Source organism: Falco punctatus (assembly GCF_963210335.1).
Source record: "Falco punctatus genome assembly, chromosome: 1".
NCBI classification, from domain to species: domain Eukaryota; kingdom Metazoa; phylum Chordata; class Aves; order Falconiformes; family Falconidae; genus Falco; species Falco punctatus.
Genome location: NC_137580.1, coordinates 17,377,478 through 17,657,326, shown reverse-complemented (window position 1 = coordinate 17,657,326; position 279,849 = coordinate 17,377,478). Strand labels below are relative to the sequence as shown.

Here is a 279,849-nt window from a genome sequence, read left to right as displayed (position 1 = left end):
CGAAACTTCTGCAGATGTTCACATGCAATTCTCACAGAAGTCATCTAGAGTGGCTGGCATACGTATTATTGAAGATAAAATTTACCAGAATAGAAGGATGCTATTTACTCTGTGTGAGGAGTTCTCTTCTTCAAAATTAAAAGTCTGGGTTTTTTTAAAGACACTTGATTTAAAATCCGTGGCAGAAAAACTAACTGGTAATGAGTTACAAAAACAGTAACATTACCATGACAGCTTCTTAATAGTAAGCAATTAAGAAAGTGAGGTAAAGTCCTGAAGTCCTGCACAAATGCACAAGCTCCAGTAAAATTAAAAGTAACCCACTTCAGTGGGCATAACAGCATGAAAAGGTTGTAACTTCTGCGGTGGAACTCGGTCCCTTTAGTTTAAGAAAACAATTTTTTTTTATTAGGTAAAAAACTATAGTCAGATACCCCAGCACGCAGCTTTTACAAAGATCAGTTTTGTACAACTTTAAAAAGTATATTAAAATAATCCTTATTCTTACATAAGAACAGAGAGGCATTTTTTAGGAACAAAGCATCTTTTTGGTCAAATACATAGCTTTTTACAGCAAATGTGAGTAGAAATGTAAATTCCAGTAGTTTATAGATTAAGTAGGGTAAACAGTAATTGTCCTCTATAGATTCAGGTTACGATCACTGTAACATCAATGTAAATCTGGAGTAATTCCACAGATTTCAATGTAATTACTCTGGATTTACTCTGGTAGAACTCTTGTAAAGTATCATACCCTTAATTGATTTAAAGACAGATAGAAGAGATTTTGCTAAGTGTAGAAATAAATTCTAGCATCATTAAAAAGAGTACAGTATGTCTAAGACATTGGATGTATTTTCTTATTTTTGTTTTGGTTTGACTCTGCTAGTTCTTTTAGTAGTATTTACAGGCATTCTACTACTTTAGTTCTGTGATTCTCTCACTCTGTTTCCCTGGAGCTTATTATCTTCAGCCTTTTCTTGCTGTTTGTTTCAAAGCATTTTATGATTTGACAGTCATGTTTGCATCAGTGTCTCTTATCATTATCTCTTCATCCATGGATATCAAGATATTTCATCACCTGTAATGTCAGCCATCTCTTTAGGTATGTTTTGCTGCTAGCAAAAAATGCAGTGACCCAGGTTCTGCCTCTGAAAAGATGGCACTGGGAATATAAAAAGCATAAAGAAAATAATAAGCATAATTTCCAGGACCAGGGAGTTTGTTACACTGCTGCTGTAACCAGCATCCCCCTGAATGTTATCAATGACTGCAAAAAATTCTCTTACATGTCAACAAAGAGAATCAGTGGTAAAAAAAGTTCTGGAAAAAAGTCAGGTTATGTTAACTTGGTTTGTATTTCTTTTACTGTTCTTGCTATCTTCTAATGAAAAGTGCTGAAATTAATATATTCAGTTCCCATCCTTTCCAATTGGGTTTAAGATCATGCATCTGAAAATGCACATTCACTAGTCAGAAAAGGCGAAACCATGCAATCCTTAAGGATTATTATAAAAAACTTATTTTCCGGTCATTTCTATCACCTTAGAGAAGCAAGATTTGATTAAGCAGAAGAAAATTATGTTAATAGCCTTAGGAATTTCAATAGCTTTGGAAGTGTAATAAAATAGTGCGTGAGCTGTAAATGCTGGATCTGCATGTTAGATTGCTGGCCTGCAGACATACACTTACTGAAACTGTCATGCAACTTTTATTGCGTGACATTAAAAACAGAAATAAAGGATGACCCCCAAATTACAGCATTTGCCAATAGATAAGCAGAATCTCTTGTTGACATATGAGTAGTGAAGATGACTGCAAAATACAAAGCTGTCATTTGTACAAGTCAGAGCCTTCTGGCTTGTGTGGTGAGACACTGGCACAGGTTGCCCAAAGCAGCTGTGGGTGCCCCATCCCTGGAAGTGTTCCAGGCCGGGTTGGATGGGGCATTGAGCAGCCTGGTCTGGTGGAAGGTGTCCCTGCCCATGGCAGGGGGGTTGGAATTAGGTGATCTAATTTAAGGTCCTTTCCAACCCAAACCATTCAATGATTCTATGATTCACTGTGTAAGGGAACTATGAAGCTGTTACTCTGTTCAGCAGAAGTCATACCAGCACTTGCACACAAGATGATGCTAAGCTGCATTGCAGCAGTAGAGCAATGAATTCATTGAAGATAAACACAATGCTTTTAGATGTCGGAGAGCTACAACAAAGGAACATTCAAAATCCTGTCTGCCTGGCCTTTAAAATTTGGTCAGCCGAGAGTCATCAATTATGGAATTACAGAAACATGACAATTTTGGGAAAAAATATCTCTTCTCTGTGACTCCCCCCTCCCCCCTGTAACTTGTCTAGACTTTGGTCTGTCCCTCCACACAATCTAGCTACTGTTGATGAGAGAGCCTTTTCTTCAAAACTGGCTGTAGTCTGGGACAGCCTTTGTGTATTTCTCAGCCTCGGTGACCCTTCAACTCATTTCAAATCTCAAATAAAAACAACTCCTTTTCTCCTACTCTCCCTATACATTTTAATGTCTCTCTTCCGCTGCTCTGATTTAACTCTTGACTGTAATACTCCCAAACAAAACCTTCATTAAGATAGACTCCAAAGTTAAAAGCAGAAAAGACCTGCTCGAACAAGTAGTTTCTGTCTGGGCAAGACTGTTCTCTACTGTATATTTACTACTCTTTCAACCAGTCTGGTTTTAAGTATCTAAAGCTAATTAGCTCTTGTAAATTAGATTTTCTTGAAGATTATACTCAAGAGCTGTAAGTCTTAGTGTAGGAAATACTTTCCTAGAAAATATCTTAATTTTTTTCCATTTTACATTGTACATATGTAGCCGTACTCCCAAATAGGTTTCAGGCCTCTTTTCTGCAACTGTACTGATACATAGCCAACAAGCTCACTTTAAACCTCACTGGCATTAGCCTACCAGATGGATTTCATTGCAGATGGGGACCAAAAACGCTTACTTCCTCTCACTGGCATTCAGCCTCATCAAATGTTTGTAGGCTGTGTTCTCCCTGTCCCTTGACTGTCATCTAGCCAAAGAACATAAAATAGCTAATAAACTCTAAAGGGATTTGTGAATCAAGCTGCCAAACTTCAGACACCACTTATTGTGTACTTTTTGAAAATAAGGTCCCTGTTTGGGCACCAAAACTGGGAGATGCCCAAAATTAATTGCTGCTTTTGAAAATCCCAGACAGTCACTGTAATAAGTCTTAATCTTTCTCAGAGATTTAATCTTTGTGGTAGCTATTTCTTTTTGCTGCTTCTCTCTGAGCAACTCATGTTGTCTCCTTAGGATCTTTTAGGTAATATAAGGGGAAAACCTAATACCCTAATACAGTCTAACTCAAAAAGAAGGTGCTTTGCGGGCCAAAAACTTGTGGGTGAATTGCCTTGTGTGTGAATTTTGAGATGCAGTTGTGTTGGATTTTTTTTTTTTTAATGGTTTTCCTTAGTTGCAAAGTGTCAACAGTCAGATTTAGCCTTCCTCTAATTAGACCTTTACATGTACACTGCAGCATGCCACACAGTTTTTGGCTCCTCAGTTACCCATAAGCACGAGATTAAGGGAGGGTTCTAGATTACGTAGTTTTTGTCCTAGTACGCACTCAAGGTGTGGCCAGACGTGCATCCCAAACCAGGAACTTAGAGGACCTCTTGAACCCCCCAGTTTAAGACATAGAGGCACACCTGTTTATTAAGGAAGTTTCAAAAAGAACAGTAGATAACGTAATTTGGTGGGTTTTTTTTTTCCCTAAACAAAGTTGAACTACACTAAGAAAAAAGGTATGAGTAAATGATGCAAGATTTTGATGGTGGAGTAACTGGAGTATACTTATTTGCCAGACACCCTCTGCAGAGGCAAATCTGAAGTTCGTAAGTCTGTTTAGCATAGAAACTTCATCTGAACAGCTAAGGAAAAAGTCACTCTCAGGAATCTATTAAGTTAAGTACTGACATGTCAGTCTTTGCAGTAAATGTATGTCATGTTCACAACAAATGGCAAAAGTACCACTGACAAAAGCCATTTCATTTTTCCACTGTGGAGGCATTCCAAGACATCAGTCTTTGTGCACAATCTGTTATGTCTTTTTTTTAGTCAGTGATGTAAGAAATTTCTGAAGTTATGACTGTTTTCCATGTATTTGCATCCCTGTAAACTGCACAGTAGTTGAAGATGGAAATTATTTTTCATTGATCCTAAGCTCCAAGTTTCCTTGTTGAAGATGTTTATTTAAAAAAACAACCAACAAATAGTCTGAGATAATTGTTAAGGTATTCACATACATTTACAAGGCTAAGGAAAATGCTGTCCCAAAGAGATGCTCATTAGTAGAATGAAGAACAAGGAACTAAATCTTTAGAGGAAAGTAAATTACAATCAAATTTGCAGTCTTTTAAGAGAGGTGGCTTTTTTGGGGAGGCAAATTCTATATTCAAAGGCATATTCTAATAAAGAAGACAATATTGCCTTATTATGTACGCTGGGTTTTAACACATCTGTAAGTCCCATTTTACTCATTCTGTTTATTTGAATAAATATGTATCTTTGCCAAAAACTACATTCCTACAAAGAGTTCTTTCTGGGCCTCATCTTCAAATAAAGACAGAATATATTGTAACACAGCAACTAAAAATTGACCTGAGACATGAGTGCACTTTAGGGATAAAACCTATTACAGCTCATCAAGATCTGCGACAAACTATTCTTATTTCATTAAGACACTAACCTGTAGAGAAAAGTGGGCCCTTGCCATGGCATGTATAAATGTAAGGATCAGAATGAGCACTTCTTGGAAATGTGGATACCAACATACTCAGTTCACCTTAAAATGTAAGTAGATAGTTATCAACTTTAGGAACTTGTATTACAAGAAAATAATATTTAAATTGCATATCTAACAACATCTCAGATTACTGTAGCTTCTTAAAATGTTAATTAGTTCTACTACTCACTTATTTTTGTTATGAATGTAAAGTCACTGACACTATTACTTATGGCAGGCTCGCTTTCATGTTGAGTCCTTAATACTTTGTTAGTACAAAGGAACTGGTATTTAGTTATGAAACAGTTAACGAGGCAAAAACAATGATCATTTTTTATTTATTCTGAAAGAAGTGTTTCCAAAATGTTGTGTTTTTTTTTTAATAGAAACAATTCTTCTGGACTATTGTTCTGGAAAAGTTCATTTTCACACAGCATGAATTTGGGGCCACACCTGTGGTGATAGTATCCTTTGCAACTAGAAGTCCTTTTCCTCCCCTGTGGCTATGTCCTCTCATAGTCCGATGCCACCAAGGAGGGAGCTCATTCGAGTCCCCAGAGGAACTCCCGGGAGAATCCCCTGCCCTACGCACAAGTGGTCAGTGGGTCCCCACGGTGGACTGCGCATTCAAAGTGGAAAAAGAAGCCTTATTTTTAAGAAAAAGCTTTCCACCCAGCCAAGTAGACCTTTCCCTCACCACAATTTGTCTGATGGGCTGAAGACAACCGGCCGTATTTAAAAACTTTGCCATTAACGCTTTTGTTTGTGTAAGTTTGCTTTGTGAAATTATTTTTTTTTTTCTATTTCACCGCCGAACAACGTGGCTAATGATGGGAAATCACACGCCCGTTCACGGGCGGCTCTGCTCTTGGCTTCAGCCCCCTCAGGCATGGGCAATGGACGAAGGACACGACATTCCCGTGACAGAGCCAAGGCTGCCAATGTAAGCGCCAGGGGCTGGGAGCCGCCGGCACGGAGGTCATCCCCGAAAAACCCCACCTCTGGGGCCACAGCCAGGTCGCCGTTACCGGCGCAGCCGCTCCCCCTCTCCCGCCCGATTCTCAAGTGATTTTCAAGTTACCTTCGAGCTCCTGCCGCGCGCTGTGGGCGGGAAGGGGGCGGGCCGCGCGCTGAGGGCGGGAAGGGGCCGGGGCCGGGGCCGGGCCGCGCGCTGAGGGAGAAGGCGGGGCCGGGCCTGTGTCAGCAGCTTCCCCGCCGCCTCAGGGGTGTGAGGGAGGGCGGGGCCGTCGGGGGCGGAGGGCGGCTGCGCGGCCGCCTCCCCGCGCTGCTGGCGGCCCTGAGGGGGCAGCGGCTGGCGGAGCGGAGCGCAGCGGGCACCGGGAGGGCCGGGGCCGGCGGGGCCGGGCGGCCGCGGTGGGTACCCGCGGCTGCGATAGCCGGGTCGAGGGGGGGGCGGCTGGCTGGCCGGCCGTGTACGGAGGGAGGGAGGGAGGGAGGGAGGGGGTGAGTGAGCGAGCGAGTCGCGGGTCGGGGAGTGCCGCCGCTCCCGCCCTCCCTGCGCCGTGCGGGAGAAGGGCGTCGTAACAGGCTGCCGGCGCGGGAAGAGATGCCGCTCCGCTCTGACCGCCTCGCCGCGCTCCCTTGCAGGCGCCGACCCCAGCCTTAAGCGAGCGCTGCTGCGGGGGAGGGCGAAGCTTCGGGCTTCTCAGCTCCATCACCGCCTTGAATGCGCCAGTGGCGGCGTCTCTAGAACCGGCCGGTAGGTCCGTGGCTTATCGAGGCCGCTTGTCGCTGCGTGCCGGGGAGCCCTTCGCGGCGGGGGAGGGGGTGGGCTGGAGCCGCGGAATCCTTCGTGGCGGGTGGGGGCTGGGACCGCGGAGCTTCCCGGCGTCCTCCCCCGACGGGGTGGGGGGCATCGACTGTCGTGGCCGCTGTGCCGCGGGGCACGGGGTGCCGGCGGCGCGGGTCCTGCGGTGGGGCGGCGGGCTCTGCTCCCCGCCGGGCCGTGCGGGCATGCTGAGGTACGGGCCCGCGCCCCGACCGCGCTAGGGCCGGGGGCAGCCGGGCTGGGGGGCGCGGGAGGAGGGACAGAAAGGCCGCGCAGTGCGCGGCGGGTGGTGTGGGCTCTGCCCCGGGCCCTCCTGCTCCGCCGACCCTGGGGTGAGCTGGGCTTTTGGTACCGGCGGCACACGCGTGGCGGTTTGCGCCAGCCGGCGGCGAGGAGCTTGGTTTTGCTTAGGCAAACCAGACAAAGCAACCCCCCGAACTTCTTAACAGAGGGAAACTTTTTGCCTCGTTAACGTTTTTGGAGGGGCAGAAATGAAGTCTGAATCTGTTGGCCTGTGATGAGAAATAGTGTAGGTTTCGCTGGCTTTTTATCTCCTAGCAATCGACACCTCCGCAGACCGCAGCATAATCTCTCTCATATTCTAGATTGTGTCATTCTATTTAAATTGCATGTTTAAAACAACAAAGGCAGTGACTTCATAAGGAACCGCCAGGAGCTGCTCTGTATCCCTTCTGTTTATTAGGGAAACATTTGGGAACCGGTTTGGTTTTGTAGGTGGGATCAGAAGTAAATGTCGGACATGAAAACTGTAAGGTTGGTTGCAGGTAATGTGTCTAGCCATCTTATTAAGGTGTGAGTTTTGGAGAAGGGAATATGAAAGTCTTTGCATGTGGAACTAGCTGGGGCAGTAACCGTGATCAGCTCATGAAGCCTTTTCGGTGGGAAGAGAATACGTTTTATGAAGCTGTATGGTGAAACTGGGTCAGAACACGCAGACTTTATCCTGGGGGCTGAACCTTGTGTGAGAGGGCTGTTCCTAGGTGTCTTGTTCCTGGGTATCTTGGCTTCCAGGTCATTTGTTTGGGCTCAGGCTAGTGAAGCGATGACACTTAATACCTCAAGTAATGACTCCAGAGCAGGACTACTTTCTGTGTTCGAATTATGCATCAGGCCTCTGACTGGTACTCTGCCGGTGCAAGTCTGTCTTTGGATGACCAGGAGTATGTTCTAAAGACATTTCCACAAGAGTTAGAATCAAAGAGGATACAGATACAAATAGCCAAACAACTTAGTTTGATTCTTGTGCAAGAAATACTGGTGAGGAAGGAGTAAATCTAGTCTTGGAATCTTTTCGTAGTGCAATTACAACAGAACTTGCTACCACTCCTAGTGTTATCAAACGTGCCTATCTGTTCAGCTTTCACATTGGGCATAGGTATTTCATCTGCGGTGTCTTTTTTTTATCTGCCAACAAGTACGTCTTTCCATAAACAGTTTTTAAATGTAAGCACCAATTTAAGGAAAGAAAAGAATGACAGTAAGAGATAGAAAAACCTACAGCCTAACTTCTTAAGGTGTTTTATTTCTTTTTTTAACCTAGCAGTCCTGTTTGATGATTGTAAAAGCATATAACTTGTATTCCTCCTACAATGGGAGTTCTTTTCTTTTGCTGTTGCGTGATAGAAAAAAGCCCTGAACTTTCTGTAGATGAAGGTTTTTGTATTGATTTTTTTTCAATTCACACTTTATTCTATTCAGTGTGTGAATTGGGTGGGTTTTTTGAAGATAAAGGTGCAGTAAAACTAAATATTTTAGAATACACCAGATATAAAAGGAGACAGGCTGTATCGTAGGGTGTCGTTATAACAGCTTAATTAAAAAAAAATATGAAATCTCATCATTCTGAGACTTGTTGAGTGGAGTTGGAGGCTATGAGAGCCACAGACTGGAAGACACTTGGGTGGCTGTGGCCTGGACGGGCTGAATGTTAAAGGAAAGTAAGTGTGCAGTACCTCTTTTCACCAGGATAACAGTGTGGGATCCAGTAGTCTATGCACAGTTTCAAAAGCCTTTGAAAGGAAAAATGGGCTGTGGTATGGATGGGTGGTAAATAACTGGTCATCTTGAGCCTGTGATAACTTGTGCATAGCATTGTCATTTTGGATACCTCAAAGAGAAGTAGTGAAGAAGCTTAGGAAAGGGAGGAGGTTGCATTCCTGTGGGTGGGAAGTTACCAAGGCACAAACGTTGTGTTTGCGTGTTCTGGTCAGAAGAAAGGTGGTATGCTTCTTCCTTTTTTTTCCTTTATGGTGGGATTTTTTTTCTGCCATGTGATTCTTATAAACCTAGAGTAAGTATGATAGTGAAGAACTGCAAGTTAAAATGCAGTCTTTTTTCTGTTTCCTTTTGAAGAGCACAGCAAAGGAAATATTTTCACTTTTACATGTGGAACAGAAATTATTTGGCACATAGCTATTTTCCTCCCAACTGAAAGCAGGTATGAACAATAATAATTAGCAGTTGTATAGTGCAATAAATCTTCAAAGTGCCTTCAAATCTTAATCAGCAAACCATAATAGCACGCTATTCCTGCAAGAGAGGTAAGTAATTAGACAGATAAAATGAGACTGGGCAGACTCTTAAATGGAGTTTATTGTTGAAGTGCCAGTCAGTTGGACAAAGCTCTTCTTTATCGCTGAAGTCTCTGAATATTGCTGTACGTTAAATGGTTTCAAATATTTATATGTTGAAATACTCCACAGTGTGGCCCAGAGGGCTTGCTTAATGTAGGCATCCTCTTGTTCCAAGTCCTTTGCAGTTAAGGAGATCTTACACTTAAGTCTCTCTAGTGGTTGTTCAGAGCACCTGTCAAGACTTACTAACTTGAACAAGAGTAAGGTCAGCTCTTTAAAGGGAATGATTTGCTTTTGAAGAGCTTTCCAGTTTACTTGCGTGACAAGGCTAGAACCTTTTGTCCATTGATGATACTGGTAAAATTCAAAGCGATTTCACCAGGAGTCTGTTAAACCTAAGAGCTTGTAAGTACTGATCCGGCTGCTGCATTTTGGACATTTGAGAGGGAGTGTTGGTTAGCAGCCTGATGCTTGCTCTATCAGTCACACTTTCTTTTCTCTGTTCACAGAAGAATTGGCTGGAATTCTATGTTTTCAAATGAACTAGTCGGTGAGACAAAGAGACTGAAAGGCAAGTCTTGGGGTAGTGCGTCATGGTGCAGGAAATATTTGTAAGCAGTTGCCCCAAGGTGTTGTTTACCATGGGACAAGTGTGGATGGAAAGCTATGAATACCAGAGTTAAGTTAATGTTGTATGTCGCCAGTTAACTATTAATGAAATCTGTGCATCTGTAAAGAAGGGTGGAACAGAAACACTGAAAGAAGTGTTTCCCAGCCCCACCTCCTCCTGAGTGTAGAGAAGGAAGCGGGCATTTGCAGATGGGAAGGGCAGAAGATGACTCTTCAGTGCCGGTTTTATTTTGTCCGGGCTTCTCTTTCTCCTATGCCAGTTAAATAGCTAGTAAGCAACTAGGCGTATTCTTTGTGCATCATTATCTATTAAAATACTTTCATAAAAGGCAATGAATTGAGTAGGCTGCCTTGGAACAACAATATGCCTTGTGAATTTGAAAATCATTTGCCAGGATAGAGATCTGCTCCAGTTAGCTTATGAAACTCCATAGAAAGAGTAATAGAGGTGAGAAAGCTTTGTTCTCAGGGTTTCATCTGTTGCTCTTTATCTTTTATGTGTAAATTTAATATGCTGCAGAAATGTCTGTATGTAATGTATCAAGAATTAAAGGAACACCCAGTGTTAAAACTGCTGATTTTTGATTGCTGGTATTTATAGGGAATCCTGGAGTTTTGCAGGACCTTAAGTGTTATTAAGGATTTGTAGACAAAAGGGTAATGTCAGATTTAGGACTAGGTGTTGTCAGCTCATTGTTCCTGCTTCAAACAGTCTCATTAAATAGGATGAGATGGGGCACTTGGAAAAGATAGTGAAGCTTTGTCTCCCATTTTGTAGCTTGAAGTAAAACACAGGGAGAAGAATCGACTGACTTAAAAATGATGAAAAATGGAGTGCCCAAGTTAGGAATGATACACAAATCTCTTTGTGAACTAATCTGATGCTGTCGAAAAACATACCGTTTTTTTCAGTAGACTCTGAGGTGAAGACATTTTAACTTCCATGTGATTCTACTTTGTTGGAGGAAGGACGTGCTATTCTAGCGTGTTCTCCTAACTCTGCATAAAGAATTTTTTTTGTTCGTTTGTTTCTTGAAAATTGTCTTAGTGAAGAACATTTGTCTGTATCTGTGGGAGAGATGGAAGGGAACATCCTGGAGAGCTTGTTGAAATTTTTGAAAGTGAATCTGCAAATGGCATTCATATGGTGTTGATGTCATCTTTAACAATGTTTGTATGTAGTGTAGGTACTTGGTTTCAGGCACATGTGCGGAGAGGTACCACAGAGGTGGCATATCTGAAGTCTGTTTTATTTAGGAAAGAAAAATAAAATCTTGAGACAAAAGGCTACTTGGGTGACTTTTCTTGAATGATGCTGTTGCTGGTGATTTTTATTTGTGCTGTAAGCTTGAAACTGATGCTGAGTTTAATAGGGAATACTCCTGTTTAACAGCCTTTCTCAAGCAGAAGAACTTAAAAAGAGGCTCTTTCCCATCAGACCTTTTCCTGGAATCCATTTTTGTTTGTTGCTCTATAATTTGTTGAGGGGAGAAGGCTGTTGGATCATACAAATTCCTCATGTTTTGAAGGTAGAATGTGCTTTGTATTGTAATGAATGCTTGACTCTTACTGGATAAATCAGTGGAAATACCAAGTTCTCCTGTGTTTCATATCCAGTATCACAATAGCTGTGAAATATTTTTAACTGCGTGTATGTATGTAGGTGCAACTGATGTTCTGTAGCAGCCAGATGACAATAGTCTTACTAGCAGTTTCCAGGATGTCCTGGTACGTTGGAAACCTATCACCACTGCTGTATGTTGGGCAAAACTAAGGATACTAGTTCATTGCAGTAGCATAATTATGTCAGTGTATTAGAAATTGTTGCGTTCTCTGTTGACTTCAGTGCTATTTCAGAATTGAGGTTGAAAGGATAAAGAGTTGTTAATGTAAACATTTACAGTAAAGTTGTATGCTTGGGAATGTAAGCTTTTCAGAGTCTTCTGTCCATTCCAGTCTGTCTTTATTCATGTAATAGCAAGTGTTGTGCTCAGGTAGTGGGCAGGCCCTCAAAACCTGTTGCAGAGAAACCCCAAGGAACTGAGTGCAAAGGCTTTTAAAGATATTACTGAGTACCCACAGAACATGGCTTATCTCATTATCTCAAGGGCTATAGACATTCTCATTTGCAGCTCCCTGTTTGTGCAGGGGAATTGGTTCCCAGTGATTAACTTTATGTTTCAGTTGAGGATTTTTCCCTCTTTAATATTGATTTTTTTAGCATTTCAATAGTGTGTAGATTGGCTCCTGTATTCTCAGGTTTTCGTAGAGACGTGAGTGGCTACAAGGAGGATGTGAAATACCCAGTAAACCTGTGACACTGGTGGTTCCAGAGTTTTCTTAGGGTCACCAGGGAAAGGTAATGGGACTTCTCTTATAAAGCCATGTCTGCTGCACAGCAGACATTCAGAGACCTTGCTGTTGAAATGTCAACTGCAAAATTTCAAACTTGTAAGCAACCTTATTCGGTGTTAAATGTTTCATCTTTCTGGATGGAGCTGTTGACTTCTGCTAACTGCTTCTTTATATTGTAATTTTAAAAGATTAAAAGAACTAAAGAGGGGGTCTAAATTAGAGTTTCAAACGTGAAACTGTTAGAAATAGTTGTGCTTCGTAGCAAAGTTGTTTAAGAGATGAAAGATTTGGACTTGCATATTGCTTTAAGTAATAGAGGCATAAACAAATGGAGTATATAGATTTTTATTAATGTCTTACATAGGTGGTTAAATTTTATGTAAGTTTTGTACCTAGTTTTCTCATCAGAGTGTCAGTACTGTAAAAAAATCTTGCTGATTCTACTTCTCTTGTCACATTTCATCAAGTACAACAGTGTATTATTACTGATTGTACTTGATGATCACTTGTACTTGATGACCATTTCTCTCAAAGTAATTTAGTGTTTCAGAACAGAGAAAAGTTGGAGCAGGGGAAGGAAGTGGATGTTTTGCCATTTAATATCTTTACTGTAAAATCAACAAGTGGAAACCTTCCTAGTGCTTAGGATTACGGTCAGTGGAATAACAGCTCACTTTTCCTAAGTCAATGCAAAGCTGTACTTGCCTTCAATGAATTAACTTGGGAGTTTGAATCCCAGGCAAGCAAATTGTCAATGCAGTGATATAAGTGCTACTTTTATTCTTTACTTTTTAATGTCAGTGAGTAACAGCAGTATACATCACTGACTGGACAATTGTGTGGTTAGGTTTATGTAGAGTTATCCCTCCAGCAGCCTAACTAAAGATTATATGTAACTTCCTTAATGGTGTGTTTCAACAGGTGATTTACTCTTTTTCTTCTTCAGAGGTTATTTCTTACGGTATTTCTTTCAAGTGCCTTAGTATGTTTTAACTTTTTCAATTATTGAGGTGCATTTTTTTTGTTTATGCTTCTGAAGCCAGTTTGCTTTCGTCTTCTGTAAGTCTCAAAATTGGACTCCTTTATATTAATTTGACTTACAGGAAATAAGTGCCTGTATGCATGTACTAATCAGACATTTATTTGTCAATAAGCTCTCTCTGCACTTTTCAGTGAAGAATTTATCATCTCAGGTTTTTTAGGAGAAAAGAAATTCTGTCCAACCTTCATAGAGATCTTTTAGACTTCTTGTGTATCTTCAGTCATCTTTGTTCTTAAACCAGTGCCCTGCACTTGAAGGAATTTCCTCTTAACCATTTGAAGGAGGATTTCAGAAACACTTGCAGAAGAAGTCATCTTATTGATTGATTAGTGTCAGATATCTGTACAAGGAGTAGCAGCAAAACATGATAACGTCTAATGAATCCATCAAAATATTAAAAATTGGCAGTGTACACAGCCTAGAAAAGGAAGGTGGGGGAAAGAAGAAAAAAAAAGTGGGCGCATTCAAGGTGTGCTGGGGCACCTTCAGTTCCCTCTAATCCAGGTTTATGGGCCCTGCCACAATGTCCCTATCATCTCATGTGCTGGTGGTGGAGGCTTCTGTTAGCTGAGATTTCTCCCTGATAAAAGGTTGCTCCTGTTTAATGTGGTCATGTTTAATGACTGATGTGTGGCGTGGTTTTGTGATTGATTTGTTTTCTTGGGGTTTTTCTAGGTGGTGGTGTGTTTTTTTTTAGAACCGTTGGTCTTCATCTATTTTAATTGTAAATTTGTTCAAACTCCAAAAATAAGAAACTTGCCTGGGAAGCCTGCTGTACTGATCCATTTAATAGGAATTGCAAGAAATAGACACTAAGTTTTTGAGGAAACCGCAAGACATTAGATTTATGTTTCCTGAAAGAAGTTTCTTCTAATGCTATTTATTTGGCAATTGTACATGCTTGGAAAAAGGAGCCAATTCTCAAGAACCTTAAATTTTGAACAGCTTAATTTTTCAGTGTGCCCTGTCATTGTAGTCCCTTGAATGACCTTAATAAAGAATTTAAAGATTATCCGATTATAAAGATTTGTTAGCTGGCAGTGATGAAAGTTTGTTTCATCAGCTATATAGAGTCATTTATTGAGTGGCTTTGCAGTTAGTTTATCACATCTGTGGAACAGCCAAATCAGCCTGGAGCTTTAAGCTCATGGGCTAACATGTAGAGCTGAATTACTGAAATAGCTTTGCAGAACTCCTGTATGTCAAGTTAAAATGTGTATGCTCATGATGGTTGTTACAGGACTCTGCTGATTCAGAAGTGTGATACATTGTGAAAATTAGTTGGGTTTTTTCTTGTTTTCAGTAGTTTTTGGTATCATTAGATCACACTAGCACTAGTGTTTGCTTTAATCTATTGGCAAACAGTTCCAGCAAGAACAGTTTTCTTGTCCCTTTTTCCTTGCTCCTTGGTACAGTTCTGTCCTCTGTGAATTTGAGGAATACGATATGTAAAGGACAGAAATGTTAAACCTACTTCTAGTTGTTTGTCACAAAATACTAAAGAAAACACTAAAAAAGTTTTTATTACCATGTTGTAATTTTATTTGCATGTGTTGTCTTCAGAATAGCAATATTTTGTGTGCTGGAAGATTGTTTGGATATGACAGCGTGGTGGCAGAAGAAAACGTTCTGGTTTTGGTAGCTGCAAACATTTGCTGCTGGGTGGCTGGTAAAAGTCAGGTGACTGAACCATTATGGGGTCCTTCAAGACCCTTAGCACATTCTTCTCTAGTGAAAATTGCGAAGATAGGTTACTGTATTCATGGCAAACAAAAGAAGCTGCTCTTTATGAACTGCTTAGTTATAGCTGTGTTACTGGAACAATATGTCATGTGGATTAAAAGTGTAAATGTGTTCAGAAAGGGATTAGAGAAATTAAAGTCACAGACCATTAGTGACTATTAGATTTGACTGAGCAGCTCAACAGCTCAGGAACTCAATAAACTGGTGATTGCCAGGGGAGGATGATGGGAGAGGTGACCTGATCCACAATAGTACTTCTATTGAACATTGCTTAGGCTTCTGAATACCAACAGAAGCAGAAAGGTCCTCTAAGCTGAAAACTTCTTTAATCTTTTTTTAAAAAAAGCTTTATTGGAAATTTTCCGTGATCTGCCTTTTTTGAAGCTTGTGTCCCCCTGCATGGTCTGAGTTGTTCAGAGGGGAACCCTAGGAATTGAAAGAATCCAAACACTGGGAACTGCCGTACTGGCCATGAAAGTCTGTATTACAGCAGCGTGTTGGTTGCAGTTAGGTCATTGCTCTGGATTGGAGACGTCAACAGTGGTCATGGCTGTATCTGAAAGATGGGAGATGTTTCCACATAGCTGAAGAAATGTAAACGGGATGTTGAGCTGTCTCATTCAAGCTGCAGTTCCTTGCTTGTTTTTTCATCCTTTCTCTCATGGAATCCTTATTCCATTTTCTTCAGACCCCTTAAGGAGGGACTAAATGATGGATAGTCAGGTCATCAAGGGAATTAATTTTCACACATACAACTGTAAATACAGTTGCTCAGGAAGAGAGGACACAAATACAGGAACACCTTCATGGTATCACAACATCTTGGTTGCAGTATTAGTTAATGTTGGAGGAAAGTGAAAATATGCTAGTTGATGAAATAATGAAATAGATGATGTAAGTAATTGTAATTTTAAATGGTATCATGTGAAAAGCACAACATAAAACAACTTGTGGAGACATAAATAGTTTGATTTCTTTTAGAAATGAGAAACATGTTACTTAAGAACTGAAGGGCATGAATGATAAAAGGCATTCTTTTTGTTCTTGCTTGCCTCAACATCAGATTCTCGTTCTCTGTTAACACTAGAACGTGCTGTTTTGCTCTATGTACTCTTTGGTCTTGCATGCTGAAATAAGCATAAGATAGTCAAAAAGAGCATTTTTCAGTGCAAACCCTTTAGTTTTTTGATATTGTCAGACACTGACTAGGTTTGTGTCTTTCAGTACTGAGTGTTAAAGAGCAGAATAGAATCAGCAAATTACATTTAACGTGGTACGTGGAAATTTCCCTGGTGCCTGCACAGCATGGAGTATAGTTGCAATATTATAGAAAATATTTTTGAGCTTGTCATTAACTAAACTCTTTGATATATGCATTAATTCTCGCTGATTCTGTCCCACCCATTGCCTTTGCTTTGAAAATATTAAAGAACTGAAGATCACAGAAATTAACTTTTCACCATAATATGAACTGCTGGTTGGGAAGCCTGCTGATGATGCAAAATCTGTTTGTTCTGCTTCCCTCTTCAGTGGTTTTGGAGAAGTCTAATAGAAACTACTGCCTGTCTAGACTTTAATAATTTATATATAAATTTACTTTTTATGTAGACAACATTTGTTTCAAGGCTTTTGCTGTTTTTTCAATGATAGGCTATAAATGCCAGTTAAAAAACCAAACAAACCAACAAACAACACAATTGTCATGCCAAGAAGTATTATGCATCTAGTAAGAGCGATTGCTTTTTATAAGAGTTTTGGAACCCTGAGGTATACTGTCTTTAAATGGTTTTCAAAGAATTCATTGAACTAGGATTTTTCTGTGTGACAAAAGCTGTAATTAGTGACCAGTAGGGTCTTTGATATGGAGCATCTGTAAATTGTGTGACTCCTGAGTGGGGAAAGTTTGAGTTTCCTTCTTCCGTCTCCCCCATCTGTTGCTTGCAGAAACTGGGGGGGGAGTTTGTTGGCTATTTGTAGACTCTTGGTATAAAATAAAGGGTGAAGTCTTAAGCCACTTTCACAGAAGTCTGATTATTGTTGAAGATGATCACTAAAAAATTGGAGAGGTCGCTCATCAGTGTAATAAGAGGTGAAGGCTAGGTTAGTACCAGCTGTCTTCAGTGATTTTTTTTTTTTTTGCCAAACCTCAAATTTTTAATCTGTAAATCTGTACTTTTTAAAATGTAGCATGTGAGTGGTTCTACGCATTTATTTCCCCCTAAATGACTGGGGTAACATTCAGCCTCTAGTTAAGTGGATGGAAAATGGCCACTAGTGTAAAACAAATAATAAAAATACTCAGGGAGGGAAAAATACATTGGAGGAAAAAGTGTTTTTCTTCTGTAATTGATTAGTCATGGTCCACAGGATGCCTTGGTTTGCTAGCAAGACCTGACATCTGTACTGATTTTTTTAATTTCTTATGCAAAAGTTTCCAATGCCCCTAACTGCTACTTTGTCTGTAAATTGTGTATTTCTGCCTTGGCTAAAACAGTGTGTGTATGCTTTTGTGCAAGTATGCTTTCTTTCTGTTTTCTCTCCACTATCTGATGAAGTCTTGGTTCTGGCTTCTGTGCTTTTGCACAGGGGTATCTATGGATTATTCCTCCCACTGTGGACTGAGTCCTGTCATGTCATTGAGATTTAAATCTCAAGATGGTAAAATGTTCCCTCTCCCCCCGATTAATCTTTTTTTCCTCCTTGCCTCCTTTGATTAATATCAAATTGAGTGGTGAACCCTTGATGCTTCTCAGTGATTGCTAGTATTAATCTTTCTCAGATAAGTGTATGCAGCTTGAGGTAAACAAATACATCTGGTCCAGTTTGATAATCTATCATTCAAATTCAGTAGTTCATAAGAAAAGTTCATAGAAAATGCATGGTAGCAAGACAGCATATATCAAAATCAAAAATACTTTTGAACTATTGATAAAACATTCTAAATTTTTGAAGTCCGTTTCAGACTACTGCCCAAGTGCTTTTTTAAAGCCTTACATTTATGAATTTTATACATGCTGTGTCAATGAATAATCTCTCACTTCTTTTTCAAAGAGTTTTATTTATCAGTAGAAGAGCTTCAGCCCATCTTTTTTTGTTACACAGAATTCTGATTTTTTTTTCCTAAAAGCAGCACTCTCTTAGAAGTTTATGCCATTTATATATACTGAAAAAGCAAATAAAAAAATGGGTATGTTATAAAAAATACTAAGTTTGCAAGACTAAAACTCTAATACTATACTTAGGACTGGAAGAAAATTTGGATTGTTGTAAAAGTTCTAGCCGTGCGTGGAAAGGATAAAAGTTAACATGTTGTATACAGATCATATTGTATATGACTTGAGCTCTCAGGTTTTGGAGGGATGATTTTTTTTTTTTTACTTCAGTGTGGTGTGTCTGCTTATTTTAGGTGGTTTTAGTTAGTGTTTTCTTGGGTCTCCGTGAAATAAGAGTTACAGGGTTAAGCTGCTGTACATTGAATTATCAAATTGGTTGAGAAGGCAGGAAAACTGGATGCATTCTTTAACTGGTCTATCTCACTGTGGTCCAGCTGCATCCATAAAAGATTCAAGTGCTGTTATATTATCCTTCTATTCTCCTTTCACTTAATTCCTCACTAGGGCAGTGGGTTCAGAGGTTAATACAACCTTGCACTTCCATTCCAATACAGCAGGTATAATTTGTACATGGGCATTACCTGCGTATGTCCTCAGTCTGACTAGCTCTCCATTACTGTTCATAAGAATGTTCTTAAATGAAAGGAAAGGTGATGTGGTGCCTTGCTTTGTTCTCAGTTTCTAGGCCCGTAGAGGAGAATTTTCTGCTAGTTTGTCCTTTTATGCAGCCAAGGGTGTAATATGGCTCTTTGTCCTGTAACTCTATTAATATGAACGTATTTATCATCCAGACAAAGCAAAACTTTCCTGAACTCGTTTTTTTGGCGACAGCGGGCTTGGCATTGTCATGGGAGGAGGTGCTGCTATCTTGTTTTTCCTGTTTTTTTGGCAATGCCATCTTACGTAGCTTGTTCTGTCCTGTAATCTTTCCAAGTACCAAAATATTACAGAGCACAGATAGTGATCAGCTGGAGTCTTTGTCCATTCTAGTGTGTGAACCTAAATCAAATCTATCTAGCACATCATGGACTATCTCTCTGTCTTTACTATAGATCAAGCAGTCTGTTTTGTCTGGAAGGTCTAGTTAAGAGTTCTGTAAATCACCTTTGCAGATTTTTTACATTGCTATCAAATTATATTGAAACTTCTGTCCTTTGTGGTAAGGGTCCTTTTTACACTCTGAATCCCATTCACTTTCTTGGCTCAGAAACCATAAGCTTTGTGAGATTTTGGAGCTGGGCAGCAATAGCAGGTAGAGGAATGCCCTGTGAAAGAGAAATGGCATGTTGTCCTATCCGAAAGGAAAAGGACATCACATCACCTTTGAGGGCAGTTAAGTCATGGAGAATATCATGGCAGTAGGACCAAATAAATTATGTGTAGCCTCTATTTAAGATGAATCATAAATTGAGTGTGTGTTAGAGATTTGTTCAAGGGGCTGTATAGTCAATTTAACAATTGTTAAGTTGTAAACAGCTTATTGAATCATGTGGTATGTAATTATATATTTTTCTGAAGTGTGGTGAGCGGAGTGACAGGCTGAGGGATTCTAGTTAACTGATCAGGTTCTGATTAACTTGTATAATTTTGGTACAAAGCCATATGTTGCTGTGTCAGCTCATGTTTTGGAGCAAGATCATGGTTTCCTAACCATAGGCATTCCAAGTCTTCAAGTGGCTTTGTCTACTAATTAATCTGGAGCTAAAACCTGCTAATTGCAGGATTTAAACTAGATGGTATAAACTGCTTGGAAAGGCTTTGGCCTCCATAAAGGGCTCATTTAAAAAGCAAGCATCTGTGACCAAAAAAACTTCATTTTGTGTGGAATCTTTCAACTGATAGGTATCTCTGGACATGCTGCTAAATTACTTGGTGATAGTTGTCACATGGATTGTACTGTTCTCAGTACTTGGTCTACCATATCTACAGACTTGAGTGGAGCAGATGGACAAACTACGTAAACTTTTAAATACGTTATCAGTTGGAGGAAATGGATCAACTATGGATGGTTGGATAAAAAGAGCCTGCCTTTAAAGAAACAGTGTTTATTCAATATCTGCAAGATGGTGGTGAGTAATATGCTTAGAAACTAATCTGCTAAGGACAGACTTCAACAGAGAACCTAAACAACCTGAGAGCTTGAAAAATACTGGAATATGGAAACACCAGCAGCAGATGACTGAGTTTTGAGAAATCCTATAGTGAACCGGTAGAGAGTAGTATCTTTCCTATAAAGCTTGTCTTCCTCTTTCTGGACAATGAGTCTGTTTTGCAACATGAAAGTATACACTGCATGTTTTCTGTGTCCTCAGATTTTTATCTGCCCTGGAAACTGGTTACTGGTTGGGAGTGTGTATGCAGAGAATATGTACAATGTCAGTCTTAAATTGATTTCTGTATGTGTGAGTATGAAAGGAAGTGCCGAACAAATGGATCTGCAATTTGAGAGGACAGATGATCACCTCAACTGTGATAGATTGTTTGCCTGGGGCAAGCAGATGATAGGCAGAAGGAGTTTCCATGTTTGCACTGTGTGCATCTGGCTTAGAACTGAATTATTTTTTATATTAGCCAGTTGGGGTTTTTTTTTTCATTATTGGTTTCACAGAATATTGTTTAACATAGTTCATGTCTGGACCTTGTTCGTAGCTCACCTAAATTATGTTACAGTGATGGATTCTCAGTTATGGGGTGAGAAAAAGAGATGTATCCTGTTCAAAGACAATATTAATGAATTCCCAACAGTTTTCTCCTCAGCTCATCATCATCTCAGGAAGGGGAAAAACCTTTTATAACACTTGAAGAGCAGCTAAGTGTTTTCAAGAAGTAGCACTTAAACAGGTTACTTTCCCACTCCCACCCCCCCTGGAAAGTTAGTCACTTATAGAGAGAACGACTTGCCATGAAGCCTCTTATGAGGACAGGTGTATACGCAGATAATGAATGCTGTTGAAATGCTTCTTAAGAAATGGTTCTACCCTTTAAGACCTGTTAGTGTCTTGCAGTACCATGCATGTAGAGTAAAGAGCTGGTTTCTGGACAGATGGAGGTCTGTTACTACAGTTGCAGCCCATCTGCTGGTATTAAATCTGGTTTTACAAATGCTTACAGAATCTTACTTTAAATCTGCGTTGGTCAAAACCTTTAATAGGCTTTAGAGTCCCTCTAACAAGGCTATCAGATAGTTGATGTTGACTTACCAAGATACATCAGTGTTCCTGCCCCATTACAATTCTGTTTGTCCTTCAGGGTTTTTCCTCTGACCTGCAGCAGAAACATAAAACAAAAGTGAGTTGTTTGGTGTATGTGAAGTATACTCATGCAGACAAATGCACATATACATTTTTATATAGATAATTGGTAACATGATACATTCATATGTATATGCACATATACATGTGTGGGGACACGCACACTTTATCCCGTGGGTGTGTGCCATAAAAAGCACATTCTTCCTGAAGGCTGACATAAAGTTCAGAAAGCTGGGTATGTAATATCACTTGCCAGTGCTTCTCATTTCCTTAAATTCAGTCTGTCTTCATTTAAGGCAGCAGCCTATCATTTGTTGTCTTTCTGATTGCTCTGTGTAGGAACAGTTATTCCATGGTCAAGTCAAATCCAACCAGCTGCCTGTTCACATCTCTGCTGTTCCCTCAGAGTGTATGGATTTCCTGATACGGGCTCAATATGACAATGGGTTATAGTCAGGTATCTCTCTTGAAGAGGTAGTTCACTTGGAAGTTGGTTCTCTCTTGGAATTTTATGAAGTTGCTTTGTAAATTTAGTCAGTGATTCTTACTGCTTAAGATTTCCTTAGCATAAATCTTTGTACAGATTTTCACACCTGACTGGACAATATATCGTAGACCTTCTTAATTGGCATTTTTTGGCATATAAAAAGTATACGTCTCATGCCTTGTTACTACCATGTCTTGAGTAGAAAAAGGCTGGCTGGCTAAAAGGAAAATTATTTCTTTTCTGCTGCAGAAGAGTGAAAAAAATTCAGTGTTCTGAGTAGGGCTTGATGCTTGCTACTGTGCTTGAATTAGTGTTTTCTTGAACTCATAGATAAGTAGAGCAAGCATCTCTCAGCTTACGTGTTGGTCCTAAAGACACAGCTCTTGCGTGTACAGTTCTTGACAGCTGAAATGTAGGCCTATGTTCAGTCTTGTCTGTTTTTCAGGGTAGAAATTCAGACTTCTACAATAAGAATTAGTCATCACTTGTGTGAGTAATATCGTTACTCCCAGACAGGTGAGTTCACAGATAAGATATCCATTGTGTCATCTAGCTGCAGACCTTGTGATGTTCTGTTCTTTATGCTATATCTCCCCTTCCCCCTCTGTGCCCCCCCCTGAAGTGAACCCCAAAAAAAGTAATTGTCTGAGCAGGCAGCATACTTCTGGTTGGGTTTTTTTTTCTTCTTAATCTGCCTTTTTTTTTTTTTCTCCCCTGCTGAAAATCCTGGGGTTCTGTGGTGTTGCCTGTGTTGTAGAGCCTATGCAGTTGCTTCAAGAAGTTTGGATTCCAAAAAGTTGTGAATATTACTCTCTTGAGCATCAAAGACTGCAGAATTGGTACAAGATAGACCCTCTAGATGGATAATGTCCCCAGGCATCCTGAAATTCAAGAACATGATCACTTCTTCGTCCAGTTGTAGGGCTGCCTCAGAATTGTTCCTGACAGTTACGAGGAATTAAAACATCATTCAGGGTCATGGCTGTGGAGAGTGTTGTTATTCAGGGGATGGTCCATCTCCATCAGTAGTTGTTTAGACTCTCATCAGCTGTTTTCACCAAGACGAAGTCATAAGCAGAAAGAACTGAGTGGGGAGGTAGATTGGCCTAGGGCACTGAGTAAGAAAGGCATTGGACTATCTGTAGCAATCAATTAGCTGAAGAGATTATTTGTGAAGTGGTAACTTTTTAATTGATTGGGGGTGGTTTGTTTTGGGTTTTTTCACTTCCATAGCAGAAAAATAAATGTACAAGTGCAGTTCTGTGGAAATATTGGTAGGTGGGGTGATTCATGTGGGACCTTGTTAGCTCTCATAGTGAGCTATATGTGTACTTGAAAAAAATCTGTGTTGTAGTAGTGCAGCTTCTTTGCCTGTCTGCAACTAAGGTAAAGCAGTGCTGGAGGAATCAGATATGTCTAGATGTCATTTTCAAACTTGTTCTGTTACTCGGCCAGTTTTTTCTTCTGTTGTCAGATATTGTTTCCTTTCCAGGCAGGACATATGAAATAACTGTTTGTATGAACTGTCCTCTGGATACTAGAGGTTTATTGTGGCTGAGTACACAAGTTATGCTCCCTGCTAACAGATTGGTTTCTTGTGAGTCTGCAGAGGAGCTGCTTTCAAACTGAATGAAAACAATGAAATTGTTTCTGGAATTGGTACATTAGATCATTCAAACTATGGAGAAATTGTTTTGGTGCCCTAGTAATCTCTTCTACTAATTCCTTTTTCGAGAATGTCTGGTAGTCACACATACGAGGCTGACAGATATTTTTTTTTGCACACATCCATCCTTCTCCCACACACAGGAGGAAGAAATCCAAAATGAACCCCACGGTTCAGCCACCTAACAACAGCAAAAGACATTTGTTGAAGGATTGTACATCAATATATAGGATTACAATCTGGTTTTGAAAAAAGATGTGGTGGGGTCAGTCTTTATACTTATTAAGAGTATGTTGACTTTAACAGTGATTTACAAATTACTACAATCCTAACATTTTTCTTTATTGCTTAAATTGAGGGGTATTAAAGTTATTTTCCCAGATATTTTAGCATATTAACATCATGATATTTCTACACTTACCTGAAGGTCAGCAATTTTCTGCATTTAAAAAAAAAAAAAAAAAAGCTGCAAAGCTTCCTGACACTGTCTTTCTCTTTCTAATACTGCACCTAAGAAATTTGAGGACTCTTACTCGCTTGGCATAGGATGCTTGGTTTCCTGCTGATCCAGTTGTGCTGCCTTCATTTACCCTGGTTATTACATTGCTGCAAGGGGCTGTTGTACTGAGAAGAGACATTTATAAAGCAAGGTACCATTCTCTGTTACTGAGACTGTAAGGATTAATATCTAACAGAAACTGAACCCCTCTGTACTAGAGAATTTATCTAAGGTAGTAAAATTCGTATCACTTCATTACCACAGGAGAGAGCTTAAGCTAAGCTTTAAAAAAACCCAGTCTAGAGTAAGTTTATCCATTAGGGAAGTTATCTGTTGAGCAATACTGGCTTAATTTGTACCTGTTAAATCAATGAAACTTACTTGTAGTCACTGAGTTTCTAGTGTGTGGCAGTTTATGTCTTGGTGTTAAGTATTTGATCTTTACTCTTCTCATGTTGGGGACTGATTATAAAGAAATCCATCTTTGTAATGATATGAAAAAGCAGTTACTCTGTACAATTGTCATACTTGACTTGCTTATCAAAGCCTCATTGTCTTACCTGTAGATACCTTTAAAATGTCACAGATGGTGGGAAGTAGTACTTAATAATTTAGAATAATGCTTCCGAGTGACTCCGTGATATTTAAATCATGTGTGTGCTACTATTTCTGCTCCTCTGACAATAACTTTCATTCCCTCTTGAGCAAGGGCTGCAAGTGAATGATAGACTTCAGTCATGACCTTTTAGTAGTATATGAGGGATGCATAGTTCTTGTATGCAGCAATGGAATAATTGCTGGACTAAAGCTGCAGGTGTCTTTCTTAGTTTTGCTCACCATAGTCTGTCCCTGCCATGGTGACAATGCGTGTCACACATACAGACCTAGCAACAGTTGTGTACCCCAGTGTACTTGATGAAGAGCATTACTACCACTCTGCACCAAAAAAAATTGGTGCAGAAGGATGCCAATGAAGGCACCTTCGTCAAGACTGCTGCTCAGTCTGGAATTTGTCTGCCATAAGTGAAGTTGTATGATAGACAGTACATCGCTACATCATGAAGTTGTGTTGTCAATAGTAAGACGCGTTTTGCTTGTGATTATTTTATGTCATTAAAGAGTTTCATCTGATAAGTATGAACAAGGGTATTATTGATCGATCTGCTATTTGAAAAGTGTTTGTGTTGCCAAGCTGGTTTGCAGTCCTGAAATTTCTGCTTTTCCATTTATATAGCTTGTCTTAGTCACAGGTCCTCTGTTCCTACTTAGCAATTAAAATGAAAGTTGCAAGTATGAGAAACGCACCAAGGAGACATGCCTCTCAGAGGTGGAGCAGATCAACAGCAAAATAAGGGAGTTGCCCAAGGATCTTACACTGACAATTAGGCTAAGAGAGGGATGCAAGAGTCATGCCCCGATTTATGTGGATTAAGCTGACTTTGTAGTGATAATTATATACTCTTCTGAATAAAATTTTAATATCAGATGTGAAACATCAGCTACCCTGATGTATAAATTGCCTAGAAAACATGACTTTCATGATTATTATATACATTTTGGACTGGATTTACTAGTTTGCCTTACACAAAGCCTCAGATAAACAGGTTTATCTGGTTCTGATGATAGAGAGACAGAACAGCAAGGGAGGGATTCAGCAATAACCCTTGCTTGTCTTCCATTGTGAGTTTAGTCCAATGCCAAAAGCTGATTTCTTTCCACCTTCCAGGAAAGAAAGCAAGTGCTTCTCAAGTAAAATAAACACTGCTTGCCCTGGAGGTACAAGCCAAGATTCTCAATACGTCACATTCTTCTGTCTTCCAGACGTGGGAATACAAGACTGGTTTAAGGCTTTGGAAGGAGAAACGCTAACATCTGTTACAGTGAGTGTGAGAGCATTGCTATATGCTCAAATAAAAGGCCAACAATGCCCTGTACTTCTGGGGGTGTCCTTATGTTCTTTGTGTTCTATCGCAGATTTGAGCTAGTGTCTGTTCCTTTACTTAGGAAGCTTGAGTTCAAAGCAGCAAGCTGTCAGTTTGAAGAGGAGATGCAAGTTTAAATAAATTTTCTTGATGTAGTTTGAGGACTGGCTCAGGAGCATGGGACTGTTTTGCTGACATTTCATCCTGTCTGCCTGCAGGAGCGAAAGGCGAGAACATGGAAAGAAAAATGTAAGTGGAAAAAGCTAATCTTTTCCACAATGCAGGAGAGGGAGAAAGGAAGTTCTTGGGTGGTCTCTACTGACCTTTCCAAAATGGAGGAGGAAGGAATAGTGCTTACACTAAGATAATATTATTATCAAATAGCTGAATGAACAAAAAGAACCATGGATGTGTGTTTGTTTGCAAAAACTTAAATCCACGTGATTTTTAGCAGCTGTTTAGAGACTTAAAAAAAGAGAGGGGAGAGGGGATTTGCATCTTGTGAGGCTTTTTGTCCCATCTCTTTTTAGAAGTGAAAAGTGGTCATGGCACAAGGGTTTCTTTCTTTATCCTTCAAGACAATAAATGAGAATAATGTGTAGTAATTAACTTGAGAGCAGGATTCTAAAAATAAAATAAAGAATTCTTTAAACGCTTGATTAGCTTGTGTATTTACCTTGATTATGTGTTTGACTTGAATATTTGCAAATAATGCCTTATTTTGTGGACAGCCAGTGTAAATTGGACCTGCAGCTATAGGAAACCACATTTTACATGCACACATCTAAGCATGTGCAGATTTCAAAATAAGATTTCAAAGACTGTTGAAGCACAAGCTTTCTAACTTGGCTTCAGGGTTCTGTACTTGTTTCAGCAACAGTATTATTGGGGATAAACTAATTGATATATGCATTCCAGGTCTTCTTCAGGGGTGTAAGATGTGGGTCAATGTAAATAAATAGGATAGATGCCAGCATTCTGAAATTACAGGGTATGGTAATGACTCTAGATGCTTAGGTTCTGAAATGGGAGAGGCCAGACTTTCAAAACTGCTCAGGTAAACTTCAGTTCAGTTTCATTGGGATTTGTGTGCATATTGAGTGTTGTTAGAAAAGTGTCAGTGTTTTATTTTTAGGCAGCTAATCATGGCTTTAGAAATGTCAAATAAGTATGAGATACTGCAAACAGTTAACTAATGTTCTTAAAACACAGATTTTGACATAAAGTTTTGGTTCTGAAGTTATGTCACAGGAGAATATGCTGATGCAGAAGGTGAGGGTGAAAAAGCAAGGGATATGTGTTACTAAAACCAAACCGCAAAGTTGTCAAGCAGTCGTTAAGTTGAAGCAGTTTATCTTTTTGACTATCAGTCTGTTTTTAATTTTTTTTACAACATTGGTAATATTATAGTCTTTGTTAAACACAGTTGTAGCAATAGCTGCTTAATACTTCAGTTGGCAAGAGTTGAATAAAATCTGGAAAGAATAGGCCATTCAATGTGTAATGGCAATTTGAAATGCGTAAGGAGAAAAGTTGGTGGCTGGGGGAAGTGCGAATTTTGAGCATTTAACTTAATGTGCTGCATACGTAATTAAAAAGCAAGACTTACTGAAAACTTTGCAGGCTGTAGGGGAAAAACATACACCTTGCAAATAGTCATTTTGACAATATTACTTGCTGTGAGAGGCTGGTCCTTTCGTGTTTTCCCTCTTACCTTGGACTGAGTGTGTGGCAGGCTGCTTTATGGGCCATCTTGGCATTGCCTGGGTTTTCCATAGGTGTTATGCTTTTAACACAGGTTCTTGGGACTGTAGAGTTAGGAGCAAGGAGGTTACTGAGCTTCCTTTACAGGCAAAAGGCAGAAGTACTCACCCCACTCATCAGGGAAGTGTATAAGCTGTCTGCCTTTGAGGGAGGAGCTGTCAGTTAGTCCTCCAGAGGTAAACAGGCTCTTTGAAGGAAGTGTTTGAGATACGGGAGAGGCCTTTGGCTTAAGCAGCTTGCTTTCTTGGAACTGTGCTGCCTATATGGCTTAGGGCTGAATGGCATGGAGGGTGAGAAATTGCACTCAGGGCTTGTTGATACAAATGATTTCCACCTGAATTTACTCTCTTGTCCTGGAGCAAAAAAGAGCAGCCTCCACATGAGGCAGCTGTTTTCCTGTGGAAATTGTATTCCTGTATGGTCTAGGAGTAAATTCTGTCCCAGAGCAAGCAACTTGAAAGCAATTGTGTCTGTGCTTCTCCAGTGTTAACTGTTTTAATTTGTATACTGTTTTCCTGCATTGTGTTGTGCTCTCTGCTGTGTGAATGGCCCTTTTTGGATGTTTTGTGGCAATGTTCTTGTGTGGTCTTTGTATGTATGTGGGTGTATGGGGAATCCATGACTTTGGAGTTCGTACCATCTAGCCCTTTGTGCCTCCCAATTGTGTCTGCAACTGGACTTCTTGCCCCACCTGGAACACTGTGGACATGGCCCTGTTGGAGCAAGTCCAGAGGAGGGCCACGAAGATGACCAGAGGGCTGGAGCACCTCTCCTGTGAAGACAGGCTGAAAGAAATGGGGCTGTTCAGCCTGGAGAAGAGAAGGCTCCGGGGAGACCTTATAGCAGCCTTCCAGTACCTAAAGGGGCCTACAAGAAAGCTGGAGAAGGACTATTTACAAGGGCCTGTAGTGATAGGACATGGGGTAATGGCTTGTAACTGAAAGAAAGTACATTTAGGTTAGATATTAGGAAGAAATTCTTTACTATGAGAGTGGTGAGACACTGGAACAGGTTGCTCAGAGAAGTTGTGGGTGCCCCCTTCCTGGAAGTGTTCAAGGACAAGTTGGATGGGACTTTGAGCAGCCTGGTCTAGTGTCTGCATTTTACTTGCAGTTTTGTGATCTGTCATTTTAGGCCATTACTGTTCAGCTTTCCTGAGATCCACGCACCCTCTCTCCTTGGATTAGCCCCTCTTTGCTCACTTGAAGTCAGCTAAAAGTTTACCCTTAACAGAGAACTCCACTCTTTTCTTTCCTGCATTTTTTAAGAGGTTGCTGTTCTTAGTCAGTTGTCCCCTGTTGCAGTCACCCACCTTCCTTTTTTCTGAGTTCTTAGCCATAAGAGTTTACATACTTATTTAAATGGATTCATTTTAATTGTGAAATGAACATTATACAACTATATAACCACGTACGTAACCGCAATTAGAGGGCTAAGATGTGAAGACAGGCAGTCTGTGTTGTTTTGATAAGGTGTTCTACAAAAGCTTTGTATGTTTTTCTCTTACATAAATTACTTGATTCTGTAATGATGTTGCAATTTATCAAAATGTTCAGGCATTTCACAAAACCAAAAGCTGTTGTATGTTTTGAGCACTTGACACTTTAGCTTCTGTATTCACAAAGGAACCAGACATTATTGAAGGCTCCCAGAACCTAAGGAGACAGCAAATGTGGAAGAATTGTGCATTGCAAACTATATATTCTATAAGTTTCTCCTTTCTCCTTGTGAATAACATCAGTTGCAAAGAAACTAGTGGGAAAGAGGTATATTTTGAGCCAGGCACTTTCACTGTCAGCTTCGTTGTCTTAAATTGGTGGTGCCTGGCTGCTAACAGGTGGACTGTACAGATGGAGAACTCTTGCCATGCATTTGCCTGCAAACACTTCACCCCAGCTTGCTTCATTCAGTTCCTCAGTAGCAGAGAACAGTTTTGTGGAAGCCTCTTTAATCTTCATAACCAGTGTGTTGGTCTTCTCTTTGCTTTGACAGACAAGTGCTGCAGCTTCAAGATAGTTTTGAGGAAGAAAACCAGGAAAAGTTACCAAAAAGTTACTGAAACAGATACACTTCAATGAGTCTTGCTCAAATTCCAACTTGTGCTTCTTTGCATGTGGGTGTGTGTTGTAATGATTGATGCTAGTTTTTGAAAGCTCAGGCCAAATACAACAAATATGAAATGCTTTGGGTTTGGTGTGTTGTGATGTTTGCTTTATTTGTCATGCTATTGCTGTCTAATATACAAGCAGGTCTTGTTGCTTGCATTGCTACGAGTGAGGCCTGCATGGCTGTGTGCATATTAATACACTTCTTACTGTGATCAATAAATCGGTTTCTGTAGGATTCTTTTACTGTATGTAATATGTTGGGGAGTTTGAGCAGACATGCTTATGGTCTTTGTAGCGATAGGGAATCGGATTATATCTGCTACGGAACAGCCCACACAATTATTTAATCACAGCTGAAAGGAATCAGGATTTTTGCAGAATGGGAAAAAGGGGAGTGGCTAAGAAGGATTTTGGGAGAAATGTTTGGTGGTGTTATGCTCAGCTTACTTCCTTTAGAATATTTAGCACAAAGTTTTCATTTGCAGTTCATATGTTTTTAATCCCTAGGAGAAGATGAGGTCTTCTATTCAGAATAATCCGTTTTGACTCTAGATGTGCATACAGAGATTTGAGACAGGGCCATGAAATTACGGAATTCCCTGCCATGGATGATAGACCAGCACTCTGTGCTAATGGATGTATGTGAATCTCATACTGACTAGAAATGTGTTTATCTCTGGCTTTCTATCCATTTATTGCAAGTCTGCATTGGTCCCTAGCTTTGGGGAACTGCATTTAGAATTGTGTAATGTATTTTTCTCTTCGGGGATTCAGATTTCATTTTTCTTTTAAATATGGTCTTGACTTGCTTTCCATTCCATTGAGGATGACTTTCGAACGTTAATCACTGAAAATATGTCTGGTTTGGTAAATATGCAGAATGATTGAATACTAAAAACTGGCAAGTTGTGAAGTAAGGAAAAATAAGCTGTGATGAAATGCAGCCAACAAGATGTAATTTTTCAGTAGCATAGTATAAAAATCTAGCTGAAAAGGCTTTAGGGTAGTCTTCAGAGCCCATGTTTTCAGCTAGAAACTGCAGGATATTCAGCCTTTTATATTGCCATCATATGGGTATGAACCTGGCTATCTGAAAGTTAAAAAAAACATGGAAGGCATGAAACTGCCTGGACATTTACTTGGGGAAACTAAATATAGCTAGTCAGCCTGTCCTCCTTGCAAATGTTAGATTAATATCCATGAGTGTACATCTGAGCCCAGATTGTATGCTGATGGAAAGGCTCTGGCTAGTTGATTGGAAGGGAGGGGCAGTAACCTCCAGCAGTACTGTTGGGTCATATAAAGCTCTTGATATCAGTTATTGATCTTGGGAAAATATGCATTTCCTATGGAACTGTCTTTTCCATTTCCAGCAGCAGCTTTGGAGCCTTTGATACCTGATGAACTCATCACTGATGATTGATATACCTTAGGCTCTTAGTGCATTTCACTGCCTCAAGATTTTATACTTTGGGCTTTGGAGAGAAGCAGCTGCATCTCAATCAGAAATATCAATTGGCATGAATGCTCAAACTGAGAACGTTTAGCATCCATAGAAATCTGAAGTAATTAGCATGATTTGTTTGTTCCTGAGCTTACTGAAATGGAGGTTTGACTTTGCCAGAGTATTTAGGGATGCATTCTTCAGTTTTCAAAATGTTTTTTATTTTGGACAACTGAATATCAAATTGTGGTATGGTTAAAATGGTTTAACTCTGAAAAAATTTTTAAGCCTGAGCTCTTTTAGCTGGGGAAGGAAGTCTTTATTTTCTGGGCATGCAATACATAGAGCACTGCTAACGGTTTTAGTTTGTTTTCATAAATGTATGAAGAAACTAAACAAAAGAGGTTAGCTATCAATTCGACCGCTAGCTTGCTTGCATGCTTTCAGGTAGTGCTTCTTACTATTTGGTCATGAGATAACATAAATAACCTTGTGAAAACATATTGGAAGAAGAGCATCCTTTCCTAACAGCAGCTTCACAAACTGAAACCTGTGAAAATAATGTTAATAGCTGATTTACATTAAGAAACTTGTAACTACTAATAATTCTGTCATGTTTTGTTTTTTTTAAAACAGGACAGACTCTTGCCCATGGCATGTGGACTAATACCAGCTTTTGAGTTTATTGATTTAGTAGCGTACAACATTAATATGGATCATTGTTGTCTTAAACCAATTTTTTCTTCTTCATTTGAGCAGGTGCTCAAAGTCCTTTATGATGAATGTTCTGTAATATTTCTGTGTGATGGGTTCCATTAATGTTAGAGAATTTCTGTGACTGGGAGTTGAACATGGGTTATTACTACTTGAGTACTACATGCAAGGAGAAAATAACTTACCTATTCTTAAATCTGTTTCATTTCTCAGGTAACATGCATGTGTCACTGGCAGAGGCTCTGGAGGTTCGGGGAGGGCCGCTGCAGGAAGAGGAAATATGGGCTATTTTGAATCAAAGTGCAGAAAGCCTTCAAGAACTATTCAGAAAAGGTAAATATTTTTAAAGACTACTCTATATGGAACTGGAAGTGTCTTTGGTATGTTTACGTGTCATAGAAGTAAACTCCCTTGTTCTTCCTTGGCTCTGAACCCAAATAACTTCGTGTAAAGTGCCTAGCTGTAACTCAGACCAAAGGATGTTTTCAGCCCATCACTTCATGTTCTGTCAGGACTCATGGCACATTGTTTCATGTGGTGGCAACTTGACTTTGGTAGGAAGCTACCACAGAGTTTTTGTATTATTTTAAACTCACTGAAATTAGATAGAAAAACAGGAAAAAAAAAAACCAACAAATGCCATTGAAGTACTTTGGTCATGAAAGGGACATAGAAATATGTACAGTGTAGTCATGACCAGTCTGCTCTGAAAAGATTTAGCCTCAAGTGAGGTGAAGGTGAGACACTGAGAAGCTGGCCAGAGGGCTGGGTATCATTCCCCAGAATGAAATTAGCAAGACATACATAGCTACTGAGGAGTGTGTGGCTTGTTTTGTGGTACTTTAAAGGAGCAGAAGTTAAGTATCTCTTCCCCCTGCCCTACCCCCCACTCCCCAACTTAGCAGGCTCTAAGTTGAGCGTCTGCAATGCTGCTAGTTCTAGCACTAAGTATGGAACCCTTCCTCTTCCTGATGTTTTCCTTTCTTTAAAATCTGCAAATCCTTAAGCCACACTCACACCACGCCACCCCCCCTTTGCTTTTTGCTTTTTATATCTTAACTCAAATATTGAACTTTGGTGACATCTTTAACCTGGCCTCAGTATATGTTCACATGATTCATCTTAGTATTTTGGCAAATTTATGGTTTTAATCTCCTTATATCTAAACATGCATATGTAAATTCAGTTTTATTCAGGAAGAATCAAAAGCTCCCACTTTGAAAACAACCATTGTTTTGTCACATTACTATGCAAAGAGCACACCTTCATTATTACCGTATTTTTTGCATGTGTTTGGCTTAAATGTTGAATTGTGATGAAATTCTAAGAAGTTTGATGCGTTTTTTTAAGTTTTAGTTTGGACAATCTGTCAAGTCAGATACTAGGTCTGTCTCATATACTGTACAACCTCTGAAAGTGGTCTCTGTTGGATACTTCATGAAGACTCTAAAGAAGGCAGATGTGGGCAGAGACTGCCATACAGCATTTGAATTCTGATTCAGCTTGACTTAGTATTATAAACAGGAAATTTTATCAACTTCTGTGAAATATTTTTTGGTGGGCAAATCATGACAAGCTTTGATATCTGGTACGAATTTCCAGTTTCCCCTTTACCAGTGAGCTTACAGCTCGTGTGGTAAAAGAAGCATTCCCTATTAAGAATGCTGAGTTTATTGTTGCAATTCGACCCACTGTCCTGTCCCTGTGCCGCTCATATTGCGCAAATGGGAAAGCTGGTATCTTCTTTCTTGGCTCTTTCTCTCTTTGTTCTCTCTCGGAGAGAATCGGAGGAATGATTTTTCTAAGAGGGCAGGCTGTTGAGACCAAGTTGACACCTTGACTGAAGAGATATCTTTAATGTTTAAAGGCTTACTCTTGTTGATTCCCGTGAAGCGTACACGTTGAACTCCATCTTGAAATGCACCTGAAAGATCATAGTAGCATAAGTATAGAGTAGTGAATACACTTAAGACATTATCCTAGGTCTAAGTTATTTTCAAAAGTAAAATCTCCACTGAAAACAAGAGCTCCCCCTTTCTTGGCCTTAGAGTAGTGCAGGAAAGAGTTTATTGTAATTACTATGAAGGCTGGTTGCATGCAGGCATTGAATGAGAAGACAGTCTGCCCTCCCTCAGAGGGACAATTATGGAGAAATGAGAGCACAAAATGGTAATCTGCCCCAGGACTTCTGGTATATGCTTTAAGATAGGGGAATGTTTGCCAGCCAAGACTGGCTAAGGTGGCAGAAGCTTCTGGTCTTACTTCCTATCAGTGAAGACCAAAACACAAATTCAGATAAAATCAGTGCCAGAAGAATCTGTCTCTTCTTGGAGATGAAGCTGTTTTATTGAGTTGTTTTTCTGCTACTTCAGCAGACTATTTTCAGTTGCGTGCTATTAATTAACCTGGGATATAGCCTTGTGGTAAAATGCACTTCAAGAGACACCCAAATGAAAGAGCTTTACTATGTAGCTAAGATTGACGAAGGCAATCTGATTCCTCCCAGCAAGATTAGGATAACCAGACAGTCTTTAATGAAGATTTGCCTTCACTAAGGAAACAATCTGGAAACCTTTTTTGGCTATCTTGAGTATCACTTTCTGTGCTGGCTTGTAAAGATGCACTGCAGAGATGCAAGAACAGAGAATGCAGAGGTTCCTGCTTGTCTGACTCAATTTTCCTCTTTATTTGTGGAGGACTTGTAGCAAATGGGATCCTAGAGAAATCCTGTTTTCCTTGGTCAGATTTCAGACCCAGCGTACAACATGGGAAAGCTATTCTATGGCAGAGGGTGAGTTTTCAAAATTTTTCAGAACTGACCAATTGCTCCTGGGCAGTGGGCAACGAGGCAAGCTTTTAGCTTCTAGAAGTTCACAGCATGCTCAGCTTTGGCCAGTCTCAGAGATGCTCTTGTTTTCCTCCTTGTATGGCTCTGGAGTCCCTGAATGTGAAGCTTTGAGTGCTTTCTATATTAAGTTTCTTTAAAAAAAAAAAATATTGTTCAACAGCCTGTGGTCCACCTGTTTTGAAATGAGGGGGATAAAAAGGCCTTGGAAATCATGAACTCTTAAGTTGCCATCTGTTGGCGGCTTCCCTCTGCCAGCCCGGCAACCACATACACTTAAAGAAATTACCAGCCAAAGTAACCATCCATTTATTTATTTATGTAATCCCAGTAGAGTTTTGGTAGTCTGTTTGAAGTTGAGAATCCTTGCTATTACTCCATCAACTGAGAGAGCATTCTTCAGTTAGTTACTTAAACTAGTTTCAGGAAATTAGAAAAAAATGCCCCAAATAAGCTTCTATTACAGGTTTGATAACTTCTGGATTCATAGAAATTCTGCATGTCTTCTAGTGAGTCTGTCGTCTTATCCATCAAAGCGCTGAACAAAGCAGCACAGGATGAAAATCCATGTTTTACATGGTTAATCACATAATCATCATGGCATTCAGTGACTGATACAAAAGTGTGCTTATTTTTATGTCTGTTTGTATTTACAATTCTAACAAGTGTTGAACTCTTTTAAAAATACTTTACAAATTTATTTAAATCATTATAAGTAGTGAAAGATTAGATTGAAATGCCCAGCAGCTAATCACTCACTGATTAAGAAGTTCAGCTCTGGTAGCTGTCGTGTCAGCATATTATAAGCTGTTAAATGGAGGGAGAAGGACAATCTAGAACTCAGTGGCAGATCTGACATCAGTTGTACTAGTGATGTTGAGATTAATCTGGAGATTTGAAAAGGCCGATACCAGACCTGCCCTTCTCTTAGATCTGTTTAATTATCTGCAATAACTATTTTGTTGTTGAGAGGGTGTATCGGCTGTTTCAGACATGCTGAATCTTGTACTCAGTACTCCATGAGGTCAAAGGAACAGGTCTTTTAAGTGAGGTATCTCAGATGTGAGTGTATAAGTGTAAGGAGCATGCTGTGCTCTCTGCTGCTAACTGCAAACCAGATGTCCCTCTAATTTGGTAGGTTTGACTGGATGAAAGTGGGAAACACTTCATACGCACTTGAGCTACTCCTATGTTAAAGAATGTATTGCAAATTCAGAAATAGCTGGATCTTATGTTTCCAGATCTGTTTAGAGGTAGGTGGAAGAGAAGGGGAGGGGGCAAGTCTGATAATAGGAAGGCAGGCTGAGCAAAGAAAGAGACACTTCACAAATTTACTGTCTTGCAACTTTGTATACAGGCAATTATTTGTGTAGAGAAGTGGTATCATCTGAAAGTGAATGTGAAGGACAATTATCTTTTGGGGAGGACCCGAAAATCTTGTTAACAGTAATACTATTGCATTTGCTTAGCTTGGGTGTAAGTATAAAGAAAAAAAGGAAGGTGAAGTGTGAAATGTGTTGATGGGAACTAGTGGTGGGTCCCAAGTAGTCATAGACCTAGTTGGGGTGGAGGGGAAGATGGCTTGTTTTTCTTTACACAAAAGAGGGAAAATGCAAAGGGGGCTGCGGGATGAGGGAAATCCTCATTTTCCAGCCACTGCTTGCTGGCAGGTGTTAGATGGTTGTTTTTTCCTTTTACCAACAACTGTTAAGGAATGATTTTCTAAACACACAGACACACCATTCCATAACATTTGATCTTTTAGTTGCTGAGAAGGAAAGAGATGAGGCTTTTGTGGGTTTTAGGGATGATTATGGGGGGGTTATCACCCCACACCCCTACCCCCTGCCCAGTGAGGCTGAGTCACTACTTGTGCTTTTTCCAGAACTCTCTGCTGGATGTGGTCAAGGTAACAATACAGTGTAGTGTGCTGTTATGCTGACAGAAGAGCATTTCTGGAACAACATGGGTGATCTCAGAAGCTAAGTGTTCACCCTGTGTCTTGGTCCAGTATTCTCAGGAAAGAGTTAATTTCGGTTAGCCTCTCAGTGTTCCTCCCTGTGCTGCTGGTTTCCAAATGGTTCAGTATCAGATTAGAGCAGTGCTGCTCACTGCCATCCTTTGTGCCCAAGGGATAGGAGCAGAAGCGCTGCAATGCTTCTTCCCCTGCACACCAGGCATGCAGGGACATGCTGCAACAGCTCAAAGGAGTATAGGACTTAACAGCGTTAGTGATCCCTTGTGCTGGCATAATCCTGGTCTGCCTGGAGATGCATCAGTGGTCTGCCTGCCTCTAGCCTGGCCTAAGCATAAAAATCTTCAGGTTCCTTTGCACTAGGAGAAATCTTATATGTCTTAGTGAGGGCTAAGAGCAAAGCAAAGCAAAAAATGAGACAAGTATTGAAAACTTTGTGTATGTGCTTTTTTTTTTTTTAAGGTTGTGTCCTGAAAGAGCTGAAATGTACATCTCTTCCCACCATTTCTGCCAATGGCTGTGGTCTAAGAGAGAAGTAGGAAAAAACAAAACTGAAGGGGCTTGAATTGTGTGTAGTTTGGGAATTCAAAATCCTCTGCCATCAATATTGTAAAATCATCCATTTTAAATTTCTGCCTGAACTTACTGTCTCTTACGTCGTGGGGGGGTTTTGTCTTTGGCTACTTGTATCCTGTTAAACCATGTAAAGGGCTTTTTTAGAAGTATCTCGTTTGTTAGGCACATGCCACGTAGCTGAAGGCTATTTCAGTTCTTAGTGCGTTTAAAACCAGTTCACTTTCTCATTTTAAGTAAGACCACACTATTTATCTATGTCTTGGCACTACTTGATAAACTGTGCTCTCACAAGTGTTTTGTTACCAAGTTGCATAGTTCTGCAGTTAACTCAGAAGGCTGGTACCTCTAGTGCACTTGGAAGCCTACTGGAAAATCAATCAGGAGCCATGTTCTGAATACCAGTGCTTTTAGAAAGAGGCACTTAAATCTTTTTTTCTTTTTTTTTTGTCATTTTCCACTGTATTTCGGGGAGTATGTTTTCCTTGCTGCTCTTATAAATTCTTCTGAAAGCCTAAACAAAAGATGACATGGATATTACAACTAAAAACTAGTTTCTGTTGTGTTCCTGGGGTCCTTGGCTATTTGATGTATTGCATCTTTGTAACTTTTTTTTTTCTCATGGTGCAAACACATGAAAGGGTAAGAGTGGAGTTGCTTATAAGTATTTTTCTTAGCTTAAATCTGCATAGTAGGAACTTTGAGACAGCTGTTCTGGTTTGTGATGCATGCCTTAAGGAAGGAAATGGAGAATGAGTTATTTTATTGTTGTTCTTTGTAATGGTAGATTAGATACCCAAAGTTATGAAGTAGGCAGTATGATCTGCTATATTAGTTAAAAACTACTAAAAGAGGAAGCCAAAAAAATGTCAACAAAATGAGCCTGGCAAAATCAGTCCTATTTCTAAATTTACAGTTAATCACATTTGTTGTATGTTGCTTCAGATCAAGAAGATCGTTGAGTATGGTTGGAAGTATTTTATGTGGATCAGTAAATTCAGCCTCTGCATGTGTAGAGGACAAGTGCATGCTCCAAAGTTTGTTTAAATTAGTACTGGGGAGACTTCAGGCTAATTGTATTGGGTTTTTTTACTGTTCTTAAAACTAAACTGTGTTTTCATCTGTTAACTCTCTTGTTTCTATAGTATGTTGCAGGATATGAAGAGTTCATATATATTTGAAGTTTTTGTCATACAAAATATGAAGTTAAGGATAAATTATTCACATTGCTTAAGGTTCCTGAGTTTCGGGGCATTTAAGCAGAAATCTTCTAATATTTTAAAATGCCTTTTTTTTTTTTAATATATCAGTGGCTTATGCACACAGAACTCGTAAAAAATCCAGGCGTTAGCTGCAAGATTGTTTTGGAAGTTGATGGCCAACTAAAGTCATCTTTCTAAAAATGCTTAGCTATGCAATGTTTGTTCTTATGTTTACATTTCTTTTGTTTAACATCTGAACTTACTGCCACAACAGTGAACAGCAGTTACCCGTTTTGTTTCAGAGGAAGTGGGGTTAGAGGTATAGTGCAAAATGTAATCTCTTGGACTTGGGAAGAACAGATAATGTTATTTTCATTCTTAATTAAAATTTTAATTTATTTGATTGAAGTAAATTTCCACTACTTTCGCCATACATGGTGTTTAAAGTTCTTGCTAGGGGAGTTTGCTTCAGCTCATCTTATTTTTAAATGTACATATTTGATGACTTTTTCCACAATATGAGTTATTTCTAAACTCAGATTTTGAAGTTGGCCATGCTAAGAGAATCTGTAGAGATGGTGTCATTTGCTTCATACCAAGTGACTTCCTACACACTGTGGGGAAACCATGTTCTTGGACATGATTGATTATCTTTACTACTGTATCAAGCAGATATTTTGTTGAGACCATTAATGAGAGCGATTCCAGGCTTAAATATTTTTGTAGCTAGGGGTTGATTAGATTGCTGTGGGGAAGAGGGAGAATGTGTACTGCACTGTAAGGACTGGTTATTAATGTCTGCATGAAATCTAGAATTTTTTCTCTTGACAAAATTTCTACAATATTATTACTTTTGCTGAACTACTTGAACTCTTTGGTGGTTGTTTGGGCTTTATTTTTTTTATAACACCTTGCTGAATTCGGTATTTGGAATGATTTGAAGAGAAGTCCCACTGCAGGAGGTCTAGAAACAGAAAGAGACTTGTACAGGTTGTTAGTTTGAGCCATGTATTTTTAGTTCAGCTTATATTGATATTGGTAGGTTGAAGTAATATATTGCTTTGTCCCTTGTGATTTTACTTACTAAAATAGGATAGTAAAAATTCTCTGAGATATTTTCTTCTATGTATAAAAGAAATATCGTTGTGTATGCGTTTGTATTTGGGATTTTTTAACGGGTTTTGGAGAGGTTGGGGCATTCTTTATCTTGTATGTGACAGACCTCTGGTTTCCATGGGGACCTCAGCAGTTCTGTGTGAGAGCTTAAATTCTTGTAGCCTACATAATCAGAGATACTATCCATCAATTACTTCTGCTGGATCCAGGGGAGAAAGCTGGAGCAATGAAATATGCTCCTCTGAGGCAAGAAGACTTGAGACTCTCTTGTTTGTCATAAAAAGCAGAGCAGGGGGAAACCAGTTCTGCACTGTGAATCCTAAGCTTGTCATACTGGCTTTCAGCAAAACTTATTGGCATTTTTGAATCCATTAGAAAAACTATAAAAATAAACTCCTTTGGTTCTAAGGTCATTAAACAACTTGAAATAACTGCTTGAAGTAAACTGTGGGATCTTTCAATTTCTAGAATGTTGTCCTTAACGGTTTCTTTTCCTTTTTTAAAGCAAAGTTCTGCATAGCGATTTAAGGTATGTTCAGAAAAAGGTATATGTTAGCCTTAGACTGAATAATGAATTATTGGTTTCTCCCACTGAATGATATCTCTTGCACATATTGGTAGGAGGGGAAACTTTCTGAGCTTCAGCATCTGAAAGTTGCAAATGTTTTTCTAGGTAATTGTGCTACCAAGTCATTAATACAGTTTTGCTTCAGTATCACAGAATGTAGAAAGCCTGAAAGCGTTTTCTTAGCTTCTTTAGGAGGAAGGAGAGTTGAAGAAATTGAAGGACCTACTTGGTAGATCTTTTTACATGTGGTGCCTGCAAGCAGTAATTTAATACATTTCCTAGGAGATTAGAAATATTCTAGATTACAAGATAATTGAATGGGCTAGGAACCAGCACTGTAGGAACATTCTGAGCTGATTGGAGAGTGGAAATTGTTAGGGGTGGAGCTGAAGGATGCAATTATTATTCTGCTGTTGTTACTTAATATATAGAGGGAAAAGAAAGACTTATGCTTCAAATGCATGTTTCATCAGATCTTTGATAGAACATGCAGCATAAAACAGAGCAACTGCCTCTTTGCCTATTCAAAATAACTGTTAACTTTTACTTAAATAAAAGCTTATACCTCCTTTAGTGAAACTGAGGTGATTTACTGTTTGGGGTGTAGGAAAAGTACTTCGGCTCAAGGAAATGGTCTCCCCTTTTTCTGCCTTAAAGGGATTGAGGTTTTACTGTCAAGGTAGATTTTGGGGTATAAGACTTCCTCCATGTGTGTGGCCTGTTTCTGTTCCCCCTGCTGTGCCCTCCCCCCGCTTTTTTTTTTTTTTTTTTCAGTAGGTCTGTGGCCAAAAATCTGACAGCAGTATTACCAGATATCAAAAACCTAGCTGGCAAATTACATACTCCATGATGTAGGAAGTTTTCTTTGTCACTTTTGGTTCTCCAGTTTCAGTACTTGTTTTGCTGTTTTCAGGAATTGACAGGGTTTGAATGGGTGACCTTACTATGCTTTCAGGTTTACTTGTTGTCCACTTCCACTGTCTCCTAGAGTTATTCTTTTCTTTTTCACTTTTGAAATACCTTTTTTGTTTTTTTTAGGCTAAAAAGGACTTGTGTCCCAAAATTTTTCTGTTTTGTCCAGTTCTTTCAGCTACTCTAATAAGGAGTATTTCCTCTGTAACTTCGTCTTCTCTCTTCAGATTCTTGGTGCTGCAGCAGTACTATATTAATATAGCAGTTAACTCCATTCTTAGCCTTAATGACACGTCCACTATAAAATGTGATCATTTTATATGTCAACTGTAGCATAAATAAGATTAGCTGAGGACAGGAGAGCTTGTGAGTATTTTAACAGGCTCTTCTGAGCTTGCTGGTATGAATAAGAACAGTCAAACAAGACAGGTGTTACTCCTTGGTATGATTAAAATTGAGGTGGTCCTGAAGCACCACAGGTGGAAAAGGAAGCATCTATAATAATATTACATTACATTATAATATTACATTAATATGTAGTCTGATACCGAATGTGTCTGAGCAAATAAAATCATGTCAAGCAAGGGCATCGGTATTGTGTAAATTTCAGCGTTGGTGTTTTTTTTTTCCTTTGAAATACAGCTGATCCTACTGCCCTGGGATTCATCATTTCTCCATGGTCTCTCCTGTTGCTTCCATCTGGCAGTGTATCATTTACTGATGAAAATGTCTCCCAACAAGACCTGCGAGCATTCACAGCACCGGAGGTTATGCAGGACCATTCTCTATCGTCTTTGTCAGATGTTGAAAAGGTACAGTACCTCTTCCTTGGCAGACAGTTTCGTTTGCTGTTGATCCCTGGACAAAATAGCATTAAACTGTCCTTTTTGTCTCCCTGTGGTTCTTGATTTGTATGTGTAATAGTTGATTTTCTTTGGGGGAGAGATCCTTCTGCTTGATTTCTGTCCAGAAGAGTGGCATAGTGATTATGGTTGTATGCACTTATGAAGAAGTGGCTATGTGCAGGTCCCTGTCGTATGTGCGCTACTGACAGCCATACTTGGGCGGTGGCTGCACAGAAAAACTGACTATTGAACTAGTAGTAAGGAACGCTTTGCCTTCTTTCACTGAAATCTTTCAGTGACATCACCAGTTTCAAATTTTTAACATTTTGGGTTTTTTTGATTTTTTTTTTGTTGGTTTTTTTTTTGGGTTTTTTTTTTTTTTTTTTTTTTTTTTTTGCAAAATGCATCTGAGGGATAAGCCAAGGAATTACTCAAGTAGTCCAGGGCTACAGAAAATGGGATATTCCTACACTCACCTCAAAAGAAAGTTTGTTTTAATTAACTTAAGTATTCCTTAGTTGTGTGCAGAATTGTTCCTTTCCACCTTCCTTTTTTAACTTCCCAAGAGTAGACTGATAGGTAAGGTTTGCATATGTGACCTCCTCCAGGTCATTGATACACACAGTCAAAATGACTAGCTTCTCAAATGTTTTCTTAATAATAATATATTGCAAATGGTAATGTTTTCCCCAGAAAACTGTTCCCTTGGCCTAGTCAAAGATATTTAGAGGTGGGAGTAAGGAGGAAGCTGAGCTCTATTTCATTCTCGTTGGCTTCTCTGGATCAATAATCCTTAGAGAAGGAAGCTAGCTGCAGCCAATGTTGTAATCTGGGAACAATTATTACATTTGGCAGTCTTCCTCCAGGAAGAACAGCAACATGTTCTTACTCCAGAGGAAACTGGTGTTGGCATCAATTGCTGTTGTGTGCTCAAGGACTATTGAAACATGTTTTTCTTTGAATATTTTGTTTCCAGCTTTTTTTCTTCTAAACCTTGTATATAGTCTTTTTCTTTAGGTCTTTACTTTACCACCATATACCTAACTGAAAAATCACTTGTTTCCTCAGTTACTTGCAAAGCCTTGTAGACATCCTTCTTGCCTTGCAATATAGTAAAAAAAAAAATGGTATAATGAAATATGTGTATAATTTTATCTATGACAAAACTATAAGCAAGTAGCAATCTTGGTTGACAGTTTTAGTAAAGAAGTAAAAATAACACTGACATCAGTGAAAATTTGGGATCAGTTACGTAGGATGCAGCTGCCAAACTCTGTAGTCATACTGTTGGAATTATCTTTCTAGAGAAACAACACTATTCAAGACAGCGACGTTACCTCTAGTGCCAACTCTGAAGTTAATATACAAAACAGGCCTTCAAAAATGCCAGAAAAGTTTTGAAATTATGTGTTTGTGACCTTCATCAGATCTGATAGCATTCTTTGTTCTGTGCCAGAATTCAGCATGTTACTTTTTTCTTTTTGAAATGGAGAACTGTTACTATTAAAAGCTATGATGTTCCTTTATCTTAATCTTTAGGAAGGAAATACTTAAAGGGACCGCTGTGGCCTGTGAACTCCAGCACAGAGCATATAGGCAATGACCAAATACTGGCACTCAGCACCTATGCAGTGCTGATTAATCCTCTCATATTATGGCTGTGTGAATTTATTTCATATCATCAGCATCACCTTGCTTGCTGGAACGTGATGATAAAATTGAGACTGTAGGCTGCAGCAACTGTGTTGCTGTTTTCATTGGGAAACAATTGGATGTGGAAATAGACAAGGTTTGGCTTTACATAAGCAAATTACTCATACAGTCATGTGTAAACTAAATAAAACCCTTTTGCTTGTGGTATTCAGCTTTAGCATTAGTTGGAAGCTTTGTCCTTGAGATGAATTAACATGGTTTTGTGTTTGAACGCTACTTGATTTCTGCATGTGTTCTTTACGTGCTGGGGGAGAAAATTTAACTGTTCTGATAACCTGGGATGGTACAAAAACATTGAAAGGAAACTTGCTGTTACCATCCTTGTTCTCAGTTTAAAGCCTTGTGGTTAAATAGCTCCCCTCTGCACCACTCTTCTCTGAATGTGGTGGTCATATCTGGGTGTGGAGAAGGACAGCCATAATCTGAAGAGGGGACCTGTGAGTTACTCATCCTGCATTTGCTGATGTGAGACCCTCCAGCTGAATTCTTAGAAATGTACCACTGTGTACAAAAATTTGAAGTTTTTTCCTGATGGCAATGGTATATACCAGGATATGTAAAAATATTATTTGATAATGCATCAGGGAAAAAAAAAAAAGACCAGAGTATCTGGTCTATAATCCCCGCTTGAGAAGTACACATGATAGTACATTTGTGTGAAATGCTTCAAACATTTCAGTCATCTTGGGTTTATTTGCTTACTTACATGGAAGGAGAAAGCTACCTGAAACCTAGCTTTGTACAAAGGCTTTTGCCCTGTTAGGACTTCATTAGTTGAAGTTTGTAGGACTGATAAATGTCTTGCATATCTTACATCCTTCTGTTTTTGACTGTTTCCCTTTACATTTGTATTAAACTGTGTGTTGGATGATACAGTGGTTATTTGTCTTGAAACATTGACTTCATGTTCCTTAGATCTTGCTTTGCACATGTTGACTGTGGTAACTTCTAATTATTTCAGCTTTTCTTTTTTTTTCTTTTTGACACAACTTGCTGTAGTTCACTGTTTGCTGGAAATATATGGTGTTTTCCTTCTTGATTGTTCTTCTGAAATCAGGCCATGTCTGAAAGCTGCTGAAGGCAGAAGAATGTAATTTCTTAAAGCCTTGTAACAGACAGTGATGGGGTTGCACTCATCTCTTGAGTTACGACTTCACTTACTAACACAAACTAACAGTGTATTCAAGGATAAATATTAGGAAAAATGATAGTCTTTTTTTTCTGAGATTTTTGATTCTGAGACACCCAGTCAATTTGAATACAAAATAAGTCCAAGGTAACGGCAATCTTTTTGGAAATGACGAAGCAAGCTATTCAAAATTATAATGAAAGATAAATTTGGAAAATTAATTTGATGTTGATTTATATATTGTAGAAAGTATTAGAAGTATCACAGTACAAAAATGAACTAGAATTTTTGAATAAATGCTTTATTTTGAAAGCTGTTTTCAGATAATTAGTAGGGTAGCATGTTTTAGTTTAGTGGTCTGATTGCATGGTTGTACAATAATATTTTTGAGGGTGATGCACACTTCTCAGTATTATATATACCTTCCATTAAGTTAAAGCTTAGAACCATAGAATTATAGAATATCCTGAGTTCGAAGGTACCTGTGAGGATCATTGAGTCCAACTCCAGACTCCACAGAGGGGCAACCCAAAAGTTAAATCATATATCGAAGAGCATTGTCCAAATGCTTCTTGAACACCAGTAGACTTAAGACCAAGACCGCTTCTCTGATTAGCATTAACAATTTTGATAAAAGACTTTTTAATTGCTGTTCTTGTATATTTGGGTGGTGGGAGAGTTTGGAGGGCTTTTTTTGGATAAAATTTTTGTTTGGGTGTGTTTTTTTCTGAAAAGGGTTGGGTTTTTTTTATACGTTACCCTGAGAGTATATTCATCTTTTCCTGTATAGCTGTAGTATGTCTGGATATGGAAGGAAGAATTTCAATTGAAAAGGTAACGGATAATAAACCACATAGGGAACAACTTTCTCAGTATTTGAAAGGTGAATGTTTCTGGTTGAATGGGACAATGGTGTTAACTGAGCACCCTTGATGCTTGTCCATGACTTCTGTCTTTTGCGTGCAACAGACACTTTCCTTTGATGGACTGTGCTTCCTCTCTGGGAGAGGAGGCTGATGGGTGAGCCCTTGTTAGGTACTCAGTGCTGGCTAAATAATTGCATCTAGCATAATGCTGTGTTTCATCTGCACTTGTATAGCACTGCTGCAGTCCTGCCGCAACATGCCACGGGCAACAAAATTTGCCTTCTTTTTTTCCCTTTTGTGCATGATTGCGAAGAAATTCTCCATGGTTCTGCTCAATCTTTATCACAAAGAAAAACAAAGTTCTGTATTTTTCTTTACCTGAATATTTTTCTTGCATGTCTGGACCTAAATGCGCACTAGCTGACCCCATTGCTCTGTCTTGAGTGTTTGTCCATTAGCTGGACTGAACCCTATGAGTGAGTAACCTTGTGTCAACAGTCTCTGATATATTGCTACTTTGTACTGATGGAAAGCTTTCTGTCTTGTCCTGACTCATAGGCTGTGCTAGACAGAGACCATCCCACACGGTTTTAGTAGCACAAGTTCAGGATTGGAGTGCTTCTCAGAGTATGTTGAATTCCAATTTTGTATGATGTGTTGAGTTTATAAGAAGAATTTTAATAACCTGCTGCTTCTAAGTGTATTTAATAATTACTTCTTTACCCTGCCACAAAGCTGTGTTTGCTTTTCCAAATACATAAAAAGAAGACTCTTTTTCTGTTTTACAATAGAAATCTAAAAACATATCATACTTGTGTTTTGGGCTTAATTCCTGGCACAGCGCAGTAAAGGTATGTCTTTCAAACAGTCTGGTCTAAAAAGAAAAGCATTTATGCATCATTGTTTTTCTGAGTCCTCAAGAATACATCTTGTTGTCTTGAGTAGGATAAAAGACTTTTCAATACAGAGATTAATTCTCTTGTACAACCTTAAGCTAGTTCTAGATGTGTGATCTTTTTTTTAAACAACTCATACGTATTCAGTATGGGAAGAAGAAAATTATTTTTATCATTTCCTAAGTTCTGTTGAGTCTCCCTACTACCTTTGTACACTCAATTTACGCCTAAGTTTGTAATACCTGTATATGAAGCACCTGAGTCTGGACAGACCATGTCAATATATATACACCTAGGACTTAAGTAAGATGTTTTGCTTTTGGTTAGTGAAGAAGCTGACTTAAGTGAATCTCTTTTAATTTATTGCTGTCCCGGTAATTGTTGTTCATTGCCTGCACAAATATTTAATAAGCGTGTTGGTTTAAGTAGCACAAATATTACTAGTAACTTGATAGAAAAAGCCATCATGAGTGTATGTTACTTACGCAGTACAGAAAAACTGCTTTTCTTTCCTGCACTTAACTGTTCTGTTTTCACAGGCATCTACAGGGGTTGTATGTGTTTGTGCTCTTAATTCTGCAGTATTTAAAGTTTTTATCCCCTGTTCTGATGGGCTTAATACATTAAGGATATATTATTATCATTAATGTTGTTATTAATCATTGATTATATGTGTAATTATTAATGCATTTGTATCTTAAAATATCAATAACTAAGATGACTGCTTTATATATTAATATTCTTGCGTTCATTCCTTTTTTTATCTTTGTCCCAGTCTTACAGATCTCTTGAAGTAGTAGCCCACTATTTGAGTTTGCTAAGGTCTGCCATGTCTTCAGGCTAAAGTTTTAAGGATCTTTGGACACAGCCATGCAGTCTGTAGCCCACACCAGGCTGATTGTATGGATTACATGTGCTGCTGGCTTCATTGTAGGATGGAAGCTTAAAATAAAACAGAAAAGACAGAGGCACTGGTTAGATAGAGTATGCATTGTAGCAGTAGGATCTGCTTCTTTGACCATCATGGCAAAGGAGAAGAACAATTTGAAAGACAACTGACCTTAAATACCAGTAATATATTTAGGAAAAATAATGTTAAGTTAGTTGCTCTACTTTAAAGTTCTGCTTTGTGTTTCCAGTCCTGTTCAATTAGCTGATGAATGTTGTGTGTCTTATAACAGGTCCATATTTTTTCTCTTGGTATGGCACTCTTCTGGGGAGCAGACCATGAAGTTCCTCAAAGTCAGGTAAGTTTACATTTGGTTTTGCTTAACATTGCAACTTCAGACTTGAGAGTTTGACTGAATTTGCATTTGAGTTAACATGGCAGGGTGTTGTAATGAGACACTGAAGTGTAAGATTTCTTTCCTGTACCTTGGAGCTTTTTCCTGTGGAGTGTGTGAAGGTGGTGTTGGTGTTGCCTTGCAGGAAGAAGGTGCTGACACTACATTTCTGTTAGTTTCCGTAAAGATATGTCAGATCTAGTCTGTCCTGTAGTGTCACAGGCTGAAAGACAACAGTTTAAGCTGTTGACAGAGGAGAAAATTATTTGGTTTGGTTTAGGCTTATATAAAACCAAATATTTAAATAACATTGTTGCTTTACTCATAATAAAGCAATTTGTTCTTGATGCTGCCATAACTTCTGTGAGCCTGGATTTGGCACATACATACTTCAGTTACACAATGGCCGAGAACGGGTATGAATTGTTTGGAACAGGGAGTAGACTCTTGCTATTGACTTGTCAGTCAGTGCAGACGCAGTTGCAGACTGCAAAGAGCCGAGTGTTATTGCTCAATGAGGTTCACACACCCAGCAGAACTACTAGACTGTCTTTCCAGAAGTGACTGAAGATGTTCTGATTCATAATCTTTCTGGGTGCTCCTTCCCCACCCCCAGTTAAACTTTTGGAAGTCCATACCTGAAAGAGTGAAAATAAGATGAAATGCATTCATAAAAGCATTTAATGATGTACTGGTAGTTGCAGGATTTGGCAGAGCATTGTGCAGCTCAAGGAACTAAGCCACTTCTGTTTAATGTTTCTGTTCAGTCCTACTAGTTGGTGTTATGTGTAAGGGTAAGGAAGGAAATTTTGAAAGGCTCTTTGGCGATGTAAGTGTTCAGTTCCTAATATTTTCTTTAACAGAGTGCTAGTTGTGTTTTCATTTGTGCTGATTTAGAAGTAGCTGCCTGAATGGAAAAGTTGGAAAAGTTGAAGCTATGACTGTTTTAGAGATACTTACTTGTAATACCTACTGTGCCTGTTCCCAACGCCCCAGTATTTTCTTAGATATCTATCCCTTTTCTTTGCTCTCCTGTCTTGTAGGGGGTGAAAGGAACAGTATTCAGAAGTAGTGGGAGAGTGACTTAAGGTAGGTAGATGTAGGTGTTGAGTGGAAAGTAGGCATGAATTTTAGTCCCCTTTTTTTTGTTTCCTCCTTTGGTATTATACTGTAGCAACAGTTCATAGTAATGCGGTGGGAAGGAGTGCTCTACCTTTTGATACAACAATATTTTTCGAAATACAGTGTGGTGGGAAGACAGTACCTGGAAAGAAAGGGGGAGCAGAAGCCTATAATTTATCTTGAGGATGTTCTCATGTGGTGCCTCTGCCCTGTGCAGTTAGTGGAGGCAGAAGGACAGTCTGTGTGTGGCATTACTTTTGTTAACTTGTATGTGTAGATTTTCCCTTTCTTTACTTTTTTTTCCATATTTGCCTGCCTATGTTGGTTAATGAGCTGCTTCTCTGATGGGAGTGTGGTTGAATACAGAAGTGATTTTTACGGTCAGTTAAGATGCTAAACAGGTAGATGGGAAAAGCCTATATTAATGAAATCAGTTGTCCAAAATATTTTTGTTTTATGGTACACTTTAAGAGTACTAATACAGAGAAGATTATAAGACTCTAATGGTTTGAAGTGCTCTATGATGCAGAAAGCAGAACAATGCTTGTAGTTTGTGGGTAGCCACCCACTTTGAGAGAGTTGCAGATCAGAGAGCTCAAGTCCCAGATGCCTGCGGCATCTGAGAACAAGTGTTATCACTGACTATTGCATACCCTGAGGAGTGATATTTCACGTGCAGTGTAGAATTAATTGAATGGGTAGAGAATAATTAAATCTATACTGGTTTTTAACTGTATGGGTGTTGTCCTGCAACTACAAAGCTCTGCTTCCTTAAGCAGTGGCTTTGCTGTTTTATTCCTTGCTTCTTTGTTGATACTGTTTGGTGTTGTCGCTGGACTTTGGAAATGCTAACACAGCTGCTGCAAAATATTGGTGAGGTGAGCAACCATAGAAAGTGAGCACAAAGGATTATAGAATGATGCTAATGAGGACTGAATTTTATGCTTGTGACTGGCAGAACATTCAAAAACAACAAAGAAAATTTCCTTCTGAACCTTTCCACTAGTTGTTAATCCCTTGAGAAAGTGTTGGTGTTCTGACCTTACAGATCAGGCAGCTTATTTGGACCAGGTTCTTCTAGAGTCTCCTGATCAACAACTGCTGTTTTTCTGCCACCTAGATGGTGACTTTAAAATTGGCACATAATAATACAGGCAGTGTCTTGTGAATAATTATTTTACTGTGTTGAATGTCTGGCTTCTGTGTGTACCACAAGTCATTACTTCAAATCCTGTTTTTGTTTCTCACTAGCCTATCAAACTTGGAGATCATCTCAACAGCATACTCCTTGGCATGTGTGAGGATGTCATTTATGCCCGTGTATCTGTACGGACTGTTCTGGATGCTTGCAGTGCCCACATAAGGAACAGTAACTGTGCCCCTTCTTTTTCTTATGTGAAACAGTTGGTCAGACTGGTTCTGGGAAGCCTGTCTCAGGTAAGTTTTTGTTGGCATTTGAGGACTAATAGAGATGAGCAGGCAGAGAGCAGAGGTGCTAATTCAGAGCAGTCATTCTTCCTCTTGTCTTACTGTGTTGCGATTTTGATAAGAGTGAGAGTTCAAAGGAGAGAATTGCATCTCTCCCCTTGTAACACTCTGTACACTTGGCAATTCCTCTTGGAATATGCATTCATGACTACTGTTTCTATGGAAGATAACTTTGTGAGCTGTTTGTGTTCATTGAAAGAAAAGCAGGGAAAAACGAGTGAACAAAAAAGATTATGAACTCTGTGGCGAACTTTTGACATGTTGCTACTTGAAATGCTTCAAAAATGATTGCTGTGGATTTTTGGTTTTAAAGTTAGGCTTGTTGTTGGAGGGTTGCTTATTAGCAGGAAGAGGGACTTTTTAGGCGGTGTGCCAGTTCTGCACTTGGCTCAGCTCTTGGATATGATAGTTATGGAGGATGTTATTGTCTAATGATGACAAATGAATTCAGCTGTGTTCAGAAGTGAAAGAAACATGAACTCATCTCACAAAGTTACTATTCCTGACAGGCAACCTCTCCCTTCATGTAAACCATTCCAACATGACCATAGAGTAGTTAAGTAAATTCAAGTAGAGTAGAATTTCTGAGTAAGAAAGGAAGGCCATTAGATTGTTCTTTGGGCAATACTTGCTTTCCTTGTGTTCTGTTTATAATAAATACTGAGCAGTTTATTATTGCTGGAATGATATCCCATTATGTTCCTGAATTTTATCTGGTTTTATATCATTGAAACTCCCTTTTTTGTCTCATAGAGGTTATGTCAATGTAGAAATTGGTGTCTAGAGAGACAACACTGTAATTGCAAGAAAAATGTTTGACTTGATAATGCTTCCTCTTAAAAAAAAAATCTGTTAGGAACTAATGGTTAGACAGTTCCTTTATAAAACTGTTTTGGTAACACTTGCACAAGGTGAGAAGACCCTGCATTTGTCTAATATTTGGCAGCAGCTGATTATGACAGGCCTCCAGAAGTAGCGCTGATCCTGAGCTCCACAAAGCATCGTCTAGTCTGTGAGGTTATGTGTCAGTCTGGTGCTCCTCACTGTAACATCTGAAGTCTTGTGTAGTTGCCAAGTGGAGTTCCTCTGTGATTGAACAAAATGAAGGCCTACAAGGCCTTAGTCAGTGAAGATATTGAAATAAAGATCCAAACCTTAAATAGGGCCCCGAGCTATAGAAATGGCCACTGTGGAGAGTGAGTCATTAGTCTCCAAGTTCTTAATGGCCCTTTCTGCTTAACAAGTTTTCTGCTTTTCCTCGTCTTGTTCTTGTCAGCAGGGTGTGAGAGGTAGTCTGAGGCTAGTGTGACAGACTAACCTAGACCACCGTGCCAAAGACCGCAGCAGTGGTCCCAAATGCACATACTGAAATTCAGTGGAGAGCTGAATCCAGCAAATGTGTTCCTGTCTCCTATACCATGTTGATAATGAAGGAGCAGGGCTAATGGCAGTTATCCAGTGCTGAAGATTTGCTGGTCTTCTAGATTTCCTCTGCCAGTAACCTTGTTAACCTCATTCATAACATGTCACTGCATTGACTTTGCAAGACGACAAGAACAAAATAGCTGAATAAAACAGTGTTGACAGGACAGCAACACAGCTGTACTGCTGTTTTCATGTGCCTTAGCTAGCTATCCCTGCTGGTTTTAATGTTTAATGCTTTGTGTTTGTGCTGAAATTTTTAAGTTAATAAGAAAAGCATATAAAATCGTTTTTCCAAAACCAGAGTAGAACTTGCTATTCTAAGATCAACATGCCTCCAATCTTAATTGGCCTTATGAAAAGCTAGAGAGGTCTTAGCTCTATAACTGGACATTCAGTGGTCCATGAAACACAGCTGAGAGGTTCTGTTTGAATGTTTTAATTTTCCATGTTAATATGCTTTCTAAAGGGAAATACAGCACGACTGATTCAATCTGTTTAATGTTGATTGAGCTGCATTGTAACTGCAATGGATAGAAAGCTGCTTGATTTTTCCTTTCAGCTCCCAGCTAAGCCACTGTCCAAGTTATGTCAATTCCTACCATATCAAAAGATCACTAAAGATTCTTGGTTAGAGCAAATAAGCTCTTTGAATGATTTTACATGTGAAGTATTTTTTTAAGGGAAGTGGTGATTTAAAAAAAAAAAAGTTAATGGGAGTAGTTAAGCCTGACATACAAAAGGAATGTGCCTGAAGGGCTAAAGAAGAGACTTCTCACAAATGCGTGAGAATTTACATGTGTAATAAGTTGTGTGAGGTATCAGCCAGAAACTACCAAGTACAAGACAGTTCTTCCTGTTACGTAGAAGACTCATCAGACCAATTGCAGGCCAGTCATGCTGCAACCATGGAACATGGGTTTTCAAGAGCTATTGTCTTCAGTTTGCTGTGGGAGTGAAATGTATTTGTTACATGCTTGTAAACTTGGTGGAAAAAAGTAGACCAAATGCATAGTAAAAATAATGCACGGATTGTTCAAATAAGGATAATTCTAGAGTATATTCTCACTGATTAACTTGGTTTTGTTGAAAAAAGTTTGAACTTCAACTCTGAACTTGAACTTAACTGTTGGCATTGACTGATGCTGTACAGTTACAGAATGGATACTTGTTTCATACTGATGTGAGCTCCTTTCAATATTTAACTGCGCTACTGCCTGTTTTACAGGTGGATCAACTTTCTTGCAATGGAGATAGAAAATTGCAGCCAGACAGGAGCCAGGCTATCCGGGAGAGGCTTAGGGGAAAAGGACTTCCCACAGGTAAGTGCTTCATTGCAGGGTCATGGCAGTAAATACAGCCCTGTAGAAGACCAAGTTTGTGGAGATTTTGCAGCCAAAGAAATTGAATAGAGGAGGGCTTGCTGACTTTCACAGAACTCTGATGGCTCAGTGTCTAGCTAAGCGTTGGTGATGGTGACATTAGAATAATTGTTTCAAGAAAATGTGTCTTTCCAGTTCAGTCCTCATGGTAGGAACAGGTTTTAAAGTTTCTTGGCCAAAAGTTTTGTTTCTGGAGAATGGGAATCTCCAACTGAAGGTAGGTCAGCTAGAAGAACAGGAAGCAGCTTTTCTTAGTTCTGTCTTCTCTGTGGACCCTGCCTTCTCTTCATAGCTCTAGTTGCACACAGCCTCTTTCCCTGCTTATCAGACAGCCCTGGGCTCTTTTCTCTGCACACAAAGCTTTTTTCTGCTGCCCATTTCCGCACCCACCCACCCTGAAGAGTGGTGTTATGTGTTCCATCACAGTTCTGCTGTGCTTTGACAGTGGGAGGTGGACATGGAGGGCCAGGTAGGGTTGTACTGTTACTTCAGGGAAGTAAGGAAAGAGGAAACTGGGAGGGTAGGGATGAGACAGACTGTTTTAGAGGCAGTGTTGCTGTTGCCACTGTGGGCTAAAGTGATGTAGGTTGGCAGCTGATGCTGGCCATGACTTCATTAGATGTACTTGTTTTGGCAGCATCAGCTTTGCGCTAGGCTTCTCAGACAAGAGGATGTATTCTTCTAAAAGACTAGTCTCGTATTTTTTGTAAGAATTGAGGAGCTGGGTAGGAATATTTTATAAAGCATCAACTTGGACCACTCTAATTTGTTGCAGTGCAGGCAGCGAGATACAATAGTCGGGTGAGAATATTCTTGACTTAAAATGCTCATTTGTAAATGGAATATCTCAATTCCAGAATGCAACGTCACCCACAAATAATCAACATCATAAGTGTTAGCAACACAGGGTTTTCATCTGCCTCACATTACCTCTCTGCCTATCTGTAAACTTGGAACAAAGTTATGCTTCTGTTGCCTCTTTATTCTTTAATTTTGTGTTGATTAACAGCATAGTGAATTGCAGGAACCAAAATCCATGGAGTCATCAGGGGCAATACAAACTGCAAAAATTAGACTCAAGTCTGGCAAGGCATTGGAGGACTTCCTTTATTCATTCTTTTGAGATGAGTCCTAGATTAGGCTACTCGTTGATATAAAAAACATACGTCAGTGGTTGTCAGCCCTTCTAGTACAGCACTATGTGTTTAGGAACAGTTTCTGGTACAAGCTGTCTCTTCATTTTTTGGCACAAATGTACTGTTCTGACTGCTTTCTCAGGGGCTTTGTTTTCTTACTGGCTGTTGCTGTTCCAGAATATTTCTGTAGTAATACAGGGTTTGAGACTGGATCAATCTAGTTGACTGGATTTGTAAACGATGTAATTCCTTTATTTTTCTGAACTACCTAAGCTCGCTCTTAAAATGAATTCTTTCTCTGGTTCCCACTGATTTCATAAGGGTTATAAGAGAACCTTATTGTTCTGATTGTTAAATTGCTAGTTTGTTTAACCCTATTCATTCTAATTTCCAGTGTTATCTTTTTTTTTTAAGACCTTTATTTGATCACACTACCATTCAGCTACTACTCAAGCTTCAAGCTTTATCATTTGCATCATCTATTCTGTTTTTTAATCCATGATCAACAAGAACTGCATGTTTTGATAATGGTCAGAATATTTAAGTTTTGGAGACATAGCAGGGTTGTCTTTAAACTCTCTTCTCACTGGATTAGCAATCCTGATTATTGTTTTCTTTGTTGTTTCTAGTTTTGTTTTCAGTAATACAACTGAACAGTCTTGCTGGTTAACTTTTCATTTTCTTAAAAAAATCCTTATCTTCTTTTTTTCTAAAATTTTTTTTTTTTTGGTTTCGGGGTTGGGGGTTTTGTTCATTGGTTTTCCTACCCACAACTTCAAGCTTTTTAGCAGATGACTTTTTTCCTCCCCCAAAAGTAATGTTTGTCCCCAAAGTCTTTTAAGTACATCGTAACAAAAAAGCTTTTGTTTTACGTTCTACAAAATTATGGAGATAGATGTTGTAGCTTTAGCCAGTATCTCCATGGCTTTCTGGCTCAGTACTAGGGTTGAATATCACCTCTGTGATGTCTGAAACTTTCTCTCAGGATTAGATCTTTAACTTAAAGGATAAGGACTAGATGATCTAATTGGTTTTCTACTGTATCCTCCGACTTGAAAAAATGTCATAACCAGAATATTCTTTCCTCTTATCCTTTGGGGTTTTTTTGAATCGCTTAGTATGTCTGACTTTGCTTCTGAGATGGCTGAGAGGTATTGCTTTTTATTTTACTGAGAAGTTGTTAGGATACAGTGTCTGAACCTCTGAAGCGCTGTGAAGCTGAATGCCTGTCTTGCCACTGTGTACTCACTTGCCTTCTGGTTCTGCCTCGGTTTCACTGCAGTGAAAATAATTTGGCTGGGGAAGAGCAACCAGAGCTATAAGGATTCTATAAGGCTGAAGAACACACTTGGCTCAGCTGCTATCAACTGGTAAATTCAACACAGGGTTTTAAGCAACCTCAGTCAAAATGACTTCTTGAAAGATTTATCTTTTTAGGGAACATCACAGTCTGTAGAGATATAATTAAATATAATCATACTTAAATAATATTTGTGAATGAACTGAACTTGATAACCCATAGGGTACAGTTGGCTGAATAGTCCTCATCCTCTAGCTCCTGTTTCTCTTGAGTTGATTGGAAGTGCATGCGTGCGTAGGGTGTTGCAGATAATGAATGGCACCACAGGGAATAAATGTTTGAGCATCACTGTTCCAGTGCAAACTTGTCTGCATCGCTCCAAGCTTGGTCCCAAAGGTGGGTGTTATTAATGAGATGCTCTTGAATACTTGATTTTTTCTATTTTTGTCAAGTTGAACTGTCAATGAACAATAGTATTTTTTCAGTTAGTGTGGAGTTATGGTATTTTGGTTTTTATACTTCTTTCTTGCCCTATACCTAGAAGTAGAAAATATTTGTCATATTTTCTGTTATTTGAGTCTTTATTTTCAGAAAACAAGATAAATTGAAGTCAGTCTTTCCTTCAATTTTTATTTTCTGCCTGTCCTGCTTCTGCTCAACCTTTTTCAGTTTCTCTGTATCACGCTCATTACCTGTGGAACTCTTGTAATTTTTCTCCTTTTCCCTGAACCATGTACAACCCTCTTAGCTTCCCCAAAACTTTTCCCGATTCTACTTATCATTGCAATTTCCCTGTATGCCTTAACACTATCTTACTTACCTATATTTTGATCTTAGATGCGATCCTTTATCTCAGTACTACACTGAGACCTCGAGAATACAGAGTATCAGTAAAATAAAACACAGCACAAAACAGCCCCACACACATACATATAACCAAACTGGGCTCTAGCTGTTGCTGGTTCCACTCAGAAAGTGTTTGAAAGTTAGTGAGGACCCAGTGAAATGGGTGTCTGATCCTAATGAGAGACAGCTCACATTCGATTCAAGGCAATTTAATGTTTGGTTATTTCTTTTTCTGTAATGGATGCTGGTTTGCTGGTGAAGATTCTGTCAGTAACAGTGCAGATCAGCTGTCCTGTGGGCACAGCTTTTACATTTCCGGAAAAGTGAGCTGTGGAATGTAATACTAATTATACCAATGATAATCTCATAGATCGAGGAGCCATAAGTAGAAGGCCAGATGAGAGTTTAAGAAAAATAGTAATGGCAAAAGAAACAAAAAAACCCCACCAGCTCAGAAAAGCATAGAGTCCTTTTTTCTTCTGACACTGTACTATTCTGTGCCTTTGTGTAGTTGAAATACACAACTCTCATTCCAATTGCAAAACAGCAAACACTGAGAAAGGTAGGAAGCTACCAGGCAGGATTATGATTCTGCATGAACTGGCTTTCTAAAACAGTAGAAGTTATGTCAGTCATCTTTTATCTAAATGTTTGGGTTTAACTTCCTCTGACAAGATAATTTGGGCCCAGTTTAGCACTGGGACAATGCTGGGTGGGGACATGGGCACACATAAGGATGTGTCTAATTTTATCAGTTGTTTTACCACTATATTTAAGGCAATAAATATGGTGAGCAGAAATTTTTCCTGGAGAGGACAGAAGACTGTCTGATACTCACTGAGGTGAAGTTGTGTGGAGTCATTGTGAAAATCTGAAAGAGAATTTTCAATTAATAAAATATCCATCTTATGGAGAGAAAAGCCGCATAGAGCTAAGGCATTTATTATGGCCCATGAAGAGTATCGGAATGTTACTACGAGCATTTAACTTAAGATAGTTGATAAATCATAAGTTTATCAGTATAGAGATGGTTCAGCAAGAGAGATGTGCTCCTAGTTGGACAGTAGCTGAACAATACTTTAGGTATTTCCAGTCTTCGAAAAATGCGAGGATTTTTGCATTGTCTTTGGAAGTCATTAAAGTAAGAACAGTTTTCCATACCATGGTCATCCAAAATTATAATTGCTGGGGCTTTATTGTTGGCTTAGGACAAATGTTTTGAAATATTTTTCCAATTCACTTGTTAAATCAGATATTTTCCTCTCCTTATGTACCAAGGTTGGATATTTTCAGCTATTCATTTCAGTCTGTCTTGAAGATAATAATTAAATTAATAAATAGCTTCATGTTAATATTCTCCCCAGTTAAATTTATTTTTTGTCTTTCACGACTCACTCTGTGGCAGTCTTGGTGAATGAGCTTTATGGCAGGACTGCCTGCAGAAATAATTTATTCTAAATTAGTATTACAGAATGTTTGCTTTCAGTCAAGTCATACTCGAACACAATATTTAGGAACTGACTTAGCCAGCAGAAATAGAAGTGGTAAAGCCTGGTGTGAGTCATCTGACCCAGTGAGTGTTGTTTCTTACTCAAAACACTTTAAATCTGAAGAGTCTTTATTTCAAGAACTGTGGAAGTTGCTTGATAAAGTTCTTTTGTTATGATAGAAGAGTGACTGTCAAACTCTTCCAAACATAAAGCGGTAATTCACCATGTTACTCTTTGCCACAAACTATGGCATTCATCCTTCAAAAGGATGCATAGTCTATTTAAAGCCCAGTCGAAATCTTTGTAACTTGCATGTGCCTGGCAGCCTGCTTCCCAGCTCTCTAGTAATTGAAAACATGCACCTTGTGTGTTTGTTTACAAAGTTCCACCTGATGTTGATGACTGAACACCAAGGACAGACCTTTGCAGAGATATTTTGTGTTTAAAGAGATGTTGCAAACAGGTGTCTTGGCTTTGCTTTCTTGCCATAAAGGGCCTCTCATTTTAACTTGGCTTGTGCAGTGTGGTAGACTGTCATGAGTTATTTTATGTTACAATACTACAGTTGTATCCGGTAAAATTCTGACCTTTCTATCAAAAGAAAATGCGCCAAATGGATAAAGGCTTGAAAGGATTTTACAGGATCATTAAAGTTCACCATAACTGTATGTAACAGGAAATAATTGGAAATACTGAAAAAAAATTTAGGTGTTGATAAATTCCCTGTTTAGTTAGACTAAACACTTTGTCAGGTGTAGCAAAAATGGTACATGTAAATGGAATAAAAGATGCTAAGGCTAAGTGAAGTTGCTTTTAATTTTAACAAGAAAAATCAGCGTATTAGTCTATAAAGAAATGGTTTATAATGATGCTTCCTATGTGAACTGAAACAGCCTACTCATTTTCTTGCTAAATCCAAGTACACAGATTTAACTTACCAAAAAATACAGCACAAACTTAATTCCATTGACTTGAAAATCTCTCATCTAGAAATATAATCTTTCGTTTTTCACCTCCATCTCCTCGGTACTAGAAAAAAAGAACTGAGTAGGTGGAGAATTAACTTTCAGTGTTCAAGAAAACTAAATGGAAGCCAGATAAAGACTATTTATTTTGAAGAGTAAGAAGTTATTCTTTTGCCCTTCAGAAACCATGCCTGTTTTCTTCCAATAAGGGTTTCTGTTTGCATCTAGCAGTACTGAGTGATTGGTGTTGGTGGAGATCTTTTAAATTTAAGTGTAGTTGCTGCTGCTTTACTGTGCTTCCATCCTGGCAGTACTGGAAGTGCTGTTAACAGCGGTGCTAAGGACAGACTCAGAACTCTGAAGACACAGGAGTGGACACAAAGATCAGTGAGGAAACCAAACCAGACATATCAAATGCTGTCTCTGTGCAGAAAAGCAGCTGTATCGCTGAGCTGCTCCTGGGGTATGCAGAAATGCAGGAAGGGAATAGCTGGGTGGCCCTTTTGCCTTCTTGGTACCCAAAAAAAAAAAAAAAGGCCCATAAACCTGAGTGGGAAAGAGCAAGGATGCAGTTGTCTTTCCTGCAGAGTTGCTGAGGAAGAGAAGAGGTAAAATGTTGCATTTACAAAGTGCTACTTGGCAAGGTTCACTACCACTGTTCTGAACAAGATGTTTGGTTTCTAGAGCTATTTGGGTTTTGATAGAGGGGCCATCTCGGTCCAAAGCAGAATGCAAATTGTTTTACAGGATTTGTAGTTTGGCCATTACTTTACAGTGCTTTTAACAGTCTTTGTGTCCAGCTCATTTCTTCTTTCACAAAGAATGCATTGTTTTAAGAGTACTTCCATCTGAAACTTGGATTTTCTCAACAATTGAAAAAAGTAAAAGGAGGAGGTGTCATTCCAAGTAGCCAACACAGTCCACATCTGGCTCTGTTTTCTGTTTGGGTCTTGGCCTGCCCCAAAGGAATTGCAAACCTAACTCCTCTGTCAGCTACCCACTAATATTTGAGAAACTTAACCACATTGTGTTGGGATAAGGATTTTTCTGTCATTCTGCTTTTTGCACAAAGATGATGTGGGAGATGTTTTTTTAAACTCCTGTATAGTAATTTCCTCTTCAGACCTTTCAGTCTGGCAATGATGGTGTGAGCTTTTGTGCACATGCAGGCAATCTCTGTCTCTTCCTTGCCCTGTCACCCCTGTGCTGTGTGTGTGTATGGATATATCCATAAGCTTTGCTGAAATGGAGCTGGAAAAGGTATTGTTTTCTGCAAACAAAAGGGGGCAGTCAGAAGAACTTTAAAGAAACTTGAACTGAGATTATTCAGTAAAAACATACACAGTATATCATGGCACTGACAGTGTTTGCACTCATGTAATATTTGATTAATTTGCCTGTATGGTCAAGCTGATACACAAGTTATTGCAAACAGACTGAATTTAGCAAGGACCAGATAACAACTCCTTTGCTCAGAGGGAAATCAACTAATTTACTATCAGTGTGAGTAAAAGGTGGTTTGTAAGTGACACTGTTGTCAAAGAGAGTGTAGTTGCATTCACAGCTGAAGACACCAAAGGAAGAAGGAAGCAGATCTGTGGTCATTTAGCGAACATAACATCTGCCAGTTGAATGTGTGTGGAAAACTTGGATTTTCATTTTAGCACCACAAGGGAATTTTCATGTGAACTCTTGGTGATTAATTGCTATTTTTATTGTATATATTCCCTCACTATACTTTGGAATCATGCAATTACTATAATTACATTCAAATTATTTAGAGTAATTATAAATAATTGCATTAAAGTAACATCAAGTAGAGGATAAACACCCAAGGGTGATAAATGAAAATTAAGAACCCAGATGCTTTTCAGGTGAGCATTAAGAAGAATTTAGTTCTGCAGAGAAGTAATTGGGGAAGGGAAAAATGTGCCTTTTGAAGTTACATATATGCTGTAGTATCTTAATTACTAATGGCTTGTCCTGTCACCATCACTGAGAAGTAGAGAAGCACTTCTCTGTCTTGCTATACTGGTGGGTAACTGAGCACAGAGTAGCTCTGTTGTGTGATCTCAGGTGAGATACTTTGTTTTTAGTGGAGCCAAAGTACTTTAGAAAGGTTTCCAGAGTTTCCATTACAAATAAAAGGGTGTTTTTTCTTTTTTTTTTTTTTAAAGGAAGGTCATAACATGGCTCTCCGTTAAAATTTAAAGAAATAAAAGTTCCATTATGCAGTTTCCTTTTGATCATAGAATCGTTTAAGCTAGAAAAGACCTTAGAGATGATCAAGTTCAACCCTTAACCCAGGACTGCCAAGTCCAGCACTAAACCATGTCCCCAGGCACTACCTTTACAGGTTTGTTAAACACCTCTAGGGATGGTGATTCCACCACGTCCCTGGGCAGCCTGTTCCAATGCTTGACCACCCTTTCACTGAATAAATTTTCTCTAATACCTAATCTAAACTTCCCCTGGTGCAACTTGAGGCTGTTTCCCCTCATTCTATTGCTTATTATCTGGGAGAAGGGAGCAACCCCCACCTGCCTACAGCCTCCTGTCAGATAGTTGTAGAGAGTGATAAGGTTCCCCCTGAGTCTCCTTCTCTCCAGACTAAAGAACCCCAGTTCCCTCAGCTGCTCCTTGTAAGACCTCAAACAGATCAGTGTTCCTGCCCAACTTGGTGTTGGCTGCAGACTCGCTGAGGGTGCACTCGATCCCCTCGCCCAGATCACAGACAGAGACACGAACCGGGACCGGCCCCAGCGCTGAGCCCTGGGGAACACCACGTGTGCCCGGCCGCCAGCTGGATGTGGCTCCATTCCCCACCCCCCTTTGGGCTCGGCCAGCCAGCCAGCCTTTTACCCAGCCCGGAGCGCACACCTACAGGCCGCGAGCAGCCGGTTTCCCCAGGAGATGCTGTGGGACACGGTGTCAAAGGCTTTACTGAAGTCCAGGTAGACAGCACCCACAGCCTTTCCCTCATTTGCTAGGTAGGTCACCTTGTTGTACAAGGAGATCAGGTTCATCAAGCAGGACCTGCCTTTCATAAACCCCTGCTGGCTGGGCTTGATCCCCAGGTTATCTTGCATGTGCTGCATGATGGCATTCAAGACAATCTGCTCCATAACCTTCCCTGGCACCGAGGTCAGGCTGACAAGGCCTAGTTTCTTGGATTCTCCTTCTGGCTCTTTTTGTAGCTGGGCGTCACATTGGCTAACCTCCAGTCTTCTGGGACCTCCCCTTGATAAATGATGGAGACTAGCTTTTGCTTCTCTAATTTTCTCCTAGTATAACCACACAACAACCTTGTAGTCCTCCAGAGTTGCCCACCCCTTCTTCCAAAGGTGGTAAATTCTCCTTTTTCCCCTGAGTCCCAGACAAAGCTGTCAGTTCAGCAATTGTTAGCTGGATCTTTATTCTTCATACGTAGTTTTACTGGTAGTTCTTCCCTTCAGTTTTCCACACATTTCATCATAAAAGCTGGGGGGAAAAAGTTGATGGACAAACTATGTATTAGCTTAATGAATTTAGACTTGTGTATGCCATTCAACTGAAAATACGTGTATTAAAGAAGCAAATATGATTCCAGTCCACTCTGTTCTGGAGGTGTACTGTTAGCTGAAAGGCAGACATGTGAGCCTTGTGCTGAAAGAGACTTAATGCAGTCCTTTAAGATCCTTGATCTAGGTAATGCTGAGGTTATGTGTTGGGGAAGTCTGGGGGAAAAAAAGTGAAAGTATCTTAATGTTTGATTTTGTGACTTACAGAGTCTATAATGGTACTTAAAAAAAAAAAAAAAAAAAAAGGAGGGATGAGGATGTACTTAGGTTGTTAAAAATAGAAGAGTTGGCATGGGCCGATTACTGGTTCCCTAATACAATTTTTTCACTGGTACCTGCAATTGAGTTTCTTCTGTACTGAGAAGTCTTTTCCTTGATTATTGACCTCTGCTCTCCAATGCCAAGAGCAGCAGCAAGCTTTCTCCATGGGTATAAAGTATGGGTCTAAAAGCTCTGTGTTGCTGCTTTGTTCTAGTTTACAATCTCAGGATGCCAAACTTGAGCAGGCTGTGCATCCCTTGCTCCCTAGTCTCTTTATCGTTCTCTGAGGATGATTGTTAAACAGCTCGTGTTGACACTGAGCCAGTTTGGGGAGAGCTTGTTGAAATGATGTAGGGCAGGAGGGGTTTTGCAAAGGTGAGAAGTGCCAAGACTGGTGAAAAGCACAAGTAGGAATGAGAAGAGTAATAAAGGAAAGATTAAGATGTCTAAGAGAATTTTACAGTCTCAAGAAGAATACTAAGGCCAGCTGTAGATTCCTTTTGGTACTATGTTAAAAACTCACGTTGGCTGCATAAACTAATGTGGATATGAGTTAGACCTGTAGACATCTCCAGGCAGCAAAGAGGAAGACCAGTGTAGAAGTGGAATGTCTCCTGCACTGCTTCCTGATGGGACAGCTCATCTCCTGTCTCATCATGCAATCAGCTGAATGAGTGGCAAAGCTGTAACCATGCGTACTTTCCCAGCCACTGCTGAAGTAGTGTTCATGGCGTTCACTTTTCCTCATGAGGAAGCCCCAGCTGGGTGGATGACTTGAGGAATAGAAAGCATCTCTTGCATGCCAAGGCAGGGAGCTTGTGTCTTCTGAGCCTTTGCTTGAATTAGAAGCAGCTTCTGTTATGTCTAGTCTGGATGCTACAATTCTATGGAAACTAGTTTTGGTGAAGAGGGTGCTCCTTCCCGTGTAGCACTTTTTTTCACTGGCACCCAGACCCTTTCACTGCAGTTCTCACCAGCGTAGCACAGATATGTTTATGTCTCTGGGAGTGCTATGGCGAGGATACCCACTGATGCTTCAAGTATGTTGTGGCTTTTTTAACTGGATGTGATCCTGAAACAAGGTAATGTTTCAACGTGCAGAGACATAAATGATCTTTTGAACCAGGAATGTTCTTCTGAGTCATGGTCAATGATGTACCAAGTAATCCTGAATTTACAGCCTTGGTACTATGTTGGAGTTGCAGCTGCCTCTCCTTGGTTTTCTGATTTGTTCACCATTGTTTTGTTCAGTAAGGTCTTGTGCATGTAAATACTTCCAGTGTTGAAGAGGTAGGTTGTTTTTGCATTTAAAAAAATGTGTGAAAACAGTGTGTAGAGGAGGCTGTTTCAGTTTTTTTCTGCCTAAAATTATCTTGGAACTCATTATTGGGAAAGATTCTCAGAGCTCCTTTTGATTTGCTTTTTGGTAACCATCTTAAATACTGCAGTATTTTGGGTTTTGTTTCTCTCAGAAATGACTTGCATTAAAACCCTGTTTAGGAATGTCTATCCGTGAAGTGCATGTACATGAATGTGAAGTACGCGTTTGCAGAATGGATATCGTTCTACTGCTTTAGATAGTGGGAACTTCACAGTGAATGGCTATTTTTAAAAGTCTGTGTGACTATTATATGTAATTCAACAGCTTTGAGGGATGTGTAGTCTGAGAATAAGATAGTAATGTAAGATTTACCTTACCACAAATATAATTATGTTTACTTGAGTTTAGGATTAAAGCTATATTTGTAAAATACGAAGTAATGCATCAGATCTTTTCAGAAGATTATTTCATTCTTATTGGCAAAGGTTGGGGTTTTTTTATTCACTTGGCTGGAACATGTGGGAACTGTACAAGACACTTCTTAGAAAGTCCAAACCTTAACATTTTGCCATCATGCATTTGTGTGTTGGTAAGAAGTAAGGGGCAAAACACCTGTTGTAAGTTTAATATCGCAGAAATAGACATTGAAAGCTAACAGTCCCTTTTCAAGTAGAATATCAAGAGTGGAAAGGTATAAAGCCATAAGCTTTTCAAAGCATTTCTGAGTATAATTGTGAGCATCCTTAAAGCAGTCTGTGAAACTCAATTTGAAAGGATGAAAGACTAGGTAAAGACCTAGTAGCAGGAGCCTACTGTCTAAGCATGGCTGTTGATTTCAATTGCCTTTGGAAGAGCAGCAGGCAGCACTACAGAGCCGTCTTTGAGGGTAGTAGATACAACGCAGTAATTTACTTGGAGCTCACGACTGCTTGCTTTTGTGAGGATGTCTTCAGGGCTGCTGCGTCTTAAAAGTTGTACATGGTAATATCACAGCCGAGAGGGAGCTACCTCTAAGAAAAGCATCACATGCCATACTGACTCTTCCTGGGTGAGCAGGCATTGCTTAGGCAACCCAGCATGGAATATTTTTAGTTGGGTTTTCTTGTCCAGAGTATCATGATGAGGTTGAGATTTCCAATCTGCAGCGTACACATTACATTAATATGACAAATTTAAACGTCATCTTTATAATAATTTTTGCAATGTACTTGGTCGGTTGGAGTTATGAGTAGATTATTGCATGTCTGATATCTACATTAGACCTTGGGGTTTTGCAACGTTTAATAATGCAGAAGCATTGAAAAATTTTAGTTTGCTAACAGACAGTAAGTAGCAGTTGGGTAGTCTTTGATACTAGGTTTTTTTCTGGGATGTTACTCTTATAATTCTTTTACTCTGATCTCAGGAAGTCTTAAGAACATGAAAGGTAAACTGGTAGGTCATCTGTTATGTTAAGAAATTTGATTGTACTTACCAATGTTTGTACTCAGTTTTGTAAAATTGGGCTAATACTTCAAGAAAAATTTATGTCTGAGGCATACATGGTCATCACAACTTCTTGGTGACCATGTTATGATATTCTTCAGAAAACACATATTTCATTGATGCTATTCTACCTCTGATAGTTTCTTTTATTCTGGGAGTAATTTCATGGTAAAGGAGAGGGAAAAGACAGTATTGGCAGATCCACTCATTAACAAAACATGGAATGTACAGGCTCATAGAATCACTTTGATCTTAGAAGCTTTGTTACTTTTGTTTTAGAGTATTTATCTGGAGGGACTGTCATCACCAAAAAAAGTCATTAAAGGAAGATCCAGGATTTTTAAAGTTCTTAACTACACAGTCTTTCTCCTGACTCCTTCTACTGACACTACTGCAGCGCATCTGTAAATCTGTGGAACAAACGTGGGCTTGTCATTAAAAATTTTAGGTGGTGTCTTCAGGTGTGAGACATGAGAATGGCTCATTTCAGATTGATCATTAAACAGTACTTTTGGTGAGAGTCCAGACTATTTTACAGATAAAGCTAATGAGAAAACAACTTTCAGCATGTATGTGATAGTTTGGGGGGGGGGGGGGGGGGTTAATGTTAATGCTGAACTACAGTAGGCCATAATTTTTTCTTCAGCACTTCAGAAGTAAAAGAAAATATCTGTCAGATACAAAGTAGTTTGAGTTCTGTCTTTGTTGACTGAAGCAGCCCTTTGAGTAGCACAAAATTACATCTATGAAATGTCTCTTTATTCCAGGAAAAACATTGGTGGTTGATGCACCTGATGGACACAAAGCTCACTTCTCTCAACAGACCACGCTTAACAAAGGACTTAGCAAGTCTATGGGATTTCTGTCAGTTCAAGGAACACAGGGCGAGGAAGAGTTTTTCCAGGGCATTTCCACAGATTACAACTCGGGACAGGAAGATGTTTTCTGTCCTCATAGATGTAAAACCAAAGAGTTTGAAAAAAAAGGTCACCTCCATACAGATGTCACTCCCAAGCGGAAAGTATGGGCTTCCTCCACAGATTTGCTTTGTGCAACTGACAGGGCAACTGAGAGGGACCATGCTGGAGGCTCTCATGGGTACAATCATCAGTGTGAAACATTTACAGTACGGACTTCTACTACCACCAGAAACAAGGAAGCAAGATACTCCGATGGGAGCATAGCACTGGATGTCTTTGGACCACAAAAACTGGACCAAACACGCCATGTGCCTGAGACATCAACTTCTGCAGCAATATCAAATGCCTTTGACAGAATAAGAGAGAGACAGAAGAAGTTGCAGCTTCTGAGGGAAGCTATGAATGTAGAAGGTTAGTAAAGCTTTTTCATTTTCTGAGTATTCTACTCATTAAACAAAGATTTCTCTTTATGATAAATCTGAGTTCTCTTGTAGCAGCTCTTAAAACTGCAGAGATCTTTGCTTCATCATCTTTTTTTAAAGTGAAAGCATTAGAACCTCTTGTTGCCAATGAAGATAAATGTGCTCAACCAGATTGCTTACCTAGTGAAAATAGTTGATCTTTATAAATCAGCTAGTATCAAGTTCATCAATTAAAATTAGAAAAAGAAAAAACAGTTGGTAACAGCCAACTGTCAAGTAATTTTCCTTGAAGGAAAATCATCATCTTCAGCTATTACAGAATAATTTATACTCCAGAGGAAAAGGAATAATTTCATCTCAGATCTCTGATTTTGCACTGTATAACTCTGGACTTAAGCCCTTAAATAGGAAATATTTTTTTTGGACTCATGTCAAGATCTTTATCTCAGTGGGAATACTTGACAGCAAGTTCCATCAGTTAATTGAAAGCATGCATGGGGGAAAAAAAAGTTGTTTTATTTGTTCTCTGGAAACTTATAAAATGGTCTTTATGCAGAACCCGATAAGGGAACTGCGTATTTTGTTTGCTTGAAAATGTGACTTAATTTTCAGGGGTTACAAATTTGGGACAGTGGGATAGAAACTGAAAGCAGAGTCAGATCCTGCTTATGATGGGCCAGAAGGCATAACTTAAGTCATCTAAGGTTTATGGTAGAAGAGCTGTATGTGCAGAGCTAGCTGAGTCATTTGTTCAGGTGCATTGAAAATCCATACAGCTGAAAACTCATGGCTGCCTGTCTGTTGAGTGACAGAAATAATTGTGTGAAAATAAAACAACTTATGCTTCCTTTTCCTGCACTGAGGTGTAAACACCTCCTTATTAAGAAGAGATAAAGCCTTTATCCTGGTTTAATTTCTCAAAATGCTTGTTCATGCCCCTTGTGGCTGTCTCAGGAGATGCTTATATTGCACTTGGCATGGGAAGCCAGTTCTTTTTCTCCTATGCATGTGAGCCTTGTGCTCCAGAAAGGAAGAGTGTTATTGAAATGGCATAGGCAGTTTAAAAAGCTAATGTGATTTATGGAAAAGTTGTACAGACAAGACAGTTGAAGGGATTTTGTGCTATCAAATTAGCATCTTTCGACGAGGGTTACATTATAACATGGAGTGAACACAGATGGAAATAATACTGTGGAGATACCATTGTTTATCTCAATAGAAGTTTACCATCTGTCATTATCTACTGAGATATCCGATGAGGTATGGGGAAGGTTGGTTGGTTTTTGGTTTAAGAGTCTGAAATTGAAGGGGACTATCTCAAGTGTATGAGTCAATTCAGATCTTTGAAGATAGGCAGCTGACAAAGTTTAAGAGAAGGCCACTCCCTGCATTGAGAAAGCTCAATAGCCTTGTTGTTCAGGAGCGTAGCTTTGTGTAGGTTTGTGTTGCACAACAGCAAAACCAGAAGCTTGGCCAAACCCATTGATGAGCAAGAGTTTATCATTCTCATTCAAGCAGACTGGGAGACAGCAGAAAAAAATAACGTGCCCCTGCTATGCAAACTGAGATAGTTCAGATGTGTGAAACTGTTCAATTCATAAAGGCAATGGGTGAAAGTGCAGTCAGACTGGGAACTTGGGCTAATAGTCATAGGAGCTGAGTGACAAATCTGTATAGAGAGAATTGAGGCAATAGCTAATGACTCACTGCCCATCCTTCTGAATTCACAGTCATTACTTGCTAGAAAAAAATGAAGGTACTTTCTCAACAGGTAGGTTGGTTGCAATGTTCTTGTCTTCTGAGTCTTCTGCTTTCAACAGAGGAAGGGAGGTATGTTTCACTCTTGGAAGTTAGGAGTGTGTGCTGTGCTGTTCTATTTTAGGCATGCTCTTTTTTATTTGTTTTTGTTTTGTTCAGGTAACTGCTTAAAGAAAAGTTTTGGGCCAGAACCTAGTTGTGAATTTTTGATGAAAGCCAGTGTAAAGGATATTTTAGTAAGATGGATGAGGAATGTTTTTCCACAAAGCAGTTAGTTGCTATTGTGTTTCACAGGGCTTGAGAAGCCTGAATGGAAGTAGTCTGTCTATTCTGCTTTAATGAGCGGATTCATGAAAACCTTAATACGTAAAGTCTGCTAGTCTGTTAGGACTTCTTTCCCTTTTTCCTCTTTTTTTTTCCTTGTTTAGTGTTCCTTATCTCCCATCTTGTTGACAACAGAAAAGTCCCCTGAGACCTTTCATAAAAGAGCTTATTGCTAGCTTCATCTGTCAAAGGAATGAAAAATACAGTCTGTTACAAGTTTTTTGTGCATTCCCATTGCATGCAATTTTCAAGCACTTGAGTAGACAGATATTTCCAAATGTCAGGCATTATCAAGTGTATGTGGAATTGCTCTTCTGACATAAAACTAGCCTAGCTGAGAGAGATGAGCAACTGTGTGGAGAGCTGTGGTAAAATGTCACCTATCTTGATGAAGATCGTGGTGTCAATTTCTTGGGTAGCACTTGATGCAAGGGTATCTTGCTGCCTGGAGCTGGTAGTCACATAGCAAATAGGTGGGCAACAACTAGAAATGGAGTGGAAAGAAGTCCACAGAAAATGGCAGCAACTGCTACTCTTTTTCTGCATGAGATACAGCATGACTTCAAAGGAGAGGTATTTAAAGGAATAATGGGGGGAAAGAATAAGGTATGTTGAAAGCTTGTGTAGTCAGGAATAAGGGTTTTGTTCAGCTTGGGGTGGAGGAATGGGCAAGGAGTCATGGAAACAGGATTGGTCGTTGGGTTTAGTAGAGGGGACACAATGTACCTTCTCTCTGGCAGATTTGGGGATATTTTCAATTTGGTTGGGTCCAGGTCTGGGTTACAGTTAAGTCTGTGTAAGCTGTAGTAAGCCTCTGATTTTGGCTATGTGGTGTTTTCCAGTTTTTGAATTGTGAAATGGCATTGGACTCTCTGTGGGTTAAACTTTGCCAGATAAAACTTCCCTTCTCAAACCACAAAGGAACTTAAGTGACATGTGGCTTATTTCTTCTTTAACTTATTTTGGGTTAAGCTGGCAAACTTTTGTTATTCATAAAACCTTAAGGAGCTGACTGTCTTGGAAAAAGAAAATGTTTTCATGCACAGGCTTTTGTGTGCCAAGCTTTCACTCAGAACAGATTTTTTACAACCCAAATTACAAAAAACATGAAAAGTAGAGTTTATAGTGGAAAGAATGAGTGAGTTTTAATTACAACTATGTAGTTTGTAGTGAGCTGCAGACCATCCAAACTGCACTATAATCTACAGTTGGAATATCTTGGATTTAGCCTCACAAGCCTTCCAAAGACAGTGTCTTTGTAAGTGCCTTGCTCATGAACTTGCTCCTTTGTGTGTTATTCTGCTGTACAGTTTCAGGGTTGAAGCTGTTTGTTTCTTTCATGAACCAAGATGATTGTTCATGATTAGGTGCTTAGCCGGGTGGGGGCAAGGTGAAGGGAAAGAGACTGCTATTTTGACTTTGGGTGTAGCCAATTCTGAACACTAAGAACAGACTCCAAAAATACGTGCTAATCTTGCCAAGAGATGGGAGAGTAAGTTCTGCATTTCCACGGTTACTGTTCATTCTTGTTTTGATTATGTAGGTTTTGTGAGCTCAGGCAGAATTGTTTAGAGTTGTGAAGTTGTTAGGTGTTAAACCCGGGAAGTTTATCTGTATCAGGAGAGCAAATTTTGGTTTTGTTCTTCTGAAACTTGGAGTTTGTTGCTTGGCACCAGCGGGTAGTGTCCCATTTTAGGGAGAAAATAATATTCTACCTTTTACATTTTGCAAGCCTACGTTGCCACTCAAGAGTATGAAAGAGACATCTGTTCTCCCTTGCTTGCAGCTTACTTTGCCTTCTCACCCACAAAATTGATTATATCTTCTGAGATTTATGAAGTGTAGATAATCTTCAGTTTTCGTATCTCAAGTCTACCTTCAAATGGCATGATAGCAAGGCAAAGGCTGCAAGATGGTAGCCTTGTTTGAATCTCTCCCTTTTATTTCCTTTGGCAGCTTCCCCCACCTTGTTTTGAGTGTATGTATAAGTCAAAGTGGATTGGTTTATGTGTTACTTGAGCAAATGTGCATTCCTCTTTTTTTATATGCAGCTTTGCTTATGAGGGTGTTGTAAATGAGATGCACAAGGAAGCAAGGCATAAAGATTCCATACGTCCTGGTGGAACAGAGGAGCTGAAAACCAGTTAGGAGAGTAGTAGTATAGCTGCCTGTGCGTTAAATAGCAGACAGGGAGGAAAAAGAGGGGAGAATACCAAAAAAGCTGATCTTGCTGAAGCTTTGGAACACTGAGTCCAGGGGTGAGGGAATGGGGGGTGGTGGTTTGGGAATATTCTCAAGCCTTTGTTAAATGTTTTTACAGTTGGGAACCATGTGAATCCCAGAGCCTCAGGTTGTGTTTATCCATCTGTCTTTTTACCTTTGGTTTTTGCAACTGAAAACCCAGATGATTAAGTCTCTTTTTTTGATGTTTTTGTTTTGTTTTGTTTTGCCCACTTACGGGCGCTCTGCTTCATACATTCAGCAAGCAGAGGAAGTAATGTTCCCTGTTTTCTGGAGGTCGGTCTCTGCCTCCTAAGTCTTCTGTGTCTTTTTCTCACAAAACAATGTTTTCATTAGCTGTACTGAAGATCCATCTGGACCCCACTTATAAAACTTCCATATTATGACTGCATGTGTTTGGGTGGGAGTTATGGTTAGGGATACTCTAAATGTCCAGATTAAAAAAAGAGAAAAAAAGCTCTTTTAGTTTGAAGCTGCGTTTTTGAATAAGGGAAAATTTCTGCAGGTAATCAGGCAGCTGTTGGTAGTAAATTTGTCCCAGCAAATTAAACCCAAGATATTTGAATTTGGGAGCTTCTATAGACATGGGTTAAATGGGAGATTGGATTTAGGGCAAAAGAGGAATAGTTGCTTTACAAACTTTAAGGTCAATGAAGTGTGCATACTTTCTTTTTCTCTTGAATTGTATGTACTGGGTTCGCATGTAGGCTAAGCAGAGGAAATGAGTCATGCACAATGGTATGTATATCTGTTTGCATGTGAAAGCAAATTAAGGCTCAGTTTACACTGCTTACGATCATTGTTCTGCAGTATGATTTAAATTCAGTGGTGGCAAAATAGATTCTCACGTAGTTGGTATGTTTGGTAAGGATAAGGTTCAGTCAGAACAATGTTCAGAAATCATATTAATGAAGCTGAAGGGTAGGTAGACTAATAACATTTTAGAGAAAAACTTCCAGTTGTTAATTTTACTGAGGCTACGGAAGTTGGCTTTTCAAGGGAAAAGAAATAAATGCTTGTGGGATTTCTATAAAGTACAAGTACTCTGGCATCAGCCACCATTATTGTGTTCTGAATTACGTAGTTTAACATAAAGTAGTAAAATAGCTCTTACAATTCCATAATTGCCCAACAAAGTGGCATCTGTTTTGTCTGCTTTATAAAGCTTTCAGCAGCTCACACAGTCTGGGATTATCAATTTTTGTCAACACATTACATTCTCAGTTGGATAAAACATTTAAATCAAAAGAAACAACTTGATTGGCCACACTTTCAGTCTGTGGCCATTTACAAACCTTATTCTGGATGGTATGATACAGACCCAGAAAAAAAGGGTGTCTAAGTACAAGACACCGAGTTCTTACCAGACCCTGGAGTTGCTGTTTTTAATCTTGCTGTTTTCCTTTCCAGCCTTGCTTTAGAGATCTATGTTTTCTGCAGTTTTACAAGGCTTGATTTCTTCCTGTCACTCAGATCCTGCCTAGACCCTATGCATCAGATGTCTATTAGGCTCTCTAGGGAATCACCTGGATGGCTGGTGACTTAGGTTGCATACATGCTGCATGAGTGGTGGAAATCTTGTAAGATGAAATGGGCCTGCTCCCCTGGAAGGCTGAAAGAATTTGTTTCCCTTGTGTACGTTAGATATGAATCCTTACCAGGGATTTATTCTGGATCTCTACAGTCTTCCTATTAAACCTCTGCTGCCTTGCATAAGATATTTCAAGTTTTTTGAGATGAGAAGAGGAAAAGGAAGAGTAAATATGATGCTAACCAATGGTTAAACTCTGGTGAAAGAAGCAAGTATCAGCCTCTAGTCCTAAAGGACAGTTAATGTGTTTTAAAGGTTTTATAGTAACACTGGTATGTAATAGACACCCATAAACCTCAAAGAGCAAACAAGGGCTCCCTCTGTGTCACAAAATTGCCCATTTACCTCTGCCATTTTCCGTGTCCTTTTCCTTCTCTGTACAGCCAGTAATAATTCTATAATAATGTGTGTTTGAAAACCTTTGTATCTAATGCAAATCATGCGTTCAGGATAATGAAATTCCAAGCTGAATGTGGTTCTCTGATTGATGTTGGCTGAGATGAGGCTTTCTGTAAATTACTTGTCTGGGCTTGCATGTCTTGCCTTGCATAAATAGTGTGTTTTGTTATTTTATGCTGCGTTAGGTGCCTGTAAGCTTTTACTCTGCTGGCTTTGATACGGAGTTTGAAAAAGCAGCACTGCAGCACTAAGCAGCACAAACAAAAATTCTGATTGTAATGCTTCATTCATCTCTACATTGTGGTGCTACTGTGTGTTAACTTACATTACTAGTGCAAGTTTTATATATTCATTTTAATTACAGATTCTTCAAACATGCTTAAGCTCAGGTTTGGTTTTCTACTAAGGTATGGAATGACTTGAAGTGTTCTGCTAAGAGAGTATAATTTAAACAGTGAAATGTTAAGAAGGGTAACTGATAGAATAATTTTTGCTATAACATGCTTGATGTGTCGAGATGTTAAATCAGTTCTGAATTCTCTCTTCAGTTACCAAAAACATATTAAAAAAACGAAACCAAGCAAAAAAACACCACCAAACAAACAAACAAAAAAAAAGCCCAACAAAAAACACACACAAAAAAAGAAACAAAGCAGCAAACCAAGGCCATTCAAATATTGTAGGGAAATTTGTAAATATGGGAGATGAGTTGTTTTATTTGTCATCTTTAGCTTTTATTGATGTAATCTTTCAGTTTCTTCCCAGCCAGATAGGCTAGAAATTTGTCCTCTTTTTTGAAACTATTGTGTGAAAAGCTTAACTTTAACTTGATTCTAGAATTGGGACTTTGACCTTTGGAAGCCACTTGTTAATTATAAGTTTGGCTTGGACATGATCCCAAGTGCCTTTTCTCAAGTTAAATCCTATTACAGTTTGTTAAAATTGAGAATTTGCTGGAGGAGAGGAGACAGCATAAATTATTTGGGTAATTTTGCAAGTGTACAGTAGTCTCAGTGTTTACAATTGTAGTGAATGTTTGCAGGTCTGCGGTACATATTCTGCCCATGCCCCAGAGAAATTAAGTTTGGTTAAGAGGAGGTGAGGTGCTGGGGGAATGTGTATGGGGTGTACATAGACGTGTATATACCAGTAGAGAACTGGAAGGTGGTTGCCAAAGAGAAGATGCCCCATCAGCAAACAGTTCCCATCTGTGTGTATTTTCATCATCATATATATGTCTGTACGTATTTTCCCTAAACTAAGCAAAGAAAAATCTAGAGGATTTACCCCAGATTTCAGGCTGTAGGTTCTTAATTGCCTTTAAACTTCTGTCCCTAGGCAGAACAGGCTGAGAGTCCTTGATACAGGCCCATGTGGAAAGGTTTTAAAATGCCTCCAGAAGATGGGAGGAATACCTTTGCTTGTGTTATTGGGATAAGTTTTATGGTCTTGCTTAGGGAGAAAGATATGTGACAAGAAAGGAGGTGGTCCCATCTCTGTCTCTGCTTGTGAATGCTGGAAGAATAGGTATAAACCTAGCTGGACCTCACATGGAGGTCTGTGAAAACCTTGAGATAAGCAGTGATTGGGAATCTTTCTGTATGTTTCTTGGCTCATGATCCTTACCCCTTGGCCTGCAGCAGGATGCCAACTTCTGCTAACAGGGTGAGTCGAGAGCACTCACGATATCAGACCACCGCAAACAAACACTTGTTTTGTGCTTTAACTGCATATTTCTGTTTCACCACTTTACATTTATTTTTTGCAGAACTTCGTGTCTTAAAGGACCAGGATGGAGCCACAATTTGTGTGCAATTCAGAAAGCCCAGGTTGCTGACTAGGTGGAAAAAACCCAAATCTTTTTAAAATCTCTGTTATAATTTACTGTTCTCATTCCATCCTCTTGCTTCAAAGTCAGGTTAGCAGACTTGAAAAACCTACAGCTAGTAAAACTACTGGGAAAGAAGAGATCTGTTTTCAGTTAAACGTTTCTGTACTGTAGCTCCAGTATCATGTTTGGATGGATGCCTCACTTAGAGGGCTGGGAGCATTTTAAAAATAAATCTCCAAAAGCTACTCACTGAATTTGGATTTTATTTCCCTTGTTAGGGAAGTAATTGCTAAGTTGGTGGTAGAGTTCTTTGTTGTAAAACTCAGAATGCTGAAAGTAGCCACCATGAAACACTGAAGCACACACACACTCCCACACACCCTGCAGTGATTTCTTTTCATCTTGCTGTAGGCTGGTTTACAAATGTGCAAACTGTATTGCTCGTTTCTGAGAGTAATGTGAAATTGAGGTTTATGCTGTTAAGCTGTGCAACTGGGATGGGCTTGTGGGAGCAATTGGTTTCATAGGTTGATTGATGACTTTGCTTACTTTTCCCAGTTTTCTTAAAGAATCTTGTATTTGGTGGGACAGCGGGGAACTGCACAGCCCAAGTGAGATGGTAGAAATAGGAGAACTGCTGGCTTTTAAGGAGGAAGGTTTTGGAAACAGTCCAAAATTAACATGAACTAGACATTATTCTCTGTCTACTGCATTATCTCATATCTTTCCATACCTTTTTCCTATTTGGAGTTTTCCTTGCTCCTGTAAGAAGTCTGAATGAGTAGTGCTGTTGAAAGCATGTCTAACTTGTCCTTTGACCTAATAAAGATTATGCCACAGGTTTATTGTTCTCACAGGATTTTTCACCAAGCATTTTGTTTTCTAGATCTGGGAAATTGGAATGTCTGACTTGCTTTTTGCAGCATCCAGACTCATCTGCTCATGTATTCCCCACTTTGTATTCTTACATTTTATATTCCTTGCTGTAGTGGTGTGCATTTGTCTTCACAATTAAATGCTTTTTCTCTATATCATCACTTTTGTTTTCCAAGACATTAACTGTAGTTGGACCAGAGACAGCCTTCTGCAGATAAAGACACCTAACGTTTTCTCTCATTTAGGCAGTGAAGCACTGGTAATTCCAAAATGCGGGGACTTTTTATTTTGTTTTCTGCTTTTATGCACGCTATGTGGTTGTTCATTGGCTTCTGCATAGGAAAGTTTTGGGAGATTGTTGCAAATGTCAAATGCATACCCCTTCTGTGGAGCCCTTTGCCCCAGTATGTTATTTAAAGAATCCATTGAAAGTAGGAACTGAGGCTGCTGTATTTATTTCTCATCACATGCATCTAGCTGTTCTGGTTAATTAAATATCCTGTAAGGGCTTAGTAATTGATTGTTGATCATATTTTGTGGATATCAAAGATGAGTTGAATGAGTTACAGTTTTCCAGTTCCTGTTTTGTCTCTGCGGATATTTTTCTTTTTCATCATGAATGATCTAAGGACTAAGTCCTGGTGGTTGCTTTCTACATGCAAGAAATGCAAGAAGTGTGCACCAAAGGTTTTCATCCATTCTGTTTGCGGGAGGGATTGTTTTTTGTCTTTGGTTTGTTGTTGGGTTTTTTTGTTAAATATTAGTTGGAAGTGATGATGAGAGAGCAGTTGAGAGGAGATGGCTCTTTAAGGATAGTCAAGAAAGGCCAGGCACACTGCAGAACTCTCAGGCTACAGAGAGAGAATGGGACTGCACAGCATCCACTGAGTGTTTGCTTTCAGACTCTATAACTGCATACAGGCATTCAAAAACAATTTGAAAAGATTTCGAAAAATTTCAAATGTTAATTTGTGTTCAGTTTTTGCATTAGAACTGTTGCTTTCTTACTCTTCTGATACCCTTATTTAAACTTTCAGAGCCTTTGAGAAGGTACAAATCTTACCACAGCGATGTTTATAGTACTTCGAGTGAAAGTCCATCTGTTATTTCTTCGGAACAAGATTTCAGGCAAGGTAAGACCTGTGTTTAAAAACAAAACAAACAAAAGAAACCCCCACCCCACCCCCACCCCACCCCCAAACAACCACACACCCCCGAAATCCCAAACTGAACAAAAAATCCCCAAACAAGCAAAAATCCTAAAGAAAAAAGTTCAAGATGAAAAATAGACCCCAGAAGCATGAAGTTAAATCTTTAGTGTGAGGCTTGATAATTACCACTAATACAAAGTTGCAAGATGATCTTATGTAATTACAGCATCGTATATAGTTCAGCATAATTGGCAGCCTATTCAGAAATGAGTTTGATGTTTAGCACTCTGGAAGAGAACTTGGTAGGAAAAGTTGGAAATGATTAATTTTTTACTGGAGTGCTTGTTTTAAATAACATGCTGTCTTCAGAGGCACAAAAATCATCAGGTTGTTAGTGTACAATAACAGTAAATTGCAAAAGCTTTATATGGCACATATATGGTTCAATTACTTTTATATTGGTGGGGTTTACTGTGAGCATTAAATAGTTGATAATTTTTAGGCCAAATATTTCAGTGTTATGCAATAGTAGTACATAGTGCAGGCTGTTTGTAAGGTAAATTTAAGAAAGTTCTGTGAGATTAGTGGCTTGAAAAAGCAGGAGATGATACGAAGGGTTGTTAGCTGATACGTGGCCGGAAGGATTTTCTTTACACAGTGGAAGCAGAGCACAGAAGGAAATGCTTGGAGCATTTTTGAAAGAAGTGCTAGAAAGGTGAAAAGAAAGAAGTCGACAGGAGAGCACAGTTGATGAACCGATCAGCTTCATTGAATCATTGTAAGTGATGGAGACAAACCATTTGAGGAATGTGAGGAAAGCAAGCAACAGTTAGGAAGCATAGCTGCACCGTATGTGTTCTGTGTGCACAGAATTCCAACCCAGCCTCTCTGTATTTACTGCTCTGTCAGCCTTGTCTTTGTCTATCCTGCAGCTTATTGAGCTAGAAACCTAGTAGTAACAGGTAGCAAAGCTCCTGTAACACATTTTACTTCATTTTCTTGCCATTTAGAACAGGCTGTTTATGTGTTCCGGTCCAAGGTCAACAACTCCTCTATGTTTTTACAGGCAAGAGACCTGCTTTCGGGCTACTAGTATAATGTGTTCTGCAAGAGCTCTCTCCTGCTAGCTCTGGTTTTTGAGAGTACAGTAAGAGATGGAAGTGAAGTAGTTAGCAAAACCAAGCTCTTTAAGTGTAGCATCTCGGGTGCTGCTAGAGGAAGACATACCAGCAAAGGAAAAACTATTAGAAGCAGAGTAGCAGATGAGTATATTGCCAAAAGAAAAAAAAAATACTGTTTTTCATAAAGTGTAAGGAGGAGTCAGATTCCAGGGACAAAAATGAAATGCAGGAACTCAGCAATATATATTAGTGGTTTCTTAACTCCCTTCTTGTGCATAATTACCTAGCTGCTCTATTTCTGTTCTGGAGTGGTTTTGTATGATGTCTCTGTCATGTATGTGTCTCAACTCATGGCTGACAAAGAAATGTGTCACTTTGGAAAGGTGTCTGTGCAGTTGGGCAGGGGGGTTATTGTGGTTTATTTTAGGCCTGCATTAGTACTCTTCTTCAAAGGACTTGTTTAGTGTAGCAGTCTTTGTTGAGAGAAACTATAAGATCGCTTTGAAAATGGAAATCAACTTCATAATGCTAGTTTGTCTAATACTGTAATGACATTGTGCAGAACACATGAATCTGATTCCTTCTAAGTAATCTCATATGACTGATAAGTCCGTGATTTTTAGATGGGATTACTTTGTGTGCTTTGTTGCCCAGTCAGGTACTAATTTGTCTTTTGGTTTGCTAGTGAGAAGAAATGAAGGTTTCAAGAGAGATGATGCCAGTGGTGCTTTGCCAGGTGCAGATGATATCTCCACATCAAGTCAAGCTAATTCTCAGAGGGCAAGGTAAACCCTGTGAAAACATTATGTCTTGGAGTGCTTTGTCTTTATCAAAGACAGTATTCTAAATTTGCCGATTAGTTTTTCACTCCTATCCCAGCTTCTATTTAGGTTTTTTTTTTTATTATTGCATTTTTTACTTGAAAGAAAAAAGCATTTTAGAATTACATATTGCAGTCTGAAGTAGGAGTCTGGTGATGCACTGTGGTGTAGAGGTAAGTATACCAGTTAGGAGTCCGAATTCAGTTCCCATATTTAACAGAGACTGGGTTGTACAATTATCAAGTTGCTTTATCTGTCAGAATGTTGGGGCTATGTTCTGCTTGGAAATATTTAATAATTTCTAATTTGATTATACTTTTTCTAAAATAGTTTTGAAAAATGTTGATATTAACGCAGATGAATTGGCATGTGTTTTTTTTTTTTTTTTTCATTTAATAAGGAAATGATAGTTTGCTTATTTCTTTGAAGTAAGCCAAAAGTCATACTTTTGGTTGGTTATTCTGGCAGACTCTTAGTTTGCCTTGTTGTGTTTGGATTCATATTTTTTTTAATACCTCAGCACAGATTAGGCAGGCCAGTTCAGTAATTTATGCTTTTTTGAAATTTGTCATGCTGTGTGTTTGAATATTACATCTGTTTGGGGTTTATTTATTCAAGTCCTTTTCATCAACATTGCTTTAAAAAGTAGGTTCTGCTTTGTACATCACTTTAAATACAGCATCTCTGTACAGAAGAAGCATATCTTGCCATACCTGTTTGGTTTTGAGAGTGGTTCTGTTCTAAATGTTTGAGAATTTTTATTGACATTGACCTTTTGGATGGAGAATTTTCTTCTTCTAGTCTCTGTCAGACGCCAGATCACCCTCGAATATTTTTTCAAAATGATTCAAATAATTTTTGTAGTAAGGGAAAAAGAAGTAGTAAAAAAAAGACTTTTGTTTTCCCCATCTTCCCTCACCACATTACAACAACAAAGCCCTCTCTTGACAGCTTTTTGCTTTGTTTGGGGTAGATCAGGAGAAAGATGGCAGCTGTGCTCAGTATTTTAGGATATCTAGATGTTTCTGGCATAATTTGGACGGAAATCCTGCTCTATCCTATTGAAGAAGCTTATAGGTATCTGAAGATTCAGAACTGATTCAGGTGATGTGACAAGGCTGTCAAACATGCCCTCCATGTTCATTTAACATACAGGGTCGTGTGCAGTGAGTAGGGGTTAGAGGCATGCTTTGAACATGGAGGTGAAAATAAGTGAATATCTGCTTCTTGCACTGCACTGCGTGCCTTAAATAGATCTGAATAAGGCAGGGTCACTGAGCTGTATCTGAGTGCAGATGAACAAGAGAGGGCAGTTACTTGGCAATCTTACAGCTTTTGGTGATCTGCTGAGCAGCTACATTGGTTTTATTACTACTTGCACATTGCCTGAAAAATGCGAAGTCATCTAGAAATGTGTATTTTGGCATTTCTTGCAGGGGTGAAGTGTTTAGGTATTGCTTAGCTGGATCAACACATCTCTGTTGGCAGGAATATGGTATCTATTCATGTAACAGCGTGTGTGTTAAACTGCAGTGTCCAAGCAGGCTTAGAAATCCAGACTGTCTTGACATAGAATTTTGGCTAGTGTATGAGCTTTTAGGGGAAACTTCAAGGTCTTGGGTTACAGGTTTATGTTCCATGTTACACAGTTGAAGAGCTGTAAATTTCTGCTTTGCATTTTATACTGTCTTAGCACCAGACTAAAATGGTGAAATAGATTATTACTACTGTGTGTACAGAATGAGCTGTATAGCTTTCTTAACTTACTGTTGTTTTATTTTTTTTCTTTTGGTGAATACTGCTAAGTCAACCTTCATTCTTCTTTGACTTGAACCCAGGAAAGTTGCCAATTCAAGCTGTAGCTATGCTCCAAAACAAAAAAGCAGTAATTTGTGGATACTGGTAGAGAGCTTTCCTTTCTATTTACAAAATGTTTTAGAAACAAAAAGTGGTATGTAAATGAGTCACATTGTTGTAAATGAATCGGGCCTATTATGCAAGTGAAAATACCATGATAAAAGAGTATGTACTTTCTCATGGTTCCTTTTACATTATTTTACTTTGTATTGCTCTGTTAAGACTGGTACCTTTAATGGATATTTGTTTACATATGTGTGAAATCTAGGAGGAAAACTTTGTTTTGTAAGTGCAGTGTAGACTTAAATGTTGTGCTCAATAATGGAATGAATTTTACATGTATGTAACTATGCAGTCTTACTTCAAGGTTTAATATTTTTTTGAATCTCCTATTTCTGCTTCAACTCCTCTCTGTGCCTTTCCTAAAAGATATCACTCTGCACTTGCACAAAAATGTCATGGTAGGGTACCACAGGTACTTCTTCACTGATTTTTTCATAACTGTTCCCCAGTTTTTGTAAGGTGGAAAAGCTTTTTTTGTTTTGTTTTGTTTGTTTTGGTTTTGGTTTTTAATCTAAGTACCAAGCCTGGTAAGTATATCCAAGACTGAAAAATGAGGCTCAACTCCTGAAAGCTAGTTTTACTAGCTTTATTTGTAGATCCATTGAGAAACAGGAAAGCAACCATCAGGAGAATTTGGTCCTAAAATAGTACTTAGATAATATCTCTGTTAATTATGTGAGCTGAATAGAAACCGGTGTGTGCTCTTGGTCTTGCTTTCCAACAGCTGTTAAACTTTACAGTGCTAGCAAGTGTGAAAAGCAATACCATCAAAGATGGTAGCTAGTTAAACAGGGAGATTTCTAAGAAAGTAACTTAGTTTTTTTTCCACATCATTGCATGTTGCTGCTTTAAAATGTCTTGTGCTGTAGAAAACCATGGCTTTTATAACTTTAGAAGCATAAGCTTTCAAAGTAAAACTGTTAATAACAAGTAGTTCCAAGGAGCAGATTCACAGAGTTTACATTTTTTGACTGGTAGTTTGATTTCATAGTTTGGGGAAGTATGTGCAACTTAATTCATTGCTTGAATTCCATTAGCACTTGGGAGCAAGTTTCAGTGTTTTTCTCTGTGTTCAGAGATACCATCTATACTTCAGTACATAATTTACTGCTCCTGTGGCATGTCCTTAGAGGCAGTCTGCTTAATTATCCACAGAATTATCCTTGTAAAACTGAGTTGTCAATCAAATAGGGGGATTTGGATTTGAGAGAGTCTGCCACCAATATTTAAAAAAAACAGTGAAGCTGTTCAGAATTATCAGCCAATACGACTTGTGCTGTTCGGGTGGGCTGGCCTGCTCTTAAACTAGCAGAAGCCATAGATTCTTCTGTATTACGCTCAGAGTACACTCAAACCCTTCTCTGTGATTGTTGTTTTCCTTTAGACTTCTTGGAATGCTTTCCTCATGGCAATGTATACTTGTGTCTGTGTTTCCTCTTTGCTTCTTGTATTCCTTATTCCCTCCCCCTCTTTTTGTTTTTCTTCCTTTACTGTTTCTTCCTTTTTCTCTCTAGGAGCAGCAGCTGACATGGATCTCTTCCTTCTGTTGCCTTTTCCTTCCACTAGATCTCATTTCCATATCCTTCCTACCTTACCAAAAGGCATCCATCTTTCCCAGTCTATTCCTGACCTTTCCACTGCACTAATCATTAGAGAATGCCTGCCTCCTTCCCTTCTTCCAACTTCCTTCTCTGATCCAATGCCTGCTAATTTCTCGGTAAGTACACTAGGTGAGGAGTTAATCGCTTCCCTCTTTTGTAGGAATCAGCCTTCCAAGTGATTGCTCTCAGTACTGTCTTCAGGTTAATAAAGTAGCTCTGAGATTCTGGTTTGCAGTCAGACATTGATGAAAATACAGAGTAGCAGCCAAGTACTTCTCTGATGTTATACCGTAGGAAACTTACTTTTATGTTGTTATGTGTTAGGAATGTAATTTGGTGGGGTTTCTTTTAAATATTTTTTTGTTGGAGTAATAATACTTGCATATTCTGAACTTCATGGAAGAGCTCTGCCTGTATCTGTTAACAGTATCTCCTCTTCTGTAGAATGAGAGATGCATTCCTTGTCTTGGAACTTAAGAGTGCATCATGCTGATACCCTCCATAGAAGACTGACACTGACAAAGCCAGAGTTAATTATACTTAACCAGGATGCTGAAGCATGCTGATTCCTGTTGGTTTATATACTAAATTAGGACAATTTTTAAACCATTAGGCTTTTGAGCTTCCTCCCTGGACATCCCATGCCCACCCCAATTTTCAGAGAAACTAATAGATGTCAACAAAGATGATAAACTAACATAATGATAATACTTGACACTAACTTTTTATTGCACAGAACCATATGTTATTAAAAAGGCAAAACTTTTTTTCTGCAGTAGAGTTTTAGTTTTTCACATTAGCAAGTGTTTTCAGATACAGCCAGCTGCAATATGTGTATCTTTTTCTAGAATCTTTGATAATTCATAGATATTTATGTTCGGAAAGTGTTTGGTTTTGTCTTATATCAGAGCGCATCCTTAAACCTTCATCTGAAGGACGCTTGTGGGTGTATTTAACTTAGTTCACTCTGAATGTTCCCACAGGTGTTGATCTTAATAAGCTTCTCCTCGGTGAAAAGCTGAGCATGTGCACAAGTCTTTGCAGGTCTGAGGCTTTTTCTCATTACTTTGTCCTTTTAGGTGCACATTAAGTCTGTTGCAGAAGGGAATAGGGGAGGAATAAGGGAAGTGATGCTATGAAAGCTCTGCACAATGGAAGGGATAATGGGCTTACATTAATACATATTCTGTGACTTCTCTAGATCTTCCCTAAAATTCCATTTGAGGAACTTCAGCATTGTTTTGCTCAGATTTTGGTGCATTACTGGCGTAAATCAAGAGAATGGGATGCACTTTCCATACTACTGGCATTCATTATAAACTTTGCTGTAAAAAGATGAAAAAAAAAATTTGAAGTATTCTCCACCAGTTAGCATAGACAACTGTACAGCCTGAACAGGTACATTTTCTCTTAGTTTATTAACTGCTGTGTCATTCACCAAACATATCTTCAGGTTCTTTTTTAAAAAATATAAACTTAATGTCTTTAAAAGTCTGTACATGACCTTTTACTACAGAGGGCTGTGTCAGTGTCAGCGCAGGGCTTACTCTATATTTATCTGTATTCCTAAACTTCAGTGCAATGATGTGCAGGCTTTAAAACACTTTCTTTGCTCTTTCATGTTTTTCATTACTCAAGCATACCATCTACAGTAACATTTAGCTTAGAATTGCTAGAGGTGTTTTTTGGAGGATGAAATTCTTGTTAGTTTATCCTGTCCATTTGTGTTTAAAAATTGCCTCTGTATAGTTATGTTAGCAAAGGTAGAACATGTTTTTTTCTTGTTTTAGGACTTCTAAAGAAGCTTTGATTGGTTTATATTTAGTTTGGGGTTTAAAGGTGTTTTTCTGTAAGCATGGGACAGAGGGAGGGGAGTGGAAATTGGTTTTGTTTTTCTTGGATTTTTCCTTTCATCACATTTCTTAATTGCTTGATTTTCAAATAAAAAATGGATTTTTTTCACCCAAAATAGGATAGGGATTTCTTCCACAGAGAATAAATAAATAATGGTAGGACATTTGAGATCTATGTCCGCTTTGTTTTTCAGAAATACTGATGGGTTTTTGTTGTTTGGTTTGTTGTTTTCCTTTTTCCCCTTCGGATTATTGATTTGGACTTTTAATTTATTTTTTGTGGTGGTGGCTGTGTATCAGCCAAGCCATTCATAGGAATTTAAAAGAAAAGGATATATTTTTTTTCAGCAAAATAAGATGATGAAAACATTAGAGTATGATATTTAGAATAACCTAGTATATAGGATGTTGATATATATAGCATATTTATATAAATATTTCAAGCTATACTACTGTTCAGGAAAAATCAGGGAATAGGTGACAGTGCTGTGCAAAGAGTTCATAAAGAATTATTACAGAGAAAGTGATTGGAACAATACTTATAAAAGTACACTATTTTAGGGTTTTTTTAACAACATATTTTTGAACATGCCTTTTACACAAGTCCCTGCTTGAACAGAGAAGTTAAGGTATTTCCAAAGCATTAATCTTTTTCTTCCTCCTGTGTGTTCACTGGGTTTGTAGTGTCAAGTATTTTTTAGACTGCAGCTGAGCCTTTATTTTCATACGAATAAATGACAAGCAGCTGTAGAGACTTGGCATGTTTTCTCACTTTCTGTATTGATGGATTGCTGTAACGTGCAAACCTCCTGGCTGCTGAATAAATGTGTTTAAAATAGTATTTGATAACTAGTTTTTGTGTTCTGGGTTTCCACTTACCTAAGTGCTTAAAGCAGCAGAATGCGTTAGGCATGCCTACAAATGTCTTTCATCCCCTTTGACTATACTCTAGGCAACATGAAGCACCGTTTGAAGGCAATCTGATAAGTCAAGAAGTGATGCTAAAGCGTCAGGAAGAAGAAATGATGCAACTGCAAGCTAGAATGGCTCTCAGGCAGTCCCGACCTAACCTCTACCCAGGAGATGCAATTAGGTCCTCAATGCTTGACATGACTAGAGATCCGCTGAGAGAAATAGCCCTGGAAACAGCCATGACGCAAAGAAAACTGAGGGTAATGCCCTGATCTCAGGTGAACTCTTATTTTCATTGAAACGGATCAGAAACTGTAATATGAGGGATTAATAAACGGGATCCTGTAATAAACAGTCATCAACAGATGAAATGCTAGGTGTTTGGTATTGCCCTGATAGGAAAGACCTACTCTGCCAGGGTAAACTTCTGAGATTTTGTGGCATTAGTGGCTACATAGGCTACTAGTATCAAGAGATGCTAGAACAGACAGCTAGCCTTGACTAAAGTTTGTATGATGAAACAATAAAGTGTCCTAACAAAGGTAAGGGGTAGTTTTCTCCTGTATTCTGTGGTGTTTTCAACCACTTTGGTTTGCATTTATTTTAGTAGAATGTGGATGTGTCCCACCAGCATAAAAGGTTATTAAATTGGCAAGATGAGAAGGTAAAGAAAGGCAGAAAGGATTCATTTGACTCGGGTTCACACTGAATCACAAACTCCCCTTTCTTTTCCCAGTTGTCTTGGTCTGTGAATGAAATGTCAGATTGCAGAGAAAGAGGGGGACAGAGGTATAGGTAAATAGAGTCACTGATGTTTAGAAGAGATGACTTGATGCCCTCTGCTGCTGCTTTCAGTGAACTGGATTTATTTTTTATTTTATTTTTTTTTCTTAAGGATGGGAAAACTTGAAACAACTCAAGTGAATTTGCTGTCCTAATCCAGGATAATAGTTCCTGTATCTGTCTCCAGTTCATAGCAGTTTGACCAGTTAGTTCATGTAGGCTTTAACTAACCAGGTTGGCTCCCCCCGGCCCTTAAGAAGTTCATGTGTAGATGTTTTACATATAGTGCACAGTATGTACTAGGCAGTAGCCAGTGAAGGTTTTCCCTCAGAAGGTGATTCTTGTGCCACTTTTTTTAATGTGGTATTGGAGTGGGTATCGTGCAGAGGACTTCCTTTAACAGTTTGGACAGGTAACCTCCTGTAGTTTACAAGGTGAATTAGTAGAATGTTTATTTGTGTACAGGCTGACAGAAACTGGCCAGGATCTCTAATTGAACCCAGCAGAGATGAGACTTGTGTGTCACAGGCAGAGATTTGTCAAGGCAGGATTGCCACCAATGCAGAAAACCTTAGTACTATCAGGCAGTTGCTTACTGACATAAGCCCAGATGGCCCAAATATGCAACCCACACCCTGTATTTTAAAGGAAGACAAATAATGTTACGGTGTTGGCTTTTTGCCCAGCAAAGGAAGGAAAATACACAAAGTGACAGTGTCACCAGTGCTGTAGCTTGCCATTGGTGTCTAGTACACGTGCTGGCAAAATCAGGTTCTTTAGACTTACCAGCTCATGGGAGAAATTAAGTACAGTTTTCAAGTTTCAGCCTTTTGTTCCTCTTTGACGTTTCCAGGGCAGGAGTTAACTGTGCATCAGTCTGTTGTTCCAGCAAAACAATGTTCATTCATACTCTTGTGATTTGCAGAACTTCTTTGGCCCAGAGTTTGTGAAAATGACGATTGAGCCATTCATCTCCTTGGATCTACCAAAGTCCATCTTGGTAAGAAAGGGGCTATTCAGCAGTGACAGGGAAAGTATGTTAAGCCAACAAATGTGCTTTTATCACAAGTGTGAATGTTGGGATATTTTATTCCACAAAATGCAGACTAAGAAAGGGAAGAATGATGACACAAGGCGAAAAGTAAATGTGATGCTTCTAAGTGGGCAGAAGCTGGAACTGACCTGTGATACCAAAACGATATGTAAAGATGTCTTTGATATGGTTGTTGCCCATATTGGCTTGGTGGAACATCACTTTTTTGGATTGGCTACTTTAAGAGGTAAGGAGGAGGATTTGATGTAGCTGGCAGGTACAGAATAAAAAGAATTAGCTACATGGTGTTGAGAAAAGATAAGCAAAGACTGCCTGGCATCTACAAAGCATTTTCTTTGAGTTATGCTCTCTTCTATTGAGGCAAAATACATTCCTCAGTGAAGAGCAACTTCACACAATAAAATTCTGCATTTGCCTGAGCAATGACAGCTCATCCTGGGCAGCCTTTGGTTACTGAGTTTTTTCTTCACTGCTGTTTGTTGCCTTCGCTCTAACTACTAGTACCCTTCAGAGGACCGAAAGGGCTTTGGGTTCAGTTAATATGCCCTAGGCAATGTTGCAGCCTGTTGCGGAGGCAGATCCATTGGGATGCATAGGAGGGCCCCTTGTGTAGAGGGAGTTGCCTTGAGAAAAAAGAATTTGCTCCTGAGCTGTTAATTTTTCACTATTAGAACAGATGAGAAGTTGGCAGAACTAACAGTGTTCAGACCCAAGTTTCTTGTCAGCACATCTCACAGGCTGTTGCAGAGCCATAGCTCTCAAAATACTGGCATGAGATAGAAGCACTTAGCAGCCCAAGAGCTTACTCTATCCGTGCAGGCTTCTGATGCTCTTGGTAATTTAGTTGCCTTGAAAGCATTTTGCAGAAATGTAAATGGGACAGAAGTAGTAAGAGAGGAAAGGAATTATATATTTTGGATTTCCTGTGGGATAAGTAATTTGAAATTTTAAAGAAATCATGGAAGGTAACTTCTCCATGCTACCCCCACCCCCCCACCCCACCCTCATGTCTTTGGGATAACCATAAAATTATTTCTTCTGCCCTTATCCAGTGTTCCTTTTAATAGCTATTAGACCGTTGTTAGTCAACAGAAGACCTTACTGATCAAAACCGAATTCCGGAATTACAAATCTGTTCTTGATGGTCCAGTTGGAGAAAGTTTTGGTTTTAATGTTTTTACCCATGTGCTTTCCTTTAATGTTCATGGCAGACAATGAATTTTTCTTCGTTGATCCTGACATAAAGCTAAGTAAAGTAGCTCCAGAAGGATGGAAGGAAGAACCAAAGAAAAAGAACAAGCCCCCTGTCAACTTCACTCTGTTTTTTCGCATAAAGTTTTTTGTGGATGATGTCAGTCTTATACAGTGAGTGTATGAAATTTTTTTTAACCCCTTAAGCTATAAGTTTATGGATAAAAATTGGAATCAAATACTGGAAATTTTCTATAACAAGAAGAATACCAACAGTGGTGTGGCGTTTTTTTTTGTGGTTTTTCTTTTGTTTTCCTGTTCTAGGCATACGCTGACCTGTCACCAATATTACCTACAGTTGCGGAAGGACATCCTGGAAGACAGGATGCACTGTGATGATGAGACAGCCTTTTTATTAGCATCCCTAGCTCTCCAAGCTGAGTATGGAGATTACCAGGCAGAGGTACACCATCAGATTTCACCTTTGAGAAACTGTGTTCTTGCCGCTTAAAGAATGGACCGTGAACTGCCACATGTACTTCACAGCTCTGCCCTGGTCCGGAAGCTCAGCTGATATGCTGTTGGCAGTTTTTGCTGTGGGCAAGTTTTCTTTTAGTCTAACACAGGGCTGTTGTAGAATCTAGTTCAAGATCTGGGTGTTGAACCCTCTCGCTTCAGTGGAGGTAGTCAGCCTTGAATAGGAAGAAACCCTACGTGAAATTAAGCTGTGGGTCAGGGTTGAAATTTCGAATCCCTCCCCTTACTCAGAATCATGTGATTCTATGATTGAGTTGTAATGTATGATTCTTTGTAAAATGAATGTTTATGCTTCATTTGTGCTCGTAGAGTAGTGTATGGAGATGCTGTCACAAAAATGTTTTGTCTTGTAGGTGCATGGCATGTCATATTTCAGACTAGAACACTATGTCCCAGCTAGAGTGCTGGAGAAACTAGATCTGTCCTACATCAAGGAAGAGCTGCCAAAATTGCACAGCACTTACGTGGGTGCATCTGAAAAAGAGACGGAATTAGAGTTTTTGAAGGTAAATGTGCAGCAGTTTGCTTCCTTAATCTGTGGTGTAAGAAATGCCTTGTGGCAGTATGGGTGTATTGACTTCAAGCAAATGCACAGAACAACTTAGGATCTGAATAACACTACAAGGAAGAAAGCTGAAAAGGTCTTCTCAAAAGACACATCATTACAAGTGAAAAGAGTTCATAATAGATGGGAAGGAAGTCCTTTCACTTTTTTTTCCAATCAGTAGTCTTCCTGCTTTAGCTCAAACTAGTTAAAGGAGTTATTGATCCTAGTGTTTACTCTAAAGGAAGCTATGACTGTGAGGCAGCACACCCTGTGTTCCCTACATCCTTGGTTCTTCCTGTTCAGAAAAGAAACAGTCTCAATTATGAAAAGTTTTGTTACAGCTAACACTGTTCATAGTGCTTGGTATGAAGCAAGCCAGAAGCGTTATCAAGCAGACTTCCCTGTGCGGGTACTATGTAAGATGATGGGAAAACTAATCACAGATACATTTTGTTTATTCTAAAAGGACCCAGTAAGAAATGTAATTCAGGGGTTTGCTGCCATTGTTTGTAAAATAAACATTAGGTCCTGCCTTGACGCAATGGCTGCAAACAAGCTCAGGGGTTGCCTGTTTGCTGCTGAGACACTGGATAACCATTACACTGCAATTCCACAGTCTCTTTGAGAAGGTGATGGAAGAGGCACTCAGCTGACTGCCCCTTCTAAGGCTGTTGCTCCTTTGGCAGAAGTGTTCTTTTAGTTTAACCACAGGGGGCAAGAGTAGAGGACTTGATCCTAGCTAAACCTAGTCTGACTGAGAGTGGGGTGGGGAGAGCAGTTAGGTTCCCTTGTTTGATTTGTTACATCAATCCCTTATGCCAGTACTGAAGAGACAGCGGGAATGGATGGCTGGGAGTGCAAAGTAAGCGGAACTGCATCTTTTGACAGTTATGATGCCTTAATGTGATCACAGACTTGCAGTGTTAATTTAATTCTGTTTTTAAGAAACGTGTCAATAACAAGTGGGTAGTTACAGTTTATTGCCAGCAATTGATTTCTGCAAGTTTGATATACTTACAGGCGTTCTTGATTCATACTTTCATTATTTGATTTTAATAAATGCTAGGTTCATTTGCTGTAGTGTTTGGCAGGTCGAGAGGTATCACCAAGACTTACGACCCTGTAGGGCAGCTGATGTCTCTGTTGTAACATCCGTAAACTGTCAGTGGAATCACCAGGCAGAGTAGTCTTTTTTCTAAAATCCATATATATAGATACGCATTTATTAAAATACTTACATAGAGGTATCTTAGTTATATAGAGGTATAAAAAACTTACAATAGCCTTAACTTCATATTCTTAGAAGTCTTATTGCATTGATTTGTACAGTTGTGTCAGAGGCTCACGGAATATGGGGTTCATCTTCATCATGTGTTGCCTGAGAAGAAATCCCAAACAGGTATCCTTCTGGGAGTGTGCTCCAAAGGAGTTGTTATTTTTGAAGTTCACAATGGTGCCCGCACACCTGTACTACGCTTCCCATGGAGAGAGACCAAGAAAATATCCTTTAGTGTAAGTTGGTTTCTCTTGCTCTCTCTCTGTATACATATGTATTATTTGTATCTCCAGATACTCATTTTTGTGATTGTGTAATTTTCGCGAATTAAGCTGCTGTTTTACAACATAATATGACTACGTTATGTGGCTAAGCTGTGTTGTGTTATGGGATTGAAATAGGAGTTTTGATGTTTTAAAGATTTATTTTTTTAATTAGCTTGCATTCTATGCCTCTGAGGTTCCAGCACCTGTATTGTGGCAAATCTGTATTGATGTGAAATGTGGCTTCCCTGCCTTGTAAGGAAAGAGCTATTATGAAGATAAATCAAGGACTGCTCTTAGCATGGGAAGCAGCTCTGCCCATTTGCTGCATTTCTGGGTAATCCACCTGTGCTGGCATATGGGACATGGGTAGTGAAGGGGCACTGGAGTAAGAATCCTGTACTAGAGGACTGAGTAATGGCAAATGCCAGTACTCAGTGTAACTAGGAGATGCACCTATGTTGCTTTTAAGTTGTTATATTTCCAAGAGTAGTTAAGTTAAATGATAATGGGTGACGGGCTGAGACATGAACTGGACATTACCAGCCAACTTTAGTGGGTAATCCATAACCTGGTGGTCACGTGTCAGTTTTTATTGAGGTGTTCAGCCTCAAGTACTTACCTTTATATAGGTATTGAAAACAGTACTTCAGTCTGATACCTTATCAAAAAGCTACAGCCTGTTTTATTTGTGATATGATTTTAAGTAGAATTGATAAATTGAAGTTTAAAAATTTAAAAATTACAAAAAAAGATAAATTTAAGATCTGGAACATTAACTGATTTCATAATTAGATAGGCATCTAGTTCTTTTCCTTTTGAGGGGAAACAAGGTGACTTCCTCAGATGCTTTTGAAAACCCCGTCTTGAAAAATTTAATAGTACTGGTTGCCGTTAGTCCGCACTAATAGTATATATATTATAGTATATAATAGAATAGTAATAGGGACAGATTGAATAATAACTAAGTATGGTGTGAGCTAGCCCAGAAGTAGCTTTACAGTGTTATTTTGTAAATCTCAAATTACTTTCAGCACCTATGTTAACAGAAGTCTCTCCTATCAGTGCCTTTTGCTTCAGGAAAGTTTTGAGTGCTCTGACGGCACAAACACACACAAAATTCTTTGTAGGCTAAAAGAAATCATTATCTTCAACTTTTTTCTTTCTCCATTGTGTAGAAGAAGAAAATAACTTTGCAGAACACATCAGATGGTATCAAGCATGCATTTCAGACTGACAATAGTAAGACTTGCCAATACCTTTTGCATCTCTGCTCTTCCCAGCATAAGTTCCAATTACAGATGAGAACGAGGCAGAGCAACCAAGACACTCAGGACATTGGTAAGGACTGTGGTGCTGTGTTGGGGTTTAATTGCAATCTATATGTATTTTTGTAAGGAGCTGAAAAACTAAAGTTGAGCTTCAGTAATTCTGCTGGGTGCTACATATGTGAAGCTCTGCGTTTGGCTGGTTTATACTATAAAGAGAATCTACTAGCTATGTTTGTTTAGGTTTTGTTTAAGGGGAAAAAAAGAGTTGACAGATCACAGAGCTGGCGTACAGCAGCTGCTTTAAGGGAATCTAAGAATAGGTCAGTAATAGTATTTTCCTGTTTAATTAATGGCTTTTGGCTTTTTTCAGAAAGAACTTGGAAGATGTTTCCATAATAGGACTTTTACATTTTGATTAATATGAAATGAATTGGTTTGATAATGTGGAATTACAGATAAAACGGTGTTGATCATGCGAGGGCAAATACAGTAGGGAACATTTCATGATGCTGCATCTGTAAGCTGTGAGTGTAGCTGTCTTTATTCCCCTTAATGAGTGGTGAACCCAGTAAGGAACACACTGATGCGAGTCAATTTTCTTCAGAATTGCCATCTAATATGTGTGTATAATAGGAAGTGTGAAGATGTTCTTTTTAGATGTAAACTATTAATTGGAAAATGCAATCATTGAAAAAACCCTCTGTACTAGTTTCTTCACTGTTTGGAGCAGAGCTCACTTGGTTGACTGGCCTTCAGCACAGCCTGGAAGTGCTATTTTGGTCAGTCTGCCTGCTCATTCTTTCTTTGTTCCCTGTTTTTTATCTGTCTGCATTCCAGTTGCTCTTAATCCAAATTTCCACCAGTGTAGCTGGAATGGAGTTTGACCCCATTGCTGTGGAGATTGTGAACTCTTAATTAAAAAAAAAAGGGGGGGGGGATGGGGGGGGGGGATGGGACGTGGCAAATATGCAGCCTTTTTTCTGTTATGTTGGGCTCAACCAGCTTAGTGCAGAGAAATAGGATGAAGTGACTTGCAGTCCTTGTACCGTTCTCTAACTTAGCACTTGCTTATCCTGAATTGCAAAGGCTTTCTTGGCTAGGCAAACTTGGTTGCTCTTACAGATGCAGTATGTGTTGTGCTTTGAGAGTCTGGAAAATAACAGTTTGCTTCTGTGTAGTGCAGATCACTTGGAATTCAGAGGTCTCAAATTTCATCAGTCATTCATAATCAGGAGCAGTTACATCAGTATTATGATTAATTCTGTTACACTGGGTTATTAAAAGTAAAAACAATTGAAACAAAGTTTGTTTCTGTCATAACTTTACTGATCTAAATTGATAAGCCATGCTTCTCTTTCCTGCATATATATATATGCATATAGCAATAGAGATACTAGAATAGTATTTATAAAACATGAATTATTGTAATATGGGTAAGAGAAAACAATGATAAAGCAGCCAGTCAAAATAGCATATTAATTATGTAAGTACTACTTTTCTCTTTTTAGAGCAGCGAAATCCCAGGCAGTATTTGGGAAGCATTATTCTTAGCCTTCAGGAGCATCAAGTATTTTATTTTTTTTTTCCCCCCAGAGTCCTTAAAGTGTCAGTAAAAACTGGGGGTTGGGAAGCACTCAGCAAAACTAAAAAAATGGGCTGATGAAAATATTATTAACTCATGGCTGAAAACCACAGGAAGCATATGTTTTGAAGGTTTCTTACTTAAAGACTGATTTTGGGTTAACGCCACAGTGAACACAAGCATGTGCCCGTAACATTTGCAGTGTTCATAGGGTGGAGTAGCAGATTTCAGAAGATTAGTATGTGTTGGAAGATTATGTAAAAAGACATGGTTACAGTGTCTTGCAAGACTCACCTTGATTTCAGCCAATGAATGGATGTAATATTTTGAGACAAGGGGGAGAAAACCTGGTGTGCGTGGTGTCAGTGAACAAATTTTCATGGAACATTAGCAACAGAGGATGGAGGCATAAGGGAGAACACTTTATAGCCCCTGTGGATATACTGTGACATGTTTTTCACTTACTGCACAATGTCTTCAGTGACCTGGGAGAAACCATATTAACACATGCATATCTGGTAGAAAGAATTAGGCTTGGAAAACTAAAGGAAAAAGCCTTTTAAATAGCATTCTTTCTGCATAAATAGAAAGAGATGAGTCACAATGTTTAAAAGAAAAAGAAAAAAATATTAGCAATTTTATAGGACATAAGAAAGGAAATAAGGTATAACATGAGGAGTGATGGTTTCTTTTTTGCACAGTTCCTGTGGCCATGCAGTAAACAGGACTAAGCACTAAGTTTTAAGATGGATGTTTGGATTCTTGAAAAAGCATATGGAAAACCACAAAGACGAAGTGAGGGTTAAGTCAGCCTTAAAAAAGATGAGTTTTGAGCACCTGAGAATTTTCAGTGAAGGTGTTCGTAGAAGGTGAGAAAGGTCTAATGTCTAGGTAGGTAATGATGTGAAAGTATTCTCCTGAAATCCATAGGGAAATCTTGTTTGGTGTTTGCAGAGGGCAAGTACATCAAGAGAAGAAATATTAGAATATTTTACTAAGTTACTCTTCCCCAGGATGGGAACATGACAAGAGCAAGTGTCCTTGATAGCTTTTGTCAGTGTCAGGAAACTTGTGATTTGTGGATCTTTGGTCTTGGCTGAGCAAAACCATTCTTATGTGGCTCATCTAGTCTGTCTGGTGGCTATGGCTAGGGGAGGTATTTGGTCTAAGTAAGGAAGTGGTAGTCATATACTAGTTCACCTTTAAAAAGGACCAAAAAAAATACCTTCCACAACTAAATCTTCTCAATCTGTAAGCCTGTTATAGAGGAAGCATGAGTTACTGTGGCAGTTAATTCCTACCCTAGGTATTGGTGTAAGGAATGTCTTATTAGAATGGCAGTGCTGAGTTGCATTTGCCAAATACACTCTTTAATGGTGAATATGAATGATGTGTACCAAAAAGTAGCATTCCTCTTTTGAATTACGGTGCAACTTCCTAGAGCAGCTTCTTTCCTAGCTTAAAAAAAACAAAAAACTAGTTAACCCTAAGTCAGAGATACATATGCAGTTGAGGATTGCTTTTCTCAGACTTCCCTGTGAACTGACTCTAAGACATCAGTGAAGTTTATGAAGGGTTCAGATGGCCTAACTTCCTTTAAAGGCTCTAACCAGCAAACATGTTGCCACAACTTACCAAGTTTCTATGTGAGAGCCAAGCCACAGGAACTTAACTGCTAGCCTTAGGAGACAGTTAGGCTAATAGAAATGAGCCCTGCTCAGCTTTGCTTTGAATTTAAGAGTGGGTTAGGCTAAGTTGTGTTATTTTGCATTTGTTTTCAGCTAAGAACATCCACCCAGACAGTTCCCACGACTTCAGCTGACAGTGATTTAGTTACAATCCAAAACCTGTTTCTCTCTGCTGCTTAAGGGAATCCTAGTTCATGAGTCAAAAAGGCTGACAAACCCCAGTCAACGCTTCATTCTGTGCTAAAACATTTAGGATGTTTCTGGCAGGGGAAGTCCTCAAGTGTGCCTGAGTGAACTGGTGCTCTTTAACCGGGTAGAGATGCTGCCAAACCCCTGTGACTTTGCAGCTGGATCGTAAGGGACTCATGAGAAAAAAACCAAGCAACGGGTGGATGGAAGTTTGGTAGGAATCTGGTAGTGTAGAGGTGGGGGAGCCCTATTTGTTCAAATTCTGAAGAAGACTTGTATGAGCAGGTTAAAGGAAGTGTAGTCTTCCAGGTCACTTGGCTTGAGGATATTGCTTGCTTTGCAAAGATGTGCCTGTATATAAGGCGCAGCAGTTTAACAGGGAATCTGAGTCTTCATACTCACAAGAGGATAAATATTCTGCTATTAAATGGTTTTGAACTTCAGCGTAGTAGATGGTCAGGTAAGTGTAATGTCATGAACTCCAGTCTTTGCTCCTTGAGTAGACTACATGATGGTTGTTTATATGTACCTGATAATGGTACATATGTCTCAGTGTTTAGAGAAAATAGGGTTTGTGTGAGCTGGTTGTTTAAAAATACATAGTTTACACAAGGTCATACTAGCTCCGCTGTATAACTTAACTTTGGGTTTTGTTTTGTTTTTAAAAAAAATATCCACAGAAAGGGCTTCATTTAGGAGCCTAAACCTCCACGCAGACTCTGTCAAAGGTTTCAACATGGGACGAGCAATCAGTACTGGTAGCCTGGCCAGCAGCACTTTGAACCGACTTGCCGTTCGACCTCTGTCTGTTCAAGCAGAGATTCTGAAGAGGCTGTCCTGCTCTGAGCTCTCACTCTTCCAGCCACTTCCTGGCTCTTCAAAGGACAAGAACGAGAAGACTCCGTGGGAGGAAAGACCCAGGGTTATGAGCAAGTCATTTCACGATCTGAGTCAGAGCCACATCTCAGTTTACCCCTCAAGGAAAAATATTATTACTGCTTTGGACTCTTCCCCCCAAAAAATAGAAGACATAATGGGAAGAGTCTTTCAGCAAATGCCAAAATTTGATACTGGATCAGCAACAGGAGCATTAAAACTGAGCAAGTAAGAGTCTCTATGACCACCCTGCAATATCTTTGTGTACAATCAATGTACATTTTGCATCAGTTTTGATTTATTATTCATACTATTATTTTATTACATTGATCCTTCCCTCTCCCAACTTCCTTTTCCCTCTGTCTGGTTCCCCTTCTCTCCTTCTCCCCTTTAAGTTCAAAATCTCATGCAGGTTTAAGTAGAAGCCCTGAAAGAAAGAAAAACGAATCAGACTCATCATCCATTGAAGATACCGGTCAAGCCTATGTTGTAGGTCAGCATGCAAAAAATAATATTACTTTATTTACTAACTAACCTCTAAAGCTGCTTTGGGTGTAATGCTTTGATACATTGATTAACTGATGGTAGTATTTCAGTTTGAAAAAGGGAGCAGAGTATCATATGTTAAAGTAATCCAGGCCAATTGCCTTTTGCTCCTGAATAATTGTTCGAGTGAATCAAAAAAATCCTCCTTTGGACAACACCAGTCTGTACACACGTATGCAGAGTATTAGTACCTGACAGTAAAAGCTGTTCTAGAAAACTTCTTCCATTTTATCACTTCCGAGTGCCATTTTATCAAGTGGATCTTCTAATAATTTGCTTGTACTTTTTTAGTGTTTTCTCTGTAAAGGGTGCAGGGAGTAATTTTTGAAGTGGACTCTGTTTGACATAAGCTGGCTATTGGCTAGTACCTCTGAGCAGTAACTGCACAATTCTTTGTTGTTTGGTCTCATTTGGTTATAATATATTGGTACCATTTTTTTTGCAGTGCATTGAGCATTTCACAAAAACACTCTTGTAATGAGCTAAGCCAGACGTGCTTGCTCCCTTTGCTTGGCAAGGATTGGATTGCACACAAATAGTCTTACTAGGCAGTCAAAACACAGAGTTTGCACTAAAAAAACCCACCCAAAAACATTCAGAAGGTAATTTTTAATATCGGTGTGACATCAGTTTCTGGTTATAGCAGGTTCCCTGTTATAATAATAGAAACTACAATGAATGAAACATTTGCAGTCTTGGCTTGCTGTTGTTGCTTTGCTTTTGCTTAATATTAAAATACTGGTTACTTACAGAACGTCAGAGAAAGTGGAAAACGGTTAAGTTTATGGGGGTTGGCATAAACAAAGTCACAAAAAAACTGAACCAAAAAAGTCACCAAAACAGAGTGCGACATACAAACTTTTACCACGTCTGGCCCTGCTGCACTTGAAACCGAGACTGACTTGGGAGCTCTGCTTTTTCAGTACCAAGAGCATAAGCTACTGAACATTGAGATGAAGCATGCAGTTTCTGTAGTGACTGGTTACAGCCAAGTATTTATCCTATGCTTTTAGCTTTACAATTACTGTTACCACGTGCTTATCCATAATCTTCTGGACAGTGATTTTGATAAGGATCTTAGCTACGTGTCAGAAAGTTCTGCTGAATCACATTGCCTCTGCTGGGGGACATGCATTCTTTGCATGGTGAAACTCATCAGCTGAAATAGGTTTCGGAGGTTTGGAAAAGGCCAGGACTGCTTTCCTAAGAAGCTTGAATTATCTTACCCCATTTACTTTCTTAACTTATTATTTTATCCCCTTTAAAGTATGGCCATATTTGCTTGGCATTTATCATTCCAAATAAAATACGATTCTATATGCAAACCAATTTAAATAGAACTACTTGGTTCAAATTGCTTATTACTGCATCAACAACTTTACTATTATACAAAATCCTACCAGACTCCTCTTGTGTTTGTTTATTAGGTTGGGCATATTCATCCAATCTTACTAGAAAATACAGTCTTTTACTTATTTTCTTAAATATCTATTCATTTTATTTGAAGTTGTTAACAGTGGTTGTAAAGGCCAAACCTCTGTCCTTTCTGTAATTCTTTGCCTTTGCATGAGCTGCCATCTATCTAAACCTTGAACTACTGCCGAAGTACATGAGTAATTTGGATTTGTTAATCCAAACCTCCTTTCATGTTCATTAATTTTTAAAATAAGTACATAACTGATATTATGAATGAGCTCATGTGTACTGTGTAAAGTCTGAAATACTTATTGATAGCTTTCATATTAAAAAAAATATTGATAGCAGTGTCTTATATTTCCATTCATGTCGCAGGTGTTACTATGAATACTTCAGGAAATCTTCTGTCATCAACACTGTTGAAAGAGAGTGGTAAGCTGATAAATAATATGCCCATAGAATTAATTCAGCCAGTTTGTGAAGTACTTGGCAAGTGCTTCACTGTTACACCTGTCCTGTTTATTTGCTGTTCTTAAATACCTCTACCAGTTGGATAGGACCTTTTTCTAAATACAACTCCTAATTCTTCCTTTGGATTGCTTGCTGGGAGAGGTTTTGACATCTGTGAGTAATATTTGTCAAATATTAATAGTATCTGTTCAGTTTGAGACTTGAAGGGTGCTAGTACCTAACATACCATGCTCTTTGAAGCTAATTTCCCTTACCTGTGAGGTTACCAGTTCTGTAGAACCTGAGAAGACTTTTCTTTTTAGTTCTTTTACTCTTTAGGTTTGACTTCATTTTGTGGTGTCACGACGGAGGGAAGACACAGTCACTCAATATGAGTGATCAGCAGACTTCGTTTATTGTCTCTTACAGTCATCTTTTATACCTTGTTATAATTAGCTCATACATACTACAAAAGTTAAGCTCATTATTGGTTAGTTGCCTAAATACCAAGCCTGCCCCTAGTTTATTTTCTGGAGTTATCTGTTCCCACCTGCAACATTCTTTTCCCACCGCGATCTTCCTGTTACTGTGTAACAAGAACAGCCAAGGATAGTATATTTTTGCTTTACTTCAGATAAGCTGAAAGCATGTGCATTTTTGTCCAGCCAGCTGGACTATGTCTATGTGACCTTTTTCAGCTAGCCAGTTATCCACATTGTGGGAAGTTCCTTCTTCAGCTGGTGCAGTCTGTCATACTCACTTGCACAGTTTCCTGCTTGTACCGGTGTGTAGAGCTCACTAGGTTTCTACTGCTGTGGAATTGCATGTTCCACTGAAAGCAAAAGTACCTCAGGCACTCCAGACCAAATGAGTTGTATCTTCTCTAGGTAGCAAATTCATGAGTTCAGACTTCCAATATGATGGCATTTCTCGCAGTTTCAGGAGATTGGGTTTTTTTGAACTCATGCTCCCTCTGTCTCAAGTGCCTGGGTCTGCTTCAGCCTGTTAGGAACCCTCAGGAGTCACATAAATTTATTGTGAAGGTGTTCAGATTTTGGAAGAGGCAGAATCAGCAGCCTGTGGAGTTGCAAATAGGGAAATAAATTTAAACAAGATAGGTTTTAGTAGATGTTTCTAATGTTGGCTGTTTTTTAATGAAGGACCACCATTAAGAGAACTTAATGAGTAACCTTTTAGTAACTTCATATAGTCAGCCTCAGTTTCCCTTTTACCAACATACTTATGTCATGCCTACCTGAGCAGGGCATGTAAACACAGATCTGAATACTTTGCTGAACTGAGACTAATAAATTTGAAGATTCTAGGGCTCAGTTGTGTTGTGATTGCAACAGACTGTGCTAGGTGCTTTTCTTCGGAGGAATAAAAGATTTTAACTGCTGAAGAAGGGAGTTAATTATAATAATGGTATTTTGGGTTTTTTTTATTTGGGCACGGCCCAGAAGATGAAAGTTGGACCCACTAGTTCAGAACAGCTTTTCAGGTTATCAGAGAAGTAATCTTTCAAGTAGAATTTCAAGACAAACCTGAACAGAAGCATTTGGGGGTAGTGTCTTATCATGAAATGTTGGCTTTTCAGCTGACTCTCCGCAAACAACACAGAACAGAGTTGCCTCACCAGAAAGAGAGATCACTTTGGTGAACTTGAAAAAGGATGAAAAATTGGGCTTAGGTGAGTGGCTTTAAAATTGTTGTTGTCTTGTGTCTTCCTAGAAGCTAAACCCAAAAGTTTTCTGGTCTGTATTTAAGTATTTATTGTAGGACTGAGGAAAGCAGTGCTGGATTTCGAAGACATTTACGATGCTGAAGCCTGGACTTACTTGGTATCACCTGCTGCTGATTTGTTGAGTGATGTTAAGCAAGTCTTTTTCTCAGTTTTTCCATATTACAAGCGTAGGATAATATTTATATTGTGAACTAGTTATCCCAAAAGTTGGTTCATCTCTGTGTTCAGGTACAGGATTTATGTGGACACATCACAGCTGTGCCAGCTTGAAGGCTTTAAACAAACAAAAAAAGGACATTATAAAGCCATTACGGGCTTTTCTTACTCCTGTTTCTTCAGATGGAATACTAATTTGAGGTTTAAGGCGTCTGGAAGACAAGATATTTGCATTCCATTCCTCCTTCTATCACTGAGTTTTTTCATAAACCCACATAATTTTTCACTGTATGAGTAATGAATAATTTGGTGTCAGTATTGTGCTTTAGAGAGGTTCTCTAAAGTGTCCTTAAGGACATGTTCTATCATTCAAAATAGGACCGTTGTATAAATTTGAAGAGGGAGAAAAGCTTACAAGAAATAATACTTAGTTGTTTACCCTGCACAGTAACTTAAGAGTTGACCAAAAAGGAAAGAAATTCGTATGAAGTCCACCATTTATTCTTTTTCTTCCTCATGCAGTCTGTGGTACTTTGCTGGTTTAGCTAGAATAGAGAAGAGCTATTATGTTCTGTTTTCATTTTTTTTTCATCTTGAACATCGTTTCCAGATTGACCTGGTAGAATTAGCAGAAATAGATTAGAAGCCTTAGAAGAAATCAGGGAGTTGAAAAACTCAGTTCTTAAGACCAGGGTCAAACATCTAGGTGAAGCATCTAACGGTGGAGAAAACCAGAATATTTTAAGTAAGAGAAAATAAATTTCATTTAATCAGTGAATGTTTGTTTTATGTCATCTGTGTGTGTGTTTCTCATGCTACAGTTGTCTTTTGTAGTCTTTGCTGGAGTGAAGTTTTCTGGGAAGCCAGTTAGACAGTCTGAATTGCTTGCTCAAAAGCAGAGAATGCAATAAAGCCTAATCAAAAAAGCTTTACTGTGTAGTCGTCTTTGAGATGTGTAGTTTTCTTTTACTTTACATTTGTTGGAATGACTAAGTTCGTGTCATATGGACATGAATTGTATTAAGTTATGCCATGATCACTGACATTTTTTGCCTTCTTTGGGCTTTTTTTAATAGGCTTTCAAATAGTTGGCGGAGAGAAGACAGGGAAACTTGATCTGGGAATTTTTATTCATTCAGTTATTCCTGGAGGGCCAGCTGATTTGGAAGGATCTCTAAGACCAGGTGAATAGTGTCAATAACAAGAGGAAAGCCCAAACATGTAGTATTGTTTCCATCTATGGCTGTGGGCATCAGTCCCAAACAATGCTGACCTTCAGTTACCTTCTGGATAATTTCTGAAAACTAGTGATGCTTCTTTGTTAAACTATATGAAAACAAAAGTAATTAGAATTAAAATAAAAATTATAAAGCTTGAAGTAGCAGAAAGTTGAAGTTATATATAAAAGTAAGGGCTTTACTTACTATTGTCTCTCTACAGATGCTTTGTAATTTCAATATTTTAAAAATCCAGATCATACTTTGATATTGGAAGAAGTGAATGTAACCATATGGCTGTGGGAAGAAAACTTTATTTACTGTCTGCTTTTTATCCCCTTCATTTTAGTCTGTGTCTTGAACTGACCTGCATGTTGCTTATTTCACTACTTGTTTTTTGCTTTTGCATCCGTTCTTACAGCAAAGGAGAAGGTAGAAACCATAATATAGAAAGGTTTGGCAGGTTTAAAAAGAGGAAATATTCATAACCAATTCTTGTGATCTGTTTTGGGTGGATTTTTTTTGTTTTTTTTTTTTTTTAGATTAGGGTTCTCTATTCCAGCATCACTGGAATTTTTAGTAATTTTTAATCAATGCATTGTGTAGAGATTTTCAGACCTGTACTCCACGTTCTCACTGATGGATAAAAATGTAGATGTTAGATTGTATCTGAACAAATCCTTTTGTGCAGGACACCGACTAATATCCATAAACAGTACAAGTTTAGAGGGCGTCAGCCACCATGCAGCATTAGAAATTCTGGAGAATGCACCTGAAGATGTGACACTTGTTATCTCTCAGCCCAAGGACAAGCTATCCAAAGGTACGGAGGGAAATACTCCTTATTGTTAAAGAGCTGTTCTTTGAGTTTGAGCACACTGCCTTCTCTGACACCTTTTGTGAAGTACTTTCCATTTGTCTTTAAAATTACTAATGTAATCAACTGAGATAGCTGGAAAACATCATCCCAAACACTTCTTGTAAGCAACCCTAGCTAGTGTATGCTTGAAATTGTTTTCTGAGACTGAATGAAGAAGTGTTCCGGTAACATTTGGTAATGTTACAGTAACACACCTGTTGCATTGTAAATGGTAAGTGTTCTGCATAATATGAACAGGTAAGACCTTACATGGTGTAAGCTGAGAAATTTTTGTCATACTGCAGATAAGATGTTACCCAGCTACTGATGACTGTCTTGTCTCCTGGTTTTCAGCATCATCTAACGCTGCACACATCAGTAATGGAACCAGGGGTTATTTAAAGAGGCCATCATCAGTGCAGGATGATGAGGCAGAGTCCTCTTCAGAGGAACACAACTGGTCCCGAGGTCACCAGAGGCCTGTTTCAGGAAGCTTGTCTGGTTTGTCGGGAGGCAAGCGGGATGGAAGTGTGAGCTCCCAGGATTCAAGAACAGAAAGCGCCAGCCTGTCTCAGAGCCAGCCAGCCAGCTTCTTTGGCAAACGTGCAAGTGGTAGAATGCAGCAGGATCCTCAGCATTACAGTGATTCCCAGTCTGGGCTTTCTAAAATGAGTGAGAAGAGAAGATCCTCATCTGACAGTACTCGAGCAAAAAATAAAAGGCCTGGGGCAGTGGAGTCTGTGGACTATTCTGACCGAGGAGATTCTGACATGGATGAAGCAACTTATTCCAGCAGTCAGGAGCAACAGCCAGCTAAAAAGGCATAGTGTATTTCATATATTTCCCATCAGTATAATAGTAGTAATGAAACAACTGACTGCGAGTGTGAATAAGGTGAAAGGATGTGGGTGAAGGACAGCCTAGCCTGCAGCTTATCCTTCTAATGGCAAATGCTCATAGCTAATTTCTAAGTTTGGTGATTCTGTTCAAAATAAATGGAGAAAATCACTCCAATGACTTGAAACAACTTCCCAGCTTGGCAATGTGAAGAGGCGGCCATTTCTTACTAGAGGCAGGTTGTGCTTTGAGGTGAACATATAGTACATTTGTTGATCCTGTAGAAAACCTCTTTTTAATTCAATTGTCCAATATGATTATAGTCTAGTGACCACCCCTAGAGGTAAGTTTATTCAGCTGGCAGATGAATTGAGTTTTTCCTAGATAAGAGCAGTAGTGATGCATCTGAAGTGGGTAGCAGCAGAACTTGTATTTTGGGATTTATCTAATCCATGGAAAACTCTTTGTAGTGAAGTTCAGCAGTGAGCTGTGCTCTGTTCAGACACAGCTTGCTGCTTCTTCTTTCTGAAAGTACACAATGGCAAGTACTACAGATTCCTAATTTGTAGTGATTCCTCTTTTCAGCTGATGGAGGTTATTCAAGCACGTTGTGACAGCCTCTGCAAATTAATCCAACAGACCCTAGGCTGCTGTAATACTGAAGTATTACAGTTTCTGTGTTCTGTGACCAACTCATTTTGACAATCAAGACTCACTGCTGAAGGCCAAGCATATTTCTATGCTAAACCTGTTCAATAGCAGCAATGGAAGAGTTAAAGCAATGAGCCTTACGAATCTTACTAATTGGTACTTTGCCAGTGGAGGTGGACTCCTTTTAGCTGTATCTGACTCAAACACACTCTTTAGGGTCTTAACTGTAAATTTACGTTCTAATGGCAAATCATTCTCTCTGTTTTGTTTCTTTTTCTTCTTTTTTTTTTTTTTTGAATAAAGGAATCTTCTTCAGCAAATACTGCAAACAAAATGAATTGTAAAAAGGTTACTGCAACACTTCTTAAACCTGGAGATATCTTTGAGGTTGAACTAGCCAAAAAAGATAACGGCTTGGGAATAAGTGTCACGGTACTGTTTGACAAGGTTTTTAGATGTTTTCTCTTTTTCTCTACTCCCAGCAACCCATTAAATGGCTAATTTACAAGGAAGCAAAACATCTAATAGCAGACACTGCTTTATGAGGAAAAAAAGCAAGATGGTCTTAGTCTCTTGCTGCCTAATAATGTGGCAGATTTACAAGGGAGAGAATTAAAAACTTCCTTGACAGGCATCACAGGCAGCGGAAGCAGTAGTGTTAATTAATGATGAGTATCTGTGCACATCCACACACGTATACCATGTTCAGTGTTCTCCCTCTGCTGGATGAAAGGCAGAAAGTAAAAAACTACTTTAATCCAAATAAGACCTGGCTGACACTGCTTTCTTGCAATACAAGACAAAATTGTGGGTTTAATGGACTAATTTATCTTCAGAATATAAAATTTTGAAGGTGGTTTACGTATAGGGCCTGCCATACTGCAGAGTGGCACTTCAGAGAAGAAGAGAATGATTTATAACTGAAACGCATGCATTTTTCACTGCTCCTTTTTTTGTATTGTGTTCAGAAATACATCTTGGTATTTTAATATACAAATATTACCTCTGCTTCATTGATCACCAGACTACACAGTAATTTGAAAAAGGAAAAGTTGCTTGAATTACAACAACAGAAGTCATTAGCTGCCGTTCAAAACTGGTGGCTTTTACTGGCTGTTTATACCTAAAACTAAGTTGGCTTTTTCCCAGATGTGGCCATACAGATAGGCTTGTAGGTAGAGTGCCAATTCGCAAGCTTAGCCCTGTTTTCATATGTATGGCTAAATTTTAAGAGGAGCCGAATGAAATTCTGTTGTTTTGTCATCCCCATCCCAGTCTGTTCAAAGTCATGCTGCTTTATCAAGCTTGTAACTTGACAGAGCTGGGGGAGCAAAGGTTCAGCAGGAGCTGGTTATTAAATAGCATCAAGCCTGCTGTATGCATGCATTGGCTTTGAAGAAAACGTCGGAAGATGCCAAGTGATGCAGAGATGTCCCTTAAAGGATGTCCAAGGGAAGGGTGACCGTTGACCTTTCCTTTTTTAACCTTCATTCTTCCCCTGCATTGCTATCCTCTACAGTGGTGTGACAAGAGGTGTACAGTTAGCTCTGTGTTCTTAATTTTCACGTGTAGTTCTGTGTGTTTTGGGAGTGAATATTAATACACTGTTGCTCTCCCTCTTCCCTCCCAAGTTTCGGGAGAAGCACGGATAGTGCAGCAGTGAGCCAGAATCATACGGTCTTTTGGGCTGGAAAGGACCTTTAAAGATCATCTAGTCCAACGCCCCCCCCCCCCCCCCGCCCCCTAATGGAACAAAAAGACTAAGGCCCTCCAAAAATAATTGAGCTTGAGCAGATTTTCAGCTTAGACCTTCAAACTTGTATGAGCTGAGAGAAAGTAGCATGTCTTAGTTTCCTACTACATCAGAGAAGGTGTGTTGAAGTAGGACACTGCATGGGTATGCATCTTCAGCTTTGGCATGCTGTGCTCTTGCACATCTCTGAGCTTTGGTATGCATGCAAGCATGTAAAGTCCAGCACAATGCAGACATATGTCTGCTGAAGGACACTTATTTGTTTTGGGTGCATTTGCATTGTGATGCATCATGTTTTTACAATCTTCCCACCCCAATTTCATTTGTAATAAATTGCATGACTGCAAAAACATGCTTTGTGTAACATTTTGGTTTTGATAGTTTGGCTGTTCTTTTTACATGCCAGTAGCCCAAATGCTTCCTGAGTACAGTTTTCCTCGTGTGACTATTTAATTACTAAGTATTCTAAGTGCAACGAGACTAATAAACCCTGTTTTTGCTTTCCATTTAGGGTGGTGTAAATACTAGCATAAGGCATGGTGGTATTTATGTGAAAGCAATTATTCCTAAGGGAGCAGCTGAAGCAGATGGCAGAATAGAAAAAGGTAGTACTTCAGTTCTTTCAGTTGGGACTCTTAATGTGAAAAAAGGGTAGATAACTGTCTGTGGTGGACTGATGTGGCTAAACAGCTAGGAACTCTGCCTCCTTTCATTGTACCTTTTTCACTGGCAAGAAGGGCTGGGTTTTCCAAGCTCTACTGCATTTGCAGTTGTCATTTTAAATATTGCCTTGATACCTAATTCTGCAGATGGAGATCTAAAAAACCTGTAGAACAACTGCAGAACCAACAGAAAACTGCTGAGACTGTTGAGGGGAAAAACAGAAGATAGACTGTAGCAGTATATGGTCTTAGCCTACTGCAGCCTGTGTTAATGGAGAACACTTCTCTGTTCCAGTCATGGAGAGAGAGGGCTTTGTATTATTTGTGGCCTTCTTGCTTATCATGCTGGGCAACTCAATACAGAAAATCACTGTAATTGTTATGGCTTTTCTTGTTTGTAAGCCAGGCCACATTCTTTATTGAAGCAAGAATTTCCACTGTAGACTAAGATAATAAAGAGTCTGAGCTTTGTGGCAGGCTATCATTCTGGTGGTTAACACTAGCTTTGACATGGGGTTAACCCCTAGAATTGTAGAATCATTTAGGTTGGAAAGGACCTTTAATTAAGATCATTGAGTCCAACCATATAGTTTAGTTGCAGAGTTCTGTTCTTGACTCAGAGTGTGGAGGGAAGGGAAAATTTACTACAATAACTGTTCTTGTTAGCTGACACTTGAAGGTTTATATGCATCATATATGTTTTATAAATGAAGTTCTGCCTACTTTTTCTTAAATTATTAATCATTTGTAGGTGATCGTGTGCTTTCAGTCAATGGGATTAGTTTGGAAGGTGCTACCCATAAGCAAGCTGTTGAAACACTGAGAAACACTGGGCAGGTAAGCAGCTGCTAGTTCTCCTCCCATCTGTAGTAAACCAAATTGTGATGAGTGAAAAGAGGTAAACGAACCTGAAGGCTGGAGTTCTTCCCAGTGTCTTGGTTGCTTTAGACGTACTTTCTCAGACTCCTTGGCTTCCTGGGCCTTGAGTCTCACTGCCCACCCTAGTGAAATTCTGGCTCTGTGTGCAGGTGAGAGATCTACATGGAACTGGTTTCTCCTTGTCCTTGGGCTTCGTAGGAAGGAAGCCCAGGTGTACAGGCTGGAAACCAGCTGTAGCAGCATGCTACAGATGGGTGCCAGATTTGAACCACTGAGGACACAGAGGGCCTCTGTACGTGCAGCTGCATTTGCATGCTGTATCAGTAGCTTGAATCTTGGCCTTCTTGGGTAGCACTTGATTCTGTCAATGGTGTCTCCTCATTTAATAGTGCTATTTATGGTGGCCGCTTCATATGCGGAAGTACACACACACTTGAAAATAGCCAGTGAATGTACACGTTGAGAGCTGCTAAGGACTATATTTGTGCTCACTTTATGAAGTGCTTTTAACTCTATTCCTTGTACGGATATGAAAATGACACTGACACTTCTTAACCCCCTCACAGCCTTACCGGAACAAGACACTTTCTTACTTTGTGTTGGCAAGTATCTTGCAAGTCCATTAGCGTACTTTGTAGGTTGTCACTTACAGCCCTTAAAATAAGGTACAGATGGAGGATATATGGGGAGGGAGATGTCTATAAAGTTTGCTACTGTAAAACTTAGGATCCTGACAAGTTAGAAGGAAATGTAGTCTAGGCTGTGCCATCTCCGTGACCGCTGCCAGTTAACTGGAGAATGTTTCATCTCCTTAGGTGGTGCATCTGCTGCTGGAAAAAGGTCAGCTTTCAGTGGCCAAGGTTCATGCTCCAGTAACACCACAATGCACGCCTCCAAATCAGGTGGTGCAGTGTGAGCCGCAGGAAATACCAGCAACAAAATCTACAAATGCCAAAGATTACAGCTTTGTCACTGCAGGTCAGCTCACACAGAACAATTTTCTGAACTTTCAAAGCATCCTTTAGTTTTTATAATATTTTTCTTCAAATCTACTGTAGAATAGAAAGACAGACAGGAGAAAGAGCAGGTAGGATTCTATACTGAGCCTCTGCATGTAATGCAGTCTCTTCCTTTTTGTGCTGTTGCTTTTTTTTTTTTTTTTTTTTTAAGATTTCCATTCACATCTTGGTAATAATTGTTTAGTTACTGTTAACTGTTTTCTCTCTCACTGTTACTTGTTTCCCAGTTTCACCAGCCTTGCAGGCCAGGGCTGTAGCAATGTTGAAGTAAAAGGGATGTTGCTGTCTCTGGTGTTGCTAGGGACTGTCAAGGGGAGGTTACGATACTCATATATGAATGAGAGCTTCTGTAGGGCCTCCTGTTCCTGTCTAGGTGAGAGAGGACATCAAGAGCTGGATGAAGAGGGATTTATGTAGCTGACTAGAGGCTGGCATATTTCAGTTTCTCTTGCTGCAGACCTGTGAAAGTGGAGGGAAACCTATCCAGATGGGGAAAGCACAGCAGATACTTTTTGGTCTTCCTGCATGGGACTTATCCTGTCTGCCAGGCATTCCAGTTGCTGCTCTTACTAATGTCTAATTGGTGGCCAGAAAGGTTGTGTCACTCTGCTTTAACAGGCTTCTTAATGGACTTCCTGGGGAACAGCGTTTTGGAAATACGTTGGCTTTCTGTGTAGTGTGGATGTTGTCAGGGGAAGTCAGCAGACAGCTTTTTGTCCTCTTTAACTTGGAGGGATCTTCTAGATAATGCTTGTGCTCAGTGAAGTAGAAGAACCCTGTGAAGGGGAGAGTGCGTGTTGTCGTGTCTGGAGTAAGAGCATCAGCAACTTCTTTTCATAGCCAGTGTGCTGTAGGAAATAGTAAGTTAATGTTTCTTTTACAGAGAACACATTTGAAGTAAAGCTGTTGAAGAACAGCTCAGGCCTTGGGTTCAGTTTCTGCCGTGAAGACAACCTTACCCCGGAGCAGCTGGGCTCAACTATTGTGAGGGTGAAAAAGCTCTTCCCTGGGCAGCCTGCTGCAGAATGTGGGCAGATAGAAATTGGGGACGTAATTCTGAAAGTGAATGGGGCATCACTAAAGGGTTTATCCCAGCAGGTTTGTATTTTAGTAGTGAAACTCATGCTGTGGTAGTCCTGCAAGTCTTGGGGGTCTGCATCTAATAATGAATCCCACTGTGGCCACAGGAAGTCATCTCTGCTCTGAGGGGAACATCTCCGGAAGTCTCTCTTCTCCTTTGTCGGCCACCATCTGGTATACTACCAGACATCGATCCTTCTTTGTTGGTAAGGTGTATGGCATATGGTATTATTTTTAAAAAAAACTGTGATTTGAAGGTTCATTTATTTGATCTGGTGGCTGGGTTAGTTACATGCAAGACGCAGATGAAAAGGTAGGGAGGGTGCTCACAGAAACGTGGTTCTTATGGTAAATCCCTCAGGAGCGTACTAAGCATTTTGTGAAAATGTGAAAAGAATGCAGGGCTTTAGTTATTTTTTTTCCCCTCCATTCTGTGTCTTAAGACATTGGAAATTGGCTTAATACACTGTTTCTGTGGTGCAGGTTTCTTTGCAGCCCGATGGTTTGAAGCTGATCTCAAATAGAAATCAGGTATTTCTGTAATGTATATGAAGAATATTCTGTGAAACACCAGTTTGCCTAGTTTGGTGCATGTAAAACCAGGGAAAAGATTGCCATATTTACTGGAAGTTAGAGGTGTCCCAAAGAATATTTGGACGCTTCAATAAGTAAATCAAAATAATAGAAGGCCATTTTAGGATACTTGGAAGAAGTGGAAATTAAATGTGTTTCAGCAAAAGGGAAGGAATTTGCCTGAAAAGTAAGCTTTCCATAAGACAGAAAAGTGTAAACCTAATGGAGACAAGTTTTGAAGTTATTTTAATACAATTTTCAAACAAGAAAAAAACTTTCAAGTCTGATGATAGAAACTTAAATGTACAAATACAAATTTAGGTTAGGTTAAAATTAGAGATAAGCACCTGAAAAAACGAATAATACAAGTAACTAGTTCTGTAATTAACCTGTATGTAATATGGAATAACTTTAATAAAAGTGCATATATTAAAAGAAGGGAAAAACCAATAAAATATTAACAGTTTTTGTTTATAACGTTATCACAGATTGGTGTGTTCATGAACACAAGAATTTGGCCATAAAAGCATAAATGAGGCTTTTAAACTTTGTGTGTCTGTTAGCTGACATAATTCTTGGGAATATGTGATTATTGGCAAAACTGGTCTTCATTCTGACGGGAGTTAAGAACTTGGCTGAACAGTTTCCGTTTGGCATAAATTGTCATAGTTTGTAATCTGTTCTGTAGCTTTTTGTTTGAAAGCTTCCCTTTTTTCCTCCTGTGTGAGATTAGTTTGACTTCAGTTGCACTGTGTTCTGATTGGAAGGAATTCTGTGGTAATTGCCTGGATGACTTCTGGGCATAGCTTAAAGCCATCTCTGTAGGTTCTCCAAGGCTAAAGCCAAGAGAAGATTTGTTTTCCTTAGATGAATTTGGAGTTCTACTTTAGAAGTATATGTTTCAAAGTTTTGCACACTTTGTATTGGCCAAGTTGCATTGAATTTGGTGAAATTGTTTTCTATTTCACCATTATTTCTATGATACATTTACACAATTGAGGCAACGTCTAAATGTTGCCACTGACTAATTGCTCTTGGTAATTTTATGCAGTCTTAGCAACTTTCTTTTGTCATCAAAACTGGAGTTTGATGAATTAAATGTCCTTGCTCTCTGTAGACTCCCATCCATTCACCCCAACAAGTATTTCCAGATGTCAGCAGAGAAGTTTCTGGTCCACCAAACGGAGAACAAGGTGACAGTTCAGATGAAAATGAAACTACTGATCTGAGCAAGAAGAGGCTAAAATCTCCCTCTAGAAGAGACAGTTACAGTGAGAGCAGCAGGAGCGGTGATGAGGAGGTGATAAACTCACCAGCACAGGTGGGCCTTGGATGGAGTTCTGCGCTATACCAAACCTCAGATGAAGCTATGACACAGGCATACAGTCAGTATGAGGCACACAGTGGTCAGGAGGAGGCTGTTCGCACCATCTTAAATTCTGATCAAGAGGCTCCTACAAAGTTAGAGCTTGAGGACAGGTATGTTGTTTATAATGATCCTCATAAAACTGCCGAAGGTTTTTACAAAAATAGTTTATTGTACCTATTCATAGAAATACTTCTTTGCTTTGCTTTGTAGGTTTGCATAAAGTCAGTATTGGCCCATATAGTCATTTATGGGTGACAGCCACATTGTACAAGCTGATCCTTGTTTTTTGCTTGCTTATCCATAGTGATCTGCCTTTGGATTTGCCATTGATCCCAGCCTGTAGAACTGTTCCTGATGTTACCACATCCGTTTTAATAAACGACTGTTATGCTACTTCTGCTTCTGAGCTGACTCCGCACCTGGGAGGAATGGATTCATTACTCAGCCAGCTGGAAAAAAATGCTGAAGAATATGAGCCAGTAATTTACTATTTCTTTCAGTAGCATAAATGTACCTACTGTTGTAGCCATCTAGAAGTTTTAGCCATGGTATCGGGAGTGACTGTATAGGAGTTAGGCATATTAATTTACAGATGAGATAGCTGTAGGTTATGCTTGCACTAACCTGGGCAAGTGCCTTATACATGGCACACATACATGTGCAAATTGTAACCAGTGAACTGCAGCTGCTGATACAAATGTCTGCAGGCCTTTTGTGTCTGAGCTCTTGAGGAGTTGATATATTTCCCTCTGTGAATGTGGAGGCGTTCATGTGTGTGTAGGTAGCTGTGTATATGTCTTATTTCATGTGTCATTTCAGCCTGGAAAATGTGGCATTAAATATTTACCTACCTCTAAACCATGTACTCAGAGGAAGCTTAAACAGCAGATATCTTGCTTCTGTCCTTTTAGTTTTCTATGTGGTTGTTCTGAGATTGGAGGATAAATTGGGCAGCAGGGACATCAAGAGACCCTGTTGTTTGTTGCATTTATATGTATGGATCCTAAAGAATTACTGCTGCTCTGCTGCAAAATGCAGCAGACTTTTGAGACTCTTCTGAGAGAGCTTCTTGCCACCCCAGAAATGTCTTGTGTATCAGAAGGGACTTCTCCTTCCATACACTCACATAATCCATTCACAGATCGAAAAAAATGAAAATTGAGCCTTGGTATGTCTCAGTTATGGGGGTCTTTCAGGTTACAAAGCTATTTTAGCTCATACTCCATTTTGAGAAGGAACAAACTGTCCTTTTCTTAGACTCTTCTTCAGAAGTTTTTCTTGAATCTTCCTCTGGTGCTCTGTGAATTTCTATACAAATGAGGCAGATATATATCTTTCAAAACAAAATTAATGAAAACAAAATAGGCAAAACTTGTCCATGTCTTTGGTTCCGAGAAAAGCTATGGTATTGTATCTCATTGTAGGAAGATAGGTGCACCTACTTTCTTCAGTTGAATAATTCCTGATGCATTGTCTTTTTGGGAAAATATTGAGCCTTTTTTACGTGTGACAGCTAGTTGAGGGTAAAATAAGGCGTCAGTTTTGGTGTGTACCTTCACAATTTTGTTTAAATCGTAGGCTTTTGGCCCAAGGTTAATTTCATGCAAAATAGTAGTCTGTCTGAATTCATTAGAGGTGCTTGCTTGAAGCAGCTAAGCTGAGCCTGCTAAGATACATCTTGGTACTGTCTGGGCTTGTGTTCCACTCTAAACCAATAGGTAAATCACTTGTCTGTTTCTGACTGTCTTAAATTCAGTAAATCCCTCAAATTGCTTCTGTTTGCCTGTGTTGTAAAGTGCTGTTTTCTTCCCCTAGGAAGTAGAGCTCCGAGTCACTATGGCAAAGTCAGAAAAGGGTAGTCTGGGTTTTACAGTGACCAAAGGTAACGATAACGTTGGGTGCTACATACACGACATTGTTCAGGATCCTGCCAAAAGTGATGGGAGACTGCGACCTGGAGACCGACTGATAAAAGTGAGAATATTAATGTTTTCAGATGCAGGAAGAGGACAACTTTTAAGTCAAAAAAAAAAAAAAAAAGAAAAAAAGAAAACTCTGTGGGCCAAAGTAGATACGGCTAAAGGAACAAAGGCATGAAGCTTCTGAGAGGCATAATTTGATAGCAATTAGACAAAAAAAATACAAGTATGAAAACATGTGAGAAGATTGCTGAAGGGAGTTATGGTATGTCTGACAGCTAAGCATGTGTGCAACCCCTATTCATGATGGCAAAAAATGCTTTCAAGGGAAAAGCATTCATTGATTAAATAAGAGGGTTGCTACATATGTGGAGGGACAAAATAAATCTATGGCTAGCATGCTGTTAGGAAATGAATTTTAAAAGATTTGCTGTAGAAGAGTTTACCAGGTACATATCACGTAGTACAGATGTTCATCATAGAATCATAAAATAGTTTGGGTTGGAAGGGACCTTTAAATGTCATCTAGTACAGTGCCCCTGCAATGAGCAGGGACATCTTCAACTAATCAGGTTGCTCAGAGCCCTGTCCAGTTTGACCTTTAATGTTTCCAGGGATGAGGCACCTACCACCTCTCTGGGCAATGTGTTTCAGTGTTTTCCGCCCTCATTATAAAAAAAGTATTCCTTATACCTAGTCTGAATCTACCCTATTTTATTTTAAAACCATTACCCCTTGTCCTATCGCTACAGGCCCTACTAAATACTCTGTCCCCATCTATCTTCTAAGCCCCCTTTAAGTATTGAAAGGATGCAATAAGGTCTCCCTGGAACCTTCTCTTCTTCAGGCTAAACAATCCCAACTCTCAGTGTTTCCTCATAGGAGAGGTGCTCCAGCCCTCTGATCATTTTTGTGGCCCTCCTCTGGACCTGCTCCGACAGGTCCACATCTTTCCTGTGCTGAGGACTCTGGAGCTGTATGCAGTATTCCAAGTGGGGTCTCACCAGAGCAGAGGTGAGGGTGCAGAATCACCTCCCTCAACCTGCTGGCCGTGCTTTCAAATCCTTCTCTGCAGGGTCCCTTCATCCCCCAGCCTGTGTTGATACCAGGGGATGCCCCGACCCAGGCAGAACCTTGCACTTGGCATTGTTGAACCTCAAGATGTTCATGTGGGCCCACTTCTCGAGCTTGTCCAGGTCCCTCTAAAATGGCATCCTGTCCCTTACAGTATGAGTTTCTGATCAACTGAAAACTTGCATTTAGGCTTGCAGGGACTGTGAGCAATAGTAACCAAGTGCGTAACACAGAGCATGTGAGTCATTGATAGATCAGGACACTAAAGCGCTGCTAAATACTATTAAACCTTAATGTAAGTTAGGCAAATACAAGTCAGATTGGATTAGGTTGTGAGTCAGACTTCAGGTGTTGGCCTCTGCAGTTTCAGCATTCAATTTTTTTAAATAGGAGCAGTAAAATAATATACTACTTGAGATTGTTTAATATTTTGTCATTTGGACGCTAAACTTGTTTCTTCACTTGCAAACGTTCAGTTACATTTATGTGTTCTTTCTCCTTGGGTAAGTATTATGAACTGCAACTGTTGTTGATAAACCATCTACTCTTTTGTCCTTGAATGTCACATGCCAACAATAGGAACAGTAATAAATGCTTCTGCAGTAATGCTAACTGTTCTACTTGGAACCTAACAAGGACATCTTTGTTGCTTTTATTTTCGCAGGTTAATGACATTGATGTCACTAACATGAGTCATACTGATGCAGTAAACTTTCTCCGTGCTGCCCCAAAGACTGTAAGATTAGTGTTAGGCCGTGTTTTGGAGTTACCCAAGATGCCAGTGTTGCCTCATTTACTGCCTGATATTACACTAATGTGCCATAAGGAGGAGCTAGGTAACACAGAAATATACTGCTTTTTGCTCTAAAGCAGGTTTTTTCCCCTTCAGTTATGCAGAAAGAACTTGACTTTTATCCCCCACCCCCTTCCTTTTTTCCTGCAAAGGTTTGTTGTTATCAGGAGGTCATGACAGCATTTACCAAGTTGTGTATATTAGTGACATCCTCCCCAGATCGGTTGCTGCCAGAGAGGAGAGTCTCCGTGCGCTAGATATTATCCATTACATTAATGGAGTAAGCACACAGGGAATGACTCTGAAAGAAGCCAAAAGAATGCTGGAAACATACCTTCCGAAAGTGGTGCTCAAAGCAACCAGGTGTGTTTTGGAAGCAAATGCTTCCCTGTACTTTTTGTTTTTCTTGCATGATTGCATGAGTATGTGGGTAAAACATGTTCCTGGCATGACAGCTAAGTCACAGAGGTGTACTAGGTGGCGTGTTATTGAGGATTGACGCCACAAAAAGGGTCTGTGTAGTCACAGGTTTGTTCTTCGGTGGAGCAGAAGGGTACTTGGTACTAGTGGTGCTTTGTGTTTCTTGGGAGGAAACAGTGTCCAGCTAGGAAGTGCAGGTGTTCAAAGTACCATTTTCAAGTATGATGCAGATTATTTAAATGCAATTACTCCTTAAAACTGCAACTGAGGGTTCTGTAATCACAAAAAGGAGATGAAATGTTTCACACTTAAATAGTTCTACTGTCACTTGGATGTCCCAGCACACTGGTGAATGTCAAAACCCTACGGCGCAGATCCTAGTGCACTGCTGTATTTTCACTGATGCCCGCTGCTTCTGTTAGAGCAATACAGCAGTCTGAAACTCTCCATGTTACTCTGTTTTTAAATTTATCTGGGACTGAAACATTTACTTCATTTTTTAAGTCTTCCAGCCATGCCTGCTGTTCTTTGCTTCCTCTCTCCCTTTCTTGTTCCCACTCTGTTTTATCCCAGAAGGGGAAGGAGTTGCAAAGTCCTGAGGCTGCAAGGTTGAGTCATTTTGTCAGAATCTAGAGGGAAGCTCCAGCTCTAACGAGCTATTAGGTGCTCTTGAAGTTGGAACTAACCCAGCTATCAGTGCTTAATCTCTCTCATTGAATATTTTAAGTATTCCAAAACTGTTGTGATAGAAAGCATGACTAGCGTTTTTACTGATAGTACATATTTACGTCAATATCTGGTGATTACTATGATTTACTTATTTTTTAAATAAAATTTTTTGTAAACATTTCCTTTCATAGAGATGGTCATGCGGTGCTTCCAAAATCCAAAAGCCCTGATAGCTCAAATCCATGGCCAATGAAAGCTAATGGTAAGATTTGCTTGCTTACTTACTGCAAATGAAATGCACGTATTTACAAAAATGAAGGAACTGATATGGGCCTTAAGATACCATCCTGGTCTGGTGGCTACACTACAACTCCATTTACTGTGATCAGCTGCAGGAGGTGTTTGCTTGATCTTGCTTTTAGAAGCTCTTATGAAAAGAGATTCAGCAATAGCTTATGATTCAATTTCTCTTGTATTTTAGAAATTCTCTCTAATATCAAGCCTGAGTCTTCCAAGTTTAAAAAAAAATCAATCAATTTATTATCATCATCATAATTGTTAATAATAACAACAACAATAATGTTACTGTTGTTTCTTGTGACCAGGCATAAAAGTACTGATTTGTTACATTTGAAAGGTCTTTATGTCTCCTTTTTATCTTCTCTTTTTCAAGACTAAAGGAGCCTAAATTGATTTTATTGCTCCCCTCCAGTTTGTTTACCTCCTTTAAGTATGATGCTTTTGGTCATGCACATGGCATTGAGTGAGGCTCACCAGTGCCAAGCAGACAGGAAGAATTCTTTCCAGAGTTGTGTAGACAGCATTTTTGTTAGTACATCCCAAGTGAGATCACCTTCCTTTTCCTAAATAGTTCCTTGTTCACTCAGACTCGAGACCCTTTACCACCTACATCTGCTTCTGTGCATAGCAATTGCTTATGCGGTTACTTACCATCTTAGGCATTTGCTTTTTATTTGAGATGTTGCACTTTGCATTTGTCTTAATTCTTTATAATCTTGTTTTTCATGCTTCCTTTAATGTATCTAGTTAACTTCAAGTATCGATCTTGCCTTACGAAATTGTTGCAACTCCTACAGTTTATTGTTGCTCACATATTTTCCAAGTATAACATGTTCTGTGTCAAAAGATTTAGTAAAGATATTCATTAGGAACAAGCCTTGTAACCAAATCTTGGAAAACCCTACTTAAAACTCCCTTCCTGTAGATGACTTGTCACACATAGGTTCACAACAAGATATAAAGGTTACTGTTGGCCTTCAGTTATTTCATGTACAAGTGTGTTTGTTTGTATAAGTGTGACATATATGAAAATCCAGGATTTAACTGGTAGTTAGGTAGATACCATCTAGTGGTTCCACTTTGTCTTGTTTACTATACTAGCAATGGGATGTCTAGGATAGGCAGTGGTCTCTGATAGCATGGTATCGCTCTTTCTTTACCAAGAAGAGAAGGCTATGTTTGAACAAGGACCCAGATGTCAGATGATATTTGGGGTCAAGGGGGGTGTGGTGGGTAAGATAGTAATGGGTGATTGTGGGGTTGTATTTTGTACATTTCAAAGGAAAAGGGAATCGTGCCCTGTTTCCCAAGGGTGCATTACCACTTTATGTTGTTAAGCTATTTATCAACACGTTTCTCTTTGTTCAGAGTTGGTTACCTGTATTAGCATTCATGCTTCCTGATCCCATTGAACACAATATTCAAAACCCCTTTATGGAATATAGTCCATCAGACATAAGTTTGGCAATGCCCAATAACCAGGCAGGCAGAAATGTTAGTTATTTCGTAACATGTTACTGAATATTTTGTTTCTGTTACAAAAATAATTGAAGGGAGCTAATTTAATTTCTGTGAAAAAGTTGCTGTGAAGTTATTTTTCCCCCCCCCATTTTTATTTAGGCTGTTCCTGTGGGGATCCCTCTGATAAAACAGAAAAGACAACTGACGCTTATGGGCCCAAGGTAAATATTCCTCAGTTGTGCCTATTATCATTAACCAGAGAAAAGGATCTACTTCACACACATTTTTTAAATAAATAAACAATCCATTAATGAAGCTATACAAACTCACTATTACCAGTTGACATGAATAAGCAGTCATTGTAAGAAATACGCACGATTTTTTTAATTGATCTTCTCTTTCTTTGGGATTGCTTCATCAAAAGACGAATGGTCTTATGAGAAGGATGCAAGGTTATGATCCAGAAAACTTCATTCTGTTCAGTTTCTGCAGATACTTGCATGTTACATTTACTAGATGGTTTTCTTTCTTTTTTTCCCCCCTTTGTTTTTTCTGGAAAATGATGTATTGTGGGACCAAAAGAATTGAAGCCTGCATATGTTTAGAATAATGTGAAATACTATTATGTGTTCTCTTGTAGTAGTTTCTTCTTTATCACCATGTGGTTTTTTTCTTACTTGCTTTAAATTTTTTTATTTGCTTTTTTTCGTATGAAACTTCTAACACCTAAAAACTGCCCACCCATCACCCAGCTGTCTCAGACGAGAATGTGAATAGCATTTCTTATTTGTTATTAAGTGGAGCAGTGAACTTTTTAAGGGTTGCTTGATGCTTTGACAAACTGCCAGACTCTGTAAGAGTTAATTTGTACTGTTCTTGGTTTTCTTAGTTAAATGGCAATGGTGTCCTGAGACCTTCTCAGGCAAACACAGAAAACAATATCCATCACACAAAAGGAATAATGAGTCTCTCAGGATCTGGAGATGTACCTTCCCTTGGCTTTACCAATCAGATGTCAGATTTTTCTAAACACAGTGACAAGTCAGGTAAGAGGAGGTGAGATGGGGGACAGCAATATTGTCTTTAGCATACAAGAGAATCAAGGCATTGTTGAGTAGGCTGAAATAAGTCAACACTAGGGTGGCAGTCAACTTCAGAAGATCATCTCCAAGGCCTGTGCTCAGCTTTAGAGGAATTAGTTGATGTTGGAGGTAGATTTATGGAAGTAGGATTCTGTGTTAGAGAGAAATGAAGGAAAGCCATGAGAACAGCTAGAAATAATGCCATGGTGTCTGCCCCTTTGATTTTTTCCCAAAAAACATCCTATATTGGGAAAACTTGTATAAAATGACTTAGTATAAAATGACATTTCTCTTTAGAAACAGAGGTTCCAGATGATGAGTATTATGATGAGGATGATCACAATGAAGTTGTCCAGTATCTGTTGGATGTTGTAGATGAAGAAGCCCAGAACCTCTTAAATCGTAATAATGCAACTTCCGAGGCTCAGAGCCTTCTACATCTCAAGAAGGCTGCATTAGAAGATCACCTGCCAGGTAGCGTAAGCCATTTAAAAAGCATATTATTAACAGCAAAATATTTCTTGAAACCAGGTGCCAAGTAAGCAGTTGATTTGGCAAGGAGAGTTGACACTGATGTGTGAACTCAAAAGTTTCACAGGTAGAACACACGGTTCTGATGGAACAAATAGTTGCTGATCCTAGCAAACATCAGATGCGATTTAATAAGTCAAGTTCTGGTTTGATAAATCTGGATTTTGCTTTATGTAATCTAGGAAAATTAATCCCATTCTGGAATTGTCTCTTGAGTGGAATTCATGTTGTTTAGGTACCTGGTTCTGCAGCTGCAGTTGGGTTGAAATGCTGAAGCATTTCAGCATTTCATTGATTGCAGATTGCACAATTTGGAAATGTGTTGAGATCTCTCAAAACCGAACAATTTGCCAACCTGCTTTGTCTTTTTTAGAAGGACTGTTTTTTTTCAATAGCTGGTTCTGTCTGTACACCCTTCTTTGCCTTCATTCCTTCACCTGAGCTCCAGTTATTAACTGAAATTTAGCGTAGAGTAGAATTTGTAGTTCCTTTGTGGTGTCGCACTATGTATATGTGCTCCAAAAGTGCAGCAAGATGCTTGCTACTCTTGTAGATGTTCCTTCTAGAACTCGTGAGATACCTTTCAAAATTATAATTATTTCAGCTCTTCTGCTGTTCTTCAGGTTCATTGGGTTATTGTCACTGGTCATTATGTTAGAAGTCAGGGAACTGAGGGTCTGGCTATGCCAGGACCTCAGCTGAGGAGTATCGCTGGAGCTCCACTACTTTCAGTTTTTGTAGCTAGGATCTGGCCTACTTTGCACTGAATCCGTAAGATAGGGCAGCAGGGAACTACTGTGGCAGAGGGATACAAGTCAGATTTTATCTGGCACATCTTAATACAAAGAGCAGGTAGAATCCTGGTTTAGACCTACTGCTGGTCTAAACGTAACTGAATTGCAGAAACACTGTCGACATGGGAATCTAATAACTTACTAGTGCTAGCCTGTCCATCCATTATGTTGTGGCACAGATAGTTAGGTATGCAAACAACCTCACATATAATGACAGCTGTTCCAGTTAAAAAAGAAAGAAGTCTGAAGTCTGGTTATCCTATACATTAAGACCTCTTTGCCAGCACACTGGTAGCAAAGGGACTTAAAAGATATTTCTTAGTTATTCTGGCACCTGTATTCCCTGTGTAGTGCAAGGCAGGCGTAACAGAATTTCCATCTGTGAGAAGGTGACTCCTGGGTGTATTTTGGTGATTTTTATACTGTATCTCCTGATTTTCCTGTTCCAGTAGAGGTGAATGGAAAGCTGACAGAAGATAAGTCTGAAGACACAGACTGTGATGGGTCATCTTTGCCTGAAGATTTTTCAGAGGTGGGATGGCAAGAAGCTGGCAGTCTGCTGATTTTGCTTTCTCAGATGGTCTTTGAATTTATCATTTTTCTTATGGCCATAAAACTTGTGGAAATAACTTTGCATGTCTTTTAAATGAAAACACCTTTGTCCGTGGTAGCTGTAAATGGTGTACATTTTTTTTTTAAATACCGTATCATTATTCTATCATACATTAACTATATTAGAGAACAAAGCTTAGTTACTTTACGCTATTTCTTATATAAAGCCCAACACCTTTTTTCTTTTTACTTTTTTTTCCAAAAAGGGTGATAATGAAGTACCTTTCTTAATGTTATTTGAGGCATTTAATCTAAAACATATCCTTGATTCCTGCTCAAAGAAGGGAAGCAGTGCTGTGTCCAAAATGTAAATTTGAGATTTCCCTTCCTCCTGCTTTTTGCGAGGTTACGTTCATTAACTTGAATAACTTTTGTATGTGGTTTTCTGTACATTATTGCATGTCCTGTTTTATATCAGTCACTAGATGCCTGGGTTTTGTCTCTTATTTCAGATCAGGAGAACTCTTGTCTATCCAGCGCATCCTGGCTGTTGTAGCTTTCTGTCCCGTTAGTAGAGCCAAGAGTCAAGTCAGGCATCTGGCTCAGTGTCAGTGTGCTCTAGGAGATCCACAAGTAAATTTCTCAGAGTATGGCAGTGGAAACTTGCAGGCTGGCCTGTTAAGTATAAATGGTTTTGTAGAGCTTCTTGAAAGGAGGATCAAAGTGCTGCCTTCTCTGCTGAGTCTTCATCATTTGTTGAGGAAGGCATATATAGGAGTACCTGTCATTTAGAGGTAAAGCCCTGTTCTGTCCTGTATAGGAATGGTGGTTAGACAGGAGGCAGACATTTTCACTACCGAACTTACCTCATAAAGTGTTTTTAAGTATTATAAACAAAAAAAAAAATCAGCTGGAGAAAATATAGATGGCTGTACTTGCTGTGAGTCAGGAATGATTTTAAATAGTTTTTTGGCTTTGTAACAGTAGAGCCTCTTTCCAAGTGCTCAGTGTTCTTGTCTGTTATTTTGGGTTAATGAGATGTCTAAAAGAGGAAGGTCTTTCATTATGTGCTTCTTTGAACTTAATACCCTTCAGAAATAGTCCATGTAATTGTTAATTGCTTAAAATTTACCGTGCATGAGTGTTATAACTATGTCCTTTAATGTGTTTTGAAATATTTCTTCTACTAGCCAACACATGTAAATGGTTGTGAAGACTATTGTGAAGTAAAAGCTTTGCCAGAAAGGTAAGATTTATTTTCTAGTGTGGCTTGAAAGCAAACCTGTGAAGTCTGAAACTTTCAAAAGGGATGTGTTATAATGAGAGTAGAACAATATCAACAACAAAACCCACCCCCAAACCAAAATAAACCCAATGAAATATCTGTGCAGTGCCCTGTTTAATTGCTCTCTGTCTATTCTTGTTATTTAAAAGGTTATAATTTGCCTGAATACTGGTCCGCTTTATGTGGCTTACTATGCTCTAGATTTATTTGTTCCTTTGATATGTAGATATAACAAGTAACTGGGCTGTGTTCAAATACATCCAAGTAACTTAATTTGCATTGTACTAAAAATTTGGTACTTGCATGTGAGGAGAACATTCGAACAATGCTGTCTTCAGTTTGAATCTTTACAGGCTTCATTAGTATTACTTCTTCTGGGTTTAGAGCACAGAAACTAAACCGGATAGTTCCACTGGTCCATCTGTTCCATTTGGGTGCTTGGGGCTTATTTTTCTTTGACATGGAAAACTAAGGATACACCTGCCCAAGTTACTAGTTGTCTCTTTGAGCCATCATGAATTCTGGAAATCCCAAGATTGTTTTTCTTTGTGAAATAATTTTAGTCCTTAGTCTAAGTGACACTTCAGTCAAAGTGTATATACTTCTTTCTCTGTTTTGATTAAGTTTCTGGTGAGTTTATGGTTGAGATTTGGCACAAGCAGCCTAAAATACTTGATACATATATCACCATCTTCAACAAAGCTAAAAACTTGCAATTGAAAATAGATATTCTAGTGTATAGGTAGTGAATTATGTGAATGTTACAAATATGGTATTGGATGTTATCTGACTGCTTAGCCTTTGAAAAGTAGTTGCAGTGATAGTTATTACTAGATTAATGTATTTCTGGCTCTTTTTCCACTGTTATCTTTTACAAATCCTCACTGGGGATGTAAAAAAAGGAAAAAAAATCATGGGTTTTTCGAGGTTACTGGTATGAATCCAGTTCAGAAATATCGCAGCTATAAATTACTTTCTGGCAATTTTTTAGTAAGTTGCCAATCTGTTGGTTATTTCTAGGTGTTATTTCTTACTTCCATACCTTGTCCTCTTACAGATCTCCTCAACAACCTCCATTGAGCCAAGCAGATGAAGATGAGATCACGTGGGGAAGTGATGAACTGCCGATTGAATCAGCCAGCCAGGAGTGTGTAAATAAAGGCAAGAACTTTAATAAATAATCAGTGGAAAACTGAGGATCATATTACATAGACAAAATGTCAGGTGTTAGTTTTAAAATGCCCTGGATATGTTTTGAGGGTGTAATGACAGGTATAATGGGAAATGTAGCAGCTCTGCAACCCACTGGAAAGGCTCTTCACAGCTTTGTGTAGTAAGTGTGTGAGAGTTAATAGGAAGAAGTATTGGCAATGTTGTGCAGGTAGATGTAGCAGAATTGAAACTAGCTGAAATGCTTTCTTCCATAGTACCCGTCTGACAAAAGCTGTAACAGTATAGGTGTTTGTCCGTGATCAGTTTGATATATTATGTGCTTCACATACCAGCTATTCCATGCTCAAATTAGGCAATATTTTTTCTTTGTCTTGACTCTCATTTTTCCAGTGCTGCTTAGAGTGGCAGACTGGAACACTGCTCAGTGTGATGGGTTTGGCAGAATCTAGTCTTTTCTTTTTGAGATAGCATTAGAATTGTGAGTTCCTGAAATTCATATACAGTAGCTTTTTCTCTGTGTTCATTAACAGAAAAAAAAGATAGTCTGTGTAAACTTTTAGACTACGTCTAAGACACTTTTAATTGTGATACCAGAGAGACTCTTGGTTTATTAATTTTGATGTGCTTCAGAGAAACACTGAAGGCCTGATAGAAGGCCTGAAAAAAAGATTGCTTTAACACATTTTGTGTATACCACTTGGAAGACATGTTGAGTGTGTTAAAAATGAAGTCACAGACTGTGATGTTTCAAGTGGAGAATTCTGAATTCATCCCTGTGTGCATTCATCAGATTTGTAGGTTATTGTGTGAAGAACTTAAATTTTAAATGTATTTGAAGTTTCTTTCAGTGAATGTATTGGAAGTTCAGGAAAATACTCCCTTTGGTTCCTGGATTCATCAAAGCTGATTTTGCGTCATACTGGTTTTGTTAGTTAATTTGGTTTTACCTGTCAAACTGTGAGGTCATTTGTGTATTCTCTCTGGTGTATGGACACATTCTAGGGAAAACAAGGTAATACAGTGGTGGACAGCAACAAGGAAATCCAACATTGCACTAGAGTTTGTTTCACTAGTTTTAGCTATTTATTTATATCAATCAGTCTTGTTCTTCTGCTAGGTATTCCTTCAGTGACAAATGAAGAGATCTCTGCACTCCCTACAGTGGATGTGCTCCCTGGAGGCAAATACTCGGGAGCCAAATTGAAGTCAGTGATCAGGATGTTGCGTGGATTGCTGGAACAGGGAGTCCCTTCTAAAGAGATTGAAGTGAGTAACTATTTGTCCTTCAAAGACCTTTTTTCTAGCATGAAACACTTAGAAATAGAATGGCTGGTTCATCACTACTTTAAATACCACAGCTCTTTAATTTGCAGCTCTAAAGGGTTTTAAAGACTTCTTTTACCAAAGACTTCTCTCCCTTCCCCCCACTAGCTGCTGAGAGATGAGGTTAGTTTGAACCAGGAATTCAATTCAGAAGTGTTTACATCATTCTTTCTTCAAATGAATAGACGTTAACAGGCATAGACAAGGTAAACAAAGGCTGTGAAATCTAGCTGCTAAGTGTGAAAGCAGCCTTTCCGAAGTCTTAAGTCAAACGTTTTACAGATCTCTTCTTTGGGAGAATGAGATAAAATATTCACTGGATAATAGGGTTTTTTTACTTTGTTCCGTTTTCTTAGCTATGTGAAATTAGATTCCTTCCTGTGACCGAATTATTTTGCATATCCACATTAGGATTTTTTTTAATGGTTCTGTCTGTTGAAATCTTGGTTACATAACTGCTCTTAACACTCGTTACCGTTCAGCGCTTTCTAATGCCCATGTAACTGCTTCTTTACAGAACCTTCAGGACTTAAAACCTTTGGATCAGTGTTTGATTGGACAAGCAAAGGAGAATAGGAAAAAGAATAGATACAAAAACATACTGCCTTGTAAGTCCTAACTAATCTGAAGTTCACTGTTGATATTTTGTCACCACCTGTATGGTCAGATGAATTGGATCAGGAGTGGGATGGTTTGATTTCCCAATACTAGTTCTGCTGAGTAGAGAAAAATCAAATCTACTACTCATTTTCTACACATTTAAAGCAAGCATTTATAAAGGGGTTTAAGATCAGTGAACAATAGACTACTGTATTAGGTAGCAGTGGATGTTCACAGATTCTTCAGTTGTTTCAGCAGATCCTGTGTCTTAAATGATGTATACGTATGGAGCCAGAAAATATTTGTCAATTTTACCCATGTAAAATTGGAAAAACATACATGTATATTATTGTCGGTAGATTTCCTGTAACAAAATCCTGTTCACTATCTGAGCGTGTAAGGCTCAGCATTTCTATTGTGTGAAGGTCTAATTATGTGCACACATAACATGGAAGTATTTTTGTTCTGTGGGGATTGCAGATGATACCACTAGAGTACCTCTTGGGATTGAAGGTGGATACATCAATGCCAGCTTCATTCGCATGCCAGTGGGGAATGAGGAGTTCGTGTACATTGCATGTCAAGGACCTCTCCCTACTACCGTAGCAGATTTCTGGCAGATGGTTTGGGAGCAAAATTGTACTGTGATTGCCATGATGACTCAGGAGGTTGAAGGAGAAAAGATAAAATGCCAGCGTTACTGGCCAGATGTACTCAATAAAACCACCATGATAAATGATAGACTACGGCTTGCTCTTGTAAGACTCCAGCAACTGAAGGGCTTTATCATTAGAGTGCTGGAGCTAGAAGAGATTCAGGTAAGTTAATCTAATTCTGCATGCTGAGAATTCTTTTTCTGAGTGTTGGCATTTTTATCCCCATACTTCTGGCTTGCCCTTCTTTCAGTCACAGTGTCTGTATCAAGAGATAATGCGGGCCTTCTCCTCCTTGCCCAGTGATAATTACTAGGAAACTCCTCCTCGCTGCATCGTGTGCTACCTTGTGACCTTTATAGGAGAGCGCAGTTGGGCCAGGAGATGATTTCGTTATGCTAACAAGACTCTAAATTTTGGCTGCCTAGGTGCCTTTGGCCACAGAAACATACATAGGAATATGAAATTCACTACTAATTCAGTCTGGCTGGTTCATTGCCCTGTGTGATCAGTTCAGTCTAGACACACAGTGAACCTTGTACTAGTCAATTATTTGCTAGTTATTTTCAGTTTAGCTCAGTTTCTCTTGTTTTATTGAATTACAGAACACCTTAATTGGGCAAATCCCTCTCTTCTGAGACTGTTTGCCTTTGGGAGCTTAACTTTTGTCTTTTTACTCTTCCCATGTGTTACATTTTGTTGTTGTCTTTAAACCTCAGACAGGTGAAGTACGGCACATTTCCCATCTGAACTTCATCGCCTGGCCTGACCATGACACCCCTTCTCAACCAGATGACCTGCTTACTTTTATTTCCTACATGCGTCATGTCCACAAATCGGGACCTATCATAACTCACTGCAGTGCAGGCATTGGACGATCAGGGACCCTTATTTGTATAGACGTTATTCTAGGGTTGATCAGCAGAGACCTTGATGTGAGTACCCAAGAGGATGATGGGCTGAGCTGTGCTTTTGACTTGCAGGAAATGTGTTTCATTGGATCTATACAATTGTGTAAAGAATATGCCATGCTTTTGAGAGTAGCATGCTGTCCGTGTCCTAATGCAGGGGTCCTCAAACCCCCCAGGGTCCTCAATCCAGCCCCCGGTATTTACAGAACATCCCCTACCCCCCCCCCCCCCCCCGGGGGGTTGGGGGGGAAACCAAGCAGCCGCAGATGACTGCCTGCCACTTCATCCGCGTGCCGGCCGCCTGTTTAAACAGTTTGAGGACCCCTGTCCTAATGTAACATAAATCAGGGTGTAAAACGGCAGTACCTGTGAAATGTTCCTTTGTTGATGATCCTGGGGAGGGGGGAGGGAGGGTGAGAAGCTCTAACATCTGCTGGTTCTTGGGTTAGCCTAAGGAATCTTGTAAAAAGTATCCTGTCTGACACCTCAGCAATCTAACATTGTTAGGTGCCACTTCAGATGTGCTAGGGTATGTTGCAATGGCATCTTCTACCATAGCAGTCTTCTGTCGTATGGCTTGGGAGCAACAGTGTGTTGCCATGATAACTCAAGCAACTGAAGGAGAAGTTAAAATGCCTGCCTTACCTGGCTGGATGTACTCAGTGGAACTACCGTGTTAAATGCTATTAGGGCTGAGAGTTGTGCCATTTAGTCCGTCAGAGATCCAGGCACTATTGGAGGGCAGCCAGAAGCCAACCCAAGTATGTTCAGGCAACTGAATCAAAAACTCTGTGTACAAACATCTCAGCTGGAGATGAGGGTATGTAAAGTAGCTTTACAGCCTACTGGATGTCCACTGGAAATACAACACAGCGGGGAGGAAAGAGGCTGGGAGGTTCCTGGAGTGTGTGGATGATAACTCCTGGCACAGCCGGTCAGGGAGCCAGCCTGGGGAGATGCCCCGCTGGAGCTGCTGTTCAGGAGCAGAGAAGGGCGGGTGGGTGGTGTGGTGGTTGGAGGCCGTGCTGGGCACGGCCATCGTGAGATGGTAGTTTTTGATTTTTGGAGAAATAAGGGGGGGGGGGGGGGGGGGGGGTCAGCAGAACCATTGCCTTGGACTTCCAGAGGGCCGGCTTTGGCCTGTTTAGGATCCCGGTGGACAGAGTCCCTGGGCAGGCAGTCCTGAAGGGCCCAGGGGTCCAGGCAGGCTGGGCATCCTTCAAGACAGCAGCCTACAGGCACAGGGGCTGGCTGTGCCCACGTGCCAAAACATGAGCCAGTGGCAGAGAACATTGGCTTGGCTGAACAGAGAGCTATGGCTGGGACTGGGGGGGGGGGGGGGGGGGGGGGGGGGGGCGGAAAACCACCTTTGGAAGAAGGGGCAGGCAACTCTGGAGGACTACAGGGTTGGTGTGTGGTTATGCCAAGAGAAAAATTAGAGAGGCAAAAGTCCAGCTGGAACTTAAGCTGGCCACTGCTGTAAAAGATAACAAAAAATGTTTTCAGATACACATTAGCAACAAAAGGAGGGCCAAGGATAATCTGCATCCTTTATTGGATATTGTGGGGAGCATTGCCATAAAGGGTGAGGAAAAGGCTGAGATACTTAATGTCTTCCTTGCCTCAGTCTTTAATAGCCAGATCAGTTACCCTCAGGGTGCTGCCCCCCCCCCCGCCCCGCCCAGCCCCCTGACAGTCCAGGAGGAAACTGGTGTCCATGACCTGCTGCTCCAGTTGGACACACACAAATCTACAGAGCTGGATGGGATCCTCCCGAGGGTACGGAGGGAGCTGGCAGAGGATCTCACCAAGCTGCTCTCCATCATTTATCAACAGTCCTGGCTCACTGGGGAGATTCCAGAAGAGTGGAGGTTAGCCAGTGTGACGCCCATCTACAGGAAGGGCCGAAGGGAGGATCTGGGGAACTACAGGCTGGTCAGCCTGACCTGGGTAGATGAGGGAAAGGCTGTGGATGTCTACCTGGACCTTAGTAAAGCCTTTGACACCATGTCCCACATCATTCTCCTGGGGAGCCTGGCTGTGCTTGGCTGGTGAGGCTGCACCTGGAATCCTGTGTTCAGGTTTGGGCCCCTCGCTGCAGGAGGGACACTGAGGGGCTGGAGCGTGTCCAGAGACGGGCAGCGGGGCTGGGGAAGGGGCTGGGGCACAAGTGTTGTGAGGGGCGGCTGAGGGAGCCGGGGTGTTTAGCCTGGAGACAAGGAGGCTTGCGGGAGGACCTTATCACTTTCTGCAACTGCCTTACAGGAGGCTGTAGGCAGGTGGGGGTCGGTCTCTTCTCCCAGATAACTCGTGACAAGACAAGTGGAAATAGCCTCAAGTTGCACTAGGGAATGTTTAGATTGGATATTAGGAAAAATTTATTCACTACAAGAGTGGTCAAGCATTGGAACAGGCTGCCCAGGGAGGTTAGTGGAATCACCTTCCTTGGAGGTATTTAAAAGACGTGTCGATGCGGTGCTTAGGGACATAGTTTAGTGATGGACTTGGCAGTCCCGGGTTAACAGTTGGACTTCATGATTTCAAAGATCTTTTCCAACCTAAGTGATTCTATGATTCTGTGATTCTTAGCTTTCCCAGCACAACCAGGGATTATGCTTTCTGGGGTGATCCACAGGAGGGTGCTAGCTTCCTTATTTTTGTAGAGTTGAGCTATGTCATGATTAGCTCAGTGGAGTTTCTAAGCATCTGCTAAATGTCTAGAATTTTACAGACTTCAGGGAATAAAGTGCTTTGTTAGATTGGACAAAGAGGCTCTATCTTCTGCACACTCAGCTCCCAGTAAGAGTAAGCAAAACAGCCAGAGCACAGAGAAAGAAAACAGGTGAAGGAGGGTGTCTGATTTAGGAGGGCCACATCCATATTGCCCAGAGACAGCACATGCTGGATTATTTACCAGACATACACAGGCTGTAGTGAATTGTTGTTTCAGTACTGGATGTTAACATACCTAGCTGGATTCATTGGTCTGATGGTGGGGATGTTTCCTTTATGTCTTTTTTGAATGTTTAACTTACTGTTTGTTTTGGTAGTTCGACATCTCAGACCTGGTACGCACGATGCGTCTGCAGAGACATGGGATGGTTCAGACAGAGGTGAGTCTGACTTCCCCAGATATATGCTAAAGGAAAGGCATTGGAATGCTAACTCTGATGTGCCCGGAAGCTTTCTGTGAAGCTCACGATGATGATTGTCTTTGTGCCCTCTAATGGAACGTTTGTGTTGTGAGAATTCAGTCAGATGCATATCAGTGAGTAGCAGGATGCATTTAACAGTTACAAATGCATGCAATTTATAACATGCTGTGCTGGTTTTATCTGTGTTTTTAGGAAAAAAACTACAGGGTTTTCATCTTCAAAAATGTGTTATAGAGGAAATCAGCTGAGGTTTTTTGGCTAAAAAATGCATTATGAACTGAAGAGAAGGCCTAACTGTTGCTGCTATGAATCACTGATACTACTGGAGATGTCTTGAAATCTCTTTTGAAGAGATACTCAACCAAAAGTTTTAGGAATAATCTGGATCTAAAGCTAACTGCTTTAGAGAGGGACATCAGAAGGTCTTGTTAAAATCTGCACTTTTTTCTTTGAATGTGAAGGAATGGTCAAATACTAGTTTAACAACAACAAAAAAAAACCCTCAAAATACAAAAAAATCTAAATCCAAATTACAAAACTTACTAGCCACACCTCACACCCTAAAACATGTATTAGCCTACATACCTGTATTGCTGAGATTAAGGTAAGGATTTGCACTGTCACCAGAGTTGTATATTGGTTGACATTAATGCAAGACCTTTAAATTCACTTCATGTCTTCATTTTTACTTATATAAAGTACTTACTCTGAGGTGCTTTTGATGTGAAAGACGAGGATAAATGTCCCATATAAATGTATGTTTAGTGGCAGGAGAGTGCCTGTATTTAAATTGAGGTTGCATTTTTCTCCACTGTGGGTTTTTTGTTTTGTGGGGTCTTTCTTATTTAACTGTAGAAATAGTATTAAAATCAAGTGCTGTGCACCTGTGAAGTGCAGATGATAATGAATTACTTATGTGGTGGAAGCATTTTTCACATGTGATGTGATTTCCTTTCCTTTGCAGGATCAGTACATTTTCTGCTATCAAGTTGTCCTTTATGTCCTGAATCATCTCCAACATGAGGAACAACAAAGAGACAAATAAAATGCTGAAGCAGAAGTGCTTTTAAAATAAGGAAGCAAGGAGGTCTAGAGGCTCTCACATGTTTTCTTTGTTCTGCCAATAGTTTTCCAGTCCCTTTCGTCAGTTGCTGTCAAATGTCTTTTCTATAAAGTCTCTCCATCATTCCAAATAAGGTATATGGTTATAAGGAAAAGGGATAGCTCATACAATACCACTAATCTCTTCAGCCCCGTGGACATACATGTGAAATTTTTTTATAACAGTAAATAATATTTAATAAAGCTGCATTTTCTGCAGTTTCCTTAATATGTGATAAAATACTGAAATAAAAATATTTTAATTAAAAAAGAAGTAAATAATAAGAAAAAAGTAATCTTGTACTTCCTGCAGTTCTGCAGCTTTTGGGATATTTGTTTATGGGGTAGGGAGTGGGAGGGATGAAGCAGTGTTTTTATCCTGGCAAACTTTATTACAAATAAAGACATTTTACTAGTCTCTTTTAAAAGCTTGTTTATGGCACAGAATTTTGCCCTTTTACTACAGTTACAGCTATTTTATAGAGGGCATCTTGAAATCAGCATTTAAGCTTTAATAGATGCCTGTTAGCTTAAGGATAGTAGCGAATGTTTTACTGTATCACAGTTGTTAATGTTTACTTCATAGAGTTTCATGTATATATTTATATACTTTTACAAAAAAGCTGAATTACCCAGTTCTGATTAGGCATCTCCACTCTGTAAATAAAAGATACACCTAAAGTACATTGATCAGCGGGTGTGGGTATTTTTGTGTCCTTGTGACTGTTTTTCTTGCCCTTGTCTTTCATTGTGGTTGCTGCCCTTCTTAAGAAATTTGCAACAAAAGGGCTGTGCACATTTTAAATTGTCAGTGTCCTGTTCTTAAGTGTCAATTCAAAAAAACCTGCAGAACTGTGGGTTCCTTTCTGGAGAGTTTCCACACTGTGGTGAAAGGAAGAGGGTATTTTCCTTTCCTCCTTATTTTTTAGCATACCTGGGCATTGAGACTTGTATGGCATTTTTGGGGGTGTGTTTACACTTGGATGCTATGACAGTGATGTAATCTACTCTGCTTAAAACAGGCACTTTGAGGTGGGAGGCAGGATACTGGATTTTAAGTAACTCGGTGTTTTAGTGGTATTGTAAGCAGTCAAAACTGTTCTGCAAGGGAATCTTCATTTTATGCTGTATGGGAACCTTGGATGATGAATAACTGCCATCAGGCTGCACTGGGGACTTTTTGAGGGTGTGAGCAGTGTTTGTGTCCCAGCAGTCCGTACCAGAACTGAAGCTTGTGACCTGTGCTGTCAGGAAGGGTGTAAGAGTACCGATTTGACAGTATTCTGCACTGCAGTGATGGAAATAAGTTCAGAGGCCTGTGGTTATCCAAGGTTTTCACTCTTAAGAATAGTAGCCCACAGTGTTCTGGTGTTCCAAAACTGAAAGAGTCACAGTCTTGCTTGTGTAATGGTATTCTAGCTAGTAGTAGTATGACTTAAAGGAAGAAAGCCTTTTTCACTTGTCACAGTAATACTATGATTTTTATTCCCTCCAGCATACCAGCACAGTTGAAAAATTGTGCATTTTTCAGAGCAGTGTAGTTTGAAGAAGGAAAATTAATTCTGTGTACATAGAAGCAGAGGCAAACTGACTAGCTGTGTTGACAGTACACCTATATGAAGGACCTTTAAAGTGAAGACAGAAGATTTTCAGTACTGCAGTTGTCAACAGGCAAAGTAAACAAACAGCTAGGGTTTTAACAAACAGCGAGTTCAGAGGATTTGGGTATGTCTGCTTTTTGAGAAACAGTATAAAAATTATGGTGACTAGACAGTATTGTTAAGGCAGTTGAATTCTTCCTTTAGACGTTTTCAGATAACGTAGAAACAGGAACTGATTTTTGTGTACTGTGCTAAATGAAGTCCACTTTGGTATGATGCAAACAATTTGCATCAGGTTACAGCATATGGGAAGCACATACAAGAATCCAGGTTATGCAGCTTGACCTGACAAATATGAATGTCTATGGTATGGTATGTTATACCCAATTTCCTTTTATTGATGGGTACGTAGCAAAGGATGATTAACGACCTAACTTCCCCATCCTCAGAAAAAGGAAACACACGCACCCCAGACAGTCTTTTCAGTTTCTTAGATGATTGCCCTTGGAACGTGAGCACATGATTAGTGAACAGATAGACCCCAACCCCAGAAATCCAGCTGGGAAACCCAGCTATCCCTACTTATTTATTAACAACTTTAACGCTGTTAAGAAACTGGGAATCTCGTGGACCATCTGCCTTCAATCTGTTTGTTCCAGCTGTTTCCATCTGAAATCCTTCTCCCAGTACCATCAGTATATAGCTGAAAACAAGGTTGTGCGGGAATAAAATGGAGTTCCTACACTCAAGTTTTCTTGGCCAAATTCCTGATTACTCTGATTTTATGACAAAACAGATGGGCCCCAGTGGGAAGCATTCGGGTGTTTCTAAGAAGTCATGCATGTATGGTGAAAGGTGGCATTGGCCTTTTTTGAGAAGTGGTCTGAATTTCTTTGGGGTTTTGTCTCAGCCTTGAGGAACTCGATGACTAATAAAGACTAGGAGTCCTCCCTAGTCTAATACTTGTTGAGGACACTGGGAGGGTGTGAGGGTGTCTGTTTTCTGTTAAGCAGGTGGAACTTGCCATCTGTGACACTTGACATGGTCAGTTCGGTTGAAATAGACCCCACAGCTTAAAACTTATTACAAGAAAATAGATGTGCTTACATGCTGTGGTTGCTTAAGCTTGTTTTCTATGGGGAACCTGGTTGGAAATATGCACCAATACTCATCTTTTTCCCGCTGGATTAGGCTACCTAAAATCTTTGTCCCCTTTGAAGAAATGAGAAGAGAAATGACGGAGAAGATAGTTCCTTGAATGGAAAAATTGCTGTGTGCTTGCTTAGTGTGTTTCTGTATATCATTTTCAAGGGGGGGGGGGAAATCTTGAGTGGCAGCATTTCAGCATTTTTGTGGGTTTTTTTCCTTGTTCCCAGGTTTCCCCCCTCCCATCATGTTCCCCCCATGTCTTCTCTCCCCCAGTTCCTCCCACCATGTTTTCCTCCCCTTCTCCTTTTTAGAACTCTGAAGTTTTGCAGAGTAATCAACCAGGGCATGCTCCGGCTGCGAGGGATTTTACTTTTTATAGGTATCTGATTTTCAGCAGGAAGTTTACCAGACTAGGAAAAAACCTGATATCTAACCCATTATTGTTCTAATTAAAGAACTGTCCTTGTATGTTAACCCAAGAGAGAAAGGATACTTTTTTTCTTCTGACCAGAATTAACTGACAGGGGCATATCTGCTGTGCTACATAAGCAGCCCTGTGCCATTAGTAGTTTATCATACTTCTGTTTTTCTTGCTGGTCTTTGCTTATACAAGAGAAAGGCAACAGCCTACAAAGGAGGGATTCCAGTTGCTCATTGGATTCTATTTTAGAGGGCTCATTACTGTTGCTCCTTGAATGCTTCTAAGCAGCCTCTTCCTTTGCAACTTACATCCTTCTAAAACTAGCTATCTGGGGAAAATAAATAGTTGAGAATGATTGAAAAATTTGTTGTGTGTAGGGAATGCTTTCCTTTATCAAGTATCCAGTGTTTTGTTGGAGGACCCTGGAAGGTGGTGGGAAAATATTTGAGTATTTCTTAAGTGGAAGCAGGTTCATAATCAGGGTGTGGGCATGTACTTCTGTTAAAGCACATAAAAGACATACAAATGTCATCCTCTGATGGTGCAAGCCCAAATAGAGGCCCATTCTTTTGGGTCTTCAGGTCATTTTGCAGCTGCAAAAAGTCTTCTGTCTGTATGATGAGGTGGGACTTAGGAGGACAATGAAAGGACATGAGAGAAATCGTGGGAGCTCAACAGCTCTTTCTGTGAGCTGAACTACATCTAGTGAAGGTGTTCTGTAGTGACTCTGCATGTGTGGCAGAAGCCAGTGTAATACCCACCCCAGCAAACCTCTTAAATGAAGGCGCAAGATAATAGGTGGGCCAGGATAAGTACCGTGTGTGTTTAACAGTGTAGAAGAGAATTTTAATCTAAATTTGAAGGGTCAAAAATGGCTGACTTGCAAGTGGTAGAATGCTTACAAAGTGCTTCTGACTGCCTCCATGTTAAAACAGTTAAAAACAAAAAAAGAAACCACCCTCCTCTTCCACTGGGAAACCAAAGCAGCTTGGCCCCTTGTGTATGTTAGCAACTTCCTGGTTCATGTCTTCTCAGTATTTCTCATTTCTCACATAAGTGAACCCTTTTTTAATATAATGATGTCTGTATGCATGATGTCTGTGATGTCTTTTCTACAGCACCCAAGGGTACAGAAGCCGGTGAGCTGAGGGCCAGATTTTATTAACGGAGTGGAAGGCACTGTGCGAACTTTCAAGAATGTGAGACATCATCAGGATGCAAGTTTGAATTTATGACATCCACTGACAGTCAAGTCAGAACAAAGCTAGGGGCAAACATCAAGTGGTTTGTGGCTGTTAGCACAGCTGAAGTGGAGAATCCGTTCTGTGCTGCCTTCCTAATGCAGTTATCTTTGCCATCTGAAGGGTAAACATGGGGAAATGCTACTCATTTAAGCAGCTTTGAGAGGACAGCATAGCAAGGCTTCTGAATGTTAAAGGCACAGTGAGTTCTTTGGGGGTTTTGTGGTATATTACTTCATTTTACCTATGATGCAAGTATGTCTGATGTAATCCAGCAGTTACTTTCACATTTTAAAAGTGTATGTACCTGTTGATTGAAGGGGAAAAGAAATGCATTAAGAAAAAAAAAAACATAGTAATGCATCAAAGAAATGCTTGATACACAGCTGTATACATCTCGATTGCTGAATTTAGATATTTTTTTCTAGAAGGTCTGCATATTTGCTTGAAAGTAAGTCAAAGATGCTGACAGATATAAGGGTCTGTAGGAAAAACAATGCACCTTTTGGTTCATGGATGACCAGCATCTGGTCATCAACAGCAGCATAGCAGAAAGGTGGCTTAGAACCTAGTTGGGCTTGAGAGGGTGGGCTGATGGGGCTGAGTCTTGGAAACAGGTTATTTCACTTGAGGGAAAGTGTTTCCTCTTCCAGGAGCAGAACAGTGCTCACTACCTTCAGCCACCTCTCTTTGGGGAAAACTATCTGCATGCTGTGATGGCATTGCCGTTTTCCATGGCGAGGGAGGGACTGCCTTGGAGTCTGGGGTGGGGATAAGGAACAGTGCTGCTTTGTTTAAGGGGGGAAGGACACAAAGAAAGGACAAAGCAGAACAACACCTTCTGCGGCTGGCATTCAGAGCTGAATTTGAACATCACTTGTTGTGCTTTATTTCTACTGATTTGTGTCAGCCAGCCAAGTGATCTCTATGGGGAGCTTTGTTTCTTAATAAGACGTTAGGGAAGGGGTGGTTGGTTTTGTTTTAATGAAGTATTGGAAAGATCTTACTGGCTAAGAGTATGTGATCTGAAGGATAAATTATTGGGTTAGGAGCAGATTTAATTACTAATTACTTCAAGTGAGTCCCATAAAATGGATTTCACGTTCCTTGTTGTACTGTGAAGACCTTTTTTTCTCTGATAGGGCTCTGACTCTACTCAGTATAATAGCCAGATCCCCAAACAAAGTGTTACCTCCAAACAAAGTTAACTTGGTCACAGGAGCAGCCTGGTATTCAGTAACAATGAGCTTTGTATGGACTAATTTGGCTTCTCAACTCTCTTTAAAGCCAGGTCAGCTATTTCCACACTGTCCTTGAGAACAGATACACTGGGATATCCAAAAAATACATGGCTTGTCCTACAGCTGTCTCTTCTTATGTACTTATAATTCCTTTGAATCACATATATTTATATGTATGCTTTTTATTTCTTTGGGGGGAAGTACATGTTCAGCACCACATTTTTCTGTTGCTGGATTCTCCTCCACAGACGATAAAAAATTGTTATTATTCTTCATAGAAGTTCAGGTGAATGCTTTGCTGTGGAAAATGTGGGGGCATGCCAATTTTTCAACCTTTCTTCCCGAAGAAGTTGCTGTATAAGTCTGTTTTGATACTTCTCATGTCTGCAACGTCAGTAATGTTTTTGGTATTGTCAGTCAGAATTACAGGGATTTAACAAGGGGAAGGTTGGGATAGAAATTGTAGCTAATTTGTGTAGTCCTTCACTGGTAGCCCATTGAAAGCTGAGCACAAAAACCATCTCAGAAAGTGTTTTCTCCTTTTAGCATTAAGATCATTGAAAAGCTTTAGTATTACCTCAGACTGCTCTTATTACTGATTTTCTGGGTTTTGGTGTCTTTGTTCAAATAAACTCAGGTGCCTTCCAGAGCTAATTTTGCACTTTGGCAAAATGTCTATGGAGTCTAACTGTACTAGGGTTGCTTTCAGATGCCTGTCAATCTGAGTTCCGCTGCTCTTTTTATCTTCCTCAGACAGCAACGCTGACTGTTCCCCTTGAAATCTGTTGTTCTTCTGAAGCGCTTGACAAAGTCCAGACGTTTCACTTCACTTTCCACATTATGTTAATTGCTTGTACACCTGACAAAACTATGTATAAAAGAATCATCCAAGACTCCTATAGTTGAATTGTCTATGGAGTAGTACTGTAGACAGCAAATATGCTTCATCTCTCTGTACCATGTGGTAAACTGAGAACTGGTTTAAGAAAATCTGCTGGAGTGCTGGTGCTGGAAAGTGAAGTCCCTTGTCCCTCATAGCAACAGGTACAGTGTATGTGCAAACCCCACGCAGATTATTCAGTCGATCAGAAGGGTCGCTTGCTGGGATCACCACTCATGGCAACAGAATATCCCTGTGTGTTGCACAGGTGTGTTTTGTCATGACCATCTCTCACCTTGACATCACACAGAGAACTGGTAGACTCTTAGTGTGTGCTTCTGAATGTATTCCATGTCTCTGACTAATACTGCTATCTCAAATACAGGTTAGTCATGTGGCCAGAAGACATTACCATTCCTCTTCATCCTATTCTATTTCTTTTCTTACCTCCTTTTGCTGCAACTCTCCATTCCAACTTCTAGAATATTGTTTGTGGCTTGGATAATGGGTAAATCCTACAATGTGCTGAAATAATCCTTTGTTCCAGCTGCTACTTGTTCCAAAAAGTGGAAGGCTATTTTGCAAACAGCAAAACTAGGTCTGAATGCATCGTTAATAACATGTCTTAGTATCTATATATTTAGTTAAAGATGGTATGCAAAAGAGTTCAGAAAGTATACAAAGGAGTTCTGGAGTTCAGCTTTCACATTTCTATAGTAGTGCATCTGTCTGATCGTAGCTGCAGCTCTGCCTTCAACTGTGAATACTGTAGTTGTCATTGCAAGGAGCAGATCATTCATGAAGAGCAGTCAACACTTACTGTTCTTGCCTTGAAGTCATGACAGTGTTGGAATTCAAAGCTTCAATAAAGGAGCCTGATTTTTGCTCCACCTCCAACAGTCGAGCATTCAGGCCAAGCCCACTGAAACGGGAGTTGAGTGTGTTGAGCATTTTGCGTATAACAATTCTCTGTCTCCTTGAGGTGGGTAAGCCAACTTTGATGTACTGAGGAAGCCTACAGGAGTCTTTTGGAAGCTGGAGAGAGTTAGAGGGTAAAGCAAGAGTACTTGGCTATGCACTGTAGAATGGGATCGCTTCCTCCACAGCTACTTCGACATTTGTCAAACAGATAAATTTCTTGGGTCGCACAGTTGTGGGTTTAAAAATACCTTAGCCTTGAGTGGTCAAGAATTGGGAGTGCAGCAGAACTCTAGCAACTGTATCTTCTTGCATCTCCTTTTGTCTCCTGTATGTGACCTTTTCTGGGATAGAGAAGGGAGACTGCCGCTAGGGTATGGTCACCGCAGGACCGTCTGACCACTTTTCAAGCCTATTGGAGCTGGCCCCAAAGAGCACAGGCAGCTGATTGCCTATCACCCTGTTTATTTCATTATAGTTCACCCTTGCTCTGATGCCACACGGGCTACTGGTATGTTCAAAATAGGAACTGTCAGCCTGGCACATACAGTCGTTTTGGTTTCCTGCCCTGTATGACCATCTGCTGTTATTTTCTTGTCTCTTAATAATTAAGTCATGGGTTTCTTGAGGTCAGGTCTGTCTTTAGGTTCTGGCATTGTTTAGTGTTGTCTTAGTCCATGACAAGGCTTGGTTTTTATCAGTTACTTCTCTAATAATGAATAATCATGTCCAAAGATCAGTGGCCTCTGAAGTGATAATTAAAATAATTGGTCTGGGTCTCCTTGATGTATCCATGAGAAAAATCTTCATTTACAATAAATGAAATGGTAAAGTAAGGTCAAGTCTGTTTATCTCGGTATCTTTAACAAGTGCTGAGTGCTCTGAAGCAGCTGTAACACTGCCTGGTAGCTCCTAAAGCTGGCTGTTGGTATAATGACACAAAGTCGTCATTCCCAGTTCTACTATGGAAAAGGTTATCGTACTGATGCTACAGATAACAGAGGATCGAGTGGTTATCAGGAGGCATTTCCTCAACGGAAGTGTTCCTAGAGCACTGTCAGTCTTCCTATCAGCACAATTTGATCATGTTACCAGTGCCCTAATGGAAGTGATTCCCAGCACACAGCTACCTGCTCTGCTTAGCTTTTCTTAGTGAATCATAAAGCATTAGCAAGCAAGGTTAGATTTATGTGGGAGCTACATGAGCCAACCATACAGTTAAACAAGCAAGGTTGTCCATTTGTATGGTAGTTATTCTGCATTCATCCTCTTTCTGTAACCTTCTTTTTCATGCACACCTGCTTTTTCTTCCTAGCAGAGACAATTTTTTTTTTTTTTTTTATGTTTCGAATCCTTGGATCACTGTAAGCATTCAGCAAGTCTCGTGTGCTGTGCTAAGTCCTTATCATGACTCTCTTATTCTCCCAGCAGCCCAGGCTACTTGCTGTGAGCCTTCTGGGCTGTGGACTTTGGATATAAACTGCTTGTTTAGTGATATGTAGCACTGGCATGATGCTGGTTGCTTTAGAAATTACCATTATTTAGGGCAAGATTCAACAGAAACTTCTGCCTGACTGGGATTTGTGTGTCTAGCCACATGGATATACTAGTAGGAACATTTGCCTTGTTTGCCTTAATAACTTAACAAAGGTGATTTGGGGGCTAAAAAGCTATTAAGGTTCTATCGTGAGAGAGACATTATTTACAAGTCTCTTTTGTGACCAGTGACTTGATAGTTTACAGCACATTGGGATAATTTTGAGAAGTTTTCTGTTGTTTTTTCTGGATTCAGGCATGGTATAAAAGGCTCCTAGGGATAGAGTAACCACCTTCTGCACTCCAAGGTTGTGGAACTGGGCAGAAAAGTACAACCAAGGGAAGCATGTAGGTACCTTATCATTCAAGATCTCCTGGGTCCCCTAGCATAATTTATTGTGCCGTCTTGCTGTGTCGTGTTGTCCAGTTGTCTCATTCACTGAATTTGTTGAGATTTGTCAGTGTTCTTGGTACTAGGCAAAAACAGTAATCAGCACCCATCCTGAGAAATTTATTATCTTACGTGTGTGGAGAGATGGTTTATATTACATTCCCATCAGTATATTTTTGTAAAAATTCACCTTCAGGCCCAAAGGAGCTGTGGTGTGAAAGCACAGCTGAAAGGCTAGAATGGATAGAGGTGGGGTTTATAAATGGCATTTTAAAAGTAGTAGAATCACCCCCTTCCTATGGAACATAAAGTTGCCTCACTTTGTGTGTATGAATCGGCTCTTCCAGCAGAAGGATCCACAAGGGAAATGTGCCAAGCAGTCATAATTGTAACAAAGTCCTTATGAAGGATCTGATCAAAGAATAATGCTTATTTCAAAAGTTTTGTTCTCCATCTAGCTGTTGTGTTAGTCTTTCAGGCAGCTTTTGTGACAAGTGAGTGTTCTGTGAAAAGGCTTCAGGTGGTTGGGGGTTTTGGTACTCGTGCCTGTTCACAGTAGAAGTAGGAAGGTCTGAGTTAGGCTGGTGTAAATGGGAACTGGGGGCCTGACCTGGTTACAAGGTCTGAGTAAAGTGTGATAAAGCTGGAGTCAGTCAGGACTTCAAGGATTTGGGTTCAGCTTCTGCTCAGGGAGTGGGAGGGCTCTTGAACCACTTGTACCTTGCAGATTGGATGCAGATTGGACGCAGTTTGCCATGTGAGCCTATTCACAGAATCACAGAACAGCAGGTTGGAAGGGACCTCAAAGATCATCTGGTCCAAACTTTCTTGGCAAAAGTACAGCCTAGACAAGATGGCATAGCCAAATCTTACAAGTGTCCAGTGTTGGAGAATCCACCTCTTCCCTGGGGAGATTATTCCAATGGCTGATTGTTCTCACTGCAAATAATTTTGCTCTTGTATCCAGTTGGAATATCCCGAGAAGTAACTTGTACCCATTACCCCTTGTCTTTTCCATGTGATTCCCTGTAAAAAGGGAGTCTCCATCTTTGCAGCCACCTTTCAAATACTGGAACACGGTGATAAGGTCTCCCCTGAGCGGCCTTTCCTCAAGGCTGAACAACCCCAGTCCTCGCAGCCTTTCCTCACCCGGCAGCCTTCCCAGTCCTCTGGTCATCTTTGTGCCCCTCCTCTGGACCCTCTGCAGCCTGTCCCCATCTTTCTTGTACAGCGGGGACCAGAACTGAGCACAGTATTCCAGGCGTGGCCTCACAAAGCGCCGAGGGGGGTAGTGACTTCTTTACCTGTGCTGGCGATGCCCTTGCCGATGCAGCCCAGCACCCCGACGGCTGGCTTTGCCGCAGCGGCGCGCTGTTCACTCGCACCGAGCTTGGTGTCCACCAGGATCCCCCGGTCCCTTTCCACAGAGCCGCTCCCCAGCCGGGTAGATCCCGGCCTGTCCTGCACTCCGGGGTTATGTTTTCCCAGGTGCAAGACCTTACACTTGTCCTTGCTGAACCTCATAAGGTTCTTGTTACCCACTCTTCCAGCCCATCCAGGCCTTCCTGCAGGGTGGCTCTCCCTTCCGAAGCGTCCGCTTCCCCACTCAGTTTGGTACCAGCGGCAAACTTCATCAGGGAGCACTTGATCCCACCGTCCAGATCGCTTATGAAGGCGTGAAACACCCTTGGGCCCAATATGGATCCCTGGGGAACCCCACTTGTGACAGGCTGCCCGTTTGCAGAGGAGCCGTTTGCCACCACCTCTGGGTGCAGCCTGTCACCCAGCTCTCCCCCACCGCACGGACACTTGCCCAGGCTGTAACGCATCGGGTTCTCTGGGAGGAGGCTGTGGGAAACTGTATGGAAAACCTTGGAGAAATCCAGGTGGGCAATGACCACCGCTCACCCCACACCCACCGAGCAGGTTACTTTGTCGTAGCAGGCGATCGGGGTCATCCAGCACCACTTGCCCTTGGTGAATCCGCGCTGGCTTTTCCCAGCCACGTGCTTCATTTGACTTGTGATGGGCCCCTGGAGGATGCGTTCCATAACTTTCCCAGGGACCAAAGTATGACTGATGGGCCTGTAGTTCCTGGATACTCCTTTAAGCCTTTAGAATCATAGAATCATTTAGGTTGGAAAAGATCTTTGAGATCATCAAGTCCAACCATTAGCCCAGCACTGCCAAGTCCACCACTAAACCATTCCTAAGCACCACATCTACACATCTTTTAAACATCTCCAGGGATGGTGATCCCTGGGCAGCCTGTTCCAGTGCCTGATAACCCTTTCAATGAAGAAATTTTTCCTAAGTTGCACCAGGGGAGGTTTAAATTGGCAATTAAGTCCATTTCCTCTTGTCCTGTCGCTAGTTATCTGGGAGAAGAGACCGACCCCCACCCGCCTACAGCCTCCTGTCAGGCAGTGGCAGAGAGCGATAAGCCCCCCCTGAGCCTCCTTGTCTCCAGGCTAAACACCCCGGCTCCCTCAGCCGCCCCTCACAACACTTGTGCCCCAGCCCCTTCCCCAGCCCCGCTGCCCGTCTCTGGACACGCTCCAGCCCCTCAGTGTCCCTCCTGCAGCGAGGGGCCCAAACCTGAACACAGGATTCCAGGGGCGGCCTCACCAGTGCCCAGTGCGGGGGGACGGTCACTGCCCTGGTCCCGCTGGCCATGCTGTTGCTGACACAAGCCGGGATGCTGCTGGCCCTCCTGGCCACCTGGGCACGGTGCTGGCTCCTGCCCAGCCGGCTGCCCACCAGCACCCCCAGGCCCTTTCCCCCCAGGCACTTCCCAGCCGCTCTGCCCCAGCCTGGAGCGCTGCGTGGGGCCGGTGTGACCCCAGGGCAGGACCCGGCACTCGGCCCTGTGGAACCTCATACAAGTGGCCTGGGCCCACGGATCCAGCCTGCCCAGACCCCTCTGCGGAGCCTCCTGCCCTCCAGCAGATCAGCACCCCTGCCCAGCCGGGTGTTGGCTGCAGACTCGCTGAGGGGGCACTCGATCCCCTCGCCCAGATCACAGACAGAGACACGAACCGGGACCGGCCCCAGCGCTGAGCCCTGGGGAACACCACGTGTGCCCGGCCGCCAGCTGGATGTGGCTCCATTCCCCACCCCCCTTTGGGCTCGGCCAGCCAGCCAGCCTTTTACCCAGCCCGGAGCGCACACCTACAGGCCGCGAGCAGCCGGTTTCCCCAGGAGATGCTGTGGGACACGGTGTCAAAGGCTTTACTGAAGTCCAGGTAGACAGCACCCACAGCCTTTCCCTCATCCACTAGGTGGGTCACCTTGTCATAGAAGATGATCAGGTTCATCAAGCAGGACCTGCCTTTCATACACCCCTGCTGGCTGGGCTTCATCACCTGCTTGTCCTGCACGTGCCTGCATCTTGTAGATGAGGGTGACATTAGCCTTCTGCCAGTCTTCTGGGACATCCCTCCATCTCCACAACTTCTTAGATTATGGAGAGCAGCCTCATGATGACACCAGTCAGCTCTCAACACCCCCGGGGGGCTCTTGTCACGGCCCAGTGATTTGTAGGGGTCAGGTTCCTGTAACAGTTCACATACCAACTTTTTCTCCACTGACGGTGGGTCTGTGTGTGCCTCAGCCTGGACTTTCGTTCCCAAGCCTGGGGCCCAATGGTGCTGCTAAAAACAGAGGAATGCAGTTTGAGCTTATCTTTTAAGTCAGAAGTCCTTTCAGCCTCTATGGCTATAAGGGGACAAGGGAGAAAAAGTAAACATACTGAAACCTTTTCAGCACTCATATACAGTACACTGAATATAAACTGTAATGCTAGGGTTCTCCTAGGAAAAGGAGAAAGTGATTTTCAACAATCTTGCCCCCCTCCCCACCCCAGACTTAAAACTTTGTCTTGTTCTAGGTGTGATTAAAGAAAGCACTGTTTACTGCAAATATGATTTTGGTGTGTTTATGTATTTCACCAGAACAGGAGGTTTCAAAAGGAAAAAAAAAAAAAAGAGGGAACAAGAATTTTTCCTCCTCTTCATAGATGGTTGTTGTTCATTTTAAGAAGAACTTTTCTACTAGCATATTTTTCAGTCTGAGTTTAATAAGTTTTTGCCAGACATGTTCGAGTACCATCAGATTCTAGTGTAAAGCTTAACATTGCAAAGAAACTTTCTCTTTATGTTCACAAAAACACATGAAGAGGCTCAAGTATAAGAATATGCATTTTTTTTTAGCCAACAGGCTGGAAGGGCTTAGTCAAGCAATTGGTTTAGGTCAGTTCTTTCAGTAATAGGTCATTTCATCTGACATCTCTGAATTAAACTCTTGAAAAAGCAACACAGCTTTATTAGCATTTATATTTTGGAGTCTGAGTTAATGCTGTCATTAATCCTGATGGGATTGTGGGGGGATATGAAATTCCTCCAAGAAACTGCTGCCATCAGAAGTTTTTGGGGGGGTTTGGGTTGTTTTTTTTTTAATACGTATTTTCTAAAAGTTAAGCCACAGAATGAAGTGCTTTAGTGCATGATTTGGAGAAGTGGGTTTTCTTTTTCCTCTTGATTTAAATGATTACAGTAGGAGTTTTGAGGTAGAATCTTGCTCAGCTTCAGTTCAGTTTTCATGCCCTTTAGCACTGACCTTAGAGAGCCAACTAGTGATCTAGTATGTACTGAGGGGATTTCCTGTGGGAGATAAAATTGACAAGTTGAATTCCCCACTCCTCAGTTCCACTGAAAGAGCAGTCACAAGCTATCTGCGTACCTGCCAGCAGCTAGCTCCGGCTTCAGGCCACCCAGAACTTTTACTAGGTGAGAAACAGATGTGCCTGCAAGTTTTTAATCTGTAGAGTAAGCATGAATTTGCATAACTGGGAATCAAGCACTTTAAAAAATAAGGGAAGTGCAAATACTTCTTCACTTTATCGTGTCATGTCAATATCTACTTTTTGTTCCTGTACTGTATCTCTGCATTCTGCATGGGGCTTCTGATAGGATTTAAATAGACCTGCGTCAGATTCCAAGTTCCAAGTCATATAGTCATGCTATAATTAGGTTTCCCTTTTGTAAAACAGTGATGCCAGAATTCGTTTTGTTGATAACACCCTGAGATTTTCTGATGGAAAACCTTGCAGGAGCTCTGTTTTACTACATTCAGTTTGCATGTTTTACATCAACATTAAGTAATTAGTCCTGTTTCTGAAGACTCCACTGGAGCTAATTTTAGTGTTTGTGCTTTACACGTGCCGAGTAACTATTTCAAGGCTGTGATCAGTGTCAGTCACTGGTTTGAGAGACCAATATAGTGGAGTCTCTAGAAGTCAACCAGATTAGAAGGCACATCTTTGAGAGCATAAGCTCCTAATCAGAAAGGTCCTGTGCTACTTCAGAAAGCAAACAGTGCCTTCTTTTGGTGGTGTCAGGCCTTTCTCAATGGCTGTGGCTCTCTGCAATGTGACAGCATGCCTCTTGGGGGTGTCCTGATGAGCAGTCATTGGATCTTTCCAAGATTTTGCAGACCTTGTTCCATGGGGACATGCCTGTGACATTTCCAGTAGAATAGAAAAAATAGGTCTTATAGAAATGAAAACATGAAATCTGGGAAGTCCACACATTCTGTGAAGAAAATTTTCAGTATCTTCTGAATTTACAGCCATTCTAGGTGGTGCAGCTTTGTGGCTCATCTTCTCCATAGGTATTGTCTTGGGACAAAGGTGCTTAGTTAAGACCCATGTAGCAGTAAAAATGAGTCCAAACCAAATCAGTTCACATCCAAATTACCATAAAGCAGAGCCTGAGACATAGAGTTGTAACTTGGATCTTGGAATCGCTAGCAGTACTTAAGCCTGTTTTGTTGCATTGTTAAACTCAGAGGACAGAAAGAATTTTCCTACATATATTCTCTGTTATCTTTCTGGCTCCTTTTCGAGGTGCTTGAAGGCTCCTGGAAATCATTTGGGGAAACTAAATTATTTATGTGCACAAGAGCCCCTGATCATACACACACGACAGGTCTCAGAGAAAGTTGATGTGACTTCATAAACATCTTGGGTACTGTTTTGTGCCCCCAAGTGCCACTGTTTGTTTAAATATTCTTTGAACACAGCTGTTGGCTTAGCAGCAATGGTGGGGGACTGGCTCCAGAGGTTCATGGAATTCTTCCAGTTCCAGGCCCCCTCCCATCATCCCATTTGCTAATACAGGGAACAGAGGCATTGGGATCCTCAGTGTGTGTTCTCAGGGTCAACTCCTGTTTCCCACTTACTTTCACTAACATGGGGCACCTACACCCTTTTTGAGGACAGGACAGAGGATTCCTGATAATTGAGAAATGAGGTAGGTTTCATCATGTGAGCCTGGTGTCTGTGCTCATGTTACAGTCACTTGAGGCATAGTCACATCAGTGAAGTAAGAGAAAATTAAGACACTACAGTTAAGGCTCTATAATAAGAACTTGCAGGTTGAAAAATGGTGCAGTTGATTCAAATGATGTAGAATTGAACGCTTTTTTTTTCTTAATTCTACTTTTTATATGTGTTTAATCTACCTTTATTCTTGGTGGGCTTGGGTGTTTGGTGGAGTTATTTTAGTGTTTGCAATTACGTATGATTTACCACTGTATCTTACCTCTGTTGGAGCCTGTTGGAGTTGAAGCTAGCTAGCTTCCTGGCAGTAGCAAGACAAAAATTCCCCTTCCATGATTCTGACACTCAAGAGTCACCAGGAATCATGAGCAAGAAGTTGCTATTGTTGTTCTTGCCTTAGTAGTATTGCTGTCTTTCTGCCTGGGTGAGGGAAAATCATCTCCCTGCCTTTTTCCTGTTCTGCTTTTGGTGGAGTATTTTTATGTATGTCTTGGGATACGTGAACTCTCTTTTATCATGTATTTGGATACCACTTAACACTTTCATGGCACAATTTCTTAATAACTACTGATTAATATGTTAGAGCAGTATAAAGAACTATGCTGTGCTGTTCTGAATGTCCTCTTTCTTGTGTAAATTTTATTCCATAGTCTGCATCTAATGAAATTCACTTCTGTAGATGTGGCAAAAACTGAAGTAAACTGCCTCATTTTCCTCAGCGTCCACCTACAAAGTGAGTTCCTATTAGCTTTGAAGACCTGTTCTGCCTGGTATCTCACTTAGCTTTCTTTTTTTTTTTTTTAGTTACCTGATTCTGAACACACCATCAAGGGGAGAATGAACAAATTTCTAATCCCGACTTCAGTTTTGCTCATATATATCCTGTATACATAAAAGGAAAACTGATTTTTAGGCTTGATGAAAGGCTAAAAGAATTGATGAAAATCTTTTCTCCTAAATGTAGTGGGCTTGTGTAGTGGGCTTTTCTGATCTAGAACGCTTAGGTTACTACAGGAAGAACAGAACAAAATGGAAAATTGCATGAAAGACACCAGGAGTTTTCTTAGGTTCCTTAAGTTGAAATCCATTTGCTGTCTTTTTCTTTCCTAGAATTGGCCTCTATAGAGCACTTGGAGAAATGTTTGTAAATGGAAAAAATAGTTCAGATTTATTTTTTTTTTCAGTTTCCAAGTAATGAAATTCATCTGGTTTTCACTTGTTGCATGTGGGTTTTTTCCCCAGATGCCTTCTGTCCCTTTTCATTGGAAACTATAGCTATGGTAAACTTAAGTCTTTGTTTAAGTTTTATTTAAAAGAATCAGAAAATACTGATAGCTTAATGATTGTAGAGGATTCATTATTTAGACAATACAGTGCCTTGTGGGTAGCTGGAATCTTTTGGACCAGGGGTCCTCAAACTTTTTAAACAGGGGGCTGGCACACGGATGAAGTGGCAGTCAGTCATCTGCAGCTGCTTGGTTTCCCCCCCCCCCAACCCCCGGGGGGGGGCGGGGGGTGTCTATAAATACTGGGGAACAGACTGAGGACCCTGAGGGGGTGTATCTGACCCGCGGGCCGTAGTTTGAGGATCCCTGTTTTGGACAAAAAGTAGTTGTGCTACAGCCCAGCGCATGAAATAGAGCATGTGCAGGTTGGAACCGGAGATGCATTAGGGGTACATGTATTGAAGTCATTGCACGAAATCTTTGCCAACCCACACAGCTAGGAGAAATGAGCTTTTTACTTTTGAGTATGTTCAGTGTTAATTGGAGTAGGAAGCCGAGTGCTGGTAGAAAGTTAAAGAGTGTGGCTCAGCTAAAAGGTGAAAAGAAATCTGAAGATCACAGACACAGCATTTATTAGGGTACATTAAACCTGCTTCTTGACACCTGGTGGGTTTTCTGTGATGATTATTAAACAAGTCACAAACAGTTTACAGTATTTATGTTGCTACTGGGGGAAAAGTACTACAAGCAGAAGCATTACTTCCCCCTGCTGTTTTTTTGTGTAATATCAGGATTTCCCCTGGAAAAAATAAAAATCCCACGTTGCAGTTTGGTATCTAGAGTGTGGACATCTTACTGGTGCATAGACTGCATGTTGTTTCTCTTCAGTGATTCCTTAGGACTGTGTGAAGGGGAGAGACCGTGCAGTCTAAGTGTGCAATGATGGTGATACTGGGAAATAGCAAGCTTGTTTGCAAGAGCAGTTGTGAAGAAAGATATGTGGATTTTTGTTGGTTTTTTTTTATACTGCAAGGGCAAAAGGAAATACTTCTTAATTCTCCTTGTAACTCCAGCATTAAGCATGAGAAAATGGGACACGGCAACTTACGTCCTTCAAACAAAATTGCACACTTATAGCTGAGGAAGTAGAAAATTTTACAATGAAACTAAAAAAAAGTGAAGTGAAATTAAATGTCTGATTTTATTTCCAGTGACTGTAGAAGTTCAGGCTGGGAAACTGGGTTAGGTGGGAAGAGGCTGAGCAATAGTTATCGTGTCTCTGATCAGTACAGGCAGCAAAAAGGTCTCTTGGGCTTTCATGCTGGAAATGATTGTGCAGTTTTGCTTCTGAATGCAGTGCTGTTTGGTGGACCTAAGGTCTGTTGTAGGATGTGGTATACTGAAGATGAACTGCTCCATAATCAATTACAGGTTAAACTGTGCACCAAAAAATAATAATTCAGGTAGTATGTTTTGGTTAAAGACTCTAATGACGTTGATTCTTTCAGAAAAATGCGAAGGAATGTCAAATTGAGTGCAGAGAGTTGAAAATGAGGGAGCTGAGCATGGTGTGAGCCAGGTATCTTACACTAATCTCCCACAGAAACAGCTGGAAGCCTGGCAGCTCGTTTTATTGCGTATACAGGTCATAGAGAAACAGGCATAAAATAGTCTTGTTAATTTGTTTTAACGGTATCAATTTTATGACATAAAAGCATTCCATTCCTGTTGAGTTTCAGAACCTTCAGAGGATGCTGCCTCTGGAGACCAGTTAATCGCATAATAGGCTGAGACCTCTTCCAGCAAAGCTGTGTCGTAGATGTTATGCTGTAAGTGCTGTGACTATTGTGATTGAAAGATATCCTAAATAGGAATTTGATATGGGATTCGCTCTTTCCACAGAAAATTTTCTGACGTAGAGTTGCAGTGTAGCAATCAAATGTAAAAACAGTTTGTGCAGCTGGCAGGTAATTACAGCAATTGAGCTGCATGAATCAGCTTTCATTAAAAAAATACCCGATAAGTATTTTTCAGTGTAGAGGTGAACAACTGATCTCCTTGATTTATTCAGCAAATTGGGAATTTCTTGAATTGATGATTTGTACCTTATCAGCAGTGTGCTAAATTTTTTTTAGATTAATTGTGTATATTTGACTGACATGATTTAATACTGCATTCACAGTCTGAAGGGGTTACTCGGGAAGGTGTGTAGGCCTTTTGTCATATTAATTCTTTCAAGAATTAGCTGTACTTGAAGGAAAGGTAAAAAAACTGTGAATCATACAGACTTGCTTGAACTTGGGTTGCTGTGAGGTTTTGCTGGCTACAGAATTCCAATGTTGTTTTGTTTTTCTTAGACCATTGACAAAGAATTTATATATTAAATCCTTGTTGCAAAGGACCCAGTCAGGTAGTTAGCCTGCCTAGATTGCTAAGCGCTGCCTCCTTGCATTTCTGTTAGGGCACAGGCCCGTGCAAAATGCACAAGTCGCATTCTTTAATTTCTTGCCACCTTTCTTTTTTCATTTAAACCCTCTGAGGCTGTAGCTTTTGGAAAAAGAAAGTGCATGTCTGGTCCTGGTGCTGAAGGGTTCCTTAAATGGCTTTTTTTATCAGTTGCTGGGCAGGGATGGGAGGTTCTGTCCTACAGGTCTGTGCTGTTTTACTGCCTAAGTGCCTTTGTCCTCACGTTCAGAAGTGCTGAGTTCTCCCAACTTCAGCTGGGCTTGTGGATTGGGCCAACCTGCCCCTAGGTCACTGACCCCATTGGGCAGCCCCATTGTGGTATTGTGACATCCAGGTTCCAAGGCTTTAGGGAGCTGCAGGGGCCATAGCGCCAGTTCCTTCAGGCAGAGCTAGAAGGTATGCATGGTGGTATGTCTCCCATTAGGTCTCTCCTGTAATTTTTTTAAGCATTCCTTGTCTGGAAGGCCTATTTGTGCATCACAATAGGGACTCCAAGGAAATTGTCTGCTTATCTGAACAGCAGGGGGTGGGGGAAGGGCAGGCTTTTAATTAAGTCTCCTCTCCGTCAGTGTAGATCAACAGGACCCCAGAGGATAGCCATGCAGCCAGGGCAGCACCTGCAAGTTTAAAGTCAGGTGCTCCATATGGACAATCTGGTATGATCCTTCAGGAACCACAGCTGTCCATTACCTTTGCCTGTATTATCACAGGATTAATTGCTGTGGGCAGCAACATGGGTATGACACCAAACCATACGTCAGCAGTTGCTGTTGTCTGCAGGGTTGAAAGCTAGCAGGATCGAGGAACTTGCGTTTCTTGGTTTCCATTCTTGTAGAGAGTACAGAAAAGGGATTTGGTGTCATGAGAAATGGAAAGGATCAGGTGACTGGGGAATACAGGGGCTTGAAAAGGCTTAATTACCTTATTGTGCCATGTGAAGCCCTGTTTTATCAGTACCCCCACCCCCTGTTAACAGTCAAGTCGTCATCCACCTGGCTATTAGCAGCTCACTTGAAAATTAAGGCCTCAAAAGCAATCATGAATGCTGGGTTTCATGTGTTTGCCTACTTTCATGTTGGGTTGTGTTTCTTAGAAATACAGTAAAATTGTGACCTATTGCCAGAACGGTTCAGCGTTAATTTCTGGAAGATTTCAGAAGTTGTAAACGTAGCATCCACAAGTTATCTGTATGCTTCCTCTTGAGTACTGCTTTTACAGGTGGCTTGGGAAATGCTTATAGGTTTAGCTTTGCAGTACTGTCCTGTAGTTGTCATTCACAGCAAACATAAACAGTATCTTTGACCTGGATCTCTGTGCATACAATACAGAGGATGAGGGACACTGAACCTGGTGACTCTGCTGTTCTTCTGGCAGTCCTGCATTTCTCTTATTTCCTTTTTAGGAGAGAAAAACACTACTGCAGCTTTAACTCCAAATTTTTACCACTTTGCTCTGCAAGCTGGATGCTGTGAATCATTTTTTCTGTGAGGTTAACTCACCATGCAAGTTGCAGGTAAGGCCATTTTTATGGATTTTTTTTTTAAATTATTGTTGTTGATGATGATGTTATTGTTATTATTGTTATTATTAATTTAACAGCCTGCAGTGTGTCAAATTAATTTCAGGTGGAGAGGGTAAGGTTCCAGAGGGCTTGCTGCTGATTCAGCTTTAAACATAAATCTTTTTGAGGATAGCCATTTTGTGCTGTAATCCCAGGGCTCTGCTGTGTAGTGAGTAGCCTGGCTAAATACAAATTCTGTATTGTGTGCATGATATTTCTCTGTAAGGGGTAGAGTAGAAAAAAAGGATTTCCAGAGATGTGACTTTTGGCAGGAAGAACATTTCTCCACCGTAAAACTGCCCCTTTAACTTGGGTTGCCAACTTGGAAACATCTTGCCCTGTAGAGCTGGCTGGTTGGTGTGAGCCAAGTCAGCCAAGTTCAACAAGCAGCAGAGCAGCAGTGTATCAAAGCAGAGACCAGGGGCTAGCATGGGATTAGGAAGTAGTGTCACCACTGGGGCAGCTATTGAATCTAAAAATTGCTTTTTGAGGATTTCTTGAAGTTTCCTCTGAATCAGCTGCCCCCAGCATGCAACTGAAACAAGATCAGACTGAGGATCAGCACAACTGATGCAGTAATTGCAATGTATCAGGTGCAGCAAACCAGCATGCAGACATTGCTCATGCCAGTCACCACATTTCTGTAAAACTCTTAGAAATAGAAGGTATTTCAAAAGTGTTATGATGTGGAGAGCATCTGTCGTACTCCTATTCTTACCTCAAGAGTAAGAGTTAGGACAGTTAAAATGTGTTCCCAAAATTATGCACCTAACAGTTCTGTTACATCATGTGCTGATGCTTCAAATTTGAACTTAAAATGAAGAAAGGAGTCTTATAAAATCAGTATTTAAATAAAGCTGGAAAAAGGAGCTTTGAGCCACTGACTGACATTAAATTCACATTTTAAGTCCAAATGACTCTGAACCTAGACTTGGAATGTTCTAGGATACACAGGTTTACTAAATGAATGAATTTCCTGCTTTTCTGTACATTCTAAACTAATACCTGCCACTAAAATAGTTGCTGTTGCTAGGAAATAATTTCTGCTAAAGAAAGATTTCTCCACTGAAACAAAAGTTGTGTTAGCTGTTGTCTTCCTAACTGTAAGACCTCACAGTGGTATTTTGCTATTTTATTTCCTGAAAGTTGCTATTTGCTCTAAAGTACTTTACTGTAGGACACAAGTGCCTAGGCACCTTCATCTGGTGTTTTCCAGCCTGAGGCCGGTTTACTGCAGGCTCTGTGGTGAGATAAATTTCACATGCTGTTTAGTTATTGGCTTGACCTGTTCAGTAAATCAAGAGGGCCTACAGGAAGCTGTGTGAACCAGAACATTGTGGAAGTGGTTTCTCTGGTGAGGTTTTTCTCCTGTGTGCAGGAAGAATATATATCCGAAGATCTATCTGCAGGATGTGGCACAGTTTCTATGAACATCGCTCAGCCTGCAGATGTGTGTACTGAGGGAGTTATAGTCTGAATGAGTCATGTGGTGGAAATGTTTCTTTGCTTGTTAAGAAAAAAAAAAAGGGGGAGGGTGACAAGAGAATATTTATGGGCATGAGGCTTCTCAGTCAGTCAGCTCTCCCAGTGTTTCTGTTGCTACTGTTTGCTTCCTACCACTGATGAACACCTTAGGAGTACATAACATATTTGAAGGTCCTCCTTATTTGCTTGTGGAGTTTGAGCAGAAATACAAGACAAGAATTTACGAGTCTTGCACATGTACTTGTGTGATGATAGGAAACCACGTCTTTGATAAAGTAACTTTATTGCATCGTGCTTGTGTGTATGAAAATTTACTGGCTAATTGGAAGGAGTTTGTTTAGGTAAGATTGGCATGCCTGAACCTTTAATGTAAGTATTAGGTAGTCCTTGAGGCAGAGAAGGATGTAGGCATCCAGCAGTCCCTGTTGCCTGACCCTACAGTGACAAGGAAAAGCAATGCCAAGGGGCCTTTTATTCCACCCCACCCCCCAAGTACACCTCTCATCCCGAGGAAGGACAGCAAGTGCTCCCCTCCCCTCTTGGCTTAATGTCTTGGCTAGGTAACGCCTGTCTGAGCTGTAACTTTTCCTGTCATAGCCTGTTAATCCTGTAGTAAAGGGGGGGTGATACTGGCAGTGCAAAGCAGCTTGTTTCTGGTCTTTGTGCTGCCAAAAGGTCATGCTGCTGAAAAAGAGACGGTTGCGAGAAGGCAATCAGATCTGTGGGAAGAGCAACTCTTTGCATCCTCTTCTGTGGTAAGACCTGCAGCAGCTCCGTGCTGGAGACCTCCTTGAGCTGGTACAATCAGCTTCAGCGGGCTGGAAGCTGGAGAGGAGCGCCAGTACCGCGCAGGGCTCCCTGCGTTCATTTGTTTCCCTTCTGAAAATTAACATGAATTTGCGTTAACCTCAGCGTCAGCTTAGAAACACCTGATTCACAGTGTGAAACTTTGAATCGATCTGAAGGGAAGAGTAAGGTGCCTAGCTACGGCCGAGGCAGGGTGTCATAATGTCGCTTTCACCGGAGCCGGGGGCTCACGTCGCCGTGCCGGGGGGGGCGGGGCGAGTCGCCAAACCGTCCGTTTCGAGCGCCGAGGTGCCGTTACCGGGGTAGCAGCGCTGCCGCTGCCCGGCGGTTCGGGAGCGTTCTTCAGATCCGCTCGTCGCCCGGAGGGTCAACGCAGCGCAACGCGGGGCCGGCGGCGGCGCCCGCAATCGCTCGCTGCGGCGCTACCCGCGCCCGGCCCGCAGCCCCCCGCGCCCCCGGCGGAGCGGGGCTGCTCACCGCGCTGCGGCCGCGGAGCGCCGCGCAGCAGGTCAGGGGGGCGGCGGTGCTCCCTGGGCGGGCGGGGCGCGGGGTGCTGGCCGGGGCCGGAGGGGATGGCGGCTTCCCTTGCCGGCCCCGGCGCCTGCCGCTGCCGGGGGCTTGATTACCCGGGGCGGGGGGAAGCGGCCGGTGCTCCCCGCCGCCGGTTTGGGGAGGGACCGTCCCGGCGGTTTCAGACGGCTTGAGGCAGCTGGGCGAGTCTTGCGGTGCCGCGGCACGCTGTAGCGCAGCTTTAGCAGTAGCAGTAGCTGCTAAAAGTTGCTGCGATGTTCCATGGAAGGTGAGGGGGTTTTTTTTGTTTGCAGGAAGGTGTTTTATCAGGGGGATTTTATTCCCATGTTCCCCCCCAGTTTTCCTTGACTGGAGCACAGGTTTTTCTGTCTGCCCGCCTCACGCTGGGTAAATGGGATCTTAGCTTGGGATCTGCTTTAGTGAGGAGCTTGTCCTGGGTATTACTACTCAGGAGAGTAATGCCACCCTTCTCACTAGGGCATGGGTATTAGCTGGCCTTGTAGTTGAGCTGTAGCACCCCATGACTAGAGGGTGATGGTAAAGCATATGTGGAAGAACCCATACTAGAGAAGTGAAGCCAAAACTATTGATACTTTTTTTCTTAGTTGTAATAATCCAAAGTCTTCTGTGGCTGTACATTGAGATGTCCCTTCACATAATTTTATATATGCAAATGCATCAAGTTTTGCCCATAATAATACCATATCTATATATATAACAACAGTGTTGAAGGGAAGGGAACCAATGAGATGGGCACATAAGGTTTTAACTTTCCAAGCATCTTCCACATTCCATCAAAGCAGCTGTTTGCCTGTGGCTTGGTGGAGAAAGACAGAAAGAAGAGGAATACAAATATGTTCGGCTGAGGGATACAGAAATTATTTTTGCCAAATACAGCCATGTAAGAAATTTGTAAAAAATCAGATAAGGGCCACTTGAGTACCTGCTTTCATCTCCACTGTATGCTGTGGCTGTCTATGACAGTAGCTTTTTAAAAATGAGAAATAACGATTACAAAGGGTTCAGCTTTTTTACCAGCAACTAGCCTTGCACTTCCTTTTGGGATAAATATGAAGTAGAAATGAGTAATTGGCAGCAACAGAAAACTGGCAGCTGCAGATAGCCTATCCATGGGTAAAGCCAGTAAAACAAACCACTCCTCATGACAATACTTTTTGCAATTCCTGGGATACAGTCAGAGCTTTCCACGCTCAGCTCTGACAGTTTTTTCTGTTCATGAATACTAGTTGCAGTGTTCAAATCTATTTTAGATTATAAGGTAGGTACACGTGCATCTCGCCTGGCTTTTCATTAGTAGTAAATTGTAAGCCATGGTACTATATGTATGTCTTGTTTCCAGACAGTTTGATGAGAAATACCAAATAACATTAAATTTGGATACACTTTCTGGTAGATGGGTAGATTACTTACTGGTGACAAACTTACCCAGTATTAAGCCAAGAGGTCTTCCTGCACCCACAAACTTTGCAATGCATTCATAAATTTCACAGCTTGCAGAACTACATAAAAGTCTAAGCTCCTGCAGAGTCAGTTCAACAGCATTTCTGTCACCTTTTGGTGCATAAGATTACTTTCCACAATAAAATCCTGGAATCCATGTTTTTCTTGCCTGTTTAAGGCATATAAGGTACTTATGGATCTATCTCCTTGTTGGATTGTATCACCAATTTAGGCAAGCTTCTCTTCTAAAGGCAGTGCTGTGGGGTTTTTGTTAAAAAGTTGGGGTTTAACGCTAATGATCTAGCCAGTCACAAAGCAGTCTTATGTCTTGGTTAGGTTGTGATGAAGAATCTAGCTGCTTCTGAGCATCTCATTTTTTCATTACTTTGGGGAGAGTCTTTGGAACAGAAACTGCTTGGTCTTGAGTTTCTAATGGTGGTTTTGCTGAGGTAAGCAGCTCAGGTGTTGGCATTTGAGTGGTTAGCCCTCCAGCTGCCCTCAGCCCCATGGATTAGGAGCCATTGTTGGCTTGCCTGGGGTTAAAGGCAAATGTAGGCAGTTTCTTCCCCCAGCAGCTCTCCACTTCCTCAGTTTTAGCTTAACTCTTGATTAATCTGTACCTAAATGTGTAGAACAGAGCTTGGGTCACTAGGGTGCAGTGCAGGTGGATTAAGAGCTGCACCTCATGGTCAGTGTTTTATGCAAGGTAGCCACAGAGGCAGGGTGATTTTGTTTCATCCTCCAGGTGCCATCAGGGGTTTATTTATAGTATTTTTTCCATACGCCCTGATGTATAGTGCTAATGTTTCCTCTTTCTCATTGAAGAGTTATGATGTATCCTAAGCAGTGTTAAATCGTCTATTTCTAAGACCTCAGTAAAGCAAATAGTAAAAAAGTGACCTTTCCCACAGAGGAGCAAACTTAGCCTGTCTCCTTTTGCATTGCTTCACTTTTACATGACTGTTAGTGGCAGTGGTTTTGGAAGACAAGTTAGCAGCTTGTATAAATGCACACAGGCATTAATTTCTGTTTTCAGTCTGAAACTCTTGAAGAATGAAGCAAACAAAAAAGTCACTAAAGAAAGGAACTGTACAAAAATGGTTAGCATTTTTTGTATCTAAAAAGCAGTTTCGGCCAGTCTTTTGCAAGGGTGCTTCCTGACTGCCTCAGAAGGAAAACCTTGGCATCCTAGAGTCCCTGAAACACTGGGGAGTTGTGGGGGTGCTGCAGGGCAAGAAGCAACACAAATCATTGAAAATGAATGAAGAAAGAAACATTTTTTAGCTTTTTGAGCAAAAAACACTGTTGATAACAGAACAGTTGCTTTTATAACAAGGAAAGGCATCCTAACTAAATTAGCCAGCTAGGCTAATTGACATCAGAGGGGAAAGCTTGTGTTTATAAACTTACCTTTGTTGGAGAAAATAAAAGCAAAAGCATTTGTAACTTGTTGAAATATGTCAGATTAATAATGTCCATACAACCTCAAATCCATGCTGCATCAGTATGGTTGAAAACCGGGCCCTGTCAAAGGCATTTGCAGAACTTGTGGATTGTTTAGTGAAACCTAGATATTACTGCTGGATGCTCACGTGCTTTATAGTCATGTTAAGACTAAGTTGGTGACAGAGCAGGCTTCCCCACCAGCTTGTTTAGTCAAATGTGTGCATACATACCTTATCTGCCTACATTACTGCAATGTGAGGTCCATGCACTGGCTGAGGAAACTTGTCTGAACATTTGAAGATCAGGAACACAGAATTAAATAAACAAAAGTTGAAAGAAAGTTGGAATGACTTCTTCTAGTACATGCTTCCTACTTCTCCCACCCTCAATTAAATTCAGGTGGGTACCTTGTTCTTTCAAAGCTGTTTATTTGCTAGCAAAGGTTGCAGTTTTCACTATTCTTAGGAGGGAACAAATATTAAGGGTTTGTTTGCTTTCAGATCTGTACTCTAAACTTAGTATGCATGTCTGTTACTTAGTCATCCTAGCTGCAGGTTGAGGTAGCTGTCTGACAGGATTCCCATCTTCAGTGGCTTGTGCCTTTTTGTGGCTTACAGAATGGTTATCTGATGGTATCTTACCTGGGATTAAAACCATGAGCTAGAGGTCAGCTGCTTCATTTAGTCATCAAAGCATCTGTGCTCTGGTTTAATACTAGTTGCTCTAAGTGGGTTCACAAGGCTTCACATAATGCTACTGTAGCCTGCCCCCCAGCCATAAATCATTTTGCTCCTTGAGGAGTCTGAGGTGCTGCAAATGAATGTCACAAATAGAAATGTAAACTTTTTCAGTTGTATTTCTTCCTCTTGGAGATCTTTTGCTTCTGCTGAGATGATCTTGTACTTTAATTAATCTAGTCTTGTTTACCATGTCTGTGTTTCCAGGCATGTTTCTTTTCATCACAAGTCCATGTAGACCACGTCTTCGCTGCCCAGGGCACCCATGTGGCAAGCGTCATGAAAACTTATGATGCCATCAGTTCTGCACACACTTCTGTTTTGTCTGCACCACTGTGAGCTAAAGACAAGCTTGAGACAGACAGGGGATGGTGAGAAATAGGTGTTGGACACAAAGCAAGCAATGAGCTTTGTGTGAGAGTATGCTCAGGGTTAATCTTTTTTGTGTGGATGTAAGCAAGGGGAAATTTCTATTTATTTTTTTTCCTGTGATTGGCCAAAATGGCCCTGGTTATGTAGGGGCTGTGAAACTTGGCTGTCTCTGAGGTCCCTGCTAGGTGGAACTGCTGTTACATGAGAGGCTTGCGCTCTCACAGTAATTGCTGTAAACCTTCCCCTTCTGTTTCTTCCTTGCTTCCTGAATGCTTCTGCTTTGAATTTTTATGAGATTTTTAATCTGTAGCTCTATTTTTAATGCTAGTTTTTTTTCTCTTCTCTCCTTCCCCTTTCCACAAATATTTCCATTCATCAGAGGGCTATTTGGTTGTCTGAAGGGAGTGCCCTAATGGCATATTTATTCTTAAAATTGAACTGAGTATCCCAGAACCTGTAGCAATAGCCTGGTTTGTCATACTCTTGGCCAAGCCTGTAGTTCTCTGTAAGAGCTGACCTGAAATGCAGTGTCACTGCTGGGGGAAGGGGAAAATGGATATCTTGGTTCTTCCATTCTTAACTACATATGATCCATGTATTTGGATCATGTGTTTAGGAGCGCTGCAGGGACTACCAGTCAGACATCCCAGGTTCTGTGCATCGCATGGCCTGGAGATCTCGACCCAGTCTCCCTGCTTTAGGTAGGTGCTCACCCAGCTGCTGTTAAGCTCCCTGTTCCAAGTGCTGAAGAGCTCAGCAGAGATTGGCACTGACTAAGCTGCTGACTTAGGTAGCTGTTAGTCCTTTGAAAAACCTGCTGTGAGAGGTGAGAGCCAGTGTCACGTGGCAGCTCGTGCTGCCTTGCTATTCCAGACATGATTACTAAATGTATTTTGTTGTTCCTATACAGTTATGGCCAGTTTCTGCAAACACTCATGATATAGTGATGAGTGTTTGTGGCTCTAACAGATCTCTTTGAAAGCCACAGAAATGTTTACAGGAGTGTTCCCAGCATTTACAAGCTTTTCCAGAACTCAGTTGCTTGAACTGTGTGTTTGGTGCAGAGATTATGCCTTAGCCTAACAGTATTGAGGATTGTGGAAAAAGCTGTCAGCCTAGTGAACAGCAAAAATTCAAATGATTTGCTGCCTTGGGTAAGCAATCTGTTCTTTAGGTTACAGCTAATCTTCCTGTTGTGTAGTATTTTACACAGTCATCCTGAACATAATTGAAAGATTATTTAGACTGCCAGGGAGAACTGAGGGATTGACACAATTCTGAGAATATCTGTGGGAGAGTGTTGGTGATGAGTACTGTGTATCTTCTACTTTTGTGGTGCAAAATTATTTTGGAGAGTTATTTAAAATGGAGATTTCAGATGTAGCACACAAAAACCTAAATGCAGAGTGCATGCACAGACATATGTAGACAAAGGAAATAAACATTTAGATTTCATTTTTTTGTTTGCTGCAACAAACATTCTAGACATCACTATGCTGTAATGAGTTGCTACTTTGGAAACTGCAATTTTTTTATGTTTGCTTATTTGACTCTCCCTTTTTCCCCCTTTGCTGACTGAGGAAGGATGTTCCCAGGTTGGTCTCGGTGACTGTTGAAGCAAAGCTGGGGGGAATCTACTAAGTACCTGTGTGCTTTTGTAAAAGAGATGTTGAATATCTGTTTTATCTCTTCCAGATGAGCTGACTGGATGGGAGCATCATAATGGACCCTACACAGGAACAAAGCAGTGATGATGGGTAGGAATTAATTTGATTTAATACTGGCTTCCCAGGTGCTGTGACAAATTTCGAGATGGCTTAAGAAAATAATACCCCCCTCAATGCAAGAATTGTAATGGCTGAGTGGGAGAGGAGGAGTTTCAAATCTGACAAGCTGTTTTTTGCCAAAAAATTGATGCCTTTTGTAACTTGAATCTGTTGTGAAATGAACACTGCTTGACGCTGGGTCTCAATGGGACCCTCACATAGATGTGGCACTTAGGTGCATGGTTGTGGTGGACTTTGTAGTGTCAGGTTAATGGTTGGACTTGATGATCTTAAGGGTCTTTTCCAACCTAAATGATTCTATGATTCTCACTGGTGAGGGTGGCCCGTTGTGCTGTGAAAACTCTACTCATCACATGGAGTTGAGGTGTTTGCTCACAGCACATAATGCCTTGATCTCTAGTGCACCAGCCTTGTTGCTTCATATCCTGACCTGCTTGTGGCCTCCGTGTAACAGGGGGCAACGTTGCCATCGCAGTGATCTGCGTGAGGCAACCCAGCCCTTACAAGAAGCGTTTCTGCACTCTATGCATTTGAAGTGAGAAAGGCAAGCCTGTCAGGTCTCTGAGTCTTGCAGGTACACGTTTGGAAGTTTGGACAACGAGGGGTTTACATTTAGACACCTAAGTTGCAAAACTGATTATTTCCACACCCACCCACAGGGTTGGTGTTTTTCTGCAGTTCCCATTTCTTTCTCATTTAGCTCTTTACAACTGCCAGTATGCTTTATCCTCATACCACAGGTCAGTGTTCTTTTCCCCTATTATATGTGCCATCCTGAGGCATAAAAGGACAGTGATCGCTGCACAATCACATTAAGGGAGGACACATGGGTGGACAGAGATTTTGCAAAGACATCCAAACTCCTCTGCTATCACTTCATTTATTTTTTAATTTTTTGTTGTGTCAATACATCTGCAAGGATTGGACCTTAAAACAAAGCAAAAAAGATCTGTTCTGGGTGGCTTCTTCTTGCAATACTGGGTATAGCAGCCTGGTCAAAAAGCAAACCAAAATCATGGGCATTTACTTGCTCGGTGTCCTACATACCTCTCTGCCTCATCTAGGGATTGGATAACACCACAAAATGAATCTGACAGCTGTAGTGAATCTGAAGGGTACATTGTGTTCTGTACATAGATGTTATCTTGATTCAATTGGAATATAAATCAGGATATCTAACACTCTTCACGGTGTGGTTTCTGACAGTTCCAGTGCCAAAGCCAACAAGGACTATAAACTTCTTTCTGTTGTTTTTAACTGTTTGTGTAAGTTCATGCTTGTTATGGAACATTTTAAGGCATTCAGAGTGGTAAGTGAGTAATGCCAGGGAAGATGATGGAAATTGCTCCTGATGGCTGCCAAAAGCTGGAGGGGTGCAGCCTCTCATGCAGTCTGGTTCCTGGGAGAAAGTGGTTTCTTTTTCTAAATCTATTTTCTTCAATTTAAATAATGAAATGTTTTCCTCTCTTTTCTCAGAAATGTTTGATTCCTAACATCTGTAGAGCAATTTTTTTCATAACAGCCGGCATCCAACTTAGTCTTATGTTGTTAAAGTTGAAATAACCTTTTTGTTACGTTCTTCCCTGCGATTTTTTTCAGTGTTGGACTCAACTCAGTTCCTTTCCTTTGCCCTGCAGCTTCTCTAGCCTCACTGTAGCTATGCTGTGTGGGTTAGACCTGGTGAAATCTAAGTGCTTTTCATGGTTTGCCCAGCAAGGATGTGCTGCTGGCAGTCAGCTTTGGTTCTGGAAAGTGCCAAGTTTAAGACGGTGCTATAAAGCAAGCTTATGGAGAAGTGCTTTGCTGAATCAGGGTCAACAGAGAGTTTTGCTGCCTCAGCCCTCTTCAGACTTACCATTGCTTACAGCGCACAGCTTCATTTACCTTGTTAAACTGGTTTTTGTTTACGCTTCTGTGTATGGGTTTCTGAATTTTGCTTGCTTTCTAGCTGTACTTTAGAGGCAGGAGTTTGGGAATGAGATTAATCTATCTCTTTTTCTATGAATATGTGGAGCCCTTGAATTTCTATGTTTTATGGTTGCAACCTGTGATTTATGATAGTGTGATGTATGTATTTGCTATGTGGCTAGTTCCTCGACTACTGGTGGAGCAAGATGCAAGAGTATCAATCCCTTGACAGTTTTGTGGGGGGGTTGGGATTGCCAGAACATAAGCAACTTCTAAGGATTTACCTCTCTGCAGGCATGCAGCCTCTGGTTTTCTGTAGAGGTAGCAAGGAGATGCAAGGAAGAAAGGTGCTGACAGCCAGGGAGGCTGGAGGGGCTGAGAGGTTAGGAGTTGTCCTGCGGGTCTGGGGCAGCAGAGCCTTTGTGGACACAGTCCTTGCCTTCTGACTTGGTGCAGAAGTCTCCTTTGCACATGAAAAAGCTACCCTCGGCTGCTTCAGGCTGGGAATCACAACATCCATTTGCCCCTTTTCACCTCCAAATGTGAAGGACTCCTCAGTGGCAATAAATGGCAGCAGTAAGATGGATCTCTTGTCAACAGAGCTGGGAGAACACATTTTAATTACAGGACAGCAGTGCCTCTTGAAGACTGAAAGTAAGGGGGTGTGTCTGTTCAAAAAACCTGATGCAGTACAGTGCAACGAGATGTTTTGAAAAGCTTTGGCAAGGGCATGAATTTGACCTATTTCTGGGTATAAACAAATACATGTTTTACTTTACAGCAAATATATTTCAGGAAAGCTTGTATGGTGGTGCATCTTGCCCCCTCCCCCAGGCTGTTGCACAGTCTTGGGGAATCCCTCTTAGGCTCCTAGCCTCAGTGTAGTGAGGTGGGCAGTTAAGCATCCCTTGACCATACCAGCAACTCCTGCATGGCTGTGGTGGGGAATGGCACTGACTGTACCAGGAACATTCCTTATCTGAATCGTAACATCCCCTGACAGCCTTGGAGAATTCCTTATCTGAATCAAAACATCTCCTGACAGCCTTGGAACATTCCTTATCTGAATCTGACTGGTACAGTACCACTGTCACTGGAATTTTGAAAATTCCAGTAATTACCAGCTTGGATTGTGGCCAGGACAGAAATTTATTGACTAAAGCCAATCACCTCCAACCCTATAAACAGCAGTCCTAAGTGAGGTCTTTTTGAGCTCTCCTGGACTGCAGCGGGCTGCGACCAGCATCTCCCTCTTCACGGGGTGCCTCTCAGAGCTTGCAGACAGTTTGTGGAGTTAGGAGGACCGTCAGCGTAATCTAAGGACAGAGCCTGGGCTGATACCCCAACTCCTCAAGGCTCAACCCTTTCTCCACTGAGAAATGCAAAGATTTTTGACGTGACTATTTCACTGAACCTTGAGGGTAGCTTTGAAGAGGTATACCTTTGTACAATTTATATATATCTATATACATCTATTCCTTTGTGTCTGCATGCTTGCATGTGTGTGTGAATTGATTTAGGTACCTCATAGCAAGTATAGAATGAATGTTACTATCTTGGATCTGAAATTAAGTTACTGTTGTGATTGCAGTAAATCCTGTTGATCCACTTCATAGATAAGCAGCACTTAATAATTGACTAATTTATTAAATTTTGTGATCAGCCTTGAACTGTGGATAAACCTTAGACATCCTTTAGATATAAACTGTTGTCCAAGTCTGAGACTAAGATTGGATCTAGCCGCACCTAAACTCTATAAATAGAGTTTAGAAAGCAAGGGGGTCCTCTCTGAACCTCGTGACTCAACGGGAGGATTTCCCTTACTCCGTATATTCCTTTAGATACAAACCGTTGCCCAGGTCTGAGACCAAGATTGGATCTAGCCGCACCTAAACTCTATTTATAGAGTTTAGAAAGCAAGGGGGTCCTCTCTGAACCTCGTGACTCAACGGGAAGGTCTCCCTTACCCTTTTACATCTTTAGTCTCTGTGTAAATAATTCCAACCTAATTTTTTAATTTGGTTCTTCTTTGTGTGATTTATCTATGTAATAAGTAATAGTGAACCTTGCCACTGAACTTTGTGAAGTTACACTCCTAAAAATTCATATTAAAACTATTTAGCTAATGCCTTTGATGGTGATTCTTTAAGTGACCTAAACCACTCACAACAGCTTATCGAGCCATGTGTTTAATTATTTTAATATAGCTTGGTATCTATTCCTTCTTTGTTGGTACTCAGTGCTTGATTAATTGTTTCACAATACTGTAAGCTTCTGGGATTTGTCCCACAAACTTAATGGATTATCATACATTTATTAGTATAATGTCAAATTGCAGGTTTTTTCCTCAGTTAAGTGATGCTGTGTTCCCTTTTGAGCAGTCCTTGATTCAGATTCCTTGGATTCTTGCAACAAAAGCTAGGTATTGATTGCTGCTGTTAACGTTGTTGTTCTTTGGTTTATTTTATTTAACACTTCTTGAAAACAAAGATGTGCAAAGATTTCTTTAATAATACTACCCCTATGCATGCCCACCCAAACCCCTAAACAGCATTATAACCAAAAAGACCCAAGAAATTTTATAAATTTTATAGCAGGTGAAGAATTACAGACTTAAAGAATGGCTTCCTCAAGCTTTCTGGAGTTGTGGAAAACTTTCAGGTGCTTTGGGAGGAATAAGTTGAATAGGTGAACTAGGCTGGAGATAAAATACCATGTGCTTGCTTTGAACATCCATGGGTGTGTGAACTGAGGCATGGCAGGTATTGTTATCGGTGAGCAAAGAGATACTGATCTTCCTTCTGTATGAGCGCTGGACCCTGCTGTAGATGCTGTAGGTACCTGTTTTGGCAATGTATCAGCATCTGCACCTTATTGGAAAATGTTGTCGCTTAATGCTTGAAACTTCTGAGTCTTCTTGGGTTTGGGATTTCTTTTTTTTCCCCTCCCTTGTAAATGCCAGCTTCCTTTTGGTCAGCATGTCCAGATATGCGTAGCTATATGGCCAAGTGAGATGGTGCTGTGCACATAAAATACACATAATGTACCCACATCCTATGCTTTACCACTGATGCCTGAGGTCAGTAGTCTGGCATTTTCAGGAGTTCAAAACTAAGAAACATAGCACCCAGGTTGCCTGCACACCCTCGTTTCTTTTTCAGTTGGATTTGCATTTCTATGCGGTATTTAAATCACAAGCTTCATGTCTGGAGAACTCCATTCTCATTCAATGCATAGGTAGATAAGAATGGATCTTCTTTACTTAAAATGCTCATAAATAGCTTAAATACATGTGGAACTAGGATCACCTGCAGGAAGCTTTTCCTGTTAGGTTTTCAGGAAGTGTTTCTTTGGTAATCCTCTTCACCGCATGAACATTTCTGAACTTATCATGAGCTGAAGAGTATGAAAAGCTTATTTTATTGATTCCTTTTGTTTGTGTTTTGCTTAATGGAGACAGTTTCCTTCATTTGCAATACTACTTTCAGGGGCAAGGACCTGAAAAAGGGAAACTTTAATCCCTGATCAGTGAATAAAATAATAAAAAAAAAAGACCAGGTAGGAAAAGCTGCAGTTTGCTCATCTTAAATAGATGTAAGGGAGGGGTCAGCAGCTGACAGGATATATTCTGACAGAAAGCTTTCTTCAGGGAAACACTTATTTGTCTGACTGAAAATGTTCCACAGGAATTTACCAGTTTTCATCAAATCTTCCAACAAAAAAAAAGCGTAATTTTGTTTTAGGGCAACTGGTAAGCCAGAAACCAGAGGTGGGGAACGCAGGGCCTCTCGGCTGTTCCCTTGGTTGTGTGTCTGAAACTTTTAAAAAAACATCAGAATGGTATTTGCTTCATGTGAAACATTTGTGGCATAGGATTTCTGAGGCTTTATTCTAGGTGGGATGTTCAGTGCTCTGCCCTGCCTCTCCTTCCCTAAAAATGGAAAGTGGCTGCCAGGCCAGCTCAGGAATTATGACTTACCTTTGTTAGGAGAAAGCAGGCACCTGCCTGCTTTGGCTTTTTGGGAAACTCCAGTAAGTAAGTGGGATTGTTGGGATGTTATAGAAAATCTGAAAGTAATACAGTGTTGTTGTTCAGTTGATTATCTTCCCTGTTAAATTTTTAACAGAGAGAATGCTCAGTTTAATTTTAAAACTCCTTTTATAACTTCGGCAAACTTGAGATGCTGTTTTCCATACATGATGCTTCCAGTGTTCTTTGCTTTTCCTTTTCCTGAAGAGGTCTTCCGAGGAAAGGAGAAGCCCTGCAATTTAGTAGTAGTATGTCATTAAATCACTGAGAGCACTGCTGGGAAAGTCTAGTCCTGGTGTCCTAGTCTCCCAGTCCTTCCCCGCTTTGATTCCTGATAGTGTTTTTTCCTCTTTTCTAGTAGTTGGCAGGATCTTGATATTCCCCTCCTGTGCTCTGTGATGTTTGGTTTTTTTGTTGGGCTGGTTTTTTTTTTTGGTGTGTGCTAACGTTTCAAATTTGAGTATTGATTTTACTTACAAGCTCTTTTCAGGGAGTATGTGTAGCATGACGTTATGGTGACTTCGTTGATCTTTTTTAACAAGTGAAATTAATCCACTTTTTATTTGAATTCACTGTTAAACCAAACTCAGTGTGACACAAACTGGGGGAAGAGAAGAGACCATTAGGTAAAGAATACCATTTATCAAAATTTAGATGATTTAAGTAAGGTTCAGGTAACAATTTAGTGAGAAAGGCAGGATTTCCCAGGGCCAGTTTGGCCACAAAATGCTGTTCTGTACATACAGCATGGTCCCTAGAAATTGGGAGCTCACAAGCAATGAGGCACCAGAGCTTTGGAGATGAGAAGGCGATGACTTCTGCTGGCTCTGTTGCTCGGGTACTGCCTAATAAAACAGTCTTTCTGCCAAGTGCAGCCGCATACAGGGAGATCTGTAGCACAGTGTCACTGCTACAGGGGCCTGTTGAACCAGCCTGGTGCTTTTCATGGCACTGATGCTCTGGGAAGGGTCTGCCTAGGACCCACTTGGGATAGTGGTGCTACTGCTGCAAGAAGCCCAGCGGAGCTGTGGACTGAGAGGGATGAGGTAGAGGCTTCAGGAACAAGGCCCGAAGAGCTTGTTGTAAACATTAACTCCCTTTCTTCTGTGAGCAGCTGTTTCACTCCCGGGATATGTTTGGCCCAAGGACTAAAAGTGGTTTCTAGGTGGTTCATGGCCATGTCTTGAAAGACTCTGTCATTGTTGCCTGGGTGTAGGTGATACTAACGTTTCTTAATTTTGGAGTGCCTGCCTTTGCAAAAACGACAGCATCCTTTTCATCACAGCATATCTGTGTTTCGGGGGTGTGTAAAAATACAAATTAAAAAAAAATATTAAAAATGCCAGCAGCTATTTCTGAGCTGCAGTTTTATTTGGTCAACCTTTTGATTTATCTGCAGGTTGGCAATCTCTTCAGAGTCTCAGCAGAGGTGTCTGCTGTGTGCTTTGAAGAAATTGATGGTAGGCAGTCCTCACCTGGCAATGTGAAGTGGGGTTAGATTTTTCTTTTACAGTCTCAGAGAGTTGCATAGGCGTTTGTGAGACGAACACTGAAATACAGAAGTTGAATGATGACATGGAGGTTTGTCTCCTGCTGCTGCATTTCTTCACAGTCCTTGTTCTCTTGGGAAGCCTCTGTGCTTCCAGTGCAGGTGCCTTGCCTTGGCACAGCCTTGTGTGCCTTGGATCAATGCCGAAGGCCTTGCCATAAAGCCAACACACTGTTAAACATCAATCCCTTTTCACAATACTGCAATCAAGAAGCACTTGAATAAGTGCTTTTCAAGGAGGAGGGGGTGGAAAACTGCTAGAAACTTTTGCTGCAAACAAAGCATGTTGTTCTGGACTTTTTTTCCTGGAGAAAGCTCAGTTGTTGTGGCAAGTCTGTATTTTCCATCATCTACTTTTCTGCCCGAAAGAGCTGAGTTTTATTTAATCTTCAAGGAGATAACCTGTATGGAAATCTCCAGTCTGAGCTATCTGGACTAAGAAAATTTATGTGATCAGCTGGAGAGGGTTTTTAAAGAGGAAAGCAGCTCTCCCTGTTACTTGTTTATCCCTTTTCCTTAGCCTTGTTTGCCACTGGGAAAGAATGATGTCCATGGGTTAGTATACATGGCGGCAAGTGGAGCTACACTTGTAGATCGTGTCATCTGAGACACTGCTGTACTATAATAAATAACAGAAATTAAGGTAGTGATAGGTCAGATTAATGCCTTGAGAGGGGAAAATGCATTTTGTGGTCAAAAGTGACTGAATACCACAGAGCTGTGTAAAAGCTGGGAGGACAAAAGGAAGCAGAGAGTGTTTTCTGATGTTTTCTTGTCCTTGTTTCCACCTCGCAAATTCTTTCGAACAGTGAAAGTGCTTATATGACCGATTTCTTAGCAGGGGGCGTCCACAGGGGTGGCTTCTGTGAGAAGTGGTAGCACCTCTGGGATAATGTATTTAAGAAGGTGGGGGGGGCGGGGGGGGCGGGGCAGCTGAAGCAAAGCAAAGGCAGCTTCAGCCACGGAATGAAGGAGTGAGAGTGTGTGAGAGCAACTCTGCAGACCCCAAGGTCATTGAGGCAGGAGGTGTCCAGGCACTGGAGCAGAGATTCCCCTGCAGCCCATGGTGAAGCCCAGGGTGAGGCAGGCTGTGCCCCTCAGCCCATGGAGGTCCATGGTGGGGCAGATACCCACCTGCAGCCTGGGGAGGGCCCCGTGTCAGAGCGGGTGGATGCCTGAAGGAGGCTGTGATCCCCTGGGCAGCCTGTGCTGGAGCAGGCTCCTGGGAGGATTTGTGGAGAGAGGAGCCCAGGCTGGGGCAGGTTTGCTGGCAGGGCTTGTGACCTGTGGGGGAACCCATGCTGGGGCAGTCTGCTCCTGAAGGACTGCACCCCATGGCAGGGACCCACGCTGGAGCAGTGTGTGAAGAACTGCAGCCGGTGGGAAGGTCTTACGTTGGAGAAGTTTGTGGAAAACTGTCTCCTGTGGGAGGGACCCCGTGTTGGAGTAGGGGCAGAGTGTGAGGAGCCTCCCCCTGAAGCATTTTTCCTTTTTAGGGCAAAGGAAAAGAGTGGGGAAAACCCCCAAACATTTTCTGATTTGTATTTATGTTTTAAAATTATGTCCTTAAAATTAATATGCTTGTGGAAGCTTTATGTAAATGGGCTTTTAAAGTTGTAATGGGCCAGGAATGGGGTATAAACTCTTCTCCTGGCAACCGCTGAGTACTTTGACACAAGTTGTGCTTTAAAAGAGAGAATGAGGAGTGTAATCTAACTGCAGTGTTGGTAGATATCTCAGCTGTGCATTGCCTGCTGGGAAGAGCCAAAGCGATCTTGGATAAATGTCTGCCTGCTGAATGCCTGGTTAATTACTGGTGGAAAGGAGTTGCAGGAGTAGGTTGTTTTTATAATTGTGCTGAGGAACACCCAGAGCAAGGGCTAGGTATTGCTGCTTTCCGCGTGAGTCTACATGCCATGGTCAGGGCAGGAGCCCAGCAGAAACCGCAGTAGCAACCTGCAGGCTCCTTAACGTGCGGTGTCGAGTGTAGGCACCTGCCTCCTTGCTGCATCTCTGCGGCCGGGTGGGATTCACCTTCACAGCTGGGTTCCTCATTCGGGGTGCAAACCCCCTGGGCCATTTTCTGCTGTTTCTCTGCAAAAACCAGACAGACGGAGAGACGCCCCCGCACGCACCCCGCGGCCCGGGCCCTGCAGGCGCAGCCGCTGACCCCTGCGCGTCCCGCGCCTTCCCGCGCCTCGCCCAATCGCGCAGCTTCCTTGCGCGGGCACCACAGCATATCCTTTTAAGGAGGTTGGGTCGTACCATGAGAGGGTGGGTAAAGAGGGGGTGGATGTGCCGCCTGGCGTGGGTGTGCTGCCGCAAGCCCCGCTCGCAGAAAACAGCGGTGGAATAAAATGGCAGCGGGCCGCGGTGGCGGGCGGTGCTGGCGCCGGCAAGCTGCGAGCCAGCCTTTGGCTTTCCAGCGGCGCTGTGTGCCCCCCCCTCAGTTGAAAGTGCGAGGGCCCCATCACGCTCCCCGGCGGCCGGGAATGCGCGGGGCCGGGGGAGGGCCCGGTGCCCGGATGTCGATCAAAATGAGCGTAGCCCGCCCCTGCGCCGGGCAGCCGGGGCGCGGGGAGCCGGGGCGCGGGAGGCCGCCCTGACACTTCGGAGGGGCCCGTTCGCGGGGACCGGGCAGGGAGGGCAGCCGGCAAATGGAAGAGATCTTGGCAGGGGGGTAGAGCCTGGACAGCTGGGGAAGGAGCTGATGGATAGAGGACGCTTGGCAGCGTAAACTTCACGATGGCTGCCCAGTCGAGGTACGGCATTAAATAACTTTTTTAGTTATTATTTTTATTTTTAATTTCTGTCTGCGGATGCTACCGAGGGCTTTTGCACAGCCTGGTGTTGGTAACGGCAGCCCCTCTCCTTTCCTGGCACGCTTGGCGGCGGGTTTGGCGCCGCGTCCCGGGCAGCCCCTGGCTGGCGCGCCCGCCCCCCGCCGCCGCTTCTCGGCACCAACTTTCTCGTAGCAGGAAAACCAGCGCCTTAACAGCGCCCTGTCAGACCTCCCCCTACCCGGCAAGTTAACAGCTCTTTGAAACTGCTTTTCTTCTCCCTTATGGACTTGGCGATTGTTCGGCTGGGGTTTTGGTGATTTTCTTCCCGCTTGTAACCAGCTCTGGCGTAAACAGGTTTCGGTGGTTGCTTACAGCAGCGTTGTACGAGGCGGTGAATGGTCTGTATGTGGTCGGGCTGGAGGGCTGGCTGCGTAAAATGGAAGCAGGTTGTGTCTGCTTGTGTGCAAATCTGGGAGGGTGGAAAATGGTCGTGGAGTGTGAGGAGGGAGAATGCACTGGAGTTGCTGTCAGGGAGCAAAATTCAAGCGAATAGACCGATCTTGGTTATCCAGCTAGCTGTGTTTTTAAAGAAACGGCTTCTTGCCCGCTCTCAGGGGGGCATCCTGCCTAAAGTGAATTTCACACTCAGCATGGGGGAGGCAGCTTTTCTTAAGGCGTAGTACTTGATGAAGCAGTGCTATTTAAGGTACCTGTTAAATGCTTTTTAGCTTTTACGATGCTTTAATGGGCATCTCAGAAATGCCGAAGAGAGAAACTCCTCTCTTTGCTCTGCAGTCCCACACCAAACAGCCCCCCCCCCTCCCCCGCTCCCCTTTCCTCCAGGCAAAGGGAAAAAAAAAATACATGGTGGTGTATCTTACACAGCAGTTTGGCACTCGCGGTGTGTTTTCACAGTGGTGCTTTTCTGCAGGTTTGAAGCCAAGAGCTGGCTTTAAATTACAGGCTGCAAAATGACAGAGCCCTGAGGTTTGGGAAGGAAGGACGGAAAGATGGATTGCTTCGTTAGTAGCTGAACTCTTCTCTAGCTCTGCTTGCCTGCTCTCTCTGCATGTGGGGAGACTGGGAGTACTTAACAAAGGCAAAGGTTTAATTTTTCAGCTTTTTTTTTTTCTTTCCTTTGTGCAATCACTTATTCGCATGATTTACTGGCCTGCATTATCAGCGCATTGCTCTAATAGGCCTGCCTGCTAAGAGAGGATACAGCATAAATCTTGGCGCTGCTGGCTGGCCTTGAAGCTTGGCTTCACTCCAAGGCCAGGGACATGCTTGATGTCCCAGAGGTCACCCAGCCATTTTCTCGGGTGGCAGGGGGGCACATGGGAGTCAGGTCCCAAGCAGGAGCCCCCCAGCCTGGGCAAACGGGCTGCGAAAGGGCAAGGCTGGCCCTGGAGTCAGTGAACCACATCCCTAACTTGTAAAGGGAATGGTGCGGAGAATCCAGTTTTGTATGTTGAGTGGTCCAAACTGGGAGCGAGGGCTGGATCCATGTAGGGCAGGTGAAAGGACTGTGGCCCACACCTAGTGCTTGAGATGGGCACGGAGACAAGATGTGCACCTGCCATTCTGTGTCCTCCTTTCTCCTCTGTGGGTTCCTTAGCTTTTGCTTTTGTTAGGATGCTGTGAGGTGCCCAAGCTGTAAAGCTGCGTCAGAGCGTTTCAGTGTAGTGAGTAAGAGGGTAACCTCTGTATCCTTGCACATCAGTGTTAAAATCTCTGATTGTTTTTCATTTTAAGACATTTAGAAGAGAGTAGGAGTGAATATGAGGAGCAGAAATTAGTCTCTTGTAGGAGAAGAGGTTACATTTGCTGGAAAGGCTGGTGCTTGTGGTATTTGTGTTTTGGTGGCACAGGTCAGCAGGGGTGACTGTCTCAGTCCAGGAGATTTGTGCTTTGTGGGTGTGTAGAAGCTTTTACTCCACAGTGAAGCATGACTTTATATTTACAATAAATAACTGGAGTTATACTGCGTGGGACTGAGAGGCTGCACGTCTCCAGAACTCATTTGCCAAAACATGACAGAGGGTTTACTTTGCTAGATAGTCGACCAAAGGTGTGGGTGAGCTTTTTGTGTGCCTTTCTCCATTGTAACAAATACGAACAATTTTTGCAAGCTCAGTAAATTACTGTTGAGGTGGGCATGATACAGAGCAGCGTAGCGTTTTGGGTATCGCTCTGTTTGAAGCCTTCGGGCACTCTTCCATCTGCTTGGGTTTGCTATTTCTCAGATGCTGTGTGTTTCAGCTGGTGAAAGGGATGTGACATTTGGGAGGATGCTTGTTTGGTAACAACAAGAAAATCCTGCATCCTTTCTTCAGCTTCAGTGCTGTGATCCTGGGCAGCTCGCCTAGTATTTGGGTTTCCCTGATTTGAAGGGTGGAAGGGGAAGGAAAACAAGGTGATAAAACATGCCTGTTGCTGCTCTTCAGTATTTTAAAAACTATAGTAGTCATGACTGAGAAGTTGATGTGCTAATGGATGCCATGACATTTTTTAAAAGAGTAAATCTTGAGAAATGATTGTGTGGTGAGTTGGGTATGTTTTTGTTTCAGCTGTTTGAGAATGATGAGCTTGTACCAGTGGCTGCTGTAAATAGCTTATATCCAGGCCATTAGGTGGAGAAACCATTGTCCAGTTAGCACTGTTTTGTGTGTAATGTAGATTTTCTTATTATTTTTGTTTCAAGTTGCTAGCTGAGCTGTAGCTTTGCAGCTGTAGCTTTCTATGCACTTGCTTCTGGAACGTGCAGATGATGTGCTGCCTGTAGTGCCCCTGGGCAATAGGGCCTGTGTCAGGTTTTTATGGCATATTCGGGAACATGTGAGTAGAAGCAGAATCGATCTGAATGAGGACGAGTTTACTTTCTTATGAAGCATGACGTGATGTTCATCACGTGCTGTTTGGCTGCTCTGAGGTACGGCAGGACCCCTAGGAGGTGCGTGGGACAGACTGGCACCTGTGCTGTCCGTCGGCTGGTAGCGATCCGTGAGGATATGGCTCCTTAGCTGAGTGCTGGAGCCCATCTCTCTTCTGCTTCCCTCCTCATTAAAAATGTGTGCTCTACTGCAGCGGTCGCAAGCTGAGGATCTTTAGGTGAATAGCTGCCTTATTGAAGATGTAGGCTGCTTTTCTCAGGCTGGTTGGGGTCATTTTAAATCACCTGTAGACCTCATCGATTACGCTTATTTAAAATTGATGGATAAATAAATACTTTGTCGCTGTGGATGCTAAAAATTTCCGATTGTCATGTAACTTGCCTTTTGAAGCGGTCATGACTAGTGTGATTGTGGGTATGCAGAATGAATGCAATTCCCTAATCTTTGCGCATAGGTGAATACAGGAGCATAGTTAGAAGAATGTGAAATCTGAGTATTGTGCTATCACCCCTGCTGGGCTCACCTTGCTCTTTCTCCTGAGTCAGCCCTGCAGGGAAGGATAGTGATGGACAGCAGTCTGGGAAACCCTCGGTTTCCATTCCCTAAAGCCCAGTTGTACCAGCTAAACCCAGAAGAGTGTTGAAACAAGGCTGTACCAATCATTTTGGTAGAAAAAAAAGGTGATGCTGTGCAGAAATAAGATGTGGCCATGTCTGCATTTAAAATGTGGTAAATGCAGCAGAACGGTTTCTGCTAAAGGGAATACCCTGGAGGCTTTTCCCTGGGGAGAAGCTATGCTGAATGATGCAGTTTGATTTTTTTCTATGTCGTTTCACAGCTTTCCAGGCCAGATCTAAAGACACATTTCATAACTTGTTTGCTTCGTGGGTCCTGTTGATACAAGCAAATGTCAGTATTGGTGATGCTGCATTCCAGTCAGCTGATACAGGTGAAGAAGGGCTGAAACAATGTCTTGTTGGAGTCTACCTATCTACTGAAAGCTAAAACGTACTGTGAACCACTGTCGGTTTTGCTTGTACACTGCTACTAGCCCTGCCTGTAGAAATACAACTCCATCTTGTCCAGAGCAGAACGCCTGGCTAATCCATGGCATGTTTTGCGGGCTGCTGGGGATTTTCAGTTCACAGTTCCTTGGACTTTCTGAGCCTGTAGTCTGTTGCATTGGGGCTGGCCTGCAGCTGAAGCTACCCCATGGAGAGGAGATGCTCCCAGGGAAGTGGATTTTTTGAAGTAGGTTTGTTGGGTTTTGGTGTTTTGGGGCTTTTTTGTTTGCGGTGGGGATTCCAGGTTGTAGCAGACTCTTGAAAACTTAGAAACACTATTGTCGTGGTATGCCTGACCTGGTATAGAAGGGAATGTTTCCTTAGATGACATAGTTTTCCTTGGTGTGAATCTGTATTGTGGAGAGAGGCATCTTCTTGCTGCTGTTTATGAGAAAATAATTTGCTAGCTCAACTGCAAGATGCAGCACGAACAGCAGGAAAAAAGCTTTTAATGAACTGCGTAAATTCTCTTCAGTGCTTTCCTTCAGAGCGTAGCCACAGTGAATGATGGCATGAAGCTTTTAAATGCCTTCAAAATATAAGAGGAAAGCTGTCTCAGTGAAGTACATGATGCTACAAAGACATTATTCTTTGTTAGGTGGATGACAGTGAAGTGAGGACAAGTTCTCCAGGGTGGTCCAGAGCACAGAGGCTGGTTTACTGCTTAGCTTGCAAGCAGCTTGGTGAAGGTTACTTTAATGTAGAGATGCCTGAGCCACCCCCAAAAAAAAAAAAAAAAAAAAAAAAAAAGTACTCACCCTGTTCAGGCTTGAATACAATGTGGAGATTCTTTTTTTTTCCCTGCGGTGTGTTAAGAGTAAAAAAAGTACTGGCTATGTTACGTTTTGCAATTTTGACTGCTGCAGTTTGGCTGTATCCATGATAAAATTGAGAAGACACACGTAGCCCTGTCTGGGGTGGAGCAAGTGGCTGGGGCAGATCTCGCTCCAAAATGCGGTGTTATCATAGGTGGATTAATATAGAGCTGCATTGCGCTGGCAGAATGTTTTTATGGGGAACAGAGAAGAGCTACTGCATGTGCTGTGAGCAGATTTTCCACAGTTGCATATTCACAGCCAGTTTGGGGAAGAGAAGTTGCATTCTAGATCTATATAGAAGGAAGCAGCTGTGGGAAGCAGGGAGAGGCAGGGTCCTTCCCACCCGACTTTCCTCTGGACTGTGACGGTTGCTTTGTGCAGAGCCAGCCCCCAGTTCCCTTGTACGTTTCTGAGGTGCACAAATTATTGATCACCTTATTTTACTGCACAGGTTTTTAAAAGTGCACTTCTTTTGCTGCCTTGTTCTTGTAAGAGAAAGGGAGAGGTGGCAGGCAGGGAGAAGAAGCAGGTGTGCAGGCACAAAGCTGCATTTGAGGAGGTGCTCTGTTAATGTTAATACTCTTTTCACCATTGTCAAGCTGAGGTGACCAGGCAGGTTTGAATAGGCAATCTCACAGGTGCCATATGCTTCATGAAGACGTTTGTCTTCTGGGTTAATTGAGGCTTAGATATTGTTTAGAGTGTAGAGCTGTCATTTTTAGTTGTACCAAGTGTTTATTGTACCAGTAACCTGAAGTTTTCCTGTAGTTTGATTTTGCAACGCTGCCTGTCGGGTTAAGAGAAAATAATGTCCCTGCTTTAATGTTTAGAGAAAGTTCCACAAGCCAATTGGTAATGTTTAACCTCAGAGACAACAGTAAAGCTCATTCTCAGAACTCTAAAAAATGTGGGTGTCATTTTTGTACTTAAAAAAAAAAAGAAAAAAGGCAACAAAAAAGCAGCAACAAAGAATAACAAACAACAAAAACACCCCTACGCCCCGATTCACCAAAACTGAAGCAGGAGGAGTACAGCAGAAGCCCTTTGTAAAAAGAAACAGAAGAGCAAACTCACAATATGGTAGTATTTTCATTCTATATGCTTTTTTGCCTAGAATGCTATATACTATCAAAATATATATGTACATATACATACTCTATAAGCAGCAAATGATGTATTCATTGATGCATGAACAACTCCTTCATGGCACAGTGGTACTTAGCAGCTGGTGTGTGTATGTGAGGTATGTGGGAGAGCATGAGTGCATGTGTCTCTTCCCTGAGTGGAGTTATGGGCATTACAGTTCAAAATAGGAGTATCTGCTAGCATCTGAAGTGGAAAGGAATTATTAAAATGCATAGCATTAAAGGGACATTTACATCTGTGGAGAATTGTAGACATGGTAAGAAATTGCTTTGAGTGTTGTGCTTCTGCAGTTTGTTAGATTGTGCTTAAAAAGGTATATGCTGAGGTAATTCATCTTTGCAAGCACAGCTTAGAAAGTCTGTCTCTCATAACTGCTCTGCAGCTGTCTCTCAAGAATCCTTTTCCCCCAGTAGTCTGGTTTGGAAAAATCATCCTAATTTGAAGACGGGGAATATGCTGGCAGTTTAGAAGTGCTTTGATGAAATGCCTGTCTTTTCCCTGTCCCCACCGCCCTCGGCAGAACAAGCTGTTCTAGTAAAAGTTGTTTTCCTGGTGCCAGTAAGCCTGTGGTTCTGCTGAGAACAAGCTGTTGTTGGTCCAGGGGCCTATTTCTTCATACCTTTGCTGAAGTAATGTGTGCTAACAGAAAGATAGCATGGGCTAGCCATGCTGCAGGGCAGGGAGGTTTGCTGGCGTTTGGTTTGTTGGGGGGGGGGGGGGGGGGGTTGGTGGTGGTTTTTTTGTTGTTTTTTTTTTCTTCTAAAGACTTCCTAGCATTGCTATTACCTGGAGGCCCCCATCCCTGGTGGCTGCCATGTCTGTCTGTCACTGCAGCTTCAAGACCTTGTTTACCATGAAAAGTAACGCTGGCATAGCTAAAAGTACAGGTAACAAGTACACTGTGGAGGTGAGATAACTGTGTTGACCACAGCTTGGTGTGAGCTCCATGATGCTGGTGAATAAGGCTGCTTTTTCTGGCATGTGGCTTCTGGGAGGATGGGTATGGGGTGGTGGGTGTAAGCGGTGTTGACTGAAGGGCTTTTCAGGACCTTGGTGCCTCCCTTCTTTGCTGAGACCCTGCAGACCCCTAGTAGTGGCATAGTCTGCTTTGTCTGGCAGTTAACTCTTAATTGGTGAAAGAAAACACCCATCTCTGTCCAGCAGGACCACAATGTTTCCTGTAGTCCACCCTGAAAGTCTCTTCAATTTTACTGAAATGTTACACCCACCTTTTAATGTTGTTTTTAAAGTTACTTCCACACTTGTCTATCTATATATAAATTTTCAAAAGCACTAACCCCCCAAGTGCATAACATAGATAGAAAAATGAAGATGTCTCATGCATAAATCACTGGGTTCATGGTACATGCCTCCTGGAAAAACTAGTTTTTTCCATTACTAGTGCAAAATTGTCTGGCACAAGGAATGCGGTTACTTCTCTGTGCCTGCTGAGTGTCCTTTGGCAAAAATAATTTGTACAGCTACTGTTCCTGTTGTCTAAAGTGTTGTGCCTGCCTTCAGCGTGTGAGCAGGGTGGTTGCATTTGGGGCTGGTACTTGTTTTGGGGGTGCAGGGTGAGGAATGGGGAGAATGGAAAGTAGTCACTAGAAATAAGGTGGTGAGACTTGAGACTGTAATATGTTGTCCCTGGTGATTCTTGTGCTAAACTGTGGTTACTGCCTGAGTTAGCACCTGCGAAATAAAATTCTTCATCGTTCTTGGAGCAGGGTGTTTTGGGGTCAGCCTTCACCGGTGCGGTACCTGGCTGTGGTTTGCTCACTTGTGCCTCTCTTTAGTATTTATTTAGTATTTAGTTGTGGGAAAGTCGAGCACACCTGTAAACTCTGGAGCCACAGCCTGGCTGGCAGTTAATTCTCTGTCTATGCTGCAGGGCGATCTTGGCTGACTGATGCTCATGTTAGTGGTACATCCTGGTCTGGAGAGGGAGCTTTGCTGTCGGATGCTTTCCTGGTGGCTGGCTCTCGTGCAGGCTGATGGGACGCGTACGGCGGGACTAGCAGCAGTGCTTCTCCCTTCAAAAATAGTTTTAAAGCTTTAAGAACGCCAGTTCGGAAGCATGTAGAGTTTATATGTCTTTTTTCTGTGTCTAAGTATATTTTATGTACGTTCATTTTTGAAAGCTCATGATTTTCAACTTGTTGAACAACAGGTTTTCTTTTTTCCTTGTTTTTTGTGTGTCAGAAATGTTTACAAATATCAAGTGTTGGGTTTGATTTTTGGCTTTCTGGTTTAGATATTTCATAACTTTCATTCTGGAAACAAGATGAATGAGTCCCTTAATATTTAAAGGGCATGCGATCACTTTGCTGAGGTATCAGAACACCGTTAACAATCTGTCTGTTTGCAAACCCCTATCCATTTTACGTGGGCTAGTTTCAACAAACTAGTAGTAGGCTTTCTTTGCTTAGCTAGTGTTTGTGACCCTCCTAATAAGAAATGCCTGGTTCTGTGTAATGGACTACAGGAGTAAAAAAAAAAAAAAACTACTGGTCTGGAGCTTAAGAAAATACTTTAACTGCGCAAATTCGGGAGAGACAGGAAGATAGGTAGAATTGTGTTCTGTTCTTTGAGAAAGTCTAACCTGCTTTTAAAAACACCCTAATGATGAGATACAGTCTTCAGAAACATGGGGGATTTTTCCCATTGCATTCTGAGTGAAAAGCAGTTGCCATGTACACTGAGGTGTTGAAAATAATAGACCAGAAAAACTTCCTGAATTGGCTAACTTGGAAAAATTCAGTAACTCAGTGCTTCACCTTTGAAAAAAGACTTTTGGGCATTTAGTGAATAAAGTGCTACAAAGCTTTCTGCTGCAGTTCTCTATTCATAACAAAAGTGCCACCAGTACTCTCAGCCTTTTCTGTTAAAAGTATATGCTGATAAAGGAATACCTGTATGACTTTTTCTCTTCTACATATAGGGAATTTTTAATATCATAAAGCTGTCGGGGTAAAAATGATGTGATATATGAAGGAACTGGCAGAAATTCTTCCCTGCTGAGAAAAGCCAGAGTTTGTAAGTTAGATGGTACCATGTGATCAAGAAATGTCAAGTAAGAAAGCTGAAAGAGAGTATGGATGACACTAATAATGCTGTAAAGGTGTGCCATCTAGCTGTAACAGATGTTAAAGTGTTTTTTTCCCTAAGTTCTCTATGGAAAAAAAACCCCTTATTTTCAGCATATTCAGTGAGTTTCATTTGGGGGGGTAAAGAAAAAGCTTTACTTTCTAGACTTTCTTAGCATGATACCAGTGTTTGTATTGACCAGTTCTGTGGCTTACTAGGGGGCCATTAATAACAACGGCTGAAAGGAAAGTTACTAGCTGAAATTAATCTCTCATGAAAATGAGTATTTCTGAGTATGAAGGTATGCTGAAGGTTTGGTTGTGGGTAGCTACACATTCCATCTACAGACTGCAGCCTTTTGTGCAAAAATAAACAACTCTGAAAAGTCATTTTTTTATCAAAGACTCTCTATGCAGATACATGGAATTGTGCCTACAGGGCAGCCTAGCCAACTTGTGATGAAGAATTTAACTTGGGAAAGGAGAAAAAAAAATCTTAACAGCTTTTCTTCAGCAAAGCCTAGGCTTCCCCTCTGAGGATGCCCTTAACTTTTTGTTTATGTTGTTCCCTTCTCCTTCCAGACCAGCTTCAAACTCTTGAGTAAGTGGGATGACCTCAACCTTGGTTCTGAATCAGCCAAAATGAGACAGCCCCCAATTGGAATTTCTGTACCTACCTGAGCATGTTGCTGAGCATAGTGTAGTGCAGTTAACTTGGTGCTGCGGTGCAACTCTGCGCCTGGTAGGACCACGGCGGATTAAAGTGACTGGGTGAAATTGTCAGTCTGCAGGAATGGTAACATTAAAACTTGGCTCCCCAGCTGGTTCTTCCATTACTTAAATGTGTGAATCAGTCTAGTTCCTAATGATTTGGAAAGTGTGTTTTCTTTCCAAGTCAGTTAAGTAAACTGAGCAAACTGACCTGCGGTGGGTAGGTTTTTCTCGTTGCACATCACTTTGTCACATGTCTTTGGAGGGACAGTCTGAATTTATGTGCAGGGGGCCTATGGCTCTTCCTTTCTCTTACAATGTAGACAGCTGATGTAGTCTAGTACTGCGTTTCACAGCCAGAACCTTCTTTCTGTAATTCTTCAATAAACAAAACCAGTTTGTAATTGTAATATGATCTGATAATTGCAACCAAAACCTTCCTGGGCTCTGTTCTGGCAGCTGCATTGGTGTGTGTTCATGCTGTTTCGCAATTTTGAACAACTTGTGAGACAGTTTGTAATGAAAACTTAGGAACTGTGATATTTAAAACAAAAAAACAAAATAAAATTTAAAAGCTATTCAAAATAAAACACCCCAAAACAAAGAAAAGGGAAATTGCATGCACAAAAAAATTCCTGTCCTGTAATGCTTGCAACCCTGATGTGTGTGTGATCTGGGTTAATTTTTAAATCTAATGAACATTTAGTTGACATTCCATCCTTTGGGCTGAACCTTGTGTTGTTTTGTGGCCAAATACAGTTGTGCAAGTCCTTACCCTAAGAACTGACTTGGTATCTGTGCTGTACTTAATTATAATGAACCATGTATGGAGCGTGTGGCGTCTCAGTCAAGGGTCTTGCTTTCGGTACTGTTTCTGCTCAGCTCCCTTGAGAGTGCTTATTCCTGTAGCTTTCCTATTTGGCAGTAATCGTTTGTGGTAGCCCAAACAGTAGGGAGGGGGGGAAAAAACCTCCCTTTTTTCAGCTGTAGCAAAAGAAAATCTTAAAATCCTGTTTAAAAGTATTCCCCCCCCCCCCCCCCCCCCCCTTTGAAAAAATCTGGTAGAAATGCCATATAAAAGAAGGTATTATGAAGGAAACTCTCTTCTTTCTGTGTCCTAACCTCATCTTTTGCTTTTCTTTTGATGGATTTCTGCATTAGCCACACTTTCATTCTTTTTTATGGCCCACTGCTTTCTAGCTGTTGGTTTGGTGGGTGGGGGGTGTCATGCATCAGGCAGATGAAAAAGCGTGCAACTTAACACAGGGGAAATACTGGGAAAACTACTTCTTTACTTCCCTGTTCCTTTGTACGTTGATGAAATATCAAGTTAATGGTTTCCTTTTTTAAAAATTGCTTCCTTGAAAACAGGCCATCCTCCTCCCTCTCAGCCTAATGACGGAAATGTACAGATGATACTGATATAAGCTATGTTTACTTGAGTGTAACAACTTTAAAGACTGTTTATGTACAGTAATCTGCCAAGCAAATAATGATTTGTTTCTGTTTGCTCACTATTTCTTTCTTTCCCCTAGAGAAGTCCCTGAACACACAAGGAGGAGAGTGTGAGGGCTGAAAAACCAGTAGCAATCGCTGGGGTTAATACAATGCGTTTAAAAGGCCTTTAAGTCATGCCGTTTTCTTAGGAAGTCCTTGAACTATTCTTCACTCTTTCCTCTTTTCTTTCCCTTTGCCGAGTACATGCATATAAGGTGGAGTGCAAGTGAGGTGCAGGCACTGACTAGATAGAGATCTTGGGTCCTGCTGGCGCACAGCGAAGTCTCGATGGAAAGTAGGAAACCAGAGGAGGGTTGAAAGGGTTTGTGTGAGTTTGGCCTGCCAAGGGTGTGCTGGAAGCTGAGGCAACGGGCCAGGGCTCAGCAGGGTGTATGTGCAAGGTGTTGTTACAGCTGCTGCTCTGAATTTCATGGGTTCCTTTGGGTTTTTCTGCATCGGTCTCGTTCAGGGCCACGTTGTAGCCTTCAGCATGTACGCTCAGTTCCAGCTGATCTATTCCTTCCACATCTTTTGAGAGGCTTAAACTGTCTGTTATAAGGCAATGAACTACTTTGGTGACAGGAGGAATTTAGACCACTATCTGTTTTTCTAGTTTCCTGTGGCTTTAAGCTCTCAAGTCCAATTGGAGAAAGCATTCCTGTTAGAGCCATGCTTGAGCTCAAAATGAATTCTTGACCTGGAGCTTCTGCATGGACAATGGGTTTTATGTGCACGTGTGTGTGCATATAAGCAGGTGCTCAAAATGGTTTCCTGATTCACAGCTTGAAACTGAGGAATGACTTCTTCATGTGTGCATGACAGAGGAAAAGAGATGCGGGAGAAGGGAGGGATATTAACCTTAGTTTCTTCTGTTCTTCCTCTGTGGTGTATATTGCTACAAGCATCATATTTATAAGTAGGGCTGTGTTAAGTGGAAAAAATGTGGGGCTAAGGCAAAACGTGCTGGCCAGGAAGGATTCTAGGAGTTGTTCTGAGGGTGGGTGAAAGGAAAGTTTCAGGTGGAGCAGGAAAATGCGGGAATAGTGACTCTCTCTGTTCTTTCCCTCCTCCCATTTTTCAAGTGGCTTCCAGAAATACTTATGCATAAGAAGTGTGTTGTGCAAAACATTTACTCTTTTGTGGTTGCATGCCTAGTAACTGCAACAACTAGGCAATTGAGTAAGATAGAAAAGGTACAGAATGTGTTAGAAAGTGTGTACTGAGATTTTAGAGAGACTTAGTTATCCTGTGGTTTAAAAAAAAAAATAATTATCCTAAATCCCTGTGATCATCTTCTGTTTTCGTGGAAATACCTAGCTTTCTACAGATAGCTTGGTCGGATGTTACTTGGGTCATTTGGGGTGTTAGCTGGTGCTGGGAGTTGTTATTCATCGTGTTTATGGATGCTTTGTTAATGAATCTCTGGGACAGTGAGAGACTATGGAGAGATGAAGCAATCCAGAGGAACCGCGTCCCCGCAATGATGCAGGAAGCTGTCTGGTTGGAAGCAGGTTGTTCAAGAGGCTTACCACAGTTGACACTGGATGTAGCTCTAGACAGAGTCAGGGAAAATGCAGCAGCCTACACGGAAGAATTTAAAACCTCCTCCAGAAGTTTGACGCAGTGGTTACTGCAAGGCATCTGCTCGGTCCCTCAGAGAGCATGGCACAGACCTCCTGCCTCGGGCTCAGGGCAATGAATAAGTGTCATTGGGAACATGTGTGGGAGGACAGGGGATGAGGAACCCTAGGGAGAGGCAGTGCTGATTCATTCTCCTTCCAAACCATCTGTTGTCACTGTGGCATTGAGGACAGGGACTCGGGGGCCATTGGTTGTTGCCATGAAAATCCTCCTAAGGGCAGAGGCTCTGATGGGTTTTATCGGGGAGGGTGATGTGTCCCTGGAAGATGTCGTGAGTCACTGCTGAGTGGATAAAATGCTGCATATAGCTGGTGAATATCCTCCTGTGTACTTGGGTAGTAATTTTCCAGCCTTGGTCACAAGCGTGGCACAAAATCACTGTCATTATTGTCTGGACAGATGTGACTTCCTTCCAGAGTGGTAACTTCCCCAGACAGAAGGATAGCCAGTTGAGAACAGTCTTGGAAAGATACCAGTCCCCTAGAAGATTAAAACTGGAAACAAAATGATACGAAGTCTGGAAACCGATAAAATAGAAGAGCTATAATGTAATTAACAAGTGCTTTGACTAGTTGCCTTTTACCAGTTGGCTGTCAGGTTTTGCTCCTTGAGGAAGGAAAGAAAAGTTGCTGTGATATGACCCTATGCTCTCATAGGTGAGAGAGACAGGCATATTGTTAATAAAACTAAAGTTCAGCTTCCTCTGTAATTTCCATTTGCAGGAGTTGAATCTAATGTCTGTTCACTCTCTGTGCTTCCTGCCAAGGTCTGAGGAAGAGCATCTTCCTCGTGTGTCATAGGCTTCACTGGTACTGACCCTTTCCAAGGGCTGAACCTGTGTGCACGTGACAAGGCAGTGTGTCTTTCACCAGTAACCTCCAGTTCTCACAGGCTTAACATGGATTGGGCAGAGGGCAAGGACTTGGGAAAGAGAAGCAGAGCAGTGCTCTACTAAAAGGAGAAAGGAAGGGGGGAAACCGCAAACCAAACAAGAAAGAAATGTGGTTGGTGTGTGAGGGGAACTACCCACAGACACTGCAAACATACTTTTTTACCTAGTTTTTTTGGTGGTAAATGTATTGACTGAGGCTGCACAAACGCGGGAGACGTCTGAAATAGCTGAATTCCTACACTCTGCCTGCGTACTGAAATGTGAGGGACAGAAGTGATCGCTCTTTACAGAAATAAAACTTCCATAACATTTCTTACTCTGCTCTTAGAGGCACGAGCGACAAGGTTGCGTTTACGAAGGGAACTCATCCTGTGCCTAGGTAGGTGTCTAGCTGGTGACTTCCCAGTTTCACCCAGACTCCTGGAAGGCAGTCAGCTTCTTCACTGCTTGCACCATGCTGGCCCATCTGTGGTCACGCTGCCTGTCCTCTCCCTGGGTTTAGGACCTGGCGCAGGAGGATGGTTTCTCTGTTGACCCACGAGCACTGCCTGCCCTTCCTAGGCTGCTTCGCAGGGACTCTGCCTGATGGACATCTGCTTCTGAGACTCCTGTGGTTACATTGCGTTTGTTGCTCGATTGCTTAACAAAGTGCTTTTAATGGAAACGTAAAACCGGATAGAAATACAAAGCCTAATGGAATAATCTCCTAATTGCAGTGCTGTAAATGATTATTCAGCACATGATTACTGTACTTGCAGGGGGGACAGTGGGGAGGAAAGATTATTGAATGAAAGACAGTAAACACTTCAGCTGCTAAGAATGATGATTTATTGCCAATCTGAGCGTCAGGCTAAGCAGGGCAAATAAACTGACAATAGTAAGTGCTTTTGGAGGTAGAAATTGCCTCATTCAGGGTATTCACTGTGTGGGACACGTAAATTCTACCAGGATAAATGCACAAAGAGAGATTAATTAATAGTGGCGAGATACTCATGCATGCACTGTCCTTAGGCAACCCAGAAAAAGTATTAATCAGCACATTGCCCAATTATTGGCAGATAGCTCCTGGTATGTAGTAGTTTGCCATTTCAGCTAGAAAATGCATTGTCCCTCTGCCTCCCTGTAAAAATCATTGCTTTTGCTGTGTTACGTGGTTCACAAAAAGTACCTCATGCTTTTAAGCAGCAAAAGAGCTGTGCTCGAAGGTACGTTGATGTTATCATTTTTTAGTATTGCTGCAAGCCTTTCAAGATACATCAGTCCTTGCAGAAGCTGTGTCCGTCTTTCAGGTATCTCACCTAGGTTAGGTGGCAGCAGGTAAAATATAGATTAGCTTGGTATTAAGCTGGCAGTTGATTCGGTGTTTAGCTGCGTGCTCTCCAGAGCAGAGCATAGTTATCAGGGAATATGTGCTGCAAGAGCACACGGTGTTCAGGGAGGCAAGGTAAGTGTTTTGGAAGTGGCCTTGCTGGTTCCCGCTGGCAGTCCTCTTTCCCACAGCTCACTGCGTGATTTCCCTGTGCTGCCAAAGAACTAGGGTGCCTGACTTCACCTGCTTGCAAAAGCCCATCTGTGGCTTGAGCTTTTCTTTGCATGCTTAAGACATCCCCCATATCTGTTAGACTGGCTTTGGTTTTCCTCTGCACGCGCAGACAAAGTGCCATGCCTGCACCAAGCAAGTTGGAGAGATTTCCAGTGTTTGCAGTGGGTCTTGGTGCTGCCAAACCCATGCTGCTGTCCCGTGGGAACTGGAGCTAGCTGTTGCTTTTGATCTGAGCCAGAGTGTGATGTTCCCACTGCCTGCACACAAGTGCTGCTAACAATGGTAAAGCTGAGCAGCTTGCTGTTTCTCATCATGAAGGAAAGACAGGAGCTTTTCAAATAGGTGTTCGCCTGATGCGAGGAAAATGTTCTTTTTTTACATTGTAAAATTAGAAAGGTGTCGAATAAATGTGTTCAGAATTGAAGGGACAAAGTATTTGTAGCTTTCGTTATTTTCTTAAAGGAGTAGCTTTTTTGTAGCTGCTAAAAGTAATGACTTGTGTAAAATGTAAATATTTTGTAACAGCTGGAAAAAGGAAAGATAAGATACTTCAGAGTGCACTTTCAAGCGGCATGTGCGTTGCAAGGTGCATTAGGCATGCATCGGTACCTGCCTAATGCACCGTGTCATGGATTATTGCTCTTGCATAGTCTGAAGGCTTTCCAAGTCCTTTTGAACGACAATGAGATGCTTTGTTATATGGACATCAAGCTAATGATTTGAATGCAGTTTGAAACTCCAGTGTAAAGAGGTACTCGGATACTGAGCATGTGCGCCTCTTCATAAAATTGAACAACGGTTACAAATTGTAGGAAAACTAGCAGGTGCTTTTGTGTGTGGATGGAAAAATTAGGAAATACTTCTGAAACAATCATAGTCTGGCAAGAGACTGCAGGAAAGATGTTTAAATAGGCTTTTCAGCATATAAACAGATCTTTTGTACAAACAGTGCTAATCTCTTTCTGTTCCTACTTAGTCCTTGCTATGCAGATAAGACTTGTCCAACCTGTTACTCAGTACATGCTGTTATGTAAGTGGAAAACTCAAAAGAATAGGAAACCTTTTCATTCATGCATGTTTTGTTTACTGCTAATTCGTGTGAAAGTGTGAAAGAATTTAGGTCTTTAATATTCCTTATTGTTTTTTCTTACTCTCAAATTAGTTACGGTACTGTCCTGTTTGTAGCACATGAGGTCTGATTTAGTTAATTGTTTGGGAAGGATTTTACACAGAGAATGTGTTTCACAAATAATACTGTAGACTTGCTCGTGTGCTTAATAGGTTGCAGGGGGTGAAAGATTCAGGAGGCAGAATTGTATACAACCCTATTTCTGAGACAGTTTCAAATGCTCATGTTTGTAAGTGTTTTGCTTTTGTTATGCTTTACAGCAAATTGAACTGCTGATAGAGTTTGATGTGCAGTTTAAACAACTTCAGGTTTGCAGTCGTGAAAGAAACAAATGCGGAACTGATGTTACGTTTCATTTTATGTTGGGCTTTATTTGCCTTAAGCTGTAGGGCTTCAGGAGTACCTGTTAGCCCACAGCTGGGATGGTAGCAGAGGGTAGAAAGGAGGACCCTTCCGACTGTGCAGGAAACATGAGGTGAAACACTCTTAGGCTTTGCAAACTGGCAGCATTTAGGAAAGGCTGGGTGAAATCAGGCCTTTGAAAAACATAGAACTTGTTTTGGAAGTGTTTACAGGAAAATGGTACGGATGGCTCTGCTGCCTCAAGAGGAGAATTGACAAAAAAGTAAGATGTATGTGCCTGTATTTGCATGTCATGCAAAGCAAGACAAAGTAATGCTGAAACTGGTGCCTCTGCCTGCATGGCACGGTGTGGGGAGTGTGCAGGGGTGCTTTATGGAGAAATGGTGCTGGAGCTGAGCTGCCTGTGAGGTGAGGCTGCGATGTGCTGTGTGACAAGAGGTCTGTGATGTGGCACCTGTGGACCGCATGGCAGTGCAGGTGACAGGCTTAGAGCTGGACAAGGTCAGCTGATAGCAGGCTTCCACAGAAAACGGGTGACGTGTTCACTTGGCTAGATGTACAGGGATGTTAGCTGTGATGAGGAGTGTTATGTGAAAAGGGGTTTAAAGTGCAGAGACATGAAGAAGCTGCTCACTAAATGTTTCTTTTTTACTGTGTCTCTTGTTAAAAATCTTCTTTGGTGTAGTAGAGAAGGATAATGGGTTGATTTTTTTTTTTTGTTTGTTTTAAATAGAATTTAGGAAGCCAGTTCTAGAAAATAGGTGAAAAAAAGGCACGTCCACTTAAATAATTTTATTGTAGTCTTAAAGTAGAAAATTTATTGAATATTTGATGACTTGCACCTGCAGTAAACATTTATGTATACTCAAAGAACTGAGATAGAAAAACAGATTGTGAGGCTTGAATCCTTATTTAACTAGCGAAATGACTTCACATAGAAAATTAAGCGTTTGAGTTTTTTCTGAATGTAATAGCTGATATAATCTAGACTTTTTTTTTACTTAGCTGTAACCTACTTTTTTCTTAAGACCTTTTCACAGAACGGTCAGGGTTGTAACCTCTAGAGATTACCTAGTCCAACCCCCTGCTAAAGCAGGCTCACCTAGAGCGGTTGCACAGAATCACATCCAGGTGGGTTTTGAATGTCTCCAGAGAAGGTGACCCCACAGCCTCTCTGGGCAGCCTGTGCCAGGGTTCTGCCACCCTCAGAATAAAGGAAGTTTTTCCTGATATTCAGATGGAACCTCCTGTGGGGCAGTTCGTGCCCGCTGCCCCTTGTCCTGTCACAGGGCGCCACTGAAAAGAGCCCGGCCCCATCCTCTTGGCACTCGCCCTTAAGATATTTATATGCATTGGTAAGGTCCCCTCTCAGTCTCCTCCAGGCTGAGCAGGCCCAGCTCTCTCAGCCTGTCCTCACCTGGCAGATGTTCCAGGCCCCTCATCATCTTTGTAGCCCTCTGCAGGTTCTCTCCAGCAGTTCCCTGTGCTGGTGCGTGGGGCTGTGCCCACCAGGGGCAGGACCCTACACCTGCCTGTGTTGAGCTTCACCAGGTCCATCCCTGCCCAGCTCTCCAGCCTGCCCAGCTCCCCCTGAATGGCAGTGCAGCCCGCTGGGGTATCAGCTGCTCCTTCCAGCTCGGTATCATGGGCAAACTCGCTGAGGGGACACTGTCCCTTCGCCCAGGTCACCGGTGAATCAGCTGAACGGGACTGGGCCCAGCACTGAGCCCTGGGGAACAGGGTCAGCAGCCGCCTGGCTACAGCCCTCCAGCTGGGCTCTGCACCGCTGGTCACAGCCCTCTGAGCTCTGCCATCAGCCACTTCTCAGCCCACCTCACTGTCCGCTCATCCAGCCCACGCTGCCTGAGCTTACTGTCATGGGAGACAGCGCCAGAAGCCTTGCTGAGGTCAAGGCAGACAGCATCCACCACTGAGAGAACTGAGGTAGTTCTTTGAAAGGCTTATCGTTTTTATGGGGACCCTGGGGAAACAGTAACTGGGGTGTGGGGGACACTATTGGGCTTTTCTTTACTGAGGACTGCTGGGTCAGGAGTAAAATGTGTGGACAGTTGGTGTGCAGAAACAGTAGGTCTAAGCCATCATCGTTTCATTTCCTATGATCACTAAGTAGAAATATGCGTGTGAATCAAAATCTCGTAATTGTGTGAAAAAATAAGTTAAAATAGGTATGGGAAATAAATAATAAAGGCAAAACATTTTTTCTTCATGCCTTACTTGATTATTTGGCTCTTTCTCAACCACTACTAGTTTGATCAGCCTTTCTACCTAATCTCTCAGATCTCAAAGATTTGTCAGTAAAAGACATTCTGTCGGAGCCTATTTTAAAGAAATAGAAACCTGACTTCATTTTTACATTACATTTTTTGTATATCGCTACTGTGAATGCACGGTTCTCTTGCTGCCTTTAAACCTATTACCAGTAAATTGATTGTACTGATCAACAATAACAACAAAAAGCATATTTCAAGGCAAAAATGAATGAAAGGTAGGATAGGTTTTATATAGGGTAGAACATAGATTTTTACCCTATGCGTTTTCCCAGGCAAACCTGGAACAGTTCATCGGAGGTGCTGGATTTCTGTTGCTGAGAGGAGGAATTCAGAGGTGGATGGGGATGGTAGATTTCATGCAGCCCTTGACTGAAGAAATCCCTCAGACTGATTAGGCAGCAGCTGATAACCACTTATGTATTCAGCTACGCTTTATCAGCATTAGAAACAGTGATATTTTGGTGGTGGTGGGTGAGTTGATAAAACGTCACAGCCGTGACTTCTGCATTTCTGCTGGGGAACACCTCGCTGTGCATGCAACAGAAGACCGTCCCTGCCCTTGAAAGCCTTGCTGCTTACCGCATAGTACATACCCTGTTCCCCCACTCATATAACTGACTTACAGAGCTGTAACAGAAAGATTGGGCTTAGAGGTAGTAGCTGAAGCCATGCACTGAAGTGCAGGGTGCTAGAAGATCCAGCTGGGTTTAACAAAAATTGAGTTCTGGCACCGTTCCACGGATTTTACTTCAGCCACATCATTTTCCTGAGCTCGGGTTTGTAAGCTAATGCCTGAGTTAGATTGATTTGTCTCAGGCTGGGAGAAGTGCATGAATGTTTTTATGGTGAACGGTATGTAGATTAATCGAGAGGGAGAAACGTTGTGGGAGGGGATGATGCTGCAGGGCAGCCCAGTCCTGAGTGGTAAGTGTTGTAAGGTGGATAGCAGGTGGTGTGGACCTGGGGGTCTCATGGGTGTACTCGCCTTGATTTTTCAGATAGCCCTCATACTGTCTGAACACTGTTTTACCCGAACAAATTGCCACTGTGCTGCTCTAACGTGGCCACATTTTAGTTCATTTCTACGTTCTTAATTCATGGCAGTGCTAAGTGCTTTACCTCTGTTTTCATCAAGGGAACCCCCCACACATGCTGCAGCAAGCTCTCGTTCTGCAGAGGCAGGGTAAGTACCACTGAAATAGTTAAACAGCAGCTGATGCACAGTAGCTGTTACCCTGCTGCCAGCATGTCTGCACTTGCCCTGTGGCAAGTCAGGAATAATAGAAGGTTGCTTTTTGTTGGTGGGAGACTGTATGACCGCATTTGACTTAAAAATCCCTAAAAAATGTGAGAGTCACTTCTGAGAAGTTTTATCTCGATCTTGTGTTCAGCATGGGTTTGCATGTGAAGTGACTGATTTTAAAGCTGGACTCTGGCTACTGGAAGATTTACCTTAACTGCAGGAAGCTTTTAACAAAATCAGACTGTAGGCAGTAGCGCTTAAGTAGATGACTGGTTACTTTTTCAGCCTGTACTGTGACAGCAGTTCTCTTGCAACACTGGGTTACTACCTTACATCTGTGATTACTTAAACACACGCTTTCCCTAGTAAGATTTGATCCTAGGTCACTTCCTTTTAAAGTTATTTTGCATCTATGTTGTATTGAAATGTTTGGACTGGGTGAAGCAAGATCAGCCCTGGTCAGCTCTGGGAAGTGACTGCACCGTGTGTGGATGTGTTTTTCAACTGTCTCTGTCTTTCTTCTCCTTATCTGAGGAAATCAAAATGAAAGTACATCATTAGAGATAACTTCTCCCTTGCTAATTGACACTTTTTTTTTTTGGTTGGATTTCTCAATGTCTGGCATACCACTGGAAAAAGAAACCCTGGAGCAAATTCTGACAGACGGACGTCTCCCTCTCTTTTTTTTCCTCTCTTGTTTCCTTATTTCCTCACATAATTTTTTCATTAATTCTATAGAAGTGTGCATGACACTGGGTGAGGGCTTTGTGGCAATTCTTTTTCATGTGTAATATTTGGTAGAAGCCTGGGCTTTGATCTGGAAATGTGTCACAGTTTTTAGGTGGGAAGCTCTGCCAACTCTAGGAAGTCAGGTAAAAATGTGTTCATCTTTATGGGTGTAACTGCTAGTAAGGCTGCTGTCCTAGTGTGCGTGGCACTTGGTAGATGAAAACACAAAAAAGGAATAGCCAGTTTTTTTGGTTGTAAGGATGACTCATAGGCTTTTAGGGATATCTTTCCATAGCTATTGATAATAAGTTGCTCGTAGATGGGAAGAGCTTGCTACTGGGGTGTAGTTTTATATGAGACGTCATTGTATGCGTGTATGAAGCGTTTGATTAGAAATGGCCTGTCAACAGTATTTAAAATGTGAAGTTGACTGCACCTTCTGTATAAAAGTCCTTTTTTTGCACTAATTTTTCATAGAACTTTCTTGAAGGAAAAAAACCACAAACTGAATTCAACAAAAACAAAAAACAGACAATGTCAACTCAGGGAACATGCTTTTCAGGATAGGAGAAGGGAAAGAAGAAGAATGTAAGGATATAAAGCCATCCATCATGTATGTGCTCCTCTGTAAACTAAACAAACCTATTGAGCAATGTCTTTTACCTGCTTGTCCACTTAACATCAGAATCTGGCTGGTTCTTAGGCAATCCAGCTGGATTTTTAAGCGACATTGTTATATGTGGAGAGTGGTGAGTTACTGCACAAAGTAAGTCTGTGTATAGCAATTTCCAAGATGTTTACAGCCATCAGGTATGTCAGTGAAAATTTCTGTTCTGCTCATGTGAAGAGCATTTTGTGGCCTTGAACCATTTTGTAATCGGTTCAGCTGCCCTTAACTTGACTCAGCGGGGCAGCTGGTATCAGGGTGGTGTGAATGCAGATGCTCTAGGCTGTGTTGTGCAGCGTAGCCATTCTCATTGGAAAATAAGCTAACATGGAAGGAGTTTGCCTCAGCACAAGCATCCAAGAAGATAACATCCAAGGCTTGTCAGAATGGCTCTTAGGCTAATGCAAGAAGATGCCAAGACAAATCGAGAAGAATGGTAAATGAAAACTCAAAGCATGATGCTGCAGTCACTGTGACGATGGGTGGTGGTTCATGAAGGCTTCTAGGAGTCTTCCTTTCTAAATACCTTATGAACTGGCATGCGGAAGCAGGTTGGGGGCAGGGGGATAGTGCTTAGAAATGGTTTGAGTGTGGGACTACGTGAAAGAAGACAAGTAGAATGGAGTGGGATATAAAAATGTGAATTAGATGCACGATTGCTGTGGCGGCAGCAAGAGGGACAGAGCGGCTGGCCTTTGAAATCTGGTTTTCCTGTGCTTTGACGGTGTATGTTTTCTGTCTGAGCTAAACTTCCAAGCAGACCCAAAGTTTGCATTCTGGTAGAAAGGCTACACCCCATGTGTTTGTTGATAGTGCCAAGGCCTTGTATTTACTTCCAGCAGCCTTTGATCTAGGAAGGCATGATGTAAGTACCTTTGAAGGGTGAATGTCTTTTCTGTTTGTGTGATCATTTCCTCAGACCTTTTTGCAGACAGGTCTTGGGGTGATCGTGGGTGACTCAGGGTCCCCTCCCTGTTAGAGCAGGATCTGCTCAGCAGGGAATGCTGTTTCTCCAAACAGACCGATTCTCAGACAAAGCCAGGATGTAAAACACTCTTAAGAGATCTGGCTATGCATTTCTCAAAGTGCCAGCAGGGCTTTTACCAGATCGGTCTTGGGTCTGAGTGTGCACTGTGGGAGCGCTGCTGGCGGCACTCAGGTCTATGTGAAAATGTTTGCTCAGCTCTGCGACAGGGGAGCGTAACTGTGTTAGTGGCAGACTGAAGTCTCCCATTTTGATAAAAAGAGTGAAGTTCAGAATAACTCGTTCTTCACTGTCACCTCTGCAAAGTAACACCAGTCATTGGGGTGCATGTCTGTCTGCATCCTGAGCAGGCTAATGTTTTCATCCTTGCTGATGAAGCGAGAAGAGACATGGATGGGCTTCTCTTTCCTGCAAAAGCTGGTCATGTGTAAGCTCAGTCCTGTCACAGTTGGATCACCACAACCAAGGCCAGGCTGAATGAGGCTTTGAGCAATCGGGTCTAGTGAAAGATGTCCCTGCCCATGGCAGGGGGAGTGAATCTAGGTGATTTTAAGGTCCCTTCCATCCCAAATGGTTCTATGAACCAAGGCTGCTCGGTGTGCAGCTGCGAGGGGGCTCTTGGGATAGTCCCATAACTGGGTCTCATCCTAGGCTGCACATCTGGAGCTGCTCTATCAGTGCTGCAGCCAAGGCACCAGCAGCTTTTTCTGAACCTTTTTGTGCATACTCAATTACTGAAATGGCACTCAAGTTGCAGATCTTTACTTACCTACCCAAAAAGACATACATGTCTTCAGGGCTGAAAGGCAGGCAGACCAGTTACTGGGCTTGGGGAAATCCTGAGCTGTGTGCCTGATGAATTAGGCTGTTGTATACAGAACACCTTGTCTCTTAAGAGGCAAAGCGGTCAGGATTTTTCATCGCACATACCTGGTGATTTAAATTTTTCACATTTCCTCCTTTGCCTGCCACATCCAGATCAAACAAAGCCTTAAATTCATCATGGTTCCAAAGCCTTGGCTGCTCTGCTTGTAATTACACATCACACATCCACACCTTCTTAGAAGTCGTCCTAGTGTATTTGCATTTAGATGGAGAATGACAACTTTTGTGTTCCCCAGCTAACTTATAATTAACACCGTTTTTGACAGCGTTCTATTAACATCAGCATGCATAGGGTGATGTTGAAAGCCTGGCTTTCTTCAGAGGCATCTGAAGCAATCATCATTCTGCAGCATCATGAGTGGAGAAGACTGCCTCTTGGTTTGTTCCGGTGCTTTGACTATGGCAACATAGTTCAGGGCTGTTGCTGAAGATGATTAAGGGAAGACTGTATAAGCTGCAGTAATTGTCACATTTTCCTAAATTTTCCGAGTTGTTGCTGTATGTTAAGCGAGGCTGGCCCTCAGCGTGAGCTCCTGTGTTTTGTTGGGAGCATCTTTCTGCTGGCAGGCTGTTTGCGTGCTGTGTTCTGGCCTCGGGGATTTACAGCTTTGGGGAGGGTGTCATTTGTTTGTGTTACACATCCATCGTGAGGCTTTTCTGCCTCTTGCAATCCAAAGCTTTCTGCTTGTAGGGTAAACGGTGTGTCTATGGAGACTGAGGAATGGTCAGCTCGGGTGTGAGAGCTCTTCTCGCTGTGGAGGGGAGGAGGAACAGGATGCTCTGCTGCTTAAGGGAGCCCTGTAGCTTGGAGCACTCCTGTTGGAAGCATTTTAGGCCGGACGGTGCCATGCTATCAGAAAAAAAAAAAAGTATCCAGGGCCTGTCTAGTGTAATACTGCTACGGTGGATTTCATTTACAACTAAATAAAAATTAGATTTTAAACTTTTCATTGCATGAGGGAAAATCCAAGTCATAAGCCTTTCATTTGTTTGCCTTTTTTGAGTAGGCAGAGAAGATATTGTTACCATCAGTAATTGGCATCTTGACACAAATCTTTTTCCTCTTTTGAGCCTTCAGTGGTGTGTAGAGTGTAGGCTGAGAAATACTGCTCCAAATCCTGGGGTGTGTTTTTAAGTGCATAGCCATTTGATGATTTGGAGTTTTTAGGCTCGAGTCTGTGTTTGTCATGTTTGAAGAACATCTTGAGAGTTCACAATTCCTGATAAAGTCACTGGGCACTGCAGGGGCTCAGCTCTTCACAGGAAACGTTCAGGCTTATTCCTGGGAACTACTTGATGAAGAAAGGGGCTATTGATGCCAAAAGGAAGCAGAAGCCTTTTAATGGCCGAGTAATGCATATATTTTTTAATTTGGTAACAGCAATAGGAAACAAATGAGAATTTGAACCCGAAGATTACTGTGTAAGAGGCAGAGCGAGAAGATGCTTAATGTTACATAGGTAGAACTGATTTTTTTTTTTTTTTTTCTGGCAAAAGCCAAGTTAGTTTCTGCTTTAGCAAACTGGCGGTTCCCTGCTGCCTGTTACAACATCCCAGCTGTTCTCCACTTCAGTGTTTTGGTGTAACCTAGAGGGCTGTGTATTCAGAACATAGGAAGAAGTGTATTCAGCATTGCTTTTTTGAAGGAAAAGCGGTTCATTCATCCTTTTGAAGGAAAGCTTCCAGCTGTACTGGATTTTCTTGGAACTTTATTTTTGTTCAGAAATATTTGCAAGTAGGTTTCTTACCGTCATCATAGAAGTACGGATGGGCTGTGAGGTCTTGATCTCTTGCTCAGTGGTTCTAATGCTGGCTGTTATTGTAGGTAGTAAACAGGGCTGGATAAACTTGAAAAAAAAAATGCATTCCAACTCGTATTTCTCCAGTGTAAAGATACGTATTTTTTGGAAAGCATGTACCAAAGCTGGTTGATGATGATGCAGAAAATAATTGACTAACTGTACCATCTGTTGCGCCTCTACCATATGTTTTCCTCTTTATCATTTGTTTCTGTTCAAACCATGTATGTTCTGTGAAATAGTGTTTGATGTGAAACAGAACTTTAAAATATCCAGCAAGTTACAATTTGATGATATTTCCATAAAGGAAAGGAAGCCAAGGTTAGGGCGAGCCATTTTTGATGCTGTTTGGTATTAAATGTAATGTCATCCTTTCATCTGATTGCCTTACAGTCACTGTCAGGCAAGCTACTTCGGTGATAAAAGCTGAGAGCTGAGCACATCTGGGATGCTCGGTAACTTTCTGTGCCCTGTGTTTATCCATGTTTCTTTTCAAGCTGATGGGCTGATGAATGAAACTGCATTTTTAATCTTTGTAGATGTGATCCTGGCCGTATAAATCGGTGGTGATTCTTCTATGGAGACTTGAAGGGCAGCACAGCTGAGGTGCTGCAGCGAGCCTGTTCCAGTGAATCTGTGTGGTTTCTGTTTAATCTTTTTTGAGGGGTGATGTGTCTTGTGTTGAGATTAAACAAGAATATGTCTCAGTCTTGAGAAATGATCATCAGCAGCTTCTCATGATTTTTTTTTTTAAGTCCATTTTAATGACAAAACAGCTTCAATAAATCTGTGATTTCCTGCAGTTGTACTGAAAGGAAATGTTCTCTCTGAAGTGTTTGGAAGGAAGAGGTTCTGTGTGTTCAGAGGGAAGTGAGCATCCTCGTTCTGTGTTTGCTTTAGCCTTTCTCCACCCTCCCTCGCTGCTGTTGAGTTAATTCCTTTTGGGAGCCAGCAACAGATCTTATTACAACTAAAACTAAAGCAGACTTCTATTTTAATTTCGTTTTCATTTGGAGAACACACAGGACAGGAGGAGAAGCAGAATTTCTTCTTGCACCATCTATTTTTTGAAAATGCTGTCATGGGCTGGATTGTCACATATCAGCATTTGGAACTCTCTAGTAAGGATTGTCACGTCACCGAGTGTGGCTTCAGAGCACGTTGGTATTTTCATGGTTTCTGTTACAGACCCAAGCCTGGATGATGTCATGAGTCAGGGTGTATGCTTGGATGAACTTAGCCCTGTTACTGGAGCCGGTGGGCTGTCTTCTTCAGCTTGTGCTGCTTTAAGCATAGGAGTATTTTACTCTTTTGGTGTGTAGCAAAGTGTGATTGGGTTTTGTTTGTGGTTTGGTTTTTTTTGGGGGGGGGAGGGGGGTGGATTTGTGTGTGTTTTTACTTTTTGTGGAGCATGTTTGAAGATCAAAACTGACCTAACATTTCAGGGTGAGCATTCAGTCTCATCAGACTCTTTGAACATAATGGGGTGTTTGGGTTTTCCTGATGACATGTCAAGTGTAGCCCAGCTGCAGAAAGTGCAGCGCTCTTTTTAATTCTCAAATTTGGAACTGTTTCCCCTCTGAAGATGGATGTGGTGGGACCATGGAGACCCCCCTGCTCCTTGTGCTTGACATGCTAATGCCAAGTTTCACAAAGCATTTCCACAACAGTAAGGAAGAGCTTGGAGGTGGTTTTGAGGTTGGTGGTCGTTTTTTTGGGTTTTTTGAGTGCCCGTTCTAGGAAAATCTTAATATCAAAGCTCATCTGGAGAGGTTCCTGAAGAACTGGAGCTGGGGTTCTCCCTGCAGCTTTGGCCATAGCGAGGTTAGAGCTCTGTCATGCATGGGACGGTTTGCTGGAGACTGGCAGGCGGCTGCGCTGCGCTGCGCGGGTTTCCTCTGGTGGCGCCTGGCTGGCCATGGAGACCTCCTTCCTCTCCTCTTGGCATGGGGCCACGCGGGGACTGAGCTGATGGTGGCTCTCGGATGCTTTCTGCCTGCCTTCCTTAACGCTGACTTTGGGGAAACTGGGCGGCCTTAAGCTCAACAGCATAGCCCAGGTTTTGAAAAGCTTTAAAGAGCCATCTCGACAAATACCCCTAAATGGCCAGGACAGACACGATGTCTCCTCAGGTGTTGGGACCAGGGTAGCTACAGGCTCATATTTAAAAAGTGGAAGTTTTAGCAGACAGCAGATGCTTCTGCTCTCAATTAGGAATGCAGTCTAGTGCAATGCAATTTACTTATTTTTAAATAAAAGCCCCGCAGTATGAGACGAGGTAGCGTGCACGGGAAGTGTATGCCTCCATGATAAAATACACGAATTAAAATGAGTTTTAGCTGTTGTCTTGAAGTAGTTTAAGGGCTCGCCTGTAACTTAGAGAAGGGGGGCTGGCGCTCTCAACTGCATGATAAAGTCATGCAGCCACTCAGTGTTTATTCCCTCGTCCTTCTGCTTTTAAAATGTGCTTCTTTCTGCACGCTAAAGTTGGAGGGAGACTGGGAACAAAAAATGGTTGGGTCCGTTGCAGAAAGAGAGGCAGAGGGTGGATGGTGTTCCTGAACAGCAAAGTGGAGGGGGATGGCTGGGCTGAAGGGGTGGCCAGCAGCCTGGGCCACTAGCCACTGTGACAGTACAAAGAGGTCTGCAGTGGCAGCAGCGCATGGCTAACCTCGCTGAGCAGTGCCCCGTCATCTCATACGTGTGAGAGCACCCATGCCCGCCTTGCTGTCCGGGAGCAGGCGTGTGCATCATCTTTTCAACCTGCAGGAGCTGGCATTATTACAAAAAGGCGGTGTCCCTTCCCCTCCCCTGCGGCCCTCCTCTCTTCATACACTCTTTAAAAAGAATTTATTGCTGGGAAGAGAGCTTGGGGTCAGTGAAGGTTCAGGGAAAGAAAGAGGCCTTTAGAGGTATTACAGCTGCTGCTTCTGCAGCAAGCAGGGTGTGAGATGTTTAGTGTTGCAATACATGTAGGAAAGATAGCTGCTTCTCGTTGTGTCATTGTTGCAAGAGATACAAGTTACAGTTGTTTAGGGGTTTTCCTTTTGCTTGAATGTAATCAGAATCTCTGAGCAAGATGGCTTGATTGCTCTGAACTTGGATGCTCGCCAGCCTAGAAATAGAAGGATATCCGTAATCCACATGGATGTAGCACAGTGTTTTAGTAGAAAACAATTTGCAGGGTCATAATATGTAGCTTGGGTTAGTTTTTTGGTTTTGTTTTTTGGGGTTTTTTTGTTTGGTTTTTGTTTATTTTTTGGGGGTGTTAGTGGGTTGGTTTTGGATGTGGTGGTTTTTTTTTTTTTATTGCTGGTGTTAGTTTTTAAACTACTTGCAAGTTATGGGCTTCTTTTGTTCAAAGTTAAGATTTAATGAGACTTTTGCAGCAAGGCATAATATAAAACAAGAACCCTGGTCAGCCAGTGCTGACAGCAGATTTTTATCCTGGGAGAACAAATAAAAATAGCCCACAAGGTTTCCCCCAGTCCTTCACACATATCACTGATGTTCTGCCTGCTTCCTTTCCAGTGAATTTTGCTCATGTGCACATACACGTTCTGTTTTGTCTTCATTATTAAGATGATGTTATTGTTAAGAGTTTGTGATAAAGAGGATGAAATATATGAGTAGCAATATTGTGCTAATGGTTTGATTTATGATTAGAATTTATGAACTCATATTTTTAATATTTGAGGACTGGTGTTTTTGGGGTGTGGTGGGTTTTTGTTTTGAGGCGGTGGGGTTTTTTTGGGTTGTGTTTGGTTTTTTGGGGGGGTTTGGTTGGGGGTTTTTTGTTTTTGTTGGTTTTTTTTTAAAATTATTTTTTTTAAAAGTGCAGCAGCTGAACCTTGTGAACTGTTATATAGTGTTCCAAATGATGACTTCCCTTCATTTTGCGGGAGGCTTGCTCATGTGTGCCCAAGGTCAGGCCTGTTTTGCATGACTGAAGAATGCACTCTCATTACCCAGCACAAAGTCCGTTGAAACAGCTGAGAATTTTTTTGCCTGTTTCAGTGGGCTTTGGCTCACCCTCCTGCTCTGCAAGTTGAAATAACTGCACAAAACCTCTTGGTCAGAATTTCCGCTTGTTTGTTTCGCAGCAGAGTCTCACTGTGGAGTGATTCAGCCTCTCAGTGCTCTTCCAGCCAGGGAGATACACATGTGTTTATGCAGATATTTGTGGATCATCACTAATGCTTTTCAACCTGGGTTTACTGCTGATAGTGGCATGCTGGTTTGTATTTTCCTGCAAGAATAGTAATTAGAATAGTTTATGGCTCCAGCCCTTTTTACCTAGCAACAGGAAAAAACCTGTTAATAGCAAGTCCTGTTCTGTATAGGTTTATAAACAAAGGGAGAACATGTGTGATCATGCGAACATGTGGATCCCCATTGCATCCCCACGTCAGCCAGCTGGCGTGTGGAAATTATACCCAGCTTGGTAACTGGATCCATTTAAGGTATTGTGTGTATTTTTTGTTGGTTTAAGAAAGTTGCTCTACGTTATCTCCTTTCTAATAAATGTTATGTGAAGAAGCTGACCAGGGGAGCAAATTTTAGATTATTGTTGGAAACTCAACAAGCAGAGAGTAGTGAGGTCATTACAAGATAGGATGCTTGACTCTGGCAGTGTGTGGAGGTGGTTTGAGTCCTCAGTGCTTTATAGGAATGGCCACTGCTATAATTGTGCACTGCAGAAATCTGAAGTATTCGAATGCTATTGCATGTGCCTTCTTACTAAATAATAATGCAGGTTATAAAGTGGTATGGTATGGTCCAGGAGTGATGTTAAGAGTTTTTGAAAGGTAACTGAGATTGTTAGGGAGGTTGGGAATGGGTCTGTGAGAAGTTACTCTTTTAGTCCTGACAGCATTCCCCAAAAGACTTGTATTCAGCCTCATGGCTTTTATGTCTTTCTCTGTCCTCTCTGAAAGAGGCAAACAGTCTTTTACCTGGGAAGAGAAAATGAGGTTGGCTCATTTGAAAACAACCTGTTTTAGAAAGAGATGCATTGGTTCTGGCTTTTGTCCTTATGTATTGATTTCATTTCTTGTTATCTTGGGTTTCAGCAGAGAGCTATGCCAGCTCAACAGCTTGTCTCCGGGAGGCCTGGATCTGACGTGTGCCGCAGCAAGCTGCGAGTTGCAGTAGCAAAATCTATTTTGGGGCAGGCAAGCACTATGTCTCTGTGTGCTGTGTACTCCAGCCAACACCATGAGTAGTTTAATAAGTACTAAGGAGAAAACAAACAAAACCAAGTATGTATATTTAATGCTGCAGTTGTACTAAAAAGTACAGCGTAGGTCTGAGTGCTTGCCGTTCGTGGTGTGGATCAAGGCAGAAATAGTAACAGGGCAGGCCGAGATTTCAGCAGTGTTGTGCAGACCAAAAGGTGTACATGTATCAAAAGGCACAAAGCGGGAGAAGGAGCTTTGCTCTCTTTAACGCTGCTGTTGTACTTGTAAAAAGTACATCCTCTTTCTGTCTTTTAATTTCCTGGATGTCCTTTTGTCTATCAGATGATGAAAATTATGGCTTAAGAACTGACCAGGGAAAACATGACTAGGAAAACAGCTGATGATCGAGGAGGAGTTAAAACTAACTTAAAATTGTCCTTTTATACCTTCAGCATCACACTGAGCCTAACAATAATGTTCAGAAACATAGTTGGTGGTAGCTTCAAAAGGAAGAAGTCAGGGTGGGTGGGGGAGAGCTGGAGCTGAGCGCCTGGTTGCAGTAAGAGCTTTGATTAGTCCAAACACATTGTAAGTGCTCGTTGCAAGAGAGCTGTATAATTTAAGCGAAGAGAGTAACTACAGGGCACAGAGGCTGCGAAATGGCAAGAAGTGAGGACTTGCCACTGAGGGCTGTGGTTTTGTTCCTTTGCCTTCCCCACTGTGTTAGCTTGATTGCTTGTGCAGCCATGGGGGAAATGGACTGGGGACCAGTGGGTGAAGAGGAGCCAATTGATAAAAGTTACGTCGTCGTCCCCCGTCCCCCCCAGTTTTGTTCTACAGCTGGTGTCAGTACTGACACTGGGTCACGGCATGACAGATTGGGAAAGAGGAGGTTTCAGAGGCGTCCTTTGTGCTAAAAGCCAGCATCATAGCTGTTAAAACCATCTTCTGTGGTTTTTTTCATGCTTGGTGTTAAGGGAATTTCTTTGAAGTTCATATAAAGGATATTTGCAGAATCATTTTTAATTTCCTGCAGTGTTTAGGAAATTCAGTAAAAACCTTCCAGATAACTTGAACAGAGAAGTTTAAAAAATGCTGTCAGCTTGAAATGCATGCACTTAGGCAGAACACTGGCACAGGCTGCACAGAGAAGCTGTGGGTGCCCCATCCCTGGCAGTGTTCAAGGCCAAGCTGGATGGGGCTTGAGGCAACCTGGTTGAGTGGAAGGTGTCCCTGCCCATGACAGCAGGGTTGGAATTAGGTGATCTTCAAGGTCCCTTCCAACCCAGACTGTTCTGTGGTGCTATGATACAGTTTCAAGTAGTAGATGTAGCCAGGATCGCTTCTTGTTTGCTTTATAATTCTTCCCAATCTTTTGTCTTCTGCAGTTGATATCTCCCATAGGTGACTGCACACAGCTTTTCTGGCACATGCAGGGCAACTGACCAACTAACTGATTATAGATATGAAATTGCTCACATGCAAAATGATATCAGATGCACAGAGGAAATGTGTTTGTTGGATATTGTTTGTAACAGAAGGATGGTGTATATTTACTGAATCAGTGATCTGTGATTATTTTATTTTTAAAATTCTTTGCATTGTTTGCAGAAGTGGGATACATAGCGCTTACTGGAAACTTCTGTTTTGCTATGTTTGGAAAGTTTAGCCCTAACAAAGTTGGAAACTATTTAAAATGTGCATAGTCTAACCCCTGAATATGTTTTTCTGTCTCAGTGGCACAACTACATCCTTGCCGCAGTTCTATGTATGGAAATTTGCCATCAGACAGCATCGTTTTCCAGAGTTCACATTGAGACAGGAAACGGCCTCTGCAGTAGTCAGACCTCTTGGTTAACTGTTACGGCAAAGCCAGTCCTCTGACTCTCCTTTAAGGATGGTCAGGCTTTCAGTAGATGATTCCTGGTGTGGTATTTGAGAAATGTCACTGGTGGGGAAGACAAAGCTCTTCCCTTCCAAACTGGGATACTTGAGAAGTTCAGCGTACTAAGGAGAGTATATGAATTGTGTGTATGCAGTGGACTGCAGTAGAGTAGAAATAGGAGAGGAGGGAAAAACCTTCATCCACATAGTATGCCTGGATGCTTTTTTCCCCCAAGGATCCATAAATACTAGAGCAATAGATTCCCTTATTTTGCAGTAGTATTTCACAGAGGAGGTGTAGTTTAAAGGTTCTGGTTTTCCATGAAGTCATCCTGCTGTGCGTGTGTCACGGTTTTATTGTTGTTTTGGTAGGGCTGGTGGAATTGAGCACACACATATGTGGTTGAGGAGGAACAGGGGGATTTGACCTGGTGTTTTCCAAATTTTTGGGACCTTCTCTTTAAACACATTTATGTGATTGCTTTAAATGCAACTACATGGTCTGCCAGGTAAGCAGCTTTCCAAATGTCAATTTAAAGCAGAGAGTAAGTTTTTAAGCCTGTTTATAAAGTAGGCAAAGTTCAATCTCTGAAAGTGGAAGCACCTTCAAAATGGCTGATTTTTTTTTTTTCACTCTCAAGTGCAGAAATCTGGAGGAGAACAAGAATGGTAGTTTTCACATTGTTCATTGCAACTGGATTTGCCAGCTCATGCACTTATCGCCCACATTGACTTGTTATCAATTTGTGTTTCACAATTAAATGGATAGTTTTTCCCTTCCCACCCTTCCCGATGCATTGTATCAGACGTAGAAATCACTCAGAAGGTTGCATGCTGTACCTCATATATTCCATTACTATGCAGTAGGGCAAATACTTGGCATAACTAACTTTTCAGCTATAACCACTCTGTGGATTTCAAAATTACTTTCACACTGGACACATACTGTTGTATGAAACCACATGTTTCTGCACAAAGTAGATGCCTGTTGATAACACTGGTATAAAGTGTTAACCATCCTTTCTTTCTCTCTTTCCTAAAGCTTGTACAACGAGGACAGAAACTTGCAGCGTATTCGAGAGAGAGAGAGGCGGAATCAGGAGGCTCTCCAGGAGAAAGACCAGAGCCCTGAGAAGGCTCCCCTCTTTGCAGAACCCTACAAGGTAATGGTAAAGGGAGGGTGTGGTGGAGGAAGAGGTGGAAGGAGGGTTGGGGTGGAAGAGGAGAGCTGTACCTACGGTGTAGCAGACTGGAACGTGATACATGCAAACCCAGCATCTTCCCATCTGCTTAACTTGAATTCATGTATGCACGTAAAGCTCTGTAGATGGTGCAGGTGCAGTATGGACTTTGGGTTGGGCATATTCATCTGGGGGCCTCTTGTAGTCTGGGATTTTGAAGGAGAGTGCTCAAGAGCAGCTTGGCTGTCTCTTTCTGCAGCTGTGGTTGAAACAAAGTGGTCTGATGTTAACGTTCCTGAAGACTGCAGGCACATCTGCAATCTTGGTTCAGAAGGACTAACACTGACTAAAGCAGTCCGATTTGCTTTGGAGAGACTGCATGCAGAATCAAGATGAGCATGTGTGACTTCACCGGTGGTGGTGCCTAGTGATTAAATTAAGACCCTGAAGAATGTCTCTTCTTGAGCTGGATCTCTTGGAGTGGGGGGTCCATGCTTTTTTAACTTCCACCTCTGTTCTATTCCAGACTAATAAAGGAGATGAGTTGTCAAGCCGAATTCAGAACATGCTGGGCAATTATGAGGAGGTCAAGGACCTCATGAGCCACAACAAATCCCATCAGAAACTCATTGGAGTTCCTAAAAATGTCGCTTCTCTGATCCCACAACAAAAGCCTCATCGCCCATACTTCCCTGAAAAGACCAGCCATACATTACCATCTTCATTCCACCACACAACCCACCATCCACCCATGGGACCTACGGTTGTAGCTCCTCCCGCTTCAAGCCACTCCATTCACTACCAAAAGGCACAATCAAGAACAGACCCAGCTCCAGGTTTGCACGCCAAGAGTCACACCTTAGCCAATGGTCAGAGCCAAGGTGAAGAACAGAATCATGGCAGCCAGGGAAGTCATGTGGATTTTCACCACAAGAGAAATGACAGGCATGTGCTTGGTGAAGGTCATGCTAATGAACTGCAGCCTTCCTTTTTGGTGCTTTCTCCATTGCTATCATCTTTGTCTTCTCCAGTGGCGCCCTTGTCACCTCTACATTCCAGCCAGCATATCGATTCCAGGTCACAGAACAGCAGTAAAAGTCATGGGCCGACCTACAGTCAAACAAAATCATTTCAGAACCTAGTGACAGGATCACAAGAGAAGGAAAGTCGGGGCTGCTCAGCAGTTAACCTGACCAGCACCACTCAGCCTTCCTCTCAGACTTTTCCCCCACCTTTGCCATCAAAAACCAGTGCAATGCAGCAGAAACCAACTGCCTATGTCAGACCAATGGATGGCCAAGATCAGGCACCAGATGAATCGCCAGATCTCAAACCTTTCCAGGAGGAATACCATAGAGAACCCTATGAAGAAGTCTCCGATTTGAAGACAGACGCCAAAGCTAAACTATCCAAATTGGAAATCCCTTCTGAGCCTGTAGAGGTGAGTGCAATTGTTGGGGGGGCTCTGTTGTTGGCAGGGTAAGTTCAGCTGTGAGAGAACAGGTCCTTGAAGGGCAGAGAGTACCAGAACTGATGAAGGCTGTGCCTGCGTTACTGTGTTTAGAATGTGTATTTTGAGGATGGCTTTTGCTGACCCAGGTGAGACATCTGTTTGGGTGGTGAAAATGCAACACTTGCCATGATTCAATGGTTTTCTCAGTGAGGCTGCAGCAAGTTGTATGGTTAGGGAGACTGCTTCCGTTGCTGCTATTCTTGTTTTGCCTGTAAAGATTGTTGAAAAGGAGAAGGGGGAAATGATAGGCTGTGAAGATGAAGTGGTGATGCACCTGCAGTTCGTACATGTGGAGTGTCAGTGCTCAGTCTGAGTGATGGTGGATAGAAGCCCCGAATCCCCACTGAAAATGGGGACAGCTGACTCTGCAGTGAGTTCTGTGGTCATCTAGTAAGCTGAAGGGTTTGTGGCTTTGTAATAAGTGGCTGTGAATACCACAAGGTACTCCTAACTAAGTTTGCAAGATCTCACTGTAGACCCTCAGGAAGGTATTAATGTGAACAAAAAGCATCCTGTAGATTTCTGCCAGATGGATTTAGCCTAGCTTCCTTGGTGAGCATGAAACCATTCTGTCTTCCACTTCATTGGATGCCTTCTGAGCAAGTTCTGAAGGTTTAAGTAAACCTAGTGCAGAGGTGGAATTCTCAGTGACAAGGAAGATCCTAAAAGTTCTGTAAAATTTTGTATTTGTGCAAAGAAGATAGCCTCTTTTTTTGTCCCAGCTATAAGTAAATACAAACAGAACTTGCTCAATGTGTTTGATCTTAGCAGCAGAAGGCAGCCTGGGCAGCAAGCTTAGGCATACCTTCATTCTAGTCACTCACTTGTCCTTTTCTCTGCCAAGGACTGAGAGGGATGCTGCAGGAGACGTGGGATGGGAAGCTGCAGTCGTTGCAGTGAAGAGGTGACAGTTGGGCCAAAGACCAAAATGTGTTACGTTTATAACCTCTGGTTATTCCTGCTCATCTGAGAATAGCTTCCTAATATGTGTTATTTTCTTGAGAGCGAAATCCTAGCTTCTTCATTTGGCTCCCATTTAAAAATGAATAATGTTTGGGGGCTTAGATTTCAATCTTCAGTTAGCAATCTGCAGTTAGATTTCTGTCTTCAACTGCTTTTCTGTCTTTCGTTCTGCTCTTCTGGTCACTTTCAGGGATTGCTCTTGTCCAGGTTGAGACATTTCAATTGGTTGCAGCGGGGTTGAGGGCCAGGGTGTTGCAGATTAGCGGGTGCAAATCAGAACATAATGCTGTTGCTTTTTTACTGCTTAAGTGGCCCTCTTGACAGAGGGAAGAAAACTTACGAGAATGTGCACCTTTTTTTCTTTTTTATTGTAAGTTCTCCCTGCATCTTGAGTTGGTTAGAGATCATATGCATGGTATGGTAGAGACTGGTGCAGTTGAGCTGGGTTAGATTGGTCAGCTCTACCTTTTGCTTGAGAGAAAAGGGGCAGTGGTCAGAGTGGTTTGGAAGGCTTTTCCTAAGATTTCGGAAAGCATCTCTCACCTGCATTTGGGCCCTGGCGTGAAGTTCAGTAGCTTCACAAGGAGCAGGTGTGTTGTTTAGGAGACTATCAGGAAACTTTAGGGGAAGGGGATAAGGGGATGGCTGGAATGATGATTGCTTCTTAACCAGGCAGTTAAGAAGAGGTTCTTGCCTTTGTAATTATTTTGGTACGGCAGGATTCCTTGTTGTACTCCATCTGTTTTTGCTGATCCCAAGACCACCTATCTGATTTGTCATGTGTGATGAAGGCGGAAGCCTTGGGTTTCTCAGATGCATGCTGTAGGTTAAGGCAGCTTGAAGCTCACGCTGGTAAAGCAGTGGGAGAGGAGGAGCAGTGTTGTTCGCAAACGCACACTCTTTTTTGTGGTGCCCTTTGAAGCCTGTTGTTTCAGCTTTGCTAAGGGACCAGCACACTGATTCTGCCTGCCTTGCAGCTCAGCTGCCTGTGAGCTCAAAGGGACTTGGTTCCCATGTGCGTTTGGCAGTTTTACCGTGCTCATCCTTCAGCACTGAAAATACTGCTCTGCCCTAGGGGATGTAGGATCCCACAGTGCTGACCTAACACAGCTGGGTGAGGGGAGATACCTAGATAGTTTTTGAATTGTATTTTGCGTAGTAAAAAGGGGGAGTGTGGTCTGCTTTTCATGGAAAAGAGTGTTGATCAGCTGCAAGTGGCTGTGGACAATTTCTTGTGAAAAATCATGGGAAACTGGCAAAATTGGTTTAGGAAGTTGTGAAAATACTTTCGTACTGAGAGAGACGCTATTTGCTTCAGAGTTAGGTTTGGCATTGCACATCATACCTCAAAATAGGAAGTGCCCTGCAGTCTGCATTTCGTCATTTGCTTGACCAGATATATTACTGCTGGGAGAGAAGTAAAGCAGTGTAGGACCTTATTCTCTGCGTTACTCATTCTTCTTTATCCGTTGCCAAAAAGGTAAATGGCATTTCTAGGTTTAAAACTCTCCGCAATTTGTTGGTGGTTTTTTCTGTGAGGGCATGCTTATTTTTCAGTAATGAGAGTTCCTTGTTCTTTCCCAATTCTCCATTTCTATTTTCATCTTCTTTTCCCATCCACACACTTCTTATGTCATCTTGCATATCTCTGGTTTAATACGACTTTAGACGAGGCGGTGTTGGCTATGATGCTGTACGCTGAATGAAACCTCTCACTTTCCATTGAGCATTGGCTCTGAATCCAAATACCTGTAAAAATGCTGCAACTGCCAGAGCACAAGTGGTATTGCCCATGCTGGTGCAGGAGTGCTGTTAGATATGTGGTAGAGTAAGAACGTAATAAAAAGGGAATTGAAGATAACGAAAGAAATGATTTTGCACAAACCAAAGCCCTGCTTTAATTATATGCTTAGTCCATTTTGGAGCTGGTAATGAAACCTTTTCTGAATATGCTGAATGATTCTCTTTTGAGGGTATCTTTAGGCTGTGACTTAGATTGTTTTCTATACATAGGCATTTTAGATAATGGCTCTGTAAGCTCTCGTGAAAAATCCATGACTTCATTTTCTGCTTGTTTCCTACCTTATCATATTTAGTTACTTCTGTTTGGTTTCAATTATTAACATGTATTTGATGATACAGTCTTTCAGTGCTAAAGCCTGGAGAGTGAAGAGGAGAGACAGTGCACTTGCACACTTGGATATATTCTGGGTGTGCTGGATGTGGAGGTATGAGCAAGGTGATTGGGGAACAGGGCTGGCTGGTTTGCTTTTAGGAAATACCCAGTTGCATGCAGGTGAAAGTTCAACCCAAGAAAGCATCTTGGGAAGGCTAATCAGGGGGTCCTTCAGCTGAAAGGTTGGCCCTCCCCTTTTGTTTTTGGTGAAACAGGAGCTGCAGGGAGGCTCCTGCCCTCCCATGACCCTGACAGTGAATAGGTCTAGACTAGCAGAAACTCTGCTGTTCCTCCCTCATCCTCCCAGCAACTGGGAGCATGGTTTTACAACTTTTATTTAAACCATTCAGCCCTGCTTATACTGAACAGCCACATGCCAAATACAGTTTTTCCCGTGATCTTCCTTGATATCATTTAGGAAAGCCATTTCTTCTACCACATGGGTTTTGACTAATTGAATTTCTAAGGCATGTGTCACCTGCAGCTGTGAATTCATTATTGACAGCTTCTGTTCATGGCAACACTGACAAGCTAAGCCTTCCAGTCTGAATAGACAAGCAGATTCACTGTAGAATGAATTAATCCACAGTGGATAACTGTGAAGTGACTCACTTTGCATTCGCATAAAGAAACTGAACAGCTCTTTCCCAAATAAAAACCTTCATTTTCAAACATCATCCCTGTCTCTTTAAGACACCTTTCCAAATATATTGTGAGAAGACTTAAAAATATAGCATACATAAATAGACACAAGCACAGATAGATGTATCCCTTCTTTTTAAGTGCCAGGTTTTACCTCTTCCCCTAGCACCTAAACAAAGATGCTTTTAAAGCCATTCTCTCTTTTCATGTCTTTAGGAGAGCTGCAGCACCAACAAGACCCTTGTATTGCCCCCATTGACAAAGACTATGATGTCTTAAAGGGAACTGGCTTGACGGCGGGGCCAAGAATCAGTGGGGCTGGTGTGAGAGAGCGTGTTTATAAATCTTCAAGCATTATTAAGGGCACAGTGTCTGGGAGAATCTATAGTACTTGATGCTCACTGAAGATTTGCCTTTGTTTTCCTGGCAGTTTTGTAAACGTTAGGGAGTAGCTCCTTTTATCTCATGTAATGAGACCTCATCGGACTCTCCTCTTTCACCTACAAACTGGGAAGCAAATAGGGAAGTAACCAATTAAAGAAACCAAACCAACAACAACAAACAACAATGAAGGAGCCAGACCTGTGAAGTCTTTCAGGTAGGTATTATCCTTGAAGCACAAAAGTAGGATTGCTATCACAGAGCTCTGTTCACCTCAGTAAATATTTATGAGTGGTCACCAGTTAAAATGTCATTGTTGCATAGTCTATAGTAGTGATTAAATACCTAGAAAGAAGTTTGGATGACAAAAATAAAAGGTTCATTCTAGAGAAATAATTTTTCACTGACCTTTTTCCATGGCAGCTGAGTTTTTCTACTGGCAGGAGTGGCCAGATGGGTGAACCCTGGTGAACTAGAAATAAATATATTGCTTTAATCCTGCATCCTTTAAGAATAAAAATCTTGAAAAAAACATATATAGCACTGTCATTTGGTCTTACCTAATGAATACAGAGTATTTAATGTTAAGCTACTATTGTTGTCTTTCTACAAACGTTATATTTATTTACTATTTATGGATGAGAAGGGAGATTAGGCTCTTCCCTCCCAGCCCCCCGCCCCCCCCCCCCCCCCCGCCCCCGCCCCGCGAGGTAAGAAGGTCTTCTGGGTCTCCTCTGTTCTCTTTATAGTCAGAAGTGTGTTATGTGATTGGAGGAGGATTTCCTTGCTTCACCACAAGCACTGTGTAAAATCGTCTTTTTGTTGGTGTGTGACTGCTAAAGAGGCAGATCAATAACAAATGAAAATTGTTGTTATCAGATTTTTAATGTTTGCTTATGATCTCTGGGATAAAGAGCACTCTGCAAGAGCTGGAGGTTGAGGGCATGTGGGGAAAGGAGGCAGGTTCAAAAGCCAAAAGGACATCTTGTATTGTTACTTCAGTTTAACCAGACTGATGTTCAAAGTTCAGTTCATGTGTCAGACTGCAGAAGTCATAAATAACAGGTAGTCTTGTTCATCTTCCTCTTTGATGCTTTGAGAAGTACACAGTTCCAGTGTTCAACTATCAACTCTCAGCTGCAAGGCTTTTCAAGTTTGAGATCCTTGGTTGTTCACTTGACTCCCATGTCTGGACTTGGCTTTCATGCAAAATACCAAATAACAGGGGGATTTTTTTTATTATTATTCTTCCCTTCCCCTCCGCCCACCCGCAAAAAAAAAAAATAAATTAAAAAAAAAGGCTGTATAGTGCTGCAGCCAGCCATCAGGTCACCAGAAGCATTTGTTCTTGCTGCTTGGAAGCCCTGTCAGAGTACCAGTATGAAGAAGGGAACAGGGATCCTGCATCCGCTGGGAGTGCGGGGTGAGGAGTGGAGGGAAAGGGTGCTGAGAAACAGCATTTCTGAGAGCAGCTGAGTCCTTGTGAGCTTCTCCCCCGCAGGTATGGATTGAGATGGACTTAAGCCGCTTACACCAAACCTGAATTCTCTCCACAGAGTGTCTCCATTACAGAACATTCGTCCAAATTCAGTTGCTAAATCCATCACTTTGCAAGGCAATGGGAGACTGAGAACGTATAGTTAGATGGGGATTTGCAAATCCTGTGGATCTGCAAACATGGCAGAGAGCAAGAGCAGCATAGATGGGGTCAGGCAAGAATTTCCATAAACTGTGTTGCATCTTTCCACATGACTCAGAAGTCAGTGCCTCACCCAGACTGCTATGAGAAGCTCGAGCTTAAACAAGCTGCCATGGCATATTAATCACTGGGAAGTTTTTTGGTTGAGGTTTTTTAGGTTGTTGTTTTTCCTATGAAGGGCTTGTAATCAGCCATCCTTACTGGAATTAGTTGGGACTCCAGCACAGCATTTAGACCATTGCCTTTTCTCATTGGCAACTGTAAAGAGTGATGTGTTTAAAAAGGAGGAACAAAAAAGAAACCCAAAAAACAACCACCAAAACCCACACACAACACAAAAAAAATTGAAAGAAAACCAGTGGTCCTCTGCACTTTGCAAAATCAGGAGCCAGTAAGCTGAATTTAAAGAGAACTTACGAGCACTTCTGTTGTTAATTACCATTGCCGTGCAGAACAAAGTCAGTGCTTTTCAAATGTTGTGTATGCAAACAGCTACTTTTTTTCGTAATAACCCATTTTGTGCCCGTGGCTGTATGTTAACGAGTAAAATTAATATCCTGCAGTGGCAGGTATGAGTAATTTTCCAAACGTTCACCTGTACAATGCGGACTAACACGTACAGATTTTACAAAGGTAAGTGAATAAACATGCATAGAAACATTCAGATAAGTAATGCTGAGAAGGTATCAAAGTGAAATTGATAACCCTGTCCTCAGATGACGGTGTTGGTAGTGGTCTCTGGTGAGGCAAGCCAGAAACAGTGGTTTGGAAGTGAGGGGAAACCAGCAACTACTGCAAGCTGCTCTGGCTGGCTAACACAGCAAATGGCAAAAAGTCTGTTTGGCACAAATTACCGCATTTCTCATGAGTGCTTGACATTGTCGGTTTAATATTCTTGAAATGCAGGGCAGCAGGAATGAGTGGCTAGCTTGTCTGTGAATATGGAAAAAGTCAGTGAGACTTTTGCTGAATCCTTCAGGTTTCCTAACTCTTTTTCAAGCTGAGATCATCTAGTGCCAGCTGTGCAAGTGTGGGGAAGATTGTGTGTGCTGCTGGGGCTGCAGTTACGTTAGCGTCTAACATAGCTGTGGTTTGAGTGACAGCATGGAGCCTGTGGGCTTTGGTGCTGCTCATCAGTCCCGGAGAAGGAAGGAAGCATCATTTGAAGGCAGCTGAAAACAGATTAAGAGTCTGCTCTGTCTTGCAGGAGTTTCATGTTTTACTTGTGCTATAATTGCTAAACAAAATCAAATCAAACTTGCAGAACTTGTCCACAAGCTGTGCTTAGTGTGAAGTTTGTGGTCTCTGTTAGAGTCCTTCAGAAAAGCTTGTGTGCCTGAAGGCCTGACTTACTTTTTCTGCTAAAGCATTGTCAAAGTGGTGGTATCTCTTTCTGAGAACCTGAAATCATGTGTCTTGAGAAGTACCATTGCTTCAGTTTCACTGATTGTAAGAGTTACATTGACAGAACTCAACCAGCTGTGTGCTGGGTGTTTTCCTTCCTCTGAAAGATGTTTTTTTTCTTTGTTGGATCTCTCAGAAGACTCCCATCTCCTAGCTTGAGGGCTTAACCATTGCTGTCATTACTTAAATGTGTGCAGCCCCTAACGCTCGTAAAGTCCTTTGCCAGGACTGCTTAGGGAAAGTTAAATTTCAGCAGAAGGACCCAGCCTGGAGACCAGCATGAAATATCTGACCACAAACAGTATTCTGGATTTGAAGCCAAGCATCAAACTGCACCTTGCAGGTGGTTGCATTATAGCCAGCTTTCTGAACAGCAAGGAGTCTGATTTTATTTGGGTGAGTGACAAGTGTTAATACCTCTCTAGAACTAGCTTAGAGGAATTGGGAACTATTACTTCTTTTTTTTAAAAAAAAAAAAAAAAACAAAAACAAAACCAACAAAAAAACTAACGAAGTTTTCTGCACCAGTCTTTTAAACGCAGAGGCAGCCTGTGCCATTGCAGACAAAGCTTAGCTGCTTGGATATCAGCTTAAGGAAAGCAAAATTCGAGGAAGAGAGCAGACTGCAGAAAAGTATTTATTAAGGAAAAAAAAAAGTCATTTAGGAGTTGTCAGGTGGTCGCTGCAGTTGCATCACAGTGTTACTGGTTTATGAAATAGCTCATACATGGATAGCAAGCTTGCAAGGGAGGAAATAGTTTGGTTGGTTTTAACCGTTTTGTTAAGCTGAAGTAGTTGTTTTCAAACCTTGTGTGGATAGCAGTAGTTTGTAGCAATTGCCTGACGCTCCTGCTAAAAATCTGTGGAAACAAGAAAGCTTTGTGTCAGCCTTATCTTTGCTTATTGTTCAGGTGGGTCTCCGGTGGTGACTGCGGTATGCAAAACTGTTGTCCAGTCCGGAGTAGTATGTACTTAGGTAGTGGCCTCTCAGAGCGAATTGTGGGAAAGAAACCCCAAATGAAAATAGAACTGAGGTTCCTTGTTCGTGGGCGCGCATCGGGAATGAAATTCAAGGAGGCTGTGATTAGCAGCAGAAACATTGTAAGAGACATTTCGTACTGCTAATATGATGATTGTTATGGCCCACTAATAAACAAGAAAAGTGATCTGGAAAGCCTGAGGAAAAGGCTGAGAGCAGATGACAGCCAAACCTTCCAACAAGGCAACTTCAAAGCAAGCGCTGAAGGCAGCGAGAGGTGGCAGGCGACATGCATGTTAATGAGCTCCAAACAAAACACAGCCACTGACAGCTTATCGCTGCCAGTTTCAAAAGCAAAGCCAGACATTTAGCAAGGAGGAGGAGGTGACTGTGGTGGCCTCAACTTTGTCAGCCTGGTCTCCAGACTCCACCCTCCTGCAGTTGTAAGGTCTTTGATTGTAAGACGAATAAATAGTTGGTGGGGGTTTTTTACCTTTTTTCCTTTTTCTTTTTTTTTTTTTTTATTTGAGATATAATTCTGGAAAGAGAAAACCAACAACCTACAAATTCCATGGTCTTTTGAAAAATCATGTTGTACTTTGTTAGGCAGCACCAACAGACAGTTTTCTTTTAGCCTGGGTCGATAAGCTTGTTAAAATGCAAAGCGGAGTAGCAACTTTATTTCTGACCTGATACCTGTTTAAATGTGAGATATGTCTAGGGTTTGTTTAAAAAATTATTTGTGAGTTATTTAAGAATTCCTTTGGAGTTTGAGGTAGAAAATTTTTCTGTCTTGGACACAATCCATCAGTCCTCTGCAATCCAGACTGCATTTCTTGGGGCATAGTTTGAAAACCTTTATGGAAAACTGCATGTTTCAATGGACCGTCAAAGGTGTGGTATCTTACCCCCTGTTAAAATAAATGAAACGACCAACAAAAGGATAAACAGCTTGAGGGAGACCACAAATCACAATTCCTTCGCCTCTTTCCCTCCTCTCTTCCTGCATTAATGTTGCATTGGGTTTTCCCAGTGTTTTTTCTCCTAGCCCCTTTCCTGCTGTACCAAGCCAGGGGCGGTGGGAAGGGTGCAGCGTTCAAGATGAGGTGTGGCTGAGCATAGTGGCAGCTTCTGAAGTTATTTTTCTGTAGATAGAAGTATTTGTCAGCTTCCCACAGCATATGGTTAGCTAGCCATTTGTTAGCCTTCCCATTATAAGCACCTCTTAATACCCAGGATGGAGTTTGTCACTGGGGTCTATATTGTGGTGTAAGATGCCTAGATCTGGGATGGCATTCACTCTTAAACATGACGTGAGTCATGTGCTTGGAAGAAACAGAACTTTGATTCCACCACTGTCCTATTACTGGGCCCGGTGGTTGGCACCTTGGAAGACATTAGGGGTGTTCAACTGCATCTTTGTATGAGGATGGATTGTATGTGTTTCTAGGAGGATTGGGGGGTTTAATTACTTTTTAAATCATTTGACAAAACCATTTATTTTTATAGCTTGTTCACGTGTATATATTGTGATACTTTGATACTCAGGCTTGTTGTAATAGCACTTAGTCTCATCAACTACATTTTATTTTTGACTTTTTTTGTATAAGAAAAACTTTTAAAAATAAAATAATAAAACCTCAGCCTCCCTATAATGGCTGCAACTGAGCTACGTAATTCCCAGTAAACATCCCTAATAACTTGCATGTTGATGTGCAAAGCTGTGCAGTCCAAGGCCTTTCTCATCACCCTTAAGCGCTGTGCTAAGTGTGAGCTGAAATGATTTGCAGCCAGAGAAAGGCTGACTACAGGATTCTCTGCTACTTGTTTTAATACCAAGTGCCTGAAGATGTATCCCTTTAATTGAGTCTTCTCCATGGCCCTTTTTGGCTCTTATAAGTGAAAGCAGTTGGTACCTTTTAGGCTCTTAGATTAATTTCATTCACCCACACCCCATTTGCTGTAGCTGCTCTGTTGCAGGTACATCCAGAGGCACTGACCCTGATCAGTGGTGCTCCTGGGGGTGGTGTTGCGAATGAGTGATGTAGATCACATAACGAATCACTGCTGGAGACGTATTAGCAAAAGTGGTTTTAATATGGTCTTGTAAAAGTGTGACAAATTGGCAAGGTTCGTTCTACTACTTACTACGTGGATGGAACATACAAAGGAAATTTGAGTTAGAATCAAACTAGAAAGACTTGCACAGAAACTGGAGATGCAAAAGGGTAAGGGAGACTCTCCTGTTGAGTCATGAGGTTCGGAGAGGACCCCTTTGCTTACTAAACTCCTGATGGAGCTTAAGTGTGGCTAGGTCCAATCTTAGTCTCAGACTTGGACTATGGATTACATCTAACAGAATTATCTATACCAAGTTTATAATGGTCAATACTGAATATCAATTTCATTAGTATTAGTTCAGCATGTTGTTAGTCACTTATGGAGGATCTGTGGCGGATAGGAGGTCTCTCTGCCTTGGGTAAGGAAGGGTCCCTTAGTCTCCAGTACAGAACCTCAGACCTTGAGGGGCATCCCTGCTCAAGAGGAGAGTCACCTGGTGTGCGGTCCAGTTGCAATTTAGGGAGAGCTCAGACTGGGCTCCTCCAGAGATGTGTCATTGGTAAATGATCCTCTGCGTTGAGGAGCAACCTTGAGAGGTCTCCTAGCTGAAGCTGACCACCACACAGCCACACTGCTGAACAGGGAGAGGTCAGAGAAGGCTCGCTTAGGCTGTCATATTTATGGAATAAAGTGGTTGGCACGTAGTTAAATTGCATACAATGGCAAAGGTATGCATGAGGCTTCTTGCCCACAACTTTCTTTGTTCCTTGATCAACGAGCCTTGGAGAAGCTGCCCACTATTCATGCGTTGATTGTATGATCGGTGTTCCAAGCCCATATACATCGATGCTCACTGTGTCCTTCCGCTCCTTCTGGCCATGGCTTGGGCCCTTACCTCCTTCAGAGCCCGAACCGTACTACTGCTGGTTTGGTTAAGGGGCTGTGGGCGTCTGTCACAGGTGGCTTCATTGGCACAGGCAGTTTTGGGGCTTGACAGAACACTGCCCTGCACAGGGTCAGGGCTGCCTGCAGCTTTGGCATTTTGATATACATAAACAAATTTTGGCTTCTCTTTGTTTCCTCTCACTTGATATGCATGCAGTATCATAGGAGCAATTGAAGTCATTCCCAGTGGACAGGCGAGATTTATGTGGCAGTGCTGTGTTTTGGTGGGGTTTGTGGTGGTTTTTTTTTTTTTCTTTCCTAAACTAAGCCATATCATGCAGGTGTAATTATGTAAACAGAAAAAGCTACTTGTTGTATTTGATTTAATAGGCGAGTCCCACTGGATTCAAAAGACCTTTTTCCCTTGTGTAGTGCTCCTTTGGAAGAAGCCACACGTCTTACTGAAGCTGGAAATAAACCAGCAATAAAATGCCAAAGCAGCTGTAACGGCTCGCACAAAACGTCCTCCACCAACCTGTTTGTAGATTTATTTTTTCAAACTCTCTGCACCATTTCTTGCACAAGTGAAATGTGCCAGAGGGACAGATGTTGCCAATTTGAACTGTACAGGGGAAGGCAAATATTGCTAAGCAACCGTGTGCTTGAGAGAGCGTTTTTCGGAGAAGAGCCAAGGGAGTTATGCCTGGGAGTGCTCGCAGCTTCTCATGGCTCGGTGCGAGGGAAGAGATTAAAAGTTCTTTCCTGTCAGGGTTGACGCCGCCAGCACAAAAGACACCATAACCTATTGACACTGATTAGGGCTGACAAGGGAATGTATGAAAACAGGAAATCTCCCCTGCCATGTAGGAAGGCAGTAAGACATGTTCACGGAGGTAAGTGCACCCATACAGATGTGGCTCGGCACCCAGCCGCCCCGGCCAGGACGATGCCAGGCCCTGGCTTCGGTGGGAGGAGGTGAAAGCCAGGCAGGTGGCCGAGCCCCTGGAAGCACAGGGGACCCTCGCCTGGGTCCTGGTATTCGAGTCTGGCTGGGAGCAGGTTGCTGAAGGATGGGCTGTCAGGCAGAGGGGGCTGTTACCAGTGAGTCTTGTAACTGCAAGCTGCCCGACTTAAATCCAGTCAGCTTCTCTAGTTACTGAAGGATGAAAGAGCTTATAAACAAGGCAGGTCTTAAAACACCTGCGCAGAGTTGCACTCCTCCCTGGACAAGCAGTGCCTCACAGCTGAGTGCCAGGCTGGAGGTCATTCCTCTGATGGTCCCAAATGCCACTGGAGACCTTTCCTCAAAGAGTGAATTTGTCTTGTTTCAAGCCTCTTGACTTATTTTGGAGATATACCTCTGGTGTCTTGTTCAAGAGATGTATTTTCAGGAATAAACCACAGATTTGTCTTCCTACATTATGCATTACATTACTACTCTTGTACTGTGATTTTGAGCATCTTCTGGTCTTTGGTCTGATTCTTCGCCATTGTTTGAGTGAAGGGAAATGGTAGCAGATGCTTTGTGTTTTATTTCTTACTTGGTGGGGTTTTCACTGGGTACCAGTGAATTTTTCAGCTTATGGATGCTCCATAGGCATCATCTGCATAAGCAGTGATGCATGTTATGATGAGCCTGGAGGTACTTCTCTTGCTGCTTGGGCTGTTGTGATTGCAGTGCTCTCGCTGGGTACCAGTGCTGCAGCAAGAAGTTGCTACGCTGAAGAATTGGTCAGCTCTCTGGTTTTCAGTGAGCACTAAGGGGAGAAAAGTTTTCCTGCTATTTTGATGATGAGTAACTTGAGAGGGCAGCTGGTATAGTCCTCTATCACGAAAGTGATTCCTGATGTTACCTAGTGGAGCGTGAGCTCACCAGAGCTCACAGAGGAAGGCAGTATGTAGCCACTGCTGCCTTCGGGGCAGTGGTACTGGTTACAGCACAGCTCTAGCCAGCATCCCTGGCAGGGGGGCTCGGAGTGGAGGTCCGGCTCTCTGTGAGCAGCCCTGTGTGTGGGGGCCTGACCTCTGCAGTCTCCAGCATAGGCTGCTTCTGAAGCTGATGGCTGGTGCTAAACCAGTGATAAGATTCATCATGAATTCCAGCATCTCTGGCTGACATGCTGTGCTGTTTCCAAAGTTTGACTACACCAATATGTTAATTTTTGAAATGACATTCAGAAAGCTGTAGTATTCTTGCCCTGGCATACCACTCAGCGGAGTCTGTTTTTAATCAGTTATGCCTCTCGTTATTTGTCTCCTTCTATAGTTATTCTGTGCTCCGAAGTTTCAGGTCTAGTTTCTCATTTTCACTGATGTCTAATTGGTGTCGCTGTCTGAATTATCTTTAATATCCTCCTCCCTCCCAAGCTTTAGCTGCCAGTTTTCATCATCATAATGATAAACATTTATTATTTAGCTAATAAATTAGTGCTTGTTTCAAGCAGCAGAATATTTCATTTCCCAGTTGGAAAAGGTGATATTCCTACCTTTTTGATCTCCTACTTTTCAACCCATTAATTTATCTTTCTAAACTGCATTAGCAGTGTTACATTTTCTTGCCAAATTGTTCAGCTGGGCAGCTGGTTCGTAAGTGTCATTAGATATTGAGGTGCTCTTTTTGCATGCAGTTAGGTGTAACAAATAGCGCAAGACATGACCTTGGCAGCCCACCACGCTCCAAGCAAAAGGTCTGTGTACGTTTCCCAGAGAGGCTGCGCTGCCAGCCCAGCTGCCTTTGCATATACCCAGCCACACGGAAAACAAACTGCAGCTGCCTATGGACATGGCATTGCATTTGTTTCAGACCCAGCAAGGGCTTGATGCTGGGAAGTGTCCCCTGCCCCCTCCCTTCCCCAGAGCTACCGTCATCTAATAAAAGACATTACTGCTTTCTATGAGTCCTGCTTCTCTGGGATGCTGAATTTAATCACCTAGGCCTTTCTGCCTGTTCTTGAGATGGAGCTTTTCTTGGAGGAAGTGTAATGTTTGCCTTGGCTGCTGAGGAAATAGAGCTTGGTAGTACTAGACTTGTGGACTAAGCTTTAACCAGTCAGTCACCTTCGATGTTAGTAATAAAATTGGTAAAAAACCTTCACCTAAACTCCCATTACTTGCAGAATCTCTGGTTTGGGTGACTTACCCAGGTGTGTATTGCCCTCTCAAGAAAAAAGTAAATGTTCCTATCCAGTACCTTGCTGTATAGCTTAGATTATGCCACAGTCAGAGGTATTATCTTGGCTGGCTTATTAAGCTCCATTAAGTCAAAAGAAAAATGTGCCCATTATAAAAACCCAACAATGTGAAGTTTCCAGATCTCTTTTCCTCTTTCATTGCTTGATTTTGGAAAGAATAGCAACAACATAGCGATACTTACCTTTTTTCTTTTGAGAGATGTTGAGAAAATTAAATTTATTAGCATAATTTTGAGAGAACTTACTCCTTTTGAATCAGAGCCTAAATTCAAATATTTATTTTAATGCACTATTGAATTCAATAAACAAAGCACACCCAAAGGGAGAAATTCCTAAAGTTTAGAGAGGAAACCCACAGAAATGCAGAAAATTTTGTGCAAGCACTTCCCCGCGATTTTTAAGGCTAACAGCTGTGTGCATTTGCAAGTATTTTTCTGCATCTCTAGAATGAGCACACTGGCAGAGTAACTGCAGATTTTAAGTCTATTGTACAATAGACAATGTGTGGAACGATTCCTTCATAATACTGTGGTGTATATTTCTTTTATAGTTTGATGGTTTGGGCGTTTTTTTAACATGACCATCGTGCTCTTAGGGAACACTAGTGTTTCTTTTAAACATGCCTTAGACACATTGCATTTCAAATTGTAGTGGCTTATGAAGAATGCTATAGGTTTTGGAAGATGGAGGGTGAATTCATGTAGCAGGAGACAAGTCATGTCAGATTTGGATCCTGCCAACCTACTTCTCCTTATACAAGGAATATTTTGGTTTCTTTCATCAGCCTGTCAGCTCATTGCTGTTCAGGCTGAGTTGTAATTCAGTCTTGGTTGGATGCCATCTGTTCGCTAAAGGTGAAAGGTACAGACAGTATTTTCAGCCTGAATGTTTTCACTTGAAGCAAGCATTTTACTGAAGGTGCTCTTGGCTGTCATTTTGCTTGTCTATTTGCAGTTTTTCTTTGTTAATTCTTGGCTGGATGTGCTGAAAGAATACCATCTGCGCTTTACCGATGCAGAGGACAGGCTGACTTGCCTTGCCTCGCCTCCTGGGTTTGCTGTACTGCAGAGCAGAGGCAGCTCCCTTCCTTCCTCTCTCTGCTAACACAGCGTTCATGTTACCACAGCAATGCTACACATGTTTCCGTAATGAAAGCAAGAGTAGCAGTGTGATACTTATTTTTCTGTTTGCTATGGTAGCGGTAACCCCTTGGGTATGTCCTACCCTTTCCTTAGACGTTTCCTCAGAGTCCTATAGCCCACAGCTCTCTGTGGTGTGCATGGAGGGAAATGCTTGTTGTCCAGCTTGCAGGAGGTTGTTTGCATGTGAAACTATTCCACAGCAGAGGCTTTGTCTGAGAGGACTTAAACAAGTTGCAGTATGCAAAGGTGTTGAGCCCAATTCATTGTACGACTAAAAATTATTAACCTGCCTGCTCGTAATCCTGAAATATTTCAAATTATTTGAGTATTTTGCCACTGGTTCATGGGAAATTTTTGCATGAATACTGCCATCATATGTGCAATTACATGTGAAGGAAAGTATAGGCAGTGAAGCAGTAATACCGAAAATCTGGACATGAACGTAGATGATGAGAGCCACAAGTAATAAAGTTGTCTCCAGTTTGCTGCTCCAGAAGCTGTTTCGGGGAAAGATGCAGAAAGATTTTCCTTAGGCAGAGGCTGGCTGCTGTCTTGGTAATTCCTGAACCATCTCCTCTTGGCTGGATTTTAATTATAAGCCATTCATACCGCATGTTAAATAAGCAAAAAAGCCACTTCTTCCCCCCAGATTAAACAAAGAGAGAAACAGTGAAGTGACCCTCTGCTGTCCTCTCAGCATCTCTTTGTGTTCTGCCAGCTGTGTGACCCTAGGAGGCTGATGACCCATAGCCTTCCTAAAACATCTGACTTAGAGGGATCACTTGTCAAATGCCAGCCAGGTACATAAGCTTAGCACCTCCTGCTTCACTTAGCTGCAGATAAAAATTGTATGTGACAGCTCTGCAGAGCATAAGCCTGGCCATGAAGTATTTCTGGGACTTGATAAACGCCGTCTGCGGCCTTTAATTTTAGGGGATGATAAAAAATGTCTCTTAAAGAAGCTTACGTTTTGAATCATAACAGAGGTAAGTATCTTCTGCATATGGATTTTAAATATTAATTATGGACCAGTTGTTCTACACACAGCACAAGCAAAGCAGGTCCAGGAAGGCTGCATACAGCCCTGGCCTCTGTACCCACCAGGCAAACAAACCGAGTATGCTTGCGGGCTTTACACCGAGTGTGCAAGGCTGTTCACTGAGGAGAGGATGAAAGTGTCTGTGTGCGTGCTCAGTCAAGTAGTAATAATCTCCTAGGAGCACGCCTTGTCAGCCTTGGACACTGCTTTTACAGCTGAAAGTGTAAGTTCAACGGATAGTTTTGTATACTGGAAAGGGTGACCGGGTGACTGGTGGGCAGGACTTGCTGTGGCTTCCAGTCTCCCATGGCAAGATAGGGGAGTTTTCTTAAAGACTTGTCCAGTGTTCATCTCGGGAGGATAGCTTTCATCTCTGTGTACATGACTTTGTACATGTACACACTTTGTACAAGGCACTTTGCTGTTCCAACCCCAAAAGTTCACATCTAGGAATATTCTGTTTGCATTTAGGTTGGTTGTAAAACAATGGTGAAAGTTGCCTTTACCAGCAAAAGGATATCCTGCTATTTTTTCCCCCACAGGTTAAGTTCCTTGGTTTGGAAGCATTTAAAAATATTCTCTAAATTTCCATTAAGGTTTAAATATAGCACCTAAGCTCTTTCTCAGTTAAGAACTTTGCTTTCTTAAGGAGAGAGATAAAACACCTGTCCTCTCAACACACACATTTTCTTCTGTATTTTTTCCCTCTGGGAATGCTATTCTTGGACCCACTAACAAGCATCCCTTTATTCACTTCCCTCCCACTTGCTGCCTTTGTTGATGCACCGGTGCTGGTGGCTGATGCTTTCCAGCTCCTCTCCAAGTTGTGTGGTCTGTCTCAAGCAGCAGCACAGACTTAGGACTGGTGATGCTGCTCTAGGCTCTTCAATTCTTTTGTTTTCCAAATTTTTATTTGCAGCGGTGGCAATGCAGACAGGTGGTATGGGATACTGCTTTTCAAAACAGAGTGACAAATAAAAGGTCTGGGTTCAGAAAAGCAGTCCCATTAAGTGTTAAAACAGTGGGAGAGCCTGCATCTCCAAGTCTTGTTTACCGAGTCATTAAGGGGAAGTGCACCAAATGTCACCACTGCCATCATAAATCTTAACTCCGCTTGTTTTCCAAGGGGAAAGTGGTGTTTGGAGAGGGAAAAAACTTCTGAGAGACGGCAACAGTTAATTATCTGTGCTGATCCCACGGGACACCTCTCACCACTAAACCCCCCCAGTTTCCTTGATGGTCTTAACAAATGTAGTTACTGGTTTTTTACCTTTTTGTTGAACTCAAATGAAGATTAGGATTCACTGTCAAATTCTCAAGCTCACATTAGGTAGTTGGGAAAGGAAGTATACCAGCTGTAATAAAATAATGGCTACTACATTCATGTTTCAGTGGAAGGAAACCTTTGTACTAGTGGCTGACATCCGAAGTCAGCCTGCTTGAGGGCTGTAGTTCCTATGTTATTTGAAGTTACTTCCAGCATGAATACCCAGGGGTTTGCGATACTGGCACTGACAGTCCATAAAATATACGGTAGTGATCAAGAATGGGATGCGAAAGAGTGGAAGTTTGGGAAGCATGCGTAGGTTTTCAAGTGTTGCTAGATATATTTTTGTTTTGGTTTGGTTGAAGCAGTTGATTTAAGAATTGGAGTGCATCCTTCATATTCATATTGTTAACAAGTATCTTAATGCATAGATTTAATATTATTTTTTTAAAAAAAGCACCAAAACTTCACTTATGCTCAGCTCTGATCTAACTGAATAGAATTTATTTGCCAAATGCAATTTGCTTTTAAGAGCCTGATTCCTCCTGTCCTCTGGCAAAATATGGACCCTTAAATGGTTAATTTTTTTTTTTTTAGGGAAGTTTACTTCCTACTTTAGGAAGTAAAGCTAGAGCTTCTGAGATACTTGAAGCCTTTGAAATACATACCTCATCATTTGAATTTCCTAATTTGTGCTGCATTTTCATTTAATTATAGCACTTCGTGCTTTTCAAATAGCTTTGCTATAGTTGATATGTCACTTAGGCATATATATTAGCCTTGATAAAACATTCCTACTAAATGTACTGAATTGTGCAAATAACATTGATGTCCCTAATGCATGATTTTGTGCTATTTTCTTAAGAAAAACACTAAAAATCATTATCTTACAACAAGATCTGAGCTGTTTTCCCCTCCAGCCCCTAGGATAATAATATCAAAGCTGTGATTTCTCCTCCTGCTCTACTCCTTTCCTGTGACTAGCTTATATCAGCAAAAATTCTTACTTAAATTTAGTTATGTCAGAGTACAGATTTATTTTATTTAATCATCTGACATATTACCAACAAAAATCTTCTGTGACATGAGTTCTGTTTAGTTCTGCTACTTGTACAGCTTTATCTGCATCAGCTGTGGTGACCAGGTTGTTTCTGGAAGAGGGTAGGAGTCAGGCTACTCAAAATACTGTAAAAAGTATATCTAATAGCCTAAATTGTGATTAGATGGTATTGGAAACGAGAAAAATACCTGAAATCATGGCTTGCTGCTCTTGGTCAAATGCTTTTCAGACCTTCATTTACATTGAAAGACACCTTGTGTTTGCTCTGAAGGGAGCAAGAGGATGCAGACTGAGTCTGTGATGGACGCAATACTTCAGATTCATATTAAGCAGTATTAAAAATTACTTACTGGAGACAGTAGGTAAGAAAGTTTTGCAGGATCAAGGGGTCAAAATTAGATTATTGAGAGGTACTACACAGGTGGTAGTTACAACGGGGAGGTGCTTTTGTGCAGAGGTTCTTTATGTAGAGCAATTTACTGGTGAGATAATCAACCTTGGCTAGAGGTCTGGTCTGCATGGCTGTATGCAGGTGATGCTGCACTTAAATTTCATGTTTAGTTTGTTTGGGTTTCAATTATATTATTTTTAGATGAAAGCTAACAAAGGATGCATGAATTGCTTTCAGCAACTCAAGATTTTTAAAGAATACATTATTAAAACATATCAACAGTCTTCTCCCCCAGAACACAAAACCCTTTGCTCCTTCAGAAAAGAAAGACAAAATAGTGTAGTTTTTTTCTTATGCTGTTTGAACACAAGAAGGAGGCCCATGCATTTATTTTTAGATTGAGCAAAATAATCCATCTCAGAGTTAGAAAAGCGTGTAAAATCTTTAAAGAATGTTTTATTTCCTCCAGGCGCCCACGCAGCAACATGACAGTACAACCATTGTTTACTGAGCATTTTGATGTAAAATGCTTAAATTGCCAGGATCATTCAGTGTCAGCTGAAGAAAGCAAGAGTAGAAGTTCATGGAAATGGTTTGATTTGTTTTCAAACCTGCGATGAGGGTGGTGGAAGGCTGGAGCTGCTGTCTTCTCTTGTGAGAGGGGGCTGCTGGATTGATGCTGGGGCAGAAGCGGGAGAGTGCCTGGTGGTGTGGCATTGTTTGGGTGGAATAACTTAAGCGTTGCCTTGGAAAGGAGTGGAACGGACTTAGAGGGGTTAAGTGCATTTGTGAAACTGTCCACGGGGGACTTGGCTTCATGCAAACTGCTGGTTAAACACTGGTGCCCACAGAGGACCTGAAATAGCACCCAGAGAAATTATTTCAGAAGGCTCCCATGGACTTTGAGGCTGATGGATTGGATTGGTACTCTATGATGAAGTCTTGTGTGTCAAAAACAAGCAAGGAGCATAAACACAAATGTGAAAGTAAAGACATTTATAATGTAACTTTTAGGCTTTTAGTCTTGCTGGATGAGACAGAACCCTTTTGTACAATTCTGTGGTACCTCAGCATTATTTGTGTGCATAAAGCAAAAAGTATAACATAGTTTTTGCTTTTCATGAAATGCAGAAGTGAAACTTAATGCTGCAAGCAACAGCAAGCAGATCTACTTTTTAGCGTTGCTTTGCTGGAATCATTTGAGTCTCACTCCTTATGTTCAAGAACTAAGCTGGTGAGAGGGGAGACAGGGGGTGTTGCCTGTTTCTGCTTATCCTTCATTGCTAAACCCACCCAGGTGGCTACCCGAGGCTAGAACAAAACTCAAACAAGTGCACCCCCAAACATGTTTTATAGCTGCTGCAGTGTGCGGTGCCTTGTTAGTACTGCACTAGAACCAAGTTTCTTTTCACAAAGATAATCTGATAACAAGGTTTTTATAAAATTGTTTTTCTATTTCAGTTTTCTTTGTGTTTCGTTTCTTCTTTTTGGCCCTCTCTCTTCTACTTTCTTGGGCCTTTTTTGTTGCAGTTGTCATGTTTTTGTTGAAATGAGATGAGCTTTCTTCCTCTGTGCTAAAAATGATGTATCTTGTAGTAATTTTTAACCTCCTGTGAAAATTAATCCTAGTCTCAGGCAACCTGCTGAGAAAATTGCCTTCCCTTCTCACTGGTTTGTTGTTCTCTGACAGCAGCTTCCTGAATTGCCCAGAACAGCTCAAGCTGCTGTTACAGGGACTCTGCTGCCAAACAGTTTCTGTACGTTATTTTACAGAAGTAATGAAACCTCGGGCAATATTCTGCAAAACAAAATGGCCTTTAAAATCTGTAGCTCTAATTTATGAAGCCAGTCATTAAGGACATACTTAGCTCTGTACAAGCTGAGATTTTAAACGTCCCTTTTTATTGTAAGTTTCTTTTCTGAAATAAACGTTTTTGAGCTTAATACAAAAACAGCACCAAGGAAAATGTAAATGTATGCAAGTATTCCCACAGTGAATTCAGGGAAGGGATGGTCTTATCCTTACAGTACAGCTTGTTTTGAAGTCTTTGCACACTGGTCTATCTGATTTGTTATTGACTTAATTCAGTGCTCACAGGCTTACTTGTCTCAGTAAGTATTAGCTCAAATTCTGTATTGTTCCTTTTAAAAATGCTAATACTTTTTTGTATGAACTTTAAAAAGAAAGGAAAAACCCAAACCCTACAATTCCTGAACCTGTAAGAAGTCAGAAGATAATCTTGTATTCATTACCTGCCTGCACCTCTTATTTGATGCAATTTTGCTTTTATTTGCCCTTCATCAGTGTTGCTGTTCCCCTGGACTGCATGGTCAGTTCTGTGGTTTGTAGGGGTCTTTTTGACTGCAGCAGCAGCAGCTGTGAGAACCATGTTTCCCCTTTGTATATTCTTGCAAAACCACACATACTTAGAAATGCAGGTGTTGTATGAATCATTTTGAGGTTTACGTATATGTGTTTTGGGTTAACCACATGCCCTTTTGAATCTGCTTCTCCTGCTTGCTCCCAAAGCCCCCCGCAGAGGTGTCAGGAATGTGGGAGAGAAACTCCTCTGGCTCTCGAGTGCTGGCTGTGCCTCCCCTGCAGCCGGCCAGGCAGCCAGGATGCCGCTGCTCTGAGCTGGGTTAGCAGAGCCCGTCGGAGCGCCCACAGCTTGTTCTGAACTCTGTGTGTTGTGAAGAGGAGCCAGCTGGCTTGAAAAGCCCCGCTCCTTGTGTTAGGGGCTCTTTCCTGATCTTGACCTTCCACCAGTGATGGTGCAAGATGTGCTTTCGACTTCAGATTGCTCTCACGAGCTGAGGAACCCACCTGCGGGCAGGGAAGGGTTGGCATTGGCAGCAGAAATAGCTGTTTGGTTTCTCCCTCCGCAGGTGAAATCAGATTCACTGAAGTTGCTTGGTGGTGCCAGCTCTGAACAAGTTGCGTTACGTTAGAAGGTGTGGATGCTGATAAAATCTGTGGGTTGGAGATGAAAATGTGGTTTTTATGCCCTAGAGAGCTGTTGAGGTTACTAAGTTTCACCAGCATGTCCTGCATGTCAAAATCGAGTCATGGCTTTCTTTTGTTTCCATCACTTTCTTTTGTTTAGTTAAAAGGAATTTAAAAACCCCTCTGATCCACCGTTCAGAGTACTGATGCCAGGACAGTGCCTTGCAGTAGGTTAGTACATGTGAGAAAACTGAGTGCATGCTGCAGACTTACCTATTTGCATGCTTTCTAGGGAAGAGGAAATTTGCTGGTAGCAAAACATGCATTGATTGCGTGGGAGGTTTTCATTGTGTCCTTTTGAAACTGAGATACCCAGTTCATAACGTGTTATAAAATTACTATTTTTAAGTTATGCAAGTAACGGGTGCAATAGAAGAGGCACTTCAGATTTGTGGAATGCAAAGAATTGTAACATTTTTTCCACTGCAGTTCATGGGCATTTTGCCACTCTAGGAGCAGGGTTAAGCTGTGAACTGTGTGCTTCTGGAGACAACTTTGACTGCAGGTGCCTGGCTCTGGATCCACAGGGTCTACCAAACATTGGAAGCTGTGTATAATTAAGACTTTTGCTCCCTCCAGGTGCACGGAGCATCTGTGGGAATGCACTTCCCATCAGCTGCACCACTTCTGGTATTCATCTGGTGCTGTGGCCAGGTGATCAGAGGAGCTGAATCAACAGAAGGGGAATGGTTGGCTGCCAGGCTAAGTCCTGGTCTGTCTGGGTGCAGGCTCAGGCCGCTGCCAGGGGAAGGGGTGGGTGGCAGGGGGGTGCACGTGGCCAGGGACCATGCAGTCACTTGGCCTGGCAGTTGCCGACGGGCTGCATTGCCTTCCCTGCACTGTCAGATCTCACCCTTGAGCCTCAGAGATGGTTCTGCTTCAAAATTATTTTTGCTTCATCTTCTCCCTGGGTCCCACTTGAGGCAAAAAGCTCAAAAGCAGAGTCCTGCTTTCTGTGGCTCTGCAGGTGGCTGACTCAGCTGCCCAAAAGACTTGCAGGGCTGATTTTTTCACCTCAAGGCTATTGTTTTAGGTGGGATTGCTTTATAACACTTCCTTTTGTGTGTTTTCTCTCTGAGATTCATTACTGCTAAACCAAATACTGTTTACTGTAAGGTTCATGCTTAATGCTGGCTGAGACAAGCATTGTCTCACAAGACGAATCAAAATTTAAAGCTCAAGCATGATAATGTTGCATTACTGTCTAATTAGTCTTGGTTTGCATTTCTGTTCCTCCCTCCTGCCCCTACTTTTTTTTTTTTTTTTTTAGCATATCTTAACAATTGTTATTCATGCTAAGAAAATTTTGTCAAATCTAGTGGATACTGTTTGAAGGGTTGTAAGGCAACCTGCCTTATCTGCAAAATAAGCCTTCAGCTGGTTGAGTTGGAAAAACTTGTTTGCCCCCTTAAGAAAGGGTTCCCTTGCACCAGACAGTTTGGGAATTGGTAAGTGTGTGCAAGGAAAGAGATCTGTTGAACAATTAACTGTCTGCTGCAAAATATAAATATCTTTTTTTAAAAAAAAAATGTTCAACGACCACCCATGCTGATAGTTTGCTTGCAGGATGGTGCCTGTCTGACTTGAAATTATTTTAGTCACAAATGTATTCATAGAGTCTTTATACTTGTTCTGATAAGTGCTCTCCTGAATATATAACTAGGAATTGTTGCTTCAGCTTTTCCTGAAAGCAGCTTTGTTACCACGTCCCCTAAAAAAAGGTGGATGGAGTAAGCCAGGTTTCAGATCATTGGACTTGTCTTTGTATCATAGATCTATTTTCTTTTTTTTTCAATTATTTTTTTTAATTTGGTGATACAGAGCATTTAAACATCCTTGGCAGAGAATCTGCCTGATGTTTGTTGTTCCTCAAGACAGCATGCAAAAACCTTTATGAATTTGTTTGTTTTGATCAGCAAGGTAATTTGAGCTTCAAACTTTGGCAAACGTTTTCAGTACGCAGCAGAACACTATTGCATCCATAATCAAGATCAGTAGAGGCTTGGTTAAAATACATATTGTCTCTTGTTGGCTGGGTCAGTTGGGAAACATGCTCTGTGTGTGTGCATCTCATGTCTATTTATAGTATGGAGAGGGTGGATTTTTAACTACACAGAAATGCAGGTGGAAAGCTGCTTTGGAGAGTAGCTTAGCATGCTATTCCTAGCCTGACTTGTGTACGAGGAGAGTCCATCTAATGTGCAAGATCTTGCCCTGCTTTAAGCTGGTTAAGCATATGTGGGTGAAGGCAGGACAGGATGGTAGGTTTTGTTCTGATTTTGCCCTGCCTGTTATTTTCAAACTCACCCTTCATGCATATGCAGTTTTGTGATCTTCATTGCATTCAAGTGACAAAAGCCTATGCAGTTGACATGAAAAAATAAACTTTAAAACTATATGTTTATTTTAAAATACAGTATTAAATGGGAAGCAGTTGTAAATGTAAAGCTGCTTTTTTTTATTATTTATTTTTAGCACGAACAGGTGACCTCTGCTGATAGTTGCAGTGGCAAAGCTCTTATTAGGAAACAAAACTGACGGCACAGTGAAGGGCATGGAACTCATAATTGGCTTTTCTCATCCTTGCTACAGTGCTCACTTGGGTTTTCACAGTGCTAATAATTTAGTCTGAAATCAGGTAAAGAGCAATAGCTGGTGTACTTGAGCTATACACACATTGCAAATCCACTTGGATTAGTAGGAGATAGCAGGCAGCATGCTCTAGCTGTCTTCACCTACGCTGCTTGGGTATCTGCAGGCACCAGTGTCACCTCAGATGGAGGAGACTGGGAAGGATGGGTCTTGTTTGTGTGCCGGATGTCAGAGGGGCAGCTCTAAGTGAGCTGTGACAGCAGAGGCATGGAGATAAGCAGCCAGGTGGAAATTACCAAGATAAGAAGAAACAGAAAGGTCTGCAACACCTTAACGCTTGCCTGAAAAGCAGCCCACATCCATTCCAGTTAATATCTGCTTCCAGACCTCCTGTCCTCATCTGTGCACAGTCTGTATGCCGTTACTGCTGCTGGCCTTGTTTGAGCCCACACATCTCAGCAGTGCCTCTCAGTGACTTCTGCAGTAACGCATGGCCAACTCTCTCTTGGAGATGATGTTTTTTGACAGCCTGCTTGAAACTATTCTGCCACAGCCTCCTGACGAGGCAAGCTATTTAAAAACCAGGAAGAAAGCTTCAGCCCTCTGCTTCCATACGTGAGAGCCGAATAGTCCTTCAGCTCCATTTGGCACGCGTGGCAGAGTGGGATAAAAACGTGTGCTGTAACTTCTGATGGAATACCTTTTAAAAGAAAAAGTTACCTTAGAAGTTCTTCAACTCCATCTTCATTACCAAAAAAATCACTGCTTGTTCCTTGTGCTATCTATGGCAAAACCTTATTTTTAAAAAGCTGCCCAGTTTTTTAGTTTCCCAGCTTTGGCCAGTGTTGACTGCATTGTGCCAGAGGGAGAAAGGTGGGCTTTTGCAAGGATCCTGTCAGCATCTTTTCCCTTTCCCCCTCTAGCCATCATGCTGAGCCCAAGGAGCAGGCTGCTGGTCCCTCCTGCTGTGACAGGCTAGCAGGTGTAACTGTGTCAGCAGGAGAAGAGTGCAGCACCGGGGGAGCTGGTGCTGTCCCTTTCTTGTGTTCCTCCCTGGCTGGGGGCACCGCACTGCTTCTGCTTGGCGGTTGGGTGTCGAGCCCACGTATTATCGCGGCACCTCATTTGTGTGCGAGGTGGTTCCTCAAGCAGTGTAGTCTGTTTCTGGGTGATTCTTATTACCAGAATTCCTCTTTCATCCCTCTTCAGCATGTCTAAAAGGGCAGTGCAAGGCTTGGGGCATGATGCAAGTGCATGTTTTTTTGGAATTGCTCGTGAAGACAGGACTTGGAGGTATTTCAGAGAGTTCTGTCATGCAGTTGCTATGCAGCTTGAATTGAGTGCCTGTGCGGATTTTAAATTGTTTCCTAAATTAAGAACTCTCTTCTTTTGCGGGTATGTGCACCTGTGCATTTTTGCCAGCCTGTTGTAGCAAAGGCAGACTAGTTCCTCATGTAACTTCTAAGGCTTGTTATGTTTGTGTAGATGTTTGAGATCTTATGGGACCCGGTTCTGAAGTCCTTTTCAGCTCAGGATTGAAGTAGTATCGTATCCTTCAGTGGCTGAGGTTTTTGACTTTCAATGGGCAAGGGTAATATTACCCCGTTGCACAGTCAAATCAGCAGATGGTGTGCTATCCTGGTACATACGGGGAGGGGATCACACAAAATCTTTCACAGCCAACTTTCTAATAGATACTTCAACTGTTAATTCTGCTTCTTTTCACCTCCTCTAGCACAAGGAAAGCTATTTTTCATGTGATTGAATGCCTTATGGTACAGGAAACAAATACTTAACTTCCTCTAGGGAAGCATGATGCTACAGAGCAAGGCAGAATACCTGGTGAGCTGCAGCAGGTTACCATGTAGGTGGTAATTCCTGCACGTCACTAGCCTTTGAGTTGTTTATGCTCTGGTAAAATGAAAGCATGAATGTCTATTACTCTGGTAAGGAAACTGTGTTGAAGTCTATCACCCAAGCATCATATGGTATTTATAGCCATTTTTTGCTTTCTCTAACCATACTTTGGCTTTCTGGATACGTTGCTATGTTTTGCATTGTGTGTAAGTGCACAAAAGGGGAGTTGCTGGAATCTGTAGGAATTAATCAACTAATCTCTATTAGCTTCCTCAACTGCATTTTCCCAGAGGGAAAACAAGTATAACAGTGCTGTCTGAAATGACTGAATCACATCGTCTGAGCAATGCACTTGCAGATATCAGTGTGGATGCTAAGTGAAAGCACACAACTTCCATGTAAAAAAAAAAAAAAACAAAATAAAAACAAAACCCCTGGGAAATGTAGTAGCTTTTATCATTAGTATTAGTATTACTATTTACTTCAAACTATCACAGGCATCTGCATAGAGATTGCTTCTTGGCTGAGGTCACTGAAGGTGATTTTGTGGCACTACCAAGGGGAAAGAGTGGATGTGGAATTTGGGTCATGCTGGTCTGAGCTATTATGTTGAAGTTAACGTTGAACCAAAAGGTTTGAAGTCCTTTTCAGACAACTGCAGCTATACTTAACAGTACTTCAGGCATATTGCCTTGTAGCACTGTCTTTTGTTAACCTTGGGATGATATGTCTTTGCAATATATTGCTTGGCCTTCATCAGCTAGTTGTGCAGGTTGGAAAAAAATATATATATTGCAAAAATTCTAAAAAGGAGAAAATGTGGCAGTGTCTCAGCATTTTAATAGCACGTTGCTTGCTCTTTAATAACAGAGAGGCTTAAAAGTCATACTAATGGTACTCTCTGCATTTTTCTGCAGTCAAAATTTATTTAATGGCTTTGGCTTTATGTTTATCCAGCTTTTTGTTCCCAAAACCTCAAAACCAAACTTAGCCTTCACATTGTGAGATGTCTGTTATGCTAATTAAGTCTGTGAACCCTTATCAAAGTGGAAGTTCATCAGTCCAGATTCTCCTCCCTTCATATGTTATCATATGAGTGTAATTGTAAAATTGTCCCTTAAATTATTGGTCATGTAACAGACATCACATTGCATAGCCTGTGTCTAGCTGTTCCCTTGAATTTTTGTGGATAAGCCCTGCAGATTACAAAGGTGGCAGTTTCTTCTGCCTGCTCTCTTAAAGGAGCTTTCTGTCTTTGTGAACAAGATTGCCTTCCCAGTTACATCCATTTATTCGACCTCTCCAGAGTCTGTGGGCTCTGCATCAGTAGAGGAACTGGGCTGGACTCTGGGGTCAGATGTGAGTGTGCCCGCTTGCGGCTGGCTCCGGTGGTGCCTTCTGCAGGGGGAGATAGTATGTGGTGGAGCATTGGAGGCTGTGAAATCACTGGGAGTTGAGCCTTTGCTTGAGCGATACCAGACTTTTTGGAACATAAATTGGTATTATTGCTGAGAGGAGTGGCAGTTATTGAAACGCAGCATCAGTTCGGATGGAGAAGTTGGCATTAAAAAGCAAAACCAAGACAAAACCCCAGCGACCCAACAGGTCTGGATGTTCTGTGATTGCACTTGACCTCAGCCATCAAAATGTTTTGTGAGTGGCACTCGGAGGTGTCGGCATGGTTCTCAAACTGGCAGCGAGTATGAATGTGGCAGGAGGAAATCCTAGCTGGAGATTGTGCAGATGTCAGTGTCAGCCAGCAAATATGCAGAGGGCTTAAATCAAGTTGTCTGTGGGGAGTATGTTAGAGTGTTCTCTGTAACGGCTGTAAAACTGCTAGTGGGGATAGACAGCAACATGTAATACTTACTCTTCTACACCCACAGTCCTCAGTGGAGCTGATCTCATTTCAGTGATTTCTTCAGCTTTTTAACTCTTCTTCGAGCAGCACGTGTTTCTTACTCCTTTTCCCTAAACTCTTCTTTTAAAACTGGCAAGGACAGCCCTTGCTGCTGGGTGGCATGTGGTTTCATGGTAGTTTACAGGCTGAAACACAGCTCTGAGATGTGACTTGAAGGAAAAGAAAAAATGGGGGGGAGGGCAGAACAATTGCGGAGTGTGCAGAAAAGCCCAGCTCCTTCAGGCACTGGTTGTGTAGCTTTATAAAAGATGAGGAGTCCTCGGATACTGCAGCTGGGACAGTGCAAGGGTGCATGCCCCCTGTCTCCAGGGCCAGTGGGTTGGGGGCACAGGGACTGTGCTGGGCTGCAGGCTCATGGTAGAAATGATAGCCACGGTCCTACCTGAAAGACAGGAGGGTTCCCTGGTGCAGTCAAGTGTTCTGATCAGTTCTGTGGTGATTTTGGCACTGAAAACAAATTTTCTGTGCGTGTCCTGAACAGTCTTGTGTTTTTAATGTTTGATCATATATTTGGTACAGGTGTTGCAAGTCCATTTGTGGGCAGTGGGTTTGTTTGCCCATTGCACATTCTACTGCTGATGAAAGGGTCATTGTTTTTTAGTCTTAGTGTGCAGCAGGATAGCAGAACAAACAATGAAGGTAGTCTTCGAGGAGTCTCCAGCAGGGGTGTGGGCGTCCCAGCATGTCCTAACTTAGCGGCTCTGGGAGTAAACTGCTAGCCAAAGGTGAAAGCAGTGTTGAGCATCCCTGACACCTTATGTTCTGTATCTCCAGAGCTCCACATATTTGGGGGGCACATACTTAAACCTTGTGTCTTAAAAACCCCAAAAATAGAGGTCCTTGTGCTGCCGATGCAGACTTCTGCAGTACTTGTCTGGTATCATATGTTTGCTTTCCTTTAAATTTTGTGCCACAGAGGAAAGTGGTTTCTGCTGAGCCACTGGACGTGTGAGGAGCAGCGCACTGTCACTGAACGATGCCCTGTGGGGTTACAAAAAATCCTCCTGATGGTTGCTCTATAAATACTCATTGTATGTAAATCTGTATCGATTTCAAAGCACCTTCAGGTTTATGTGAAAGAACTTCAGGAAGGGGTGTGACTTGTTTGGCAAGGATAAGGGAGGTCCAAGCAGGCTGCTGCAGATATTATCTGATCCTCATGTTAATTGAATTACACTTTTGTCTTCAGTTATCACCCCATAAAACTTAAGTTTCTGGAACGGGAGAGGCAAACTGATTTTGATTTGTTGCAGTTGATTCATTGTAGAGAGAAGTTTTGAATACTTTGTCCAGGCAGGATCTTGATACCTTATTTGTTTTGTGGGTTTTTATTGTGGTACTTTACGAGGTATCTCAGGAGCTTTCTGAAGCTATCTGCCAGTTGCTGTTTTCTGTACAGCTGTCTGCTGTTCACCACTTACTAAATTAAGAAGTAAATTAGGTGATTGAGCTACCAGAGTAAGCTTGCTGGGAAGAAAAAGAAGAAAAGAGGGATCCCCTTTTGGCACCGTGAGTTATGAAGCATCCAGATCCCTTGCCATGTGTTCCCTGCTGTTTGCTCTCCCTCTCCCCTCCTGCCCGCTGTGGGGTGCTTCTGCAAGCCTTGCTACATCCCAGCCGCTTTCATTCACGTGATTCATCTGGCTGTGTCTCAGCTTCTGTTTGTCCTGGGGTGAGTCAGGTCAGCAGCAGCTATCTGTGCATGATTTTCTGAAGAGAAGTCAAATCTTCATCAAATGAGCCCTGCCTCAATGAGAGCTTTATGTAGACATAGACAAATGAGGTTGCAGGGAAATGAGATTCCTCATCTCCTCCCTCCAGTGTAAATAGTGCAGCATATGGAAAACAGGTGAGTGACCTTTCTGTGAGAGTGCTAAGGACGATGCTTTTTGGCTTTGTTGAAGTGTTTGCTTGTTTTGCTGTTTATCTTGTTCTGGGGAAGATCCTCCTGATCAGGCACTATAGCTCACTGCCCGCTTCCTTTAACACAAGAAGCAACTTCCCGGCCTTTCACTTTGAGCAATGATGCCAATCGTTGGACGTTTCCCTTCAATCTCTTGTTTATGGATGAGAAGCTGGTCTTGGGATGCACTTGGCTAGTTCCAGCTACGCAGTTCCTTGGTGGTTTTTTTTCATTTCAGTTTCCTTTAATGATACCAGTTAGGAAGGATGTGTAAATGACAGGTACTTCCAAAATGCATACCTTGCTAGCAGATGAGAAGCCGACCTGTCAGAGTGGTGTTCCTCATGGCCAGGCGGCAGGTCAGTGTGTGGAAGCAGCACAGGTCCTCCTGCAGAGAATCCCCAGCACCTAGTGCTGCCAGTAGTGCTGGAAGGAGGCACTGCTGCTACTGCATAGCCTCCTGCTGCACACAGCTGGGGCACAGGGCAGGTGGGCTCTCTCGGGGGGCATTGCTGCTCGCCCTGGCCATGCAGTTACCCTCGTCCCTACATGCCTGGGGAGCAGGAGGCTTTTGCTGTGCTCATCCCAGCCCCTGCCTTGCCCAGCAGTACCCATGCTGCTGATGCGTGGTGTCGGGTGTGTGCAGGGGGTGTCCTGCCAGGAGCTGCTAAGTGGTTTTGCTGATACATTAAAAGCAGATTTATGTGTTTGTACAAGCTGCAACGTCTGCTGTTTGGTAGGTAACTGGCAAATATTAGCACTGCTTTTGCTTTGTACTCTTCCTCAGAGCTTCCTTGAGTCTGGGCTTGTGAGCCCAAATGAAGGCAGCCACAGGCGCTGCCCTGGCTGTGTGCTGGTCTCCTTCAGGTGGCACTGATGAAGTGCCAGGGCACCAGCAGGGCTGGCTGAGGTCCTCACCATGCCTGTGTTGGGGAGCCCCAGCACCTGCCAGGCAGGCATGTCGTGGTCACTGCCTGGGCTCCAGTGAAACAGGTGTGGGAGGTACAGGAGCAGTCCCTTGATCCAGATCCAGGTCATCTGCAGGTTTTCCAGAAATAGCTATGTTGCTGCTACCTGGTGCTATGTTCAAAGTTTTTTTTCTAAGCTACACAAGTTACAGTTGTATTGCTTTTCAGTATTTTAATGGCAGTTGATGTTCCCATGAGTCTAAAAACTGGCATTCAGGGACTTGATGCATGATTCCTCCAGTTAAAACGACCTCTACTTTTCTTTCTGCAAGCTTAAGGGCTTCTTTTTCTGCTTGAGTCTACATTGATGCATAGAAGAATGCAAGTCATCAAACAAGGTGAATCGTGTCAGCTGAATGAGCGTGATTAATGAGCTCTGTTTCACTTCTTTCTCATCTTTATTAGAATATACCTTCTACTAAAGACTTGAAAACAACAGGCATTGTAAAAGTGCATTATTAACTACCCTTCTGATGGGGCTTTTAATTCTTACTAGCATTTTATTGTTAATGGACTTAAGTGAAATTTATAGAACTGTTGCTGAGCAAATGTTTGATGAGCACATCTGTTTGTCTCATGTCAGTTGGTAAAAACAAACCAAACTCACGCTACTTTCCTCTTTTTTTGTTGTAGCAAACCTTCCCTGGTGAAGTCCACTCCATTGACGAAATTTTGAAGGTAGGTGCTCTTAAATAACACATCTCTGGTTTGCTTGTATTTTGCACGCATTAAAGTATTGTCTGGGGGAAGAATGTTGCTCTGCTTCTGTTCTGTCAGTGGATGTTGCTATCACTAAGTATGCTGTGGAGAAGTAAAGATAAAGGTCTAAAGAGCAAGACTGACAAGTCATCTGAAACACCTAGAGCCGTTCCTTCGCCAAGTCAGGGGGTTGCTTTTACCTCACATGCTTCCTCCAAAGGCACTGGACATGCTGCCTCCTGTCCATGCTGCCAGCCCCACCTGCGCACATCCCACCTGCGCACATCCCACCTGCACCCATCCCACCCGCACCCATCCCACCCGCACGGCACTGCTGCTTCTCCTTCACTGTAGTTCTAGTCCATTCGTACAGAGCTAAGCCAGCTCCAATGCAAAACTGTCTCTGTAACCTTGTGGCAGAGCTGAGTCTGTGAGCGGCGCGCGGGCTTCCAGTAGCTGGGTTTGAGTACGTGTTGCCTGTGAAAATGTGAAAGTGTGAAAATGCACTGTGATCTGCAAGGCGGTCATGCTGATACTGAGAAGACAGTTCCTTGATTTCAAATAGTATTCTGAGACAGTGAAGTCCTAATGGAAGTGTTTGGTTTCTGTGATTCATTTCCGTCACTGCTGCTTCAGGTTGCAAAATCTCGATGCCTCTGTTGCTCTCAAGAAGCATTTGTTTGGGCAGCATCGTAGCTGAAAGGTGCTCACTAGCTGTCATGCACTGGTTGGTATTGCAGCCTGTGTACTTTGCCTGGAACTACTGCATCCTTGCGTGTTTCACAAGGCATCCTGTTTTCTTGCCCGTTTGGAATGCATAACATTGTTTTTGCAGCAACTGCAGGGGAGCACATTCTAATACGTGAAGAGGTGTAGGGTGGTATATTGAAGAGTTTATCATCTATTGAAAGATTGCACAGCTAGTGAGTGGTGAGCAATGAACAGTGGGAGGGGAGAAAGGAGAAGGCAAGGGTGGTGGTAACGTGATCAAATAGTTACCCAGACCAGTTGTTGCACAGAAACCCCTGTAGATTGCTCTGATCCCTGCTTATAGGGCCAAAGGTAGCAATATGGTTTAATTCCCCGTAAATCTTTGCATTTTGTGTTATAGATAAAGAAACATGAGAAGCTTCTGAACCTTCATATTTGTGCCTTGATGAAAAAATGGCACTTTTAAATTATGACACAGTAGATTCTCATACTTCAGCCTATTTGGTACCAAAAGTAAAGAAATGTACTTTGCACTGACACGTTCCTCATTCATTTCTTTGAAGCCCCTAGGCAAACTGTGTGTGGTGTATGCTTGCCATGAGATGCATTCAGCATGAACATAACTCCTAACTTTCTGTGCTGAGCACAGTGCCAGTATGGTGTTACTCTGCATGCTGCTTGCTTTGGAAAGCTGCGGGGAACAGTTGTGATGACGGTCACTATGGATGGGGATGGTGGGTGTACATCTTGAGGTAATGTTGGGCTGGGGGGGAAGATCCTGAGGTAACTATTCCTGGAAGGGCAGTGAGGGTGATAGGCCGTATGAGATTGCTTACTACTTGGAGTGACTATTGCACTCTTCAGGATTTAAAACTTGAGGATCAGGAGCCAAGAGAAGTCAGTCTTGTGCGGTTTCAGCAAGGTGGTGCTGAACTTCTGAGCCACAGCTTGCCCAAAGGCCTCATCTGGATTAACCCTCATTATTGTAGTGTATGCTCAAAAGCCCTTGCCTGTGCAAGGTTTTTCGTGTGTGTTTGTTGTTAGCGAGCTGGTGTGGACCTGGCGGTGGTGCCAGCCGAGGCAGGCAGGGGGGTGATCTCGCCTGCCAAGCCCTGTCCCATGGCCATGGTGTTTGTGCTCTGCTTTCACCTGGACCGTGGCTGAGCCCAAGAAGCCAGTACTTGGCAGTGATGGCGGGTGAGAGTAAGGGCAGGGGAATGGGGCAGAAGGATTCCTAAAGATGTAGCACGTCGGGAAGTCTTTTTTTGTTTTGCTTTGTTTTTTTTTTTTTTTTGTTTGAAACCAAGTCACGGAGCTCCGTGTCAAACACTTCTTGGTCGGTCAGAGCAAAAGCCAGTGTTTCAGGCAGAACAGCGTGGGGAGCGGCTGGCAGGCAGAGCGCTCTGGCTGACCTCCTTGAGTTACAGAAAGCCTTTTGGAGTGTTGCTGCTGTAAGGGGATACAAGAACTTCCCTAGTAGGAAAGTCCTGTGCTTTGAAAAAACCCAGAACTACTCCTGTACAGGTTTTACTTAATTTTCCCTTTATTAACTGTGATAGCTGTAAGGCTGAGGCCTAATCCTGCAGACACAGTAAGTACTTTACTCTGTACAAGCTTCACTGAGATTGCTCTTCCTTGGGCAATGCAAGTATGCTTGCAGAAAAGGAGCGAGCCCTCACCGTGCTCTGGCTGCTGCGCTCAGAGGAGGGCTTCCTGCTGCGATACCATCTCTCGGATTTATGATCGGGTCAGCAAGGACTTTTTTTGGCAGATCGTATGAACCTCTTAAGTGTAAAACTTCATCTGCGTGTTATCGGCAAAAGTACTGTAAGCCGCTTCTCTCAATCTCTTTCCAGGAAATGACCCACTCATGGCCACCTCCCCTGACAGCTATTCATACGCCTAGTACAACAGAGTGTTCCAAATTTCCCTTCCCAAAAAAGGTAAAACACCCTCTTTTTGCCAGAGCTTTTGACAAACTAGAAGAGTTTTCCAGCTCTTGCATGTGTTTTTCATGCAGTTTTGTCCCCCTTTCATAGATAAAGGCTGTTTGAAGAGATTGGCTTTAGAAGAAGTCAGATAAATAAAAGCACAATGGATCTTGAGTTGTATAATGGCTGCTTGCAACACATAGTTTTACTGAGAATTAGATCAGATTGTGCTTCCGAGTAATTGGTTTCAAGTGGGCTATATGGTAGTATAATTATATTTCCTCTTAGATTTTTTAAGCAAGCCTTGTATTTTTATTGAGCCACGGGTGGGGGGATGAATGAATGAATAGTGTTTCAGTGACTTAAACATTTGTTACAATTGAAGGCTTCAAATGTGACTGCTTTTCAGAAACATTTTAAGCGTCTCATCTCCGCTGCAGCACAACAAACATTTTATCTCTTTGTCAACAAAAATATTCGCTGACTGTGTTAAACATTTGGCAGCTCTTACAACTTTTTAATTATTATTTCTTTGAAAATGCACATACCACTAATGTGCTAGCCACACATTTTTGGTGGCAGGAGGTATTTCTGTCCATGCTAAGCAACATCAGGCCAGCTTTTGACTATTGAACACTTCAAAGTCATACTTTGATAAGTATGTCAAAGTATTTATTACAGTAGGTAACGTGGAAAACAAATCATCGATATGCTGCTATTAAGAGAGCTGATTAATTTTATTCTCAATTTGCCCTTTGTCCTTTCTTTCTAGGGATTGCAGCATGCTGGATCTGTAGCACAGAATCAGCGTAAGTAGAAATCAAAAAACCCACACTGTTATGTGTGTATTGACAGGTAGTTTAGTGTGGTGCATGTTATAGGTTGAGGAGAACATGTAAAGTGTTTACACTGATGAAGGAGCACAATTTCGTGTGCTTTGCTGAACAGTGCTGAATTTAGCAAATGCTTAAGGGATTGTATACATTCGTTACGTAGAAATTAAGGAGCAGTTCAACAGCAAACAGTGTTTCATTAGGAAACCTCACTTGGAGTGATGAATAATCTCGATGGCAAACAATTACATTGTGGAACAATGTGACTTTCTAATCTCAGAGACCATAGGGTAAAATATGCTAAAGGTGAGGCAAATAAACCCAACTGATTCATTTTTGAATTACAGAACAGTATGACGCATCTTCAGAAACGTTGCCTAGTTCTCAACCAAGAACATCGTAAGTAATCAGACCCGGTTCCCATCTCTACTGTGCAGTTACTCAAAAGAACCTGGAATTAATTAAAATCTGTTTTACTTGATGGTTTAGGAGATTAAGATTTTATCAGTCTGATTTTTGTCATAAAATTTCAGTGCAGGGAATTTTCACCAATAGAAACATTAATGTTTCATGATAGAATCATAGAATCATTTAGGTTGGAAACGACCTTTAAGATTACCAAGGCCAACCATTAATCTAGCTCTGCCAAGTCTACCACAAAACCCTGTTATGATTAGAATAATTGTGTTAAAAAGGAAACTGAAGGAAAAAAAACCCAACTATTAATGTACCAGATTAAAAGAGCAAAAAAACTTTGATCTATGGCTACTTGATATCTTGTCATAATAAGTGCTATTCAAACCGGTAATAATGCATTCAACTGACATAAATTGTAAGGGATACAAACTGAACCTGATCTATTCTGCATATTGTTTTTAAGCCTGTGAAAGCTAGTGAAGCTACAGCTACAAAAACTGAGAACTAGGGGTGAAATGTTAAAGCAATTGCATGGTGTGACTTTCTGTGATTGCCCAAGGAAAAGTTTTCTAAAAAGTGTTGTCTTAATTTTATTTTTATTTAAAACAACCAAACAAAAAAAGCATTTCATGTGGACTTTCTAAAAACCTCAATTTATATTCTAATCATGTTAGCTAGTTAGTGGGGTGAAGGTGAAATCTCTTGTAGCTTCTTCTAATTAATAGTATTTATATATTTCTACTTCTCTATGTATTTCTTCTTTTCCCTATCGTGTTATGTTTCCTCTCAGAAGAAAGCTTCTTAGAGTTTGAGTCTTAGTGTAAGACATTTGTGTATAATCGCTACAAAAGTTTTATAAGGCTAGGAAGGTGTGCCAACTAATGAGCGAACTTCTCCAATAGAAAATTTTAGGTTGGTCGATAATGGTACTGTCCTTGTAGGTGAAAGTGGTTATCTATTCATTAGGTTAATTACAGAAATTACTTGAAAGTAGTTTTGTGTGGGCTGATGCTGGTCTTCCAGGATTAACCTGGCCAAATGGCAGCATTGATAGGTTTCTGAGCATGGAGTAACAAACAAAAATCTTTCCATGGCTGGAAGGTGAAGGGGCCTGTGTGCAAGGCAACCGCCAAACCATTAAATACCTATCAGTTCATGTGATATATGAAATTCTTGCATTATTCTGTGATACATTGTTCCGTGGAAGGCTGCACACTACAGACTACAAAGCTTACTCCACTTGTTTTCCTTTCCCTTATAATGAACAGTTTAATTAAAATAAAAACCGGGCTAGTCACAGATTAAGAGGAAAAGCATCTCGCCATCTTGGTTGAAATTGTAGAATTTTGCACTCAAGTTCCATAAGGTCGTGAAACAACTTTTCACACTGTTCCAGCATCATGCAGAGGAGCCCTTGCTGGCTGGGACTGTGAGATAGTGTCTTGCCAAGCAGTCAATAACTCCCTTATTCCATTCTTTATTTTGCTTCTCCTTCTTCCACTCCAGCTTGCTCCTCCTGAACAAACTCTGGAAATTTTCATTGTGCTGTTAAAAATACTAGGTTCAACTGCTCCAGGCTCTGCCTTCCTCCTCTGCTACCCTAAAACCATCATCTTTATTTCAACTCTTCTCAGCTGCTTGTAAAAATCCCTCAAGCACTTCAGTCGGTTTTCCACGTGGCTGAGAGAGAAGAGACTTTTACTGTAAACAAGAATCTGAAATTACTCAGTTTTTTAGCCCAAAGGTCCAGAATTGTGAATTTGGCATGGTACGTAGCTCTGTCCTTAGCCAACATCCCCTCTCAGCATCCATGTGGGCACTTCAGAGCCAGCACTCATCTACCAGGAACGCTTGTACCCACAATTGATGACAACAGTTGAAGCAGGAGGAACAGTGTGGCTTAGATGTGTGTCCAAAATGGAGCCAAGCAATATTTGCCCAAGGACTTCTTTTACATCTTTCCCTTGAATTGCTGCATCCCTTCTTTTTTGTTTTGTTTTTGGTTTTGTTTTCATTTGCACAACAGGGCTTGCTTTCTTTGCTGTTCAAAGCACACGTGACTGTCTGAAATTCAGCTGCCTAGAATAGCTTGTGTTACAAAGTGTAGCTGGCTGAAAACAAACAGCATTTGTGCTGCTTAATTAGAAGTTGAAATCCCGGCGCATCTGTGTGCCCAAATTAAGCATTCAGCTTTACAGAGCATGCAGGGGTTTCCCAGATGGCTTTCCTTCTTGAATACAGCCCTGAAGTTAGCACCTGGCTGCGCTGGAATGGAAGTAGCCTTTCTTTTCAAAGGGGAGATGCCAAGCTCATTCTTGGTGATGCATCTTTAACCCAGCTGGCAGAGGGGGACCTTCCTGTGCTTTCACTGGGGTTGTTTGGCAAGCAGTATTAATTTTAATGCTGCTTCTCTTGCTTAAAAGAGCTGTTCTTAAATAGATTTACAGGGAGATTGATAGTATGTATATAAGCTGCAAATGAGCAGGTCCTGCAAATGAAAACTTGGCATCTATTAACTCCTGAGCTAATTAAAACATTAAAATTATTAAAAGCGGATTTATTTTCTTTGACTAGGCTATTTAACGATCTCTTGAAAACCTTGGTTTGGGGAAACTAACTGGCTTTGTGTCTATCCTTGCAAAAGTATGGCTCATTTAAAGTTTCAGTGTTCTTTCTTGATCTTAAATTGAACTTCAGTAGTTTCAATGTTCTTTTATGCTTATACATTTTATTTACCAGCAGCTCAGGTGAAAAAATCAGTTGTTTTTATTACAAGAAGATAAATCAGCTTTAAAATATGATCTAGATAGCGTTTCCTTGCATTATCCTCTTCCCTCTAAAGGAAATACATCTGTAGTCCACAATTCTTAAAGCAAAACAAAAAAAATGAAAACACTTTCAGAACTTTCTAGCATCCCTGGAAGTTTGTTCATTATCACCTTTGAAGGACCACTTCCCCTAATGGGTTGGGGGGGGGTGGGGGTGGGGAGAGAAAAAGAATTCATTGAGATGCCAGTAGACATTTGGCCACATTGCCCAGAAGTGTGGAGAATTGTTGCTGTTCTTCTTTCCCAGTTGTGTCTCAGTGGACTGGCAGTAAGCTTCAGCTCTAGCCCACGTGCAGAGCTGGTGTGTGCAGGATTGCTGCAGATGCTGTGCTGTTTGCCTTCTGTAGGAGATGCAGGGGCCTCATTTTCCGAGGTGGTGTCTCACAGCTCTTCCCTTCAGTGTTTAAAAGAAGAGGCAAGAGTTGATTTCCACTGAGAAAGTGTGTGAGGAAATGAGGCAGCGGAGGCTGGTAGATGGAAGAGGATAGTTACAGGGGAATGGCAAAATCAAAATGCCTGAAAAAAGAAAGCACATAGGTCTTTGCGAGTGTCATCGAGCAGAGCCCTTGGGCACTGGGTACCTCTCTGCCTCGGTGAGAGGTACTTGGGACCCATAGGGTCAGTTCCTTTGCAGGAGGCGTCCCCTGTGTGGGAGGGGTTGGCTCTGCTGGTAGACACAGGAGGCGTTTGGGGTTACCTTATGCTGTCCTGCTCCGTGGACAAGAGCAGGTTTGTCACTTCTGGTTTGTGGAATCGTTCGTTGTGAGACTACGGTCAGCTTCGGCAGTCCTGTTTTGCATGGAAGTATCTCCTGCATGTCAGCTGCTTTGTATGACTGTAAAATAATTTGTCTAGTTAGTGGGGATAGTGTTTAAATAAGGCAATTGCTTTTTTATTCAAGGTTTTTACTCCTCTGTTCTCATGGAATCGTAAAAGCAAACTGCTCAGGGTCATTAGAGGTGACCTGCAGAGCCATAAATCTTTTTTGCTTTGTTCATAATTTGACATGAAGGCTTGAAAGAGTGTGAAGGTCTGAATAGTTTTCCCTTTCCTAACAAGCATCGGGACCACTGACTTGTCTACACATTTTCCAAGGTGATGTGGTTCACTGGGGATTTTCATATTTGTTTTTTTGCTATAAAATGTGTTATGAGGAGTTGGAGGGTTATTTTTCCTAGTTGGGCATGAGAAAGATTTCTCACAGAGAGCTTTTAGTTTTAAATGAGGTCAAAATAAACAGTTTTGACCCGATTGATTAAAATCACTGCCTCAGTTCCCAGGCTTTTTATACGATTTTTGGAAAGACACTTGCGTAAATCTCTGGGTTGAGGAGTTCAGTCTCCAGCTATTTTCAAGATTTGAATCATTATACTTTTGAGTAGCAAGGGGTTTGCCTGTCTTGTTTTCCAACTCCTTTTGGGGTGCCTGCATGATTACCAAAGGGGGGGGGGGGGATCACAATCTGGGAGAACTTTGGGTTCCTCCCTACAAATTCTTCCCTTCCAGCCTTTGAGGACCTCAGGAATGCATTGAAATTGCAAGCAGTAGTTACCACCTGCAGGCAAGAGAACAAAATTATGCTTTTGGAAACATTTACAGGCAGCTTGCCCTCTACTCTAGCAACAGTAAAACAAAGTTGGTGCCTCCCCACATGTAAACTGCTTTGGGTATCTGAACACATCAATGTTACGGTAACTGCTGAGATGTGCAGAATCCTTAAGTTCATTGTGTAGAGAAGAAATAGGAGATAGACTTGACCTTGACATTTACTTACGTGTGTGTGATAGGAGACTTCAGCAGCAAAACGAGGACTCCTGTGACAGAAGAAATATTTGTAACTCCTGAGAGAGAGAGCATGAACATGCCCAGGTTCTGGTGCAGAGACGATGCTTTTTTGCCCCTTGGGGAGCCAGTACAGGCTCATGGCGTGCTAGTCTGTTGCTGTACAAGGATCAGACTTCTTCCACCCCACCGTACTGTCTTAGCATGCTACGTAATCTTCGTTGATGAGCATTCCTCTCACAAACTGCATCTTTGTTGTCTGTAGATGGCAGCCAATAATACTGACTTCCGTTGCAAAATGTCCTGAGATTAGTTGGAAATCACAGTAAAATGCCTAGGTTGTGCATTACCATTTTATCATTCATTAGGTAATGACAGGGTTTAGCAGATTGAGCGTGTCAAATGTTCAAAAATGAAATGGGAAGTTGGTTTGTTTTGGCAGGCGCAAACCAAGTCTTTTTCAGGGTCTGCTGCTTGAAAATGTGTTTGCCTTGGCTGATATTTATCTTCTGGTTGTCTTTCAGACTGCTCCAGGAAGACCTGCAGCTCAGTGATAGTGAAGAGAGTGGTGACGACCAAGTCAGTTTTAGATATTTTATACACTAGGCACACAGACATCCCTTTAAATCATCATGACTTGTGTTCTTCCAAGATCCTAAAGCTAACTTTCCCCTCCCCCCTTTTTGTTTTTGTGAACGAAACAGGTTGTTGAAAAGCCACCTTCTTCACTTGCTCCTCCAAGGTACAGGTTTGTTCCCCAATTTGCTAGCTAGACCAAATAAGGAGGGAAAATGAAACTACTTTTTCGTTATGGGGTAGATGGGTAAGGGTTCCTGGTTTTTCTTGTAGATACAGGCTTTGGTTTCTAGCTATCTGAAGCTACTGTTGAAAATTTGCTTTAGTTGTGTGGGGTTTTATGGAAAGCTCCAATTAGAAGTGAATAATCCAGGCATGCTGGATTTTGCGTATGAACTAGAACTGTATTTCCCCAGCTGTTCTCTTCTTCTCTTCCCTTCCACCAGTGTATATATAGACCACACTAGAGCTAATGGCATTTTTCAGTTGTTGTAGTAGTGATGGATGAGGCACAAGTCCCATTTTAGTTCAGAAGGAAGCCCAAAATGGCCAAGTGGGTGAAGAACAGAAAAGGCTTAGGTAGACTCATGGAAGCTGTTTCAGCTCCTCCTGATAAGGCAGCTGATTGTAAGCAGTTCCTGCCAGTTATTGTTAGGTAGAAGCAATATTCAAGGTAGACTGAATGGCTGCGTGCCAGCATTAGAGGAAGAAAGGTGGAGAAGGCCGGAGTTTTTCCTATAGGAAAGCACTGACTTACATTTTGGCCTGGATTTCTGTATTCTTCATGCACAGGGTAATGGTCTACAAAGTCAGACTTGCAGAAGGGCACGCCCATTCTTGGCATGACCTGCATCTCTGCAGACTCTTGAAATAGTGTTCTCATGGTATCAGTCTGGATCAGCAAGGAGCTTGTCTCAAAATCATACCAATGTGTTGATACTGACAAGGGAAACCAGTTTTCAAAATAATAATAAAAAAATAACATTTTGATTTCATACGCCCATTTCAAAACAAAAAGAAGCTGTGCATAAAAGTTATGACTCTCCCTCAATTCCATCCACTCCCACTGTCAGTGCTGGAGACATCCCATTTTTGAGTGGGAGAAACTGTTGCAAAAAATGCTGCTGCTTGCTGTGGCTATTAACAAAATGCTTACAGCACCTTGACCAAGTAACACAGAGGGAGAAGTGAAAACTTAAGAGGGAGAATACAAAAAAGAGAAGCCATCCTGAAATGTATATTTCTGTCTTTGTTAGCCCATATTGGCAATTTTTCTTTTGAGGCTTGGGGCTTTCATAAAAGCACTTGCCAGTTTTGGTTGGTTTTTAAACTGTGGTTTGGCTAAATGCAGCTTCATACTGTAGCAGTGAGGTCCTACTTACATATTTGACTGGGTTGAAATTGAAGGTTTTATTGCTTTCAGAGGTTTTTTCTATTCCAGTGCCGTATCGTTTGAGTATGGCTATGCGTTCCCTTGGCCTTCTCCCCTCTCTTCTCAGTGCCAAAACATGGGGTTTCAGTTTTATTTTTGAATCCTGCCATGTCAATGTAATAAGTAAGTAACCTCACCCATGCTGCTTTCTAATTTTATCTCATGGTGGCCTTGCAGTGCCCTACAGTCCCAGCCTGAGAGTGTGGCATCAGCACATTCCAGCAGCTCGGAGTCAGGGAGCACCAGTGACTCAGACAGCTCTTCAGACTCAGAGACGGATAGCAGCTCGAGTGACAGTGAAGCAAACGACCCTCCGAGAGCGTCAGCGCCTGAGGTGAATGCACGTAAAATGTAGAGGCTGCTTAATACAGCCTCTTGCCTCAGACTCTTCGCTGTTTGAATGAAGTCAGGACAGGAGACCTGAAATAGCATCATCGTTCAGGTGTCCCCTTGACGTTGTTGCCGTGTCATCAGACCTTTCTTGCCCTTTGCTTTCCTTCTAGAGTTTGTTACTTAAACAACCCTTAGTAACAACATAATTAGGCTTCTATGTGTCTAACCTTGAAGCGTTCTCCCTTCTCCTTTGACATCATTGCCTAGCGGTCCTGGAGGAATTAGTGCCTTCACTGGTGAGACACAAGCAAGGTGCAGATGAGAAGTGTGGCTTGTCTGGCGTGTTTCAGGCCGCTTCTGCCCGTGCAGCTTTTCTGGGTGCCGAGCCTATGGGCTGCCTCAGGGTGAGACTGGTTTCCTGATATGTTAAGAGGAGCCGCTGCTTCCCTGCAGCTCTTGTGCATGAGTGACCATTCAGCTTCTCCTAGATCGCAGCTGAAGTGAACAGACCTGGAGGAAGGGCTGGAATGTGCTTAGACTTGCTTCTGTTGAATTTGGCTCAGATAGTGCTGTACTGGCATTTCTGAGACTTTCGTTGGAAAAAGCAAACAAACAGAACTTGGTGCCTTAAAGTCTCATAATTGAGACCATGCATTTTAAAAAAAATCTTCTGCAGAAATGCTCGTGTCCCATAGTTTCCAACAGTTCCTCCAGCTTGCAAAACATTCTCAGGCCAGAGGGAAGTGCATGGTTGTAGCCTGCAGACCACAGTCGATGTAAACCAATCCGCTGACAGTTTTGAGGTGCTCTCATAAAGTCCAGAAACCTTGTAATTTATTTCTCCTCACCTCCCCCGGCCCTAGCTTTCCTTTCTTTTACATTAGAAGCACATGAACAGGGAGAGTCTTATGTGCAGAAAACAACCTTGGAGAAGGCATATCTTTTTGTTCACATCTAATATACTTTATCCTCCATCAGTTCAGTTACAGACTTTGCCCTCTGCAATGTGGGTGTCTTTGGAAGGAAACAGATACTATACTTCTCCTCTTTTAGCAGATCCTGCCTGGTTTGTCCTGAAAATACTAGACTGTAAGATCCTTGTTGCTTTAGTGAAGTGCTAGCTATTTGCCGTTGACCCTTTTATTCTTTTTTTATTCTAGCAAACAGTTCATCTGTGATGCTCAAGGAGCAAGTTAGTACACATGGCTGTTGGTTTGTAATCAGTTCTTCACATGAAAAGCACAGACTTTAAGACCTACAGGCAATAGTTCCTTCTGTTCTTAAAACAGGAAATTCTCTTACTATCCTTTGTGTTTGGAAAACTTAATAAAAACCTGTCTGATAGTGTAGATCACAAGCGAGATAACCAATGGTAGAAGTGCTAGAAAAGGAGCAGAGTATGCCACTGTCTGATAGCTACCTACATTATAACCCAAAGTTTACTCAGTCTTTTGGCCATGTTTTTCTAGTGTTTGACCAAAAAAACGCTGCTCTTCAGTGGCTAGTAAGTGAAAATTCTAATGAAAACAAAGCAGTTTTGTGTTATCTGAAAAGTATAGTGGAATTTGTGGATTAATTTTACTTACAAACCTGTGGTAAAACCAAACTCTGTTGCAGACATGTCTTGTTTATCCATGTGTTCTACAGTGAGTTGGGTCTGGATAGAGATAAAATCACAGCAAAAGGGATTCTTTATTTAGTCTTGGAAAACCTCTCATGTACTAGGCTTTCTCTTTTGATGGAAGAGTTGTGGCTCTTCTCAGAAGTGAGAGTTGTGATCAGGGAGAGTTGGCGAGAGCGGGTGTGTAGCTGTACTCTGATGGTGCCCAGATAATGAGCGACATGTTTGAGTGATGCCGAGACATATGTGGTATTCTCAGAATGGGCCTCAGAGAATCACGTCCCCGATATGCAGCTTGCAAGCTCTGTTGTCTGTCTTAGGGTTAGCTGGGTTTGCTTTTAATTTGTCAGACTACTGTGAAATTAGGCAGCGCTTATAGCAGTCTCATTAGGTTATCTGACCATGGCTCCAGAGGCCTTCAGACCTTGGTTGTTGCTCATGCCTTGCTTGACCCAGAGGGAAGTGAGTGTTGGCTTGTGTAGGCAGGGGACTCTGAAGAGGCTGGACTTCGTGCTAGCCATACAGGTTTTTTTTCGGTAAATGCTTTTCTTTTGGTTAAACCACAGCCTACCTGTCAGACTTCAAGGAGATGTGATAGCTGGCGTGGCTTGTTGGTTTTGAAAGCAAGTAACTTTGTGTGTGTGCAAGTAACTTCCCAAAAGCGTTGCGAAGACAGCACCTAATCCATTGTTACTACTCCTGCTATCTGTACGCATTGTGTCTGATTGTGCAACAATGTTGATTAGCGGCAAAGGAAGATGAAGCTTTTGTGTAGACTGGTCTCTTGCTACTAAGTGACAGGTAGGGCTAGCAGAGATCCAGGAGTGCTGTGCAACACGTTTGACTGGCGCTGTGCAAAAATGAGGTCTGTGTTTCTGAAGTAAGTGTTGATGTGCGCAAGCCAAAATGTCTCCACTGTCTCATGGTCTTTCACTTTCAGGCTGTTTTAACAGTAAGGGGAAATTTTATTTGGTTCTGGTAAGCTGTGCTAGGGTAGAAATAGCCCATAAAAGCATCAGTTTTGCATCCTTCCTTTCTCTTTTTGTCTGCAGCCTGACCCACCAACATCTAATAAATGGCAGCTCGACAACTGGCTGACCAAGGTGAACCCACCAGCAGTGCCAACAGAGAGCCTCGGGAAAGATACCCAAGGGGATGGACGTGAGGAGGGCAAGGAGCAGGGGCAGGGCACCAGCAGCAACTCCTTCCACCAGCAGGCTGAGCTGAGGGAGCCTCATCAGGAGAGCTCCAGCCAGGAGGCCAACGCTCCTCAGGACACTGATCTTCCAACCAAACACAGCTGCCAGAAGTCTCCAGTGTGTTCCGAGGAGCCCCCACCCAGGCAGACTGTGGGTATCAAAAAGCCTGGTAAGGCCCCAGTGTACAAGGAGCCCAAGGGAGGCCTGAAGGTGGAGAGTGACCCTGGTCCTTTTGAGGTCAGAGACCAGTCTTCCAGAGACAAGCCAAAAGTCAAAACGAAAGGGAGGCCACAATCCTGTGACAGAAGAGGCCTGAAGCCAGCACTGGAAGAGTCCCCTGAGAACAGAAAGCACAAGCGCTCCCACCAGTCCGATGCCAAACCCTTCTTGGACCCCAAGCTCATGAGAGATGCTTTGTTTGGCAGCACACAGGAGCTTCTCGCTCTCAGTCCCCTTCCTCAAGTCCAGGACATGACTCCCACCAGGACTAGTGACCACAGGCCTGCTGCTGTGGCCGGAGATGATTTTCACAAGGAGAAACTTCCCGTGCTTGCCAGGGAGCCCTCGCCAGTGCAGGACTCCTCCAGCCATCAGTCCCTCATGGTGAAAATAAAACTCCCTCTCCTGTCACGAGTCCCTGAGAAAGGCAGTCACCAGAAGAAAGCAGAGGCCAAGAAACACCCTGATGCCAAGAAGCAGAACTTGGAGAGGAAAACCACGGACCCTCCGGACAAGTCTATTCAAAAGAGGAAGGTGAGTGGTGGAGGTGAAGGTGGGTTTGTGCAGGGGCCAAGGTGGGTGGTTGGAAAACCTACGCAGAGTTCATTTCTGCTTCATAGGTTGGGAGGATGAGCCGTTAGGCTTCCGTAAAGGTTTTGTCAAACTTCTAGAGGGAATACGTATCAGAGCTGCCCACAGATGTTTCTTGTTGGTCACAAATCCCCTGCTGAGCAAAGGAAAAGCCCTGTAAGCTGTTTAACAAATGCTTTCGTGTGTTAAAACATTTTTTGCTGTGTTGTCTTGAAATACCAGTTTTCTCAGGCAGCAAAGCCCCAGCCCTCCGCTGTCGGAGGGGCGCTCGGCAGCAGGCTGTCGGCATGTGCTTGGCCAGCCCCCCTGTAGCAGAGCTTTGCAGGCCTACGGTGTCCCCTCCCCCTGCAACCCCTCTAAAAGCAGCAGGACACCTGAAGCACGCACCCCCAGGCTGTGCAGTCATCAGCACTATCCATTGAATGTCAGTTGTGGGGGAGCACCTTGCCTGCAGTTTGTGACGGTGCCCAGAGGGAGAACCGACGCAGGCTGTCCTGGTCTGTGGTTTTCGGTTTTGTCCGTGTTCAGGTCTTCCGCTGCCTTTAGCCGTGTGACCTCAGCCTGAGTAGTGAACTCTTTCCCCACGTGGAATCAATTATTTCCACCAAATGGTTGTGATTGCTTGCTCATACAGAGGGACAAGTTCTGCAGGTGTGGACTGTGTTACTGCTGGGGTGATGGCAGGAGCCTCGTGTCTTTTGCTTTTCCGTAAGTGTAGGCTTTGAACTGAACTGGGTGGTTTGCCAATAGTAACAAATGTCACTAAACCCTTCTTTGTATCTAGCACTTGGATAAATACGTAAAAAACTTCTTTGGTTTTCCCTGGAGCTGCTGTGGTGCTAACAATGGTGCTAATGCTTAAAGGATGCTTCTGTCCGGTAAGGGGCTTTCCAGAGACACCTTTGCGGAGTCCTTTAGTTATAATAGTTGCTTTCCCTTGAATTGCAAGACAGCCCTTTATTTAACTGAGATGGTAGTTGCTCACAAGTGTTTTTTGGAAAGCTGACTCTCAAAGGGAACTGTGAATATGCTTCCAGCCACTGGTTCAGCTGCATAAAGGGTTGGCTTGCAGGCCTTACGGTGAATGGGCACTCGCTGTGGGTATTTCAGTGCTTGTGTACCTTTTTGGTGCTTCCCAGAGAGCAGATGGCTTAGCATGTGTGCGTGAATAACCTTGGTTCACACATGGGTTTTTCTGAACTTCCCATAGTTGTGGGGGAGAATGGAGAAGAGCAGGGAAATGGTGAAGAAACTTGAGAGACCCTGGCAGCACCCCCCCACCACCACCCTTGCAGAGAAAGTGGGAGAAAGGTAAAACAGGCAGTAAATCTGTCCTCCTCCTGTTGTCTCAGTGACCCAAGAGAGGAGCTATTTGATGTTAGACATGTCTTCCCTTGCAGTCTGACTGTCTTACTGCAGGAAAACCCATCTCGGAGCTTCCCTGCCTGTATTGTGTCAGTGTGTGTAAGTGTCCTTGGAGGCTGGGCCTTCACTGCAGCCAGGCAGGTCAGGTACAGCTGTGGGACATCATCTGTGGCCACATGGAGCTCAACCTGAGAAACAGTTTAAGGACACTGGTCTAGTGGAAGGTGTCCCTGCCGATGGCAGGGGGCTCTGTACCTTTAAGGTTCCATAGAACCTAAACCGTTCCATGATACAATCTAGGTTCCGGAACTTTGTGTCTAGGTTCTGGAACTTTGCCTCTAGGCTCCAGAACTTTCCGGAGCTTTGTCTCTAGGTTCCAGAACTTTCTAGAGCTTTGTCTTTAGGTTCCGGAGCTTTGTCTCTAGGTTTGGAACTTTCCAGAGATTTGTCTCTAGGTTCCGGAGTTTTGTCTCTAGGTTCCGGAGCTTTCCGGAGTTTTGTCTCTAGGTTCCGGAGCTTTGTCTCTAGGTCCGGAACTCTCTGGAACTTTGTCTCTAGAGTCCCAAGCTTTGCCATGAGCGCACTGTCAGAGGTAAACTCTGTGCCGAGCGCAGCCTGCTGAGCTCTCTCACAGCGACGTGAATCTAGAGGTAGTCTTGAGAGAGAGAGAGAGAGAAAGTCCTGGAATGGTTTTGGCTATGACCAGGCACACTATGGATAATGCTGACTGATAAGTGCCGTTTCCTTTACGTTTTCTTCGCTTGCAGCACATCACTCTGAAGTTTTTCATTCGGGTGAGCTGATGATTTGCACACTTTGTGTTGTAAGGTCTATGGAGTAAAATTAAAAACTAGTATTTATTGCCTCTCTGCCTTAATGGTTCTTGTTCTTCTAGAAGACAATGGCAGTGATTTTTAACTGACTGTTTAAAATTTCGTCTGTATCAAAATCTTGTTAATAAAACCCCTGCACATCTGGGGAATCTAAGCGATGTAATGCTCCTGTGAATGCAGTTATTTCCTTCCTTTTGGTAAGGTGTATCACAAAACACAATCACTTGTAGTTCATGACTTTGCCAGGAGGAATCTGAATATATTTCTGTAAAATCGGGGGGGGGGGGGGGGGGGGGGGGACACGACACGACAGGGGGGGACACAACATCCAGAAGAGGCACATTGTTTTATTTTCAGCAATGGAAGCATCTTAATTTTGATTACTATTAGACACTTTACTAATATTACAAGAAGTTTAGCAGTTCCATCCCTGCCACTACAAAACAGTTGATCTACACAAACAAAAGTAGATAAAATGTTGTTTTAGGATACTTGTCAGTGAGCCTGAAATCTATATCCGCTGTGCTCTGAGTTTCCACTTTGTCGGTTCCAGTATCTTATCTTTTCTTTTTTTAATCAGAATTGATCAAACTTAGCTGTGTTGGTCTGTACTTTACCTGAACTTTCAAAACCTGAGCAATTTTTTTTTTCTTCCTGTTAGAAAGAAATGGAGAAGGAGATTGATAGGAAGAAAATGAAATTGGAAAACAAGAAAAAATCATTGCAGTCTTCAGCTAACAAAGACTCCAATAAAATGAAGTGAGTATACAGTGGTGGGATGGCAGAAAGATGCATAAAACTGAGTCTTTCGTAAGAAGCTTAAAGCGAGGAACTGTGTCTCCTGTCTTTATACCCATAAGTTTGCTTATAATGTGCCTTCTGAAGCTTAAACCGCTGCAGATTTGTCTTTACATCCTGGAGCCAACCACATGGCTATGGGAGTGTAATTTATTCAGCTTTTTATTTGTTGCAGATGTGATGTGATACTTGGATGTCACCTATCTGTTGCTCCCTTCTTAATGTTGAAGATTATGGTTCTAATCATTCAAGCATAAGCTGGTGTTTCCGTGGCTGATTGTCTCCCGTACTTGGTTTGCACTGCTGCAAAACCATTGATTGTTGTGGCATTTGTCCTGATTACTAACATTGAGATGGAAATGAGGACTTCACCATTTTAAATGCGAACTTGTCCATCCTGCAGCTACTATTGCTGCATGCTCTGATCCACATATTGTATGTAGCTCAAAAAAAATCTCTTTATGCCATGTGAAGTTTAATTGCCAGTTGTGCCTGTACTGCTTCTTCTAAGCTGGTAGGCAACCGCTTGCACTGCTGTCTTTCAGACTAGATGGAGGAAATACGTTTGTGCAGAAAAATTGTATGTTGTTTAAGTTGCAGACAGTATGGTAGACTGCCTGCATGCTGGGAGGCAGGGGTCATTTCCCCTTCTCCAAACTAGAGTGGTAGTAATTTGTCAGCAGATGGTCGTCCTAGACGATCTGGGAGGTGATGGCTGTTGTGTGGGGAGTAGTGTGTGCTTGTTCTGCACGATAGTTTAGGTGTTTCAGGGGATGGCAAGAGAACTTGCCGTCTAGTTGAAAAAGTCCCTTCTCATGCAGGGGGGTTGGACTAGATAATCTTTAAAGGGCTTTTCTAACCCAAACTGTTACATGATTCCATTCTATGATTTTAGGTGAGTAAGGCTTGCGAGTTCATGTATCATTTCTTTCTGCTTTCGTAAGAAGTGGAACTAGCCTTAAAATGCTTTTAAAAAGGGAGTTGGACCAAATGGTCTTTGAAGGTCCCTTCCAGCCCAAACCGTTCTATGATTCTATGAACTTCTTTTTGTTTGCCCATGTCTTCCTCATTCTAGGTTCTGCTGCCATACTTACTTTGGGGAAGTTTGGCTCTCACTGCATGGGAAGCAGCAGAAAGCTTCCTGTCAGATGCACGATACTTCCCATGCGTGTAAGGCTCTTGATCTTTGTGAGGTGAGAAGGTGATGTAAACGTGTTTTGCACATGGAGAAGCTGAGGTGCAGACAAGTTGAGTTGCTTGCTCAGGCTCCTGCTGCAAACAGGTGAAATAGTTTAAAATGTTGCCTGGAGGCTGTGGCTCTCATTCCCATGACTGAGCAAGCACGTCCACAGCAGACAGAGTTCAGGCAGCCTCTTGGGAAAGGATATTGGGATAAGTGTAACTGCATGTCTGTAACTTTGACTTGGTGATCATTGCTGTTTTCTTAATTGGACAGATACTGATGAAAGAAGTGTTAATGCTGAGACTGTCAGCTCCTACAGCTGCTTTTGCTGACACCATTTAGAGGTTTTGAGTAGCGCTGGGGCACACAGAACCTGTGCTAGGTGGGACCTGTCTTCTCCCAGCTGAGAACGCCAAGGTGGATGTTGTAGAGCTTTATTTTCTCACCTTGCTGTGCAAGGCGGATGAAGCGGGATGCTCCAGAAGAATGTGGATATGCCGCTCGCCCTTTCTCTAACCAAACTAAGATGTTGCAGTGCCAACAGGCTTTTCACTGTGACTGACCTGAATTTGTATAGGGGTGAAATGTGCAAAGCTCAGTCCAGAAAAGAGATTTGTATACATAGGTGGTAAGGGTTAGGGAACATTTCCCTTCTCCGCTAAAATCATCGTGTTGTCTTTGTCTTTTTTTGTATGTGATCTAACGGACATGCAGCCAGCGTACCTTTGGAATCATGACACTCTCTGGCATTTCAAGTGGCCTTTATGGCCAGGAATTCCTCATTTATTCCAGCATAGCATTTGCAGTGCTTCTGGTAGATCTGCCTGAAATTTACCCCCATAATTTTCATACTAGTGTACCACCAGCATTTTGGCTAGGACTTTGCTAGAGCAAATGTTGCCAAGAGCATGGCTTCAGATGGGCCATGTTCCTGAGAAGGGGAGGTTTGTGCATCAGCCACAGGCTACTGCATTCAGTTCCTGCTTGTGGCTTGAATTTGAGGCATTGACTTGGATTGGTATGTAGTGTTGAGGTTTGTCCTGACAATATGAGTTGGTTGGGTTTGGTTTTTTTTTTCTGCAGAGAAAACTTTGACGTAGTCTTAAAGCACTGAGACATTGGGGCTAACATTTGTTTGGGTGAAGGGATATTTTGGCTGTGGTAGTAATGGAAGGGCTTTAATTCTGGGGTTCATTACTCCCTTTTTCTCAGTGAAAATAAACACCCCTGTTAACCGTGTTCCGGCTCTCAGAGTGGGAAGGATAGGATGTATTCTTGGGAGAGAGGTCTCTGGATCAGGTCAGGGGAGCATCAGCTGGGGAGCATGTGTGCAGTAAGTAGGGACTGTACCATGGGAAAAGTGGGCTGGAGGAAAAGGAAGAGCACTGTCCTATGTGCAGCAGAATGAAGCAGGATGTGCAGCATCACACTTTCACTTCTCACTGGGTTTTAACTTAATTTCCTCCTCTTCTGACGTTGCAGTCCATGAGTTGGGATTCACCGTTCAGTGTTTTCTTGGAAAATTTTGAGAGGCTGAATAAAAATGATGTAAATGAGCAATAGTGAAACAAGATTCAGAGCTTTTTGGTGCTGCTTATTGCTGCTGGAGTTCTCTGGTAATCCTAACTTCAGGTGATCAAAAATCTGATATGCCACTGTATTATTAAATATGATGGTCTCTGCCATTTAAAAGCACGGCATTTTAAGTCTCTCTCACTTGAACCCTCTCAACTTTGTAAGTGTTGTCTAGTTGAGCTGGCAAGTCTTAAAGGAACAACTCAGTTTAATTCTGTCAAAGCACGTACAGGATCAAGTGTCAGGGTATCTCTGACCATGGAAGATATCTTCTACCATAATGGGGAGAGAGAAGCAGTGCTACAGTTCATTTGCCTTGTTGGGCAATTTGCTGCAGGGATTTTAGTCTCTGTAATTACCCTTCTCCCTCTTTCAGTGAAAAGGGGCTGTGTTGGAGGGCTGCCTTCTCTGCAGCATCTGGACATTCTGGTTGCAAGCCTTTACTCCACGGGCAAGTCCTGAGGCTCATTCCTACCTGAAAAGCATTTCTATGTTGTTGGCAGCCAAAGATATATCTAATGGACAATGAAATACCTGATATTTCATTTTGCTTTTGGTGGATTCTTCATCTTAAAAAGTAACCTCACACTTCCAGAGGAATTTAAACAGAATTGGCACATGATGTAACTGTTTTTAAAAAATCCCTGTGTTACATGTATACTGTATTTATCCCAATTGCTGAATTTGCTTCTCACCTCCAGAGCATCAAAAGCTGCATTTGAAACCCAGAAGAAAGATCCGCTACATCCACCACTGCCACGCACATCTTCTGCACATTCTGCACCAGTGTCAACCAAAAAGCCCCAAAAGAGACCCAGAAGTGAGAGTAATGCCATGGATAACACTGACAGGAACAAGAGCGACCACAAGGATCCTTTGTTCTCCAAGCACCAGAAAGTGGAGTCGTCGAATGGTATCAAAGTAGGTATCCATTATAACTGGTGGGATGTTTCCTGTGACCCGTGGGTACTGTGTGATTCTCTTTAGAAACATGCTTTGAGGATATTAAAAAGGAAGGAGGATAAACCAGCCACCAGAGAAAGCTCTTTGAAGCATTTTTGCCCCTTTAATGGCTGTGACTGTATGTTGCTAACCCAAAAGCCTGTGTTGTAACTTCTCTGATGATTATCCATCATTCGTTTTCATCTTACCAGTGAAACATAGTGACAAGGGGTGACCATGTGAAAAGCAAAGGCAAGAGAATCATGGTTATGGTAGTGTTTCTGATGTAGGCAACTGCAAGTACAATAGTGGTATAAAAATCAGTGTGTTCACAAAAAGAAAGAGTGGATTGTTTAAAAATAAGAAACAAAACCACCTGTGTGTTTGACTGCAACCTGGGTTAAGGTTTTATAGCTTGCTTACAAAATTGCTAATGATCCTTGCAGCTGGATCTTTGAATTTTTGCATTATAAAATTCAGTTACATTGCTATTTACTGGTTGGTGGCTGGGTGTGTGTGGTCTAGGATGTTGTCATGTGTGTGTTAAGCCAGGCTTCGCATGGTGTGTTAGCTGGTTTCTAACTGCTTGCTCTTTCCTGCTGATGTCAGTAGTAATAGAGAATCAGCAATTGCTGTGTGCTTAAGCTGGAAATAAGTGTGAATGGATATTAGCCATTTGTGCCTTGGCTAGTGTCCATGACAAATGTGCTGCTTGCAGCTTTACTGATACCTTAGCCATTGTGCAAGGTAACCTACTAAATTTCTCCATGCTTGGAAGAAGTTTGAATGGTATTAAGTCTTACTAGCAGTCAGGTAAGGAGCCAAGTTTCCATTTCTGTTATTGTAGGAGGTGCTGATGAAAAAGGTAAGAAGAGGGGGAGAGCCCGAAGAATAGACTATGCCATGGACAAACAAGCATTTATTTTTTTTCTTGATACTTAGGGAAGCCAGGCTTTGGAATTGGTCTAGACATATCTCTCTAACCAACTTTATCTCTGTGGTTTTTCAGGAATCTGCAGGGAATGTCAGAAATAGATTCGCAGTGCCTTCTTTGCCAAATGCCTTCAAGCCAAGGAGACCTCGACTCAAGTTTGACAAGTAAGTTTTTTGTTTCACACCCCATGCCTGTACTTCCTGAAGTCACCCCACCCTGGCTTCTGCTGCTTAGTAAGCACTTTGGGAAAGAGAGAGAGAGAGGGAGAGATGTCTGAGACCTGCTCTGTACTGCCTTCTCATGTCTGGGACCCACCCACCACAAAGCAAAGGTCTCATCACAACAGTTCTTGGTGTGAGGGAAGCTACTCTGGAAATAACGTACGTTTAACTCTTGAGAGGACGTGTCTCTTGTACCTGCCTACAAGTGATGGGTTTTGATTTGTCTGATTCTTGTTAAGTGGCATACTCCTCTGTGACAAGGTGCTGGGCAGGCAACTGACTTTTTCTTGAGAGGGCATGATTCTCTGCTTGCTCATTTTGTTAGTGCACAGGTGTCTCTGTGCCATTTGTATGGTGAATAGATTATCCCAGTGCACAGAAACGCGTGTGGTCCAACTTTATCGTCATTTATATGTTGATTGAGACCGAGGTCTGTAGAAGCCTTGGTGACCATCTCTCTTGCAAGCCAATAACTGGAACGCAAGCTCTTTTGGTCTGAGATGTGTGTGATACTGCAGAGTTTACTGTATATTTTAATCAAAACGTGTTTGTGGTATTGTACTTGAGGAATGATAGGAGATCACGTAACTACTATTTTAGCAGGGGAGCGAAGAAGTAAATTTGGCCACATAGTAGCCCAACCTTCAGTGTCTTTCATTCAAAATGTAGGTTTTCAATCTTACTCTAATACACGGTTTTTTAAAGAAATCATTTTATCTGTTCATTCAGCTGTTTTTGAATGTACAGACAACATTCTCTTAGAAACTATTATAGTTGTAATCTGTGTTTGATAAGGCTGTAACAGGCTTACCAAAAAAGGATGTTTGGACTCATAGCATCCTCTAGATGTGAAGGTTAAACTGATAATTAACCTACCCTTTTTCTCTGTTTTCTGTTTCTTCTCTCTCAGTCCCCAATCCAGACAGCATCCAGTGGAGTATTACATGGACGAGGCCAAGAGGCTGAAGCACAAAGCTGATAAAATGGTAAGTCCTGGCCCTGTGCTAGAAATGCCAACCAGCTCTTGCATTTGGACCCGATACCTGCATGCATGTGAGTAAGATTTGCGGGCTAACATTACATCCGTACTCCGTACCTGGAGTATGTTCAGTTCATGTGGGGAGGCTGTCTTTATTTGCCAAATGTTCAGACATTGCATTTTGTTAGAAACACATCTAGAGAATGTGCCTAGAGGATAGGATTCAGATCCTACATCCTCTGAGGTTAGCAGGCCTGTTTGCTTTGCAGAACTATCACAAAGTCCTTGGAAGGCAGATGGAACAGTTTTAAGACAGTTTACTCTGCAATGTCAGGATCTGACAGTAATTGTATTGCTGGTGAACGAGACTTGGAAGTGTCCTATGCAATGTAACTGGCTTTTTCTGCTATGTGCTGTTTAACAGCATGCATGGGTGAACACAGTTTTTTGCTAATTATATATGGCTCAGTCAGATAATGTATATTTGCTACTTGTCGTTTACCTGTGAAAATAAATGAGGGAATACTGCGGTGGGAAGGCCCCATCTGCCTCTCACAAGGCAGGCCTCCAAGACCAGACAGTAATATCCAAAAAATGTGAAGATAATGGTTTCCTTGAGTAACTTATTGAACAAGAGGAAGAAATACAAATAGCCAGAGCACACAAAGCTGATGACTGGGACCACATGAGAGGTTCTGCAGAGGACCCTTTAATTATCACCCAGAGGCCTGACTTGCATCTCTTTCTTTCTTCAAATCCTGCCTAACTAGGGAGAAAAAAGGTATTCAGGTACACTGGAGAGAAGTAGTTTTTGTCGTAGTCTAAAAATGAGAATTTTCTTCCCAATAGACCAGCAAGACTGCAAGGGCCTATCAGTACCTAGATGCTGCCCTTTCCTTCATTGCATATGGGATTGCCTTGGAATCGGATGCAACAGCACCAAAATCAGCTTACAGCATAGTCAGCGACACCATAGAGCTCATCAAGTAAGCATTTTTCAAAGTGTGATGATTAGGCATTGCGTCTGGAGGGGAAGAGTTAATTGCATTGCTCGTTTGCAACTGTGGCAGCTCTGGATTCCCACCATGGAGCAGAGTTTGGGTTGCTGTACAAGCACAAGACAGACCATCCATAGGCACCAAAGACATCCTTTGAAATGTTTCAGCATTGCTTATCAGAAGAAGTAGGCACCATGTCCTCCTCAGCATTTGAGCCTCGCAGCTGAGGTACGCCGGAGGACACTGGTTATGACAGTTAAGGACGTGAAGGAAGTTTTATTTTATCCAGATCTAAAAAAAGTTACTTTTGTGTGTGAGCTCAGGAGTATTTCAGTTAAAAAAAGCAAAGCAACAGTTTAGTGCGTGGAAGAACGCTTTGTACCCCAAAAGTCTTGCAGCTCGATTGAAGGCAGATTTTCCTGGCTTGTCCCATGTGCCTTTCTACCAGTATGCGTTATTGGGGTTTCTTTCAGCAACTGGTCCCCATTTAGTTTCACAGCCATAGTAGGTAGTATGACACATACGGGCAGCGCAACCCAAGGAACCATGTATTGGATAGAAGAGAAACAGGTATCAGTTTATTCATATTGAAATTACAGGTTATGTGCGTGTTTTTGAAAACTGATTTGATGTAGAGCTGAAACAGCTGTCTGTGGTTTTTTTGTGGTAGGCTTCAAACTTTTTGCATTACATTGTTTGCTTTCTGGTCTTGACGGACTGTAGTTCTAAGATGCTGTTGAGGCTTTGTTTTCAAAAAGGCGATTTGCTTGTTCGCTTTTTGTGAAAAGAAATGTGTCCCCTAAGATGTCTGTCCTGTCCAGAAACACTTGAATTACTTCACCTTCAGTAGTGGTGGCGCCTTTTCTGAGCCCCAGGACTGTAGGTGGGCCCCCAGGGGGCATCTACTTGTAGAGGTCTTGCCCTTTAATCAGTCAGGGTAAGAGGAGAGTGAGTCACTTAAGGAAGCCACATCTGTTCCCACTGCGTGGAAAACAAGGCATTTGGAGACACAGTCCTCTGCTCAAGATCATACAAAGCACTTGGTGCCAGGACTAAGAACTTAGGGCAGATTTCCTGACTTTGGGGACCAGTGTTTGAGATAACAGCATGCACTGGTTTTTCATAAACAGTAGGACTTCAGTGCACCGATGGCTGACAGGATTCTTTTATTTAAACAAAAAAAATGTTTATTTTGTTTCCTTAGATTCACCATGACATTGAAATTCGTTGTGGAAGCCACAGCAACTTCATATGACAAAATCTTTGCCGTGTTATGGTGCGTAACTTTTTCTGTGCCGCCTTATTCTGTTTTTAGACTTAATAGAGTGAAAAACCCATTACTTTCAGGGGCAAAGGAGTTAAGTGGGAATCAAAGAGTTCTGCAAGGGGAAAAAAAAAAGCACAATATAAAAGCCAGAGTGAACCTGGAACATCTCTAAAGTGAGCTGGGACATCACAAAGGGACCACACATGGAAGGCACAGGCTCTAAAATTTGATCTGCTGGTAACCTGAGAGTGCATAAGGGCTTTCACCTAAGGTGAAAGAATGCGATTTGGCTGCCTGTGTTTGAGCCGTGTAACTGAAGCTGTAGCTGAACATAGCCGAGGCACTTTGGGATGGGGGCTTACTCAGCCTGTGGCACCTCTTTAAGAGGCTGGGCACCTGTTTATATAGAAGACCAGCCATAGCCCTTCCTTGGTGGGTTGGTTTTTTTTTTTTTCCCCTTGCAATTTTTTTACACTTTTTTTTTTTTTTTTTTAAGATGAGCAGAAGAGGGAGAAATTCTGAGCTTTCTTGACTTTGCAGTCCAGCTGAGGTGTGCCTGCCTCTGTCCCACAAGGCTGATGACTGCTGGGCAGGCCAGCAGGCACAGACACTGACACTTGTGTGTGTTTCTGTTCACAGCCTGCGCTGCCAGGCCATTCTGCACATGGCACTGTTCCGTTACAAAAAAGAGATTGTACTGAAGGACTGCAAGATCCTGAATGAATACTTCAAGGTAGGGCACATGTATTACTAAGCTGCCAGCTGGGTGGCTGTGATGATTACTGATGTTGGCTGAATAGCTCAGACTTAACAAGAGTTCTGTTCCTTGTTGCAGACTTCTTCCAAATTAACGCAAGCACCTTGTTCATATGCTGCAAGGTAAGATTTGAAAATATATTTGCTGTAATGTGTCTATAAGGGCATGAGTGAAAACAGTAGCCAACGTGTTTGAGTTGCAAGCTGCTTTTGAGAGTGCTTCACCACACACACTTTCTTGCCACCTGAAAACGTACTGTTAGGGGGCATCAGTATGGTTTTGGTTTCTCTTGCCTGTCTTTTCTTGTAGGAAAGAGTGGGGCTTTTTGTTAGGTGGCCCAGAGTTGCTGTGTATCAGGCAGAGCAGTTCTCCACCAGAGGAGCAAGGAAGATGTCATCATTTGCTGTTTCAGAGTCCCTGTTGTTTTCATCTTTGTTCTGTTAGAGGTCCCTTGAGACTTAACGGGATACCATCCCCAGCTCCCTGGCCACTGTCCAGTAGGATTATGCCTTCACCCTGCAGTAGCATAACTTTGAGGTGACACTTCAGTATTTTCTCTTTAGCTCAGTTGCCAATTAAGAAAAATAAACTCATTTTCTAATTTATGAGTTACTGAGTATTTTGTCCTTTCTGTGTATCTGCTGCAGTGTTGCTGTGTATGTGGCAGCAAAAGTAAAAGGCAAGCTGTCGTTTAAGTGTTTGATGACCCAGGGCCCAGCAGACTCTGCCTGTGTTTTAATTACAATGAGTAAAAAAAAGTTTGTCCTGTGGTAATTGCATTTGGCAGATAGTTACCCAGCTCCACATCTGTCCCTTTTAAACTCTGCGGTTGAGAGAGGTTTATTTGGTCTTCAGTAGTGATGCTGAAATTCCAGTTATTTTTCTGCTGCCTTGCACATTACAGTTTATGGGGAGCTAAATGGGTCTCCCAAGAGCGGTGGTGGAAGCCCTCCACACCAGTGACTAAAATTAGGTTGGTTGAAGTGGTGGGGGTGAAGTGATATGATGAAGCCAGCCTGTGTCTGGGAGGTGGGCAGCTGACCGCATTTAGCTTCCCTAGGACTATAAATAAGCGTGTGTAGGCTGACCTGGCTGCTTTGACTAGCCGTCAGAAAGCTCCAGCCCCCACAGGTGGAGAGCTTCAGTGTGCCTGAAATGGAAGTCATTAGGAAAAAGTATCTAGATAATCTGGTGAAGGCTTTCACAAGTAGGTTTAGATTTTGAAAGGTGGACGGGTGTCCCTTTCTGATGTCTGGTCCCACATTTTCTTTTGTTTAGGGGAGTCCTAGAGTCACAAATTCCTTCAAGTGCAAGGCCAAGGTTTTTGAAGTTAAGTTACTTGTTACGTAGCTGAACACAACTTGATTTTTCAACACTTTGCTCCTGCAGGCCTGGATGATACCAGCTAGCTCCTGGCATAAGACTGTCTTGTGGCAAGGCTTGTAACTCTGAAGTTAAACAAATGTTCGTGACTGTGTTTCTTTCTCCTGCAGAAGCACAGGCATGCCTTCTCCTCCTCCAATGCCTTCCCCTGCCAGTTCTATGAGTTCTCAGCCTGGATCGAAAGTTAGCAACCACAGTGGCAACAGCACTGGCTCTTCAGTCACTGTCCCCTCTTACGTCCCAAGCACCACTTATTCCTACGTCAACATCACTTCCTGTGTCCTCTATGCCTATAATATTTGGGAACAGGCTGATGAACTGGCCAGGAAGAATAAGGGTAAGGTTTTGTCCTCTGTCTTTTCTGTTTCATGTGTTGTGGTTGTATGTATGCAAATCCTAACGCTTAGTGTAGCAAATGCCATACCTAAAGATCATAGCATTAAATATGTTGAAATAGACATCTTTCATATTGACAGATTACTGGCAGAGGTCCTTGATGGTGATATATTGATGAGTGTTCCAATTAAAAGGTTGTCTTGGCATCCTCAAACATCTAAGAGCTTAGGGATGAGGGTATCAAGTACAGGAAACCAGCCAGCTTGCTTCATAATAACACAAGAAGCATGTTTTTTTTCCCCTTTGGGGTGCTTAGTTTTTCTGAGTTGGTTCACCTTCGTTAAAAGCAGCTTTTTGGCCTGTAGCCTTGTGTTTCAGTTTTTGTCAAACTTCCAGGTAGTTTTGTCTTGAAAAGGGTGGAACTGCCTACTCTCCTAACTGAGAAGCTGAGCAGCACTTGAATTGGAGTCCTTGCTGGGCACTGGTCATGTATTTGCCAGTAACATTTCCTAAAATTGCTGCTACTTTTTTTTTTATTTTACAGTTTTGCTGTTAAAAATGTTGTATTGTCCTGTGGTACAAGCAGTGGTGAATAAGCAAAAGCCCTAGAGTGGGTCCGGTTCAGTCTGCGACCTGCCAATCCCACATGGCATTTGCAGTGTCATTTTTCATAAAACTCAAGTTTTGTGAGTTACTGTGGCAAAGGGATGTATTGGCACAATCTGTCAGCAAACTTTTAAAAGAAAATAAGCACGATATGCCTGGCTGAATTGTTGGAGGGCTGTAAAAATACTCATGCTGAGCCAGCTGCTGAAATTCAAAAGGCTTTGCAAGTCACCTTTGAATAGAGCAACTCCAGTTGTTGGCTGTCCTCTGAGCAAATCTGTGCTCGCAGCAGCAATTCATGTGTAGTGTTTTGGATTATATCCTCAAAAGGCTGATAAAAGACTGTCACGTAGAAGGAGCGGTGGATGCTGCTGGTAAGCCACAGGAGTAAGTCATGGAGGAAAGCCTGTGGGAGGGCAGCCTGAGCAGAATCTTCCATCAGTCAAGACTAAATGCAAAACCTGCTCTGTGTTGCCGTTTTAATGTAGGGAAATGATGACTGGGGTAGTAAATACTCCCAGGGGAGTGGATCTGTGCAGGAGGACGGTAAATACTCATGTAGGGTTGGCAGTTGTTGTCACTTTCCAGGACAGTGGAGGAGTTTTAGAACTGGAACTTGTTGACGTTCAGTGTAAGATAGAGATGCAAAGAGGTACGGAAGAGGAGTACTTAAAACTAAAAAAAAAAAGGCCACACCCTTGATTTTTGTATGCAATTCACAGGACATAAGAAGAAAAAGAAAAAGCAGTGGCCTTCAGCTATCGAGTTCCCTTAAACAAGGAAGTCTGAAGCTAGTGAAAAGCAGTTAGTTGTAACTGATGTCCAGGTCACTTGTGCAGAGCTGAAGTGCTTTCTGGTGGGTCCCTAACCAGGTGCTTCCAGGGCAGGACCCAGCTCCTTGCCCTAATTCAGAGCAGCACCATGGATCATGAGGCTGTAACAGGTTGTCTTCTAGCCTCTTATCTTCCACAGCGAGGACAAGCTGAGGTTGCATGTGAAGTCACTCATGAGGTACATACGAAGTTACTCTCCTTTCACACAGTGCTGTGGTCACAGATCAGATTATCTTCTGTTTGCTCAGGCAGGGGCTTTGGACTCTTTGTCTCTACTTACAGCTCTTCTGTTTCCCGTGGAGGGAATGGATACCTGTTTTGTAAACAAAAGCAGGAGAATCAAGGGAAGTGTGTTCTCTGCTTCTGAATTAGGAAGTATTAGCATGAAAGTGTTGTGCACTCTTGCTTCTGAAGAGTTCCTTGCACAGCCAAGCAGAAGTTTTCAGCCTCCGGGTTCAATTTGTGTGTGTAATAATTTAAAAAAAAAAAAAAAAAAAAGAGCTGAGAACAACCAGTTTCTGCAAAGGTACTTGTCAACACAATTGAGGTTGGAGGGACTGGGACGAGCCCATGTCGCTGGAAGGCAAGTCATGCAAGAATGTCTAGGAAAGGTTACTGGAAAGGAATAGGTGCGATAATTTCCCATCGCTTGCTGTCACCTGCACGGAAGATTGCCAGCACAGAGCAGGGTGCCTGCCAGCACCTCCCAGTGGGTTCAGATACGCTGCAAGAGCCATCTCCTGCCTGTGTGGGAGGAGGAATGCGGTGCCTAAGTTGGTGGCAGGCTAGGAGGACTCTGTTAAATTCACCTGACGTGCCCAGCCGTAAGCAACCCAAATCAAAGCTGTATAGCCTGGCAAGCTGTACACATTTTTAAATCTATTCAAGTTGAGAAATGATGTCTTCAGAGCTGGAGGACGGATGAAGGAAAGGGACCAGCCTGATGACAGCTGTGTGTGTTTCCAGGCATTGCTCAGAAAGATACTCAGATTTGGCCTGTTTAAAATCTGGGGGAAGCACACGGCAGGGTCTGGGGTGTGAACACCCAAACTTTCCCCATGTACCATGGAGTCTCGATGTCATTTTAAAGCAAGCGCTTGAGGAGGTGGTTCAGTGTGTGTACGCATGTGTGAGTACTTTTTCTTTTCGTGTGCTGCCTAGTATGCTTGTTAACACCTCCTAGCCTTCAATATTGCTGAGCTCTCCGCGTTAGCAATGTGTTTAACGGGACTTGCCAACTGACAGTGCACTGCTGTCGTTGCTCCTCGCTGTCAGACATGCCTGTTGCTTGAAACCAACAAATGTTTTCTCTTTCCCTCCCCTTTTTTCCAGAGTTTTTTGCTGAACTCAGCTCAGTGACCTGCACTCTGACACTGAGCAGTCACATGACCGAACTGATACACTACGTTAGACAGGGTTTACACTGGCTGAGACTGGAAACAACTGCGCCTTCAACTGGTGCTTCAGGTGATTAAGTACCTTTAACTTTTTTGCACTTTCGAAACCTCATAAACAGTTACATTTGTTGAATTTGTTGGATACAAAGCACCTGCAAGGGAAAATAAAAGGTGGAAGGGATCTGGTTACACTGGAAAGACTTTAAACTGTGTTTTCAGGGTAGCGTTTTGCTGCCTTGAAAAAGAAGAGATGGAGGAAAGCCTCAGCATTGATGGCACCTTCCTTTAAAACAACGAAGTGCAATGAATTGTCTGAATGGCCTAATGTATTGATGGTCTATAAACATTTCTATTATGAATAACCAGCAGGACACTAATCACACGTGAAGAAGTGCCGACAAGAAGGAAATCTGCCTCCAGAAGTTATTATGCAACATCCCACAGTCTGCAACAGTTGTGTTCCCGGAAGATGTGTTTTTTTGCAAGCACAGATGCAATCTTTGGTGTCTTTGTTCCTGAGATGGCAAGTAGCAACCCCATAGGATCGAACAATGTTCTGTTACAATAAAAACAAAAAAGTTGTCTGCCTTGCCTGCTTTCCAACCTCACCCTCTTGCATTTGTCCACCAGCTGCTGTCCTGAGAATAGAGAGAAGCCACTGCATTCAGTGCTGCAAGTTCACTTTCTAAGCCATCGCTGCTTTGGTCCTCTTCCTTGCCATGCGCTCATGCACACACATGTCCTTAGCACTTGAACTGTGTTCCTTGTGGTTTTGTTTGGTTTAAGCCTTGTAAGTGTAAGCCAAACACAGTTGGGGTGGCAAAGTGACCAGGTGTGGCTGGAAACAGCTCTGCCTCTCTTCTGTGGTGGAGGAACATCCCTCCCCTGAGGGCTGAGTGTGTGGTTGCTTTTTGTCATTTTGGTGGGTGGAGGTGGACAGCTGTGTCACTGTGGTGTTACTGTGATTGCTTGGACCTTGTTCTGAGAGCTGACATGGGACTGAGTGGTTGAATGCGGAATATAAGACAAATTTTGCATTTGGATATTTGCCTGCAACTGTTGCTGTTCTCACTGAATATCTAAGAGCAGGATTCGGTACCAAAGCAAAGCATCCTTCATGTGGGAGGTGTCTTACGGGCTCTTTCTCAACCAAACTACAGGATGGGCCCAGCAACTTGGAAACCTGTCAAGGGAACACAGAAGGGAATAATTAGCTATTTGCAAGCATTTTATCCTTGTCAGGAGCTGCATTTTTGAAATTGTGATTTTGCAGGTAACAGTAACGGTGAAGGCAGCATCCACGGCATTCATGTATTCAGTAAGATGCTACCCTTCTCTACCCAAAGATTTCCTGTTGTGTGACAGCAGTGTCCTGCCGTCCTCATATCTAATAGTGTGCCTTAGCCCTCTGGTCCCCTCTTGCATCCCTTGCCCTGTCTCTGACAGACCCGTGGGAGTGGTGAAGAGAAGGGTGGTATCCCAAAATAATTGTGCTTACAGGGAAGAATTTAGCTCCCTTGTCCACGTAATTTCAGGATGGAGGAACAGGCCTGCACATGTGCGGCGGGTGCCTCCTTTGTAAAATACCTGCTCGCGGTTTTGAGGCTCATGAAAATGGATGGTAGTAAATATCAGCAAAAGGTCTGCGTTTCCAAAAGTAGTTTCTGTAGAAATGGCCCCTGCCATAGGGAAGCCAGGAGTCAGCTTGTCTGTGGGAGAAGCTGGTGGGAGCGTGCTGTGGCTCTGCCTAGTCCCGAGCACAAGGGAGCTCTCCTCTTGCCTCCCCCGGTAGCGCAGGACCAGTGGGATCCTGGCTGGGTCTTCCCACACCTTCAAGAGACTGTCCTTTTATGTTCACTTTATTAAAAGCCTTAGTGTATTTCAGGGATAACCTGTCCTAACCAGCGGAAGGAAGGTCCACGTCCCCGCCCCCACCCCCTCCCCGTTTTACCTATCAAACTTCGCTTGTGCTCCTCCTCCCTGGAAGACCGACCGCTCTGGGTAAGCCAGGGGCAGAGAGAGGCTGGGCGCTGGTTTGTTCTCAGGAAGCGCAGGGATGGCCAGCTGGCCTGAAGGCTTGATGTGCACTTTGGAGCTCGATTCCAGACCAGTGGGTCGATGCCTTTTTCTGACTTGGTCTTCAGACAAAGCTATTTTTAGGATCACCAGCTGAGGAGGAGGGAAGGAAGAAAAGCTTCATTGAACCTGAAAACCACTGTAGGAGTCTGCAAGAACTGTCGCAGGGTGTTAGGGGTAAAAGGTGGAGCAGGGACGTGGGTCCCCCCATTTTGCATACACCCATCTCCCTCCCTGCTGCCAGGCCAGATTCCCGTCGGAGAGCTGCTTGCTCACGGCTTGCCCGCGCCAGGGGGACCACGTGCCACAACCCACGAGGCAGGGCATGTGGCTGCCCCCATCCTGCATCCAGCTCGGTGCAGGCTGCGGGTGCTCGTAGGAGGTCCTGTCCTCACCTGCCCTTCGGGCACTTTGCTGCCCGATAGCGCTGATCTATTGCCCAGCTCCTAGGAAAGCTCAGGCGAGGGCATTGGGTGAGCCAAGTTGGTAAGAAGATGCCCAGTGAAGGCAGGTGGACTGCTGGCAGCTGGGAAAAGGCAGTGTGTGCTCTGCCGCCGCTCGGAGGTGGCCATGCGAGGGCTGCTCTTGCTCCCAGGGCAAATGCCCCTGGGCTTCAGGGGAAACGATGTCATGGTCATGTGGAGGGCTGTCTGGGGGCTCGCATTTCACAAGCAGTGATCTGGGGAGGCATCGGTACCAAGCTACGTAGCAGGAAGCTATGTTTTATTTCAGGTCACGGAGAAGACTCTTTAATAGGTAGTTTTTAAAAAGCCATTGTGTTTTCAACCCTGAGCCAGGTCAGAGGCCTACAAAGGGTTAGGAAAGATGCTCACCGTTTTCACTTGGGCCTGTTCAGGCCTTTAAAAAACACAAAACAAAACAAAAAATAAATAAAAAACCCACACCACAACATAACTAGTGGAGGAAATAGCATTTGTCAATAGGAAAACCATGAATCCAAGGAAAAACAGAGGTGAATGGTTGGGTCCCAGAAGGAACGGAGGCAACTGTGGTGGCAAAGCAGCATCATTTCCATGCAATATTTATTCAGAAGAAATAATACGTGTGTTGAAATCGTCAAATGTTCTATTTTTAAGATGCCAGTTATTTAATAGTTGAAAACCCTACTTTACGTGGAGATAGAGATCTCTTCTGTAACTGAAAGTCAGAGTCTGACTCCGCCACCCTTGGTTTTGGTTTTGTCCTCTTCCCCTCCCTCTTGGTTCCCATTATAAATCTGTACATCTTAAACTTATTTTGGGGATATGTCCCTCTTGTAAATAACTTTTTGTGCCCTCTGTGTGATGGAGCTTCCGAGATGGTTGATTCATTCATGTGGGGAAATAAACAATAAATGAAGTAGCCTATTTGTTAAGAGTTGTTGCAAGAGTCCTTGTGTTCTCAGCTTCTTGTAGAGAAATTGTAATTTGCCTTTTCTCTCTGAATGGTGTTAGTGTTTCCCTTCTGAATGAGGTTTAAGTATGAATTTCTGTACAAGAAGCCTCTGTTTCCATTGCTCCCCTGTTTATTGCCCCTTGCCCTTTCCTTCAGGAACAAGAACGGGTGCAAATCTAGATGCTGAGAGTGGCAGGAGGGTCATGACTCCAGACATCTGCCTCCCATCCTCTGGAAATGGATTCAGGGAAGGCTCTTCTGGGGTCAGCTGCTGAAGGCCAGCAGAGCCTGGCTCAGAGCACTCGCTGACAGGAAAATTGCACGGGTTGGTTTCGTTCAGTAAGTTCAGTAAGAAAACAAGGAGGCAGGGCGTAGAAAATGGTGGTTGAAGCGTGCTGCTCCATGTTTTCCTCAAAGGTGTTGCAGGGCTTGGTGCTGGGAGGAGGGGCCGCTGGGCTCTAGTTCATAGATACTTCCCAAGTGCTTCGAGGAGGATTTCCCTCAGGTGATCTCGCAGGATTTCATGCGCTGGGGTAGCTCTGCTTCTCGTCCGTTGTTGAAGGTGATCTCTTTGCAGTGGCCTTACACTTCTTGTTTAGGATTCTTCCCACTTTCTGTTCTACATCAGGCGGTGTAACTGCTCCTTGGAAGAACTGAGTTTTGTGTCTCTACGCACTGTTGTGATATACTTCACGTGCATAATGTAAGTCCTTTCTATAACAGGCATCGCACCTAAAATGTTTGCTAATGACGGCTGTGGTTTTCTAATGTAGTATGTGAATTGTAAAGGATACTGAAATCCGTTCTAATACCCACTGGATACGTTGCTATTGCAGATGTTCTAAATAGAAACGTACGCTTTTTTGGGGGGTCAGTGCACTTTTGCACTGCATGCTTAAAATCCCAGTGGCAAGATTGGTATTGAAGTAAGAATAAAAAGAAAAAATGCATAGTTAGGGGGGAAAAAAAGGGAAAAAAATACGTAATGTCTGCAGGTGAGCGTCTGGTGGGATTTTTGGCTACAGACTAGTCAGGAGGGGCTTGGTGGTGCGTTTGCTCAGGTGAGGTGGGTCTGGGCCTCAGATCCCTGCCGTCAGTGAAGCGCTTCAAGTGGCATGAAACCAGGTCGCCCCAGGCTGGCTGCAAGATGCATGGAGGGTAAGAAAAGAGCACAGGAATATAGCTTGATGTTGTGGCCATACATATGTGGATTGAGTGTCCGTGAATTTTGTTTGGTTTTGATGGGGTGCGAGGGCCATTTGGACACAAGCTGTCCTGCTGTATGGCTGGGATGGAGCTGCTTTTCCAGGGTCACTCATACCCTCTGTCCCACCGTTTCCTTCCCCTTTGCACCCCAAAAGGTGTGTTTCCCACACGCCTTGCTTGGGGCAGAAGCAAGGAGGGTTAGTTTTGGAGGTGGGATAGGGGTGGGTGGCGGAAGGAGGGATGAAGAGGAAGGAGATACGATATGCCAGCAGGGAGGTCACCCAAAAGCCAAGGAGGGAGAAGGGGGAGCAGGAGGCCGTGGGGCTGCAGCAACTGTCGACTGCCCGGCTTGGCTTTATGCCTGCGACAGTGCCCCCTCCCCTCCCTGGGCTACCAATGGCCAAAAATATTTTGGAGTGGTTTTCCAATAATGTTTTATTGTTGTTGTTTGTTTATTTATTGACCAAACCCGATTTTGCAACCACATTTAATTTATTTTGAGATTTGTTATACATTATAGATTAGCTTGCTTTCTTCTCTCTTCGGCTTGGCTTACCCTTTTCAAAGACAAATGTTATTTTTGGCAAAACAGCTGCATTGAGGTTGCTTGCAGTTTCTTGGCCCTGTGCTGCTCTCCAAACACTAAAATAACCTGTTGGCAGCCTGTGCCTTCTTTATATTAATTGCACTTTTAGTAACCCTTGTCACTGTCCGAAACCAACAGTGTTCTGGGCCATCATCGGCATTTCCGAGTGTGTTTCCATAAACTTTGCGTTTCCTGAAACGAGGACTCATGTGTGTGTTACAATGGCAGCATATGCTCACTGCTGTTGTGCAATGTGTTTTGTCAAGGGACAGGGTTTCTGGAATTCCTGCTGGGTTTTTCTCCGCTGGTACTCAGTAGTGCAGAGAGTAAGGGGTTTTTTGGGTCCAGCATTTCATATCATAGCAATAAGGTAATGTTGTTCGCTTCTGTTGAGCCAGCAAAACCGCATCGCAACCGATAGATTTATTTCTGTTCTCTTTCAAATATTTGAAGGCACGCATCAGCCACACGTGGTCTGTGGCAGCTGGAAGGTGTTTCTAAAAGCCACTCCAACCCATGCAACTTCTTGCGTGTTACACATGAGGTGCAGCAGGCTCTGAACTCGCTCGTGAGCTTTCCTCGCTGTTCAGAGAAGGGCTAGTTAGGATTCAGGGTCAGGCTTTTGCTTCGTCTTGTTCTTCCAGAGGGTGCTGGGAAATGGGGTTGAGCAAGATGCAGTCTGGAGAGCAGGCAGGAGCTGAAGGTTTCACGGGTGGCGTTTTTTTGCGACGTGAATGCTTTGACGGTACTGCTACGGGTGCCAGCAGGGCTCGTGTCATCAGGTGCCCGGGCAGCATGTGAATTGTGGTGTGCTGGTCAAACCGCTCCCCGTCTGTTTAGCTGCCAGCCACCCTGTCCTTGTGTTTCTGGGTCGCTTCTGTCACATTTCTATTTCAACTGTTACTATACGGGGTTGGGGTTTTGTCTTTTTTTCAACCCGCTTTACTCGATCATCTTAGAGCGTAAATAAAATCTGCAATTCTTAGTAAAAACATCCTTAAAAAGTAACAGTGAGGTTTCCTGAGCATGGAACGTTGCTCTTAAATCTGTGAAATGGTGCTTGCCCTGTGGGGAGTGATGTGCCAGTCCTCCCTCTCATGGCAGCTCTTCACGTGCTGGGACACATGAAGTTGGGTGCTGGAGAGGCGCGATGTCTCAGAGCCTGGGGGAGAAATGAGGATGCCAAACCTCTGGCAAAATGGAGTCTCCAGTGGGAAAAGATGTGCAAATCAGTGAGGGAAGGAGACTGATGTGTTTGACTTCAGCACAGAATCTGCCCCCCGAGGCCTCTGTGAATTAGAAGTAGCTGCCTTTTATAGTCCTTGGAAAAGACAAAAATCAGGTCAGTGATACAGTGTAAAAAAAATGCCGCAACTCTCCAAAGAAATTGTGCCACAAATCTTTTGCTTGTTTGTCTTCTGTACTGAGGATGAATTGCTCCGTGTGTGTGTGTATATATATAAAAAAAATTAAAATATTAATTTTTTACTTGCTTGTCTTTACATTCTTCAGATGAAAGAGATACTGGTCAAAATTGTAAAGAAGAAATTAAAAACAAGCTGTCGGGAGGGGGAATTTCTTGCTTTGCTGATCGGAAGCAGAGATGTGTCAGCCTCCCCTGTGCTCTGCTCACACTTGGTTGCACAAGCACAGCCCCTGGGTGCAGCTGCGCTCGGCGCTGGGCGGTGATGTGGCTGTGCAATGTGATTGTGCTGCACACCTTCCTTGGTGTGTTGTTGAACATCTTGAAATATTCGGCACAAACTTGCCCCTGCCTTCACCTCATTGCCACCTTTTGAGGGAAGATATCAAAATGTGTGCTTTGAGGTTTTTAACCTTGAAGTCTGAAATTCCGGGCATCCATCCTGATGAGACTGTGATGCTGGCATTCATTTATAAGTACTGCTTCTGCAAATATTCAAGCATGTTTCCGAATCCCATTTATTTTGCCTGAGACCGGGGCATGTTTTAGTGGGCCAAGCGTCCTTGGGAGCTCTGGATACCTGGTACGTATGTATCTTCCATTTTTTCTTCTCTCCTAATGACTGCATGCATAGTAGTCCAGTGCTGCCTTTTGGTTGGTAGCATGAAAAAAATCAGAATTAGTCTTCTGTTTTATGGGTTTGTTTTGTCAGACAGCTTCAACCTTCTTTCAATGAGGAAAACTTCATGAAGTAACTAACCTTCTACTAAAAATCGGTCACCAGTTGGTGTGAACTGGCACCACGTGCGTGCAGAGGGATGAATGGCAGCCTGAGCCCGAGGGGCTGGAGGTAGCAGCGGCCTGGCTAACAACTCCAGCAGGGCTGTGTTATGTGTTGCTGTGGCCACAGAGCAGGGCAAGCGTATGCCCTCACCAGCTTTCCTTTTTTTTTTTTCCCCTCTGGCAGGCTCCAGCGGAAGGAATTTTGGCATGCCTTAGAGCAGTGTTAGTGCCCAGGTGAAAGGGGCTTCGCCTGAAAGCCCGAAGTGTGTGTGCCTGCAAGCCCTGCAAGCAGGAGGGCGGAGGGGCTGGAGCGCGGGGTTGTAGACGGTCGGTAGTAATGGGGTAAGGTGGGTTATAGTTAGCTGACCTACCCGCGCTGCGTGGGCAGTGATAAAGTGCAGGGAAGCTGGCTGGGGGGAAGCAGAGCCAGGTGTGCAGGGCTGGGAAAGGAGGAGGGAAGAGAGAGGGAAGAGGCACGGTGGTCTGGAGGTAACGGGGAGACCTTGGGAACCAAACGGCAGCACAGGAGCGGCTGGGATGTCCGCTGGGAACGGGCAGAAAGAAGGGCTGTTGGGCTCGGCTCTGCCATTCCTGCCCTTTCTGACCTGCACTGACCAAGATCCTGGCGGGGGAGCTGGCAGCCACTTGCACTAAAGTGAGGAGCAGGAGGAGAGAGTCGCCGTGTGCGATGGCGATGCGACATCTAGAGGCAACCGTGCTGGCAGCTGTAACGTGCTGTTCCATCTGGCAGCTGCTCAGCTGGAGATCTGGCCCGGGCTGTCTCAGAACAGGGCAGGGATTTGCAGTTACCTTCTCCCAGCAGCCCATGCCGAGTTAGGTATGCTGACTTGCACTGTCCTTTTTTTTTTTTTTTTTTTTCTTTCTTGGAAAATATGTGTCCTGGACGATAATTTGCTTATGATTCTTGGCCCAGGTTAAGCCTTACTCATCAAGCGAATCAAGACACAAAAATGTTTCTTGTTGGCTATGCAACCAGAGCCAAGCCTTGCTGCCACTCCCAGGGACAGCTAGAGCCGCATAGTTGCCTGCTTAGAGTATTAATTTTCAGGACCATTAATTTAATAAGCATCAGAGAAATTCTCCTGTGGGATGCTGCCAGGTAGCAGGGGTGCTTCGGCAGGCAGGCAGGCAGCCACAGCCACGCACGCATTCCCTGCATCGCCGCCCCGTGCACGTGTCTTAATGTGTCTGTGGGGACGCTGGCTGCCGCACCCCCTGACGTGGGGGGTGTGCGCTTGCTGAGAGATCGAGTCACATTTTGGTGGAAAACCTACAGCAGGTATGTGTTTGCGTAGGCTTTTTGCTGGAAGCGATGGAATACAACCCCTGCAGACCAGACAGGTCAGATGGCAGAAATTACATAGCTGCCTGTTGACTTTTTTTTAAAATTTATTTTCCCCTTTTTGTGCTGGAACAGCTTTAAAACAAAAGCATCTGGAATCCAAGGAACTGTGTTAAAATCTGCAAAGCAACAGCAACCTCGTTGACAGAGCCAGGAAAGAATTACAAAGAAATAAATACCAGTTTCATCTCCTGGCGAAGAGTGCTCCATTTGCTGCCAGTTCCAGTTGAGAGAGCATGCAAAGGTTTAGAAAACAAATGCAGCTGTGGTAAAAGTAGCCAGCAAAAAATTTAAGTGGAGCAGCTGGAACAAAGCACTTGGGTTTGCAAAACTGTGCTGCAGCGATGCTGAAAGTGGTTTTGAAAGCAGTTTCAGCCTAAATGAAGATAGAAAACCCCGTTTCACTGTAGGAGTAGTCTGGAGTTAGGGACTTCCCAGGCACTTGTTCTAATTAAGCTTGGACAGGTTAATCGGCTGGATTTTTATCACCTGATGACAACCGGTTTGTAAAATGAATCTCAGTGTCATTTGGTGTCAGAGCCATGGTCCCATCACATGAGATGATACTGAGCATCCTGCAGCCATCTCAGCAGACAGTGGACGGGCAGCAAACCAGGTAAAGCAACTGCTTCTGTTTCTTACAGTGGTTCATTACATTGCACTGGACAAGTGTTGCGTTTTGAGCACTCGGTTTTAACAAACTTACTTAGTCAGGAGTTCCCGAGTCAGCGAAGCCTGCCTCCTGTTCCTCAGGGTTTGCCGTTTTTTGCTTGCTGACATGATTTTTCTCACGCGTCTTGTTTCCAGCTCCTAGAAGAGGTGGAATCACTTCAGAGTCAAAATGTTGTTGTAAGTGGAGGGAAGACACAGAACTGAGGCCCTGCAGCTGGGATGCAGGAAGGCAGCCTGAATTTCAGTAAGTGCACATGAAAGTTCAGAGCAGCAAAGCGATCTCATAAAATTTCCTGGGGCTTCGATAGCCGTGTAGCTGCTGGACTGCCTGCATCTGCATTGTTGGCACATGAACACAGCTGGATTGAGCATAACAAGGCTGGTCAGCCCAAGCGTTGGTTTCAGAGTCTGCTGCCAGTCATGCTGGTGGCAATTGTGCTTTTATTTAATTACATTTCCACTACTCTTAAAAAAAAAAAAAAAAAAGTGTCTTACCAGATCATAAGCAAGAGAAGTTCCTCGGTTTTGGTGAAGAACTTGCTTCTGATGTGTTCAGTCTGCCCTACGTGTGTGCATGCTACAAGGGTTAACAACGCTGACAGGGCAATAACTGCCCCCAG

At 41.9% G+C, this 279,849-nt stretch overlaps 2 protein-coding genes across 11 annotated transcripts; both read left to right on the top strand.

Moving 5' to 3' along the window:
• Nucleotides 1-6,141: 6,141 nt before the first annotated feature.
• PTPN13 (protein tyrosine phosphatase non-receptor type 13) lies at nucleotides 6,142-132,300 on the top strand. Of its 5 annotated transcripts, XM_080407969.1 has the most exons (49): nucleotides 6,142-6,157; nucleotides 6,392-6,503; nucleotides 32,118-32,237; nucleotides 41,738-41,907; nucleotides 47,726-47,791; nucleotides 50,201-50,386; nucleotides 53,088-53,181; nucleotides 66,373-66,936; nucleotides 77,005-77,100; nucleotides 78,925-79,024; nucleotides 85,387-85,606; nucleotides 87,055-87,129; nucleotides 87,235-87,409; nucleotides 88,395-88,548; nucleotides 88,699-88,837; nucleotides 89,265-89,417; nucleotides 90,788-90,970; nucleotides 92,176-92,338; nucleotides 96,408-96,831; nucleotides 96,999-97,096; nucleotides 98,941-98,997; nucleotides 100,613-100,705; nucleotides 101,992-102,099; nucleotides 102,824-102,955; nucleotides 103,346-103,812; nucleotides 104,783-104,926; nucleotides 106,744-106,837; nucleotides 107,646-107,731; nucleotides 108,589-108,751; nucleotides 109,676-109,890; nucleotides 109,980-110,078; nucleotides 111,563-111,924; nucleotides 112,119-112,293; nucleotides 113,630-113,788; nucleotides 115,472-115,643; nucleotides 115,753-115,963; nucleotides 116,881-116,951; nucleotides 118,610-118,671; nucleotides 119,340-119,496; nucleotides 119,830-120,006; nucleotides 121,307-121,389; nucleotides 122,600-122,655; nucleotides 123,752-123,855; nucleotides 124,985-125,133; nucleotides 125,708-125,798; nucleotides 126,271-126,608; nucleotides 127,163-127,378; nucleotides 130,405-130,467; nucleotides 131,474-132,300. In XM_080407969.1, exons 3-49 carry the CDS (start codon nucleotides 32,123-32,125, stop codon nucleotides 131,552-131,554), a joined length of 7,560 nt encoding a protein of 2,519 aa, XP_080264095.1. In that variant the 5' UTR covers nucleotides 6,142-6,157; nucleotides 6,392-6,503; nucleotides 32,118-32,122; the 3' UTR covers nucleotides 131,555-132,300. The 5 variants fall into 5 exon arrangements, with proteins under 5 accessions (XP_080264095.1, XP_080264094.1, XP_080264093.1 ...); XM_080407968.1 differs by lacking the exons at nucleotides 124,985-125,133; nucleotides 125,708-125,798; nucleotides 126,271-126,608; ... (1 more) ...; nucleotides 130,405-130,467; nucleotides 131,474-132,300 and having other exon boundaries at nucleotides 104,783-104,911; nucleotides 123,752-124,961; XM_080407967.1 differs by lacking the exons at nucleotides 124,985-125,133; nucleotides 125,708-125,798; nucleotides 126,271-126,608; ... (1 more) ...; nucleotides 130,405-130,467; nucleotides 131,474-132,300 and having other exon boundaries at nucleotides 121,310-121,389; nucleotides 123,752-124,961.
• Nucleotides 132,301-148,852: 16,552 nt separating this feature from the next.
• On the top strand, nucleotides 148,853-270,312 carry AFF1 (ALF transcription elongation factor 1). Of its 6 annotated transcripts, none has more exons than XM_080409389.1 (23): nucleotides 148,853-152,533; nucleotides 161,116-161,177; nucleotides 204,967-205,087; nucleotides 205,632-206,546; nucleotides 238,780-238,824; nucleotides 241,413-241,499; nucleotides 242,260-242,296; nucleotides 242,668-242,719; nucleotides 247,872-247,926; nucleotides 248,052-248,089; nucleotides 249,533-249,689; nucleotides 252,362-253,261; nucleotides 256,178-256,275; nucleotides 259,774-259,993; nucleotides 261,024-261,112; nucleotides 262,080-262,155; nucleotides 262,998-263,134; nucleotides 264,351-264,422; nucleotides 265,053-265,146; nucleotides 265,249-265,292; nucleotides 266,664-266,890; nucleotides 269,661-269,795; nucleotides 270,092-270,312. In XM_080409389.1, the coding sequence occupies exons 2-23, from the start codon at nucleotides 161,143-161,145 to the stop codon at nucleotides 270,100-270,102; spliced, it is 3,645 nt and encodes a 1,214-aa protein (XP_080265515.1). In that variant the 5' UTR covers nucleotides 148,853-152,533; nucleotides 161,116-161,142; the 3' UTR covers nucleotides 270,103-270,312. The 6 variants fall into 6 exon arrangements, with proteins under 6 accessions (XP_080265515.1, XP_080265514.1, XP_080265516.1 ...); XM_080409388.1 differs by lacking the exon at nucleotides 148,853-152,533 and adding an exon at nucleotides 155,152-155,381; XM_080409390.1 differs by lacking the exon at nucleotides 148,853-152,533 and having other exon boundaries at nucleotides 155,152-161,177; nucleotides 270,095-270,312.
• The last annotated feature ends 9,537 nt before the right edge of the window (nucleotides 270,313-279,849 follow it).

What these genes read in the sequence shown, in the direction of transcription:
- PTPN13 (XM_080407969.1), top strand. Translation starts at nt 32,123, where the DNA reads ATGCATGTGTCACTGGCAGAGGCTCTGGAGGTTCGGGGAGGGCCGCTG. An exon ending in CGGTCAAGCCTATGTTGTAG is followed by an intron (nt 97,097 to 98,940) that starts GTCAGCATGCAA and finishes TTCATGTCGCAG; the next exon opens with GTGTTACTATGAATACTTCA. An exon ending in TCCCTTCTAAAGAGATTGAA is followed by an intron (nt 125,134 to 125,707) that starts GTGAGTAACTAT and finishes GCTTCTTTACAG; the next exon opens with AACCTTCAGGACTTAAAACC.
- AFF1 (XM_080409389.1), top strand. Translation starts at nt 161,143, where the DNA reads ATGGACCCTACACAGGAACAAAGCAGTGATGATGG. An exon ending in AGTCTATTCAAAAGAGGAAG is followed by an intron (nt 253,262 to 256,177) that starts GTGAGTGGTGGA and finishes TCTTCCTGTTAG; the next exon opens with AAAGAAATGGAGAAGGAGAT. An exon ending in AAAATCTTTGCCGTGTTATG is followed by an intron (nt 264,423 to 265,052) that starts GTGCGTAACTTT and finishes TTCTGTTCACAG; the next exon opens with CCTGCGCTGCCAGGCCATTC.